Source organism: Neolamprologus brichardi, chromosome 7, assembly GCF_056152115.1.
Source record: "Neolamprologus brichardi isolate AB-2024 chromosome 7, ASM5615211v1, whole genome shotgun sequence".
NCBI classification, from domain to species: Eukaryota; Metazoa; Chordata; class Actinopteri; order Cichliformes; family Cichlidae; genus Neolamprologus; species Neolamprologus brichardi.
Genome location: NC_142110.1, coordinates 45,027,570 through 45,258,121, shown reverse-complemented (window position 1 = coordinate 45,258,121; position 230,552 = coordinate 45,027,570). Strand labels below are relative to the sequence as shown.

General features: G+C 41.1%; 18 protein-coding genes across 32 annotated transcripts in view; 10 read left to right on the top strand and 8 right to left on the bottom strand.

Annotated features, from left to right (window-relative positions):
* Positions 1–5,367: 5,367 nt before the first annotated feature.
* LOC148102177 (C3a anaphylatoxin chemotactic receptor-like) lies at positions 5,368–6,256 on the top strand. Its single transcript, XM_087843690.1, has 2 exons — positions 5,368–5,485; positions 5,598–6,256. Exon 2 carries the CDS (start codon positions 5,606–5,608, stop codon positions 6,254–6,256), a length of 651 nt encoding a protein of 216 aa, XP_087699816.1. The 5' UTR covers positions 5,368–5,485; positions 5,598–5,605.
* A 313-nt stretch (positions 6,257–6,569) lies between these two features.
* On the bottom strand, positions 6,570–8,842 carry LOC148102176 (uncharacterized). Its single transcript, XM_087843689.1, has 5 exons — positions 8,684–8,842; positions 7,710–7,823; positions 7,431–7,541; positions 7,242–7,320; positions 6,570–7,143 (listed from the first exon to the last, which is right to left on the bottom strand). Exons 1-5 carry the CDS (start codon positions 8,783–8,785, stop codon positions 7,052–7,054), a joined length of 498 nt encoding a protein of 165 aa, XP_087699815.1. The 5' UTR covers positions 8,786–8,842; the 3' UTR covers positions 6,570–7,051.
* Positions 8,688–20,296, top strand: LOC102784431 (chemerin-like receptor 1). Of its 2 annotated transcripts, XM_087843688.1 has the most exons (4): positions 8,688–8,802; positions 18,201–18,331; positions 18,444–19,406; positions 19,789–20,296. In XM_087843688.1, exons 3-4 carry the CDS (start codon positions 18,452–18,454, stop codon positions 19,797–19,799), a joined length of 966 nt encoding a protein of 321 aa, XP_087699814.1. In that variant the 5' UTR covers positions 8,688–8,802; positions 18,201–18,331; positions 18,444–18,451; the 3' UTR covers positions 19,800–20,296. The 2 variants fall into 2 exon arrangements, with proteins under 2 accessions (XP_087699814.1, XP_087699813.1); XM_087843687.1 differs by having other exon boundaries at positions 18,444–20,296.
* Positions 20,297–20,903: 607 nt separating this feature from the next.
* On the top strand, positions 20,904–25,158 carry rnf185 (ring finger protein 185). Of its 2 annotated transcripts, none has more exons than XM_006788863.3 (7): positions 20,904–21,010; positions 21,247–21,515; positions 22,181–22,199; positions 22,322–22,434; positions 22,524–22,578; positions 23,600–23,717; positions 23,801–25,158. In XM_006788863.3, exons 2-7 carry the CDS (start codon positions 21,352–21,354, stop codon positions 23,896–23,898), a joined length of 567 nt encoding a protein of 188 aa, XP_006788926.1. In that variant the 5' UTR covers positions 20,904–21,010; positions 21,247–21,351; the 3' UTR covers positions 23,899–25,158. The 2 variants fall into 2 exon arrangements, with proteins under 2 accessions (XP_006788926.1, XP_006788924.1); XM_006788861.3 differs by having other exon boundaries at positions 23,798–25,158.
* Positions 24,761–28,621, bottom strand: LOC102784147 (uncharacterized). The gene is made up of 2 exons (XM_006788864.3): positions 28,461–28,621; positions 24,761–25,876 (listed from the first exon to the last, which is right to left on the bottom strand). The coding sequence occupies exons 1-2, from the start codon at positions 28,588–28,590 to the stop codon at positions 25,164–25,166; spliced, it is 843 nt and encodes a 280-aa protein (XP_006788927.1). The 5' UTR covers positions 28,591–28,621; the 3' UTR covers positions 24,761–25,163.
* Positions 28,622–35,538: 6,917 nt separating this feature from the next.
* ess2 (ess-2 spliceosome associated protein) lies at positions 35,539–42,673 on the top strand. Its single transcript, XM_006788859.3, has 10 exons — positions 35,539–35,908; positions 38,187–38,355; positions 38,485–38,568; positions 38,779–38,948; positions 40,116–40,233; positions 40,367–40,500; positions 40,671–40,773; positions 41,086–41,195; positions 41,279–41,394; positions 41,493–42,673. The coding sequence occupies exons 1-10, from the start codon at positions 35,762–35,764 to the stop codon at positions 41,770–41,772; spliced, it is 1,431 nt and encodes a 476-aa protein (XP_006788922.1). The 5' UTR covers positions 35,539–35,761; the 3' UTR covers positions 41,773–42,673.
* A 2,721-nt stretch (positions 42,674–45,394) lies between these two features.
* dgcr2 (DiGeorge syndrome critical region gene 2) lies at positions 45,395–72,100 on the top strand. Its single transcript, XM_006788856.3, has 11 exons — positions 45,395–45,605; positions 52,532–52,564; positions 54,552–54,674; positions 67,630–67,707; positions 67,796–68,000; positions 68,257–68,333; positions 68,428–68,610; positions 68,703–68,906; positions 69,319–69,471; positions 70,140–70,376; positions 70,478–72,100. Exons 1-11 carry the CDS (start codon positions 45,524–45,526, stop codon positions 70,708–70,710), a joined length of 1,608 nt encoding a protein of 535 aa, XP_006788919.1. The 5' UTR covers positions 45,395–45,523; the 3' UTR covers positions 70,711–72,100.
* LOC148102175 (uncharacterized) lies at positions 59,358–66,786 on the bottom strand. The gene is made up of 6 exons (XM_087844472.1): positions 66,732–66,786; positions 66,202–66,240; positions 62,365–63,402; positions 62,115–62,270; positions 60,672–60,761; positions 59,358–60,050 (listed from the first exon to the last, which is right to left on the bottom strand). Exons 3-6 carry the CDS (start codon positions 63,385–63,387, stop codon positions 59,733–59,735), a joined length of 1,587 nt encoding a protein of 528 aa, XP_087700598.1. The 5' UTR covers positions 63,388–63,402; positions 66,202–66,240; positions 66,732–66,786; the 3' UTR covers positions 59,358–59,732.
* Positions 72,101–73,529: 1,429 nt separating the features above from the next.
* On the top strand, positions 73,530–79,362 carry car15 (carbonic anhydrase 15). Of its 2 annotated transcripts, none has more exons than XM_087844471.1 (8): positions 73,530–73,717; positions 73,848–73,877; positions 75,529–75,705; positions 75,780–75,925; positions 76,035–76,127; positions 76,213–76,279; positions 76,368–76,532; positions 76,612–79,362. In XM_087844471.1, the coding sequence occupies exons 1-8, from the start codon at positions 73,666–73,668 to the stop codon at positions 76,845–76,847; spliced, it is 966 nt and encodes a 321-aa protein (XP_087700597.1). In that variant the 5' UTR covers positions 73,530–73,665; the 3' UTR covers positions 76,848–79,362. The 2 variants fall into 2 exon arrangements, with proteins under 2 accessions (XP_087700597.1, XP_006788918.3); XM_006788855.3 differs by having other exon boundaries at positions 73,651–73,717; positions 76,368–76,528; positions 76,612–76,836.
* Positions 79,363–82,791: 3,429 nt separating this feature from the next.
* setd1ba (SET domain containing 1B, histone lysine methyltransferase a) lies at positions 82,792–98,603 on the bottom strand. Of its 3 annotated transcripts, XM_087843680.1 has the most exons (19): positions 98,473–98,603; positions 97,424–97,525; positions 94,824–94,975; positions 94,471–94,569; positions 93,911–94,181; positions 92,897–93,018; positions 91,421–92,509; positions 89,065–89,784; positions 88,307–88,480; positions 88,126–88,219; positions 87,826–88,034; positions 87,649–87,730; positions 87,206–87,553; positions 85,787–87,075; positions 85,360–85,527; positions 85,149–85,274; positions 84,913–85,032; positions 84,446–84,583; positions 82,792–84,325 (listed from the first exon to the last, which is right to left on the bottom strand). In XM_087843680.1, exons 3-19 carry the CDS (start codon positions 94,959–94,961, stop codon positions 84,152–84,154), a joined length of 5,361 nt encoding a protein of 1,786 aa, XP_087699806.1. In that variant the 5' UTR covers positions 94,962–94,975; positions 97,424–97,525; positions 98,473–98,603; the 3' UTR covers positions 82,792–84,151. The 3 variants fall into 3 exon arrangements, with proteins under 3 accessions (XP_087699806.1, XP_087699807.1, XP_087699805.1); XM_087843681.1 differs by lacking the exon at positions 98,473–98,603 and having other exon boundaries at positions 97,424–97,637; XM_087843679.1 differs by lacking the exons at positions 97,424–97,525; positions 98,473–98,603 and adding an exon at positions 95,234–96,072.
* Positions 96,312–104,434, top strand: rhof (ras homolog family member F). Of its 3 annotated transcripts, XM_035907006.2 has the most exons (6): positions 96,312–97,780; positions 99,068–101,396; positions 101,625–101,712; positions 102,697–102,806; positions 103,135–103,269; positions 103,496–104,434. In XM_035907006.2, exons 2-6 carry the CDS (start codon positions 101,268–101,270, stop codon positions 103,658–103,660), a joined length of 627 nt encoding a protein of 208 aa, XP_035762899.1. In that variant the 5' UTR covers positions 96,312–97,780; positions 99,068–101,267; the 3' UTR covers positions 103,661–104,434. The 3 variants fall into 3 exon arrangements, with proteins under 3 accessions (XP_035762899.1, XP_087699812.1, XP_006788916.1); XM_087843686.1 differs by lacking the exon at positions 99,068–101,396 and having other exon boundaries at positions 96,312–98,195; XM_006788853.3 differs by lacking the exon at positions 96,312–97,780 and having other exon boundaries at positions 98,230–101,396.
* Positions 104,152–112,959, bottom strand: tmem120b (transmembrane protein 120B). Its single transcript, XM_087843682.1, has 12 exons — positions 112,619–112,959; positions 110,524–110,642; positions 110,249–110,365; positions 110,107–110,166; positions 109,909–110,004; positions 109,728–109,817; positions 109,544–109,609; positions 109,403–109,464; positions 106,969–107,061; positions 106,632–106,696; positions 106,380–106,448; positions 104,152–105,810 (listed from the first exon to the last, which is right to left on the bottom strand). The coding sequence occupies exons 1-12, from the start codon at positions 112,679–112,681 to the stop codon at positions 105,694–105,696; spliced, it is 1,017 nt and encodes a 338-aa protein (XP_087699808.1). The 5' UTR covers positions 112,682–112,959; the 3' UTR covers positions 104,152–105,693.
* morn3 (MORN repeat containing 3) lies at positions 112,792–115,284 on the top strand. 3 transcript variants are annotated; one of them, XM_087843685.1, is made up of 6 exons: positions 112,792–112,858; positions 113,727–113,894; positions 113,994–114,151; positions 114,237–114,396; positions 114,485–114,669; positions 115,138–115,284. In XM_087843685.1, exons 2-6 carry the CDS (start codon positions 113,750–113,752, stop codon positions 115,201–115,203), a joined length of 714 nt encoding a protein of 237 aa, XP_087699811.1. In that variant the 5' UTR covers positions 112,792–112,858; positions 113,727–113,749; the 3' UTR covers positions 115,204–115,284. The 3 variants fall into 3 exon arrangements, with proteins under 3 accessions (XP_087699811.1, XP_087699810.1, XP_087699809.1); XM_087843684.1 differs by lacking the exon at positions 112,792–112,858 and adding an exon at positions 112,991–113,146; XM_087843683.1 differs by lacking the exon at positions 112,792–112,858 and adding an exon at positions 112,991–113,176.
* A 31-nt stretch (positions 115,285–115,315) lies between these two features.
* On the bottom strand, positions 115,316–118,887 carry orai1b (ORAI calcium release-activated calcium modulator 1b). Its single transcript, XM_006788848.3, has 2 exons — positions 118,629–118,887; positions 115,316–118,523 (listed from the first exon to the last, which is right to left on the bottom strand). The coding sequence occupies exons 1-2, from the start codon at positions 118,740–118,742 to the stop codon at positions 117,966–117,968; spliced, it is 672 nt and encodes a 223-aa protein (XP_006788911.1). The 5' UTR covers positions 118,743–118,887; the 3' UTR covers positions 115,316–117,965.
* A 1,110-nt stretch (positions 118,888–119,997) lies between these two features.
* Positions 119,998–147,207, top strand: kdm2bb (lysine (K)-specific demethylase 2Bb). 3 transcript variants are annotated; one of them, XM_087843677.1, is made up of 21 exons: positions 119,998–120,181; positions 120,740–120,884; positions 120,988–121,066; positions 121,211–121,257; positions 122,279–122,457; positions 122,623–122,729; positions 124,699–124,792; positions 124,938–125,091; positions 125,204–125,319; positions 125,878–125,998; positions 126,378–126,784; positions 126,893–126,979; positions 132,202–132,432; positions 136,228–136,371; positions 136,461–136,547; positions 136,685–137,011; positions 138,989–140,061; positions 140,151–140,314; positions 141,635–141,796; positions 143,595–143,813; positions 145,011–147,207. In XM_087843677.1, the coding sequence occupies exons 1-21, from the start codon at positions 120,137–120,139 to the stop codon at positions 145,190–145,192; spliced, it is 4,170 nt and encodes a 1,389-aa protein (XP_087699803.1). In that variant the 5' UTR covers positions 119,998–120,136; the 3' UTR covers positions 145,193–147,207. The 3 variants fall into 3 exon arrangements, with proteins under 3 accessions (XP_087699803.1, XP_006788906.1, XP_087699804.1); XM_006788843.3 differs by having other exon boundaries at positions 138,986–140,061; XM_087843678.1 differs by lacking the exons at positions 119,998–120,181; positions 120,740–120,884; positions 120,988–121,066; positions 121,211–121,257 and having other exon boundaries at positions 122,378–122,499; positions 138,986–140,061.
* A 1,691-nt stretch (positions 147,208–148,898) lies between these two features.
* On the bottom strand, positions 148,899–168,398 carry rnf34b (ring finger protein 34b). Of its 2 annotated transcripts, XM_006788841.2 has the most exons (8): positions 168,288–168,398; positions 160,423–160,641; positions 157,928–158,461; positions 153,968–154,030; positions 153,644–153,845; positions 153,528–153,551; positions 153,290–153,331; positions 148,899–151,754 (listed from the first exon to the last, which is right to left on the bottom strand). In XM_006788841.2, the coding sequence occupies exons 1-8, from the start codon at positions 168,291–168,293 to the stop codon at positions 151,570–151,572; spliced, it is 1,275 nt and encodes a 424-aa protein (XP_006788904.1). In that variant the 5' UTR covers positions 168,294–168,398; the 3' UTR covers positions 148,899–151,569. The 2 variants fall into 2 exon arrangements, with proteins under 2 accessions (XP_006788904.1, XP_006788905.1); XM_006788842.2 differs by lacking the exon at positions 153,290–153,331.
* A 5,831-nt stretch (positions 168,399–174,229) lies between these two features.
* Positions 174,230–217,517, bottom strand: lrrc75bb (leucine rich repeat containing 75Bb). Of its 2 annotated transcripts, XM_006788840.3 has the most exons (5): positions 217,414–217,517; positions 216,998–217,306; positions 203,744–203,872; positions 201,738–201,850; positions 174,230–178,409 (listed from the first exon to the last, which is right to left on the bottom strand). In XM_006788840.3, exons 2-5 carry the CDS (start codon positions 217,283–217,285, stop codon positions 177,800–177,802), a joined length of 1,140 nt encoding a protein of 379 aa, XP_006788903.2. In that variant the 5' UTR covers positions 217,286–217,306; positions 217,414–217,517; the 3' UTR covers positions 174,230–177,799. The 2 variants fall into 2 exon arrangements, with proteins under 2 accessions (XP_006788903.2, XP_087699802.1); XM_087843676.1 differs by having other exon boundaries at positions 216,998–217,517.
* A 7,007-nt stretch (positions 217,518–224,524) lies between these two features.
* Positions 224,525–230,552, top strand: part of ggt1b (gamma-glutamyltransferase 1b) — a 7,259-nt gene continuing 1,231 nt past the window's right edge. The window contains exons 1-12 of one of the 2 annotated variants that reach the window (XM_006788838.3): positions 224,535–224,590; positions 225,339–225,513; positions 225,672–225,802; positions 225,928–226,017; positions 226,259–226,451; positions 226,540–226,700; positions 227,127–227,276; positions 228,308–228,444; positions 228,740–228,927; positions 229,022–229,149; positions 229,381–229,493; positions 229,590–229,703. In XM_006788838.3, the coding sequence (XP_006788901.1) occupies positions 225,347–225,513; positions 225,672–225,802; positions 225,928–226,017; positions 226,259–226,451; positions 226,540–226,700; positions 227,127–227,276; positions 228,308–228,444; positions 228,740–228,927; positions 229,022–229,149; positions 229,381–229,493; positions 229,590–229,703 (1,572 nt within the window). In that variant the 5' untranslated portion in view covers positions 224,535–224,590; positions 225,339–225,346. Of the gene's footprint in view, positions 224,600–225,338; positions 225,514–225,671; positions 225,803–225,927; positions 226,018–226,258; positions 226,452–226,539; positions 226,701–227,126; positions 227,277–228,307; positions 228,445–228,739; positions 228,928–229,021; positions 229,150–229,380; positions 229,494–229,589; positions 229,704–230,552 lie in introns of both variants that reach the window. The other variant, XM_035907034.2, reaches the window with a different exon arrangement.

Genomic DNA, 230,552 nt, shown 5'->3' with positions numbered 1-230,552 from the left:
ACTTTACATACTGCTGGGTGGTTTGTAAAGTTTACAATAACTAGTATTATCATTATATATAGAAATATATTTTCTAATATATATAATAATCTCAAAAGTAATGCCTTGAAGCAGAAAATAGTAATACTTTATTAAAATTTAAAACAGTGCAGTATTTTAATGTGTGTGTTGTGTCTACTGTTTGTTAACTCACCATATTCATAAACATCTTAATAATAAATTCCATATTCTATTACCACATTATTTGTGATCAATGGGTTTGCTGGGTTAGGTGTGTGTGTGGGGGGTGTGGTGTAATCTATATTGATGTACATCATGCGCCACTAGGCGGCAGTACTTACCATCTAGTCAGGAAATGGTGGTATGTGATTAGCACGAGAGTAAGCTAAAATAAAGATGGTTGTTGCTCCACGTTATCGCTTGAGCGGGTAGTTTTATTCAAGAGCCCAACACAACATGGTGTCAGAAGTGCACTCGCTCTAAGCGGTGAACTGAGAAAATTGAAAAGAAAGTCAGCTTGGCGATCGGCTAGCGACAAACATGACGGAGCAAGCAGCAGCTCTACCGGCGGCAACTGGCCCGGTTATGGCAGCTCCACCAGCGGCTACTTTCACCATCAAGCCACCGGAACCGTTCGACTTCGCAAAGCCCCAGGAATGGGAGAAGTGGATCAGACGTTTCGAGCGTTTTAGAATGGCAAGTAATCTGAACAGTTCAACGGATGCTAACCAAGTGAACACATTAGTTTACTGCATGGGAGATGAGGCTGACGACGTGCTAAGGGGACTTGACCTAACAGACGGGCAGCGTCAGCAGTACGATGCGGTCAGAAACGCATTTGATAGACATTTTGTCCCCAGAAAGAATGTGATTTATGAAAGAGCAAAGTTTAATAAGCGAGTACAACAGCCATCAGAAACAGTTGACTCCTTCATAACAGCTCTATATGCTCTCGCTGAAAACTGTGAATATGGTGAACTTCACGATGAACTTTTGAGGGATAGGCTCGTTGTGGGTCTTAAAGATTTATCACTGTCAGAGAGAATGCAGCTCAACAAAGATTTGACCCTAACCAAAGCTATCACAATGGCGAGACAATCTGAGGAAATGAAAAGACAGCAAACTGACCTAAGAGGTGAAAGCAGCACTGGCAAAACAGCCGTGGATGCCGTGCATGTCAGAAAATCACAGCCAAATAAATTCAGAAGCAGAGAGCAAAAGCAGTTCAAGCCACAAAAACCACAAACGACAAAACAAGAGAAAAAAACATGTTCTAAATGTGGAAAAGCACCGATGCACCCAGCAGCACAGTGCCCAGCTAAAAATGCAGAATGCCACAACTGTGGGAAACGTGGACACTACGGGAGAGTTTGTAGGTCTACAACTGTGCATGAGGTGGCGGACAGTGCAGATGGACTTTTCCTAGGTGAACTGGATTCAGGAGAAGACCCGTGGCTTGCTAACATCTGCGTGAGAGGCAAAAGCATGACATTTAAATTAGACTCGGGGGCAGATGTCACAGCTATCTCAGAGGAGACATTCAAAGACATTAAGCAGCCAAATGAACATTTGCAAAAAGCTGAAAAGCCACTGTATGGACCAGGAGGTGCAGCACTGACCGTGCTTGGGTCCACAAAGGAAGACATTTCCTACAGTGACAGGAGCACTACAGAGACAATCTATGTAGTCAGAAATCTGCGCGTAGCTCTCTTAAGCAGGACAGCTTCTGTGAGACTGAAACTAATTGCCCGAATGGACAATGTTGACCTTGAGACAGTGAAGAAAGCGTACCCGAAACTATGTGATGGGCTTGGGCTTGTTCAAAAACCATACACGATTAAGCTGAAGCCTGACGCTAAACCTTATTCACTGAAAGTGCCAAGGCGTGTTCCACTGCCACTACTGGGCAAAGTCAAAACAGAGCTGGAGAGGATGGAACAGTTGGGAGTAATCAGTCGTGTGGAAGAGCCCACAGACTGGTGTTGCGGCATGGTCGTAGCCCCCAAAAAGGACAAAGAGAAAGTCCGTATCTGTGTGGACATGACACCATTAAATGAGTCAGTGTGTCGTGAAAGATATATCCTTCCCTCTGTAGACCAAACACTAGGCATGCTCACAGGTGCGCAGTATTTCTCCAAGCTCGATGCTAACATGGGCTTTTGGCAAATACCGCTGTCCAAAGAATCTGCTCTCCTCACCACATTTATTACGCCATTTGGTAGGTACCATTTCAATCGTTTGCCATTTGGTATTTCCAGTGCACCAGAGCATTTCCAAAACATGATGGTGACGGAAGTAACAGCTGGCCTTGCGGGAGTCGTGTGCCACATGGACGACATCCTGGTCTGGGGATCCACGAGAGAGGAGCACGACATGAGACTCCATGCTGTCCTCGACCGTGCAGAGAAGGCGGGCGTCACCCTGAACATGTCAAAATGTGAGTTTGGCAAAAGAGCAGTGAAATTCTTAGGATTCATTGTGTCATCTGAAGGCATGAGTCCTGACCCTGACAAAACTAGTGCGGTGCAGAATATGAAAGAGCCAAGCACCGTGAGTGAGCTTCGGAGCTTCTTAGGAATGGTGAATCAGCTGGGAAAATTCATCCCAAACCTCTCCGAAAAAGACAAACCACTGAGAGACTTGCTTTCAACTAAAAACATGTGGTACTGGGGGCATGAGCAACAAAACGCGTTTAGCAGTTTAAAAGAAGAACTGTCATCCGCTCCAGTACTGCAGCTTTACGACCCAAACAAACCACAAAAGATCTCAGCTGATGCCTCTTCATACGGGTTGGGGGCAGTTTTACTACAGAAAGACAATGACGTGTGGTCACCAGTTGCGTATGCCTCACGATCATTGACAGCCACAGAGCAGCGCTATGCTCAGCTGGAAAAAGAAGCACTGGCGCTCACCTGGGCCTGTGAAAGATTCAGTGACTTTATTCTAGGGCTGCACTTTGAGCTTGAGACTGACCATAAGCCACTTGTGAGCCTACTTGGAGGACAAGCCTTGGATTTGCTTCCACCACGGATACAGAGATTCCGCATGCGCCTAATGAGGTATTCTTACACTATAAGGCACATTCCAGGCAAAAGCCTCACCACAGCCGACACGCTGTCACGGTCACCGCTGGCAGGCAGCGTGATGCCCAGAGACAATGATCTTATGGAGGACACCGATATTTACGTTGACGCGGTGCTGGAGGGCCTTCCTACTAGCAGCAAATACCTTACAGATCTCCGTGAGCAGCTACAGTCTGACAGCGTCTGTTCCCAAGTCATGAAGTTCTGTGCAGAGGGCTGGCCGGACAGGAACCAGCTGCAGGGAGTGGTAAAACACTACTGGTCCGAAAGAGCAGTTCTGAGTGTACACAATGGACTACTGCTGCGAGGCGCGAGGTTGGTCATACCTGCAAACATGCGAAATGCAGTTTTGGACAAAATACACGAGGGACACCAAGGGGTAGTTAAGTGTAGAGAACGTGCCCGACAAGCAGTGTGGTGGCCAGGCTTAAGTAATCAGATCAGTGAACTTGTCCTTAAGTGCAGGTTGTGCATACAGGAGAGAGTTAACGCGAGGGAACCTCTTATGCCCACACATTTACCTGAGAGGCCATGGCAGAATTTAGGAGCTGATTTGTTCACACTAAAAGACAAAAACTATCTGTTGGTAGTAGATTATTTCTCGAGATATGTAGAGATTGCTCAACTCAGCCCAACTCGTTCAGCCAATGTGATTGTGCATTTAAAGTCAATGTTTGCACGCCATGGCATACCTGAAGCATTGATTACCGATAATGGCCCACAATTTGCATGTCAAGAAATGAGAGACTTTGCAAAGGACTACTGTTTTGAGCATGTCACCAGTAGTCCCAGGTACCCACAGAGCAACGGCGAGGCGGAGAGGGGCGTCCAGACCATCAAGAATCTCCTCAAAAAAGCTAGCGATCCATACAAGGCATTGCTGGCATACAGAACAACAGCACTGGCGAATGGCTACAGCCCGGCTCAACTTCTCATGGGGCGCAGGCTTCGTACTACCTTGCCAATGCTTCCTGAAACCTTACAGCCCTGTCTGCCTGATTTTCAGCAGATTTGTCGTGCAGAGAGAGAGAAAAGGCTGAGACAAACCGAATGTTTTAACAAAAGACATAGAACAAGAGAACTGGATAAATTGTTGCCAGGGCAACCAGTCTGGATCACGGATGCAAAAGCACAGGGCACAGTGACATCAGTCCACCCAACTCCGCGATCATACATCATCAGTGGACCCCAAGGGACAATCAGAAGGAACCGCAGTCATCTTGTGCCGATCCTGCAAACAGAGACTCAAACCGAAGCAAAACAGATCCAGTCCACTCCTACAGAGACTGTTTCTGAGCCAAGCGCACCACATACACCAGGTGTGGTTAGAACCCGGTCTGGTAGGGAAGTGATTAAACCGAAAAGACTTGATCTGTGAAGCTAATTGTTTGGAAAGGGGAAAGTTGTATTTCAAATGCTAAGTTGTGGTTTTGAGAATAGCATGTTTAAAAGGTAAAATGGTTGGACATATGTTACAAGAGAAAAGAAAGTGTTTATGAAAATACCAAGTTTATGTTTCCTGAAATGCGGGGGTATGTCTGTATTGAAAAAAAAATATTATGCAGTTATGTTTTGTTTGAAGAGCAAAAGAATGTACCAGCCTAACTTCAGTAAGGGGGATGTGGTGTAATCTATATTGATGTACATCATGCGCCACTAGGCGGCAGTACTTACCATCTAGTCAGGAAATGGTGGTATGTGATTAGCACGAGAGTAAGCTAAAATAAAGATGGTTGTTGCTCCACGTTATCGCTTGAGCGGGTAGTTTTATTCAAGAGCCCAACACAACAGGGGGGGGGGGGCGGGGGTCTTTAGGCTTTGGCCCCCACCCCCTGCCACCAGCATATTTTTAAGCAAGTATTTCTAGCTTTATTTCAATATTCAGTTTCCTACCATCTGCTCTTAAAGGGTAATCACCAGGTAACCCGCCCTCCCCCTTTGCACACACATGCACACAAACAAAACACACAGTATAATTCACACCCTCATTATAGTGAATAAATATTTATGCCATTTTACACCATCAAACTTAGATAACTAAGGATGAAGAACCTTTTATTCTTTAAAGAACCATTTGTAATAGCTAATGAACCATCTACAAAATAAAAAGGTTCTTTGACGTATGGTTCAGAACCATGAAGACATCTGAAGAACTATTTAAGAACCATAATTTTTCTGAGAGTAGGCACAATCCTGGTCAAGAAATGTGATATTTTTTGGAGGATATCTCTTTTTGGATATTTCAGCAGTTTTTTTCCCTTTCTTTTCTACTTTCCTGTTGCAAAATACCTACGTCAGTACTTACTGAGTACTACTGCCCAAGAAACAGAAGTGAGAAAGTCCACCCAACGGCACAAGCAACTTTAAACTCTCTATTTTCACACGAGACATAAAATCCCTATGTAAGTATCTTTTTCTCTATGAAAAACCTTTGTGTTATTTATAACCTATAATTTTAAAGCTTATATGTGTAAATGTTTGTATTTTTAAAAGTCATGGCTCCATATATTTCAGGAACAATCATGGACGTGGAGTATTTTGATTATGATAACTACACCGTAGACATCGATAGCAACTTCACCACTGAAGGAACCCTAAATTTATATAGCACCTCGTCTTCTTCAACTTATGCTCTGGTGGCAGTCAACATCATCATATGTGTTTTGGGGCTTGCAGGAAATTCCCTGGTGATTTGGATTTGTGGATGGAAAATGAAAACCACAGTCATCACCATCTGGTACATCAGCCTGGCCATTTCAAACCTTTTGTTCTGTGCCTTGTTGCCTTTCGAAGTTGTGTACATGATAACTTCACACTGGCCCTTTGGAGAAGGCTTGTGCAAGCTCGCCTCATCCGCCCTGTTTCTCAACATGCACAGCAGTGTGTTCCTGTTGGTTCTCATCAGCACTGACCGCTGTATCATGGTCTTATTTCCTGTGTGGTCGCACAACCACCGCAAAGTAGGAAAAGCCCTTGGAGCCGTCATCTTCATGTGGGTTCTTTCTGCATTCTTAACAGTGCCCTCACTTATGTACAGGAAAACCACAGTGCACGGCTCGGTCATTCAGTGCCACACGGATTATGGGGTCAGACATAAAGCGGATGATGTTGAACGTCGCTGTGTTCTGCAAAAGCGCTTTTCAAAATTGTGTGCACGTAAGTCAGAGAAATAGAAATTGGGTGTGAGGGAGAGAGAAGCTGAGACACTGAGATAAAGCGAAGCACAGTCAGGATTTGTCAAGTGTATAAAACCACAATCTGGTGTGTTTTGGCTGCAGCGGATCTCAGCTGCAGAGCTTTTTCAGGTGCGTTATTGTAGCAGGAAGTGCACGGGCGTATTTGCAGGCTCTGTGTCTATGTGCAGCTTACTCAAATGGATCACAAGGACGACTAAAGTGAATTAAGAATAATCTCATTAGTTACGCCTGTATTTTTCTGTAGATGGAGGGTCAAATAATGTTTAAATAATAAACAGGATTCCAAAAGTACGATTAGGGATAATTTTATTACAGACTTTTAAAGAAGCATTTGTAAATATAAGTTGCATTTTAAACTAGTGGACCCCCTTTCTTTGGTTCAAGCCACTTTGCTTAATCAACAGGTCAGTGCGTTTAGAGTGCAGACGGTATAAACAGCTTTTAGCTTTTATCCATACCTCCATCACACCTTTCAAAATAAAAAACACTCCACCTGCACAAAGCAATTTCCAAAATAAGGCTCATCTCTGTACCAACAACCCAAAACAGTGCTTATATTGTGCGTTTACGTGACAGGCTAAAAGATACAGTATACACGGTTAGAGGATCGCAGACTAATAAAAACAGCCTGGTGTAACACTGCTACAGAGGGTTGAAAGGTGGTGGACTCGTCATCATTGCCGCAGGAAAGTGAGGTGTTCACGCTGGACTATTTCTCTTCTTGGCAGCAGGGAGCCAAACCGGGCCCAGCACAAAGCGTGAGCGCTCCATTTAATTGCTGGTCCTGACTGCCTCCTGCTGGTCATCTTGTTGCTTGAGACGGTAGTCAGCAAGGGCTGCCTTGATGGCATCTTCAGCAAGCACTGAACAGGAAATAATTGGAGGTTAAATGTGCACATGTGTGCAGAGAAGTTTGGAAAAAAGAAAAAGAAGAGCCTTGACGTATTATAAGAAAACTTACTGGAGCAGTGAAGCTTAACAGGAGGAAGACTGAGCTCCTTGGCGATGTCTGTGTTCTTTATCTTCAAAGCTTCGTCCACCTGAAAATAAAAGCCCACACACAGCCATGAGCGGAGCAGAATACGCTAAATATTTAATAGATTAAACATTCAAAGGAGCTGAGATGCAGGTCTGTAATGTGTCCACTCACAGATTTGCCTTTCACCCACTCGGTGGCCAGAGAGCTTGAGGCGATGGCAGAACCACAGCCAAAAGTTTTGAACCTGGCATTCACAATCTTCCCCAGGTCATCCACCTCAATCTGAGAAAAGTTTTGACTGTTACTCATGTGACCAAAAAAATGAGCAAGAAAAACAACAACAAAATAACCCCCAAACAATCTTAAGCTCTCCCATTCTTACAAATGTATCCCTACTAAACTAGCAAAAATAAAAGCCTTTAATTCACACACACTTTCTAACAAACATACCTGAAGCTTCATTACATCCCCACAGGCCGGGGCACCCACCAAACCAGTTCCAACATTCTTGGAGTTTTTGTCCAGCGAGCCCACATTTCTGGGGTTCTCATAATGATCCACCACCTTCAGACAACAAAGAGGGGAAAAGGAGCATCAGGCCAAATGCACTCTTCCTGTTGCTGTCAGAATTCAACAATCACATATTTGCAGGAAGGAAATGCCATCTACATTCAGATACAATGGTAAAAAGAATGTGTACAAGTCTTGGCATCCTTGTTACACAACTACAACTTGACTCACTTGCACAACTGACACTGGCATGAGCAGATTAGGACTGGATTTCATGGTCGACACAGTGCAAACTCTGTCATTCAGCCTTCCTACTCTATTTCTTGCTGAGTCACTCTGACCAAGACAGTGTGAAGTGGCCGAGCATCGCAAACCCTTTTGCATTTTTCATCAGAAATTAAAGGTTTAAAGCCAGATTCCTCAGCTGATGGCTAAAACATGACCTCTTATCCAAGAAATAATTTTAATAAAAAGGCATATAATGTCTAAACCTCCACAATCACCCAAAAACATCCAGCTAAACATAAATACATCACAGTTATGGCTGCCATGACCCGGTTAACCTCCTGTTGCATCAGTACACCTTCACAGGTATCACATAACATTTACCTGACTCTAGCACAACATACTGCCACCCTTTCAAGCGCATTATTCGGATATGGTTAAAACTGTGGCAGTGGACAGCTGGTTGCAGATTAGTGACGTTATTCCAGCCTTCAGTAAGCTAAATAGCTATAATGAAACAATACATTTGTTCATTTTAACGGGCTAGCATCATGGAGGTGAAGGGTTTGAGATAACCAGCATAAAGGCAGTCTGATGTAACTTGAAACATTTGTGCAGCCAGCTAAATATAAGCCACCGTCCTATGGTTGTCAACAAAATACCCGAGCAGAAAGATCACTCTTACAGACCTTCTTGTGATAGCAACACTGAGTGATGAACTCGGGAGCGGAGAGCCGCCTGGTGAGGAAAGCCAGAGGACTGAGACACTTGTTCGCCACGGCGCTCGCCATGTTGATCCAATGTCGCAGTTAAGTATGCTCGCAGCTCAAGAGAATGGAACTACAAGTCACTGACAGGAGGAGGAGCTACAATAATCACATCTGCGCATGTCTGGTTTATGTCATTTACAAAAAACGCTCTTTTGATAATACAATACAATTTGACTTTCATTTGTTTATATTTTATTTTATTTTTATTATTTTTATTTTTTTCTTTGTGTTTTAATTGATCAAATTATCTCTCTTTACGAGTCTTTATCAAGCATTTAGTAGAGGTGGGTAGATTAAGCCAAATATGGAGTGCCACAGGATTCATACTTTAGTTTATTTCTGTCCTCTAAGGTTCATCAAAAAAGAAACATACCTGTTCAATCACTGCTCCACTCATGCAGTCACTTTGACATTAACTAATTATAAAAATAAAGTGTTATTGGTCATCTTGGCTGTTAGGTTTGCTAACTGATTAACAATAGACTATTCAGACATTCAAATAATATATTCAGCAAATTGAATTGTGTTAAATACTTTATTTTATTGGAAATGAAAAACTATACGTCAGACATGAATTCTGAAAAAATTCGGAGCCCTTTTGTGTTGACTGTCAGGTCCATTTTATTTATAGCCTAAGGAGCATTTAAATGGCAGGCGTTGACCCAATATACGAGACAGTAACGTTAAAAATTTTAAAAACAAGTTTCAAAATACACGAAAAAGCTGAAAGGTGAGTTTTGTTCTGTTAACTAATTATTCTGTGAAGTTGAAAGAAAATGACAATGATTTAGCAGGGAGTCAAATGTGTTCAGAATTTGCTAATTGGTGAGGATTCATGTCATAAATCAAGACACACTGCTCTCCACTACATAAGCTGGTTGGCACAACAGATCTTCCTGCATTTCATCCTATCTCTAGCATCCACCTCTGTCGTACAGCCCTCTGCATGTCTTCCTTCACTACAGCCCTGAATTTCCTCTGTGGTCTTCCTCTTTTGCTCCTGCTTGGCAGCTCCATATTCATAGTGTCCCGATCAAAAGTTTAAGTCCACTTGAAAAATGGCAAAAAAATCATATTGTGCATGGTTGGATCTTAACAAGGTTCCAAATCAAGCTTCAACATGCAACAAGAAGAAATGGGGGTGAGACAAAACATTTTTTTTTTTAGATATTCAGAGCTCTTCTTTGGATGCTGGCTGCCTTTTCTTCTGTTCTCTGTCAGATAGATCTCACACTGCTTCAGTGATGTTGAGGTCTGGGCTCTGGGGAGGCTGACTGATATCAGCATTCTTATCAACTGTAATTTCACTATATGAAAAACATTGTCCTTTAATGAAAATCACTAGAAAGCATCACAGATCACAGATCAAATAAGCCATGGATCACAAAGGGGATAGAAGATGCATGTAAAAAGAAAAATAATCTATATAAGAGATTCATAAAACAGAGGACAAAAGATGCTGAAATAAAGTACAAGTTATATAAAAATAGATTAGTAAATATTATAAGAACAAGTAAGAAAGAATATTACCACAAATTATTGGAGCAAAGTAGAAGTAACACACAAGAAACATGGAGGATATTAAATAGTATAATCAAAAAGGGCTCAAAAAATAAGAATTATCCAGATTATTTTAAAAAAGATAAAGATATTGTGCTTGATAAAACTAAAGACATTGCAAATGAATTTAATGATTTCTTTGTAAATGTTGGCTTTAATTTAGCAAAAGAAATTCCAGAGTCAAGAAATAATAACGACCTAAATAAACATATTACTCAGAATGTGTCCTCCATGTTTATTGGTGCTGTAACTCATAGAGAAATAATTAACATTGTGAAGACATTTAAAAATAAAAAGTCCACTGACTGTTTTGGTATTGACATGATATTAGTTAAAAGTATTATAGAATATATAGTGCAACCTTTCGCATACATTTGTAATCTGTCCTTTCAAACTGGTGTATTTCCCTCACAAATGAAAATAGCAAAAGTTATTCCAATCCATAAAAACGGAGAGAGAAGTCAGTTTACCAATTATAGGCCAATATCACTGCTCCCACAGTTCTCAAAAATTTTAGAAAAGTTATTTGTTAATAGACTTGATAAATATATTGAGAAGCATAATCTCCTAAGTGATAACCAATATGGCTTTAGAGTGAAAAGGTCCACTTCGATGGCAGTGATGGAACTTGTAGAAGGGATATCTAATGCTATAGATAATAAGGAATATACTGTTGGTGTTTTTATAGACTTAAAAAAGGCGTTTGATACGATTGATCATTCTATATTAATGAATAAACTAGAGAGATATGGCATAAGAGGGTTAGCATACAAGTGGATGAAAAGTTACCTGGATGACAGATATCAATATGTCGAATTCAATAATGTAAAATCTAAGCAGTTGAAGGTAACTTGTGGTGTTCCTCAGGGCTCTGTGCTGGGCCCTAAATTATTTATATTATACATAAATGACATATGTAGCATTTCCAAACTGTTAAAATGTGTATTGTTTGCTGATGATACCACTCTGTATTGCTCAGGTAAAAACCTGGAACAGCTTCTGACTACAGCGGAAAAGGAGTTAAATATATTAAAAAACTGGTTTGATGTAAATAAGTTATCATTAAATATAAAGAAAACAAAATTGATTATTTTTGGCACTAGACAAATGAAAAATGTATCTAAAATCAGGGTTAATGGAATTGAAATTGAAAGAGTGTACGAAAATAAATTTCTTGGAGTGATAATTGATGATAAGCTGAGTTGGAAGTCTCATATAAACCATGTGAAAACAAAAATGTCAAAAACCATTGCTATTCTCTATAAAACAAAGCATGTCCTGAACAAAAAATCATTATACACACTCTATTGTACTCTGTTGCTTCCATATATGACTTACTGTCTGGAGATATGGGGTAATGCATATAAAACGAACACTCTTCCTATTTTCAAGTTGCAAAAAAGAGCTATAAGAATTATAAACCAATCAAACTATTTAGAACCAACTAACATTTTGTTTATTAATCTGAATACCCTGAAATTTTATGATTTAGTTGAATATAAAATGGCACAGATAATGTATAAAGCACAAAATAACTTGCTTTGCCCCAGTACTCAGAAGCTGTTCAAAGTCAGAGAGAGTCAATATGACTTAAGGGGAACAGATTTCTTTAAAAAAAACAAGATAAGGACAAATATAAAGCAGAGATGTGTTTCTGTTAGAGGAGTTAACCTGTGGAATAGTTATGACAGTGATTTAAAAAGGTGTAGTTCATTTTCCTTGTTTAAAAATATGTTTAAAAATAGAGTATTAGAAAAATATATATATATCAAGAATGAAAAGAGCAAAAAAAAAAAAACAAAAACAAAAAACAGAAAACCTCTTGATTCTTTTGCTTTGATGTAGTTACTTACTAAGGTGGTGGTGTTTTTTCTTGTTTGTTTGTTTGTTTGTTTTGTTTTTGCTTTGTTTGCCTTCTCTCACCCCAACCGGTCGCAGCGGATGGCCGCCCCTCCCTGAGCCGGGTTCTGCCGGAGGTTTCTTCCTGTTAAAAGGGAGTTTTTCCTTCCCACTGTCGCCAAAGTGCTTGCTCATAGGGGGTCATATGATTGTTGGGCTTTTCTCTCTGTATCTATGAAGCGCCTTGAGGCGACATTTGTTGTGATTTGGCGCTATATAAATGAAATTGAATTGAATTGAATTTTATTATTTGCTTCGAGCCCTGTGTACAGGAGCTGCATGCTAAAAGATCTTTTGTTAAAAGGGTTGGCGTAATAAGCAAATGCTTCAGCCAATACCTTTTGATTAGCCTTGTCTCATGCTTTCTTGCTTTGTGGTAAATCTTTGTTCTGTCTTCACTGAGATATTTGAATGCTAATCAATAAACATATCAAATCAATATCTATGCTTTTACTGCATTGCCAGTTTGTTTGTGTATCATTGTTATGATGAAATATGAAGCTATTTCTAATCAGTAGTTTTTGAGATGTCACTGCTTGGTGGATTAAAATCTGAGGGTACTTTTCAGTGTTCACAATTTTATCATTTCATTTGACAAGATGCCCAACACCACTGGCTGGACTGTCTCCACCGCGACAGAGCCTCCACTGTGTTTGACAGATAGACACTCACTGTTGTACCTCTCTCCTGAACTCCTCCATACATGCTTTCGTTGTATTATTGTAAGGTCTTTAACTTAAGGAACTGAATGAGCCAACTGCAAGACTACAGGCCTTAAGCTTTTGGGAACAACCAACTGCTCACCAACTTTGCTACGACAATACAGTCGTTCGTTCTTTACAATGAATACTTCCCATACTCTGTCTGTAATCTGTGTTAATTCTTGGATGCTCTTAGCAAACAAGGGTGCTAAAGAGGAGTCCTCCCTTTGGAGTTGGACAATATTGCTCGGGACAACCAGGAGCTCCTCAATCTCTGGTTCAGGGAGTGACTCAGCAATTTCTGTCCCCTCACTTTTTCCTGTCTTCTCTGCATTCTACTTTTCTTTAAATGTGGCCTACTTAGTCCGTCAACATCCGGAACTTCACTGTCTGAAAAGGGCAACTCACTCAAACCTAGCTCTGACTGAGACGCTCTATTACCAGACCTAGTGAGCACTAGCAGACCTTCGCACGGAGCATGCAGATTCTTCTCTTCTCTGTCTTTGCTAATAACTCTCCAAGAATTGGCATGTCCCGGCCCAACACAATCTGGTAGGGAAGTTTATCCATTACTCCAACTATAAGTACGTACTCCTTTTCATTAACTTGAAGGCAAACGTTGGCAATAGGATAATCAACATTATCACCATGAACACACCAGACTTTAACTTTACCACAAAATGTGATGTCGCTAGGGAGACAATCTTGCTTGACAAGTGTGCGGCTACTGCCTGAATCCAAGAGGGCAACACACGGCTTTCCCTCAATGAAAACACAGATGGTGTGCTCCTGATCACTGGAGGGTATGAGAGACTCAGTTTCCTCCTCTAGCAAGTCAAAACACTGTGGTGAAAGACACATGTAAGTCTTACTGACTTGCTGACCTGGGCAATCTGCCTTAAAGTGACCTGCTTGACCACAAGCATGACATACCAATGGGCCTCTCTGCTTTACTTCTCTAGCGCGGCTACTGCTAGTGATTGGAGAACTTTGTTTAGGGCCTTTAGCTCTGGACCCATTCCCACCCCCTGACTTACCCACAAATACAGGGGCTGAACTGGGTTTTCCTACCATGTACCCTTTTTGTGGGTGTCGGGCTGCAAGAAAAGCCTCTGCCATCTCTGCAGCTTCTTTTGAAGTGGTGGGGTTGCGCTCTTTCACCCAGGTCCTCAGCTCTGGGTTAAGAACTCTGAGAAACTGCTCCATCACTATGACATCGCCTATTTGGTCCTTTGTCTTCTCCTTTGGAAGCATCCACTTTTCATAAAGGTCTTTAAGGCGCGTTCGCAGCTCTTTGGGTGTCTCATCGTCCTTCACCGTCATGTTGCGGAATCTGATTCGGTAAGTCTCAGCACTTATCATCATAGTCCATTGTCTCTTCAGTGTCCATAGCAACATATGCCGCACGTGCTTTACCACTAAGAAGTGGAGCCAGATGCAGTACCCATTCTTCTTGTGGCCACTGACATCCTGTTGTAATCCTCTCAAAAGTGGTTAAATAATGTTCAATATCTTCATCCTCACCATAGGGCTGCATCTTCGGGCCTTTCCAACCGCTTACTCTGCCCAGATTGGATGAATGTGGTGCTGCGGAAGATTCAGGGGGGTTTCCTCGCTGTTGAACAGGTTGTTGCACCTTTTGCCGCACTGAGGGACTCAGAGGCACTCCGGAATCAGCTACTGCACCTTCCCACAGCATCTGATGCTCCCGGCGCTCCGACTGGACCTCCTGCTACAGTTGGCTGAACTGGTGTTGCATTCTACACCACCGTTCATCCTGGCGTTGTCTGTCCTGCTCCCATTTTGCCTCACGGTCAGCATGCTGTTGCATCTGGCCTTTTAATAAAGTTGAGAGCTCAGAGAGACTTTGTGCTTCGGTGCTGTGCTCACCCGTAGCTTCTGGCAGGTTGCCATCATCTGGGGCCTCCTCTGGGGGAAAATCTGTTGGCCCTTGAGGTTTCCTTGACTTGGTTGATTTCTGCATTGCTATCACCTATTGGCCTGGAGCCACTGCTGCCACCATTTGTGAAGTAGCGTAACATAAGCAGCATGGAAAGTGATAAGAAGACAGCATCTGCAGACTGTTCAAGTTTCTTTTAAGTGTTCTTTATTTTCTGGCGTCGCCTTTCAACAATTGTTTCACAAAAACATAAGAACCTGTCAGTCTGCTTCTTCTTCTTCTTCTACGTATTATTGGCGGTTGGCAAACAACTGCATGGTGCATTACCACCACCACTGGTATGGAGTGTGGACAGAAATCACGCTAAAAAAAAAAAACAACAACAACAACAACAACAAAAAACACTTCATATCCTCCCAAACAACTTTCCTTCTCTCAAAAACTGAAACAATGCCTGATAACATTTATCCCCCAACTCCTTCTGTAGTAACTCTACAAGATCAAGGTTCATATCAATGCTACTGAGATTTCGGACCAACCGTCTCCTCTCTACCATATAATTCCGACACTGCAAAATAACATGCTCCAAAGTTTCATCCACTCCACAATAATCACATTTCCCTGAGGCATGCTTCCCTATCAAGAACAGTGTGGAATTCAAACCCGTATGCCCAAATCTCAGTCTTGACAACACCACCTCCTCTCGCCTACTCCTTCTTGTGGATCTCCTCACTCCCACCCCCCTTTGAATTTTATATAACCACCTTCCCCTCCTGTCTTCGTCCCACTGTTTCTGCCATCTACCCCTCATTTCTAGCTTAATAATATTCTTTACTTCCTCCTGACCAAAATTCACTGCCAGATCAACTATCTCATGATTAGTGGCTTCCTTTGCTAACCTGTCCGCTGCTTCATTCCCCCTTACCCCATAGTGAGCCGGGACCCATACAAACACTACCGATAGACCCATCATATGTATTCTGTAAAGGGTTTGCTGAACCTCTAATAAAATATCTGACCTACCTTTCGAATGACCATTCTGTAGACTAACCAAGGCTGCACTGGAATCTGAACAAATAATTGTGTTCAATGGCCTCAAATCTTCCACCCACTGCACTGCTAATAGAATCGCTATCATTTCTCCTGTAAACACAGACAAACCATTATTAATCCTCTTCCCAATTTTTACCATAAAGTCCGGAATTACCACTGCCACCCCCACTTGACTAGCTGGATTCTTCGAAGCATCCGTATATACCTGCACATACCCATAATACTGATCCCTGAACCCAGAACTTCTTCTTTTTCTTACATTTGTATTGGCGGTTGGCAAACAACTGAAAGGTGCATTACCGCCACCAACGGGTAGGGAGTGTGGTCTGGAACGACGCTCAAATAAATAAATAAATAAATAAATAAATAAATAAATAAATAAAAAATCCTCAAATCCTTCCAAACAGTTTCCCCTCTTTTAAAAACTGAAATAAGGCCTGATAACTTTTACTTCCCGATTCCTTTCGCAACAAATCAACAAGATCCAGTTCGATTTTTAGGTTACTGAGATTTTGAATCAATTGTCTCCTCTCAACCTGATACCTCTGACACTGCAACATGACATGTTCTATAGTTTCCTCTACCCCACAGTAATCACATTTTCCAGTACTATGTTTCCCTATCATGAATAATGTATTATTCAAGCCAGTATGTCCAAATCTCAGTCTGAATATGATCACCTCCTCCCTCCTAGTCCGTCCTGTGCTTCTCATTCCTCCCACCCTCCTTTGAATTTTATACAACCATCGTCCCTTCCTTTCCTCCTCCCACTGCTTTTGCCATCTTGCTCTCATATCTTGCCTTCCATACTCCTTATCTCTGCTTGGCCAAAACTAACCCCATGTTTTACGGCCTCTTTTGCAACTCTATCTGCCTTTTCATTCGCCCATACTCCATAGTGCACTGGAACCCATAAAAACACCACTGCAAGTCCCATCGTGCGTATCCGGAAAAGTGACTGCTGAATTTCCGCCAAAACATCTGCTCTACTGTCTGAGTGTCTATGCTGTAGACTGACCAATGATGAACTTGAATCTGAACAAACGACAGCATGTAATAGTCTCACGTCTTCCACCCACTGAACAGCAAACTCTCACCTGCTTTATATAGAATTCCACTCACACCTGGATCTCATTAACCTCTACCATTGGGAAAACAGGGTAGACTAAATAACACAGTCTAGACAAAGAAACAGGAATAAAATCATTTTTCCACTTAACAAACTCATTCACCCAACTAAACAGTTTGAAACGTCAATCTCTTCACTTAATCTGACTCATGAGGTTATTTTAAATGAAATAAACAATTTTACACAAAAGAAACACCCCTTCATTTGGTTACACCCAATTGACATGATCAGTGACATCATATCCTATAAAATCAGGAAGTACTGGGGCGGCCCTATCAGGTGGACATACCTGTTTTACACATAGGACCTGCTCAAAGGAACAGACAATGGTAAGTATAACCAAACTACATAAACAAATTAAAGATCCAAATCAATTAATGATGAAGTGACATTTAGCTTTAAGTACATTTGCACAGATGAAATGAATATAACCAATGCTACCACAAACAGACCCGGGATAGTATGTAGAGCCAAGGTTACATGTGCTGTGTTTACATTAAAGCATTATGATAGACTATAGGATAACAGAACACAAAATAACAATATATGCAAGTGACAAATGGCAAATGAATTCTGTCCTAGCCACTTTGTCACAGGCTTGTGTATTTTTGCTGCTAGGTTAAAGCCACGTCCTTGAGCTTTGCTAATAAGAAACAGAGAGGAGCTCTATAAATGTACCAATATTGATCTAAAATGTGTCATGAGTGAGATTTATTTACTGCTTCCTTATCTTGTGATTCCTGAAATGAAAGTTATTTATTCATCTTTTTTTCCCCACTTGGTTTGTTGCATAACAGCTTGGTATTTGATTTTGGGGAACTGCAAAAGGAACATTAGAGAACTCAGAATGTCCTATACACGTAAGCTAATTGAGCCATAGCTGATTCTACCTAATAATGTTATGTAAACTGTTTTTTACAATGTGGGAATTCAATGTTTTTAGATGTCATGTGTAATATTTGTCGTATTGTATGTCTCCCATCTGCAGTAAACCAGTTTAATTATTTCCTATGAGGTCTAATGCGAGCTCAACCACAGATTACAGTTTTACACAATAACTTCCATTCCATTAAAATGATCTGTAGGCACAATCCTGGTCAAGAAATGTGATTTTTTTTTTTTTTTTTTTTGCCTAAGTTTTGGAGGATATCTCTTTTTGGATATTACAGCAGTTTTTTTCCCTTTCTCTTCTAGTTTCCTGTTGCAGAATACCTACGTCAGTACTTACTGAGTACTACTGCCCAAGAAACAGAAGTGAGAAAGTCCACCCAACGGCACAAGCAACTTTAAACTCTCTATTTTCACACGAGACATAAAATCCCTATGTAAGTATCTTTTTCTCTATGAAAACCCTTTGTGTTATTTATAACCTATAATTTTAAAGCTTATATGTATAAATGTTTGTATTTTTAAAAGTCATGGTTCCATATATTTCAGGAACAATCATGGACGTGGAGTATTTTGATTATGATAACTACACCGCAGACATCGATAGCAACTTCACCACTGAAGGAACCCTAAATTTATATAGCACCTCGTCTTCTTCAACTTATGCTCTGGTGGCAGTCAACATCATCATATGTGTTTTGGGGCTTGCAGGAAATTCCCTGGTGATTTGGATTTGTGGATGGAAAATGAAAACCACAGTCATCACCATCTGGTACATCAGCCTGGCCATTTCAAACCTTTTGTTCTGTGCCTTGTTGCCTTTCGAAGTTGTGTACATGATAACTTCACACTGGCCCTTTGGAGAAGGCTTGTGCAAGCTCGCCTCATCCGCCCTGTTTCTCAACATGCACAGCAGTGTGTTCCTGTTGGTTCTCATCAGCACTGACCGCTGTATCATGGTCTTATTTCCTGTGTGGTCGCACAACCACCGCAAAGTAGGAAAAGCCCTTGGAGCCGTCATCTTCATGTGGGTTCTTTCTGCATTCTTAACAGTGCCCTCACTTATGTACAGGAAAACCACAGTGCACGGCTCAGTCATTCAGTGCCACACGGATTATGGGGTCAGACATAAAGCGGTGGTACTGACCCGTTTCATTTGTGGGTTCCTGATTCCTATCCTAATGATTGTCTTCTGTTGCTCTGTGCTTGCCATAAAGCTCAGAAGTCTGACCCACAAGTCAACAAAGCCGTACAAAATCATGGCTGCGCTCATTTTGTCTTTCTTCGCCTGCTGGGTCCCCTACCACACCTTTGTTCTGCTGGAGATAGACTTTAAGAACCACAACCTGGAGGTCATTAAAACTGGACTAAAAGTTGGGGCCACCTTGGCTGCAGCAAACAGCTTCCTATCTCCAGTTCTCTATGTGTTCATCGGCAATGACTTTAAGAAAACCCTAAGGCGGTCTTTATCATCAAGGATTGAGGATGCTCTGGCAGAGGATATTCGTACAGGTGGTCTCAATCACTCAAGGTCCAAAACAATGGAAACTGGCCTAAATTAGAGTTTTTACTAAGGAGTACATCACAGTGCATAAATATGATTACCGTTCTCAATGACACTGATAATATTGAATGTTGAACTAATAAGTTATTATGGTAACTATAATTGATTTTTGCACAATATCACATTTAAAGACAAAGTGATCACAATCAGTTATTCAGACAAGCAGAAATCTGTGAAACTGCTCTTAATTCTTAATCCATTTAGGTTAAACAAAGCATATCTTTGCTCAGGTATTTTTGTGTGTGTGAATGGCTGTCTTGTCTTATTGATTATTGTCATGTTTCTTTTGAAATTCATATTTTAAGTTTACTTATTGTACTGCATTGTTAGCTCTGCGATAGATGGGTGACCTGGGTGTACCTGCGTCTCTCGCTCCCTGGCAGCTTGGAAAGGCTTCAGGCCCATCGTGACCCTGAAATGGATAAGCACAAGAAAATGGGAAGATGGATGAACTGTGAGGAGCAAAGTGATGCGTGTAAATATTAATATGAGTGCCAAAAACTGTGGACTCACTAATGAATGTAATAAAATACTGAAAAAAAGATACACACTCAGTCTCCCTTAAAGGGAACCTGACAAATAGTAGTATTTTATTGTCACTTTCTTCTGTTAAAGTCCTTACATTTCAAACTTACACCCGACCTACACCCATTTTCACACCTTAGCTCATGTGATTAGTCCAGACGCTTTTCTTTCCAAGCTACTTAGACTTACATTTCAAAGTACAGTCAAGGAAGTCTGCTCTAAATTACTGTATTACTTATATTTGTACTGTTAATTAATAAATATTAAGTGCACCTGTATTCATTTTTCCAGTAAAAATCAAACTATCACCTGACTTTGAAGTTCTTGCAAATTATTTTTCTTTGTAGATAGTTTTTACCTCTGCCAAGGAGATTATGTCTTTGGTAGCGGTTGTGTGCGTGTCATTCAGTTCATTCAAGAGCTCGAATTTTTTTAATTATTCTGATCAAACTTTGTAGGGGTCCAGAGTGTGGTCATGTTAACTATCCATTAAAATTTGGCTTTCATCCACTAGGGTCTTCAATGTCAAGCAAATTATTTATTGGTCAAAAATTGATAAAATGCCTTTTAACTTACAAACTATGATTCTTACATGTGTGGTGTATATAGAGAGTACTGCATGAAGATTTTAAATATCAGGTCACATTTGAACTCTGACTTCTCCTTCAAGGTCTATAGACTGAATTGAAGGTCAAAGTGATAATAATGCCATATGGAGCTATTTGCTGTTTTTTTTTACTGCCATTGTGTGTTGATTGACAACATAAGCATGCAGCAAATGATATATGGGGATTTTAAATATCACGTTACTTTAGACCTCTGACCTCTTATTCACAGTTAAATGAGACCAAACTTTCACAAAATGTCCTTCATCTTTAAAGCTGCTTAAAAGTGGTGGAACCTTTTGTCAGGTTCACCTGAAAGGCTTAACTGAGGGCCACAAAATCCCACGTATTCAGTCTTAGCCACGCCCCCTCCAGGGATCTACTACCGGTTAAGTGGCGTTGCTGAAAGTGTGATGCAAAAGGTCTGTAAGGCTATTTTCTAGACTCCTCACAACAAATTATGAGTGTCACTCACTATCGAATCATTTTCTAAGTGATACCGTTTAATATCTGTCGCTCAGCTGTTGGTTAATCTCTGTGAAACTGTCGTTTTGTGCTTAGTTTTCCTTGTTTGCTAACGTTAGCGTAAATGTTCGACATGGACGTTTCTTCCAGCAGGGTATTTTTGTTTGTTTTCACTCCTTTCTCCTCTCGTTAGCTCCACTTCCTGGCCACTGGACCTCTTTATGTGTATGTATTGAGACCCCGGGTGCCATTGTAGTCACCCTAGCTACTTGTTTAGAAGATTTAAGCTGTGTGACAAATGGCCAACGCTGCTCCTCCGACTCCGGGCGTTGAAAACGCAAGTCCCGGATCTAGTAGCTCGGCTGCCGCTGACAGTGGCAACCAGGACAGCACCTTTGAATGTAACATATGCCTGGACACCGCCAAGGACGCCGTGATTAGTTTATGTGGACACCTCTTCTGGTAAGAAGCGTGCTGTCTGTGACACATGTTTATATTTTTAATTGTGAGCCAGAGGTGAGTCGGGGACACATCAGCATAGCTCCTAAAGACCAATATCAGTTTGTAACTGGCAAACATGACGAGATCATTTCCAAGCATGCATAACTTATCACATCATACTTGGCGAACACTGAACGGAAATGCTAAGTTTTGGTAGAAGTTAATAGTAGTAGTTAATATTGCCTGTTTATTAGTAAATTGTGAGGCAGGTCCTACAAAATTTCAAATGTGCAGTGTTACATCCAACATGTAAACAGGGATGGTTTGAGTTTACCTCCACTTCTGAGCCTCTGCGAATGTAATACAGGCCAACCTCGGTCCACCCAGAATAGCCAAGGGTGTGCTATAAAGTGAAGTGTCTCAGATGTGGCCGTCTGATGATGAACTTTACATTACTAGGATCCAAGCAAACCCCAGCAGACTTACAGACACAGAAAGCATAATCCCAGCCTAAAGCAAAGAAAGCCTGACCATGTTGAACTTGCTTTGTAGTACACCCCTTCTGGGCAAAATTAAGTTAAATTGCAAATTTAAGTTCCTGCTTTGTGACTCATAGGTGCTCAAGGACATTTAATATCTAACTAATCATGCTTCTCCCATCTTCATTTGCATCTCCTCCTGATTAGCTGGCCTTGTTTGCATCAGGTAAGCTGAAACCGTTGTTTCCTCTTGTTTTTGCACTCCACCAGAAGCGGCACATCGTTACAGATAAAGGAAGCGATTAGCTTCTTCACTTTTTTTTTTTTTTTTTTTTTGTAATTTCGTAGTGGCTGGAGACTCGACCCAACAGACAAGTGTGTCCAGTATGCAAAGCTGGTATCAGCCGAGATAAAGTAATCCCCATATATGGGCGCGGAAGTACAGGTCAACAGGATCCAAGGTGGGTAAAATTGGTGACTGTGATAATTAGATAGTATTAAATATTAGTGATTTGGAGTCATTTTGGGTAATTCTGGTTATGTTTTACAGAGAAAAAACACCCCCACGACCACAAGGACAAAGGCCTGAGCCAGAAAACCGTGGGGTAAGTACTATAGATCAGTATACAGGGCTCTAGAGTGCGACCAAAGTGTACTTCAAGAACAGTTTCCCATCTCAAATCTCTGTTTTCTGCATTATTCATTCGCTTATTATTACCCACCAGTCTACCGTTGTTTACAGCGCTGTCAGCCGCTGTCTGTCAAGAAAGCCTGATTTCTGCTGTTCAATACTGAAGAAGTTTAGACTTTTTAAAATTATGCAAAATTGCAGAATATTTTTAAGGTTATCTGTTATAAAAAGCTAGGCCAGGAAAATCTTCATGTTTTTCTGTGTTTCTCAGTTACTTTGACACAAAGGCATCTGCAGTGATGCTTACACACCACACAGAAAAGATCAAAAGAACGATTGATAACCTTTTTGTTAAGTTAAGGGCTGATCCGTCTGAAATTCATAGCCAGTGCTCTGACATGGAGCCATCAATCTCTGAACTCTGAAAAAGCACAGTGTACCCAGGAAACGCATTATATGCTGCGATAAATGCACTGTCCAAGTGTCCCCTCTGCCTTTCAGAAGCAGGCAGCAGCAAACAGGTAAAACTGCAGTGTTAAGCGATGCAGTTGAAAAATTTGGGTGTGCCTAAGAAAAAAAGTGAGGTGCACCACTGCAACCACGGCAAAAAGTTAGTCTAGAGCTCTGGTATATTTTTTATTATCATCCTGGAGTATGCCAAATTTTAAGCTCTTTTTAAAAAAAAAAAAAATTAGACAGTGTAGTGTTTTATAGCCCTGTAAGCTGCCCAGTAACATTATGAATTCATGATGAAACCATTGCATACAGTGATGTAGGTTTGCTGTATCCATTAACAGACTGACATTCCCCACCGGGATCTGTTAGATAATAAGTGTGGAGAGCCAGCACGTCTCCAGAGAATGATATCATTTGGCACTTGCTGTTGCGTCACGTCTCACTTGCTGTACATTAAACTGTACCTCAGATATTGCAAAGACACGTCTGCTCATTAAGGCAACTCAGACTTTCGTAACTTTTGATGATACGTATTACAGGGTTTTCAGGGATTTGGCTTTGGAGATGGAGGCTTCCAAATGTCGTTTGGGATCGGTGCCTTTCCATTTGGTATTTTTGCAACAGCTTTTAACATCAATGATGGAAGACCTCCTCCAGGTATTTGTTTGTCACACATCACTATGACCGCTCCAAGCATTTAGCATGTCAAATAACCTCCTGTTAAACAATTTCCCAAGCAGCGGCTCCGGGGACACCGCAGCACATGGACGAGCAGTTTCTGTCTCGACTCTTCCTCTTTGTGGCTCTCGTGATCATGTTTTGGCTGCTAATTGCATAAAACTCAAGAGATCTGACACATCTGTGATTCTGCTTTCATACTTCTTTTTTCCCCCTCTTGCAATAAATGTGATTATACATAAACAAATGACACATAACTGAAATGTTGTCATTTTCATGCTATAAATAATAAAAAGCAAAAGCAAAATGATCTTACTTACAAACTGCATTTGTAAGTAAGAAGTTTTATACAGACATTCTTTAGGGACTGATGAGTGAAATGTACAGTGTTTAAATTTACTGAAGTGTATGTTGTTATTGTTGCCATCTAAATCTAAAGATCTCCAGATTATTTGGAATTGTATTTAATTTTTTTTCCTGGGTCTGGTCACCGAAACAAGGTCAACCTCAGTGCTGATCATTTGTTGCAAAAAAAAAAAAGTTTTCAGAAACCCCAAAGTTTCATCACACAATTAGTGGTTTAGTCTTGCAAGTGATGGCGACATAGTGTATGGGTCTACAGCCAGAAAGAGAAAACAGAACATTATTCTGCATGGAAGGCATGCTGGGAAAAGACAAGAAAAAACAGTTTGCCAAACAGGACTTTTGGATTGATGCACTTTGCAGTTAAAGTTATTTGGCTACAGTAACAATGAGCATGTCCTTTGGGACATTGGGACATACTTTGGGGATCCAGTGATTATTTTTAACTGAGTTTTGCAACATAACAAAATTACTTAAATGTAATCTGAAGCTGTTGAACTGTGTGTCGACCTTTACAGATGGTAGTGACCTTAAAAAAAACAAATCTGTCCAGGAACTGCTCGAAATGAAATTACCTGATCAGAGCATAAATCCCACTAAATAGCTGTGGGTGACTTCAAATGGACACTTTTTCAGAATACAAGAATCTTTATTTTAGATTTAAAAAGAAGCATGTAAGCAGAAAGAGTCATTCATTAAACAGTGTTCACCTACGCATTTATTCTCATCAGTTTACTGTATGCAATTGTAATTACATGTAAAATACTGTAATTATTACAGAGTAAAAATGAAGACTGGTTGACTAAGAAACAGCTTTTTCGAAATATGTTTGAAATCTATTGATAATAAAGTTATGTAAATAAAGATTAACTGTCTGTTTATGGTGTAAATCTAATGACTTCATTCCCTCCAAGTCTTTATTGCCTAATAAATACACTACTCAGGGGGAAACAAACTACTTCACATAAAAATGTCTTCAATATCTACCACTTTTACTAATTCTGTGGCAGAGGTTTATATAAAAGAAATACAATAAAGTATTTTTTAAAAGTTTAAATGTAATCAGTGCTGTGTTTCTGTCTCCACCTTCTTTTCTTGAGACTCTGAATGTGTAACGTTGAACTCTGCCTCGTACATAATCTGCTGGATCTTTATTTTTGTCTCACACCTCTTCTGTGGAGCGAGTCTCTTCAGAGCGGGAACAAAGCTCAGCAGGAACAGTTCATCCTCGTCCCGCGGCTTAGTGGGAAAAGAGGGGACATTGTCTTTGACCAACCATTTTGTCGGCATGGGCGTACTTTGGGAGGAAGGTGCAGACGGCGGCTCTTGGGTCTGTTTCCGTTTCTGTCCAGTAACGCCAGTGACAGGCGAGACCTGTGGGGGTGATGGTATCTTGGCCAGAACGGCCAGCTGAGCCACCTGTGTGTCCTGAGTCGCTGGAGGTACCTGCGTTACAAATGTCACCTGTGGTTTGAGGTCGGGCAGACTCGCGGGGACCTTTACAGCACTCTGTGGTGTTTTGATTGCCTCTGACAAAGCGGTTTCTCCATCCACGTTGCTAGAGTCTCCAGGGTTGTCGTGGTCCTCATCATTGTTGGCAGAGATTTCCTGCAGTCCACTTCTTGACCCAGTGAACGGCGCGATGAAGTTCATAAGTTGTCTGTATTTCCATTTGCTTTGAACGTTTTCTCCCTGCTTCTTGCTTTTAAGCTCCATTCGGACCTCCTTCAGGTACCTGTCTCTCATGTTCTTCCATCTTCTTTTGCACTCCTCGGCTTGAAAAGTAGAACATCAGAACGTAAGAAGCAAGAAGCCACAGGATCATTTCAAACACAACACACACACACACACACACACACACACACACACCCCAGTTCCTTAGACTACAATGACCTGGATGACTGAGCACCTTTAAAGACATCCAGTGTTGATTGTTTTGTTTTTTGTTTTTATTGAAGCTATTTAATGTAAGAGGCTCGGTTCAGCTAACTGATTGATTAAAATAAATACAATATCAGTATTTTATGTCCTTGTACTAATACAATATTGCCACGCGAAATCTCCCAATACTCTATTTTAGGGCACCAGCTATTGATTATTTAAATAATCGAGTAGTCTATTAATTATTAATCAGATAAGAAAAACTTTTGCCTTATTAATGAGCAATAATAAATATTCAGAAAAGAAAAAACAATGGTATTTTGAAATGAACTGCTCATTGCTGTCCATTTTAGAAATATTTAAAAACTGAATACAACATCTGTCAAATAAAACAACAACTAAAACCTTTAATTGTATTTACGTGTAATACAGTGTTTCTGTTTAAAACTGGGGGCTGTGTGGGCTTAATGTTGTCAAACTTTTTACTCACATGCTCCGAAATCTGTTTGCATTGCAGGTCTATTCTTAGCTGCTCGTTTAGCCCATCTGCGTGCTACAAAGCCGTGCCTTAATAACTGTCGAGAATTTTTTATAATCAAATTATTCACTGAAATGATGCAGACCTACTGTATTGAACTGATTTTTCCCCTCCCCATCTCTAGAGTGGTAGGGAACTGACTTGATCAGTCAAATCATTTTGCATCGAGGGGCACATACAGCCCACTTTGATCTTAAGTGGCCCAGTGAAACTATTTTTGTCAGTGTAAAGACATTTAATTGCACATTTAATCCTTAAGATATCTTACTATGAAATAAAGAAGTGTCATTTCAACACCACATTTCAGTTTTTCAACATGATAAATGTGTATAAAAAAAAGTTTTGGCCGTTTTTCTCAATTGATGAAAATTTTGTTTTAACCAACATTTTTATAGTAGACAGTAAAAAACGAGACCTTTTCTGTCATTTAGTTCATTATCTGCTTTAATGTAGCATGAATAGCTGTGAGGGAGCTCTTTATCAGCAAAGGTGCTTAAAGTATGCCCTGCCTCATATTTTTCAAAGCCATTCAGCAGGTCAGATTGGAGTGCTTACTGGAGTGCTTACCCAAAGCCTTGTATTTGACACTACTAATCATTGATGATGTTTCATTAACAATTGGCCCCCTTTGAGCTTCAAATTAAATAACTCCTGATGGCACAGATTCAACAAATATAGTGAACTCATTGCCACGATCAGGAAACCACTTTGAGATGATTTGAGCTTTATGGTGTGGTGTGTTATCCCACATCCATCAGAACACTGTGGTCATAAAAGGGATGGTCATTTTCACCAACGATACTCAGGTAGGCTGTGCCATGTAACCGTTGCTCAGGTGATACTAAGGGGCTCAAAGTGCGCCAAGAAAACATCTCCCACCTCATTATAGCACCATCAGCCTGAAGTGTTGGTACAAGGTGGCATGGATCCATACTTTCATGTCTGTACCTAACAACACTGGTGAGTGTGTGTTTTTATACTAGACCAGAGTTTTAACTGGCCCAGAAATGGCCTTTTTAGGTGGTTTGTTGTTGTTTTTTTGGTTTTGTTTTTATATCCATGCTTAGTTCTGCTTTTATTTAAGACAGTGAACCTGAAGTAACATATTTACAGCCATTTAATAAACAAAAGGAATTATATTTATCTCATGCGGTTTAGTTTAGGGGAGGGCCAAATGTCTCACCAGGCACTCCAGGTTAACTCTTTGCCTCTTATTTCTTTCTTCTTCCCTTTTAAATTTTGTATTCTTTCCTTTTGAGTGATTTTCCATGTCTGTCACTTTGCTGCTGGAACACCTGAATTTCCCCAATGAGGGACAATAAAGGACGTTTCTAATCTATTCTTTTTTTTCTTTTTCTTTTTTTAGAATTTTTCTTTATAAAGAAAAGTGACGCGCTTTGACAATACTTTCATCTCTTTGTATAATTTTTATTTGTGCTCCTTTTTCCTTGCCAAGTCTGGAGGTCATGAGTTCACCCTTGGCCGCGAAGCAATGCACCTGCTTGTATTTGAGGCTGGGGGCTCTCCCTGCCCACGAGCTTTCGAAAGAGGCACGCGGCTCTACGACTCCGTATCGGAGCGCAGGTATCTTCTTTCCTCCGCCGCGCGGTGCTGAGCACGCGGCGGGGAGCGCGGAGGAGCGGGACCGTGCGGTTCGGTGCAGCGCGGCCTGCGCACCTCGGGCCCACGACGGCGGCGTGCGAGCGAGCCGCTACCGCTAGCACGGTGCGCGCGACTGCATCCACACCGCAGGTCAGCCGTGCAGAGAAACGCGAAAACCACTACAGATGCCCCCAGACCAGTGTGAGAAACAGCCGCTGCTCTCAGAAAAGCGCAGTTAACATTTCGCGTCCTTTCAGCCCTCCGCGCCGAAAACAGCTGAACAAATAATAACTGCCATTAAAGTTGTAGCGAACAGAAAAAACAAGCGGCACACTCACTCGGAAGTCCCAGCTCCATGCTGATGCTTCTCCAGGCATTTGTCCGACTTTCCGTGCAGCGGTAATTCGGCAGTGTAACATTGTAAAGCTCCGGGTAATTAAATACAGCCAATATTAACTTATCGTCCATTTTGCCCCAGCGTCGTCTGTGCTGCGCGGACGCGGAAGCGGCAGTCTTCTCCCGCCTTTTCCGCCCAGCAGCTGCTGCCAGTGCGTGTTATCGCGAGTGGCGGGCCGCCTGCCGCGCCGTGCCGTGCCGCTCTGCTGTTAACACTGCAGGCTTCCGCCACACGGGGGCGCACGTCACCTGTCAGCCCTGAACTATTGAGCGGGGAAGCTTTAATATGTATGCTTAATAATAACAATAATAAATTTCAAAAAATGTGTCTTTCTTTTTGAAACCTCTTTTTAAATATAAACTTTTATCAGAAAGTCTGTTATTTGAATTTTTTTATGATTATTGTACAGCTTTAATGTCTTGTGACATAGGATGTTTTGAAGGGAGCCATTGAGTTTTCTTCCTGTTAGAGATGTTACAGAATAGTAGCTGTTGCAGTTTACCAGTGTCATCTTTGTCACATTTCTTTATTTTCATTAATATATATATATATATATATATATATATATATATATATATATATATATATATTACAAAGCTGGCACATTGGGGGAAAAGTCTGAAAGAAAAAAGAAAAGGGGAGAAAATATAATAAAATGATAGAACATAATTAGAAAAGCACAACACCTGGAAGAGAAAAATATGCAAAACCACAGATACGCAAATCAACAATCTAGTTAAGACAGTTTACCACATGCAGACTAGCTCTAGTATTCAGAAGCCAACACTGCAGGGCACACACTTTTCTAAAGTGACTATGAAGAAAGCACAAAAGACTGCCATTGTGGGTCAAGTGCATGTTAACATTCACCACTTTTCCTGCACCTAAACGGCGCCCAAGAGAGGAAATGTTGAGACAGTACAAAGCAACAAGCTACTTCCACAAAGAAAAGAAAATGCAGCTACAATAAAGGCAGGAAAGATGCCGGCTGAAGCTGTGGGAAGGCAGTTCTTGGAGCTTTTGTTAGCTTCATTTCTGGCTTACAATATTTACCTAGCTGGAAAAGTTGCATTCAAATATACTGTAAAACTGTACATGTAGGATTTATGTGTATTTATGTTTTAAGTCATACATACCCGGATTTCAGATTAGCGTGGGAGATTAGAAGTGTCCTTTGTTTAGTTTGTTGGGAACTAATCACATAATATTTTATTAATTAAAGACACATTTTATTCATTATTTAATGATGTACTTACTTAAGTTATTTTGGCACCCTAGGCTTTCCGTAATGTCATCACCATACTGAGGCATCTCTACAGGTTAACCTGTGATTGGAGGTCTCAAGTAGACTTTGTTTCATTTTAAGGAGTCAAAAGTCAAAAAGGTAAGGAAACCCTGGCATATAACCTACAGGATTTCTGCATTTATTACTGAACGTTGTCAGATCTTCATCTAAGTCACAGTTATAGACAAACACAATCAATAATGTACTCAGTGCTTTTATTCTCATGTCTTTATTGAGTACACGAGTAATCAATTAAGGTGCAGGGCTAAAAAAAATATTAAGTGAACCAAAACCCCTGTGCTACAGATTTCTCCAACTGCTGAAGTCAAGTGTCCCAAATGTAAGAGGTGAAACTGGAAGCGTGGGCAGGAGGGGCGTCCCTCCCCCTACATGAACGCACACAGAGTATGATTACATTCAAAGTGCACATCTAACACAACAGCTTTCACAGGTCCTCAGAAGTGACTGGAAAAAGCCTGAAAAGGCCTTTTAAGGGCCTGTGTCAATCAATCCGCAGTGAAGTGTGCACTCCTTTAAAAAAAAATAATTAAAAAGGTGATAAAGAGCAGAACATCTGCACAAACCTCTCGAAGTCTTTGTTTATGTGTGCATTTGAGCTGTCAGAGAAATGAAATGAAAATCATACAAATCTAATCTTTAATTTGTTTTTGTTTTTTTTTTTGGAAAATGAATAAAATTGAAAATATGAGTGTGAAGAAGAAGAGAGGCTCTATAACCTGAGCTGCAGAATCAAAAAAGCATACAAAAAAGAAAGAAATTGCGCAATTTTTCCTTGTTACTCCCATTTTGATTCCATCTTTTTCTTGCAAGCTCAGTCTTGCAGCATGATTTTGAAGCAAAACAAACTAAACACCAGATCCCACTTCAGGTCCTTGGGGGGATATAATATATATATTTTAAAAACACAATAAAGAAAAACATTGTGCAATGCTATTTAAAAAATACTTTATGCAACAATGGGGTGGTACTCCAGATTCCTCCTCCCTGTTGGTGCATTATGTCTACAGTTTTTTTTCTGCACAAGTTCAGGAGGAAACAGAAAGAGTAGGAGGGTGTGATCCCCCGGTCGCCCTGATTCAATCTCTGTTTCTGCAGGAGGTATTGGGCCTGGGTCCAAACACCAAGCACCAAGCAGAGAAGCTGAGCATTTTCACACGTCAGCGTTCTGCTGCCTTGCACAGCTCCCTGCTCGTTTATCAACAGTCCGTGTGTGGGTGTATTTATAATCCAGTGTCTCCTGTCTGATGTGCACTGATTTGATTTGTGTCCTTTAATCTTCTCATTTTTCCCGCCCACGCGCTTTCTGTCTGAATAGCCATTTAAAATATAAGACCGTGACACGTAACCCTAAAGAGCGCACGCGCTCAGAAGCATCCAAGCAAATCAACATTCTGTGTGGCAACTAATATTTTCCAGGCTCTGTCTTCCAAATGCAGTGTCCCACTACAAAAAAGGCAGAGAAGTTATTATAATGATTACAGTGTCTCATTCAGCCTCCACCTCATTTAGTTTATTTATTCAGTCTTCTCATAAAACACAGACAGTGTCGTCTTCTTCTCTTCTTTCAGCTGCTCCCTTTAGGGTTCATCTGCCTTCATCTCATCGTCTCCCCAGCCTCCTCCTCTGTCACACCAACCCTCGGCATGTCCTGCTTCACTACATCCATGAATCTGCTCTATGGTTTTCCTCTTTTCCTCTATCTCTCCTCTCCAAATGTCCAAACCATCTCAACCTTGCCTCTATAACTCCCACTGACAATCTTAGCATCCAGCTCTTCCACCTTCAGATCCACCTTCCGTCTTATTGTTAGTGCCATCGTCTCCGAACCATACATCACAGCAGGTCTCACTGTCGTCTAGTCATCCTCTCATTATTGCTGTTATCCTTCCGTCACAAATCACCCCTAACACTCGTCTCCTCTCGGTCCACCCTCCTGCGCTCTCTTCTTCACCTCTGTTGTGCTCTGTCCACTGGTTTGGATGACTGAGCCCAGGTACAGCCTGATATTTCACCTTCACTACCTCTCTTCCTTGCATCTTTACTGTTACACCCATCTTCCTCTCACTGACACACATATTCTGTTTTGCTTCTTCACCTTCACTCTCTTCACTTTTTTGTGTATTTCCATCTCTGTCCTTAATCACCCTGACCATCAGTTCAATCTCTCACGAGTCCTTTTCTTCTTCCTTAGGATCCAGCCTCAAATATAACTCATTGAAAGCCTTTTTCTTGTCTCTTTGCTGCTATACGCCTAGCCTCCTGGTACCCCTGCCTCCTCTCGTCATCTCTTCGATTATCCCACTTTTTCTTTGCCAACTCCTTCCTTTAAATACTTTCCTGTATTTTCACAACCGAGTCTCTTGCTTTTCTGCCCAGAGGATACAGCAAAAGCCTTCTTGCCAGTTTCCTTCAGCACTTTAACAGTTATCTGTTATCTGCACAACATTCTACTTTTTTCAACCTCCACTATTTAATCCTTGCCTCTGCCTTCACTCGCTTCCTCTTGTTGATTTCCAAAGCCATCCTACAGACTACTATCTGATGCTGTGTAGATACATCCTCCCCAGACTTCTGCGGACCTTCTGCACTGGAGATAGTCAACCTGTCCACCTGTGTATTGTAGAGGCAGCCAATCAGAAGAATGTTGACAGAGGTGCTGAGACAAGGTCCATTTTAATGATTATGATTATGAAATGATTATTTCGAACAGTTATTCATTCACAACTACCTTATAATACCATACCAACATACTTTATTTATAAAGCACTTTTAAAAATGCATTGTACAATTCATGTGATATTCAATGTAATAAATTCCAGCATATCAAGAAAGATTTTTCCTTAAGACAAAGAGTTTTATACTATTTTTGAATCTCCTAAAAATGCAGAAAAGAATTCATCTGCCACCCATCGGCTGTGGTTCTTTTCTCTTTTACTCCTTGTACCAAATATTGCTTACAACGATAAAATGGATCTTTATTGTTGTAATCCCCAGTAATGAATTTTGAACTGTTTGAACCAACATGGATATAGTACAATTCCTTCTATTGAGAACCACAATAACTGCAGATAAGGATCTCACTTTCTGCGCAAACTATACATCAACAATCTGGATGCTATTAAACCCGAGTGAAAAGGATGAGATGGTGTTTATTGTTATCTGTTTTCAAAAAGCGCTTATAAAAGGAGCTTAGGACAGATTGTGGAAATCCATTAATTCTCTGGGAGGGGAAAAAAAAAGGTGTATTGCCTTGTATGAAATCACAGGATTTGTCGGGGTTGGAGGTGGTGGTGGTGGGGCTGAATTTAACCTGTAATAGCTTTACCTCAGCTGCGCACATTGTCAGAAAAGTCAGACTGAAAAGACTGCAGCACAAAGATAAGACACATGATGCACGATCGTGAATACAAACGACTGGGATGGATCCATTTCTCTGAATTTTCTCTCTCTGTGTGCAAACATACAGATCCATCAGTGTCACCATACATCACTGACACGGGCCAAATGAGTCACCCCGTCATCTGCAGCTCCCTAATCACTTTGTAATCACTTTAAGTGTGCATTGTTGTTGACAGTGTAGCCCCAGCCTGTGTAAATAAATATACCAATTTATGCAGGATCATTTGTTGACAGAGCTATACGTGGAAGCGACATTACGAAGTGAATTTGGAGAACTAATCCTCAGATTCAGCATACACAAGTCTGTGGCCACACCAAGAACGCTCATCTTTAAATCCAGGTTTCTGATACCAAGAAATCCCCTTTCCTCTAAAACCTTAACAATAAGGATCTTAGGAGCTCTCCACTTCTCATTTTATGCAGCGAAATCTGATTTCTTTTGAAGAAAGGAATGAGGCGAGATTAACTGAATCTGCCGTCCTCCCTAACCTCTTCACAAAACTGCCCAGATTAGCAAGGAATTAAGTTTCAACCGTTTTTATGTGTCTGGTCCATAGGGGGGGATTATGGTTTTACTTCTTTTTTTCTTTTTTCTTTTTTTGGCCTCCCAATTTCACTATAAGGGCTTGACACGTTGCTGTAGAGAGAAGAAGGAGAAGGAGAAGAGCAACTGAGGCTTGAAAAGTCCTCTGTGTGTGTGTCACAATATCCTGTGATCACCACTGCTTTTGAGCTTTCACTGAAACCTCTTTGGAGGTGGAAGGACTGATCAGGATGGAGAGGCAGAAGTTCCCCTTTACTATTGAGAACATCCTGAAGTATCCAAGCAGCAGTGGAGATAAACGGTCCTACGGAGCGAGTGGTCTTGGCTTAAAAGAGAAGACAGTCAGTCCTGCTGGAGGCCAAACAGAGGCGGTTCATCATGCCTGCCTGTGCTGCTGCTACTGCTCCCACTGTGCTGACATACTCCAGCCTGACTTCATCCACGAAGGTAGGACCACACCTTCTGCTTTTGTCTGTGGTTGAGCTTGATTCTGCTCCCCCAACCTTAAATCAGACCTCCTCCCTGCAGCTTGTCAGTATGGCTGGAACCCAGCAATCCTCTCAGATTCGTGCAGGCTGGGAGACACTCACGGGGAGGAGCAGTCACCCAGTCAACAGAGGCGAACCCGGCGTCACCGGACCATTTTCACCGAGGAACAGCTGGACGCACTGGAGGAGCTGTTCCTGCAGAACCAGTACCCAGATGTGAACACAAGAGAGAAACTCGCACAGCGCACTCACTTAAGAGAAGAGAGAGTGGAGGTAACACTGCAGCATCACATAATTGTTTTAATTAAATATGATGGTCTGCTAATAATGTAAATGTGAATAAAAACTACTGTAGATACTGAATTTAATAAAATGACAGCTCAACAATGTTGCCTCTTTTCTGTCAATCAGGTTTGGTTTAAAAACAGAAGAGCCAAGTGGAGACGTCAGAAAAGACTTTCATTTGTTGTGGGAAACACAGAAAAAAAGTGAAAAAAAAGAAGAATTTTGCATGGCTCTGTGTGATCCAATCAAAATAATTTGCATATACCTATATGTAACATATAATTCTTATATGTAACCATATATGTAAAATCTTGGCATGTATTGATACTATCAATGTAAGTAAAACTGTGAATTTGTAAATGGGTTGTTGTAGTTTGCACAGACTGTTAAAAAAAAAACGTGTCCTTGAGAAAAAATACAGTTGTCGGGGGATTTTTTTAAGAAAAGAATAAATTTTTTGTGCTACCCATAAAAAACGCAGCTAACTTATTATTATTATTTTATTTTATTTTATTTTTTTAAATTTGAATATAATTTTAACGCCTTACTTTATCGATTTCTTTGTCAAACAAGCGACCAGGGGGTCAGAACTAGCCCGCCAAAGAGTCCAACATGGCTCAGTGAATGGTTTGCTTTATCTGAAAATTACAATGAAGTCATTAATATGTTTAGTATGTCTAATATCAATTTTCCCACAAAATGTTGTTCGTTTCAGGCATAAAAATGTTTCAAAAGTTTAAATCACTTCTGACTAATTGTTTACACTGTAAATAAATAAAAAAAAAAAATTAAATTGTTAGGCACTAAAAACTCCACATGTGAAGGTCTTGTGCTTTTGTAAAGCCACTGTGAGACAGGACACTAGAGTTTGTCTTATATATATAATTTTTTATTATTTATTTATTTATTTAAGGTCTGCGAACTATCAAACCACTGTTGGCTTTCAAGGTTTATTTTGGAAAATTCTAGCGAAGCCGTAAATTTCCGGTGACGTAATCGTCCGGGCTGTGCGTTGTTTGTACGCTGGTGGCTAAAAGTCAGCTAATGTGTTAGAGTTGGTGGCGTTGGGCATTTTTAAGTGTCGGGTTTTTACGTTGTTGGTTAACTTTTTAAACAGTGTTAACCCACTGAAAGAAACACCCTCTAATAGCTTAATTTTCGTCGCTATTTGTAGTAGAAGATTATTTAGCCATCTGGCTAGGAGGCTAACAGGGACCACAATGGAGGGCAGCGCCAGCGTGAGGAAAGCACTGTCTGGGACTCTCGTCCCTTTGGCGGTCTCAACAGTGGCACTTCAACAGCAACCAGAGGATAAGGAGAAGGGAACGCTGAAGAGAAACGTCCTGGATGAGGAGGAGTACATTGAGGTAAATAATAGCAGACATAGACAGGCGCGACTGTTAGCTAACTGTAAGTTAGCAGGCAGGTGATGTACAACACAACTAAATTTCTTTAGACTAAAGACTTTATTGTACTAGTCTGGACAGACATAGAAGTGTATAACAGCTCCAAATATTATGCAGTCAGTGTGGAAAAAGTGTTTACTTATCAAATCGACCTATAGGTTTAAAGTAAGGTGCTTGTTATGACAGTACTTCACGATATGAAAGTGCAATAGCAAATTGCTCAAGTAAGGATTAAGTTACTAAAGTTACATGAATGGCATGGTAATGGCATGCATATACCCCGAAAATATTTGGTTAAATATTGTTTAACCAGTTGCACCACGACGAGACACTTAAGTGGCTATCAAAAAGCCCTAAATAAATCTAGCTGGATATTGGATCACTCTTCTTAGAAGAATTGTTAGAGTTCATTTAAACTCATTTGGTTCCTGGCACAGACGTGGCTTTAACCGTAGTCCACAAGTTTTACAAATTTTCTTGTGTTGGAGCACACAGCCCATTGCCACAATGCCATCCAGAGGGTCTTTTAATAATGCTACTGTTTCACACAGTGGGGCAGTCAGACCACAGGGTCTCTTGATGGGACCTAGATGGCCATCAAGGATCTGGTTCTCCACACTCCTCAGTCTGGTGAGTGGGGTCCTGTGTGTCTGTATACTGTGGCAACTCAGAGTTTAAGCTCAGAGCAGGGCTATATATGTTATATTGGGCAGAAAAAGGGAAAAGCTCTGCCCGAACAGAGCTTTCCCACCGGATTGTTGACACAGTAAAAGAGACGTACAAAAAGTCTCTTCAGATATTAGTTGTCACACTGCCAGGAACATTGCTTGGGCAGTAATTCGAGGTGTTCCATGAGGGGAAATCTGGGCAGCAGAATCCTGGGCAGTGCCTTACGCGTTTGCTAGGGTCACCTGACTTAATCTGGTCTCAGGACCCACTCGAGCTTCAACTATTCTGCCATTGGCTGACCAGTAAGTTTTTCCTCACGACACTGCTAGTATAAGTCATCTTCATTGTTTACTGCAACTTCTGTAGGCAGGAGGGAAAGAAACCTAATTAAAGTTACAAAAGTTACCACGGTTCTGTGAACTCCCAGATAACTGCCAGTCATGCAGTTCACTTGAAGCATCTCAGTGCAAGAACATTTATAGAGATCGGATGTAGGGTACCGGGGGGTATTTATAGTGTACACGCGTAGGTAGCCTACAGGTCACACAGTTGACTTTGTTTATATGAAATCTCAACCTGCACTGAGCACAAGAAGACATAGCTGCATTGTTTATTGTCACTGGCAGTCTTCTGGGAATTCACAGAACCATAATTACCTTCGTAACCTCTGTTTGGAAACCTCACCTTTAGTCCTCCAAACATAACTCTTGACATTGTGGCCAGTGAGCTCAAACTTTGTCACTTCTGACCATAAAACCTTTCTCCAGAAGGCATTTGGCTTCTCCATGTGGGCAGCAACAAATTTAAGTCGAGTTTTTAAAGGTATTGATTTTAGAGCAGGGGCTTCTTTCTTGGTCAGCTCCCACTTGGTCCACAGTGAATGGAAAAACTTTTTTTTTTTCTTCAGCAGTTTTCAGTTCATGTCAGGTTTTATGCCTTGGTGGTTACAGGGTTGTTCCTGAACAGCCTAACCAATTTTCTGTCATCTGAGGTTGACAGTTTGGATTTTCTTTAAGACCTCTGCAAAGTGGTGACGCATCTGTTAATCTTTTACGTACAGTTATTTGAACTGATGATCTTGTAATCTGCAGTTGTTTAGAAATGGCTTCAAGAGATCTTTGCAACTTGTGTAAATCTAAACTTCTCATTCTTAGATCTTCATTGTGTTCACTGGACCTTCCCATTGTTCTGAGTATTGGTCAATCAGTGACTACAGTCAAACAAATCCTTTCTATGCTGGTGAAGAGAAAATACCAGTTGTAGTCAGTTGTGATCGGTTACACAAAGTTTTGACCTTGTTGTGTCCTTGCCCTTGTTTTGGCTTTGTTAAACCTTTAGCAACACTCAAAAGATTTAAGTTAGTGTGTGTATATATTGAACCCGTATACATACATTTAACCCTGTTTGGATTAGAGAAAATCCAAAGTGAATTCAAATGTGTACACTCTTGTTTTGTTATTGTTGGGGTTTTTTTTTTAAATTGATTAAAGTCATATACTGTACAGTAATTGCACCATGGAAATTGCACCTCTGTATTAACCTTCTGCTTGTGTTTTGTTTTTGTTGACAGAGCTTAGAGAAAATTATCCAGAGGGACTTTTTCCCAGATGTGACAAAGCTGCAGGCACAGAAGGAATATCTTGAAGCAGAGGAAAATGGAGACCTGGAGAGGATGAGAGAAATTTCCATCCGATACGGATCTTCGTTGACAAAATCTACACCGCAGTCTTCTGCACCATGTGAGTGAAGTGGAATTAAATAAGACATTATGTGTTCTCCAAGTAAAATACTTGTTAATGATAAAATACTTGAATTCAACAGGTGTTTTTTCTCATTCAAATTTTTTCTTTCTCTTCTGTTTGTGTAAGATGTGACGCCTGCTAGCTTTGAAACACCAGTGGGCCAGTTGGGATCCCCTGCTTCCACTTATTCTGCTAAAGCTGTAGATGGAGGTAAGTAAGCAGGGTGATGAACACATAACGTCATGCAGTAAATGTGTAATTTGTTAAAGCTTCACATCCACGTCTCGCTGTTAATCCCTCTTTTGACATTTACATGCTTTCCCATATTGTATACCATTCTGTTTCTCATTAGTGGTTAACATGTTTGGCACTAAATTGATCGACTATGAGAAATTATTGGTATTTTTTCTTTCTTTCTAGAGAAGAGGGCTGACGACACAGAAGAACAAAATCTGCCCAGCCTGGACCGCTTCCTCGCTAAGAATACCAGTGAGGATAATGCATCCTTTGAACAGATAATGGATCTGGCAAAAGACAAGGAGAAACTGAAGCATGCCTGGTTGTATGAGGCTGAGGCTGAATTCAAACAGGTATGGATGGTTAGCTGTGTAAATGCAGGTGTGCTGATCTGTTTTCTGGGGTTTTCATATGTTCACGAGTGTCAATTTATCACAAAAACTTGTAAAAGTATTTAAATCATTGCATTAGTTTCCCACAGACTTAAACTCATAATTTGTGGCGGTGTGGAGCACGTATATTAGGGATGACCATTTAAACTAGAATTGTTATTCACCAAAAACTAGAAACAGTTTTTTTGAGATTGCTCACTCTAGCTTTACCTGGTGGAGTTTGCGGTGAACCAAATTTTTTTGTTTTGTTTTTCAGGCTGTAGTCCTCTTTGGCTCTGCATGTTTCCCCTGTTTTATATAGTAGCATCGCATCTGACTGTGCCGCATGCCTTTTATCTGCCAGCAAATGGAAGCTAATGTGTTGCTTCTTCTATTTGCTCATCGCATGGTGGTCAGCTAACAGTTTGTAGGACCATTAATACCACTTCCTTCTGGTAGAGGTGCATTATATATTCACTTAGTATATATACTAACTAATTATATACTAACTAATTAAATTATACTCAGGATTTATTCCCGCCTTTAATAGTGGTTACATTGCTTAAAAAATACTTTGTGCAGCTGTTTCTTGTCTTAAAGGATAAATAGCATTTTCCATTTTTAAAAAAACAAAACAAAACAAGCTCATGTCTGGTATGACGTAATAGACTTCTGCCACCAGAAGGTGACGTTAGTGCAGCCAGAAGCTTTGTCAGCTGCCAATAAACAAGAACACGAAGCTAACTGTTTCCCAGATGCTACTGTACAAACAGAAGATTGCTTTTATAAAGATTTTTTACCAAGACAGTTTTGTGCAGAACTCCTTAAAAAAAAACAACAACCCAAAAGACAAAATAAATGTAAATAAACTTTAGTTCAAACTCCACCAGGTAAAGCTAGTGTGACGTAGTGTAACTTTTGAGAAGAGTTTGGAGTTGAAGAGGATGAGTATGAGTCCCTTATTCTAACTCCTAACAGGAGTCTTTGTTTCACAGTCTTTCAAAATAAGAGCAACAGGCTTGTCGGGTAGTAAACCACTCACCTAAAACATGCTAAATTGAGTCACCAAATAGACTTAGGTGAGTGTTAATAGATCCTACCTCTTGGCTGCATTCAAATCATTTATAAAAGCTTGTGATTGTTTTCCAGCGTCATGAGCAGAACCTTGCCTTACCATCAGTAGAGAAGGCAGCACTCGAATGCACCAAAGCTGGACTGGAGACCTGGGAGTACAAAGCCAAGAATGCCTTGATGTATTATCCAGAGGGTAGGAGGCTCGAGCTTCGATAGTCATGTTGTGTGAATTTACAAAATTGGCTAAATTCACTTGTGTGTGTCAGTGAGTGAGATTTTTATTTTGTTCTACAATTATTATTATTTTCTTCCTTTTTTAAAATCAGGTGTTAAAGATGATGATGCCATCTTCAAGAAACCAAGGGAGGTGGTTCACAAGAACACTCGCTTTGTTGGAGACCCATTCAGCAAAGCTCTCAACAAGAGCCAGATTCAGCAGGCAGCAGCTCTCAATGCACAGGTAGGTGTTGTTAATGTGATACTGTATTTAAAACAATGACTGTCGTTGCCTTTATGTGCCACTTATTTCTGAATGAAGTGCTTGAACTGCATGCCAGTCTGTTCAAATGGAGGTAGGGGAGGCAAAAAAGTGGATTTCTTGATGATGCAGAACATGTGTTGTTTCTGTAGTTCAAACAGGGTAAAGTAGGTCCTGATGGGAAAGAGCTTATCCCACATGAATCCCCATCAATGAATGGATATGGTTACGTAAAAACTCCTTCACCTGCACCTGGTGAGTAATCTTATTATTGTGCTTTGCATAGAACAGACCTGTTCCATAATCTGACTGGGGCAGCTAAAGAATTAAAAGTTTACCACATTGAACTGTTTCCTTATCAAAGACGTGATGTGACTACGTTTCGTCTGTTCGCTTCGCCTGCTGCCAAAAATCAAACTTTTTTTTTCTCCCCCCCCCCCCCCCCCATTGTTAGCGATTGTGGTATTTGATTGACAGCAGATAAAGCATGAATACCAAAGTATCTGTTTCCACAATCAGCTTGGAGCTGCTTTGGCACTAGATCTCTTAATGCATTTGTCCTTTCAGGTGTAGCCGAGTCACCTCTGATGACCTGGGGTGAGATCGAGAGCACACCATTTCGTCTGGATGGATCAGACACCCCGTATGTTGAGAGGAATCATGGACCTTCTTTTAAGGTGCTGAGAATTTACCGGTGGATTGATGGTTAATTTGTAATTGTTTAAGTAAAATAGTTGACTTTAATTACCTTTTGTTAAAGATCCCAGAACCAGGGAGACGAGAAAGGCTTGGTTTAAAGATGGCCAACGAGGCTGCCGCTAAGAACCGTGCAAAGAAACAGGAAGCGTTACGAAAAGTCACAGAAAACCTTGCAAGGTATTGATGCTCACTGCGTCTGTCATTTCATTTCCACCAGAATTAAAGTTGTGAAGTCTTGAAGAAATGAAACTAACATTATATTCTTTGTCTTGCAGCCTGACGCCTAAAGGTTTGAGCCCGGCCCTCTCACCTGCCCTGCAGCGGCTCGTAAATCGGACTTCCAGTAAATACACAGACAAAGCACTGCGAGCAAGTTACACCCCATCACCCTCACACAGACTCGCTGCATGCAAGTCTCCCTTCGGGGGCCCGGCGACTCCTTCGGGAACGCCAACGCCAAACAAAGCAAAGACTCCAATTTCTCAGGACGTCACGTCGCTCACAGACAATCTGCTGCAGCTTCCCAAAAGACGGAAAGCATCAGACTTTTTCTAAGAGCAGCACCTCTCTGCTTGGATTGTACAAAAAAAGACTTAATATATACATTAAAGAGCACATCATTTTGCTGGAGGACTGGAAAAAGAAATAAATGGTGGAGTAGAGACTATAAAAACTTTATGCACTAAAATGCAACAAAGGTCATTGTAGGTCCAAGAGAAATAATTTGAATGTCTGAATTCTATTTTGATTTTATTGTCTTTATCTCGCATACAAGGGTTTTTGTTTTTTTTAAACAGCTCCTGCTACTCTAACAGACTGACATTCTCAACATGGGAATGCTGTCAGAACTGATGGTAAAGGGACCTTTTTTTTTTTTTTTAACTTGCCGCAGATTTAAAGTGTCACTCTGTCAGTTGTGTGCATCCTAGTTAAAGTTAACATTTTATTTGATCTAAGTATGTTTTATCTCAAAGAAAAAGGTGCTTGTGTAGAGTTGCCACACACTTTTCGTGTCCATTTAAAGAATGAGTGGCCTGACTTAAAAAAAAAAAAAGATTTTTCCAATGTTAGCGATTCCTTTCTTGTGCAGGACAGCACTAAGACATGGCAGAGACAATATTTAAATTTAAAATAAATAAAGCCAATACGAAACTTCAGTCAAGTAGTTATGAAAGCTTGTCAACATTTCAAGTTGCTATCTCAAAGTTTTGATTACGGATGGCAAAAAAAGTTTTGGGTTTTTTGTTCAGTGGTGGAAAGGAGCTTCCATAAGTAGGTGTCATCTGACAACACAACTATTTTCGTACAAAGGTCTCACCTGTTTCCCCTTACCTCCATCATTTTTTGATGGAGGTAAGGGTGAATAATAAAACATCATTATTGTTTCAGCTGAATTTACTCCTTTTTAATAAGCTACTGACTCTAAATGATGTTGTATTAAAGTGGGAAGAGATTGCATTCAGTGTCTGTGTTGTCTGAAAGAATAATTACACTGATCATTAAGTCTTCTATTGCACAAACAATGTGATTTATTTTAAATGTAAGCTTCTTCAGTTCAATTCAAGTTTATTTATATAGCGCCAAAACACAACAACAGTTGCCTCAAGGTGCTTTACAGTAAAAACCCTGCAGTAGTTTTGGAGAAAACCTCAACAATCAGATCAAGTCAGGTCCCCTGTGAGCAAGCACTAGATGATTGTGGGAAAACTCCAGTTTACCAGGAAGTGACCTCTGTTTGGATCAGGCTCAGGGAAAGGTAGCCATCTGCCCCAACCGGCTGGAGGGGTTAAATGGGAACTTAAGTAAGATTCATAATAGCTTTAGGACAAGGTTTGTCATCCACATTCCACAAACTTCATCTAGACATGTTCCAAATGTCTGGCACGATTTAGTGTTGTTGGGTTAAACTACAGTGGGGCAAAAAAGTATTTAGTCAGCCACCGATTGTGCAAGTTCCCCCACTTAAAATGATGACAGAGGTCAGTAATTTGCACCAGAGGTACACTTCAACTGTGAGAGACAGAATGTGAAAAAAAAAATCCATGAATTCACATGGTAGGATTTGTAAAGAATTTATTCGTAAATCAAGGTGGAAAATAAGTATTTGGTCACCTCAAACAAGGAAAATCCCTGGCTCTCACAGACCTGTAACATCTTCTGTAAGAAGCTTTTCTGTCCCCCACTCGTTACCTGTATGAATGGCACCTGTTTGACCTCATCATCTGTATAAAAGACACCTGTCCACAGCCTCAACCAGTCAGACTCCAAACTCCACCATGGCCAAGACCAAAGAGCTTTCGAAGGACACCAGGAAAAGAATTGTAGACCTGCACCAGACTGGGAAGAGTGAATCTACAATAGGCAAGCAGCTTGGTGTGAAAAAATCAACTGTGGGAGCAATCATCAGAAAATGGAAGACATACAAGACCACTGATAATCTCCCTCGATCTGGGGCTCCACGCAAGATCTCATCCCGTGGGGTCAAAATGATCATGAGAACGGTGAGCAAAGATCCCAGAACCACACGGGGGGGCCTGGTGAATGACCTGCAGAGAGCTGGGACCAAAGTAACAAAGGTCACCATCAGTAACACACTACAACGGCAGGGAATCAAATCCCGCAGTGCCAGACGTGTTCCGCTGCTGAAGCCAGTGCATGTCCAGGCCCGTCTGAAGTTTGCCAGAGAGCACATGGATGATACAGCAGAGGATTGGGAGAATGTCATGTGGTCAGATGAAACCAAAGTAGAACTTTTTGGTATAAACTCAACTCGTTGTGTTTGGAGGAAGAAGAATACTGAGTTTCATCCCAAGAACACCATACCTACTGTGAAGCATGGGGGTGGAAACATCATGCTATGGGGCTGTTTTTCTGCCAAGGGGACAGGACGACTGATCTGTGTTAAGGACAGAATGAATGGGGCCAAGTATCGTGAGATTTTGAGCCAAAACCTCCTTCCATCAGTGAGAACTTTGAAGATGAAACGAGGCTGGGTCTTCCAACATGACAATGATCCAAAACACACCGCCCGGGCAACAAAGGAGTGGCTCCGTAAGAAGCATTTGAAAGTCCTGGAGTGGCCTAGCCAGTCTCCAGACCTCAACCCCATAGAAAATCTGTGGCGGGAGTTGAAAGTCCGTGTTGCTCGGTGACAGCCCCAAAACATCACTGCTTTTGAGAAGATCTGCATGGAGGAATGGGCCAAAATACCAGCTACTGTGTGTGCAAATCTGGTAAAGACCTATAGTAAACGTTTGACCTCTGTTATTGCCAACAAAGGTTATGTTACAAAGTATTGAGTTGTATTTTTGTTATTGACCAAATACTTATTTTCCACCCTGATTTACGAATAAATTCTTTACAAATCCTACCATGTGAAACACAATCGGTGGCTGACTAAATACTTTTTTGCCCCACTGTATATACTCTTTCTCAGCTGCTTTTTTTTTTTTCTTAATATTTTATTGAAAAAGACTATTTGGTTTAAAGTCTTTCAAAATTGACATAGGTTTGTAAAACTTTGCAGGATAAATTATCTAAAGTTTAATTTTCTTTAAAAAAAAAGTTCTAAAAAGAAAACAAAATGTGCACACAGCTTGAATTATGTGCAAATTATCTGAAAGTAATTTTTTTTAGCTTTAAACTAAATGTTTTAAATACATTTACAACAAAATAGAAAAGACAATACTAAATACAATCAGTTAAATTTACAGGAATAACAGTTATATTTAGAACGTTATATTCGATACATTAGTCTTAAAACCATTTTCTCACGTTAAATATTATTATTTCCCAGAGATGATGATAATAATAATTGTATGATGTACATCTTGTGCCTTTTTAGTTTTATCTTGAGTCAAAGAAAATATTTAACTAGCGATAATATTTAGAGTTGAATCGCCTCAGCACACACAAACACGCACGCGCGCAGTAAGCCCCGCCCCTGGCTCCTCCAGCTGATGGCCTGTGTGTGCGCGCTGCATGTTTGGGATTGTTGTGATGGGAGGCCGCGGCCATCTTGGATGAGAGTCGCTCGGCACCGAGCAGCGGGACGGGACGTTAACGGCAGAGCGGCTCAGCTAGCTAACGTTAGCCCCTCGGAAGCACGACCCTGGTCGCTGAGCGGTACGACTATGCTTGTGCACACGCTGTTTTCTTCCCTCAGTTGCCGCTCCGACTGCGTGAAAATGGGCACAAATTGCGTTCAGCTTTTCGCGGTGTAGTTTCGGAAAGGGCGGCGGCGGTGCAGATCCTCGGAATATATCTTACATTTCTGGATAGAGGAGTTACTATGAATGGAGGATAAATGTTGCCGAAAGCTGACAGCAGCAGTTTCGTCCTCTTCTCTCTTCTCTTCGTCCTCACCTTAACGGACCCACCACGGGCAGGTAAATAGCCTCTCCGAGTTGTTTTTCTTGTGCATGTATTCCCCTCGGGCTCCGCTAGAAAGTAGGAGAAACGGATTAGAGCTGGAGGCAGGGGGCGGCAGGTTCACCGGTGAGGCCTGCTCCACAAGCCGGGGACTCCGGTACTTTTTAACCCGTGTTCCTGCTGCTGCTGCTGCTGGACATTGGGGAGGACCCCTTTACTTCTGCTGCTGGCACTCTTGTTATGTTTAATCTTTTAAAGTAATGCCCACGAGCTTGAAATCTCTAAACGAAATTATAATTTATTTCACCTGAAAATCAAGTAAGGCTGTGTGTTGTTGTCAAAATAAACAAGGTCGCTTCGAGTCAACCGTCTAGTTTTGACCCTTTGATACAGCTCATAATCATTTATTCACTTAATTATGCTTACGCAAGGTGGAAACGATATTTTGGCTCAATCCAAAGCTTTGTAAACAATGTAGGTGTATTTAGGCTTCATACATTCCAGGGTTGGTCTCCGCTTCCGCCGTGAAGCCTCAATTTGAAATGCATGTCAGAGATTCATGCTCCTGCATCACTAAACCTGTCTCACATCATAGAGCTGCAAGCCCAGGCACATCGCACTACACACTGGTGTGATGACTAAAACGATACAGCTGTCTAAAGGAAACTTCTTAGTTGATGAATAGAGATTAAAGGGTAATGCGTCATATGTCTCTGTGGCAACATAAGCTCGTAAGCTAATACTCAGGGCCAGTGGTGCCACTATATGAATATAGTGGTCAAAAAAACATCTGTATAGAAAAATTCAGTTTAACTTCATTTATTGGATGTTTTGTCTTATTTTGACAAATTGCTTGCACTAAAAATCTGCAGCACATTAGTGCAGGGTGATGGTAAGGGAGTGTAGCCAGAAAAACACCTTTCTTGGATGATTATATATATATTAGATTCCACAAAAGACGGGGATTGTGTGTTGCAAAACAGTTTTCTAAAGCTGAGTTTAGTTGATTTAAGTTTAAATACAATAAAAGGAAAATGTTTGTTAAATCAGGTAACACAGGCTTTTTGCCTTAACTACATGCGCCCTGATCAATATCAAAAGTCACTGCCAAAAGCTCATTTTGAGCTAAAGGAACCCTGATTTATGTCTATTATTAACATCATGGCAGTATTTATGTTTTAAATATCATGGCACCCCTGCACAGGACACACTGTAACATTTGAAAAAGAAACAATCAAATCCCTAAACAAAGAAATGCATTTTTTTTTGTGTGTAAAACTACTCTCCATTTTAACACAATATTGTTTCATAGCTGTAAAAACCACCCAAAGTAAGAGATTATCAACTGATGTTTAGGAACAACCACTTTGACTTGTGTGTATTGTGTTGAAGAGATGCCCACTTAATAAGAACTAGTGCTGGGCTATACTTTTGTGTAATACCATTTTACACCCGAAGATGGTTTAGTGAGTCAGTGTAACCTTTAATGAGGCTTTTTATAATTGCAGCCTGGCACAAAAGAAACAGCAGTACCTAAAAAGAAATGCCAACAGTTAAACAGCAGCTCTTGTCTGAAAGTACCCGAGCACATCCACTGGTAAAATGCTGCCCCCTGGTGACAGTGAATAATTATAAAATACACCTGGAAGGTCATAGAAATCCAAACAGGTAAAAATGTTTATTATTTGTCTCTGCTGTAAGTGTAAACTTTTGTTTCAAATGCAGAGCTTGTAAGGTGCTGTTTAGATGTCAATTTGAGCAGGGAAAGGCCAAATGCGTCTTGTGGTTTGCTTTAATCCCGATCTTGTGATCCTGACATTCAGTTCAGACTATCAGTTCAGCCTCATGAATAAACACTTTATTGTCTGCCTTGATCCAAAGGAGAAACAATTGGTACACCAAACAGGGCGTGCTTTTTATTGCCCGGTCGTGTGGAGGTTTGTTCCCTGGGCAAATGTTTATTTATATTAGGAGTTTCCAAAGAGTACAGTCATGATTTTCTTAAATGCTCAGGAGTGAATGCATCATCTTGTGTTTTTATAATTTGGGCTGGCTTTTTTTGTCACTATTTCAACCATGACTTGGTCATTTGACTTGAGATCAAGACTGCGGGAGTATAACTCCAAATCTGAAAGTACATGTAAATAATTGCTTAAGACTTCCTGTTGTGGAGACATTAACTTGGTATTGATGTAACCCGCTAAACCACATCATCCTCATACATTTTTAACACTTATAAAGGGCATACCTGCTTTCTACATTTGTTTCACAGCTGACTCCAGCAAACTCTCAAAGGTTCAGATTATGCATTTTCCAATGAGGCAGGCAACACTGAAGTGTCACACATTTTAGGGCAAATGTATGTGATCGAGATCATCTCAATTGGCCAGCTGAGTTTCACGTGCAAATAAGGCAAATCATCAGGTTTCCTGCATTTGCATGATGGATAACAATACACGCTAGAAGCAGTATGTATGGTTAAGATAAAGCAGAAATGCACATGACAGGCCCAGTGGTTAGCATGTGTCCTGTGGGTTACAGAGACTAGAGGTGAACCGAGCTGTCTGAGAGTGAAAAACTTCAGTCTGCGCTATAAAAAAAGAGTCAAGAGGTTAAGCACAGCCAACAGCGTATAAAAGTGAACAGAGCTTGGTTGTTTTTGTGTAGTGTGACTGACACAACCATCAGCTTAAACTTGAGCTGCAGTCAGCTAATCTTTGGGTCTTGTCTGGCTCTGAGCAGCCAATTTGTGTTGCACTGTCGGCTGTTCAGTAGTCTGTTTTTCACAAAAAAATTGGCGGTGTTTCAACCTGTGCCATTTATCGTTTGAGGATTTTAACAGGTAGACTTGAAGTACAGCCACGCAATAATACAGTGATGCAGTTTATTGAAAGGTCACTGAGGCAAATGTTTGAAACATGACATGCGGGTAAAACAACTCTGCGTACGTGTATTCTGGCAGCTAGCGAAAAGCAGTAAATGAGATAATATGGCGCTTGAGAGAACTCGTGAAATTTGATGTCAACATTGTCCAGACATGAGGCTAAGTTATGGTTTCCATTTGGTTGTTTTATGGGGTAAATAGTGTCTATACGGGTGAATTACTTCCTTCTGCAGGATTGCTGTAAGACAGCCCTCATCCCCTTTCACATTTCTGGCTGTAGAGCAAAACTTTTTCACTTTGACACTTCTCGTCCTGGTTTGCTGGGGACTGCTTTTGTAGAGGAATTTAAAATAATATAGAAGTGACTCAAGGACTGATTTCATAAGGCATCTTATAGCTAACATGGTGAATTGGTCTATAGAGATAATCCGTATTGCCCCTTTGACACTACTTACTTTGGAAATAGTGTTAACTTTTTCTAATAACATTGTAGCTTCCAGTCACACAGCTCTGTTTACCATTTTAAATATTAAGTGTGTTTCACAGCTGAACTGACAGTGTTAGCACAGGAAAGGCGCTTTACTTTGGTTAATTATCACAGGAAGCTGGCCAGCAGTGCTTTCATGCACAAGGTGCGGATAAAAATATGGCTTGTTAATGTGAGAAGGTGCAATGAAAAAGAAATAAATGAATGTCCATACCCACACAGTGCTTTTAACGGCAAAGCTCAGTGCTGATATGAATCATCAGATGATGCAGTGTGTGCACAAAGCCGGTTCACTGTGCCGTTACACTTGAGCAGGACCGAGCTGGGGCAGTCTCATAGTCTTTATTGTGCTTTCCTGTCGGTTATATAAGAGATGCAGAGGCTCACTTCGCTCAGGGTAACCAGTGTTTGCTGATTCTTTTGTCAACATGTACAGATCATAAAATCCTGGAAAAAAGCGTCAGCAAGGGATGGGGTTTTTTGGTTGTTGTTTTTTTTTTTGCCCCTGTTGCCTTTAACTAAACTGAGATCTATGATTTTCCGACCTTGTGTTTTCCCGCAGCAGTAACAAAACAATAACTACCTAATCATTGTTATTCTGATATATGAACAGGTTGGATATGCACAAGCCCTGATTTCAGCTTGTAATGTCTGATAACCTAAAGCAGGCAGCTGCTGGCATCTTATTCTGATTCCAGTAGCATTTGTGGGTTTTCAAGCAGTACAGATACCAGATATGCACTGAAAGCATGAATACTGATGTGCACAGACAGCCATTATTCAAATGGAGCACATATGCTTGTATTTTATAGTTCTGAGGGAGCACATGTAGCTATATAAAGAGTCAGCCAGTAACAAGCTGGATTTGGCTTTGTTTGCTTCTTAGCCTTAGCAACAAGTCTTATTGCAATATTCATTAGTGGGAAATGTATGGGGAAAAATTTTTAAATTAAAATATTGTTCCCTGTCGGAGGATTTGTTACAATTATCTGGCAGCCTTGAAGGGAAGAGGAAAAAGCTCACATCCTTTTCTGATAAAGTGTTTATTCAGCTACACACAGCAAGAGGCTTGGTTTCTTTAGCAAGTCTGCAAACCTGTACATTATAAGGTAATTGGTTATTTCGTTTGTAATATATTTAATACACAGGAAAATGTTTCACAATAAAAGCCTGCACGTTTCAATAAACTGCATTGCTGGTGTCCACTGAAACATTAGGGATTTTGATTTGAAGCAGCTTTTATTGTGGCATATCAGAGGTTTTATCAGAGGTTTTATTGGGCTGTGTTTTATTTATCTTTCTGTAAATAAAAAGCATGGAAAGTCAAGGTGTCCTCATGATCAAATTTCAGGGTCGCCACTTCCCAAAATCCTATAACAACCAACAAGTTTCAGAGCTACTACCATAGCCTGTGGGTATCCACATAAAAGATCACACATAAGTCTGGATGTCCTTTTTTGTGTTTCAGTCACTGTTTGCAGTCTGACTATGAGTAAGGAGATTTTTATTTAAAGTCAATAAATAGCTGAATTGTCATTGGACCAAGTGTTAATGTGTTTGAGATTCATTTCAGCCAATGTATTCCTATTTTCCAAGTCTGTGCTAGTCAGTAAGACTCAAAATAGAAACCAGAACTGCTAATAAAAGTCTTGTTTGCTTCCTGCACATGGAGAATACTATATATCAGAAACTAGGGTCTCAAATTAGCATTTATAATGCAGGAAAATACCCCAAACAATTAAAAGCATTGCACCGGTCCAGAATGGCTGGTCCAAATTGCTCCAAAGATGAATTGACATCCAATGTGGACAATGTCTGATGTGCTTTCCTTCCATGTTTCTATGAGACTTAAAAGATGTGAAGTTGACAGAGTGCAGACATCTAAATCTACTTAAGACACCTAGGATCACACTCTGGAAAAAAAGGGATAATATTCAGAAACTTAATCACAGAGACAGGAAGTGCCTGAACAGGGACTCAAACCAGTGACCTGCACGTTACTAATCGGTTATTCGGACCTCCAGTCTCTCACTCGGCTTATCCCCCCAACACAGCACGCTCAAACTGACCCTGATCCCTCCCAAAGTGTATAAATCCCCCCTGTGGAAGCATTTAAAGGGGAAATCCCCTCACTTTTGAAATAGGATGGCCTGCAGTCATAATGTCATGACTTTAAGAGGGCAAATATGAGGGAATCTGAGCGAGGCTTCATTCAATGCACTGATTAAACTGGGGCATTAGATTAAAAAAAATCGGACTCTAAAACAAGCCTGCTTCCAACTAAGGGCTGTCACCTTCTGCCCCTGTTTGATTAAACAAAGCTTTTTAACCCATCTGCCAACAATTATTTATCATAAACTCAAGGATGAATTATTATTATTAGCTCCCTCTAATGTGTTTAATTGTTAATGTCTTTAAAGTTATCTGTCATTTTGACACACATTTAGGTTTGATGATGCACTCATTCCCTGGAGACTGAGATGTGTCTGTAATGCACCTCAATCCACTTAGCATTAACCAAGAGGTGACAGTTCTGTGTGAGATGGCAATTAAAACACCCGTGGACTGTGTGATCTTGTTAACCTTAAGGGTTACAGGTTCAGTAGCACTGCTTTGATCTAACATTAGCTTTCCTAAGCTTAAACTAACAACTCTGCTGCTGTTTAACCCTCGGACAAGCATTACACTAAAATATAGATGAACTGGTAGCTTTGTAATGCCTCCAAGAACAAATTGCAATGAATTCATCCCAGCCACAGTGTCTTTTTTTTTTCTACATCTTGCTTCCCTATAAAATAGGGATGTATAGTCCAGTACTAGAAAAAACTTTTTAATGCTTAAATCATGGTGTAAAGCCCAGTGAGAAGTTCCCACAGTGTTGTTAGTTTCTAAGAAATCCTTGTGCAGTAAGGTTGCAGCAATCAGAACTAGGCTTTCTGGAAATCCGGTGGTGTTGTTGGGCTTTAATGCTTGTTGCAAAAGAAAGGTAGCTAAATAGTTTGGCTATAAAAGTTGAAGTATGATGGTAATAAAGTCAGACATCTGGGAAATAACTTTTATTTTGAAAATCTGATATCAAAACTGACTCAACTGACAGCTTTTATTTGGGAAATCTGATTTTTTTTCTTGTAATTGCTTATTTATTTTGCGCCACCTGTAGTACAAATAAATAATACGTAACACTGAAGTCCAGTGTAGGTTGTAGTCGCAGCTGTGTTGATTTTCAAAGCTGGAGGTCTGGTTTTAAATTAAATAAGCTTTTTTTTTTCTCCCTTTCTCTCTCTTCTAAGAAAAAATAGCGTTGCTATATTTGTCAGGCAAGTGGGTGATGCAGCTCCTCTGCAGGTTTACATGACTACCTGTGTCCTCACAAACAAGGGGGTGGAGAGAACAGGTGACAGTAAGAAATAAAGAAAAAATCACGAGCAGCATAAAAAGGATAAAAAAATGTAACTTTTTTTTTAAAATCAGACTGGATTAAATGAAATATATTTTTACATTTTTTTTTTTGAAAGACGACACACTGATATACAGGCTAGTCACTTTATTATTTTTTTTTCTATTTGTTTCAGGTCCGCGGGTAGCTCTGGCAAGATTATTGTCAGGTAAGCACAGTATGTTTTTGGGGTTTTCAAGCAGATTTTCAATATAAGAGTCACCCTGTATTAAACTAAAAGTCCTTTTAAAGCAGTCAAATTTATATTTTAATATAAACCAGGTGGGCTAAAACAGATTTTAGTTATGTAGCACAGTCTGATCTCTAATGGGCAGGACTGTTAAATCTATTGTTGAAAATAATACCCTGTATTAAGGAAAGGAACTTAAATTTCAGTTTTTATTTTCATTCACTTCACGTCCTAGGGCTGTTCGATATAACGATATATATCGAATGACGATATAAAAACGTCTATTGCTTCATTTTACGCTATTGTTTGTTTCGTGGTGTCGTAAAATAAACTGTTTACGGCAATATTTTTTCATTATTTTCATGGTCACTGTAGTGGCTATATTAATTTCTTAAAGTTCTCTCTTTCTCTTATATTTAATATAACCACACTACGGACGGACAAGCGCCTGTTTTTATGCGTTGTCGTTAGAAACAACAATGATAAAACCATTGGTGTCCGCTTGTTTATTTTCCACATAAACCTTTCAGAATAAAGATCAAGATCCTGTTGAGACTTTTCAAAATAAACTGAATCACGTGAAAGAGCATGCAGAGTGTTTACGGATGAGAAGCAAAAAAGAGTCATCAGGTGCTAAAAAATAAACCTTAGACTCAAACGTTAGAACAGGCTTTTCCCCGCAGCACGCCGTGTAATAAATACTCACAAAGAAAGCGGCGGCCGTTACCACTTATGTCTAAAAAAGTATCGTTTCATGCATCGGTTAAAACATTCGACTCCAGGTACACGACGCCCAGCTGGAAACACTTAACAGAAGTATATGTACTTTCATATGACAGCTTAAGTAAAGGCAAGCGATATCCTGGGTATGTTGAACTTACCCTTTTCTATAACAATCTAAAAACAAGCAAATAGTGAGAAGTTATTGATCTGATGATCAGTAATGTTGACACTGCCCACTGAGCTGTTAAACTGAGCTTTCCCGATGCAGTTAATTTCATAGGCCGCTAAACAGACAGAACATAAAAGTTCAGTATTGTCTGCTGTGTGCCTTAGGCTTCTTCTTGAGTTGCTGTCATCACTGAACTGCTTGCAGAAGTACTGTTTTATCCTCAGCACTCTAATGTTACTGAATATCATGAAATACTCTTAGCAGCAGATTCTATTAATGTCAGGCTATAAACATAACGCAGTGGCTTGCAGACATGATGAAATGGCTCGGCAGATTATCTTCCTCCTTACAGTTGATCGACATCTCTGATAAAGTTTAAGAAATCCAAACATACATGATCGCTAGCGGCTGTGCCTTTTTTCCGCCCCTTGCTTAAGGGGCTTTTTCCGCCCCTTAAGCAAGGGGCTTAAGGGTCACTATTACTTCCTAGGCTGCGCACACACAGAAATGACACCACTACGTCAAAGGAAATACCAGACAAATTCTGTTAAAGTGGCAGAGCTACTCTTAGGACAGAGCTACTGTCCTAAGAGTACCCCTTGCTTAATAAGTAGGACAGTCACGATCACAGGAAGCACAGTTGATTGAATTTTAATTCAGTTACAGTTTTGTCTTCCACTCATTTATTAACATAATAACGTTGTGTGTTTTCCAATAATGCTCTTGTTTGGCCACAAAGTGCATCCCTTTCCTTTGCATTTGGCCTGTTGTGTTTTTTGTTGTCGTTGTTGTTGTTTTTGTTTTGAGCGTGTAAGCAGTTGTGTTAAATCATCCCATTGTCAATACTCACGAAGTAATGGTGATGATGATTTTTGCCGTGATCAAGCAGCTCTAATTGTACGTTTACTCATTCGCCATCTCAGACATCTTATTTTATTAACTGCCTTGAAAGCTCACACGGCGCCATTCAGACTGCTGCACTCTGAGTTTAAATGGTTTTCTCTTCTTAGGAAAAAGGCCTTGGTTATGTGCAGGTTTAACCACACAAACCCTCTTTTTTTGTGTGTATTTCAGAGCAGCGCTGCAGCCCCGGGCAGTTTGCCTGCCGCAGTGGGAAGATGCAGTGTATCCCGATGTCCTGGCAGTGTGACGGCTGGACAGCGTGTGAGGACAAGAGTGACGAGATGGACTGTCCCCGTGAGTACGGCTCACTTAAGCCCTTTCACACCCAGTCTGTTACCTAACACCCATAACATGATTGATTTTTGGAAAGACTAGCAACACCCAGAACCTTTTAGAACCTTTTCACGCTTGGATGATCAGACCACAGCTGAGCAGCTCTGAATACAGGTGTGGAGGATGTAGCGCAATCTAATCAAGCCAAACTGAGAGACGTTCAGGTGAATATATGCACAGATTTAGTATGCAGGGTAAATGGAAGTTTTCTGCAGGTGATCAGCCATCAGTGCCTCAGTTTGTAAACAAAGACGCTGCTATTCCATGTCATTAATGAGCAGTGCCATCTACATACAGAAGAGTTGATTGAGTGAGTGTGTACTAAGGAATACGATGGAGTAAAAGAACAGGATGAACAGGACATGTGCTTTCTCTTTGAAAGGGCATGGCAGCTCAGATCAATGAGAGGCAGCTGAAGGAAAATCAATATGTTTTTGTTTTCTGGGTAATCTCCTTCCATCTAAACCGGTTATCCAGCTCATGGTTGTAGGGAGGCTGGAGTTAACCTGCCTATCCCACCTGGCTACACCCTGGACAGGTCACCAGTGCGCCAGACCTGTGCAGGGAAGCTTTGTGGAGCCCACAGCTTACACTTAGTCTTGTGCTGGTGCATTACATGTTAATTACAGTGTGGTCGTGTCCTGGTGTTCCATGCGATGCCAGGCAATGTCAATGCTTTGTTGTGGTCAGTGTTCTTCGGGGGCTTGAGGGGACTTTTTCCATTTCTTTGTACACTCCCTCGTGTTCATTCTGATAGTTTCAACAATCTCCCTCCAGGAATTTGCTGATATTTGTGAGTTCTAATATTGATTATTATTCCTTACATTAAGGCGATGATTTTATGCTCTCACTGATAAAAAACTGAACCAAAAAGTAGCCAGACATACACAGGAATAATTGACCAATCAGAGTAGTTGTGGGCTGCATTAACCCGATGTGTGGTTCCATTTCTAGGGAGGTGCATGTAAGGCTAATGCGTTGAGTTTCGACATAGTTAGGTTGTAGATTTCCTGCTAAAGCGTAATCCCACAAAAACACGGATACATAGCAATTCACACACCATCCATAAACATGCTTTTGCACTACAGGAGACCGTTGGAATACTAACTGGGTCTGAACTGGATGAAGCCAGAATATCTGTTTCTTTCTTTTCTTGTTCAGAAAAATCAGGGCCAGCTGATCATGGCCACATGTCAGTGGGGTTTTTTTTTCACAGTGCTATTTTTGACACTGAGCATTCACACGTTTGGTGTTCAGTGTGTATGTATGTTACTCAGCAAGTTCGGAAGTGGAAAATTAGGAATTACATGTCACTTGGGTGAATATCGGTAGTATTGAGGGCCAGAAATATGCGGCGCTCAGCCTTAAGTTTTTCTACTTTGAACACATGCCATCTCTCCTTCTCATTCCAGATAACTGAGTTAAATTCAGCACAGTTGGCAGTAAAATCACCTGCCTTTAGCATTAGTAGATCAGGTTTTATGACAATTAAATACCTGTGTCCACTCCTGTCAGTGCACCTCTTCAACAGATACTGACAATAGCTTTGTTTTTATCACAGAGGTTTTTCCTACCAAACGTAAAAATAGTAAATCTTGGCCCTTGCGTCCCTGTCTGAACTGCAGCATGGCATAGTTGCATTTAATACAATAACCACCCACATAAACAGTCCTGTCTCACTAATTTGCTTTTGCTCAGCAGCTCAGATGTGGTTTTGTAGTCCTCATAGTCCCTCACAGTGAGTCCGCTCTATTGACAGCGTCAGATGGCAGGGGAAAGAAGGGTTAAAGGCTGAGTGGCTGCACATGTGTCTCTGTTTTTGTTTACTGCTGGTTCATCTGTCCCACACTGCATAGATGTCACTAAGCCTTTGACCAAAATCCTATTGTTCTCCGCTTAAATCTAGAAAGACCTTATCCCGAGATCTCTGACAGCATAACAGGAGTTAGTGAAAGGATTGAGTGCAGCATGTGACCTCCATACAGCAGCCGTGCACGCTCCGAGTTAACACTCCATGCCGGCACTGCTGTTAAACGATTAAGGGTTCACACTGAAGTCTATTCATTCTGCAGTAAAACCACATTTTTAACAGAACAGCTTAAGAAGTTGAGAAGTAATTTCCTTCTGCTTCTTTTTCTTTCTGTTTATTCAGCAGTAAAACTGGACAAGTTCATATATCTGATAGTCTGCATGTTTAGAGGGACGACTGCTGACCTTTTGTTTTTTTAAGTGTGAGCTTACTGAGAAATGCAAGCCTTACTCAAGTCACAGCAAGGGCTTATTGTCACGTCAATCAGCGGCTTGCTGGAGAGTCTTTGTTCTTGTTGGGGCATTTGACTTTTTTAATAACACTAAAAGGTGAAGCAATCCTTCAATCTTATAATAACAGCAGAGTGGCCGATGCAAGAAGAAACGTCTCAACTTTACAGTTGAGAAACTGAAAAGTGGAAAATACCCAGCTGAAGGCCAGTCACTGTATGCAGTGAAAATTGTGGCTACAGATTGTTGTCATTAGAGATGGACCGATCCGATATTATGTATCAGTATCGGTCTGATACTGACCTAAATTACTGGATCGGATGTCGGAGAGAAATAAAAAATGTAATCCGATCCATTAAATGTCACGAAAGCACCTCACAAAACTTGCGACATGGCGTAACTCAGCTCATAACCTTAGCACATCAGAGCAGTATGCGTCACGTGATAGAGCGGCTGTGGCGTGCGAGACCTCTCGGCGGTCTGGTCGAGCATTTGGAGCCTCGCTACCAAACCGGCATTTCATCTCCGAGAAAGTTAACCCAGAGAGAAGTAAAGCAAGTGTGTAAGTTCATCTGTGAATGTTTGTAAAGCATTCCCACGTTAAGCTTAACAACCGATCTATGGAACGACTGCCTCTCATTCTCTCCTGTTGCTACTTCAATCATAAAACTGATCAATGATCAGCTGATCAGCTTTTCTGTCGGGAGTCCGTCTCTCTTGTTAGTTTTTGGCCCACTTCTCACCAGAAAGAGGAAACCAGCGGCTAAACAACAGCAGCACGTTTAAGCTTGATAAGCTGTTGTTAGAATTTATTTAATATTACTTTCTACACCAGGATCCTTTTCTACGTAGCTGACGGCTGGTAACTGTGCAGGGGCGGATCTAGCAAAGTTATGCAGGGGGGCCGATAGGGCATGAACAGGGAAAAGGGGGGCATAAAGACATACTTTACTTTCTTATTCTCATTTAAAATGTCTAGCTTTTCCCTATTTTTTTCTGCTGGTAGTTGGCAACCCTGTTAGTTAGGTTGTTTAATATTTCTACTAAATACTCTTTAAAACACCAGAATTGGAAGGATTGAGCAGGTTTAAGTTTATTAGATTGATCAGTGTTGCTGAACTATGAAATATTTTGGGTGCAGTGTATTTTTTGCATACAGGTATAACAGAATAGCTTTAGTGTTTTGTTTTGTTTTTAAACTTGAGTATAAACTTGAAATGCAGCAAGATAAAAAAGAAGTTTTATTGATTAAAAATTACACTATATCGGATTCATATCGGTATCGTCAGATATCCAAATTTATGGTATCGGTATCGGACATAAAAAATGTGGTATCGTGCCATCTCTAGTTGTCATGAATCTCAGTGCAAAATCAAAATAAATGCTGTTATAAATGTAAACAAAGTGTATGCTCCTCAAATTTGGTGGTGTTTTTTCAGTTAAGTTCTTCAGTATTTGCTGTTTTTATAGCCTGCAGTTCCTTCCTTTTTGAAGCATCAGTCAAAAACAAAATCTCATTGAGTCATGTAACAGAGAAATAGTCTTTTTTTTATCTGCTACCCATTACTCCCTTCAGGGGTCGCCATTGTCTCACACCAGCCTGTCCTCTTTTCTACATCACCACATCCATGAACCTCCTCTGAGGTCGTCCTCTCTTCCTTCCTGCCTGCTCCAAATCCAGCATCCGTTGTCCAATATAGCCACCATCACAAAAAGCAACACACCTCTGGTTGTTGTGCCAGAGGTGTTTTGCTAATAGGGAAGTTGCAGAGGGCCCTCTGGTGGACAGATTATGCAGCATCAACACAAAAAAGCAGTTGAAGGCTGTTTCTCTTGTCTTTTCACATTTTAAATGCTCATTTATTAGCTGTTATAAATGCCAATATTGGTAAACACCTATTATCTGCTGATATATCATATGTGCTCTAAAATCTCCAAGCATATTTCCCGTTTTTAAATCTGATCTTTTTCTTCTACACTGAAAAAAAATTGGAGTGACATTTACTTAAAAAAAGCTAGGCAACTTTTTCCACACAGAAAGTGCTTGTAATCTTTACTCGGGCTATTTCTAAGTAATATTTACTTACTAGAACCATCTATTTCTAATGTGAAATACACAAGTAAATTGCACTGGCAATACTCATGTATAGATTGTAACTTTTACTCAGAATACCATTGCATCCAATTACAAAACCCAAGTGAACATTGCTGATATTTCTTTGTGTTTCTTACTCATCTTTTCTTTGTTATATTCTATGTAATTATTAAGTAATATTTATTATGAATGTACTAGTTAATATTAATCGAATTGAATAAATATTCTTATTATTCTATTAAATAATAAATCAATATTTTCCAAAACAAATATTTGCAGCTTAAGGGACACTTTTATTTCACAGTTGAAATGGCATAGATATATTTAAAATATCTACATAACATTATAACCACAAAAAACATGGCCATAGAACTTCTTGCTCGCAAATTTCAAAACAGAGCATATACACATATACAAAAAAACAACAACATGCTATTCAAAAACTCAGTGTGCACTGTCCCCTTTCTTCTAATCAACTTTCAGAACACATACATCAACTCTGTCCATTAACAGTTGCAATCACTACCTTTGCAGACATTCTCAGAACGTTCAGGACAGAAAGAACTTGTATAAAACTGACCAACACTTGAAATCACTGTCAGAAAACAGACAAAATGCAAACAAATTAATTGTGCTGGACAAAAGCACAAATAACACTGGAACACTCACGCTAAAAGTTTCTTGTGGAGAGACTGGACCTTTGGTGACATTCTAAGGATGTCAAGCTCAAGAAACAGCTTCTGAAATACCTCAAACGTATATTTCAGTTTCAGTGGGTAACTTAAGTTGACAGCATAGATGACACCCATGAGCAGGAGGCAAGCGTTTGTCACACTTCCGCAGTCCTCCAGAATTTCTGTCCCCTCAATGATGACCGACACGTTCACAGGATCTTGGTTTTCCTGTGCCACATTGGGATGGATTACGATGATCTTCATCATGTGATTACTGCAGTCCTCTTTCAATGCTTCTTGGCTGACGTCCTGTGAAAACAAACAAACCACAATTAGAAATAACTAGAATAGATTCCAAGTAAAAGAAAAGGTTAAGAGAAAAAAAATGTAAAAATAAAAAAAGAGGTCTACTCAATTTAGTATACTCAAATCAAACAATATTCATATGGCACTTTTCATACGTAAAGTTACAGAATGTGCTTCACAGAGGCTGACCCTGAGACAAAGAAAATCACTTTTGGGGGCCATCCAGCCTGGAGCTGTCCATGGGACGGCACGCGTGTTGGTAGACCAGAACCATTAAATCATTAAAATAGGTTATAAAGGTATAATCAAATTAAATACTCTTTTGCTCATAAAATAAAGTTAATAAGTGATCGTTAAATAGTCAGAAAAAAAAATCAGACAAAAGGCAAGTTAAAGTTTAAGGCAGATAAGATAAAGATTAAATATGATTTAAAAAATAAAGGGTAAGAGCATAAAGATTTAAGAAATTAGTTAAAAGCCTGATTAAAAATATTAATCTTGAGTCTTTTTTAAAAAACATCACGAGTGTAGAGAATCTTTGACCTTCAATATATCATCACAAGTGAAGACCAGATTATAAGGTTAGACAATAATTTTAATACAGTCATTATGATCATCAGATACCTGATGGTCGTTGATCAGCTCCTCTCCACTCTCTCCAAGATACTCAACTAAGCAACGAATGATAATGTCCCTTCTGCCATCGACATGATGCTATTAAACCCAAAAAGAAAATTTATTGCAGAAAATACACAACATAACATATGTAACATACATACATAACAGCACATACAGATGTAAACAGAAAGTTACCCATGGAGAATGTAAGCCTGCAGCTACATTCTAACGTTGTGAAGTGTGCAACTTAACATGAATTTCTCAACGATGTGTGTTAAGACAAGAGTCCAGTGCATGTCATAATCTGTGGGTCCAGAAACTGTCTCTGCCCAGTGAGGAAAGTTTTCTGCCTCATCACTGGACATGCAAATGAATTTTTCGCAACATATCAGTACCTCCTATCACAATATTAACCAGTCAAGGACAGGAATTCCCACAAACAAGAGTAATATTTTGGGAAATAATTGTATTGGAGTCTATGGGCAGCAGGAAGGGATCTCGCTGCACTCAGAGGGTCACTTTGAAAATTCTGTAAATTTCTCTGCTTTTGAGCGCATATTAAGGGAGAGATGACAGGTATGTATACACTTGTAGAGACAATCATGTGCATAAATTGTTAATTGTGGCCACAGTGTCAGGATCAGGAGAACAGTTTCAGCCAACACAGACACTGATCAGATTAAAGGACAAGTTCAGTATTTTACACTTAAAGCCCTGTTTTCAGTTTATGATGAAATCGAACGATTTTGATTGAAATTTGGACACATGCTGCTGGCCCGAGCTTTTTTGGTTTCTGTGGTAGCACACCCCCACCTCCACAATGGCTTCATAGGTGCACTGGAACAATCCTTCCTAAAACGCATAAAACTGTCGTTTACCAAGACGTGAAACTCACCGAGTGGTCAGGAGTGTTCACTGATATGTTCACACAAAAATCGCTGCAAAAGATACTTCCCAACTGGTTTTTATTGTAGTTTTTGTCCAACTCCATTGACTTGTATTAGATGTGCTGTGATGTACGGTATTAGTCCGCCGCTATTCTATTCTATTATTCAAGCTCTGTACGGAAGAATGTACAGGTGTGAGGCGTTTGAAAAAATAGGTCCACAGTTTTACAACAAATGGTAAAACACCTGTTGGAAAGCATTTTTGCAGCGATGTGTGTGAACATATCAGTGAACACCCCTGACCACTCAGTGAGTTTCACGTCTTTGTATGAAGACATTGTGGAGGTGGGGGTGTGCTACCACAGAAACCAAAAAAGCTCGGGCCAGCAGCATGTGTCCAAATTTCAATCAAAATCGTTCGATTTCATCATAAACAATCTGAAAACAAAGCTTTAAGTGTAAAATAACAAACTTGTCCTTTAAATAAGAGTGATACATTCTCAGTGTGTATGACCTCATCTTTTCCATTAGATTATGTAATTAAAATAATTTAAAATTTTACCTTATTCAGTGAGTCCAACATTGTTTTTATTTTGGTCCCTGCAGTCCCACCCTTCCTTCGAAATATCTCCAGGAGTTTGGTGGTGTACCCGTCCAATCTGGACAAAAACGTTCGCTCCAGATGAATTGTGGTTATTCGCTTAAACTCCTCTTTGATCTGAAATGAGAGATAAAAACACAAAATGATGTCAAAGATGACTCATGAGATCTCACATACACTTAGTTGCTGCATGAACAAGAACTGGATTTACCTGATTTTCACAGAACAGAGAAGGCCACCTCTCTAAGAGGTCTTGGATTGCGGGGCAATCCTTGACAACCTCTTTTCTTCTCATAGCGAAAGACTTCTCCATTTTCTCATTAATTGCCCTCTCATTGTGCTTCTTCTTCATTTCCTTCAGCAAATCTAGTCTCTCCATCTCTAAGGTTTCCTCAGTCTCACCGAATGGCAGTGGTGGCAGATAGTTGACTTCAGCTTTTTTTGCCCTTCTAAAGCCTTTAAGTGAACCCTCTTCACTGGAGCATCGTCTCTTCAGTGTGTTCACCTCGAGCTCTGGAATGGCTAATTGGCGACCTCTTAACTTTGCCCTGTAGTTGCCCATTTTATACTTTATCCTCTGTTGCCAACCATATAGGCCATTAAAAGACCCTGGCTCTTTGAGGCATGGGTATTTTGCTACCAAGGCTTCAGCAACAGCTAAAATCTGGACACCAGTTGGATATGCTGTGAAGCCAAATATAGTCTCTGCAAGCTTCTCAAGAATGCTACTAGTTACGCTTGGGTTGTTCAAAAGTGTGCCATCATTTTCATAAGCTTGCTTTCCTGCTTCCAGTGCACGGTCTATATCATAAGAGAAGTCTGGTATTTCAAACTTAAATGGCCATGGCTTAGACCTGTAGGATGGTCCACTCTCATCTGGGGAGGACAACAGGATTGTGTCGCATACAGATGAGGAGGAGCTTGCTTCTGTAGATAGTGGAACTGGAGATTCGACTTCTGACATGTCCACAGTAGTGAGACTCAAGATTACTGGTTCAGTTTTTACTACTTTGAGGTTAGCTTTATCTTGTACTTCCTCAATCGAGGTCAAAGTGAAGAACTGACCGTCGAAATCCATGTCCTGGTACATAACAGTGAATGGTCCTGTAATATCAAATGTCTCTCGAAGAACATCATTGAGGTCCTGAAGTGTGCTTGGGATGCCTGCAGGTAAAAGTAGTTTGTGGACATCATCCTCCCCAAAAATTATCCGCAGTTTCGCTGAGGGTGCCATATCAACAGGAAGAAGCTGCAACAACAGAGAAGAGAAATACACAGACATTTATTCACTCCTCACATTTCAAAAGGATAGGCAAATGTGGTGCTTTAAAGTTGTCAGGCGTCTTCCTGCAAGGGTGTATGAAGCCAAAGGATAAAAATCTTTAAGCTCTCTTTGCTCAAGTAACTGCACACTCCCTGTGTTCTCCAGCTCATAACTCCTCAGGTGTTCATTGTACCATGTATTTTGTTGTCTCACGAAAAAAGTCAGTTTGTTACAAATCACCATTATCTGTAACACTTCAGAAAAGTCAGGCAGTCCTGCAGTGGAACCACAACACAACAACATTCCCACTGCATAGTTGGTGCCTAAACTGCACACATTATTGGCAACATGCACAGCTGTAACAGCAGGGAATTTGCATTTCACCAGGTCTTTTAGATCATCCTTAAGCACATCTAAAGAGACCTCTGTTGTTTTTGTGACTGCAAGTGATGGTTTGACAGAATGTGATTGATGATATGCAACCATGAGCTGGTGCTTATTTGCAAGGGACAGCAAAATATTCCTGAAACAACCAGTGTGTCTGACCACCTTCTTGAAAAAGCTGTGTTTGGCCTCGAATCTCATTGTCCAGAGGGCAGCCAGGGGGCCAAATTCCCGAATGAGCTGAGGATAGTGCTCAAGGAAATGGTGCTTGGGAATGAGCTTATGTTGGGGGAAAACATCAAGGAATCTGCTTCGGTGTTCTGAAATGATGCTGTCAAGATAGCAAATGCTTTCTTCAGTATGGGCTCGAGACATGACAAGGTCCACAATGTCTTTCAGTGTCATCAGCATCTGCCATACAGGCTCTTGTTGGGGTACTTTTAAACCTATAATCAGAGGCAAAAGACGTAATAAGCACCAATTTTCATGTGCGTTGCCCCCTACTGATTTTCGAGTCGAAAAGTTAGCAGGAATGAGATGAGGGCGATTTGTTTTATCACTCCACTTGTATGGGAAATTGGAAATGGCATCATTCAGTTCCATGAGAGAAAAATATTTTTTCTTGATCAAGTTATCAAATGCCAAAGCCAGTTCCACTGGAACAATGCCCTCCAGCAGATCATGTAAAACATCTGGAGGGTAACCAGATGTAACATGAAAATGCTCAAGTTTTTCTGACAATGCACACTGTTTTTTTACACCATAACAATGAGGGTGATCTGGACTAGACACAGCTGTCTGTACATGCAGTGTATGTTGATCTTTGGTTCTTTGATGAAAAGACCCAGATCTCACTTCATTGGACTGAAACTTGGATCGCTCCCCAACACAAAACCGGCAGATGTATGACCCTGCAAAGCTTTCGACAAATCCTGCCACAGAGTGCGCCCCCAAATTATCTGCCACCACACTGACCACAGTCCCTTTGATGGCTTTCCCTAACGCTGGAACAAAAAGACCATCTTTCTCCAAGCTTTGGATATCTGTTAACAGTGGCTCTAAAACTCGCTGGAATCCAAACTGCTTGGTGTCTTCAGCCTTACACAGAATTGCAAGGTAGATTGATGTCAATGTGGAACGTAACTGCACCGGAATGTTTCCCAACACCCAATAGACAGCTGTGACTTTGTGCTTTTTTCGAGATGTCCCAAGAGGATTACATACCTCAAAGTCATCAACGTACAGGATGAGACTCACTCTGTTCTCCTCTACAGAGAAAAACTTGTTGTTTTGATAGTGAGATCCATCACGAAATGTCTGGTACTTAAAGTCATTTTCAGTTTTTTTTTCACCTTCAAATGTGTTTTCTTGAAAAGACTTACTTAGGACCTGCACCAAGGAGGGCAATATTGGGACATACTGGAAGGTTTTGCCCCTTTTTTTATCAAGTATGTGTTCTTCTGGTTCAACAACTGAAAAATGCTTCTTCATAAATTCTCTTCTCTTGTAATAAGTTGTGAAAGGGCCACCTGTCCCCAAGGCAGTACTTATAGGGTGTGTCTCACAAAGATTTTTCACTAAATCTGAGATAATGGCTGGATCCAGATCACAATTATGGCTTTTCAAGGTGGACACCACCACATCTCTTAAAAGTGGACCAGATGCAGAGGTGGATATAAACTGAAGCTCATCTACTATTTCATCAATGCATTTGTTTGGGACATTGAACATGCTTTCTAACTTTAAAAATAGATGGCCAAATTTCTCTTCTATATCTTGAGACAACTCCTGTGTTTCCCCATCCCAAAGTTCTAAGCTCTCTTCCACACAGGTCTCATCCTGAGCAAACATGGGTTCATTAGGTTTGCTTTTTAATACTTCAGTTTTAAAATCCTCAAGGGTGTGTGACTGGTGTTTTCTGTGTCTATGTGTAGCAAAGGTGGAATAAATATTTGTACTGAAGTTGCAGTTTTTGAAGACACATGCAACTACTTCAAACTTCCTTAAGTGGTTGTTAAGATGCTCAAAATACTGCTTCTCTGAATTAAAAAAAACAGAGCAGCAAAGTAGACAAGTAAATGAAAGAGGTCCACTTTGTGTGACCATCTTCACATGGTGTCGAGACAAATGGGTCTTAAGGGCATTAAATGTTTTAAACGAGCAAGGGCAATCAGTGTGAAGACAAGGGACTGACTGGCTGCGACCACCATTTCCATGCTTTAGTCTGTAGTGTTTTAACAATCCCAACCTCTTCTCTGACTCAAAGCTACATATCTTACACATCCATCTCATGTTGTGGCACCTTAAACAGACAAATTGACCATCTCAAAATTAAACCAAACTGCCACACAAAGAAATTATGTGACAAGTTAAACCTAATCGTTACTAATTTGATCTTACCTTGTGGAGTTCAAATTAGCAGTCAGAAGGTCCTATGTTCTGTAAAAAAAAGAAAAAAAAGAAAAGAAAAGAAAAGAAAAAAGGTTATCTATATGCTTTTCAACTAATTTCTACTAACTCAAGGATGCACACTGATTTTTTTTTTTTTTTTTAAACATATGTCAGCTCGGTGTCAAATTTAAAACAGGTCAACATGAAGACTTGAGTGAAATTGAGTGCGTACATCGTTTTTGTTTTTTGTTTTTCAAAATACACCTCGTAGCAGCGGTGCAGCAATTATTTTAAACTGGACCGTGGTCGTTTTATTCACAAAGACGTTAGTTAAGGCAGCAGGCGTGTGTTGTTTAGGTGGCCATCTAAGCTGTAAAGTGCTGTGGGAAATTCTGGACATACCTCCTGCCAGGAAAGTTAGTTAGCAAGTCTAGCAGGAAAATACACTATTTGCTAGCGCAGCTGCTTTCAGTGCGGAGAAACTGACTTAAGTAGGTGAGACAACAGGAACGTACAAAGTTTGCCCGCTTAAAACTTACATTCATGGTTCCACTTCTTCCCGTTTCCGTCAAGTCTACCAACCGCCGAAATGTGGACCATGGTATGTCTGAAGAAAGACCGCTCAAATGTGGGGAGGGGCTTTGACGTCATGCTCCGAATGCAGAGAAGGTGGCCATATTCACTGATGTCACTCCATTACATTTTACTTGGAAATATCAACTAATTAAGCCAATGAATTGGTTTAGTGAATATTACTTGGATTGAATGATTCAATTTACATACAAAACTGAGGACACATAATTACAAACAATCCTCAAGTAATGCACTACAAGAAAAACTGCTATTTTAAAGTAATAGCACTGAATTTGTATTTTTTTGTAAAATTTATATAGCTAATTGAAATAATAATTACAGGGCCAAAAAAACATTTTTTTCAGTGTAGTTTATACTAAGAAAAAGTAGTAAAGATGCCACAATTGAGACAGTGTGCTTTCTTTATAGTTTGTAACATACCTACGTACTTTATTTTCTTACTAGCTAGTCAAAGAGTAGCAAGAGATCCATCACATTAACAACTTTGTCATTAAAAAGTGTATATTATATTGTGTTGCACATAGACAGTACTGGGGTGCTTCCCTCAGTCTAGACTTTAGTCTCTGTGAACTCCTGATAAAACACAGTAGAGGATGCTATCTGCACAGTCAGCAAAGCATTGCTTCTGCTTTCATATTCCTCAGATTAGAATCAGCCTCAGTATATATTTTAATTTCACTGATGTGTGGTGGTTTTGACTTCTAAATATTATCGCGGGCTGTTAACAATTATCCTACACACTGAAAACACCATCTGTTGTTCTCAGTTACATTTATTATGGCAGAACATACAAACAAGTCCACTTTTTTAACCTTTTTGTCTTCATTTGTGCTGTTATAAAAGAGGAGAGGTTTCGTTATGGCAGCGGGTACGACCAGGTGGAAGACGTCATCGGTGTGGCTCAGCCGGTGCGCTTCAACAGTAAGCGTCTCACTTTGCTCTCAGCAGGTTTATTTGAATCGAATCTGCATGGCGATCATGTGCTCACTCTTGTCTTCTCTGTCTGCAGAGAAATGCCCCAGCGGGTGGCATCACTACGAGAAAACAGCGAGCTGCTACAAAGTGTACCTGAAGAACGAGAACTACTGGCAGGCCGTGGATACGTGTCAGAAAGTCAACGGCTCGTTGGCCACGTTTGTGACCAACGAGGAGCTGCAGTTCATACTGAAGATCGAGGTGGACTTTGACGATAAAGTGTGCAGAGATCAGTGCAAGTAAGTTTTCTTTATTGCCACAGAAATAAGCTGTCAGGTTTCAGTTCCTGAACAGAGATCTCATTTCAGTCGTTAAACTTCCGCATTAATTCTGGTTTGTTTTTGTTTTTTTAATAAGGAAGATATTGCAGTGAAGTGTGTGTGCTTGTTGTTTTAGATGTTATACTGCTCTGTAGCTGGTTGCAGGCCATCTAGTGGCTGGTAGTAGCTAATGCATAATCACTAGACATGGTGTAAGTGGTGTTGTTTGTTTCAGATTTTGGGTGGGTTACCAGTATGTGATCACCAATCAGAGCCACTCCTTGGATGGCCGCTGGGAAGTAGCATACAAAGGTATAAAAGATTCAGCTTTATGAAATACCTACATGTGCTGTTTGTCTTCTGTAATTTATTTTAATGCTTTAATGTGTTAATTGTTTGTGTTCAGGCTCTATGCAGGTGTTTTTGCCTCCTGAGGGTCTGAAAGACTTGGGGGAGGCCTCCGCCACCCAAGACAATGTCTTCTGTGCGCAGCTGCAGCGCTTTCAGTACAAAAGCATGAACGAGCGAGGCCTGCACAGCTGGCACGCTGAGAACTGCTACAAGAAGTTTCCATTTCTGTGCAAGAGGAGTATGGGTTAATTTTCTGTTTGTTATCAAAAATGTGTCAGTTATTTGCTCCGCTGGGGCCATGTGTTTATTTTGATATTCTCTGTGCCACAGGGCAAACGTGCGTGGATATAAAAGACAATGTCGTAAACGAGGGCTACTACTTCACCCCCAAGGGAGACGACCCGTGTCTCAGCTGCACGTGTCATGACGGCGAGCCTGAGATGTGCGTCGCCGCGCTGTGTGAGCGGCCACAAGGCTGCCAGCACTTCCGCAAGGATCCCAAAGAGTGCTGCAAGTTCACCTGCCTCGATCCAGGTACTACCACCGCATCCAAACACATCTCACTGGTTACAAACCACCACCAGTGTGTAATGATCATCAGTGATTAGAAGCCTTCCAGTGCTCGTAGTCCTATAAGATGTTATTCTGCATTACGATTCGTCACCTACACATTTTTACACTGTTTGATATTCAGTATATTAAGTTACATGAGTCAGGAGGATTCAAATTGCCTCATTTATATAAACAATTAGCTCCTGCTTCTCTTCTAAATAGTGCTGCAAGAAAAAGATGTGTTGTTTGTGTTGTTTAATGTGCAAATTGTGTCACATTCACACATAAACGGTGCAGAATTTCCTTCAAAGCTCAGCAAAAGAAAGTTTTTAACTAAGTACGTTTGCAAGGACATATCCTGATTTGACTAGATTTTTCCCGTCTTCTCCGTCAGATGGGAATAGTCTGTTTGACTCGATGGCCAGCGGGATGAGGCTGATCGTCAGCTGCATCTCGTCCTTCCTTATCCTCTCTCTGCTGCTCTTCATGGTACACAGACTCCGTCAGAGAAGGCGTGAACGCATCGAAACGCTGATTGGAGGAAACTGTGAGTAAAGTGTTGCAGCACTAAGATCCAAAGTTTACACCTGTGGTCACTTTTTAATCTTTGTCTGTATGAGGAACGATTTAAAATGCTGAGATAAAAATCTTCCTTTCTAAAAATGAAAACTCATAAGGATGGCAAAAATGGCCACAAACAACAGTAAATAAATAAATAAAATAAATGTTGAAATTAATTCTAAATATTCATATTTATGTTTTAAGCTACTTATTTTTATTAATTCATTTAATTTTCCCTCTAGTTTTATGCTTTATACATCTAAAATGTATTTGTTTGTTTTTTATTTATATTTTACATTTATTTATATTTTTCTGCAACTTCATACAAATGAGGGTAACAACAGTCTCGGCTGTTGCTGCAGTCACATTGGGGAAATTGGTTGTTGGAGATGGCAGCACAAAGTTTTTGTGACAACTTACAATCTTGTTGTTTTTGAAGTGGTTGCTTTGGAAACGGAAACCAGATCTGCGACCACTCTCGGTCAGTTGCCATCTTCAAAGCATCTTAAGTGCGATAAAACAGCAATAAGACAGAGATGATAATGCAATCCATTATTATTATTATTATTATTATTATTATTATTAGATGGTCTGAATAATCCAAAAAGCTCACTTTAAATGCACCTTAAACTTTAAACTCTGCTTTAATCTCAGTGCACCACTTTAACCTTGGAAGACGAGTCCCAGGCTTTGACTACGGCCCGGACGCCTTCGGCACTGGCCTCACTCCCCTGCATCTGTCCGATGATGGGGAGGGAGGCGCTTTTCATTTCCAAGAGCCTCCTCCGCCTTATGCAGCCTACAAATACCCCGACATCCAGCATCCTGACGACCCCCCTCCTCCATACGAAGCCTCCATAAACCCAGACAGCCTCCTCTACGTGGACCTCGGTAGGCGCACGTCCTTTTCTCTTGTTCTTTACAAACATCTTCATGTGCGGAGTGATAAACGCTCTCGTTTCCCACTTCTCTGTCTGCGTCTGTATCTTCAGGGCATGGTGGGGTTTCCATCGTGCCGAGCCAGATGAACGCCATGGGTGACGGGCTCCAGGCCAATATTCCCAACGCGACAGGCCCGGTGCCAGACTCCGCGCCGTCCTGTCAGGAGAGGGAGGACTCCATAGACAGCAGCACCCTCCTGGTGGGGCCCGACACACCGACAGATGGCCACGCCCCCGCCTCCATGCCTGCAGACTGCGCCTCCTCCCTCAGCACCGTGGTATAAGACTGTGGGCAGACACCTGCACATTACCCACAGTTGGAGGAGGGTCGTAGATGTTTTCCGCACCAGGAGCACAAAATGCTGACTGCAGAGAGGACAGTTACAGTTTGTACAGACTCATCAGAGTGTTTTTGTTTTGTTTTGTTTTGGGTTTTTTTAAAGACAATGACATCTGAAGGAGCAAAGAGACAAAAACTCTACATCCAGGCCGAGAAGGCCACACTTCTGCTTTTAGCCCAGACTGAGAAAAGCTTTTCAAACATCTCAAAACGGGCCTGTTGGTCATAAAAAAACAAAGCCCCTAGTGTAAATACACCCTTTGGTCAGATTTGTAACAGCACGAGGAAAAATAACCGCATACGGACAGAAGAGCCAACTTTTGTTTGTGTTTGCGGCATACTTTCAAACACATACGTATCAATCAGTGTTCAGGCTACGATAACTTTCTCATCCACCCCACAGTCTGTCGCAGCGCGTACAGAAACTGTCCCCTGGCGTTTATTAGTCTGACACACGAAGCTGTCTTCCTGGTTTTTAGAGCAAGTTTGCAGAAAAACATGTTTTGTAGTTGAGAGGTTCAACCTCGCGAGATACGGCTAAATTTCCTGCTGTGGGGTTTTTATCGGGCGAAGCTGACATGTGGCGTGGTAGTGTCAAAGGATGTTGTGCTCTTTTTTTTCTTTTTCTTTTTCTTTTTTTGATAATAATTTATGGCTGCAGGTCGTTACCTTGATTGTTTAATTGTGGGATAGATATAGGCTGATTTTCTTTCCCTGGCCATCAACAAAGCGACAAAGGCTTTATGAGTGTATATGTGAAGATCAAATTTGAAAAACCAAAAAAAAAAAAAAATCATTTATGAGATAAATGCTCCAATCATTAAGTCGTATAATCATCCAGATGGTCCCAGAGTTGCTTCTGTTTCATCACCAACTTTTTCCAGGATAATTCTGCATTTTCTTAGTGATTTAATTCCTCCCTCGGTTGGCTCAGGCGCGTTTCTGTGCTATTCTTCGTGCAGTTGCAACTCCGTTACTGAGGTTTGTTTTCCGTTAGTGATGGGATGTCAGCAACTGCAGCGGCGGGATTTTTTTTTTTTTTTTTTAATGTGTCAGTGATGAGGGTCTGTATACTTGGGGAGAATTACGGTGTCAATCATCAGAGGAGTAATCGTCTGCAGATCAGAGCTGACCCACAACCACCAGCATCCAAGCCGCTCATGATCTGCCTCGAGGAGGGAAAAACGGCTTAAACATGTCAGACTGTGCACATCTGTATAACTTATGTTTGAATGTATTGTATGTAAAAAGAAGTTGGTTTTTTGGGGGTTTTTTTTGCTTGTTTTTATTTTATTTTTTTTTGTTTAAACTACCCCCCCCCCCCCCCCCTTTTTTTTTTTTTTTTCTTTACTTTGACAATCCACAGTGGATTATCCAAGAAACAAAATCATGTTCACAGAAATTGTGGAAAAGTGTTCATGTGTGTTTAGGAAATGATGTATTCAGTTTGATTTTTCTTATTATGTTTTTTTTTCTTATTTTAAATCAAGTTTCTTTTTCTTTTTTTGCGTTTTCGACCTGTGGTGCATGTTTTTAATCTTTTGGCATGCTGAGAGATTTTTAGTTTTAGTTTTTGTTCTTTTTGATTTGGACAAAAATGTTTTATGCTCAACCGTGTGTCCTGTACAGTAGGCTCAAAAGACTCCTGCATATAGTTTGATGTCCCCGTATGCATCCAAAACGTGCCCACCACAACCCATCCGGCTGCATTTACACTGTAGTTTCTGTGCTAGAAGGTGGTGTTGATGGTGGCGTGAGAGCTTGTTTTTTGGATTTGGAGGGGGGGCGGGGTTTGAAATGTTTTATGTACAATACAGCAGATGCTACATTTCATTGTTGTTTATTTCATAGCCTTTACCATTTAAAAAAGAAATGCTTAATTTGCAGGGGAGCTTGTGTTTTTTTCTGAGGTAGATGTACATCTAATCAAATGCCAAATAAATTGCACCATGAAGGACGAGCTTGTGCGTCAGTGGCTCTGAACACATGCTGAACTTTACGTTGAACCTCGCTACATCGTGACATTTAGCTGGTCTGAGAGGCTTTGAGGAGGAAATTCCTTCGCCTGCGGTCACCAAATGTCAAATTAGATTAAGGTGGGATGCAGGGAAATCCCCCCGCCTCCTCGCACCAGTGTCCGATACACGGCAATCAAAAGATTCTCATAATTTAAAGAAAGCGGATATAGTGCACCTCGCGGTGACTCACAAGGGGGCAGGCGGAGAGGAGAGAGTGATACCCAGCCGAGAAGCACCGTCGGAGAAAAGAGGCTTTGTTCATGCAGGCTGAGTAGTGACGGAGTCGCACAATCTATTCCTGGATGGGAAACACGTAACACTTAACACTGAGCTGTTAGGAGAGGAAGTGTAACATCACTTAAAAACATGCGTTTAAGTGTAAAATTAGGTGTTAATTTCAGGGTTTTTAATTGGATTCCCAGAGCTTGGCACTGATTAGAGGGTGGTCCCTTCCACTGTAAAGCGTGGGGCAGTGATGAGAAAATAAAAAGAGAACCTCTGAAGTTTAAACACGGTCTCATTTTTACAGCCTCTTTATACCGAGTCATATATATTCTGTTCACTTCTAATCCAGCCTCCTAACACATCCTCTGACTTTCCCATGAGATGAATGGGTCTTGTTACTAGTCACTGGGCATCTATGCTTACAGCAGCAGCAGCTGGGGAGGTGGGGGTGTGTGTGGGTGTAGGGGGGGTGAAGCTCTCCCTGCATCAATGAGCCTGTTTATCAGAAAAGACCACTAGACTGGTAATGACACGGTTCACTGATCAGTCCAGGAGAAAGTAAATCTCAGCTTTCTCCTTCCTTCCTATATTTAAGCCGGCCGTTCGCCCTCAATTGTTTCAGTCTACCTCACTGTGCGCTCCACCGGGATCCTGGGATGATTTGGGCCGCAGCTCTCCTCGTGATCGTCGGCTCATACGCTGACTCAGGTGAGGGCACGACTCGGGTCTCGCGGGGTGAAAAGATATTGCGAACGTCTCTTATGCGCAATTTCGTGTAATTGGATGGAAGGGAAAGAAAGGTGATGTTTGTCGTCACTGTGCCGTTTTCATTTTGCAGATGACTACTGTTATGATGAGCCACATTGTGGTGAGTAACTTGTTTATTTTTTAATTTTAGAACGAGCGCTGTCACTATGTCACATTTTCACTTTACGATTAGAACAGTGAAAAGGATTCACGATGATAGTATGAAATCTTTAGAAAGGATTTTATCAAATTCCATCAATGACACAGTTACAGTGTACACTACAGACCAAATGCCCACTTCTTTGGTTACACCTTGCTCGTACCCCTTTTGCTTTCAGATCTGCCTCAATTCTTGATTCAACAAGGTGCTGGAAATACTACTCAGTGATTTGTCAGCTGAACGCCCATGATCCAAATCTCCTGTTCCACTAAATCACGGATGTGCTCTATTGGACTGAGATCTGATGACTGTGGAGGGCATTTGAGTACAGTGAACTCATTGTCATGTTCAAGAAATTGAGATGATTTGAGCTTTGTGACATGGCATGTTATCCTACTGGAATCAGATGATGGCCACACTGTGGTCATAAAGGGATGGACGTGACCGGCAACAATACTCTGGTAGTAGTGCTTTAATGCTCAGTTGCCATTGCACCACCAGCAGCCTGAACCATTGATACCACACAGGATGAGTTCGTGCTTTCATATGGTTCACACCAAATTCTGACCATCTGAATGTTACAACAGTCAGTCACGTGGCAGCAACTGAATGCTATTAGGCATGTAGACATGGTCAAGGGGGCATATTGAAGTTCAAAATGGGGATTTAAGTGACTTTGATTGTTGGTTCCAGATGAGCTGACTGAGTATTTCAGAAACTGCTGATTTGCTGGGATTTTCCACACAACCATGTCTAGAGTTTACTATACGGGGTCTAAAAATAAATAAATAAATAAAGGACAAAATATCAAGTGGGCAGCAGAGAGGAGAATAAAGAGGCAGACTGCTTCAAGCTGAATGAAAGGCAACAGTAAATAACCAGTTGCTACAACCAAGGTGTGCAGAAGTGTGTGAATCTTGAAGCAGATGTGCTACAGTAGCAGAAGAGACCACATTAGGTATCACTCCTGTCAGCTAAGAACAGGAACCTGAGGCTACAATTCACATGAGCCCACCAAAGCTGGAAAATAGAGAGTTGAAATGTTGACGCTTGGTCTGATGAGTCTCGATTTCTACTGCAACATTTGCCTGCGAGGATCAGAAATAACATGAAAGGATGGATCTATTCTGCCTTGTATCAACCTGGTGGTGGTGTAATGGTGTGGGTTTCTTGGCACACTTTGGGGCCCTTAGTACCAACTGAGCATCATTAAAACTCAACAGCATATCAGCCGGATGGTTGCTGACCACATCAACCCAACAGAGCACCTTTGGGATGTGCTGGAACAGGTGACTGACATCATGGATGTGATGCTCGCATGTCAGTGTGGACCAAACTCCGGGGAATTTTTCCAGCACTTTGTTCAATCTCTGCCATGAAGAGTTAAGGCAATGCTGAAGGCAAAAAGACTTCTATATTAGGAAGCTGAAGTCACTGTTGAAAGTCTAAAGTATCCTTTCAAAATAAAAGCCAAAATATCAGATATTCAGAAAGCATGGGTTGTCCTAAACTGATTGCTGTGAGCTTATTTTAAGGTTAAGCAAGCAAGGTTCTTCTCTTACACTTTTTAGTTGTCTGTCTGGAGCTCATGAGTGTTCTTTCACATCCTCAGATCCTTACTCATGGGGAGACATGGTCCCTTCCTGTTACCCTTTACTTGATCACCATCACTCTCCCATCAACTTGGACGAACACATGGTCAGAAACGCCTCTCTGGGTGCAATGTATCTAGAGGGCTTCGAGGAGACGCAAACAGGCCACTGGACGCTCAAAAACGACGGGCACTCAGGTGAATAGCCCGCATATTGTAGCGCGTTTTTGTCGCGTGGGCGCTGGGGGTGACGCGTGCGCTGTTGCTCTCAGTCATACTGCAGGTCGGCAGCGGCATGGCGGTGAGTGGTGGCGGTCTTCCAGATGTGTACCACACCATCCAGCTGCACTTCCACTGGGGAGGTCCGGCGTCCAACGGCTCAGAGCACACTGTGGACAGACGCAGATACCCAATGGAGGTACAGTATGGTCAGTAGACGGAGTTACACAGTCACAAGCCACCTGTCTAAGCACACAGATGCAGTGCAGCCTTCCCTTAATGTCTCTGTGGACTTTCTTTACTTCCAGATGCACATAGTCAACATGAAGTCCATCCATCCAAATCTGTCTGCAGCCCTCGACGATCCAACGGGACTTGCCGTTCTTGGATTCTTCATTGATGTCAGTTTATTTCTCAGCCTAGTCCTTAACTACATTTTTAAGAATTTTTAAAGCAAAACTATTAAGACATTATCATATTTCTCAGGTTGTGTATGCAGATAATGTGCACTTTGGACACATCTCACAGAAACTCTCCTCTGTTGCTTACAAAGGTGAGTGGAGCCTTAAGGAAAATCCACTCCTGCCTTCTTGTGTTAGTCGTAGCAATGTTCTCATTATGTCTGTGCATCCTTCCCCCAGGGCAAGCAACTAAAGTAAAGCCATTTCCTCTAATGAGCCTCCTGCCGAAGCACAACATGAGTCAGTATTACCGATATTACGGCAGCCTTACCACCCCTCCATGTTCTCAAGCGGTTGTGTGGACTTTGTATGAGGTCCCCATCTACATTTCATGGTCCCAAGTAAGTCGCCTAGGTTCAGAGCAGGTTTTATTTTTTTTTTAAAGACTTTAAAATATTATTTTTGGGTTTGTTTGTCTCCTCAGCTGGCTCAGTTTACCTCGCAGATCTTCTCCACAGAGGAGGACGCAGAGCAGGTGACCCCTCTCCAGAACAATTTCAGACACATTCATCACATCTTCAGTCGCGTTGTCTCAGCCTCCATAGATGCCAAACTCCTCAGAGGAGCGGCTGGTCGAACCCTCTTGTCTGCTACATCAGTGCATCTGCTTCCAGTCCTTTTACTGGGAGGCTTCTTATCTGGACTTTAGCACCATGTTAAATCCAAGGCGTGAAATAGTACAACACCAAAATTAAAATTAAATAAATAAAGAACAGGTTAGTTGAACTTTTCATTTAAGGAGAAGTTTTCAGACATTTAGAAATACTCTAGGAAAGACAAGCAAACTGTGAAGAAGAGTACTGTAAGTGTTATTTAACGTCTTATGTGTTTTCAGGAAATTTGATTTCATTAGCATGTTGCTAACCGTTTCATGTGAAGCCTTTTGCATTCAAAGTGTGCTTTTAAAAACTACAACCTAATGTACATGCGTATATCCTTTGTTTTTCTGTAGGGAGCAATTAAAAAATAAAAATAAAAGCGAAGTTAAGTCAAAGCAAAACTTTGGAAATTGGGTTTGTTAGCATAGCATGTTAGCATGCTAACAAGGTTGATTGTTTATAAAACATTTGAAAAATGAAATGTATTGGTCAGGCATTTTAAGCTGATGATAATGATTTAAAAAATATGCCCAAATAACGCAGTAATGCAGATTTATGAAAAAAGTAAAGAAATATATAAAGACAAATACAATTAGATCTATAATTCATTAGACAACAACATAATTTCCATGCCCCTATATGTCACTACAGTGGATTTCAAACAGTTGAGATGTGATTTAAATGAGAATTTTAGTTTTAATTTAAAAAGTTTTTATAAAATTTATATACCGTCTTTTAATTAATTGAACAAACCCATATGAATTTAAGCATAAAGATTGTTGAAACTGACACTCTTACTTCCTCAAGGGTCTGACTAGATGTGAAACTGTTTTTTCTTTACCATCGAAATAATTCTGTGGTCATCCACTTCACCCTTTCTGTGGTCTTTCAGACCTTTTGGATGTCGCCAAGCTGGCTATTTATTCCCTTTAAGATTGAACTGAACTGCTGATTTGAACACTCCTAAAGCTTTTGCTATCGCTCTGATAGATTTATTTATTTCAGGCTAACAGAGGTCTCCCTTACTTGTACTTCCACCTTTATGGGCCTCACATTTAAAATGACAGTGAAAAGCCACTATATAAAGCTGAAGATCTTACCCTTCAATCATTTCTTGATTTTGTTTTAATATAAAGTATCCACTGTTGTCTTATAATGAGGCAAAACTATAAAATATATTCATATTAATTAATATTAACCTCCTAAGACCTGAACTCTTTCATGGCATGCATTTTTAATCTTTGCTATTTGGGTTGATTGGGACCTGATGAATTTAAAAACAAAGAATTAGCAGTTGTTGTTTTTTTTACCTAATTTTTGTTTCTGAGAAAAATGATATCCACATTTGAGGACATTCATTTTAAACTTTGATAGAACAGTGGCAGTATAACGTCCTCGTAAGTGGATATCAGGTCCTTGTAGAGAAAAATTAAGTATTTTGGTCTAGACAACCCAAAATGTGATGTCCACATATGTGTATGCCAGGACCTAGGAGGTTAATATTAATTCTAAGTGTAACTCCTCTGTTCAGTAACCTCAATAGATGCAGAGTCAATCGCAACATTGTTCTGAAGCACAGACATGTCGCTGCTGCGTCAGCTTCACGTCCATTCAAAATTATTGTTATTTAACACTTAACACCACTTAATGATATGAAAATTGATAGATTATAACCCATTAAACTGTCCGCGTTTGTAGCTATTTCCTATTTACTCATTAGTGTAAGTTATATATTAACATCAGTAGTTTCAGCTTTTTTATGTAATGCAATACTTTTAAGGATTTAACTTCTTTATAATTTACTCATAGCTATTTTAACGATTTTCCAAACTACTTTCAGCACCTTAACTCTGATATTAACATTATTGATTAAGGTTAACTGTGTGTGTTTTCTAAGGGTTTAATTTTTAGTTCAGAAAGTAGTCAAGAGAGCATGGAGAGGATGCTTAGCCGTTTTAACCACTGAGCCAGCTACTCATTGCTTAACTGTGTGCTTGTGTTGGTTAGCGATAAAATCTAACCCTTTCAACTCTAATAGATTTAGCCATACTTTAAGCTGGCTGTTTAAAAAATTATGATACTATTACATCATGCAGGCCTGTACATTCCTTTCCAAATGACTTGGGCTAAAGCAAAATGTCCCCCTGGGCGCTGTTAGCCTTTGATTGGGACGAACATTAGTGCTTTACGGTTATTCCTGCAACAGTACGTTTTCACTGCAGACATTTTGAAATCCAAAGTTACATTATTTTGCATGGTGCCTCACCTGCTTTTCCTACAGTAGCAGGAGGAAAGGTCTGTTTTGAAAAGAAGAGGGCGTTAAGGAAGGGTGCTAGAATATAGCACAGGAATGGCTGCCTAATGAGCCGATTTACGAGCGTCATGCAAAAACATGCAAACATTAGTTTGTACTCAGTGCTCAAGTCTGCATTGAATTTTGAAGTGTGGCCGTGCGTCGTGTAAAGAAGGACTGCGGGTTACGCCAGGAAAAAAAGAAATCAGCAAGGAAACAAAAGCCTTAATATTTGCTGTGCGACTGTTCTTTAAAGTGTGACTCGCTCCCTTATAACACTTGTGTATCCTAACAATAAAATCATTCTTTAAAATCATATTTGCTGCTGTTGTTTTTTTGTTATTCCTCATGCAAAAAGGTTTCAGAAAATTGAAAGTGTGTGGCTGAACTGTGGTCGGCAATAAATGGTGAAATATGCCAGCAGACTCACACAGGTGTAGAATATATGGTGATCATGGTCACCACTGTGACAACATCCATGTGACCTTAATCATGTACCAAGTCTGGGATGTAAATCTCTCTAAATTTAGCATTTCAGGCCTTTTATAACACAAGCAAATGAATGCAAATACTCCACCAAGCAGCTACCTGCAGCTGGGCTCAGACGTTTGCATCCAGTCACCACGGACATGATTGTCATGATAATTTTGGACCTTTATTTATTTGACGTCAGTGTGGAATGATTGTGCAGCATATGTGATTAATGATTTTAATGGCAAGAATTAGGTGCGCATGGCTGTATTTATTTTAGATTTTCTTGAAGCCACACAGTCAAATTATATACATACATTCATTTGAATCTTTTAATAAGAGGTGCTAAAGGTTCTACAGTGTCCTTTAACTTGACATGTACATGGCCTGTTATCTTCTCATTAGGGATTATGATTGACTACAAATAGTAGTTTCTTGTTGCCAGCATAGAAAGGATTTGTTTTGACTCCCTGGATCCTAGGCCAATGCTCCGAGCAATAGGACAGTCCAAGAACCTCAGTGAAGGTGTAAGAAGCTGAATTGTAGATTTACACAAGTTGGAAAGGTCTCTTCCCTGCCATGACCTGGAAACTGCTGAAACAGCATTACTGTCACCAGCCTGAGAGGCTGCTGACGCCTTCAAAGTCAACTAAAATCTGCAGCTGCATCTGCGCCTGCCCGCATCATGCTCTGGGGCTGTTTTTGCCAGTGGTACTGGTACATTACACAAAGTGGATGGAATAGTGAAAAACTACCTGCGAAATCTTCAACTTCATGTCAAATCAACAGCTAGATGGTTGAAATTTTGATACAGGGAACCAGTCTCACGTGAAAACTGTGAAACTGTGAAAACCTTGTGTGCTCAGTTCTTGTTAAAGGCGTACGCTGTACAATCATTCCACCCTGGAAACAGAACAACTCCACGAAATCTTTAACAGCAACAAAATAACCCTGAGCTTCATGCCCATGATTAATGAGTGTAAACTCCTGAGCACACCTGCACATCATCCCCAAATACTTCCGTGGTAAAAAGTAAATATCAGTTTTTCTTTCAGTTTTTATTTTCTAGCTGCCCTTTTCATAAGGATTACCAAAAGAATCAAAGAAAACATTTTAAGACGATCTGAGCTGCAAAGATGACCGGCAAAGCAAGACAGCACAGTTGGAGCGACAACGACCAACCAATCAGATCCTGTGTTTGATTTCGCTAAGCAGATGGCGACGAGTGCGACTTGGGCTCCCATGCTGTCTAAGCTCGCTCTCTGAGCCCAGCCTCCCCGCTTGTGGTCACACCATCCTCCTCCTGTCACGGCCTTAGGGCGGCGCGCGCACACAGGGAGACCACACTGTGAGCCTTTTCTGTCTCCCTGGGGACTGTGTGAATGTGAATCCAGGCTTCTGCAGATTTTCACTGCAGATAAACACAAAAGCTTCTAAATTCACTGATCAAACACATTATTAATCCCAACTACAGAGAGGAGGGTTGGAGCACTGAATCAAAGTAGTTGGAGTCTTGCTTTGACAACTCGTTGGTTTGGTGAATGTTTTATTTAAAAAAAAAAAAAAAAAAAAAGCCTTGGAAAAAAAAATCAAATGCCTTTTCTGGGGTTTATTTAGATGAGCTTCACTACAACGCTTCTTCTGCCAGGGTGCTGTACTCGCCGTCAGCCACAGTCAGATCTGTAGGAGCAGTCATGGATGAAAGGGCACCCTCCACCTCTAATCCTCAGGCCACAAGTCCCATGCATGTATGTTGACTTGCCATTTACTCATGGAGAATTGTGACTGACCCCTCAGTGAACTGATGCAAGACCTGGTTTGGACTAAAAGTCTCTTTGCATTCATGTTTGTGTATATAGGGAGAGAGAAAGTCAGCATGTTGACAGTTTTAATTTGAATTATTTTATTTATTTTGGCTCCTCTCTGCAATCCATCCATCCAATGATCCAGCAAATTCAGGGTTATGTGGTACAGCCTGGGAGGTCATCAGTCCATCGGAGTTTGAAAATGTGAATATTGTTCAAATCATCAGTAATACGTTTATAGGAGGGCTGGAGGGAGGAGGAGTGTTTGCAGCCATCAGTAAAACACGGTGGAGGCTCTGTGATGATTTGGGGCTGCATTTCAGCCAGTGGTGTTAGAGGTCTTGTCAAAATTCAGGCTCAAGACTTTTGCACAGCACTGCAATAGACCTGAGAAATTTCAGCATTCAAGAATTTGGGAGTTGAAAGTGGCTCGACAGTAGCAGTGGAGCGCATAACGAGCCTAAGCAGAATCCCCTCACCTGTAGTATTATGAAACCTGCACTGAGTCTCATGACCTCGTCAAAGCAGCCTGACACAGAGTGATTGATCAGCTGCCGCCTGCAACAGCAGGACGATCTTCAGTCCATCAGTCGTATTTCTATCTCACATCGTGCAGCTTCAGGAATAACAAACCACCAGCATTTATGGATGTATGCAAAAATGCTTTATTTCCATTTTTTCTTCCTTTTTCATACATTTGTTGTATAATAAATAGACAGGAGAAACAGGCTGACACATCAGTCCTCTTCTCATGCCGATTCTGCACCTTTCTTTTCTCCAAACCGCAAACTTTTCATAGAATTTACAACAGAAAATTTAAAAAAAACAACCAAAAAAAACAAACAAACCCCAAAGCTTGACACAAGCTGAATTTCCTGCTACCAGCTCATCTAATTCTGATAGATGTCCGAGCCGTGTTTATGTAGCAAATCCCAGGGAACAAAAATATATATATATTTATATATATATATATTTATTTATTTATTTATATAGTATTCACAGTTACACTATTTACACATATTAGGATTACAAAGCAAATGGGCAGAAAAATGAAGACGTTTCTACAAGAAACAATCTTTCCAAAGGGAGGTGGAGACTCGTCCTGTACACAGTGGACCTTTTTTTCTTTAAATAAACAACCTTTTAAACCATCAGATTTCTTTTACAGATCCCTGAAAATACGTTTGTTTGTCTTTTTAAATACTCAGTCTTTTGTGAAAAACAAAGAGAGAGAGAAAGATGCATCTTAAAAGTTGTGAAGATGTATATAAAAAAAGCATTAGATCTTCTGTACAAGTCATCATTTACAATATGAACATCATTGGTGGAAAAAAAAAAAAATCTCCATTTTCAATTTAACTGAATGAAAAGCAAAATGTTAGACTTGGTCTTAGCGGGAGGACTGAGTGGGTGAAAAGGGAGGCGGGAGAGGGGGGGGGGGGGGGGGCGGAAGCATAAGTGCGAGCCCCGAGTGCATTCACAAGTTTGTCTTTTTCATTGCGATGACTTTATAAAGAAAGAATCGGCTCTCTTCTGCCTCGCGGGGAACATTAAACACTGGTAGTATAACGAGGAGAGAAATCTGTGAGCACACAAACACGAGACAGTGAACCCAGATAGAAAAAGGAAAAGAAAAAATCCTCCATCAGCCAAAAACAGGAAGCATTTCTGTGCACATCCATGTTAACGCATCTCTGGATTCCTCGGGTTAAACAAAGACAGTAACGCATTCATATGGCACTTAAAATGAGAACTAACTACTCTCTCCAAAGCTGAAAACTTGTACCTTCACTTGCTCTGGAAGTAGACAGGACTTGATTAATCTTTAGTCTTTCTTGCTCTGCATGATTGGTTGGCTTTTTCCACGCTGCGGCCCATGGAAGAAGGGGGGGGGGGGGGGGGGGGGGGTGTCAGTGCACTCACAGTCTTGCGCTCTATCCGGACACGATAACGAACACATTCACACACAAATATAGTGTCTTTGAAGTAAGAAGAGAACCTAAACGAAACCGCAAAACACTGGAATATCATCAATACAAAGTTTGAACATCTTAATTAGCTTTTTTTGCATAAACTAAGAGGAAGCAGCATGATCCGTCGCTGGCTGGTGAGAGCAGGAGATGGTTGGATATTCCAGATTTTGCAATGGTAAGCTTGATTTTTTTTTCCTTTTGTTTCATTAGTTTGATTCACGTCCAGGAAAACCACCCGCGTGGAAACGGCACTGTCTGCCATCCGCCTCTCATCCCACAAGTGGGGAAGAGGGTGGCGTTTACCTGGTGGGCTTGTGCGTCTTAACAGTGTTAGTGAGCAGCTGAACATGTGAGTCTGGGTTGTTTCTATGTACCACGTGTGGTGTGGGTAAAGCTTATGAGACAAATGAGCAAAAAGGAAGAAGAAAAAAAAGGTGTAAAACTTGTACGAGCCAGGTGTAGAAGCAGCCACGCTGAAATACTGTCCGATGTTGAGAGGAGGGGAGGAAACGCTGCACCTGCAAGTCAAGTGTTTGCACATAAAAAACTAGAAGTTTTCTTCTTCTTCTTTTTTTTTTTTAAATTTGTATGTTAAGAGCACCATAATTCGTAAACAATCTAGAGTTAAATATGTGAAGAGGGCCAGACAGGTAGCTGAACTCTGTCCGGGTGACTTGCCGGTTTTCTTCTCCTCACTCCCAAACAAAGCGTTCCTTCTTCAGTTCCTCCTGATCCGAGATTTCAAGCACGGAGTTTGCGCCGAGTTTGGGGTGAGCTTAGAGAGAAGCTGGGGGAGACCTTTCTTTCTGACCTCGACTTGACGTTAATTCAGCGTTCCCCGACAGTTCTCTGCCCCACACAAACAGGGGATCTTCTCGTCCTCGATGGGGAACTTGTAGTCGTACGTGATCTCCTCGTTGACGTTGATTGGCTGCCTGGAGTAGATCACGATCTTCTTTTGAGACTCCACAGTGATGACCTTCGCATAACAGTTAGGCTGCAAGAGGGAGGAGAGGGGGCAAAAAGAGAGAGAGAAAAAAAAGAAGGGCATAAGAACAAGTTTTATTTTTTATATTCATGCTGCTAAACCTTTTCCCCCATGCAGATGTTGCCTTACATTACAGCTGTGGTTGATGAAACGAGCAAAGTTGCCACACTTCGTGGCGTCTATGATGGTGTCGTGGTCGACACGGAACATGTAGCTGCTGCCGATGCCCTCTTCTTCATAGCGTTTCTCCCTCATGTCCGCGATCACCTGCCAGACAAGAACGTCAATCATTAGATGGTATGTTAATATGTTCACCCCGTGAACATATTAACAGCTTCACTGCTTAGAACCACTGGTGAAGAGCTTAACAACCTAAACCTCTGGCTTCTGTCAAGTCACAATTGTTGGTTACCTGGACTAACCTGAGGAAAGGTTACTTTCAGTGGTACTGAAATTCCTCATGATGCATTATTTCTATACTTTAGGTTAATCGGACACATGTGAGTCACATAAAAGTAGGTTAAAAACATAAAAAACTGTTTACATACATGCAAAAAGAAAACCCACATTACACAAACCAGCTGTCTGCCTCTCACCTGTCTGATGTTCTGTCCCACATATTCGATCACCATTTCATCAGCGGCGATGGGCTCCATGGCGAACAGACCCCAATCGTGGATGTGTGATTTGCAGAATCTGATCTTCTTCTTACGGAACTGAAACAGACAAACAATGTGGTGTCACAGGAAATTTGATAACATTTTAAAGTGTCTGCTGGTAAAAACTGTAGAGTAAGGCAACCTCTGCACTGGTTCTCCTGCGTAATATTTACCTTCAGCTGGTTGAACTTGAGCAGGTCGCTGTCACACGCAAAAGAGGACAGTAAGCGCCGCTGCTCCGAACGCCGCTCCGAGCCAGCTCTGGTTGAGGCGTGGACCTGCGCAGGAATACTCATGCCCTGCAGAGACAGAGAGAAGTTAAACGTGTTCACCCACAGCAAGTTTTTGTTACACACACCATCACAATCCACACGTCCTGCCCACCTGTGTGTCAACCGGCGGCTCCTCCGACTGCAGCCGCGTGCTCTGAAGGTACTTGATCTTGTCCTTCTTGTCGATCTTGTAGTATCCCTCGCTTCGCGCGCAGCCCGTCGCATGATCCCTCATGCCGTCATCTCGCCTCTTTTTCTTCACTCCAGGGATGCTGGTAGGTGCAGGGAAGTCAAGGAAGGGACTAAAAACACCTTTAAAATTATTCTGCCAAGCCAGAAAAATCCTTGAACCCTGACTCAAAATTTGCCAAGTTCCTCTTTTTCACCACCAGAGGGTGCTGCTGTTCAAAATACAGTGCAATACAATTTCATTTACAAAAAAAGAAAGAAAAAAACCTTTAATAACAACTTTTATGTTGTTTCTCTCTGTGATATAAATTAGAGACTTGAGCATCGACTTTTGAGAAGGAAAGGATATGAGGATGGTTGACCCAGAGCGTGTCGTTGAGCCAGTCATTACCGTTGTCCTGCTGAAGCATCTTGTCGTAGGTGATCTGCAGAAGCCGTATGTCCTCCTCGTCTATGCCTTCGTTCCAGATGTCATACAGGATTGTCATCTCCTCAAAATCAGAGCGTCGGGTGAAGTATGGCCGTGGAGGCGTGGTGACAGGAGACAGGCTTCCCAGCAGGATCTCATCCCAGGGCCGCCGTGCCCTTCGTGCCGGCTTTGAGACCACAGTGGGTGCCTCGTCTTTGTAGGTAAGGAAGTTGTCTTCATCAGGTAACACCGTCTGAGGCTCCACCTCTCCTTCCCTGAAGTCCAGGCTCGAGTGCTTGGGGGACCGTGCAGAGATCGTCTGTACAGAGAGAGCTTCGAGATGTGCTTCATCAGGCAGATGGATGGACTCGGAGGAGAGCTCCAAAGACTCATCAGCCGCAGAGGCCGCTGGCAGCTTTTTGCTTGCTTTGGGTCGTCCAGGTTTCTTCTTCAACGGCGTGACATCGGACGGCACAGGGACATCTAGAGAGAGACCAGTAGGTAGATCTTCAGGGATGCTGACTGAGTGCTCTGTGCCGGCTGCCGGGACCTGGCCTGGCACAGCGCTGATGTGCGGCTCCTTAAAAACTGGTCTATCATCCAAGCTCTCCAAGGACACTTTCCTATTAATTGCTGCAGGGTCAGGGAAGACAGGGGCGAATGTTAAGTCTCTTCCTGGAGTACGGGGCACTCCAGCGCTAAGGACAGGGGACTGAGCAGGGTAGGAGAAAGGACTACCAGGGATGTGAGGGGAACTAAGCAACAGACTGCTGCCTGTGAGCGGAGCATCACTGCCTGGTGTGTTGGGCACTGTGTCGGTGCTCTGGGATTTACCCAGACTTCGGGCACGCTCCATGAGGTCCCGGCCGGGCGTGCGGGGGATATCCTCATCTGTTGGGAGCCGGGGCCGCTGAGGGAAGTCGGGCAGGGGGCCTGGAGGCGGATGGAGAAGGGATCGGCCTTCTATTGCCGGGTGAGGAGGGAGAGGGAGGTGCATTACAGATGCGGAGGCCGATTTGGGGAGACCCGTGCTTGAATCTAATTGGGAGGAAGCTAATCGACCAGGGGTGCTGGCTACATCTTCAGCCTCTGCTTTACCTTTTGCTTTTGTCTCCTGGTCACTGTCAAACAGGACGCCTGTGGGAGTGGGTGGCCGAAGGTTTGCTACATGCTCCTGATGTTCAGACTTCACTGCAGGAATGTGGCTGTCACTGATGTCTCGCTCTTGGACTGAAAGACAAGAAGCAGTTTTTTCATTTCTAATTTTCATTTAACCTCTGACAGCATCATTTTAAAAATTAGAAATGTTTTTTGTTGAAGTGATGCACGCTAGACTACAGAAATGGGAGCAAACATTTACCAGGGATGTGTTGAGGTGACGGTGGCTTCAGGTCCTCTGCTGACGGCTCCTCAGGACTAGGAGGTCTGCGTATCTGCTCCTCCTTGACCTCTGGGAGCGGTACTGCAGGAGAGCTCGGAGGCTTAGCTTCTGTTTCTTCCTCCTCCTCCTCCTCAGAAGATGAAGATGTAGAGGATGAAGTAGATGAGGAGGCCGCGGCATCTTTGCCGTCAACCTCCGCATCTTCTGCTGCCTCCCTGTCTTCCTCATCGTCGTCTTCCTCTTCCGAGCTTAACCCGTAGCCAGAGGATTCAGAGCTTTCTGACGAAGAGTCTGAGCTGGCCTTGGAAGAAGACGAACTCTCAGCTTCTGTAAGAAAAGAGGCAAAAACAAATGAATAACTACTGGAAACGCATTAAAATAAATAAGGCCAACCAGCTGTTTCTGTCAAATATCTGAAGTACCATCATCAGACGAATCTGAAGAGGAGCTTTCACTGGATAAGTCTCCCTCATCTTCACCTTCGCCCTCCTCATCACCACTCTCCTGGAAGAAATCAGAACAAAAAGGTTTATGATACACACAAATTTTCTCTACACTTGCTGCTTTTCCCCCCCCCTTTCATTTTGGAGGCGACTTACTTTGCCAAGCGACAGCCTCTCCGCAACCTCCATTTTAACAGGTTCTTCCTCCCTGTCAGACAGCGACTCTTCCTTCCCCGAGGTGTCCACCTCCTCCTCTCCCTCACTGTCCAGCTCAAGCGGTCGAGAGTGGCGTCTCTTTGCCGATGTGCCGTCGCCATCCAGTTTGGAATCATCTGAGGGGAGCTCAGCTGGGTCTCGTTCCCGGTCTGACAGAAAATTACAAAAAGATAAATTGGGTTTTGAAAGAGAACTGCACGCATGGAGGACCGAGTGAGAGTGTAAACGGTGGAGGGTTACCTTCGTCCTCCAGTTCGTCGTCCACAGGCGTGGAGGGTCGGGCTCGTTTGTTGTCGCCTGCAGCTGCGGCCTCAGGAGGGTCCTTCCGTTTGACCTGAGCACGACATGCACCATTTTAAACACCTGGTGCAGATGATGCTTCCTTCTACAGTTCAGTAAAAAAATTTAGAAATCATAATACCTTGAAGGAGGGTAAGCGGATGGCCCCTCGCAACCCGATTCCCAGGCCCATACCCTCGTAGCCCAGCCCCTCACCCTTGTTCCAGTTCTCAAGGAGACTTGAACCAATCGTCTCTTTGGGTTTAGGTCTCTCTTCTTCTTTCCCTTCTGCGCCCTTTACTGGAGTCAAAGATGCCTTGGAAAGAAAGACGTCAACTAAATGAAACCCTGTTTTTCTCATTACCACGAACAGCAAAAAGTAGCTCAGTCAGATTTCCTCAGTGATCAAAGAAAAGGGATTTTAAATCACTTGTTCATCCTCTGATTGTTTGTTTTATCCAATCAACAGGCACAAAAATGCAAATGAATTAAGTGATTTTAAACAAAAAAAAAAAATTAATTTACAAGACGAAACGTGTGACCTCTTCAGCTGTTCTTGCATTCATAACCATGCATTACCACATCAGATGAATTCATTATGACACTTGTCAAAATAATATCTCGTATTAATGCAAATCTCCTCGCTGTGTAAGCACGCTGGACCACAAACAGGAAAATGAGCTGCAAACGTGCCTTTTCATTACTCTCCTTAATAATCTTCAAAACGCATCACGTGATCCAACATTAATGTCACTGCAGTCTGTGGCCTCTGGTACGTATAATTAATTCATATCCTATGGATCTAATTTTATTTCACTATTTAACTGATCGTAATTCAAACTTAGTACAATAAGCAGTCAGTACATGCAGATTTTCCCGCTGGAGCTCTTGATAGCTTACCTTAGCAGAACGTTCCTTCTTATCCCACCAGTCATCGAAGGCCCTAAAAGCCACAACCTCCACCATTTTGCGGTTCAGGTCGCGCTTCATGATGGCCTTCAGCTCTTTGACAATGACCAGGAGCACGCCATCAACAGTGGCCTTGTGGGGATCTTCTTTTTTAGTCTCATATCCAGGAGGAGGAACGGTAGGGTTGAACTTTGGTAAACTGGGATGCTGCCATTGTTGTCCAGGTGCCCCTGTGCTGCCTGCAGGTGTAGCACCCATGGAAAGAGGTGCATAGGGTCCCCCGAAAGGTCCGGAAGCGCCATTGTCCATAAAATGTGGATAGGGATAGGGCCCTCTGGTCTGAGCCATGCGACTCAGCATCTGCTGCTGCATCTGGAAGGACATCGGAATCGTGCTCCACTGCTCCCACCGGAAGCAGCTCATCAGATCCATAGGCACCACCGGCATTGGAGGGTAGGGACCCATGGGCGGCAGCATGGGGTGAGGCACTCCGGTATGGGCGGCCAGGTGAGGGGCCAGGGGGTGATGCGCGATGGCAAAGCCGGCTTGGTGGGACAGGGGGTGGTAGCTGGAAGGATGCATGGCCATGGTCTGCATCGGGGACACGGCAGAGTTCACAACGATGCCTTTGCCACACTCTCCGCTTGTGATCGGAGTCCCGGGCATCTCATCGTCTGAGATTTCCATATCCTCTCCCGATGACTGTTGACCCTGTGTGGAGACAGGACAGCCTGTCAGGACTGAACAAATCTGTGCAATCACCTGCCCTTTTTCACCTGACACCTGAGTAAATGTTATTTTCTTATGAAGACTTTAAAATGAGGTCAAACTATCAGACTAAAAAAAACAAAACAAACCAAAGCAAAATGAGTATACCTCGACTTAAGAAATGTGGTGGCCCCTTTAATATGAACAGCACTGGGCGTTGTGTGGAAATGTTTGAGATGTTTGAATAAAACATAATGGATAGTAAAGGGATGATTTCTTGGGATACACCACTTTAAAAAACAAAACAAACGAACAAACAACAACAACAAAAACACTGGTTCTGTAATGTTACATTTGTCAACATTTAAAAAAGGAAAACCTACAAATCTCAGTAGGCACTCAGTGCCAACTCTTTTATTGCCATCACTGATGTGCTACAGGAAAACTTCAGACTGTACCAAATATTATCTTGGACTCACAGCACCTTCAAAATAAGAGCACTAAATGATTCTACACCTGGTCTGAGTTCAAAGTTCAGTCACAGTCAAACACAGCCGACCCGAGTCTTCGGTCAGCGTGTTACCAAACCGAGATGTTTGCTTAGGCACCGAACTAAAGCGCCGCAGTGCAAGACACAAATGCAATACTCTGAAAAACATCTGAGCACTGAACTCTCATCTGTTCTGTTTTATTTCGTAAGTCTCAGCTGCTGCAGAAATGAAACCGAGCAGGGAAAGCTCAGCATGGGAGTGGCGTTGTTACCCAAATGACCTGTTTGTACTGTTTGCTTTGTGATAACTTGAAATATGAGAACAGAGACGCCTCGGCCAATCCTGACTGTCAGGCTCAGCTAAACCAGGAAATGTGGTGTGCTGAAAGGGGCCAACAGCCAAACCGTGCTTTTCGTCCATGTGAGCGTGTGCTGCGAGTGTTAGAAAGAGGAAACAAGAGTGTTCAATTCCCCAACAGCAGAGAGGCTGTTATTCTTCCTCGCAGCACGCTGTGTTGAAACGCAACCTGACAGGCCAGACGGTGCTACTGCGACTTTAAAACAAAGAGAGGTGGTTTGTCTTCCCATGAATGTGAAGGCATTTGTAAGGCTGCACCGAAAGCTTTTTCATTCATAACTTACTGCAACTCTTTTACCTGCGCCTGACAAGGAGTGCTTGTGCGCACATGAGGCAAACAAACACGCTTCATCAGAAGGTTACAGGTGCTTTATTCTTCATTTTTCATTTGCAGAAAAATAAAGAAAGAAAAATGCCAGTGGTAAACTGGAGGAGCAAACACCTTTTTGGTATGGCCCCTATTTTTTTTTTTAAAGCACGATTTGCTGTGAAACCGGAATTTCCTTTACAAAGCAGAAGAAGAAAAAGAATGAAACAAAAGGGAAGGTTTACTACTACCGCCGCACACTGAAACTAGACCCGACTTCCTGCGTCCTCTGTGTAACTGTCATTCACAGCTGCGCGTAAACATCAGCACCGTGCTTCCATCAACTTAATCAGTGCCATTAATGAGAGGTAATTGAAGCAGCATCTGTGCGCCGTTTCTTGTCAAATGTGACAAGCATGGAGGTAAATATGGCGCTATTTGGACACAAATATCAGGGAATTAAAAAAATAAATATTTGCTTTACCGTGTCCATTTTCTCAGCGGGAGAGTGGCCTCCAAAAGATCCTTCTTTCTCTTTCTCGTGGACAGGAGAGCTGATTCTCTTGATCAGTGAGGCAGTCCCAGGAATTGGCTCTTCATCTTCCGAGTCCGGCAGTGGCGTGGGGCTGATGTCCTCCAAACCTGTGCTGGAGGGACGGGAATTTTGCTGACCACCTTGAGAGCCGCCTGTGTAAGGGGGGATTGGGGATAGCTGCGAGGACGAGGAGGAAATCGGACTTCCCTCCATTCGCACCTCGTTGTCCGAGTCCCGCTCGTCCAGGAACGGCAGCAGTTTTGTCCTTTTCTCCTTGAGCAGCATCTCAATGCGAGAATCCAGGCTGTTCCGCTCTGGATCCAGAATGGGGGAACCGGGTGAAGGGCAGTGCTCTGGTGTTTGAGGAGGAGGGGTGGTTGGATGAGGAGCAGGCTCCGGTGGCGGAGGCTCCGGGATCGGAGGAGTCTCTGGTCGCTCCTTAGCGGGCAAAAAGTCAACAGCAGCCGTCAGAGGCGGCTCTGGCGGTCGGAGGTATTCACCCTCCCTTTGGGCTGGGTGATGGAAAGCTGGCTCTGTTGGAGGGAACGCAGGGGGCAAAGGGGGCTGGTAGGGTGAGAAGGCGGACTTGAAGTTGGGTGTAGCGGGGGGAGGCGCTGTGTAGTTGAAAGAAGTGGTGGAAGGTGGAGGTTCAGGTGGTGTGAGCTGGTGCTGTTTGAAAGGAGGCTGCTCGGGCGTACTTCGATACATGTTGCTGCGATACTGAGGCCTCTCCGGTCTCCGGTTGTACGCATCCTGAAATTTACTCTCGTGTCGGCGAGATTTGTAACCTCCGGAGCTCTCAGGACGGCTAGATTGGTAGGCAGGCGTGGACTGCCGACTGGAATAACTAGAGTCCTGAGAAAAAGGCGTACCAGCCTGGCGCGGGGTATGAGGGGTTCCCTGGGATTGTGGCGTATCCTGTCTTAGGCTGGAGTAGCCGGTCTCCAGGGTCAGGGGGGTGGAGGAACTGCTGGGTGGCAATGTTCCTCCCCCAGCAGACACGCTGCTCTCTGATAACCTGCGGATGGGCTCGCAAGCCTTAGAGGACACAAATATGAAATTGTTAGAGGCAAATTCGAATTTGGGCATTTTGTTGAGAACATCTTTAGGTTCGAGAAGATTCTTTAAATCAGTTTCTCAAACAACTAAAGCAAGTACGATTTTTTAAAATCAAAATAGCAAGCTGGTGGCACAGCAGTGTGAGGACATCTCAAGATACAAAGCCACAGGTTTGCCTGACTTTCAGTTAAGTTCCTGCTCAGGTGTATCTTGAAGCATTTCTACAAAGCACAATAAAGCATCTACACAGGAGTGTGCAACAGTTCCTCCAAACTGACCTTCAACAAACTAGCACAAAACTACTACTGAATTACTATTTTACTCTTAACTGCACAACCTAAGCTTTATTTCTTTTTGTTTTTTTACCAGTAAGGCTTCTGCCAGGCTTCGAGGGGAAACTTCTCTGGCCTCCTCTCCACCAACAGGCAGTGTCCGTGGAGTGTAGCTGCCATTCATCAGGAGCTGGAAGTACCTCAGGCGATTCTCACCTGCAGAACAGTAAACATGTCTGGGTCTGATGCCAGGTTTACAAAGCCAACAGACTTCATCGAGCATCATTTAAGTGACAGTGATTATTCTCCAGTAGCTGAACTCCAAACTAAATATTTTAAAGCAGCAACTTGTGCTTATGGAGGGGGGGTTGCAAACTAATATGATGCATTATTATTTGTATCTGCAAAAGCATCATTATGTTCTGGGATAAATACCACTGATCAGCATATTTTAATTTAAAAAAGCATGCATGCCTTTAGCATATTGATCAAAAAAGCAAACCCTAACTGCACTTCTTAAAAGGACATCAATCACACTTAGGAAAAAAAAATCCATCAATTTGGCGGTAATACTTTAACATAAAGACATTACTACGGACAATGAAAACAGTGCAAGCTGTGAATCAAAATATTTGCCAGTATTTATAACATTAAATAATAAGCAAAACTGCTAAAGTGGTATGTTACGATGCATTCAAGTTGCTGTTTTGCATCAGTAAAAAAAAAAAAAAAACAAGACAGAACATGTATGGACTTGGAATTCAAACAGTGTTAACAACAGAAAAACGAACTTCTTTTCTTAGTTTTAAGTTAAATGCAAACAATTTAAAGTACAGAGTACTCGGACAGATTGGCTTGTGTTTGTTTGCAGGTCTGAAATTATGCACAGTGGGAGTGCACAGCACCGTAAGCTCTGGGCTTGTGGGAGCAGGCTTATATTCAATGAATGAATTCAATTATCCACGTAACCAGGCAACGCACGTAAATATGCACACGTGAACGCTGTCACCCTAAAGGTAACACTCGGCTTGTCATATTTCTGTGCTCCCGACTCTTATAACACATATGATTCTGATTTTTTTTTAAGCAAACTTAAGCTCTTGTTTACCTTTTGGGTCCAGCTCCACGTGGATGATGTTTCCCATAACAGACGTGTTGTGAAGCGACTGCACGGCCACTTTGGCGGCTTTCACGCTCTCGAAAACAACTTTGGCTATCCCCAGGTGCTTTTTGTTCTTCGGATTGTACAGGATCTCGACCTCCTCGATTTCTCCGAATTTTTTGCACATGTCGGTAAGAAATCCTTCCCTGATATTGTCGTTGAGCCTGGCGAAAGTCACCTCCTTTGGAGGCACGGGGCCGATGTAACACTCATCGATCTGGAAGAAGAATGACAGGAGTTAATGTTGCACCGCGTTGTGGAGGGTCATTTCTGACAGCTGAGATAACAACTGCTAGGAGAAGTTTCAAAGATCGCGTTGATGCACTCGGTAGAGTCCGTAAATGCAGGCATGCATCAGAGCAGAGCGTATTATTTTGGTCCCCGACAGGCACATTTTCACTTCGCATCCCGGAGATGAGTGAGAGGGGGGTGTGTCTGCAACTTTTGACAGCACCCCGTATCCGCAAGGAAAAGTGTGGCATCGATCTTCAAGCCAGAGTGGATACCTTAAATTTTGGCACCGGCAGGTCCGTCTCTTTGTACTTAGTCCACAGACGACCGATCCTGGGGTCTCGGACGATGTCCACCGGTGGTATCCCGGGGTTCTGTGGGAGAAGAGGGGGGGAGACACACACACAATGCCGTTATCCATCCCATTCACAGCTCCACACGCTACTAACTTGTTGCAAAGTTAACCTGCGTCGGTGAATCAACACGAACACCTCCGGGCACCGTGTTCAAGATGCTGAACGTGCCCGTGACAAACCCACGGCCAGCACAGCCACATTGTAACCTATCATGGAGGTCGGCTACTCGGTTACTATTGTAGCCGCTCCGCCGCGTCAAATGCGGCACTTACGGGCATGCTGAAAGTCTGTCCATCGTAGCGATACAGCTTGTGAGATCCCTTCTTAAGCGCCGGGTCGATTATCAACTTGTAACTTCTCCAGTGGTGACTCCGCTTCTCCGCTGAGCCGCAGACGGGATGACTGTCCATGCCGTTCGCCAAACCTGAAACGACAGGCAGCGACAAGGAGAGGAGAGCTAACGTTATCGGGAGCCAAGCGCTAAGCACGGTTCTCCTACCAGCAAAACCTCCCCCATTTCCACCTCCTCCAACACTTTAAAACAGCCAAACGTTACAGATGCATGACTTCGGTGGCGGGGGTAACCCCAAGCGAGAGCGAAAAATGGGATCTAGCGTATATCCCACTTACGGAAAACAGGCATTAGGAGGGCTGGAGAAAGAGGAAAAAAGAACAAGCTTACTTGAACTCTGCTTTCTGCCATGGTCTTCGTTCAATCTGTTCCTCTCCCCTGGCTTGGACATGGTTCGTCCGATCGAGTGTTGTTTTCTTTGTAATTGATGAAAAGACGAAATCGCTTTCCTTTCGCCGCTTACATTACATGATTTAGCTTAAAGAATACTGCCTCCTTTTCGGCGAGAGCCAACACATATTGTGTGCCTCTGGTCTGTAGCTGCTTGTCTCTCCCACAATACACCGCTAGGCTTGCCCACCTCCAACGGCACTTTCGTTACAAACTTGCCTCCATGGCCGCAGCTTATTTAACGCTGCACTAGCCTTACAATAAAATAAACGTGTTTTAGGCAGGCCACGCAGAAACGCTCCCATTTATATCCGCGACTAAATGAGGTCTGGCGATTGTTTAGTGTCTCACAAATCCTCTAAACGACATATAGTGTTGAATCTACCGGCTGTATTTACCTAACTGGCAAACACAAGACAGACACAGGGGGTAATATCTTCTTAACTGCCACTAAAGGGCTAATAAAACTGCTTTGGTGGCGAGCTTTTCTGTGCGGTCTTGCGGGCGTTTGTACATTCAGGACATGTCGGTTGATATGTTAGGGTAAATGAGTTATTACGGCGACACGGCAATAGGTGATGGCGGCTAATATAAAAATGTCAAACACGAGAATTGGAATTTTAATACGAACACTCGCATGTCTGGCAGCTCGATTTCACTACCCGGCTATATAACCGTTGTAACGCGGCGGTTTGTTTGGTTACAGCAACAGACTAGTGCCAACTCGTCGCCTATGTTCCCCATTTGTCCTCTTTTTTTTAAAAAAATATTAATGTTATGCTAGCATTTTAAAAAAAACGGTGGCGCGTTTATTTATATAATAATAAACCTGACTGTGCTTCTCTTAGTTTGTAAATTATTTCAGTGGAGGTGCGTTGCTATCGGACAAACTGGGTTTTGTTTGACATTGCCTGGTGCTGTTTGCAGTGCTCGGGCAATTGGCTGGTTAACAGCGGTAGCTCAACGAGCCAATCAGAGCGCAGCAGCAGAGGAGCCGTCTGCTATTAGAGGCACGGCTCAGGAGTCCTTCAACAGAGAGCAGAGAGAGGGGGCTGAGCGCTCTCGGCAGCCATTTTCCTTAAACAGGACTCAATGGCCTATATGGGTTTCCTTTGTTCCAAAGGGATCTTACATTTGATTTCCTCATCTCTCACGGACTATGATAAAACTATGATTGCTCCTTTTAAAGGATTGAGAAGAAGGAAGAGAATGTGCTGGATGCAATTACCCCGTGACATTTTGAGCCTTTTTTCCTCTGCCTTGGAATCCATCTTTGTCTTAACTAGGTCATGGCACACCCATATAACAGTATTTATATTTCTTAAGTGAAAAGAAACCAAAAGTGTTGTGAATAAACAGCTTTATGCTTTTGGAGATGTTTAAAATGATAGAGGTTGGGGTGGGGGAAAAACACAAAGTGACAAAATGTGCAATGGCAGCTTGCTGGCATTGCACTTATGGCCTTGTAGGATATGAGTTGCAATGAGTAAGTTCAAGTCTTTTATCATAATTTATTTTTAAATTTAACAAATTAATGTAAAATGTGAGGCATGCAGTTAATGTTATTAAAAGTATGTCTGTCACTTTTGTCTACTTGAGCTATGTGATCACATAAAAATGCTGCAGCTTTATTGTTTAAAAAAATATGTCCACTGGCATGCTGACATTAAAACATACAAGGCTAGAGGTGCAGGGTTTGTAACATCAGTGTTCCTCAGATGACTGAAAGCAGGCCACGGAGACCTAATGGCCGCTTGTTAAATAGTTTGTTGACTGATAATCCATTTGCTCTGATTAACAACGTCTCCAACTTTTCCTCTCACAACAGCAACGCTTTAAACACCCTGGTGTCTCCTGTTGTGTCCTGTACTGCAACTGTGGAGACAGCTTGAATCGACTAGGTTTGTGCTGTCCAACTAAGAAAGAGCCAAATGTGCAATTGTCGACTTGACCTTACTTCAAGGGCATAATTTAAATTTAGAAAGAAGCCCACTTAGGAAGTCCCCCATCACCACCACCATTTTTAATTATTTAATTTTTTCCAGCTTCTACAGCGATTTTTTTTCCTTTTAAAAACACAACCTCAGATTAAAGAGATGGAGGGAAAACTTTCAGGCTGAAAATATTTACCTCAGCAGTTAACAGGCCTAAACGCAGGGGCAGGAGGAATGTTTTCAGCTCCATCTTCGGATCCTCTAATAATGGCATTAATAAGGGGTGGGAATGCGTCTCCTGAAAAGGAAGGAATCCATTAGCACGAAAAGATAGAGCTCTTTTGATAACTTTTTTTTTGATCAGTGGTAGCTTTGCCTCTCTCAGCCAGCGAATATGCATCTTCAAGCATCATCTGTGTGGGCAATATGCAAAACCATCTCTTCTCTCTCCCTGAAGACAGGATTGCAGTCGATAATAGCCTCTCTTGCTTTTTTCGACATTTCTAGCTGATCTACACTTCACTTAAAACTGCAAGGATAATGTTTTGGACAGGTAATGGATTTTTGAGCTATTTCACTCAATTTGCCAGTTTTATGTGTCTACATTAAATAGTCTCATAAGAGAGCAGACATAAAAGAAGCAGTTGATACAAAACGACGTCAGCGTAATTGTTAAAAAAGGGAAAAAGGAGTAACTGTAACCCACATTTTTAATGATATTGCAAACTTACAGGCAGTATTCAAAACATGTAATCCAAGTCTTAAACGAGCCACAAAAAAAGAATCTTATGGGAAGAAATCTTGTGTTTTTTAAACTGCTTCTTCCCCCTCTCCAAACAGAGACCTTTTTAGTGGTATGTAGGCAACACTTGTTCAGTGGTTTTCTCTGCTGTTCTCTGTCTCAAAATGGCTTCTTTACAGACAAAGGAGAGCACTGTGCCGTGAAAAAGCTGCTGCGCCATAACTGGGTGAGGCTCAGGAGAGCGTTTTTTTTTTTTTAATCCGAGGGTAATTTCAACTGGAAGTAACCACACTAAGCGCCACTGGGGGGTGATTTATTTTTTATTTAATTAATCCAAAATGGTGGCTGTTTTTACACGAATCTAAAAAGAGAAGAAAAGACGACAACTGCGTGTGAGGAAGGAAACTTTCATAAAACCGGCGTAGTCAGGCGGTCGGTTGCTAGGCTGACTCGCGCCGAGAGCTCGAGCGCATTCGTTGGAACCCCCTCCCCCTCCTACACACCGTTGCCATATAAGGTCACGAAGAATCCACTGCAGCGGCAGCTCTGTTGTTTGGTATCTAGGCGAAAATAGCACGCAGCGTGCGCGTGATCTCTCGCTTCAAAGTCCAGCGGATCAACGGCTGTTTTACCAGATTAGACAAACAAGATGTGAACCTCTTTTTTTCGGTGAAGGAGTTAAATATACAGAAGGGGAGGGTCTTTATTCACGTACGTAAAATGGAAGGGGGGGGGGGGGTCTCTAGATACACCTCTTTAGTTAAATGGTGCAGTCTTTCTCTGTGTGTCAGTGTGCGTGTCAGAGGCCTGTTTTTCTTGTTATCAACTGCCGGCCCTAAGCTGCCGGGCGCGCGCATTCAGGTCACAGGGCTTCAATACCCTTCCCCCTCCCCCTCTCTCTATGTTAAGCTTCTCCTTGCTCACAACCAGCCCACGGTTACGGCTATGTAGAGGGTTTTATGGATATGTTTAAAACAAACAACAAAAAAGTGAAAATGTGACATTACTTAAGAGATGGATTTGCGATTAAATCGACACCAATTGGGTTACTTATAGGCCTTTTGTTTTTTCTTTTTTCTGTTGTTAAAAAAAAAAAAGCTTCCCGAGTGGGTTGTGCCCGTTCAGCGCTGCCGCTGACAGTCTGGAATATTCCACACAGAGAGGACTGGCCTTTTTCCCCTGCAGGACAGCTGTCTCTTTCTCTTCGGAGTGATAATATTTTGACAATTGTTCTTTCTTTATTAACTGATGAAAATGGGCTGTATGCGTGTGGATATGTAAGGACAATTTAATATCCTTTTAAGCCATATGTTATACTGCCAGTTACACCTTGTAAGTCAATCAAGCACTTTTAAAAAATGTAACTTAATACTAAATACTGTACAAAACTGACAGGTACACTGCTGTGTCTATTTTTTATGGCTTTTTGTACTTTCAGCTTTAAATCCTGACGGACTGAATCAAATCAAACATTCCTCGGAGTCGTGTTTTTCATTATTTATGGGCACAGTTGGCTTTTTCAAGGATTTATTCCCCTCTTCCCCGTGCAGAGATTGATTGGTACTGTAAAGGGAAAAAAAAAGAGCCAGATTTCTTCTTCTTAGCTCTTAAATATTTGCATGTGTAGTGTATTGCTGTACTATTCCACATAATGATCTGTAACATACTCTCATTGCAAGTTTTATTACCTCTTGTCTGTGTGTGTGTGCGTGTGTGTTTGTGAGATGATGAAATAAATAGACTATGCATTAATTTTATTGTTTTCTTTTTATGGAGACTAAAAGGAGATTTTGTTGAATTTTTGGGCCCATCCTTAAAACTGTGCCTTAACTGTAATGACACAATATACGGCATGTTTCACATGCTGTGGGGTGAGATTACTCGAGGAATTTTGAGTAGAAACACGTTTATTTTGTGCCAATTTATTCACATTTGTGAAATGGAGGAAGTGTGTCAGCCTTTTCTCTTAAAGGGACAGGTTGCTCACATTTTCAGCACTTCCATGATCCAGCTAAACATATCATTAAACACCTCTGGGTTTAATTTGACTTTTTAGTCCACATCAGCATGTTTAAGTGTTTGGCGTTTTGTGATCATATATGGTTGTTCCATGTGATCTGCTCTCTCCCGACACCCACAGTCACTGATAACCAGTCATCTACACTGCCGAATGAAACACGTTCCCAAACCTGCTTTCTCACACTTTCTGCTGTGTGTGTCTTTTAATATCTAGCCACGTCAATGTTTAGCTCTAGTTTGTAACACTCACCGCTGTGACAAGAAAATACACCCAAAACACTGGAAAATACAACAATGAACTTAAAAAAAAATCCTCACGCCCTTGAAAAGATTCATCACATTATAAAAAAAGACCAAAAAAAACCAAACAAAAAAACCCACATCCATAAACTGCACCCTGGGAAGAGAGAAAATAGTTTGTCCTGATGGTACCATCTGTGATGTCACAGCAGAGAAGCATTACTCACATCCTGCTGAGGACTCAAAATGATCACATGGTACAGAAAACACTTTAATTTTAAAGTAATATACAGTTATTGTGATCTAATCTGGAAGCGCTGGTGCTCAGATGCTCTGTTTTCTGTTTCAGATATATTAAATATTCTACCTGCAAGCTGCTTGCATGCTTCCTTAAGGTTCCAACTGTTATATCTTTCCAGCCTGACAGTGGAAAAGATAACCAAAACAGGCTTTTTACCTGGAAAAAGCTCACATTTAGATGGGTGCACCCAGTGACCCACTCAGTCTCATCAAGACTATGCTTCACACCTCCACAGGCAGGAGTCTAGAAACCTCTGTAGTGACAGCTGTCAGTGTCAACAAAAACCTGCTGATCCTGCATCAGTAGGATCAGCGTGAAAAGTGAGCATTTCTCAGTGTTATCCCTCGCACACACACGCCACACGGTCAGTGGGGGCAGTGCTTCAGACTGAGTACCCACCCAGAAAATGAAATACGCAAACACATTGCGGTAGAGGAAGTAGGAGCAGCCAGACTCAGTCGCTTCACATGTGTAATTCGGCGAGAGAGCGGCATGCTTTCAGTGAACAGGCTCATAATAGGAGAGGAGAGAAGTGGGGGGTCAATTGGAGGCAGACAGTGTGACAGGAACAGGAAGTGGTGAGCAGAGTGAGCTACCTGGTAAAACATGAGGCTTGGCTGTTCCTCGCTGACACTCCCTGTAAATCATCTCAACCATTCAAAAAATAGACTCGCTAGGCTGTGTCATGTATTTAAGTTAAATCTGGAGGGAGCACCTGCGTGACACTTTGGAGGCGAGATGACACAAAACGGTGCCGGGAGCGGCACCACGAAAAAGCAAGATGAACTTAAAATTGTAATTGTGGGAGATGGAGGCTGCGGGAAAACATCTCTTCTGATGGTTTATGCCAAAGGTGATTTTCCAGAGGTAAGAAGAGCTCCCGTGTCACTTTTCACTCATCACAGCTTTCTGAATTTATGAACGCAGTTCTGATGTGTGACTATAACCTGTCACACCCAGCACTGTAAGCTGCCTTTCCAAAGATTAACGAGGCACACCTCTGAAACACTTCAAATCGGTATAAATGAAGGGATATATAAACATGACACTGTCTCTTAAAGTTGGAAATCTTTCTTTTTTGTGTGTCAAAAACAGAAGTATGCACCTTCAGTGTTCGAAAAATACACCACGACTATCACTCTCGGAGGAAAAGAGATAAAGCTCAACCTGTATGACACAGCCGGTAAGACCAAAGAAAAATCAACGATCATCTCTGTGATTCAGGGTTCTTTTCTTCACTTAAATTTCACATTGTATGAGAAGACATCAGGGTTTATTTTTTAGCTCAGAGGCCACATTATTTGTCCTCTGGGTGGAATAAAACAGAAGTATTGTATCTAATCTAATGTGATTATCAAGCGAGAGGAAGAGAAACACCCTTTTAATTTTTTGCTTTTTAAGATATTAAAGTTCAACCACACTCCCATCTTGTGAATTCGGTTGTTATCTTCGTGCTCTGAGAAACACTGTAGAAGGAAGTAGTAAAGGTTGACACTCATGTCAGAGCATCATCATCATGATATTTCAGGAACTGTCTAAAATATAAGTGTACTAAGCAGCTGTTAATGTGAGGGTTTTTTATAGGGTAAATAAACCAAACAAAACACCTACAATCAAGTAAATATCCAAAAACTTGACCGGAAGTAAACCTAGAGTCTCAGATTAGACCCTCAAAACATTTTATGGACTAATTGTATGTATTTTTGCTTCGTCAAACCATTTAAATATATATTAATAACAGTATTTTATATGTTTTGAAATAGAGCACGTATGGCCAGCTGTACAGCGTCGACTTGCTAGTACCAAAATTAGATTCGTAAAGTGGGCAGTGTGACTCAAAAGTGACAGTTTTAACACATTTCCATGTTATCTGGAGAGCTTTTTTAAGAAGACATTTTATTGTCAGGAAAAGCCATGACAGTCTGGTCTGTCAGCTTATCTGCTGTAGGGTGCCTTACATCAGCTGCAGAGGAAACTGAAGCCAGGATGTGGTTTCTTATAGCTACCATAAACTTTGTAGCATTTTTATGTTTAGACTGTTGCATTAAAAGCAGAATCTTTGTTCTTTTGTTCCTTTAGACGCACACACAGAGTTTTGTAGCGTATGGGCGTATTCACACTTCTACATTTATCGGCTAACCCATATTTCTTGCCCTTCTCCTTTCAGGACAGGACGACTATGATCGACTGAGGCCACTTTCGTACCAAGAAGCTAATCTGGTTCTAGTCTGCTTTGATGTCACAAACCCAACCAGCTATGAGAACGTCCTGATAAAGGTGATCCTTTTCTATTTTAAAATAAGCGTTAACAATGAGCCAAGTTACACATGCAGGCACAGGAATGTCGCCAAACGTTCTCGTTTTTTGTTTAAGATCCAGTTTACGATTAATCATTAATCGCCTGGTATGTTGGTGCTGGCTTGCATTGTCTCGTATATTATTAACTCTTATGTTGTGCAAGCCTTCATGTGAGCAAGGATTACAATACAGGACCAATCAGTGCTGTAAACAAACAGAGTAATGCCAAATAATTCAAAAATCGAATAGGGGAAATAACAGACATGCACTGTATCACACCGTTAAACTCCCTGTTCTGTTTGCCTAGTGGTACCCAGAGGTGAAGCACTTCTGTCGGGACACGCCAGTCATCCTGATTGGCTGCAAGACTGACCTCAGGAAGGACAAAGAGTGTGCCAGGAAGCTGAAGGCTATGAATCTGGCTCATGTCACTTACATGCAAGTAAGAAGCGAACCATGCAGACGTTCACCGATCACTGTAAACATGTTTTCACTGATGTTACAGGATACAAGAGCATGCACGCTAACCAGAACCCATCACCACATCTAAAAGCTACAGAGTTCCTTCAGATACATGTTTTTTCCTTCTTCCTTTACTGATCGTTGTCTTCGCAGCTTTACAGTCTAAAACTTGCTTTGATTTTTGTTCATTTTTCCCCCTCACCCAGGGTGAGGAGACTCGCCAGCACATGAACGCAGAGCTCTACCTCGAGTGCTCGGCGAAGTATCAGGAGAACGTGGAAGACGTTTTCAGAGAGGCAACGAAGAGGGCTTTGGCCTTCAACCGAAAACAGAGGAATAACAAGAGGAAGAAGAAATGTATCATTTTGTGAAAGTTTTTTTTTTTTTTTAAAAAAAGGACAAAAAGCCACAAGAACCCTCTTCTTCAGTGAGACAGATTGTGCTCAGTGTCTTGCAGAGATTGAAAGTTGGGGGCCTGCACATGTTCCTTCAGTGTTACAAGGAAATGAGTGATGACACAACAGGAAAGACAATTTTGCAAGTTGCAACGTGGAGCTTGAAACACCCTCTTTTGGAGGGTTTTACTTTCATATGTTATGTCTGGTATTTTTATGTATTTTTTTCTTCCTGAGGAATTTTGTACTGTTATTTTACCAAAAACATATTTATTGGAGGCACTGAGTTATTGTTTGTATTGTGATGTAGCTTTTACAATCTAAAGGAGTGAAGGAGGGGGAAAAAAAACAACAAAAAACCCAACTCATGACTGTTAGGTTGTTTTGTGGCCGTCAGTGTGAAGCACGGCTCTTAGCTTTACCAATAGCGCCCACTAGAGTTGAAAAACCATAACACGTTAGAGCGGCTGCACAGTTTATTTAGGCTTTTATCACAGGTTGGACTGAAACAATGTAATGAATACAGTGAACACCTGTGAGAACAAGAAAAAACGAGTTAATGTTCTTAATCAGGTGCTGATTTAACCATAACGGACACATGAATGAAAAACTCAGGGAGCAAATTGCATTCTTGAAAAAAATGGCTACGTACAATTTTTCTGTGTGTTAAAGACAAAGTGTTTTAAATCACATCAGATGTGATCAATTTCCCTCAATAAAAAAAAAAAAAAGGAAAAAAAAAAAAAAAAAGTCATACACAGATACTGAGATTCTCTCCAGGAGCATGATTGCACAAGACATGACACAATCAATGAAACCATTTTCACAATACAAGTGTTTTTTTGTCCCCTCCCCTGTCCCATGAATAAAAAGTAAGGCATCAGAGAAAACTATGTGAAGCAAAGTGAAGGGTCTCACCATAAATTAGTTCAAATATTATAGCATATATGGGTCTGTGGATTGGAATTAGAAAAATAATTGAATACATTTAAATCAAAAAATAATAATAATCATAATTCAGTATCAGTCTCACAGTACTGGTGCCAATAGCAGCATTTAATCAAAACATTTCTCCAACATGTAACAAAACGGTAACTCACAGAACAGTAATTTGAACTATCTTCCCCAAAAACTGTGTCGCTAAATGTTATGTGCATCTTCTTGGGATTTAAAAAAAAAAAAAAAATAAAAAGAAAAAAATAAAAAGTTATGGCTTTTGAAACCGCTGCTTTCAAAAAGACAAACAATATAGCGCTCCCTTTGTAGTCCCAACTCATCTGGAAACAAAACAGTAACAGTAAAGACAGAGCAGCTGCTCTCACTCGAGACAGCAGAGGGATTCTATTTTTCCTCCACCCTTTCAGATAAATCTCAAGCATCAGTTTGATTTTTTTTTTTAAGCTTTGGACTTACATTTGAGATTTTCAGGACCTAAAGACTAGCAGTAAAAATAATATCACACAACAGGGAGATGAGACAAAGAGAAGGTGGTAAAGTACAGCCTCAAACTGAAAATGATCAATTTTTTTGGGAGACGTTTTGATCATCATTACTTCACAGAAGTATGAAGCATGTGCGTGACAGACGTTAGGTCTTCAAAGGCAAACTATTTTCTGTTCTGTTAAACGATGCTACCTTCCCTCATTACTTGCATATGATTTGAACAGAGGCTCTCCGCTAAGGTTCATGCACAGACACAAACACCCAAATAAACGCACTCTTTCCACACACACACACACACACACACACACACACACACACACACGTTAAAGAGACTAATCTATCAGGTGAACGTCACTTTGTGATGTGCCCATATGAACATCAACACAGTCATACATATGTAAAAACATGTTTGTCAGAAACTTTGGCCGGACGCTGCTGCCCGAGAGAAAACGGTGGCTTTAGCCTCGTCGTCTCTTGACCTGATCACACTCTGTTCAGTCCATCAAGCGATTGTGCGTGTTACTTCAAAATGACTGGCCCTTGAAGATGCCTCGCTGAGGTTATTCTCAGTCAGTTTTTTGGACCTTCTCTGAGTTTTTCTGAACTTTTTGGTGGACGACTTTTACCGTGGTGAGAAAGTTTCCCAGGAACAGGACGAGAAATGTTAGAGCCAGCATGAATACCTGAAAGAAGAAAAAAGGGTTACAAGTCATGGCATGTGCAGCTGTGTGCCTTTCAAACAGGACACGAAAATGAAGACGACTGTTCTAAAACGCATCATTTCCTAACACTTGTGTTCGCAGACGGTTCTTGCTGTGATGAGGAAAGTGCAGGCACAGCGCGAGCAAAGTTCAACAGATTGTAGGCGACACTGAACATGGCACAGTTATTAGTGTCAGACTGGGACTTTCCCGCACAACCATCTCTGGGGTTTACAGAGAATGGACCGAAAACCGAGAACATTCAGTGAGCGGCACTTCTCTAGGTTAAAAAGCCTTCATGTCAGAGGTTAGAGGAAATGAGACGGATGATGAGACTCTGATGGTAGGGTCAGAATTTGTAAATACAACTCTGAATACGACCCCAAATGTGGACTCAACTTATACTGCTACCAAATATACACGAGGAATGTACAAATGAAATCCAAAAGAAGCGTTTCAAACATTTTCCTCTTACATAAAATTATCTTTGAGCTCTGCTTCAACATGTCGGTTTGACATTTAAGCACTTGAACTGCAAATGCGATCCTTACCTGCCACTCCTTACAATCCTCATGGCTTGCCAAGCGGAACAAGGTCACCGAGTTGTACAGCTGCCAAAACTGAAAGAAGAGGAGGCATCATCTTTCATGATGTTGCTGCACAGACACATGTTTCTTTTAAAAAACACCTGGCCAGTTTATGCTCTTAATGCCCAGTGAGGATCTTGTGCAGTCCTCCTGAAAAGCGCAATCAAGCAACAGAAGTTTTAGATTGGATAAAAGTAGAAAAACATGAAAACTTACATGGCCAAAAAATAGAAAAGGCAAAAGAAACGTGAGTCCCCTCCACATCCAAGATTGAAATCCCTCTGCAGAGACAGAAAAACAGTCACTTGTCATGTTTTGTTTTGTTTTTTGGAGTGCTCTCACTCTGATTTCACTGCTCAACAGCTTGACGTTTGAGATGTTTGAGGAAGCAGATCTGTGTCATCGGTGCTCCAGCGTGTTGGGACATCTGTGACCCTGCACGCTGATGTTAACAACTGCCCCCATCTCTCACCTTTACCCCATTTCCCCCACCCAGACATGATGTTGCAGATGACTCAAACAACTGAAATGGTTATCATCAAAAATAGCTCACCCACTGTGAGGTCCAGCTGATTTCTCTCTCCCAAAGCTCGCAGCCTGTATAAGCAGCCGCTCTGGTAGTAGTACTGAAGGAACTGAACAAAGCCTGGAGGAACAAAAAGATTAAAAATAATTATTCATCACTGCACTTTATAACCACGTTCTTATTGTAGAGCACTGATGGCAACAATAACAATCAAACTGCAGCTCTCCATGTGAAGTTTGGCTCAAAACCACAAGTTCTACATTCAGTTGAATCTGTCAGGCAGACTTTTTTTTTTATTTTTATTATTAATTTTTACGCTTTCAAACATTTGACTTCTCACCCGAAACCCTGACCAGAGAGCACCCTCACAGAGTTGACACTTCATGAGTCTGCATATGATATACATATCAACAAGTGCAACTGCCAGTGTGTCACGTGACTTACCTTCTATACTCAGGTGAAGACATATTTCCACAAACTACTTAACAACTGCTGATGCAGCAGCTACAATCTCATCATTTTCCATCACTGTTAAATAAACTGCTCTTTGTTATAGTCTGGTTAGTTTTTAGGCCTTTCTACAACCTTATTAAATCCAACTATCAACTTTAAATCATCTGTATTATTAAAGCTCTTATTTAAAAAGGTTCTCACCAAGAACCTTTTTACAGAGATTTACAGCAAGTTCTGCAAATACAGATCAAGTCTAATCCCAGACTACAACAAAGATTTAATGAAGATCTTCACTGACAGCTTTTTATTTTTGTGGGACTCAGCTATGGCTCCATCCAATGAGTTGTACGGTTTAAGAGTAAATATACAGACACATAATACAAAGAGACACGTTTGCAAGAGCAGTTGCAGACACGTATTCAAATCCAGTTTTTCCAACATCATTGTGAACATGAGATACTGTGACATGACTTTCTAATTACTGTTTTTCTTTGTAGTACAAACTTGTAAGTCATCACCTTTAAGAGCTGCCCCATCCTGAAGTCATTCAAAGTTTTAGTTTTATTGGGGGATTATGTAACAAATTTGGTTTTGCAAATGACCTGACCTTGCCCGCTTCTGGCACAGTGTGGCATCACACCACAGTGGGACTACATGTCAGCGTCTGACATGGGAACATTTGAGTTTGTTTCCCCCCCCTCTGGGTCCTCAACTACACCTTTGATTTACAGAATGTGTGTCTCTCTCTCTTTTTTAAAAAAAAAAATAAAATTAAAATCCCAGATTTTAGACCTTAAGCCCAAGTGCATATTCTCTCTCCATGCACAGTTTTATGCAATAATTGGCTGAAGGGCAGAAAATATTATTTTCCTCCATTAAATATCACAAAAGCCAAATAAAATGTGACAGAAGCACCTCCAGTCTGACAATTTGCTTTTTAACATTTCTTTTTGTTTACTTCCACAAATTTGAATAATCACAATATATTTGTCTCTGTCTCCAGGAAGACACCCGTATTGCCAACTACTGATGCAATTGGTAGTCATTTATTTGGCACTGCGACAGCATGGTGCCTCGAATGCGATGAAGTGTGGCAATGTTTGACAAAACAACAGAAAACCATGTGAAATGCATTATTTGTTGTGAGGTTCCTTATAACAAACAGGAAAGGCTTTCATGCTTAAAACCCCTTTTTTAAACTGAGGTTTAAGTCAACCCTATGTACTTTTAGTACTGTACTTCATCTATACTTTTCAGTGGCGTGCCCAGATTGCTCTGCTGTCATGATCGCCTCTGTCAGTGCGCCTCAGGGTGGCTGTGGCTACAATGTAGCTTACCATCACCAGTGTGTGAATGTGTGTGTGAATGGGTGGATGACTGGATATGTAAAGCACTTTGGGGTCCTTAGGGACTAGTAAAAGTGCTATATAAATACAGGCCATTTACCATGATGTAACTGAGCTGTTTATGTTGGACTTTGAACTATTAAATCTTGAACTGTTGAACAGAATGAGGAAAGGTGAGAGGTTTAAGAGACTGACTGTGGCATGGTTGTTTCTGCCAGACGAGCTTGTCTGAATATTTCATAAACTACTCAGCTGCTCTGATTTTGCCCACATAACCATCTCTAGAGTTTACAGAAAATGGTCTAAAAACGAGACAACGCACCATGTTAAAGCTCAAATAACCTCAAACTGGTTTCTTAAAAATCACAATGAGTTCACTCTACTCAGATTACCTCCAAAGTCATCAGATCTCAGTCTAATAAAGGACCTTTGATTTATTGGAACTGGAGTTTTGCATCACATATGTGCAGCTGACAAATCTGCAGCAACTGTTTCGAGGACCTTATTGAATCTTACATGTCATGAAGAATTCTGATCTGAACGCAAAAGGGTTCCCAACCTGGTACTAACATCTGTATCTAATAAAGTGGCCAGTGAGTGTACATAAATAAGCTAATTTAGCACCACTAAGTAAATGAATTAATCTCATGGATTCATCTTACTTTGATAGATGGAGAAGGCAAGAAACTGGCTCCTGAACATCTGATACATAGGTCCTTCTGGCCTGAGGAAAGAAAAGACCAACTCATTCACATTTCCCAAAATAAAAACAACACAATGCTGAATCAAAGACAATATCTCACCATGTCAGCATAACACCTGACAAGAAGGTGGAGACATAATGGTGAGACACCCACCACCCTTTGATCCTGAAAAGAAAAAAGGAGGAACTCGAAAATTTTCCCAACTAAAAATCTTCCATAGACAAAGGCTTTAATTTAAAAAATAACCCACTAAAGGATAAATCCTCCGATAGTAGCAACACACCTGGAGCCATTGTTTATGAGGATGCTTTCCCTTATTGTTAATGTGCAGTAGTACCACACCAACAAAAAGTTGAAGATTTCATCAGTGACCCTAAACAAGGCAGAAAACAAATAAATAAGAACCCAATCCTTAATAAAATAACACCACCAGTCATACTTCGAGGGGAGGGAGGTTATCTCACCGACAGTTTAGAAAGAAGAGGCAGGTTATTGCTCCGAACATCAGGATTATTGTCATGTAAAGCTTGAACTTCTCATACTCGTCTTTGTAGGCAAATCTGTGTGCATAAACGGAAGAAAGAGATGATAAGAGACTGACATAAAAACCAATCTGAACCCACAGCGTGAACCTGCTTCTGAGGCTAAAAGGTGACACATACTTTGCCTGGTTACTGAGAAGGGTTACATTCACGTTGCCCAGGACCAAATTCAAGTATAGTCTGAAAATGAAAAACATGCAAGTTAATGAAATAAAGCTTAGTGATTACAGCAGATCTCTCACTAACAACAAATAGTACTCACCCATTTTTCTTTGGCAAATATGCTTCCATGTCAAAGAAAACATTTTCTTTATCTTTTATTTGTGTTTTGATGTCAGTTATTAGTTTCAGCTCTTTCTCGTCACACGTCTGTGCGCACCTGTAAGGAAAGCAGAAGGGCAAAAAGAGAAAAGACGAAGGATACTTTTCACTCTCCATGATATCACTGAAATCAAAACCAGATCACTTAAGTGCTTATTTTAGTTGTGGGAATCCATCGACTACTTGCTTGACTACTTTTATAGCAGGTGTACTTACTTGGTTAAACTGTGCCTCAAGTCTTTCAGACATTTCCTCTGTTTACTGATGGCGTTGCTGCAAGTTGCTTGAAGACTGGTGAGCTCTTCTAGTTTTTGTCTGTATATTTTGTGAGTTTCCTGTGAATAAATTAAATACATGTCTGGTTAGAAACATCTGCTGAAATGCAGAAATAAGGATTAAGCACAACCAGTTAGGACTTAAGGATAAATACAGCCACAACTGAATGAAAATACAAATACAAAGAAAAGCCAGTGGGTGTTTACAGATTAACTTCAACTGAAATTTGTCATATTCCCTTGAAAACCTTGTTTGATAGAGTAAAAATGCATTATTATCCCACACAAGTCTTTGCCAAGCTTTAAAAAACAAACAAAACAACAAAAGAGGAAAGTTTTGGCTCAAATTCTCTTTCAGCAGTAGTGGAAAAACTGTCCAACCTTTCTGTATGAAGACAAACTGCAAATTCCACACGATTTTTTAGTAAAATAAATACTCAGGTTTACTTGCGTTCGTAGCTACACTGTCATCACTTTGTCCCCATCAAAAAGCATCTCACACACACACACACACACACACTTTTAAATTACAGCTACTGCGTCTGTCTTTTACCTGACAGCTTCAATAACAATTATAAATTAAAAGTAAACAATTAGTAGACTCCAAAATGTAAATAGAAATGTCCTGGCTAAAGAGTGAAAACTGATGACACATCCATATATAGTCATGCTTCTAAGTTTAAGTTCGTTTATCATTAATTACATACCCATTTTTATTAATCCTATTTATTCATTCTGTTCATTTATTGTCATTTTAATCATAAGAGAAAGTACAATGAAAGTTTGCCTATGTATAATGACAATAAAAGTTCTTTCATCCATTCATGCTGAGAGTGACTCACTATCCTCTGAATCTTTGAGCCTTTAATACTCTGTTCTTCAGTGAAACAATCCCCGTAAGCAGATCCTATTGTCATACATGTAAACTACATGTAAGTTTGCTAATCAGGGCTCAGATTCCTATCCCCCTTAGAGCCAGTTCAACCCCCTTTGTTGTACCTCCATCCCTCACAAGTCCTTGATCTAATCACCCAAAAGTTATCTTCCTCAAGGTTGAGCTTACACCTTTGTCTTTGTTTATCACCTACATGCGAATTATACCCCACCCACATAGATCCCAAGATCTATACACACAGGAGGAATCAGCTTTTAGCCATCGTGGCCCCAGTGTCTGAAGGTGAATGACTCCACCTCAGTGGACAACAAAAAAAACAAAAAACAAACCCTCAATATTTCTGTAAGTGTTAAAGCTTTACGACATTTTTCTTTTATCGTTTCAAAATTTGTTTACACATTTGTTTATAGTTGTAAAGGTTTAGTCAAAATATGTGTTTTAACATTCTCTAAAGAACTGCAGCTATTTGAAAGATGTAAATAAAGCTGAAATATAAAAGCTATAATATGAACGGGAGGCGGTTTCTGCTCAGTTTCAGATCCACGTGTGCACAAACTGTGAGGTGTCTCAGAATCAGAGTTTTTAGGTGAACAATACAGTATCTTATCTTCATGTTGTTCAAAGTTAGCAAACTATGGCTAACGTGAGCTAGCGTGTCAACTTCACGATGGCTGCTGATGTCTCCAAGGACTCCTAAATAAAATCACCCAAGCCAAAGACCCAGAAACTAATTTGTGAAGCCACTTTAACCTCTACCTCAACTTCGGTAACAATGATTTAACATTAGTCAATAGCACAACAATGCAGTGTGCGGTTAGCTAAGTTACTGTAGCTGCTTATTAGCAGCAAAGCACCTTAGCCCCAAGAAGACTATTGCTAATGTTAGCGGCTGCAACACAGCGATGTTACAGTAAAGTCAGAAAAATTATAAAACGCACGGCAAATATATTGCATCCCTCGGATACTGCTGCCAACAGCCCACTTATTGGCTCGATGCTCGGTTTACGGATGACCCGAGAATGAATGGCGAATAGGAAAGAGCTAGACAAACTGCTACAGAACCCTGCATGTCCTCGACGGCACGCTACTCCTACCAACCTAGCACAAATTATACTATACTCGTTTAAGAGTTTTCAGTCACCTGTAATTGTTGATATTCCTCATCAATTTCCTCCCACTCCGCCTGAAACCCCGGCTTGGACATTGCAGTGTTGTAGCTTATTCAGCGAAGAAGACTCTTTCACAAGGCTTTTCACCCACGGGCTGCTCCTGCTCCGGCCACTCAGGCGAGTTTTAACTGTCCTGTGCGGAGCATGCGCACTTCGTAAACCGCCGTCATGACCAAACGCTGTGGTTTAACCACGGTTGAAGCCATCAAGTGGTAAATAAAAAAAAAACTAACGGCAGATAAATAAAACATGACTTGTGGATTAAAAATGACATCCAAACATGTTAAACTCGAATTTTTAAATGGTCTCCCAATTACATTTATAAGTCACCAATAACTGTACACATTGCTGTTGCTAGGATACAGCATACAAACTTGCTCGCCTGCTGCTGCTGGTCAGCAGGGAAGCTGTGTACGGCTAGTCGTGTAACATGTTTTCTTGATTTCTTCGGTAAATTAATGGCTTTTGTTTGGCTAAGTTTGCAAGCGGATTCAGTTTCAGTAAGTTATCCGCTTGGAAACTCCGCGAAGGTACAACTACTTTGCTATTTTGCTTTTCCACGTTTCTATTTTACTTGTAATGCTAACTAAGCTGGAGAGCTTAACTAGTTTCCTTAGATTACCTTGTGGCTACTTTTCATATTCTGAATTAGAAAATACAGTTTTGATATACAATTAGACATCATGGAAAAGTGTCGTGAGTGTGTTTAAAATACTGTCAATTCCTAATTAAAACCTCAAAGAAGAGCAGTGTTTTTTTCTTTTGTTGTATAAATTTGGTGATATGTACTGCTTAATGGGTGTGGAAGCTTGTTTGTGCCACCAACAAAACTTTTTTTTGACATCTATCAAGTCAAAAATGTATGTTAGGTATCTCAAAAAATAAAATATCAATTTACTAACTCAAACATGACAAAATAATTTAAAAGTTTGAGTTATTAAGTCAGATTTTGAGACAATAACTTTAAATATTGACTTATGGATGGCAAAAAATACAAATAAAAATATTTGTTTTAATTTTTAATGGCAGAAAGACAGCAAACATGTATTTGTTTTTTTAATTTCATTCTAATGCTTACAGGTTTCATCAAGCTACAACTAGCAATGCCATTTCTCAAAAGACCTCCAACTAGTCCCCCATTGTCAACACTGCTGGACATTAAATCACAGAAATGTGGATTGCGGCACACAGTTTTCTCAGCCAGTGGAAACGAATACACCGGGGAGTGGCAGAACAATAAGAAGCATGGTGAGATATAGTTTGCCGTCAGCTTCCACTCAACTCCTGAGAGGTTCGAAGTATAGTGCAGCTGTCATGTTTGCTTGTTTGTTTATTTATTTTTATAAGGCAAGGGACATCAGGTTTGGAAGAAGTCTGGTGCCATTTATAATGGAGAGTGGAAATTCGGAAAACGTGACGGGTATGGTACCTACAGCATTTTACTCCCAGAATCAAAGAAGTATGTGAAGAAGTACTGTGGTGAATGGACAAATGGAAAGAAGCATGTATGTATCTGCCATAATGTTTCACATGCACGCTACAAGACATATCGGTATGTATGGTCAGTGATGTACTTGTCCGGCTTCTCAGGGGTATGGTACATACTTTTACAAAAACTCATCAGTGTACGAGGGGGAGTGGAGCGAGGACCAACGGAGTGGCTGGGGAAAGATGTACTATGCAAATGGAGACATCTATGAGGGCAAGTGGCTGAAGGATAAGAATCATGGAGAAGGAATCTTTATATTTTGTAAGAGAAACTTTTCTATACATGCATGTGAATCAAAACTAGATTATAATTTGGATGTTATAATGCGACTTTCACATTTTTGTTTAAGCAAATGGAAACAGGTATGAAGGTAGCTGGCGAGAGGGGAAGAAGGATGGTCGTGGAAAGTTCTACTACTGTGTCAAAGGCCAGCTTTATGAAGGCCTTTGGGTGGATGGAGTGCCAAAATGTGGGACCCTGTCTGATTTTGGGAGAGATGGAGCACCAATGCCTGCAAAATATCCAATTCCAAAGGTACAGCGTTGCTTCTGACTGTTACAGCCATGGATCAAAATTAAATTACACGACTAATTACATTACACTGCTTACATGACATAATCATATAAGCCATAGGTGTCAAACTCTGGCCCGCGGGCCAAATTTGGCCCACAGCCTAATTACATTTGGCCCACAAAGCCATACCAAGTTACTATTAGAGCTGGCCTACTGGTATTATACAGCTAATATATATATTGTTTAGTATTAAGCTTTTCTTGTTCCATATTCAGTTTTTAAGCAAAACTTGTTTGAGTCCATAAGAAAAGATTCATTCTTATATCTGGAGGAAGATTTTTTTTCCAATAAACATTAATGTTAGCCCAGTTTTGAATTTTGGCCCACTGTGTATTTGAGTTTGACACCCCTGATATAAGCACTGACAACAAAGCCCTGTTCCATTTGTACTACTGTGCATGAAAGCATGCACTTATCTTCTATTTTCAGGTACACCTGATCGATACACAGCTGGTTTTAAGGGAAGCCGAATCAGCTTACCTTGGCCTGTTCTGATAAACAACACGAGGATCAAGAGCAAGTTTCCACTTCACCGCATGCTTGCTGATAAAGAATAAAAAAAAAAAGAGTAACGGGTTCTCAGCATGTATCCATTTTGTCACACAGATTATTTGTCCTTGTCAGAGGGGCAAAATCCTTTAATCATCCATTAATGTGACAAATTTATCTGTTGCCAATGCCAATTAAAAGTGTTTAGATAATAGACCATAAAGGAAAAATGCCTCATCAGATTTTATATATATACCTCTTAAGATTGAAAACATTATATTGGATGACTTCATAAAAATATGAGCACACAATTGAAAGAGATTGTCATATGATAAATTCAGTATTACACATCCATCTGTTTGTCATATGGTGTCTGATCACACATTAGCCTTGAGTGTGTAAATCCTTGTGAACTTGTAACTGACACACAAGCCGCTTTGTTCTGTTTATAGTTTGTATAGTTGTCCTAAGAATAAAACACTAGTCCTAACAACCAGTCTGTAAGAGGATGATATTTTGCTATGTTTACCACATCTAAACCTTGAAAAATACTACTGCTTCTCAAAGAAATACAAAAAGATAAAATTGCATATTATTCTATATTCATTGCACACACAGTGATATATTTCACATTTCTTTTTTTCTTAATTTTGGTGATTATGGAATATAGATGAAAATCAAGAATCCTGTATCTAAAATTATTAGAATATTTAATTTAGAGTTTGAGTAAATTACTATTCAAACAGTATAAATACAGTGTATCTCACGGTTTAGTTCAATACCACCAACCACAATCATGTGGAAGACTGCTGATTTGACAGTTGACTAGATGATGATGATCATCACTGCGCATGAACACAGGAAGTCATTGCTGAAAAGGCTGGCTGTTCTCGAGAGTGCTGCATCACAGGATTTAAAAAGTTGACTGCTAGTGTGGCAAGAAAGGGTGCAAAAGAGATAATCACAGCATTGAGAGGATTGTCAAAAGCAGCTGACTCAGGAAGTGATATTCAGGCACTCCTGAAGCAGAGACATCACAAATGTCTTACTTGGGCTAAAGATGAAGAACTGAATTTGCTCAGCGGTCCAAAGTTCTCTTTTAAGACGAAAGCAAATGTTGCATTTTGTTTGCAAATTACAGTCTTAGAGGTTTGGAGGAAGAACTGAGAAGCGCAGACTCCATAGTGTCTGAAGTCCAGTGTGAAGTTTCTGCAGTCTGTGGTGATTTGCTGCCGCTGTTTTGGTCTGTCCCCTGTGTTTTACATCAACTCCAAAATCAACACAGATGTCTGCCAGGGTTTTCCAGTGCTCTGCATGCTTCCATCTGCTGAAGAAGATGCCAATTTAAGAAGATGCCAATTTTCTTTTCCAGCAGGACTCAGCCCCTTCCCACAGAGCCAAACATACTACTACAAGGTGTGCCGACTCTGCCGTTACTGTGTGCAAGTGGTCAGCCAACTCAGGAGACTGGATTTCAGATTTTCATGAGCTACAAGCCATACTCATCAAAATTAAAACAAAAAAAAATGCTTAAAATGTCACTCTAAGTGTAATATGTTTTCCCCTTTAGAAATACAAAAAAACAAAAAGCTTTTTCATTATATTTTAATTTTTTAGAATTCACTAGCAACTGGATTATGGCCATCTATCAATGTCCCAGCTGCTTAAGTAAACACATCTCTGACCACATCTGGACTACAGCCTCACATAGACTCTTAATTCAAAATAATCACTTTTTATGTTAAAAACACAATTGGAAAGTTCTCAGTATGTACTTCAAGACTGAATCACAAAGGCAAAATGCCAGTTCAGAATATGTGAGACTAGTGGAGTGCTCAGACTCTTCAAAATACAGCACTAACCATTAATATTAACATTAAGTTTCCAGCAGAGATCCCAATGAGATTATAAAGCTGTGTTAGTGTGTATAAAAATGTCAGCAGTCTAAGGCAAACAGATAGGACTAAGCTCTTTTTCATACATATACTGCATACGTTTCGAGATAATCTAGTGTGTGATAACACAAATGTCTGGCTTGCTCTGACATTAGAGGCTCTTTATCCTGCCAGCTCCATAGTGCAAAGTCTGTGTAATATAGAACATCTATCTATTGGCAAGTCAGCATCCTCACGAAGCCCAAACCAGACTCTCCACACGCAGTCACGTTTTTTGATTTTTGCTATGATCGTTAACTTTTAACATTACTTTGTGAAAAGGTGTTTATTTGAACACCACAGCCTGTGCAAAACGAGACAGCAAAACATACTGAAGTTGTACTGTAAGTTGTGCAGCTGATTAGTCGACACAAATGGAGAGCATTCTGAATGCAAAAAAAACAACAAAACAAAACAATAATAAGACCATGTAAATAAAGGGTTAAATACACGTGGTTCACAAGGTAATATACATAAACAAATGAAGTATTCACTGACAGACAGTTAAATAAATACAGCAGGCAGCAACAGACAGGATTCCAGGTTACTGTTCAGACATCTCTCCCATACCGTTGGAGATCAGTGAGGCAGCTACCACTGTTAAGACTTTCCGATTTCAAGCTACATGCAGCACGGCGGATATACGAGTTCACAGTCAATCAAGTGTGTTTTCTAAAAAATACAACTGTTCTTCACAAAATAAGTTTCACAATAAAGAGTGAGATTAATCTTCATTCCTGTAAAAACCATAGAAGCCGATAACGAGGCTTCTGACTTGGAGAATTCCCAAAGGGATCACGAGTTCCACCACAGATGTGCATCAGCTGGACCCGACTATGGGAAATGTGAGCTTGGCGACTGCAAGATGGAAGATTCTCCTCTGTTATCAAGCTCATTCTGTAGCCTGGTGAGGTTGGAGAGCTCCTCCAGCTCCTCAAACTGTCTGTCAGTCTTGTGGCTCACCAAGGAGCGATAGAAATGCACAGCGAAGACTATGAAAACCAAACCAAAGGGCACCATAATGGAGGTGGAGGTAATGGCAGCAGCCACTCCGGAGGAAACTGTGCTGTTGCTGGATTTGTTGGGCTTGATGGGCAAAAACTTAACCCAGCAGAGTAGAACCACCTCTGCCAGGAAGAGCAAAGTACCAATGACTGTGGAAAATGCCCACGCCAGCTCAATGTGCCGGTGCATTCGCTCATGTGGGGACTCCTTCACCGAGTTGAGATTGTGGACGTTGCTCACGGCCTCTATGTTGGGTAAAATGCAGGTGCTGACCATCAGAGCGAACAGGTGAACGGCTACGAGCACAGTGGTGCAGGCACTGAAGGCAATAAGGAGGGCAGGTGGGTAGGGGTAGCTGTTGTCCAGCTGAACTTCTACCATAGCCACCTGAGAAGACGGAAGGAAACAGGAAACACAACGTTACAACACAGGTCAGTAATGTCTTCTAACAGATTCGGAAGTGTGCCAGTGCTTGCCAGGAGACCGTATTACCATAGCAAATCCAGACAGCAGAGCCGAGGTCCGACTGGAAGCCTTCAGTTTAGCTCGACTCAGGTACAGCTTTCTCCAGGACAGCGCTTGCAGGGAATGCTCGTTCAGACTCATACTGCGACACTTAGCATAAACACTCTGTTACTTAAAAAAAGGAGATTCCGACAGCGTACACTTACACAGCATTTAACCTCGCCTGCTAACTGAACTGCGGAAGCAATTTCTTGTCGTTCTTCAGCGTGCCGCTGTACCGCCTGCACCTTGCATTACCCATAAGTCTGCGCGCTCCCATGGAAACATCCGCTGCTGAGCATTTGCTTTAAAAAAATGGTGCTACTCATTAATTAGTCAGCGATAATAGTGTAACTACCGAGTTATATATGGAAGCTTGTTTCTGCCAATATAAATAAATACATACATTTTTTTTTTAAAAAAAATGGCTAAAGTCACATTTTGCGGGTACTTACTCAGCCGTATGAGTAAATAACTCGAAAATGACGAAGTATTTGGAAATTCGAGATGTTAAGTTGAAATTTTGAGAAAATAACCGGAAAATTCAGCTTAGCTACGCTTAACGGAGGCTTGTTTCCGCCATTGATTTTTTTAAAATAAATAAATAAAAATGATGCCAGGCAGAGGTAAGTTCAAATTTGGAGTTATTATCTCAAAATTTTCTCAGCGCTTTAAGTTAGTAAGTCAAGATTCTGAGTTAACCTATAATTTCGACTGAGCTACGTTTTACGGAACCTTGTTTCTCCCAGTGAAAAAAAAGAAGTAGAAAATAACAACAAAAATAAAATGATACCGGGGAGAGGTGAGTCGATATTTGGAGTTATCTCAAAAAATTGAGTAACTCAAAGAGAAAAAAAAAATATGACTTAACAATTTCGAGTTATGAAATTAAAAAATTTGCAACAATAACCCCAAATTTTGAATTAGCTCTGTACTTTCTGTACTGAAAAAGAAAAAAAAACTGATTGAATAGCTTGAAATTTCAAGCTATTTAGTTAACATTTTAAGATAATAACAATTTTTTTTTACATTTTATCTTATTTTTCAGCGGTGGAAACAAGCTTATTAGAATTGCACGTGTAAAACTTATAAACAAGGAAATAAAAAATAAACTTTTTAAGTTAAATGTACCGTTCTTTATAGTTTAATAAAAGTGAGTAAATATACCTCCTTTTTATTGCTTGATGTTTAAAATAGATATCAGCGCTATTCGATAACAGGGGGTTTAACCAGTATTAGTATCATTTTCCACCCACTACTACAATAAAACCGTGTGACGTGGGGAATGTTTATTGTTGGTGAGCGCGGTTAAAAAGCGTACTGACATGCCGTGACGTTGTCCAACAATGTTTTGGTTCCTGGCGGTGACGTAATACACAAAAACATGGTTCCCTTGTTTTGAACCCGTAAAGCGTGCTAAGTGTTTTCTCTCAACTTCGCCACGCACGGAGATGCATTCGCGAAACTGAGTGGCCGGAAAACAATCGTAAAAGACGATGGCTCAGGCCGCAGAGACGTGTGCTGAATCCGGACGCAGGCTGGTGTGTACCATCTGCCGTGTTAAACGTTAGCTTATGAGGCGAGACTGGCAGCGAGCTAATTAGTTAGCTAAGCTAACCCTCGCCACTGTGAGCGTTGGGATATTTGTCAAGTCACTTAAGATGTCCAAGTTTAAGCAAAACGAGGAAAAACGGCTAACTGTCGCATTTTAGAGTCTATAACTTCTTTTCTGACCGCAGTAGTTGAGCGAGTGTAGCGTAATTAAAACGAGATAAATCAATATCTGGAGCAGCGGAGTCGAGCAAACATTTTACAATCGCATCCATAAAATATCACAAACAGCTGGCTTAGTAGTTTTTGCACTGATTCACACATTCAAAGAAATGACTGCTGTTATAGTACTATCAAAACTTTAGCACAACCCACTGCTCCAGTTTGAAAGTCACACATAAAATTAACGATCGGTTCCCTCACACGAGTCACAATGACCGTGCAAGGGGGGCAGAGAGAGGCAGAAAGTGGCCTTTGGGGTAGAAAGAGTTCTCTCTTTCCGCGTGGCTCTGTTTTTGTATTGTAAAACATCTCGTTTTCAATGGCAGCGCTCCATCTCCCGGACGATGTACGACGAAAACGAGGACCTGTCTGACGTGGAGGAAATTGTAAACATCAGAGGGTTCAGCGTGGAGGAAAAGGTCCTCAGTGACAGCTACAGCGCAGACTTTGTCCGGGTGATGGAGGGTAAAGGTAAAGCAGCACGGTGCATATCAGCTTTCTTATAGGTTACATGTGACTGCAGTAGTTTTCAAATAATTTCTTTGGACCTAAATGTAAAACTACTGTCTTGCAGACTTCACTTATGAGTATGTGCAAAGGGAGGGTCTAAGGATCCCTCTCATTTTTAAAGAGAAAGATCAATTAGGGATCAGGTGAGAAGCCTTTCCTTTAAATGTGCAATGCCTGTGCACATGCTGTAGATTCAACCTACTTTCTAGTTTATTTATATATATATATTTATGGTTTTAAGTCTTTGGGAACTAAACAACATGCATCCCTTTCCTATAAATATGCAGAATGCCAGATCCAGAATTCACAGTCAGTGAAATTAAAGGGCTAGTTGGTAAGTAGACACCGATGCACACACATGCATATTTTTACCCGTGCATATACTTATTACTCTTAGCCTGGGTGCAAACACGACCAAAGTATATCTGCATCTTGTTCAGAGAATAAGAGCTTTTGCATTGTCCTAAAAAGTAAAAAAATCAAACAAACCCCAAAACAGTCTGTGATATGTTGAGGCTCCATGCTGACTTAAAAAAAATGTAATGGAGTTGTGTTTCATGGTCAAATTTCCTTTTAATTTATGATGAAACATGTTCAGTTTGCACTAACTATGACTAGGCATGTGGGAAGTTTCAGGATAATGAGTAGCTATTTTAGTTTTGTCATAAACATTTTATCTGATATTATAGAAATTGCTAACTTGAAAGATATAGTAGAAATGATTTATTTACTTATCTGCCTACCAACCATCCAAATCTAGTGGATGTTGCCAATGCCAAATGCTAGAAATGGACATAAAAAATAGAAGAGAACATCAAAAAAAGTCAGATTTTAATTATGCATGTTAATACATCACTGTTGTTTTTTGTATTTTTCTTAGGAAATAAGTTATTTAGTGAGCATGCATCTGTTAGTCACTCTGCTGTATGCCTGTATCTCTGTCTGTGCCTACCTCTTGTACTATTGTGTTATGTGTGTATGATCATCACAATAGGTTCACCCAGGGCCTCTTGCTCATGTTGTGGGGTTATGTTAAAGGTCTCATCATGCTGTTTTCTGTTTGTGACTCTTTTCTAATGTAGTGCAATATAATTGTGTTAAGTGTGCCCTGGAAGAAATTGAGCCAGGGTATGATTGGGGTGTAGTTGCCCCATCTAGTGGTTAAATTTGGGAATTACAAATAAGAAGTACTGCTCTTGTTCATAGTAGAATATTTTGCAACAGTACAACTTCTCTGTGTATAAATATGACAAAGCATACACCGACTCACAGACAGACTGCACTGGATTGTGTGTTGATGTTGATGCGTACGATCTCATTGGCTAAAGTCATTGTATCCTGGTTGTTTTTCGCAGGCAGTCGCCGGTCTGTGGACGTTATGGATGTGAGCACTCAGAAAGGTTCTGAAATGAGCATGGCTCAGTTTGTCCGCTATTATGAGACGCCAGAGGAAGAGCGGGACAAACTGTTCAATGTCATTAGCTTGGAGTTCAGCCACACCAAGCTGGAGAACCTCATCAAGCGTCCCACAGTGGTAATCTGCCCCCGACCCTCGCTGTGTATCATACTATAAGAGGTTTGATAGAGGTCACAAATCTGGTGAAAGATTCAAAGAAGAATGACAAAAATAGAAGATGATAGAACACTGTGATTGGTTGCTGAAAGGTGCTGCTTTGTTTGGTTTGGTTTGGTCTTACAGGTGGATCAAGTGGACTGGGTGGACAACATGTGGCCTCCTGGTTTGAAACAAAGCCAAACTGAAGCCACCAATATCATCTCAGAGATGAAATACCCCAAAGTGCAAAGGTATGCATTGCACTGTTGTGCTTTTGTTTTTATGAAGTTCTCTTTGGAGCTGTGTGTCAGTCTATGAGGGGTGAAAAAAAACTGTGTGTAGAGCAAGAAAATAAATACTAATAAAAAGAAAACACTTGTAGAAAATGTCTGTTTCTCCTCCCATCTCTCATCCATCGCTCCATCACGGTAGAGTACTGCATACTGTCAGCTCCTGTACGTGCTCCTTGTTGTTGCTAGGCAGCAGGATTTTTTTCCCCCTCCTCGCATAAGAGAAAGGTTTCTAACAACTGTGGTCTGACTGCACACACACACCTCTCAGCCAATCAGCCGTTGAAGAATCAAAATGAATCAAAACCAGGGCTGCCTGTCTTTTTAATGTCAGCTGTCCATATTTTCTACTGTTACACTTAAACCCTGCTAATCTCCTGTATTGTTCATAGAGGTTAGGGAGATGCTGGCAGTGGTTTAGGGTGTAACGGAGTAGAATATCAAACAAGACGATTTTACTGCTGCAATTTCAGCACACTGTGCAGAAGCTAGTTTAGAATCTATTACTCAAAATAAAGCCATTTTCAAAACTGAAACATTTCAGTCATCTGTACTCTTGTATTTTTCCCTTCAGCACACTCACTGGTTTCCCCTTTGCCTAGAGGCTTCACTTTAAAATTGTTAATCTAGTATACTGTTGCATGAAGACACATCCCATGTTGTTTCTCACCTCCATATATATATATATATATATATATACCAGATTTTTATGTTAGGTACACCTGTTCAACTGCTCATTAACACAAATATCTAATCAGCCTGCTGATGTTCAAACTGAGTGGGGAATGGGGAAGAAAGGTGACATAAGTGACTTTGAACGTGGCATGGTTGTTGGTCCCAGACTCGCTGGTCATATGAAAATGTTGATTTACGGCACAGCCAACCCTTCCAGGTTGCTTTGAGTTGATATGAAGGCAACAGAAGCTCAAACAACTTCTTGTTACAGCCAAGATATGCAGAAGAGCATCTCTGAATGCATATCTTGGACTACAGCAGCAGAAGACCACACTGACATTTTTAAGATGGGGTCAGACCAACATGAAAGCATCCATCCACCCGTCCATCCATCCATCCATCCATCCATCCATCCATCCATCCTGCCTTGTATCAGTGGTTCCTTCCTGCAGGATAATGTGCCAGATCACATAGCTCAAACTGATTTTCTTTTAAACATGACATTGATGTCACTGTACTCAAATGGCCTCACATCAATATGAACCAACATCTGAGGTATGTTTCCAGCACCTTGTTGAATGTATTCCATGAAGAATTAAGCCAGCTCTGAAGGCATAACGGGGTCCAGCCGAGAACTAGTGAGGTGAAACTCGTGATATAGCTGTGGAGCGTTAAATTTTTTATTATTGTTGCAGTGAAAGCTACCCTGGATATGCTCTCATTTATGATTCACTATGAACTCAGGCTTCTTTCATGCGGTGATAACACACAAGTCTTTAAATTAAAAAGCTGTGAAATAGTCAATAATGATGTCAGGATTATTATTTTTTTTTAAATTTTGGCTTACCTTTTTGACGGATGGTTCAACTGGCAAAATTCAAGCTTCTTTTTATTTGTGAAGGTGTTAGATTCTCTCTCAGTGGCATTCACAGTATCATCGTGTGCAAGATGTCCTTGGAAGGGCTTTCCTTTAAATGTCTCCAAGTCAGTGGGGATTCTCTTAGAGATTATACTCTTTAGCTAAATTGGCAAATCATTTGTGTCTTGGGGTGCTAATCATTCCTAAATTAATTTCTAGAGGAGAATTGCCTTATTATGAAGTGTTTTCTACGCTGTGTCGCTCCCGAGAGTTACCTGTGTCGGTAGCATCCTGAGATTATTGCTGCCTTGTAATTAGCCATGTTGTGTTTACCACTTTTTTCTGTTTACCTATTTACTTCTTGCCTCTTAGATGATTTTCTAATTTCCTTTGTAGGTATTGTTTGATGAGCGTGAAGGGCTGCTACACAGATTTCCACATCGATTTTGGGGGAACTTCAGTTTGGTATCACGTATTCAAGGGACAGAAAGTAAGTTTATTCTTTCTTTGTAAAGCTTGCTTGCCTCTATAGGATATACTGATCACACCTACAAAGACGTCTGCTAATATTCCTCAAAGCTTTGAATGTTGTTAATAGTTACAGACTCTAAGTAGAAATGACTGCTTCTCCTCAGGTGTTCTGGCTTGTGCCTCCAACTCCCTATAACCTTGCCCTGTATGAGGACTGGGTCCTGTCAGGCAAGCAGAGTGATGTCTTCCTGGGAGACCGAGCTGATGGATGCCAGAGAGTGGAGCTTCTACAAGGATACACCTTCTTCATCCCATCTGGTGTGTTGGCATGGTTGTCTTAAAGTAGCCAGCAGGAATAGATTAGGCTTCGTTAATGCTCGGCTTTGAATATTTGACCATTTTATAACACATTTAACTCTCTGTAATTAAGGGTGGATCCACGCTGTCTACACTCCCGTGGACACACTGGTGTTTGGAGGCAACATTCTGCACAGCTTTAACATTCCTATGCAGCTTACCATCTATGAGATAGAGAACAGGACAAAGGTAGGAGTCTATTTTCTCCACTTTGTGGCTTAACTCTGATCTGGACTGCAATATAGTAAACTCCACGTGGGAGAAATTAATCTCTCTGAGAACCAGGGGAAGGTGAAAAGTTTACCCTTGAGAGAGACAGGAGAATAAGAGGTGTGGGCATTTGCAAAACTAATTTTTGGATAAAGTAACCCTTTCTTGGGTTCTTTCTATATTTGCGTTGTGCATTAACATCTCTTTGGCTATCTTTTTCCACTTCCTGTTAAATGTGAGCTGGTCTGCTGGGATTACAGTTGCATTACTGAGAATTCTGCATAGCCTCTGACTGTCAGAGCACAGGATACTGCTACAGATAGCAGCTGCCTCGTTCCTTATAGTCCTTTATAGTTTGACTTACGCTTTAAGCTGTTTTTTATATGCATTAAAGCTTTTGTGGTAATGGAAGGCCAACTTTGTTTTAACCTTACTTAAATGACCAATCATTGAAAGCATCCATTTGAGATTTTCATTTACTTTTTAATGGTTCTTTAATTAATGTCATTTTTAATTTTTTTTTTGTCATCCCTTCAGGTTCATTCCAAGTTTCGTTTCCCCTTCTATTATGAGATATGCTGGTATGTCCTGGAGAGATACCTGCATTTCCTTACCAAACGGTCCTACTTTTCTCAGGAGATCCGTAAAGAGTCTATGGGTGAGTGAAAAACCTCAATTACTGCACCAAAGTAATTGCACTCTATACCTCGTTGTGACCAACAACCACCAGCAACTGCTCGCCAGCTGGTTGGGTAATACATATTTTTCCTTAGCAACATGTGGTTGCCGGGGAGGGGAGGGGGCACTGACTGGAGCCTAACCCAGCTGGTATGTCACAGGAAGTCACTTTAGATCAAACTTGAATGTTTCAGGGATTTGGATGTGTTGTTGTTGCTTTGTTATATGTGCTAACCTACAAATTGACCCATAATTTCAGGATTACTAACAGGTGCTCCCCAAACTAGAGAAATTATTTGCTCATTGGTATGCCTGTTATCAAAACATCCATTATAGGAAATCTGCTTTTATCCCTGCAGATTTTGAGACAAAGTCAAAGACAGAAAGCCCCTCCTCTGACTCCAGGAGTCAAGACATGAACGAGGACTCGTGTGGGACTCATGTCAGAGATGAGCAGGGTGAAAAACTAGAGAGAGTTCCTCAGGATGGACCCTGCACACCCGACAATGGGAAGGGCCAACATCTCAAAGCTGTTTTATCCATCGACTCTGAGGACAGCTGTAACCCCAGCTCGGCCTCTTTAGATTTCCCTAAAACTCCTTCAGACTCTCCGAACTCAGAGCCTCAGAATAAATGGATTCATTTAACAGAGTTTGAACTGAATGGGCTAAGGACGCTGATTGAAAAGCTCGAGTCACTCCCGGAAAATAGAAAATGTATTCCAATGGGAATAGAGAACCCCCAAGCGCTGTTGGATGACTTAAAGGTAAAAAAACCAAAAAACCAAACATGTTTGCTGCATGCCATCAGATTACTTAACAGACAGGAATCATAGTTCGGCCCTATTTTGATTTTGTTCTCTGTGCCCGTCTAGGTTGTCTTAAAGGAACATACTGATGATGACCCTAAATTAGCCATCACTGGATATCCTGTGGTGTACTGGCCTAAGAAAACCATAAAGGTAAGATAGTGTCACCTGCAATACATCTGTTTTCCAGCAAATATAGTGTTTTTACTTAATTTTCAGGCACTTGAGAATCATTTTATGTGCTACATACCTGTGTAGTACAAAGCTTATGCACCTTTTGCTTGACTTTGTGGTGCAAACAACATCACTGAGTATATTTTAAATAGATATTTACCTATCAATACAGGTGTGCATATTTTATACATTTCTTTACCTATGTTATATTGGTACATATCTGGTATAGGACAATTATTAATGGCTAAGGTCCTGTCTTCCCTCACTCATCCCACCACTCACTGCACTCATTCCCTTTAGCAGGAGATTTAACGGTTTGCATAATTTTGTCATAACGGGCTGCAGTATTGCCTAATGAAGTAAATAATGAGATATTTTTGCTCCTCTGCATAATTTGACACGTGTTTTGTTGTCATTAATGCTTTTTGGTGTGCCTTCGAATCCAAAACAAGCCTTTAGTGTCCATAAAAACATTGTTTACTAAGAGCAGAAATTATATGGCATGTCTCACCATGTCACAGCCTTTGCGTTTTACGTTGGGGGGACTAAATATTTACAGAGATCCAGAAATATTGCCCTCGCTAGCCTTTTTGCTGTCGTGTGTTTTGAGTGGTGTCGAGTTCCACAAATGCGGTGTTTCGCATTTGTTCGAAACACCGCAATACGGTTCATTTGAAACTGTGATATCGTAAGACGAAAATGGTTGTTGATGTCGGAAGTGCATTTGATGTCATGTTACCTGAGTTTCTCTAGCCCTGAGCTGAGCAGCAGACTGTGAGGTCATAATTGAGGCTTTTCATTTATTATCCAAATATAACAACAACAACAAAAACATGCTCCTTAATATCAGTACAATTCTTATCTCACTCACGGTGTAACGTAAGATATCCCAAAACAAATCAAAATGTGAATAAATGGCTTTAATCAGTGTGATGGTTGCAATTTTAATTAAAAGTGTTTAAATATGCTACGGTGCTGCTCTATTTTAGTCGCTGAATATGTGTGATTAAAAATGTATCCAAACAAACACACAAGACATCGGAGCCTCAGCTGAAAGTTTAAGAATGAGATGTGCTTTACAGGAATGCATGAAAGTGAAGTTTGTATGGGTCTTACAAACCCTCAGGATCTCCCCCACCGGGCTCTCCAAAGGCCAGCTGCTGGTCGTGGGGCCTCTTTGTGTTTGCCTTTTGTAATGAGATGCCATCTGGCTCTGGCTGTGCAGAGCCTGCTCTCCTCTCCCTCTGCTACTCATCATAAATATGATAATACCTTTACTGCATTTTCTCTCCACATTGGATGGAGGCAGACTCCCCCCGAGTGCATATTCTGATTCACAGCAGCCTCCCATTGGCTCTGCGCTGCCCAGCACCCCCTCCTCTTCCTCAGTGAGTCGATCCATATTAATGAGGCAGGCTTGTATGAGTTTCCTACATCTGCTTGTGGTATTGTGGAGCTTTTGGAGCAGGAGGGAGGGCTATAGGCCTGACAGCAGTAGCAGGAGTAGAAGGAGGAGGAGGAGGAGGAGACTGCAGCCATGTCAGTTTGCTGTAAGCTGGACGGTATCTGAAAACCAGCCATGGCCATGTCGCTGAGCGCCGATGATGAGGACTACGACTCAGACTCCGAGCAGGTTAGCACACTAAAAGCCCTGCAGGCAGGCGTAAGGAGGCCGCCAGAGGAATGCTTGTGTGAGACAGAGCAGTGTGCAGCATCACAGGGCAGTGAAGTAATGGAGATACCTGAAGACAAAAGCACTGATTCAGTTTATCTTCTGTGCTTGGGCTTTGATTTTTTATTTTATTTTTTTCCTTTGTTTATATTTTTTGCTTCTTTTTTTGTGGTAGACTAGTTGTTTATGTGTGCGTGCATGCTTGCATTTTTATTATCAGATAGATCCAGCAATAGGAGGTTCTGTTTATGTAGCTCGAGGTTGCTATTGGTTGTGTGAAGATGCAGGAGCTGAATCTCTAACGGTTTGATTGTAAACCTATCGTTGATATCAGAATACATGTCATGGTAAACCAAAACAAAAGGGGAAGGTTTTTCTTTCAGTGTGCGTTAATGAAAAGACATAATTTTTGGTGAAAACGTTAGACGATGGGACTTGCACGGAAATTGTTAATTCAAATATTTTCCCCCCTACACTCTTTACTCTGAACCACACCCCCTTACATTAAGCCTGTGCCTGCATTTAGATTAAAAAAATGCTGACTGCAGATGAATGAGTCAATTTTGCTCTGATGACAGATATTAAAAAGGCTTTTTCCCCCCTCCAAGTTTTATCCCAAAGTTCAACTATTCAAACATCTTTGGGATGTATTACGTCCACAGCAGGTTGTATAACTGTTAAATCACTGCGTTGCTCCAAAGCATAGCAGTTCGGCTTCAACCTGAGCAACTTGTGAAATATCACTGCCCGATTATCTGCTTGTGCTGTGTGGTCTCAATATCTCCAATGCATGCTCTGTATATATGGAGATTTTAAAACTGATTGACATTGTAATTGATCTCCATTGAAAAGTTTACTTATCTATATCCCCTTGAAGAGAAATTGTGAATACCGGGAACCGTTATTGCATCAGAGCAACGTGAACGTGGTGTGTTTATGTCAGTGCAGAGTTTAGATCATCACAGTGTTCCATGTATTACTGCTGTCAGCTATCTGATTGTGAAGTTTGCCATATTGTGTGCAGTGTGTGTTCGTGTGTGTGCTGTCTTCACTGCAATGATGGGTATCTTCCTACTAGCTCAGGGCTGTGTCACTGAACATAAGGGTCTGCTTCTCATAATGTTTTCCAGCTGAATGAGCTCTGTAGTGCTAAGAAATCACTAGCGGGTCACCCGTGCTGTCCTTGTTATTGCACAAAGGGGACAAATGTGCATCCTTCTTGCTGTAAAAAGGCACACGCTACATAATACAGATTTCATTGGCTGCTTCTCCTGAAACATGCTGATGAAGGCTTAGCTGCCACCGGTGACATATTTTCTTGTCAGGAGTTCTTGGATATCATTGCACAAAAACATGAGCAGATACAGGGAGTACTTACTGAGATTTAAGGGAAGTTGGTTGTCTTTGGTGATGTTGCTGTTGCCAGCCTTTCCTGTGATTGAAAATTGTGTGTCAGAAGGATATCTGCTTTAGAGATCACCCCACTTATCAGTCTGCAGGGAGGGAGCAGAGTTGGAGGGGGAATTGGTGGCAATTAGACGACAATCCAAAACCTGCCTCCTTGTGGTTCATGTCACAGGCATAAACAAACATGAATGGAGGCGGTGTTCCTGCACGGCCTGGTTACTTGTTGTTTCATGTGAATCTATTGCAACTTTAGCCCATCAGCCGACACTTAAAATGGCAAAAGCTGAGTTGCAGAACATCATGTGTGTTGTTTTGCTGGGTAATCTGGTCTCATTTCATTGTTTCTTCTCTTCTTAATCCCACCCCCTCCCCAACCATCCCATCCTACACACACACACACACACACCAATATCTCCCGCTAATCCTGTCTGGTCACCACATATCTGACTGCCTATGTCAGTCAATTCTGTGGCTATTGTTGGAATAAATTATTGCAATGTGCGCAAGATAGAGCCTACTTAATTTTTTTTCTTTTTTTTTTTGTTAGATGGTCTCATTACAGTTCTTATTGGTTACAAGTCCGTGTGTCATAGACTGTTCTGTTAGGGAATGGGACGTGGCTGTTGCTATGCTGACACTAGGAAAATCTGCACTGCCGATGTAACTAAAGAAATCCGATCTTCATTTCCAAGAGCTGCAGTGTTTTGCACTCCTCGTTCATGTTTATTTCATTTCACACACTCAAATCTTTTTATTTTTGATTTTTTTCTTCATGTGGCATGGCTGGCAGTGTTTTGACTTGTGGTTTTCATGTTAAAAATACATTGTTGTGGTGGGGATGTGAGCCCGAGGGGGTGGGGGCAAAATATATATATATATATGACACAAGAAAAATAATGATGCTGATCAAAGACTCCCTCATTTCAATGGGCCACTTCTGTTAAATAGAGCACATTTAATAACGCGCACGGCTGTAAATCATGGAATAATAGATCCTAGTGATCCATGTGTGAAATGTAGCCATAAGTGCAGCTCCTCTTTGAAGTAGAAACATGCAAGCAATTGAGGTGCTAAATTTGGAAGACGCCTCCAGGGACGTTTTTGATGTGTTTGTTTTCTCTCGTACTCTGAGCTATACCAGGCGTGAATAATGTGTTTATGCGCAGCATGTTTCGATCAGGTTTGTGGATATGTGTTATGTGCTGTTTTTGCGTATATAAATGCAGGTGTTTTTTTCCTTTTTGATTTCGTCTGCGCCTGGAAATCTTGACCCAGAGATGGGGGGGAAACAAAGAAGGGTCCAGGCAGTACTTAGACATCAGCTGTAGCACCAACCGCAGCTGGATTTAATAGCCTCTTTTTTGTTTTTTTTGTTTTTTTTGTTTTTGTGTAACATGATTGTAAGTGTGCTCTAAAAGGGCCGCTCGACTGCAGAGCTTCATTATTAGAATGTAGATAATCAGTCATCAAAATGATGATAAACATGTACAGCAGTTTGTTATTAACAATGCAAACCAAAGGTAGTGAAAGCTAATGATGCGAGTACTTTGCCAATGACATCCTAATTGTTATATAATTTAACTTTCCGTATCTGCCCGCTGCGCTGCATCCCGCTGCTAGCTTAACATGTACTTGGTGAATATTTTGAACATTCACTCTTTGCCAACACACGACTCTATCTGACCTTTAAGTGCATACTTGTTGGCTTATCGTTACTGATGCACTGCACGTTCTCCTCCTCTCTGTTTTGTCTTTCTTGGGGCGATCGTGGCTCAAGAGTTGGGAGTTTGTCTTGTAATTGGAAGGTTGCCGGTTTGAGCTCCGGCTCCGACAGTCTCGGTCGTTGTGTCCTTGGGCAAGACACTTCGCCCGTTGCCTACTGGTGGTGGTCAGAGGGCCCGGTGGCGCCAGTGTCCGGCAGCCTCGCCTCTGTCAGTGCGTCCCAGGGCAGCTGTGGCTACAATGTAGCTTGCCATCACCAGTGTGTGAATGTGTGTGTGAATGGGTGGATGACTGAATGTAGTGTAAAGCGCTTTGGGGTCCTTAGGGACTAAGTAAAGCGCTATACAAATACAGGCCATTTACCATTTCTTTTTTCCTTTTTCTTTTTCTTTTTTCTTAGCCCCGGCCTCCCAACCGGCCGAAACCTAAGATGGCAGCATCTCCCGCATCAGCGGTCAAGCTGTCGGCCAGCCGGGGTACATCTGGAGCCAGGAGGAGACGGACACGCTGTCGGAAATGCGAGGCGTGTCTGCGGACGGAGTGCGGAGAGTGTCACTTCTGCAAAGACATGAAGAAGTTCGGCGGGCCGGGACGCATGAAGCAGTCCTGCATCATGAGGCAGTGCATTGCTGTAAGTATGATGTGTGTGAGTGAACTTTTGTGTGGTGTAGTCATCAGTGTGGGCAGCACGGTGGTTAGCAGTGTTGGGTCGCAGCAAGAAGGTCCTCAGTTCGACTCCACCATCTGGCCGGGGCCTTTCTGTTTGCATGTTTTCTCCGGGTACTCTGGCTTCCTCCTCTAGTACAAAGACATGCAGTTAGTGGGGTTAGGTTAAATGGTGATTCTAAATTGCCCATAGGTGTGAATGTGAGTGTGAATGGTTGCCTCTCTTACTGTTTTAGCCCTGTGTTGGATTGGTGACCTGTCCAGGCTGTACCTTGCCGTATGGTAGCTGGGATTGGCTCCAAGCCCCCTGTGATCCTGAAAAAGATAAGCAGAAGAGGATGGATGTACTCATAAGTGTGCCTGATTTAGACTTCTGCAGGAAATTTACTTATGGCCTATCTTAGCCCTACGCTGTGACCTGACAAATTTCTCGGGAGATAGATGTCAGGATACGTGGAAGGTTATGCCGCAGGGTTAAAAGAGGGTAGATTTCCTGCAAAAGTATAATTCGGGCATTAATTTTGACAGCAATTTCGATGTAGTTGTAATCTGTTGACTAAAAGGTCATTTAGTTTTAGTCATAAGTTAGGCATCTAAATTCTTATAGTTTTATTAGACTAAATATCATTATAGTAGGCTAAATCTGAAGCTGATTCAGTTGATTAAAATATAAAGTGTAAATGTTGGGCTGTGAGGGTTCGCTCAGCACGGTTTACAAAGCATCTCATCTTTGAGATCAAATGTGAAGCGCTTCCACATATCTTCTCTTTTCTTGTTCCGAAGCGTTGACATGTTGTCGCGTTTTCATTAGAAACAGGAAGCATGGATGCTAGCTGAATCCTTCCTTACACAATTACAAGGAGATTACTTCTGATTGGATCACTTCCGACTTGTCCCGCCTTTCATCACAGCTTAATTATTTCTGATTGGGTCTCATCTGTCCTGAGTACTTTCAACTTGTTTTGATTTGTTGTTGTTTTTATTCCGTTATTATCTTAATTTCATCAGGAAAAAACGAATCTTTGAGGAAAAGTATTGGTTAACGAATGAACATTGGTTCTTGTGCTCATTGCAGAACGCACAAACAAATCGTGGTATGCTTGTTGGCTACAGGGGAACAAGCATCATAAATAACACACATTAATGTAAAAAAAATAAAATAAAATTGGGAGAGCTGATTCCTTTCCATCACAAAAGTTCACCAAACTCATACCAGTAGAGCAGCTGTATTCACTGCTTCAAATATAGGAATCCAACAAGCAGCTCTTTCCAATTGAAAGTAATTCTCGTCAGATATTGTCACTGATGCTGCTCGAAGCTCGACAACAAGTGATAATGATTGGCCTCCTGGGAGCCACATGCCTCCAGCACCTTGAAGAGCCTGAGCAGGCGTCTGCACAGCTGTGCTGACATATCTACTAGGACTCTCCACGAGGCTGAGTTTCATATACTTATATTCAAAATTGTTAGTTTCACATTTCCATTTCTGTTTTATATAAACGGTACTCACTGTTTTAACTTCCTGAAGTCCCTGATTGGTAGCAAATTCAAAGCCTTTGGTGAAATAAGACGGTACACCCAGTGGGTGATTCACTTAGCTTTGGATGAATACTGAAAATGGATGGAAACGCCTACATAAGCTATCTAAAACTTACTGTATCTTCTTTGTTTGATGATGAAGTTATTGAAATGTAAGTCTCTTGCATATTGGTGTCACTATCAGTGAAGAAGTCAAAGCTTCTTGACAAGAAACAATTCAAGTATTTAACCTCTGATCAAACGACAGCTTGGTTTCTCTACAGATTAAACAAACAACTTCTACTGCCTCAGTGAGCTTTAAAGTACTTACAGAGCTAGGATAGCTGTTTGTTGTATCTATTGTTAGCTAAACTAAAAGTCTCAGAGTATCACTTTATTGTCCTTGAGTGCATCTGTAGTGACATAGACCAGTGTTATCCTTTCACTCAGCAGCTGGTTCTGCTTAGCTTTATGTCCCTCGACTGTGGACCCAAGGCGTCTGCACATTAGGTTAAAGCAGAGGTGGTTCCTTTAGTCAACTTCCTTGATACTGTTTCATATTCCTGCACCAATTGAAGGGTGTTCCTCCCTCCCTAGGCAATATTTTCTGTGTAGATTCTCAGTCATCCAGGTCATGGTAGTCTTAAGCATTGAAGGAAACTGCAGTTCCTTTTGGTTTGTGAAGGTGTTTCACGAAGCCTCTCGAGTGAGGTGAGCTCTCAGAACTGATTGAAGCGTTTCAGATGTTGGTACCACATTTAAGACAATTCTTGAGATCCTTTTCCAGGTGCTTCAGCTGTCATTCACACATTTATGTGACCTTAAACATAAAAATCCCAGGATTAGATACCACTTGATGAAGAGGTGAAATATCCTCATGAATCTATAGAAAGAAGTCCAGTTGTCTTTGACACAAATGCTCATGACCTCAATGACTGAGAAACTGAGAAACGTAAGCGTGGCTTTCTTATAATTATTATAAGAAAATAATAATTATATTATTATTTAATTATAATTATAATTTATTATATTTGGTTCTGGAGTAGTTGCCTGAATGTTTTTTTTAGTTGCTGTTTGTTGTAGCTGTGTAATAAAAAGAATGCAAGTAGCAGTATCAGATATTACCTGTTACAGTAGCATTTATATAGACGCACGGAGAAAGTGATAATGGCCTGGTCTAAATGTTTCAGTACCAAGGACAGAGACTTGTAGAGAGGCTGAGTTTGATTATTTGTGCCTTTTATATGATGAGAAGGACTGTGTTTTAATGTTTAATCATGCTAGTTAAAAGATAGCGAGAGAACACTCGGGTCTTGGGCTTTTTAGCCACCATGACTTGTGTTTAAATAATGCAAAACATGCTTAACTCGCCCTTCATATTAACTTACTCTAACACAGATAGAGAGCAGTCATCAGAGCCAGCGATTACACACAGTTCATCAAGAGCGACTCTGTTGCTTTAGCCCATTTATTAGTTGGCTAATGTTGTTGTAAATCTGTTTGGAAGCTCACGGTAAATGATGAACTAGCTGTTAGGGCTATAACACTCTGGATTCATATGGAATATAAATGAATGAATAAATCAGGTCATTTTTTTAAAGCTATGGTGGCAAACTTGAGCTGTCAGGCTTTTAGATCACAATTAAGGGTAGCTTATACAACTCTATAAACCAGCTACTGTCTTAACAATTAGTGAAGTCAATCTTCCATCAATATTACATTATTATTACTTTGAGGTTGCTGTGGCTCAGAAGAGATAGAGCAAGCTGGCAGCTGAAGCAAATGGCTTGATGTTGTGCGTTTGGTCCATGTGATCTTTGGAAACTGAACTCCAGATTGCCTCCAGTGAGTGATTTGTGTGTGTCTCTGATGGAGAAAGTATTGTATGTATAGAATAAAACGATCTGTCTGTACGTGTGTGTAAATGGGCGACTGTTGCTTGTAGTGTAAAGTGCTTTGAGTGGTCGATAAGACGAGAAAAGAGCTATATAAATGCCAGTCCATTTACATTTTTCCATCACTCAGATTGGATTTAAAATATTCTGGGTCCTTAGTTGAGTCATATGAGGAGTAGGCTGTTGAAAGCCATGGCAGCAAATAGTTCCAGCTCTGCTTTGTTTCACCCTTCTGAAAAAGTGTGGGTTAAATTTTGTTGTGACAAAGAATTGCTTAAAAAGACAAGAGTGAGCTGATGCAGAGCCTTTATCTTCTGCACTGTCGTTTTCTTTTCTCCCTCCTCCAGCCCGTCCTACCCCACACAGCAGTGTGTCTCGTCTGTGGCGAGGCAGGCAAGGAGGACACCGTGGAGGATGAGGAAGAGAAGTTTAACCTTATGCTCATGGAGTGTTCCATCTGTAACGAGATCGTTCACCCTAACTGTCTCAAGGTGAAACCCTGAGTGTCAGTCAGCTGTTGAATAATTGCTTGTTTCATGTCAAACACTGTTTAATAGCCAGTGTGTTTCTTGTTATTCAGATTAAAGATTCAAATGGAGTAGTCAATGATGAGCTGCCAAACTGCTGGGAGTGCCCAAAATGTAACCATGCTGGGAAAACTGGAAAAGTAAGCATCAGTATGGACTTTATTGTGAGTGTGTGTGTGTGTGATGCATTTGTTAAACAGCCGAGTTTTAGTTAAGAATCTAAGAACCAGAAAAATAAAGTTGTGCTCTCTTTTTTCCTAACCTTTTGGCCTCAAAGCAAAAAAGAGGCCCAGGGTTTAAGTATGCATCCAACCTTCCTGGCTCGCTGCTCAAAGAACCGAGGTTAAACCGAGATTCAAAGGAAGAGCCAGACCTACCCATGGTGGCGCCAACACCTATTGCTGCCTTGACTACCACTTCTGCTGTGAAGAGGAAGGTGGAACGGGATGTAATCGCAAAGAAAAATGACGAGGAGCCTCCTAAAAAACGCCCCCCCTTGCTTTCTCTAGATGGTATGCCCCGGCCGAGATTGGAGGACAATCCTCTTAGGAAAAAGAGGAAACTTTTTGACACAAATGATGAGCCTAGCTTTGTTAAAAAGAAGGTAAGACTCATGTCTTTTTGTAAAGTTTTTTATTTAGGCTTTTTAAAAATATATTTAAAAGCGTTTTTTAATGTTGTTGGAAATGTTACAAACGGTGAAGATGCAGAAAACCAAAAATGGAAGAATATAACTATTCTTGAACCACCCTTCATTTCTTTATACTTTGCTTCTAAGAAGTCAGACTGTCTTTTTTTTAAGTGGTCTTGAGCAATAGTTTACCTGGCTTTGTTACAGCCCTCCAAAGTTTTTCTTTGGACATTGGCTGCTTTGTCAATCATTTTCAGAGCAGTCTTTGTATCTGACCATTTTCAAATCAGTGTTTAATGCCAGGTAAGCTGCTTAACAGTGATCTATGAATCATTAAGGTTAAAAAAAGGCACCTACCAATGCTGTGTCTATACGTAATAGACAATACAGACGAAAACCATTTTAAATTGTATATTTTGGAACTTTGTTACTAGCGGGCTGTTTCTAAAACATGTAATTTGTTCCCATTTATTTTGGTGAATCTATGAAAAATGCCAAAGAAAACACAGTTTGATAAAAATAAAGTAGTAATTATGTCGTTACCCAGAAAGTGATTTCCAAAGAGCGACTAGCTGAAAACCATATGTCTTATGCATTCACAGCATAATGAATACTGTGCAATATGTCCTTAAAACATTTGAGGAAGCTGGACAAAAAGAAGGCGTGACATGCCTAAAACAAAACTAAACTAAACTAAAACAAAACTATCTACAGCAGATGAGGACATGACTAAAAGTCCTCAATTTCTTGAGGACATGACTAAAAGTCATTGTTTTCCAATTTTTCCAGAAATTGGAAAACATTTAGCAAAGATTTGACACATTGCATAGCATCTGAGCTATCAGTTGATCCATCTACTTTTCACTGATGCCTCAGAAAGGGTCTTAGTTGAAGGTTGGCTGTCAAGAAGCCATTCTTATAGAAGGGAAACAGACTGAGGTATGACAAACTACACAAGTTCTGGACTGAAAATCAGTGACAACGGGTCTTATGCAGTGATAAAGTTTTTAGTTTTAGGTAATTGTTATCAATATATTTCAAGATTCATGTTGTCAATACAGCAGTATACACAGTATACAGTGTACCGAAATTCTGTTTCACCCCAAGCCCCCATGGTGCATTTATAACTATATAAAAGATATATCTCCAAGAGATATAAAACTAGAATTTACAAATAAATAACGTGCTAAATTTTGGTAAAATTAAGGGATACAAAGGTAATAATTACTAACTATACAATACTATACAATACTATAATGATAACTATACCACTACACTATACAACTATACACATGGAGGAGGTGAGGAGAGATACAACAGTGAGTGTCTACAGCAGTCTGTAAAGCATGGTGGAGGCTCTGTCATGGTTTAAGGCTGCATTTCAGCCAGTGGTGTTGGAATTATGAAAGCAGAAAATTACAGTCAGATTTTGATCCAACATGCAATCCCATGTAGAAAGCACGCAGTAAAAGCATACCAGGATGGAAAACACGGATTGTAACTCTATCAGTCATGGATGGGCCTCCTCAGAACAGAACGAAGGCCAGCCAACATCCAAAAAAGAGCTTTGAATGTCCTTCAAGAAGCCTGGAGAACTATTCCTAAAGACCTGAAGAAATGACAAGAAAGCTGCCTAAGAGAGTTCAGGCTGTGTTTGAGAATAAAGGTGGTCATTTTCCAGTGAAAATTAAAGAAATGAGGCATGGCTCAAGACTTTTGCAGAGTACGATATTTTTTTGTCAACCTTGGTTTAAGATGTTGCATAAAATGCAGACAGGCACTAAAGTTTTCAAATATTTGTCTGCAGATGTTTAATTAAAAACTCGAATATATTTAAAATATGTCAAAGAAACAAGAACTTAATTGAAAGTCCTGATTTTTATGTGGAAAAGCTGATAATTCTGTCTGCTTTCAAAACATAATTACGCTCCCTCTTTTCTTTCTTAGAAGAAGCTTTCAAAACCGGATGATTCATTTCCTTCGAAGCTGCTTCAGCATATTAAGAGAGAGAATGATCACGGTGATGAAGAAGACGACCAGGAGGATCATGAAGAAGATGGGCTGTCCTTGGAGAGGATGCATTTAAGGGAGAAAAATGAGTATGACGATGAGGACCAAGATGGGGACGCTGAGGAAGAGGTGACGGTGAAAAAAGAGAGGGACAATAATGCAGAGGACAAAGCTAAGGTCCTTCTAAGCCCGCTGCTGAGAACGTCTGCAGCCAGAGAAAGTGACCAGACATCCTCTAACTCTCCCAGAGCGGGACCAAGCGGTGAGTCGGGAGAAGCCCAAGAGAGAAGCTCCGCTCAGCTTAAAGCACGACATCAGCGTAAGCGGCTCCCCAACAAGGAGGCGAGCAAAGAGTTCAGCCAGGAGACTCCGAAGATAGAAGACTGTCTGAGCAGCCAGAAGCTGGGCTCAGTGAAGAAGGAGGAGGACAGCCCAGCCAACCTCAATCGTCGACCACTTAAGACCGAAGACTCCCTGACCAATCAGAACCGAAAACCACTGAAAACTGAGGACCCACCTGCTAATCCGAGTCGTAAAGCCCTTAAAATGGAAGAAGGCGTAAACAATCAAAACAGACTGCCGCTGAAAACAGAAGACAGCTTGACCAATCAGAATCAAAGGCCAGTGAAATCTGAGCCCGAGAGTGAAGTGGACGAACAGAAGCCCAGGTGGCCTCTTAATAATGGCAGCAGCGACCTGGGCGACTGGCTGCGACACCGGGGGCGGGAGATGAACGGGATGCCGCGTGGCTACTCGCCGCTCAGTTGGAACAGAAACACACCGATCGCACCAATATGCCCTCGACCGCTTCCCTGCCGGTCGCCACCAAAGTGTATCCAAATGGAGCGCCACGTGATCCGGCCCCCTCCCATCAGCCCCCCGCCCGACAGACTGCCCCTGAACGACGGCGAAGCGCATGTGATGCAGCGAGAGACCTGGATGATGGTGTTCGGTCACCTCAGTCACAGAGATCTCTGCGTCTGCATGCGTGTCTGCCGGACCTGGAACAGATGGTGAGTAGAAAGATGGAGATGGAAAAACGTGCCTTCTGCACTTCATCACACAGCAGTCAAGCGAAAACGTCCGCTGTCTCTCTCATCAGGTGCTGTGACAAAAGGCTCTGGAAGCACATCAATCTGAACCGCTGCAAGTCCATCACTCCCCTGATGCTGAGCGGGATCATCCGCAGACAGCCGGTAGCCCTAGACCTCAGTTGGACCAACATTTCCAAGAAGCAGCTCAGCTGGCTCATCAACAGACTTCCAGGTAAGTAAATCCACCCAGCAATACACAGGTGTGTTTGTGTCTGTATGAAACAGCCTTAGTGACATGTACAGGTAATGATGAAGGATTTTATGTGGCAGTTTTGTGTCTTTATCTGTTTATTAACACCGGGAACATGACACAATTTAGGGAGTTGGTCTGACGGGCTTTAGAAAGAGACATTTTTAAAACTAGTTAATCTCACTCATTATGTAGTGTCAGTCCATTTTGAGGACTGACAATTTGTAATTGTCCTTATTTTCCAAGCTTACGTCTTCACTTTTAGCTTAGTCGTGAAAAGGAAGAGACTCGCTGCAAAACAGTTTTACCACCCTTTGGCCATAATTGTGGCAAATAAACCAGATATACGGCAATATTATGTAATTTTTTGGGGGGATCAGCATGTTTGTCTCACTGCAAAACCAAATGTAGTGAGCTAATCATGTTACAGAGCCCCCTAATGGTCACATGTTGGAAAATATTTTCAAACTACTTTTGGGAATCATTCAGAATCATTTTTCCTTTTCTCTTGAGGCTTATGCTGTACTGTTAGAGGATATTTGCAGTCTATTGAAAGGATGTTTCAACAGGCAGAGTGGCCGCAGTGTGGAGCTAATGCCTGTTAGCTCTGCTGCAGCTGCTCTGCCTGGTTGTGGAGGTAAATGTGGTTGTGGTTTGGAGTTTATGGCTGATTCTGTGGTAATAAAATTATTTAGATCTGTGGTCCTTATGTAGCTCACGTGTTAGCATGTGTTAGCATTCCAAGAGTTCAGAAATACTGCAACATAAATGTAATGCAACCAGTGCACGTAGTTGGTGTTAAACCTTTCCAGACACAGCCCAAATTGCAGCCACAGTCGTCGCTGCAGCTCATAAGGTTTCTGGAAGAGTGGTGTGAACAGGTTTTACTTACACCTGAGTAGCCACGAGGGTGCATTGATTCACCCTGTGGTCATTGCCAGCAGCTGTATACATTATAATGTATAATACTGTATCGGAGCACAGCTCAGCCTCTCTGTGTGGATGGTATGTCACTGTTCAATCTTCTAGGGAATTTCTAATTCAAATCCATTCATTATGTGCGTTTTATTTTATTTATTTATTTATTTATTTATTTTGGGGGGGGGGAGTATTTGATTAAATGTAATTTTTCTGTGCTGACATTTGTAGAGGATGTTTTTTTTCTTTGCTACACCAAGAATACTACATCTGAGACAGAAAACTAAGAAGCAAATGCCACATTGTTGCATTTGTCCACATGAAATCAAACGCCAAACCAAACTTTAAGAACTGTCTACAACAAGGTTTTTTGTGTCCCTGCAGGTCTACGTGTGCTGCTTCTCTCTGGATGCTCATGGGTAGCCGTCTCTGCTCTCTGCACCTCCAGCTGTCCTCTCCTGCGAACTCTGGATGTTCAGTGGGTCGAGGGACTGAAAGACGCTCAGATGAGAGACTTGCTGTCGCCTCCCACAGATAATAGGCCAGGTACCAACCGTTTTTCTGTCAAACACCAGGACAACATTATTGACTGAGTGAGAGAGCTTGATTACAGAGGGGGGAAAGGAGATTGTTGGTATAGTGACTCTGTCTGTGTTTTCTTTTCTGAATCACTATACTTCAAGTCACTCCGTTTTACAATGGTAGAATACAAATTCATCTAAAGATAAGTTCAGATGAAGTTTATGTACTAAACTAAATATCTTTGAGAGCTGTTTTCACACATGCCCTTCCCCTGAATTTATCTCAACCTGTTAAAACTGTTTTTAAAAAGCCTCCACAGTCAAATGGCAGTTCTATCACAAGCTCTAATCTACCGATTCATGTTCAACTACATGAATTTTCCCTTTTTTCCTGTTTGTGGAAAAGATTTCCCTCTGTCCTGAAAAAGAACATCTTCACAGGACTGCATAGAGTCCTGTGAAAGCCAAATACACTGTTACAGCTTTCATAGGGATTAAGAAGGTCAGTAGCAGCCAGGTGCTGCTAAAAAAAAGCACTTGATTAAGTGATCATCAGCAAGTGTGAGCACCTCAGTGGCAAAATGGATGTCCCAGCAAATTCTCCCCAAAGTCAGACTGTGCAATGTGCAGAGAAACTGCAAAACACCCAAGAGCTCAGAGTCTATAAGTCTCTGTTAGCATTTTTGCATGTCAAAGCTCGTGACGGCAAAATTGGAAAAAAGACTGAACAAGTATGACTTCTTTGAAAGGGTTGCCAGGGGAACGTATCTTCTCTCTAAAAAAGAGGCTTAGGTTTGCATCTGCGGAAACCACAAGACTTTGAGACCAAAGTGGAGGTGTTTGGCGATAATAGATAGAAAAAGTAGATTGATTGGTGCATAGATTAATGCACCAATGCACCAACATTTTAAGTTAAAATGTTTTAGGTGCATAGTGAAGGGCCTTTACTGTGTGATGGATGTGTGCAAAATCTGCATACAACAGTGACTTTGAACCCCCCCCCCCCAATAAAAATACAAAATGAGGCAAAGTTAAAGAAGAGTAAAAAGTAAGACTGCGATTGAGCAAGAGTAGTGTAAATTGCCTTTATCATAAATAATGTGTACACTATAAATACTGACTCGGGCAGGATTTTAAACATACTTTACTCTCCCTGCTCAGTAGTTCTTAGTTTGTCTGATATCTTACTGAACCCATGTGAAGACAGATCAATTCATTGTTTGACTTTAAAGTGGTCCTGCATGGTCCGTCCAGGCAGCATCCTGACCTAAACCAAATTGAGACCTTGCGTAGTATCAGAAATGAATGAAAGGAGCTCTGTGTCAACAAATTCTGATAACTAACCAAAATAAAACATCAAATTAATCAGTCTATCAATAATTGGCCACTTCCTTACCTGGTCTCTAACTCTGACCGAGAGCCAACCCACTGGTTCCTATTGAAGACCTGCATAAATTTAAAAAGTCTGGCCTCTCCAATTTAGCAAATTGCTGTAACTGGTGTATTTTCTGTTGAATGCAGAATTATTAGCCATGAATGAATGCAAAATTGGAGTCTTGGCTAAAGCAGCCATGTTGCAGGAACATGTCACCCAGATGTGCGATGTGTACCTTTAATGTTGTTTGTAGACAACAATGCAGCTTTGTGGCAGAGAGATGAGTTATGTCAGGCTTTAGATCCAGAGACAGCAGTTGTTAGTAGGATTACTTCACTGTTGGGGGATTTGTTTCTTTTCCATGCTCATTAACTATATACCATGAATCATCTCTCTTTACTTAATCCCTCTGGTAATCTCCTCCCCTGTGTTTTTACATATTTTGTAGGTCAGTTGGACAACAGGAGTAAACTGCGTAACGTAGAGGACCTGCGTCTGGCAGGGTTGGACATCACCGACACGTCTCTGCGCCTCATCATTCGTTACATGCCCCTCTTATCTAAGCTGGACCTCAGCTACTGCAACCACGTTACTGACCAGTCGGTTAACATCCTGACTGCCGCGGGGACAACCACCAGAGACTCACTCACTGACATCAATCTGTCAGGTATGAGTCTGTCTTTGTAGGCTCTAAATCTGCCTGGATTAGACTCATTGCACTGACTTGTGGCTGAAATCAAAATGTATTAGACCTGAATACTGAATTATCACCTCTGTCCCCTGTAGATAATCCCAGTGAATGTATAAAACAGCTTGATATTTAGCCCCACTAGCAACACCGTGCTTTAGAAAACTTAGGTCCAATATTAATAAATAATGCAGTTATAGTACTGTGCAAATAACTCCCATCACCCCTCATTCCTTTATATGTTGAAATTAGGTGCAGAAGTTTATTAAAAATTGTGCAAATATACACTAAAGTACAGCATATACGGCAAAAACAGAGTGAGAGATTGAGACTGATTATGACTTGATGTTTGTAGACCGCAAAGTAGGCTTCAGTGAACAGTAGATGGATCAACTGAGGGGCCAGATGCATGTCTCAGGTCCTGTGTTCAGTCTTTAGATGTTTTCCTAGTTCTTCAGGACCCAGCTTTCAGATACTGTTTATCGGTTGTAGATAGATTTTTGTAGCCCTGCCACTTCTTCTTTGGTCCTGTGCTTGTTTAGTTTTGCATTGCGCACCAGGCAGAGCTGACTGGCTACTAGTAAATTTTTTTAATTTCTTTTTTTGCCAAGCTTTCTGTTATGTGTTGACACAATACTGGTTTATCCCTAGACTTAGGTACCTTTTTGGTTCTTAAATGATTCATAGGTCAGTCTTAAGTGGCTTTGGCTTAACAAACAAACAGACAAACAAAAACATTACTCTGAAAATGTCAGGTACAAGGACTGGACTGGAAAATAGTGAAAAGCAGCCAGTCTGTACGAAAAATGTTGAAATGACTTCACAAAGCCTATTGCTTTCTAGCCTATCTAGAAAATCTGGCTCATTGGATCCAAAGCATAAAGAAATAAGGGGTGAGTCAAGACTTTTGCACAGTACTGTAATTTTGGAGAGGAAATCTTGTTCAGTGGCCTGTGCAGAACTGATAAAAATAACTCAATACTTTTCCTCCAAGAATATTATTAAATGTTTAACGCAGTAAATCAAAGGGCCATTTTAGAAACCTCACCATACCGAGACCGTTTGAGCTCCTGTCCCAAAAGGCTGATTAATCCATTCATGTGCAGAGTCTGTTTCAGCGCAGGTGACCTGTTATACACCATTTAATTTTTTTTCCAACCCAATTTCTCCCTGCAGTCTGTAACAGGGTCACAGACCAGTCGCTGACCTATTTCAAGCGCTGTGGAAGCATTTGCCATATCGACCTGCGATACTGCAAACAGGTGACCAAGGAAGGATGTGACCAGTTCATCGCCGAAATGTCCGTCAGTGTGCAGTTTGAACTCATTGAGGATAAACTGCTGCAGAAGATCAGTTAGGCACACGGACAACTCTTGTGTGATTTTTTTTTTTTTCACAAGTAGTAAAAGTGCCGTCCACATGGAGGCAGCAGAAGACTGCTTACTTGTGTGTGAGAGAGCGTGAAGGACTCCTGGAAAACTGATATAAAGGGAGTTTGCGCTGCTAAGCAAGAATGTAAAAATGGTCCAGTAATGGATATATATATATATATGTATATATATACGTTTTTGTTGTCACACCTGTTTATACGTTATTTATTCTTTATATTGATTGTTTTATGTATTGTATCCTGGTTATCTTTTTGGTGTTTATAGACTATTTTTTGTTTCAATGCAAAGTTTATTGCATTATAGAAGAATATTTTTGTATCAGAAAGTGTTTCATACATTTATGTGCAGTATTAAATGGACCACTGTAGTGGCTCCATGCTGTAGTGGTTTTCAAATTCGCCTAATAAGCGAAGGAACCCCCAGTATCCGGGGAGGGAGGAGACACGAATCCCTTTGAGGACTGCGTCAGGAAGGGCATTCGGACATAAAAAAAGAAAAACAACAGCCAAATTAAAACACGCGGAGCTACCCGCTGTGGTGACCCCTTTCCAATAAGGGAGTGGCTAAAAGTAGCTTTTATTAAATGCACCACTGTACAGTATCACAGCACTGAAAGCGATTATTAGTTGGCATTACTGTTAAGCTTTTTATTGTTGAGAGACAAAGGTCTAACGATTTGTTGCCAGACTTGTAGGATGGTAGTTTTTGTTTGTGTGGGTGTTTTTATATTTTATTATTGTATATGCCAGAGTTCTGCTTCCTTTTAGATAAAGGTACTGTATATTTTGTTTTCCATTTCCGTTTGGATGAAATATCTAGTTATTTGCACTGATGCGGTCAATACGAATACATGAATGTATTCTTACATACACTATACAGTGTACAGTGTATAAAGCATATTTTTTAAACACTAAAACGTTCTGCTAATTTTACTAACAGCTTGTAGGTAACTGGGCTATTATAAGATAAAAACATCTCCATTACTCTTTAGTATTCCCGGTGCTTTGTGGAAGGAAGCGTTTTAGCTCTGCATGCAGACATGTTTACACCACTGTCAGTAGAGTTAGTAACAGTTAAACGATATAACCATGTTTACTCCAGCTGAACTCCACGTTACCATAAAGAAGAGACTGTGTGCTGAATCATGCAAGAAGTAAAGAATCTGTAAAGCCCATAAGGTTTAAATTTAGAAAAGAGGATCAGACATACAAATGAAAAATGCAGCTGAGTGTCTCTACTTTGTAAATCGCTCTTATTTTGGGCTTTATATGCCTAAAGTGTCATGTTCCAAGGAAATTGACAACAACATTGAGAAAACAAGTGAAACCAATAACAGTGAAGCCATTCCAATCTCAAAATGTGAGGCCTTCACCAGAAACTCAGCATGAGACCAAATACACTGTATCCAGTATAGGAGAAAAGTGAAAAGGTCAGCAGAGGGTTGTATGAAAGATGTCTGTAAAATATAAAAGTAAAAAAAAGGCTTTTTTTTTTCTTTGTTAGCCAGAAGGTTCACTGAAAACAAAAGAAAACACATTAACACTGGTTTATTTTTTATTTTTTTATGATATTTTGAGTTGATCTTCTGATGTAAGTACATTGTGACCTGTCATTCAGTGATAAAGTTTCAAATTCATAAGCAATGTTCTTACTGTGCACCTATACTCTTTATAATTGTATTAAGACATTCAGAAGTTGTTGGAAGTTTTGACTGACTCATGAGTTTAGTGATTAATAGAATTTTGTTTTCCTCTTTAAAACTCCAGATTTTTCTAAAATGAAGTCTTTTGCGTAATTTTTGAATAGCACTCCAGTCCATACAGTTCAGTGGATGGGTTTACATTTAAAATTTTATGTTTTTATTAAAAGGCCGTGTCTCCATGAAATATTTTAGTACATTACTTCAGATCTATTTATCTGTACATAATGTACACGCAAAGCCTCTTCAGAGTCGACCTTTGAGATATTAAATTCATTTTAAATACTGATGAGTGTGTGAGTTTCAATCAGTAACAGGTTTGTATCTTATTCTGGAAAGCTGGTCATGTTAGATTTACCTCTGTGTTTCACAAGTGAATATTTACCACACGCTTGCTCCTATACAGTCCTGTGCAAAACTCTTGAGCCACCCCTCATTTCTTTATATTTTACTTATAACGAGCCAGACTTTATTGAGAATTTTAAAAGTGGTCTTGAGCAATATTTCTCCCAGGTTTCTGGAGGTCTTTCAAAGTTTGATTTTGGAAAAGTCGACTTTAACTCTATTGGTCCCTCTGTGCTCACTATAATCAGCACCTCGCTGTTCTCTGGTCAAGTCCCTGCTTATTTTAAGAACACTGTCATCCATCCATTTATAAAACAAAAAACAAGCTTGACCCGTCTCTTCTTAGCAATTAGAGACCAATTTTAAAATGTCATTTATTGCTAAGATTTTAGAAAAGGCTGTGGCTAAGCAGCTTACTTGGACAAATACAGTTTACATGGCAAATTTCAATCTGGTTTTCTAGAGCTCATTCTACTGAAACTGCATTTCTTAGTGTCCAGTGAGATTTTGATGCCGACTGAGGCAGGAGACTGTTCTGGTCTGCTAATATTGGACCTGATCTCTGCTTTTGATACTGCTCACCACCACATTTTGTTTTATAGGCTAAAATATTGGGTGAGTATATCTGGATCTGCTCTGGAGTGGTTCGCATCATCTGTCTGAACGAAGCTTTCCTGCTTCAGGTTCTTGTCTTCTTCCTTTAGCTATGGTGTGCCACAAGGTTCTGTACTAGGACCTTTAATATTTCTATTATATCTGCTCCCTCTTCAGCACATTTTGAGCACCTTTGAGGACATTTGCTATATATTCCCTTGTATATATCTTTTAAGCCCCAAGATGTTTCTAAGCTGCATATCCTGAATAAGTGCCTAGCCTTGTCTAACTTAATTTTTTCATCATTAAGCCCCTTTTTGTGAATCCTGAGAGATTTATGCCTAGTTTATGTTGCTGATCCAAATGCAGTGGCTCCCCATTAAATTAAGAGTCCATTTCAAGATTCTGGTTCTGACTTTTACAGCTCTTCATGGACAAGGACCAGCTTACATCAGTGACCTTTTACAGCCATACATCCCCAGCAGGTCCCCGAGGTCTGGTCAATCAGGGCTTACTGTACATCATACAAGCCTGAAAACTAAAGGAGACATGGTGGCAAGGATTTTCCCACCATGGCCCCCAGACTCTGGAACACTTTCCTTCTAAACTTGAAATCTGTGGACTCTTTTAGGGAGCAACTAAAAACTTTCTAGATTTGCATTTAGGTAATGATTTCCTTTTTTCTGAGGGACTTATCTTTTTCTTAAAAGCTGCTGTAAAATACAATTTTACTTTACTTTTTCAGTAATTTTGAGTCCAGTCCTACTCTGTAACCATTTTCTCAGAAGTTTCTTTTTTCCATCATTTGTTCCCATTTCTTGGATAAAAATCCAAGATAACACAGTTTGACAGGCATACAAATGTATTTTTACTTCAACAGGATGATTCCCAAACCATTGACACTATAGCTGCAATACTATCTGGAAAGTGTCTGATTAACTTAATTTTTTTTGTATTGTAATGATCCCAAACACACCACCAATGCAGTAAAAGCATACTTGGATAGAAAAACACGATCAGTCATGGATTGGCTCAAGACTTTTAAACAGTATATCAATCAGTGAGAATATCACAGTTTTATAAAATGAAAAGCAGGGTTTTACATTCTGGTTTGTAGTACTGCATTTTATTGAATCTAATAAATCCCTTTTTTAATATCTTGATTACCAAAATAAAAAGGTTGAACAGTCAAAAATATAAAGATCCAGGATTACGAGTGCTTATGATGTGCTCTCACTCTGATAATACCTTAGCTGCCCGTGAGTGACATCTTTGAGAGACAGCAGCAACAACAAACTGACAGAGTAACAGCGACTGCTACATCGCATGGTGCGAGTGAACTGGAAGCAGAAGACAACAGAAAGGTTGTAGAAAGCAAGACTATGATGCAACTTTAATAGTGAGAGACATGATCGAACTCATGTGACCATAACCAGCAGAAATACATTCTGAAAAACAGTAAATTCTTTTTTTTTTTTTTTAAACCTTTGTAATGATTAGAATTTTTAATCATGTCAACTCCAAGGTAAATGGAAAAATATACATTTAATAAAGTATCAGTAAACAACAATAAAAGCTATCTATGCAATTTACTTAACAGCGATTAAATTGCAGTTATTTTATTTACCACAGGCATACTGTACACACAGATACTTCAGTGACATCCGAGTTAACTGGATCTCGTGACAAGAACAAAATGTTTTATTTGCATAACAGGTTAAAGTAAATCAGGCTGCCTCTTACTGTGTGATGGATATTTGGAAACGACGTGGCAAAACGTCTGCGTAAGGAAGTTTCACTCAAAAAACAAAAAAAGAGGAGTAGCACCTGTTACCTTCCCACGATCTGACATTAAAAAGGATGACACAAACACGTGATCAATTTGGAAATGAAACGGTATTGCTTGGTGAAAGCTATAGAAGACTAAACCAACTTTAAAATGTAGATAAATACAGGGGCTAAACTCAAGGTCCACTTAGTGCCTCCTACTGGGACGTCCAGCAGCATGTCATGGGTATGTTTTCATTAAATGAAGCTGCTCACGTCATTCGCTCCTGTGTCGTCCTCACCTCTTAGCTCCTCCCGGCAAAGATGGGAGAGAGATTTGAGTACAGAAGCTGCCAAATGAGAAACTCTTGCTTCCATAGTGTCAGTCCTATTAGGCAACATCACTTATTTATGATATGCTGCACAGCAGGATCATTTGTCAGCCCGACTGGTTCTACTGTCCACAGAAAAATTCCCTTAGAAGCTGGTAAAATGCGAGAAGACTTAAACTGATTAACGTAGTTGTGCATTTATAGCTGTGTTACAGTTGTTGATTTAATCATCTTTTAAGTCCTTCATGGACAAGTGATATGTTATCTCTTCTGCTTTTTTGTATCAGGAAACGTAGTTGGTAACAACTGCAACACAATTTTGCAGTGAACTTATATTCCACTGTGTTAGAGTTACTGTAAGATGATGGAATAAAACTGTCTCACGTGCATCCTGTCTATAATCACTGGTGGACGTGTGATATTTATAAATCAGTTTAGCTCCTAAGGTACATTTAACGATGACTGTGAGGAGAAATGGACCAGTAGGAGAAAGGACGTGGGGAAATAAAATGTACACAGGAGAAGAAGGAAGCCTTTCACATGATCTCCCACCTTAAGTCATGTGACATCAAGGAACATGTCAATGGCAAATCAATGAACGATCACATTATAGAGACTGTAAAATGCAGCAAAAAGCTCTACAACAAGCTTGAAAGTGGGCCTTGAGTTCATTTTGTTGTCGTTGTCTTAATAAACATTCGCACAGTAGATCTAGCAGGAATGTACACTGTGACTTAACCAACCGGCAAACTGCAGGAGTCTTGGATGAGACAACGGAGAAACGATCCTTCACACAGTAAGTGTTAACCGGCTCACGTGTACACATTCTGTTTCCCCAAAGTTCATTTGAGTAAATGGAAAAATAAGAATAAGGTATCACACCAAGCTCGCTGGTTATGTGATGCATATACTGTGAAACTTAACCAAATATCAACTCAAGGCATGATTTCTTTTGGCACCCTACATGCTCCTGTGTGAGATGACCTGGTGCATAATAAATATTTTCTAAGAACACTTCTCTTTTTTATTTTTTACTTTTTTATTTTTTTCTGATATTGCACATCCTAAAAAGAAACAAAGAAACAAACAAAACAACACTGAAGGAGAATGACACAATGCCATGTGGCATGACTGTGTAAACCATACTGACTCAAACCCTGGGATCTTATATTTTAACTGCTTCTCTTCCCCACAAATAACAAGGCGGTCCACTTCAAGTACCCGCAGGACCACCTCCTGCCCACTCCTCTCTTGTGGGTCGAATCTAAACAGACACTGGCGAGTACAACGTGATGGCAGGGGCTTCTGCTGTGTGTTTTACGGCCAAAGACAGAGAAAATGAAAGTCCCGATGCAGCCGATGCCGGTCCACCAGGGTGGAGAAAGGGGGACTGGAACATAAGTTAGTAAGGAGGGCAGGGGGGCAAACCGTGGTAGGCCAGAGACAACAGTGGTTTTTAAGACCGAGAAGTTGCTCACGCCTGCTGCAGCATTAGGCCCTGTGAGACGTCATGCACAGCAGTTCATTCTCAGTGATAAATTCAGGGCTCGGGCCACGCCTGAGAGCCGCGCCGACATTCACCCACTCACCCACGCTCACACTGAGTTTTAAGACTTGAAGACATGCACGGCCCGCACAACATACTGCCTGCAGATGGGGCACTCGCTCATCCTCTTTCCGCATTTGGTGCAAGTTACCATGTGACCACATTCCAGTAACACACAGTCGATGATGGCATCCATGCAGATGCGACACAGGTTTTCATCAGCCGCCAGCTGAGCTTTGACGCCATCTGTGGATGGGAATATATATAAAATAAATATTTTCAATAAGCAATCCTTCTTTGCTGTGGGCTCATAAGAGTGTATGGAGATCAGCACTGAGGTGCACATGCAAGACAGAATAATAAGCACAAACATCATCACCAATGTTCGGCCCAATAAACTACAGCCCTACACTCCCTGTGGGTTTGAGATGTTATTTAAAATGATAGTACTTTGCCTAAGTAAGAAGCTTTATTGCAGATATTTATATCTACACTTCTTGTGAGGTGGAAGCTCTCCATCTCCAGCGATTAAAAATATTACCATTCATTTTATTTGGTGACAAGTTAGTGCTCGGACTAATCGAAATCCCTGCACTTCCCATGCCAAAGTAAAAAAACACAAAGAACAAAAAAACTAAACTAAAAAACTTAAAAGCATGTGGCCCTTCCTCTTCTTGGACTGAAACAGTGAAGCCAGTACTGAGGTGCTAAAAATGGGTGAAGCTCTAAAATGCCACAAGATGCTGCCACCTCATTTAAATCTGATTAAGGATTAAAGACAGGCATTATTAGGGGTACGGCAACTTTGATTGACATGTCAATGCCAAAGAGGCTTGCTTGACTGTCTTTGTGGTGTTGGTTCCTTTTGGAGCCCTGTATATTGCAAACAATATGGCCTTCTGCATGGTTAACTGAACTAGCAGACATGTCAAGAGGTCTGTGCTCTGGTTTTAGTCTAGGCTCTATTTTGAAATGTGTGTGTTAGTGCCAAATGGAGCAACATAAACCTGTCTGTACTAAATGTTTCCATGTACAGGGCAAATTAAGGGGTTTTATTTATTTGAGATGGAGATAAAATATCAATACTAACAAAAGGAAAGCGCTGAGCCGTCCTGTGACAGCTTGTGAACTGAGCTATGCATAATGATCAACACATCTCCCATCAAAACCATTTAAAATCACAGCGGCAAATTGTATCAGTGCTCTGGTTTTACTAACACTTAAATGATTTCTTACTGATCAGCTGACTGGCCTAAATCTGGGTCCTGCTGCTCACATCTAGCGTGACAGGAAAAGACCAATGCAGCTGCAGCCTGTCTGCTGCCTGTGCACAGCTGACTAATAAGAGGAGCTAATGTGATCCGCAAGCCCTTCATGTCAACGAGGAAGCTTGACAATGCAATTACACCTGAAGACATGCTGCCACTGAAGCACCATGACGGCTCATCAAGAGGTAAAAGCCCTTAAAGAGGGCATTAACGACGGCATGAGAGGCTGTCCTTCAGAATAAACAGAGATGACGTACACATGAGAAGAAGCACGAGTGACAGAATGCAGACACACCGAACCAGGCAGGAAATAATGACTTAATAAAAAGCACCCTTGCAATATCACAACAAAGAGGAAGATGGTAAAAGACGGGGTGAGTAAAAGCAGCTGCAGCATGCCTTTACTGGTCTAGCAGATGAGTTGCAAATGCAGTATCAGTACAATGGCGATCATGGAGGAGATGGAAATAGTGTGTGATGTGGCTTTTTTTTTTTTTTTTTAGAAAAACTTACCTCCAACTCCACTGTTGCAGAGAGGTGGAGGATATGCAACCACTATATAGTTAAGAAGGGGCAGTAACAAAGAAGATGAGTTTGGGGGAAGTGAACTTGCTCATTAATATAAAAAGTGAAGCAGCAAATAAAGCAGGTTTTCTTGCATTAAATGCTTCCTCACATAATTATAGCACATCAGCGGCATAAATGCAATGTTGTAATCACAGATGAATAGACATAATTAAATGTAAATTACCTGCAGTTATGTTGACATTTTCCACTAAAGCACAAGGAGAAAAAAATGTGTTCATCAAGAAAAAAATAAAAAAATAGTGAAATTTGTAAGAAACAATGAAAATTCAAAGTGCTCACTTGACTTCCTGTTCTGCTCGTTTTCTCTGTAGAGTCGATGCACTCGCTCCAGCAGCTCCCACTTCTCGCAGCAGCCAGAGTAATTGACAAAGTTCCTGGCGAGAATCTCTTTCAGCTGGCGGACGGACAGGTTTTCTATCGCCTCTTCGTTGTCGAGATCAGACAGCGAGGCTCTGATCCTCCTTTGTGTCGCCGGACTGACCTGCAATCCACACACAGCAGCAGAGCCGTAATCACTTACAGAGCAACAGGATAGCATTTCCTTTGACTTTAAAGATACGGACAGTTCGACGCTGTAGATGTGCACAAAAGTGGGTCTCACACCTCTATGAGACGTTCCGTGGGCTCCAGGTTCAAGAGGGATGCTGTTGGAGTATCATCATGCTCCTGTTTGAGTGGAGACAAACAGTCAGGTTAACTTAAGTCAGATCAAACTGTCACAATAATTTTGAACCTGTTAAGATAAATACCAAAGACTTCTCAGGTGTGACAATGACTGATTTTCGTAGTTTAACTCATAAGATCTAATGCATATCCCATATTAGTTCTTTTCCCTGTGTAAAAATACTTTAAAAATCTCAGGTATATAATGCACATTCATGCTCCTCCCTGAGCCTGGTTCTACTGGAGGTTTCTTCCTGTTATAAGCAAGTTTTTCCTTCCTACTGTTGCCAAAAGCTAGCTCAAAGGGGGCCATCTGATTACTGGAGTTCTCTCAGTATTGTTGTAGGGTCTTTACCTTACAATATAAAGCGCCTTGAGTTCGACTGTTGTGTTGGTGCTACATAAATAAAACTGGATTGAAGTTATTTACACGACTTTTTGTTAGAACAACCTATTCTTTCAGAATACATGTGCTACAACACTATTGAATGAATGCATAAAATGTTACATCACAATAAAAGGTCCTATACAAGAACCACTCGGTTATTGCAGTTAGAAAAGATACTGCAGAGATAAACATTACATACTTTGCCATTTTACCTGATGGCTTAGACCTCTTCTGGTTAAAGTAACCAACGTGGAACCTTTACGGAAAGCATAATAAAATAAATAGTTCCTGCTCTGTGTGACAAGGTTTCATCATTGCCACGATAAAAGAAATTACTTTACCGCTATCTGTGACTTTAACTGCTCTGAAAGCCAATGAATGAACAGAGATGTTTAAACACTGTCACAGCTCCTCTTAGCTCAGCAGTTAATTATTCTCTTTGAAGGTGGAGGTCAGGAATTTGCTGCATTTAATAAGAGAACGAAAGGAGCTACAGAAGAGTTTAGGCTCTGTTTTGTGTAGCTCTGTGTTATCACTGCTGATATTGCCCTCTTTGATCTTTTATCTGTGTGACAAAACGAACTTGTGAGGCACTGAAATAAGCTCTAATTGATACCACTGAGTTCAGCGCCTCTCCTTCTAGACCATAAAAACTAAACTCCCTCTCTCTGCTTCAGCACATTTCCGCAGACCATCGTCTTTCTTGAATAAAGACGTGTTAATAATGAATCCATCAGGAGCGCTGCTAGGTGCCTAACGCTTTGTGCAGACATCGTGCTTTTGCTCAGACGGCACTCCTCAGAGACACAAACATGAGCTGCAGTCTCGACTCTCACAGAGAGCCGAACCTCAGTGGAACACATGAATGATGTTAGATTTTATTCAACCATCAAAATGACATAAAAGTACTAGAAAGCACTTGAATTAACCAGCAAGGCTGCAGAAGCACAAGCAGAAACAATATTATTATAGTAAGTCAAAACGTTCAGAAGGCTTTTGTGTACAACAAAACATACACGGGCTAGATAGTTTTTATTTTGGCTCTGCACAGGAGGATTTCCTTGAAATGTGTCAGGTTCCATCACATGCTTACTGATTCATAGATTTGATACCAAATGTTAGCAAAAAATGTCCAGACATTTTCAAGGGCCATAACCTCCTGGACGGATGCCGATATCGTCATATCTCATGCTAGAGGGCTACAAATGTCAAGGTAATTTAAAAGAGAAATTACGGCATCTTGTCGAACAAAGAGGCTTCTAGTTTTGACATTATATTGTGATAAAACAATCCTGTCAATCATCCTGCGCACTGAAATGTTAAATCTCAAAGCAACTGATCCAATTTCCCACCCTTTCTTTGATATTCAGTCTATTTTCCAGCTCCAGTCTGAAAAGTGACACCAATATCCCCCAAACATCGCCTCAGAGAAAATGGGTTATTCATCAAAAGCAACGATGTGTACGGTCCTTTTTTTTTTGTGAAAATGGTTGAAGTGGTATCAACTCGAGAGTTTGAATATCTAAGTGAGCATGAAAATCTTACTCAGTTCATGCAGTGGCTTTGCATTATCACACAAAAAACTGCATCACCCAGAAAGGTATTTCACTGCAATTTGTAGTTTCAGAAGCTAAAGCTAATAGACGTCAAGTGATGTCAACCACTAATAAATCACAAAGCAGAGCCCTGAGCAAAGTGGAAACAAAAGCAGACACCACACTAGGGACATTATCTTGTTTGTTTCAAGTCAGTCACAAAGTACATCGACTCCTTTTTTGTCCTTTTTTTTTAAAAAAACAAAACCAAAACTCCAGCAGACTCTCTGGCTTACAACACCAGCAACATTTTATCTTCAGTATGAGACCTGAAACTCTTTAGGAAAGTATAATTTTCCTATGAATGTCTGTAAACAGGAATTATTTCACAACCCCACAGATGTCAATATTATATCTGCAACATGCAGGATCTGTGGGGCTTGTCCTGCTGAAATGGTGCCAACTCCAGCACCGGGCATCCTTGTCACTCATTGCTCCTTCTGCTGGAGCAGAAATAGAGACTCCACTGTAGCCCATCTGCTTCAAGTTTTGATGTGTTGCATGCTCAGAGATGCTCTTCTGCATACCTTTGTTTTAACTAGTGGTTACTTGACTTGCATTTGCCTTCATATCAGGCTATTCTACTCTGACCTCTGGCATCTTCTTGCCCAGAGGTTTGCAGATTCTTGGATATTTTCTTTATTTCAGACAATTCTCCGTAAACCGTAGATGAAATGATTGTGCAGGAAAATCCGAGCAGTTTCTGACATGCTCAGCTCGCCATTCTGATGCTCTGTTTGAACTTGAGCTGCCGACCTTGTCTAAAGGCCTAAATGCACTGATTTGCTGTCATGTGATTTGCTGATATTCAAACAGCAAAAATCAGATGTACCTAAAAAGTGACTGTGTGTCTTTACGTTAATTCACTGAGCTTTTGTAACTATACGTGGAAGTTTCGTCTGCCACCAAACTTTTACTGGCAATGATGCCTGTTAATTCTCAGTTAATTTTAATGATGAGGTATATTTTAGGAAGACCATGGCACAAATATATCTGGTACATACGTTAGATTAGTTCAGACCTCACCCCCCAAAAAGCCCCACATCCTACATATGTCTAGTCTGAGAGTGCAGTTTGGAGTGATCTAGTTGGACCGCCCAAATTTATGACAGATTGTTTTCTCAATAATTCATGAAGTTAGCACAAATGTCTCAGATGACTTTTGCTTTCTTGTCTGACTGTCTTTGTAGTATTTGTGTCAAAATTTGGTGGTAAGAAATTTAAAGTGCCACAAACTAAAATTTGCACAGTGCCCATCCCATGAAGAGATGAGAGGAGGCGTGTACAGTGGTGTTTCTGCTGTTTGGTTGCAGCTGTGACGCTGTGGGGAGTTCTCAACCTGTGCTCCTGTTACATAACAGGCTCAGTCCATGTAACAGTACTAAAAAAAGGCAAAGGGCTTAATCTGCCTCGCTGGCTGGTCTGAGGGCTTTGCACTTACACACAGAGCTAGCATACACAGCTAACACAGCTGTTTTCAGCTGTCACATGGATATTTTGCTGAACACTGCACCAGTACCAAGGAGGAGAGTTAACCTTTTTTCCCTTCAATGGAGTCGATTTTTCATTCATAACAAAGCAACAAGACCACAAAACAAAACAAAACACAGAAGGCAGCACAAAGGAAAGAGTAAAGCATGAAATCAAATGAAACAGACATCTAAGCCCTCTATGCACACGAGAGTGTTTGTTTGTTAGAGAGTTAAAAAGAGAAGAAGTTAAAACAGCCACTCTGAAACTTAATATGTTGATTTCACCTCTGAAATTAATTATCTCGGACAGAATGAGGACAGATGTGAAGGAAGTATGGCGGATGTAAATCAGGGAATGATGCTTGTGCACGTGTGGCTGCCAGGATGCTCGTTGTTAGGATGCTGACACACTCTGAATGAAAGCGGTGTGTTTGTGAGCACAGACCTGGCTGGTGGTCCCTGAGCTGTCACTTGGGCTGAGCACGTCTCCCTGAGAGGCGGACAGGACCGACTGTTCAGAGGTGGAGCGCGTTGCGGAAGGGGGCGAGGCGGCACGTGAGTGCGGGAGCGAGTGCAGGCTGTCTGTGTCATCTCCCCCTTCATCTTCCTCCTCTTCTTCTTCCTCCTCCTCCTCATGTGTATCCTCCTCCTCCTCCTCCTCTTCATCCTCCTCCTCCTCTTCATCCTCTTCATCCTCCTCATCCTCCTCCATCACCGGTCTCGGGGTCTGCCTCGCGCCCTGCCTCGCGCCCTGGTGACAGAGCACCAGGTCCACCAGGTCCTCCTTCTCCCTGCATGTGTCGGTCGGGATGTTGCGCAGCAGCAGATACTGCCGCAGGTCCTTCACCCTAAGCTGCATGAGCCGAGGCCGCTGGAAGGCCGTGCCGCGCAGGAGGTGGCAGGTCGTGCAGCAGCGCAGGTTCTCCTGCAGCACCGAGCACAGAGCGCAGAAGCTCTTCTTACAGTCACAGCAGATGTGCTGCAGGGGGAGGAGAGATTGAAAGACAGATGTGATGTGATCAGTTATTCTTTCTCTTCTGGCTGACGCAAACAAACTTGTTCTTGAAGTTATTCTTTTTCAGCAACATAAGGGTGATGATGTCTGGCCTGTAAACTTATAAACTCTTCACCATTTATGCCACTTTTTTTTTTTTTTTTTTTTTTTTAAAAAGGGAAACACCTTCTGAAAGAAATCTAATCAGATTAGACCTCTGAAAAATGGGCAAAGTTTAGCTTTTGACAGACATTCCTTTTAATCAGTACTCAGTGCAGCCATGTCCCCATATAGCCACTTATTTAAATACTGCATGCAGGAGTCGCCTGGCTCTGCCTGAATCGCCCTGACAAAGAGAAACCTTAATAACCACGAACACAGAGTCCCATCTGAAACAGTGCCCAGTCATTTCTAGGAAAGAGAGTCCAGAAAAGAGACGTAAACCATCTGTAGCTCCTGATGATGTTTGACATTTAACAGGCTTAACACCGTCTCCTGATACAGAGCCTCTGAGTAGATTGACACTTCAAATGGGCAGGAAAGCGGGTCGGCCACGGCTGTAAACATTTTCTTATCGCTTGTGCACAAATGTGCTCCTGGTTCACAAGAAGCACATTTGCACCGTAACAGATACTTTGCTTCAATCAGTTGTTGTTAATCCCCCAGCAGGTTTTTTCCCCCCTTCTTTTTATAAAGATACCATAAAAATACCACACTGACAGTGAAATGGAAGTCAACCCGGCATCTGTGAAGCTGCGTGGAAAGAGGAAGAGTTTTAATCAGTCCGTCTGACTGCCAGGCAGATAAAACTCTGCCATGCTAACATGTTGAGCTGTGCAGAGACCCTGGAAAGGTATGGCGCACATTCTAACACAACCATGTAAGCTGTTTAGCCGAGTCCTCTTAAAAATAGTTTTACTCTAAAACAGCACGTTTGCTGCAGAAACCAGCGAATAAATATACATTAGAGGAATAAATACTATGAAATGTTCAAAAATCTGAAGTTTTAGAGTTTCGAGACGTCAAAAAGAGACAAGCCCGTGAGTTCTCAATGGCTACATTTACGTGGAGGCTAATATTCACATTATGAAAAGTTTAAAAGTAGGAAAAGCATACAACTGCCTCATCATGCACAACTTGAGCTTTTCTTTAAAGGATTTCTGTCAATAGTGCAAAACAATGTTCTTGACTTGCACCAAAATGGGACAGATATATACAAGTATCAAAGACCAGTCTGAATAATATTACTCTTCACTAACAGGGACCAATTAGATTGACAATGTTTCTTGTAAGAGAACGGCTGCTGTAACAAAGATGCATCTATGCCTAAGACTGTGGTTTGGGGAAAGCCTCGGTGAGGACTGGTGGGGGCACCTCAGAGCTGGGCAGATCTCCATGTACTAATGAGAGCCATGAGAACTGAGGAGAAAATGAAAATAAGAACAGAAGAGTGAAAATTTGGCCTTGCTCCTTAAATTAAAAGGTATCTCAAATTAATGATTGTGCTGATTAAGAAAAGCAATATAGACCCTTTAAAAATAGTAAAGAATTACATCATTTATTATGGATTGAATGTAATATTGTATGTATAAATCTTAGTTATTAGGTTTATATAAAAGTATAATAAATAGGATTTTAAGGTTGAAAAACTTCTAAATGTTTTGCAAGATTTAAAAGGAAAAAAAAAGATGACTCCGAACTTTAGGATGCATTTTCCTGAATGCACAAGGAAGGAAAAGTCGCTGCTCACAACCGCACAGAATGATTACAAGGCTGAAAAAAAGTGTGTAAAATGTTGAGTGTGAGGGATTACTTCGCACCTGTGCAGTCTCTGCGAGTTCATTTTTATATAGCACTGTCATGATGCGACTCTCTCGCCCTACGACAGCTGGGATAGGCTCCACTTACTGCTTTGTCACATGTCACTCGCTGACATCCGTGTTTACCTTGCGTCTGAAGACCGAGAAGGCCAGTCCGCAGGCCTTGCACAGCTGCCCGGCGCTCCCTGAGCTGGTGGGGGGGTAGGTGGAGTACCCAGCACTGGGGGCGAAGCGAAAGGGCCCCGCGCCTGCTCCAAACCCCGGCTGCTGGGCCCGCACCGTGCCCGTGCCCATCACCTCGTTCAACAGCCCGCAGCATGACGCCCACATGGACGATGCTCCTGCCTATAACAACACAGACAGAAATACACCCACATGACTTAGATATGACTTTAAGAGACATCTAGTACAGAAGTTTATACAGTACTTAACTATTATCATCGATGAAATTAATGACTTTTGAGGATGACAATTTATTTTAAATTCTTTTTCAGGCAGATGTAATAATGTAATAATAAAAACATTTTTGTTTGAGTCGCATGAAAGACAGGAGGAGCTAAAACGGTTAGTTTTGGGGATTGGATGAACTGAGGGGCTGCACTTAGGTCAGTAGGGTGAATAAGGATTATTCTGAACTGTAAATCAATCGAACCCCCCGATAGAAACAGAAATATGGAGCTAGGGAAGAGCAGAACAGCACTTAGGTCTTTTAACTTACTTTCAAATGACTGAAAAATAGAACCTATGTTGTAGAAACATCATTAACATTGGAGCAGATAAAGGTAGAGCCAACTTTAATTACTTTAAAACTACACCTCTGGGTAGCTTGTGAAGATTAATTAAGTATGATCTTAAATTAATACATCATAACGCCATAATTTCTTTACTAATTATAATTACTGTACTGTTAATTAGAACCTACAAAGTTATGAAACAAATAAAGATAAAGTACAATATTGCATAAAGACCCATATGAAATATCAAACTACAGTACGACACTTGAGTAATACACTGTGCTCAGGGGAGATCAATGACCGGAAAGAGAGAGAGGGAAGCACATTATTGAGAGTGCTCCTGCAGGTCAGAGATAATTAGAAAGAAGACGTCTCAAAAATATATTAATGACATTTTTACCAACAGCGCTGTGGCTTAAATTTATAAATTTAATTTCTTTTGAGCCACGTTAAAAGAGTCCAAGCCATACAACGGCTATTCTTGTGTGGCTCAAATGGGAAGCGGTGGATGTAAATACATACTCTAAACGTCCCGAGGTAGCTTCCAGACTTAAGTTGGTATATGTAAAATTAAAGCAAATGCCCCACGCAGAAAGAATAAATCGGATGTGTCTGCAGATCTCAAAAACGGCCCAGAGACGGAGAGCAAAGATGGTGCGATGGGAGCTACGGCTCCTTGGAGCATACTGATGCGGGGAGGAAGGAGGGGGGAGGACAGCGAGGAGAGAATATGTCTTCTGTTGTTCCCCAGCCTGCTGAATCAATAGCTGACATGAGCATAATGTAAGCCCTCTTTGGTTCATGGCTCCAAAGGAAAAACAAAGGAATTCACGGGATCCTGCCACATCTTTTCTTAAGACAGCCCTCTGCTCCGACTTGTCACAAACACCCTGTGATCTGACTTCACCCATCTGCTTAAGGATGGCGTTATGTAATCTTAGAAAAGACGCACTGAATGTGGACTCGGGACGCGGAGGGGAAAAGTCTACTTCCACCGGCTCCACAGTTCAAATCATTAACTAATCTCATTAATTGAATGGATGACCGTTTCCGGTGGGCACCATTAATCTTTCTGTCTCCCTGCCTGCATTTCTGTTTGTCTGTCATTAAATTAATGAATAACAATTTTGCCCGATTTCAATTCATATTTTTTGAGGCTACTACTTAATTCACATGACATCAACTGGTTCATTATTTTTCAGTTAACCGATAAATTGTTTAGCCTGTAAAATGAAGTATGGAGGAAAATGTCTTCCTCCATTACTCTCGGCCCGAGGTGATATTTTGAAGAGATTGTTTCGTCTTTCCAAAACCCTGGAAGTTTTCCTTTTACGGTGATACAAACACCCCCCTCCCATTGCTGCATGGGTATAGATTCCAGGGAGTTGTGCTCCTCAGAGATTCTGCTCCATATGGTCCATATTGACATGATATGTTAGCATCATGCAGCTGCTGCACATCCATGATGTGAATCTCGGCTCCACCACATCCCCGAGGTGCTCTATTGGATTGAGATCTAATGACTGCGGAAGGCCATTTGAGTACATCATTACACCAGGACCAGCCCGAATCCTTGAATGCTTAGCTCGCAGTTGTTCATGCCGAATTATCTCCAATTTTCCTTTTCTTAGCTGACAGGAGTGGCACCCGGCGTGGTCTTCTGCTGCTGTAGCCCATCTGCTTCAACGCTTCACTTGTTGTGTGTCCAGAGATGGTCTTCTGTGGACCTCGATTGTAACAAGAGGTTATTTGGGTTTTTTTTCCCTCACTTGATATTTTGTCTTTTATCACACCAGTTTTATCTGTAAACCTGAGAGGTAGTTGTGTGGCAAAATCCCTGTATATCAGCAGTTTCTACAATACTCTGGAACCAACAACCACGCCACGTTCAGTCACTTTAATCGTGTTTTTTCCTCATCCCGATGCTCAGTTTGAACTCCAGCAGGTCCTCCTGACCATGTCAAAATCTGCCGAGTTGCTGTCAGGTGACTGGATGAATTACATATCGTAGAAAAATGTAAAAAAAAAAATAAAATAAAAATAAACAAGAGATTTTGAACTTTTCTGATTGTCAAACTTGTTGTGGAGGATGACCCCAGATGCCTCACTCACTGTCTCCTTCTCAATACTTAAACAAACCATACAACCATGCATTATTGGTGGATTGGTAGCCAGGTAGCTACAATATATTATGTTATATTAATGAAATAAATATCTATAAACATATATATATAAAAACACTATATAATAAAAGTACATTTTTAATTTTATTATATAGGTTTTATTTGTTTTTTATAGATGGCTGCTTATCTTTGGTACATTCCTCCACAAGCTGCTCACTTTATCCAGATATATTTATGTAGAGTTACACTAAATCTTGTATTACTCGCCTGTGGCACAAACTTGATCCCGTGGTTAGCTGCTAAGAAGTCTCCGGTTAGATAAAACCTCTCTCATAAGGGAATGAAGCCACTAAAAGGAATTTTACTGCATTCGCCAGGATGAGGAGCCACTGCAGCCTGGCCATGAAAACAGTCTTATTTGGCTTCAAGCCAGCAGCACGAGTTCCCCGTGTCACTTCAATTAGCACACTGCGAGCTCTGTAGGCAGGGAGTCCTGAATAAACAAGTGACAAGTGCAAACATCACATGTAGGGCAGCATTTTAGGTTTTTTTTTTTTGTGCTTTGTTTTGTTTGTTTTATCTTCACTCAACAGTCTGTTAACTTGAATGATACCTCTGGGGATACTGTACTGTGCATTTTTATCATTCCTGTCACCTGTCACATTTCAGACACTGCTGCTGGGGTTCAGCCATCACACTGACTAGCCCCTACACACAAGCTTAAAGTGTGAAAGTAGCAAAATCTAACAGAGGCATGGATTTAAATAGAAAAACCCACATGGGAGAGCCTTGTGTGGCCAAACAGCTAGCCGACCTCATAAAATGAGCCTAGAAGATCAAAACTTAAAAACTGCCCAAGCATCCACAAGTGTAACCGGGATGAGAACCTAGATGAGGCTTAAATGGGTCACTGACAGACTGACGCAAACTGGAGAAATGAGTCACATACTGAGACAGACGATTTTAACCTTGCTTCAAACTGTACTGGGTGACTTTTGATAGCGTTTGTGCATGACTTTCTGAACTACTAAACATCAAACGAAGAAACAGTCTCTCAAACAAAAGACCTTCTCTTTCTCTGGACGTGGATATGTGATAGTAAGCAAACACGCTGACCCCACAGTGAAACAGAGAGCACAGGAGAGCAGCAAAGCGGCAGCAGAGACTCTCACGCAGAGCTGAAATTACATAAGTGCACATGAATTGGACTATATAATTAACATAAATGACTTTGTTTTACTTGGAGCTCTGACACCGCTTCTACTTTTATTTTCTGTCCTTATTACTGACATTTTGAATATAGACTAACATGCATCAAGCCAGCTACAAAAACAACACGAGGATGGGGTTCTAATAAAATTACTCAAGTTGCACTATGGGAAATATAGGAATTGAATAATAATAATGGAATTTAGCTTAGAAGGAAAATAAACTTTAAATACTTTAAATGGGAGTGCTTCAGTGCTTTACTGGTGCATTGCAGTGCCCTGATAGCATAATTTGATTATCGATTGTGACCTTTGTTGATGTCACGTCCCCATCCCTCTTCCTTTACCTTTTCCCCCTTGCAGGAAACACAACTGCAAAACTTAAGATGTATTTTAAGTGTAAGCAGGACTCGGAAAGCACTGACGCACGTTGCATTGTTGAATTAAGTCATCGGCTGGGTCTTGGCTTCTTGTAGCAGTACTCACTGTGAACCTCTGAATGATGTTTGTGGTAATGCAAGCATAAGGCTTTGATAAACAGAGGGAAATCTGTAAAAGTGGATATTTTTCTTCTGTTAAAGGAGTGAAATCTAAACAAACCCCCCCCCCCAAAAAGTACTCTGGCTACATCTGTCTAAATGATACAAATGACACCTGGGGCTGACTTCTGCAAGTCTGCACGCACACGTGGACCAACCAGAGACTATTATGAGGAATTTTGAGAGAAAACTGTGCACTGTCATACATTTTATTGAAGGGGCCTTCAACGCTAATCTTCCATCATCCACCACCTCTCTCCCGCCTTTTCATTTCCTTTCTCTCTCCTGAATCTCTCTCAGTTTCCCCCCCTATTGTATCAACTGCAAATGTCACTCACACTGTGAAAAGTGAATTCAGCTGGCTGCCTGTTTATACCGGAGATAATGGTTTCAGAAAAAAATAACTAATTGATTTAATGCCTTTAGACATTTGTCTGAAGATGACGGAGCTAAATGTGATATTTTTCCATTAAATTATGACACAAATACAGTCAGTGATGTCTGCTGGAGGATGCAGATGTCAAAGTCTGGAGAAATATGCATGTGCAAATCAAACTGCTACAGGCAAAGTTGGATTTGTGTGTGCAAAATGTGAAATTGACAAAGTCTACTCTGAAGGCAAAGGACGACTTGGCTGGATTTAGTCCTGGAAACAGATGCCGAGTCCTGCAGTCCTGCAATATAAAAACTATCATGAAATATCACCAGGAATCTCATGCAACCCTTTGATTCTTTATAGCTTCAGTCAGTTTAGTCCCATTTGGAACAAAGTGTGATACACTGGAAGCAGGGATTTGTGACTATTTACTCCCACCATGCCCAGTATGGGCTTTGAGATGGCCGTGAAAATGAGAATTTTTAAATGCAAAATAAAGGAAAAAAAAAGAAAAAGAAAAAGCCAACCACTTAAGTCAGAGGTTTAACTCTGAATAAAATGGCACTGGCAGCACAGACTGTACAGCAGTCTTTCCCGTTTTGAGACGCATGCTTACACAACCCAGTGCCGTCCCGTCCACAGGGGCAGAAAAGCTGCTTTTCAATTTAAACCAGATTAGTCAATAAAACGTCACATCCATTTTGCTTTCCCAGGACACAGCGAGTGATGATGTGCCTCGGGAAAATTAACTTCACAGAGTTAAGCCGTCTGTTTTCTTATCTGCCACAATATTGCGATAAACAGGAGAGGAGGGAGGGAGGCATTAAAAAAGAAAAAAAAAAGGTCTTAGTTGAATCTGCAAAAAAAAAAAAAAAAAAAAAAGATTATCAGAACAGCCTTTCAGTCAAAAATCACATCCTCTGTGATTTCAACATGAACCCCAGCTCACTTATTCTCCAAAAAAGCTTCTATTTTACGAGGACGGGCCTTGCACATAAAATCAAGTTAGTTAAAAGCAACCATTAAGAGCTACAAATGCACCGATATATCAGCCAAACGTCAATATCGTCCCTGTTCGCTGCGAATCAACCTGCCAGCAAATGGGATGACATTTACCGATGACTCTGGCCAAAATGTCTTTTCTGCTGTGCCACATAAATTTTGCGCCTGCTTAATGTTTGAATATAGTGATATGATGGGAGTTTTATTCCCTTGTTTTCTTAGCACGCAGGAGGAAAACTGCAAAAACAAACAACTTCTTTGGTAATCAGCCAAATGGTTATTTTAAGCATCAGAATTGGCTCACAAGTTCAAGATGGGTGCATCACCACTAATTGCAACTATAGAAAAAATATTTCCCTTTTTACCCACTGAGAGCCAAATGAGAAGCTACAATAACACTGATGAATCCAAAGCTAAACAGAAGAGCAGCATAGCTCCAAAACAAGAAAAAAAAAGGGGATTAGTGAAAGAAAAACCTACATAACACAAATAAACATCAAATATTATAACAATCCAGCAATCTTTAGAGACTTGACTGTAAAAATTTGGCAGGCAAAACCTAAATAATATAAAAACAAAACAAAACAAAAAAAAACCAACCTCAACACACTGCAGCCTAAAACGTGCAGATAAACAGACGACGGGGTGATGGGCCAACACATGTCCAACATTTACAAGATATGCTGCAAAGTGAGAAAATGTGACCATACACACAAACCACGCAAGAAGCTAAAACGCCCTTCTGTTTAAATGTTTCAGTGGCATGTTTCAGAAAATGTTCCATCTGCTGAAATCCCTGCAGCATTTCAGTGCTGATGATGCTTCCATAAGTTTGCTGTGTGTTGGGCCACTTCGGGGTGACTAAAGAAACAGCCTGACCTGGCACAAAGCACATATCATTTCACTATGAATCGTAGGAAAAGGATTTCACAGAAAAAAAGAGACACGACAATCCAAAGCAGTGCTTTAGTGAGGAGTTAAAAAGCTATGCATTTGGTTATTTTGCACCTCTGGAATTAAGAGAGGCTTTATTCATAAAAAGGGGGACATTTCCCTTTTAAGGTAATCACTGATGCATGCGATGAGCTTTAAAAAAAATCATCCAGTCAGCTTTAACTGTAACAGATGACTAAGTGTCAACTGCCACCGACAGCAGCACAGTTTTCGTACTGTGTACACTCACGTTCCTTGATGCTGCTGCTGTTTGATGGTGATAATGAAGATAGGACTGGTTGTAGCCCTGCCTTCACTTCACTTCACTTCACCTTTCACACCGACTGCCACCAGAAACCTGCCACCACCAGAGGACCAATGACATCATCGCTGTAGTCTTCATCATTATCTGTCCTAAGCTGCCAGACAGCTTCATCACCTTTCCTTCCTGTGCTGCAGCCTGTAGCTGCTACAGCACAGGCGCACACAAACAAACGCACGCATATACACAAGCGCACACTGAGAGGAAGGAGACTCCTGCACAGCCTGACACAGCTTGGACCTGAGAGGTGACCCTCTCGGTATTCCGAGACGTCGCCCGAACATCCCCACGCTCTCTCACTCACCGGCCGCAGTGTCTCTATCTCGTTAGAGCGGATTAAAGCCTGACGATGAATGGATGTCGCTCTGGCCACTTTAGTCCACTGAACTAGCACTCTGGGGGTCAAAGCAGGCTCATTAAAAGGCTACACACTGTACCCAGTGTTTATCAGGACGGCTGGAGACGTGGGAAAAGCGTTTCCAGGCTTGCACCCTCGACAGGAAAATAATGGAAACCCCAGACTGTCAGGCGCTGGAATGATAGCGGCGAGTAATGAAATGTGATGGCAAGTTAAAAATTAAAGAGTGTCTGCAGCGTCCAAGCCTGTTGATACAACTGCACACAAATGAAATTAACTGGCATTAGGATGGGGATATTCCCTGCTTCTCGATGCAGCACCCCGTGCACATCACGGCACCGCATGAGCCTCGTTAACAATCCAAATCACAAACGAGCTGCAGAAACAGGCACATACCTTCATTGCACCTCTCGTCTGAGGAATTTGCCGAGTAATGTCAGAACGACGACCATTGCAAGTGCACACGGAATCAAACCATTACGTCTTCCCTCTCTCCGGCTACCAGTGTGTGTGGAGTAAGCATAACGTAATGGCCAAGAGAGCCACAGCCAATCACAAAGAGCACACGGGCGCTGGTATCTTTAGCAGCCAATCCGCCCCGACACATCACTGGAGTAGGCGTTCACGCCTGTGCGTAAGGACGCATCTGAGCGTGCCAGACGAATCACGCTATTTTTTTTCTCCTCAGCGTTGGTTTATTCTGGTGAGTTAGCAGCAATAAGCATTTTAGTAAGGTGCTCAGCTTTAACAGCCCTCACACAAATTTGGTGCCTTTCACAATGAAAACTCCTTGAAATCGCAAAAATAACACATCAGCTTGAAGGGGTCGTGTCTGCAGGAAGAGGTGATTTCAAAACTAAGCTTATCTTCTGCACCAGCACACGCTGTGTTATTTCTGTCTGTTTGTACCAAAACTAAATGTGTTTACAGTCTTATTTACAGGCACATTTAGCCTCTCTCTGTGTGTGCGCGCGTGTGCGTCTGTGTGCGCACAAGGATATCGTCTGCAGTAAGAAGATTAGAGGGGTTTTCTTTCTTCACATAGACAGTACCTGCTGAAAGCCCGCAGGGGGCAGCAGATAGACTTCAGTGAGTTATCGTCCAGACACAAGGAAGCCGCAGGCAGGAAGGATGCTCCCGATGTTCTTAGTGTGTAATATTACGAAATCATACAGAAAATATGCGTCTTTGAAATACGCGCAGCTGCTGCAGCAGTGGTGCAGGAGAGAAAAAGTGCATCTGAGGTAACTACACAAGACGCATTGTTGTGTGTGAAGTGAGAACAGTGCCGACTCTCTTTAAATTCACTGTCATCCACAGTAGTACATCAAACAGTGACCTTATGGTGATTTTATTTCACGTAGCCACATTAAAATAAATTTGTGGATCCCTTCAGGCCAGCAGTAACACACTTTAAAGTTTTAGATTCGACCTGAATATTTTTTGCACTGTGTGGCTGCACTGCAGGATGGAAGAGTTCTACTTTTTTCTTTCATGTTAAAAACATGCAACCAAGTAGAGGTAGACATATAATCCAGCATGTTCGACGTATCTTTAAACTACTTTTTGGTGGTTGCTGCTTCTAGTTGTTCAAGTTCTGATCTGATAGAGCCACCACGAACAAAGGCTCTTTTGTTCCAGTGGTGTTAAGTGGTGTTAAAGCGTTTGAATTCTTCTCTTTGTGTACGATCGCTTGTTTTAATTTATTTCCATCTGTGTTTCCTCCTTCTGATCTGGTCATGTCTAAATGGCTTTGACCTCTCTCTGTCCTCTAGTGTAGTGCGGTTCTCAGTGTTATTTTTCTGGGAGTTATATCCTGTTTTACGTCCAATGTCAGTTCTGTGTTGTGTCACACAGTTTTATTTTCTGTTCCTTTCCTTCCTTTTGTGATTGTTTGCTCCTCCCTCATTCTGTCTCAGTGCCCTGAGATATATATTTATATATTTGTATATTTGTAGTCCTATGTGTTTCCAAGTCTTTGTCTGGCTGTTAAGTTCCTTGCTTTTTATGGTCCCTTTTGTGATGTTCTGCTTTATTGTTTGTGACCCTGTTTCCTTTTGTGTGCTTTCATTTTTGGCTATTAAACGAATCTTTTGTTAAATTATTCTGTAAAACTCTAGAGGTACACTCTAGAGTTTTACAGGAAGAGCATACTCTTGTGCAACAGGACAAATTTTATATAAAGTCTTTGATGTGGTGACCACAGATGGATCCTGGCTTGCATTGTTACAGTTAGCTTGTAACTGACAGAAGATGTGTGGTAATCAGTTCATGTGGTTGCTTTTTTATTAGTTAAAAGTGATTGTTCAACTGTTACGCTCTTCTGCAATTAGAGTTACAGAGTCTCTCTTTGACACCTCTCTAAATTTGTGCTTTAAGTGAGATTTATCTGCTATAACAACCTAAAAATGAAATAAAGGATGACTTTGAAAATCATAGCATCAGCTTGTTTTCTCTAGATATCCTGATAACATCATTAAATTAAATGTTTTTATGCAAAACAGTAATGCACTAAAATCTGCTAGTGTGAGGGCTCAAATCATAACAAGACAGGGCAGGAGCAAACACAACATGATGTATACTGACGGGAGACTATCAAAGTAAAACAGGAAGTACACAGAGAAGCAGACTGGAGGGAGAGAGAACACGGGAAGAGCACAGACATAACGGGCTGGGGAAAACATGGAATTAAACATGAGGAGAAACGAGGCGTGGGAACTCACAGATACATGGAGGGGGACACATGGGGTAAAGACATGGGGGAAATCTAATAAACTTAACTGAACAACCTAGGAACCACCTTTATTTGTCACATGCAAGTTGCCCTGCAGCGAAATGGGACCCCCCCCCCCCCCCCCCCCCCCCCCGACCTTACATACACAACACAGACATCATGCTAGACCGGTAGTATTATGGAAAAACACTGAAATGTCCAATACAATGGGCAAGTTGAGGAGGGGAAAAAAAGAGACCTCTACTCATGCTGGGCTCCTATGGGGGCACAGCATGAGAACAGAAAACAAAAAAAAACCCTCCTCTGCACAAAGAGCACATAAATGTCCACATCACAACATCATGAAGCACGTGACAAGCAACAGGGGTGGGTAAGGGGTGAGAAGTAAGCCGATCCAGACACAGCCATCCTGCCCTGCAACTATTCATCCAGCGCTGGGCCAGACCCGTCGTCCAACTCGGCCTTGGAGATAAGCGTACGAGGGCGTTTGGAACGAAGAGTCTAAACACAGTTTGTTATCAGGGGAGAAGTTGTTTGTTATGTTCAGCTCCAGCCTTGAGACTGCAGCTGGCGTCGATATGGTAGCCGCATGAAATAATGGTGGTGTTCTTGCTTTAGTGCGAACCACTGCATGTCAATTTTACAGTCGATCTAATGTCCATCACTGGTTCCTCACCATTCCCGTTGGAGAGCCTCTCCACGATGTTATCCAGTTATCTCATAGAGTGATACATTGTAAAGTGATACATTGTAAAGTACAGTAACCATCGGGTGTGATGGTTTTGGTGTTTTCTGTTCCCGCCTTCTGGCTTCCCTGCACCTGTGGGTTATCATGCACCTGAGGCTGTTGACTTCCTCTTCTTAAGGAAGCGATTGGAATCGTTGTAATCACCGCACTTAGTGAAGCCTGGCTCATATATCTTAACTTACCTGCTTCTCTTTGTGCTCAGATTGTCTGGGAAACTGCTTGAAGAGGAAAAATTTGGAGATTGTTTTTGAGCCGTGTGTTGTTCAACCCATCTTAAGTACTAAACATCAGCAGATCTGGAGACACTCCATTTGTAACTTAATGGCACACTGGACACAGGAGTACTAAACTAGCATGTTTCCACTCCTATATGTCATTCAGGTACATGGATGATGCATATCAGTAGTTTAGTGTTGCATGGTGGGTTTTAAAAAAAAAATATCCTTTTTAAGTGAATTAGCTTAAAAATATCAAAGTGACAAAAAGCAAAGCTCACCTCTGAGTGAAAGGGAAATAAATCTTCAGGTCTATCAGATCCAAATAAGGAGAAACAGCACATCTTCAGATTTCACAGGCTGTAGCCAAATTATCTTTGGTGCTTTCCCTTAACCTACTTTTTAAAACTGTCACTGATTAATAAGCTCTCACCTTAATGTTTCATCTCACACACTGGACACTGTCTTCTTTTCCTTTTATGAAAATTATGAAAGAAGACCTTGTCACTGATAGGAAATCAACATTAGTGGACAAGGTGCTTTCCCGTGAGAAATAAATTGTATTCTTTGACTTCCACAAATGAGGAAGACCAAAGCAAAGACCACCTTCGAAGCAGTGTTTTTGGAACCCCCGCATTTCTGGAGGTGGTTTGTGTTCTTTTGTCTGTAGAAACTAACTTTGGATGAGAACCATATGACAAGTTCAAACTCAAGGACTGCAAACTCTGGGAGAGAGTCCAGAAGCTATCAGTCTCCAGGATTGTGAAACAAAGCATACTATGGGAATGACTGATCGGTTCCCCCATCGCTTTTTATTGAGGTAGAGAAGAAATAAGCCATGTGTGTTTGCTTTCTCATCTGTTCTCCTGGTGAGATCAGAAATGCATGGGTGAATGGAATAAACTCTGAACTGCTGCTTGCACTAACAAGCTCTTCTTTCAGCTCTGTGCAGCCAACAAACGCCACTAGATGGAGCATGTATGCTTTCCAAGAAAAGAGCAATCCACTGCTCACTAAAGGCTTGGGTTCATGCACATCTCAGGAGAAGTTAAACAAATGTTCAAGTATTTGGTGTACTGTATTTTTATTACACAGAAAAAGCAGTTTTAGTCACAATTTATTTTGAGTGGAGCAAATCTACTGAAATACAACTGTGCTATACTCTAGCTCATGCAATTAATAGGAGAAAAATCTTTTTTATTTGACTTTTTTTTCACTTTTTATTTGTACTCAATAATAATTTATCACAAACGAACAGATTTTTACACTGTAGCTATGACGTCTTTTAAAATGTTTTATTGTTACTTGCAGCTATGTTCTCACGTTGCCTGATCACATGTACATCATGTTCAGCAGGGGGTTACAGCACATGCCAGTGGTGTACATTCAAAAGCTCCATTTTAAAACTTGGTGATAAATGATTTCTGGACTGACATTTTAATGCCACTGCTCACACACTAGGTGGACGATGTAATGGTTGATAATTCAAAGGTAATCCATAAAAGCTTTACTGGTGGATTTCTCTTGTTCAAGGGAACTTCAGATTAATAGTCAAACCTGTTGAGGAATTACCCTCGGTTTAGATGAATGGGAAGTCTTTAATGTCTTCTGCTTTCCAAATTCTGTAGAAAATGTCTGTGACATTTACCTATGATGTCAAACTAAGAGAAAGAGAAAGAGGAAGAATACATGTTTATATATACTTCTTGGCTAAAAAAGTGTTCCCACTGGATTTGAACTAAACAAATAGAGGCTTGGAGTGGACTGTTGGTCTAGGTTTAGTAACATCAGGTGCCCAAAAATGAGGTCAACCATGTACCTGAACATACTGAATAACCAGGTTTTTCCATCAGGGATTTTTCTTCTTCCTGATGCCATATTCCAGGATGACAATGTTGGGTTTCATCTGGCTCAAAATGTGAGAGACATCATTTTTACACATGCATTGGCCACCACAGAGTTTGCATTTTGACCCGATTCAGAATTTTGGGGATTGTTCTGGAGAAGACTTTACACTTGGTGAAAACATAATGCAATTCTGGACAGAAATAAATGTGACACTGCATAATCTTACCGATGTGACATCATGACAAATGTGCGCTGCCATCAAAGCTAAAAGTGGACCGATGAGACAGGAGTGTGTGAGCGTTGATGTACTTTAGGACTCCTAAAACATTTGAATGATTCTTTGATAAGTGTGATGTGTTGTTTTTGCTGCTGCATTTTTTTCTTGTTCAAACTTTGTGTTCGATTTTCATCTTAACGAGAATGCCTGAAGAAATATAATATTTATACACCCAACGGCAGTGTTACACCTCTGATCTTTGTTTTGAAAGGCAGAGAAACTAAACCCAGCCAGTAAAAGTATTTACAATAAGTAAATATACTTTATTATTGTCCACTATGATTTTTGAGACAGTAGTCAAGTGTCACAAACTGCACAGATGTGAGGCTCCAGAGGGAAATAGGGGCAGGGATAGCTTAGTAGGTAGAGTGGTGGCCCCATGATCGGAAGGTCGGGGGTTTGATTCCCCTGAACAGCTACCCTGAGGTACCCCTGAGCAAGGTACCTCCCTACACACTGCTCCCCACACTGCTCGCCCAATGGCTGCCCACTGCTTCACTGAGTGAATGGGTTAAATGCAGAGAGGAATTTCCCCATGGGGATCAATAAAGTACACTTTCTTTCTTTCTGTAAATGTCTGCATAGTGTTTCGGCGTCCTCTACAAACCAGAACAACATCCTCTGTTATCTGAAACTCCCGTGTTTCCTTTAGAGGGACAGACAGGAATCACAGATGGACAGCCTCAGGCTCTGCTCCTGCAAACATAAAAATGCCTTGCAAGCAGAGCCACAACTAGCCATCAGGATGTTGATATGGTGGTGCCTCTGACAGGCCCGTACAAGGAACCGTTCTCATCTCTACGCAGCACTAAAAACTGACATGGAAACCAGCTGCTGAAATTGGAGCCCCTTGAAAATGTTTAAAGTATTCCTGATGAATGAGAGTACACATGTGCTTTCCAGGCAGAGTGACTTAGGTGCAACTTGTGGTGGGAGGAATATATCTCTTTAAAGCATATATATATACATGCATGTCATAAAAATACAAACATCAAATATACCTTATGCCCCCATAGATCTGACACACATCTTTCCAGTCAGATGAGTAAATTTCCCAGTTATAAGACTGACAGAGTATAAAGCACCGGTAAAACCTGAAAAACAGAAATGTGGGTATGTTTTCCCATGGCAGGCTTAAAACAAAGAGAGACTGTTTAGTGTTTCTACAGAGTAACGAATGAATGTTTATGGTGTGAAACCGGTCCTTTGTGTTAACGAACCAGTGGTTATACTGGTCACACGCTCCCATGAGTGCCCTGTTTTGATTTTCCACCCCTGTTCTAAACTAGACAAGCGAGCTGTCAAAACTGCAGCTTGACAAAGTCAGCGTGGATGGATGTGGGTACACAGTAAAGGAATGACTAGTATCAGAGTAAATAAGGGCGATCGCTCTCCTTCTTCTTAAGGAGACAAACTATGTAAGCAGAGCGATCCAGATGCTTCACCAAACAGAATTATTTCTCACTTTAGCGAGAAACAAGTCCACAAAAGGGAAATGTTATTCAAACTGTGTTTACTTCTGAAGGAACAGCAGGCTCGCGAGCCAAAGTCACATTTGAGTAAACTTTCAAACGACTTTACCGCAGTGAATTTCCAGGAAGGTCAACGTCTTATCTATCAAATCGAGGATGTGGACAGATTTTCATTTCTGCTATGCAGCTGAGTCACTCGTTTATTTTTATATCAACAATAAAAACAGGAACGATTGCAAATTCAGGGACGGAGTTGCGCAAGTGAGTAAACATTTCATTTCTGTGATCAAAGGTAGTAATTTACTCTGCATGTTCAAAACACTCATGCACACAGTCTAATTACCATCTCACAGACACACAAAAGCCAAGGATCCATTTCATTAATGTCCCCCTGTAAACACAGATACTCTGAATTTCATGAATAACAGCACTGAAAGAGAACAGACCACATTAATACTGGTAGGATAAAGTGTGAGCTGTATTCACAGACAGCAGTTTAAAAAAAAAAAATCATCAACCTCCCCATTCAAAAGAATTTGAAATGTAGTGCACACGTAGATGCTATCTGTCTGCGGGTTCTGATGCTGTGTTACAGTAAACAGTCATGCCCACTTGTTAAAACCAATACAAAAGGGTGGCAGCCACCCATATATATAAAAACAAACAAACAAAACTCATGCCACAACAAAATCCGATCTGTCCGTGGGAGCGTAACAGCAGAAAGGGAAAGAAAAAGCAGAACTGCTTGTAGTCTACAAAACTGTGAGAACATCTTCAAAATAGGCGGTTTCCTTCTCGTTTCTTGTTGTCTGATTCATAAACGGTGATCGCCATTGGACGAAATGATCTGGGGCTACAGTCCTATTTGCTGAGAAAAAAATAGATCCTCTGTACACCGTCTCTGACTGAAGGGGCATAACGAGCCCTGATAGAGGCAGTAACCAGTTCATCAGCAGCTCACAAACTCTGTGTGCTCCTGCCAGCATGTGTCCATGCGTGCATCAGGGCTTCCGTCGGCACATCGGCACGGACTTGAAGCATCATTCAGTATGCTTTATTAGCTTATCATAACTGATCGATTAAAAAAACAGAACTCCTGAGTCCCAGCTGTAGCAAAACGGAAATCATATTTAATGAAAACAGAATTACTTTAATTTATTTCCAGATAAAACATACATATCACTAAAAAGCTCTAAGATTTTACAATAAAGGGCAGAAAAAAAACTTGCTTGGTTAGAACAAGAGAGGAATGACTCAGGAATGAACCAATATGTAATCAGTCGTTCATCAGTGCTCTCCCACCCGAACCTCTGACAATTCCTTCCTACAGAACCAGCTGGAAAATACTATATTAGTGTGTCATTAGGTGAAACACCTGGGGGTAACCATCCAAACAGAGAGGTAGTGCACAAGAGATGTGAAGAAGAGAGTGCAGGCAGGGTGGAGATAAGTGCCAGAAGGATAGCAGCGAGAGTCAAAAGGAAAGTTTACAGGAAGGTAGTGAGACCTGCGGTGGTGTATGACTTGGAGATGGTGGTACTCATAGTTTGGAGACAAAGTTAGAGAGGCAATACTGAGATGGTTTGGACATGTGCAGAGGAGGGATAGTGGAGATAATGGACAAAGGATGCTAATGATGGAGCTGCCAGGGAGGAGGAAAAGAGGAAAACCACAAAAGAGATTCAAAGATGTAGTGAAGGAGTAATTGCAGAGGGTTGGTGTGACAGGATGTTAGGGATTGGGTGGGATGGAGGAGGGGGAGGAGGAGGAGGACTGGTTCATAATCATACATAAATTCATCAACTCTGATCCAAATATTCATCAACCCAAAACAATAACTGCTTATTCATTACTAAAAATCTAATTAATATTTAACATTTGTTACTCTGTCTGTGTGGCCTCAGCAGTTCCTCATGACTACTCTGTCACTTTGTGTTTCAATCAAACTCCTCACTTTATGGATAGTTACGAACGAATCACTAATATAGTGTCTCCAGCTGGCTCTAGTGAATAATTACCCAGTGTACAGTCTTGGATCAGGAGTGCTGATGAACGACTCATTACAGTCAACTTGTTGCTTATACTTTCCACACTCTTTCTTCTCTAAGTAAGTTAAATGTTCCTGTTTCTTAAGTGTTTCCTATGCAGGATATATAGTTAATTACATATATATCAGACCCTGACATATTCAGGTAAGAAATGGAAAAAAGAAAGGATGTGCTTAGAGAAAGTGAATTAATAACACTGCCCTCTTCCTCAGCAGCTACTGCTGATGTGCCCTCGTGCAAGGCACTTAATCCACAGCTGCTCCAGCTTCCAAGTGGGACAAGCACACAACTTCAGTAAGATGAAGCGCTGGAAGCTGGATCAGTTCAGACTCCCCTGGATAAATGAAGGATAAATCAGTCCATAAACATATTCTCACATTTAATTTCAGTAGTCAGAGCATCCAGAGGGACACACAGCACATTTACTTATTTTAAAGTTATTTTCAGAAACGTGTGGGTCACTGTAAGCATCTTCTACCACACTGACATCAGCTAACGCAGGAGGAGCAAGGTGATACAGAGGGATATGCAAGGCTGCCAGTCAAAAAGAAAGCAGCTCTGGGCGATCACCTCCCACAGAAGTGCACCGGCACGTTTTTTGACATGCTTTCTTCTCCAAAGCCCCAGGCTTGAAGCTCCAGTCTGTCCTCTTCCTCCTCCTCCTCTCTATCATCTTCTACTATATCTCCCTCCTCGTACAGACTAGGCTCCTCCACAGAGGTCTCCATGTTCGGGTTATAGCTAGCGAATGCCTGAGCCTCACTGTACTCGTAGATGGTGGGGAGGCTGCTGCGTAAACCGAAGCGGCGCCGCAGCGCCACGAGCAGCGGCTGCGGGATGGTGAAGATATCCACATTGTTCCCCAAGTCAATCCAGGCCAGCGTGGGGAACTTCTTGGGCTCCTTCATTACATCTGTCAGGTCTTTCAGGATGGCCGCTGTCAGACGGTTGCCATTAACAGCAAGTATGGTGAGTTTCGGCAAGCAGCTGAGGTAGGGCAGCAGCATGCGTAAGCTGTCGTCCTGCAGTTCAGTGAAGCTCAGGTCTACGGCGGACACCATGTCACTGCTGCTCTGAAGGTAGAAGGCCACGCGGTGGACATCCCGGCCGGAGAGCGGGATTCCCGACAGGTTGACCACATCTCCCGAAAGCTTCTTTTTCAGTGTGGTCTTCAGGCTGTTTAAAAGAAAAACAAATCATTATCACGATGTTCAAAAGTTTGGTCTCCGAGGTTCAAAATGGTGATTTGCTGCAGACATTAAATGTGCATGAAAATGCTTAGTTATGCAAACACAAGTAGGTGTTACTTATTGATACAGACATTATTGATTTAAGGGCTCCATAATGTAGACTCTAAATGTTCCACTGCTGCAAAAAAGTCTGCAAAAAAAGAAACAGCATTAGGCTGAGTTCAGCCCTCAATAACACGCAGAAGAGAATTTGCATTTATGTTTCGTCCCGAGGCTCTCAAACAACAAATTTTGTCTCCGGTGCTGAATGTGTGGCGTAGAAAGGCACCAGGTGTTTTCAGCTTTGGGTGACATCTGTTTTTTTCACCTTTGTGTCACCTCCAGTTCTACTAGTAAATAAAAAATCCATAAAATAAACCCCACAGAGACAAGAAAATTAAAATATTTGTGATTAAACAAATGAGCGAACAAAGCAAAAGTAAACATGTAACCCTGACAAATGGGTCTCTTTGCTATGATCTGGGACTGTAGCGTCACTCCTGGGAAACGGATTATTTTGAAAACAGCAATTCAGTGGAAAGTTTGGTTTTTTTGGGGATTAGAAAAAAGAAAATTGGACCACTTGTGTTTGAAATATTGTGAGTGACAGGTTAATAAGCCACTGGAGTTGAGATGAATGCCGTTTAGAGATGAGAGTATTTGCAGTTGAGTATTTATGCCAGGAGCATTAGGATGCGCCACATTTTGCAGTACGCTTTATAAGAATACAGACAGTGAAAAGTTGGGCGTTAGAGGCGATGATTACCTTTGGACTGACTCCCTAATAAGTTAATTTAGCCAGAAACTGGCGTTAGCTTTAAATTTAATGTATACACTTGAGAGATGCATCATTCCTCTCCACAAACTGTCGGCAAGAAGGCAAATACATGTACTTCCCTGAACTTTTCCCTGTCAGGATTTGATAAATGGCTGTTAGGATATTGTGTAGAACAGACAGGAGGATAAAAGAGTCGATGATGCACGTACAAACAGTTTCGAAAAGGCAAGACACACAAGTGATAAAAGCAACACGTCACCATCTATGTCAGTCAAACAGTGGATAACAGATGTTAGGGTGAAACCATCTGAAAGGAAACTCCTACACAGATAGGTCCATAACTTTTTGGACAAAGACTCAATTCTTGTGGTTTTGCTTATGTAGATTGCCACGTTGGACCAGAGCAGTCAAGCTGTGATTGAAGTGCCGACATTCAGCTTTAATTTAAGGGGTTTTACAAAAGCCTTGCATTAACAGTTTACAATCTTTTTTTTTTTATAAACGTTAACATTTTAAGAACGTTTATCCAAAGTAACTGGACAAACGAACACAATTTTAAATATATGTTTTTGATAGTTGGAGGAAATGCCTTTGACTCCCTGAAGTGTAGAACCCGTGGATGTTACCAAACGCGGTTTCCTCCTGCTTGTTTGTGGGTTTCTCTGCCTTTAGTTTTGTCTTCAGTTTTTTAAAAACCTGCCCCACTAGGTTGAGATCAGTTTACAGACTTGGCCATTGAAGAATATCCAATTTCTTTGGATTGAGAAACTCTTGGGTTGTTTTCGCACTTTGCTTTGGGTCATTATCCCTGTGCGCTAGGAAGTGCCATCTGATCGGTTTTGCAGCACTGCTTCTTCTCTCAGCACTTACATCATCCATAAAAACTAGTGACCAGTTCCACTGGCAGTCATACATGCCCATACTGTAACATTACCTCCACATGTTTGCAGTGTGCATCAGTTCATCTTGGTTTCATCCAAATATATGTGCAGGGTCTATTATATTTTTTTCTGGCAGTCTAATCTGGCGTTCTTGTTCTTGACTGTAACCAGTGGTTTGCACCTTGCACCCTCTGTGTTTACATTCATGAAAGGGTCTCCTGATTTAAGACCCCATGCAATCTGCATGTTATAAGAATAACAGGAAGTACAGCATCATTTATAAGAACAAGTTTGTGGCAGTAAGGACGGACCCGACCACATATTTGCGCTTTGTAACACTATTCCCATTTGCTGCTCTTTTAACTCTCGGCTGCAGCTTCCCAGCTGCCAGCCACACATACGGCACAACAACAACAAACTCAGGTGTCAGTCTCCACTGCAGCTCACCACAAACCACACCCGCCACAACGTCATTGACCCATCATAGTCACAGAATACAATTAGAACATTCAGAGAATTACAGTGGGGCAAAAAAGTATTTAGTCAGCCACCGATTGTGCAAGTTCCCCCACTTAAAATGATGACAGAGGTCAGTAATTTGCACCAGAGGTACACTTCAACTGTGAGAGACAGAATGTGGAAAAAAAAAAATCCATGAATTCACATGGTAGGATTTGTAAAGAATTTATTCGTAAATCAGGGTGGAAAATAAGTATTTGGTCAATAACAAAAATACAACTCAATACTTTGTAACATAACCTTTGTTGGCAATAACAGAGGTCAAACGTTTACTATAGGTCTTTACCAGGTTTGCACACACAGTAGCTGGTATTTTGGCCCATTCCTCCATGCAGATCTTCTCAAGAGCAGTGATGTTTTGGGGCTGTCGCCGAGCAACACGGACTTTCAACTCCCGCCACAGATTTTCTATGGGGTTGAGGTCTGGAGACTGGCTAGGCCACTCCAGGACTTTCAAATGCTTCTTACGGAGCCACTCCTTTGTTGCCCGGGCGGTGTGTTTTGGATCATTGTCATGTTGGAAGACCCAGCCTCGTTTCATCTTCAAAGTTCTCACTGATGGAAGGAGGTTTTGGCTCAAAATCTCACGATACTTGGCCCCATTCATTCTGTCCTTAACACAGATCAGTCGTCCTGTCCCCTTGGCAGAAAAACAGCCCCATAGCATGATGTTTCCACCCCCATGCTTCACAGTAGGTATGGTGTTCTTGGGATGAAACTCAGTATTCTTCTTCCTCCAAACACGACGAGTTGAGTTTATACCAAAAAGTTCTACTTTGGTTTCATCTGACCACATTGCATTCTCCCAATCCTCTGCTGTATCATCCATGTGCTCTCTGGCAAACTTCAGACGGGCCTGGACATGCACTGGCTTCAGCAGCGGAACACGTCTGGCACTGCGGGATTTGATTCCCTGCCGTTGTAGTGTGTTACTGATGGTGACCTTTGTTACTTTGGTCCCAGCTCTCTGCAGGTCATTCACCAGGTCCCCCCGTGTGGTTCTGGGATCTTTGCTCACCGTTCTCATGATCATTTTGACCCCACGGGATGAGATCTTGCGTGGAGCCCCAGATCGAGGGAGATTATCAGTGGTCTTGTATGTCTTCCATTTTCTGATGATTGCTCCCACAGTTGATTTTTTCACACCAAGCTGCTTGCCTATTGTAGATTCACTCTTCCCAGTCTGGTGCAGGTCTACAATTCTTTTCCTGGTGTCCTTCGAAAGCTCTTTGGTCTTGGCCATGGCGGAGTTTGGAGTCTGACTGGTTGAGGCTGTGGACAGGTGTCTTTTATACAGATGATGAGGTCAAACAGGTGCCATTCATACAGGTAACGAGTGGGGGACAGAAAAGCTTCTTACAGAAGACGTTACAGGTCTGTGAGAGCCAGGGATTTTCCTTGTTTGAGGTGACCAAATACTTATTTTCCACCCTGATTTACGAATAAATTCTTTACAAATCCTACCATGTGAATTCATGGATTTTTTTTTCCACATTCTGTCTCTCACAGTTGAAGTGTACCTCTGGTGCAAATTACTGACCTCTGTCATCATTTTAAGTGGGGGAACTTGCACAATCGGTGGCTGACTAAATACTTTTTTGCCCCACTGTATATAAAGACAAAACATGGATACTACGGAATCTCTCCATCTAGCAGGAACACAGTGAAAGGTGAAATACTACTATCGGTAACTATCAGACTTCCAGATCTGTCATGGAATTGCTCAGCAAAACATTTGCTCTATAAAAGAACTTGGTTGAATATGGATGGCTGAGCTAAAAGGAGGAAACATACATGTTAGGGCAGTACAGGAGTGTGTAGACAGAGCCTGCTGCAGAACACTGTTTTTCTTTGAAGAAGTCAGAGGAAACAGATATGCAGAACAAATGGAGAATTAGTTAAAAAAAATCAACAAACAGCAGAAAAACGCTCTGTTTGAGCGACCAGAGGTTCATTCTGTTTTTGTCTTAGTCCTGTTTGCTTTTCCTCGCCCCTCTGCCTCCTCAGGCGCAGTAAAGGATTATCCCTACATCTCTCTCTGCTCTCTGGTCTGTCTGGGAGCCTCATAAATTGGCAGGCTGCGCTCTTTACATCTGTCACCCTCTCTGCTCGGTTAAGGGAAAGAAGAAGATCTGTAGCACACCGGGGCTGTGATTCGCAAGATTATTGATTTGAGGAGTAGGCTATAATTCATCTCTCCCTCCCTCATATCCTCACTCCTGCTCACTGCCTCTCACTTTCTTGCTCTTTTCTATTTTCTTGGCCTCTTCGGTTTGTTTTGTTCACAGCCTCACCGTCTCTCCTGTTCTAAATCTGATCTGCTGAAGCAAATGTATTCACCCCTTCATTCTCTCATTTTTGAATGGCTCCCTTCAAAAGGTTATTGAATTGCACGCACCAGGTACACCTAAACCTCTAATAATTAACAGATTAAAAGACCTAGAACAGTTTTCATATGAGAATGAAATTTGTATTTTTGGGTTATGTATTATAGGGGACATCCACGAAGTGAATCTCCCGTTCCATCACATCCTAAAAATACTGGCAGCTGCCAGCGCTACACTGCAGCCTCCTAGTAGATACATGCATGGTATAAATTTCAAAGTCCTACATTGCCTCGTTCTCCAGTTATCGCATTCACAAGATTTTCAGAAAACATGACCTCTGACCTTGAGGTCAGACTCGAACTCGTCCAATATTTTTAGTAGATACACTTATGCTATTGATTTGAAACGCCTACCTCTCCTCTTCCTCGAGTTATCGCATTCACAAACGTAGGTGTTCACGCCACTTGCCTGGCCGCCCGCCCGGCGGGGTGATGAATACCCCATCAGTCTTGTACTGCTGAGGGGTAAAATGCTCAACTGAATTGATGTCTGCTGACTGTGTCATTTGATTACAGTGGCTCAATGCCATGTTCAAGAAACCAGTTTGAGATAATGAGATAATGTGGTGCAAACAGCCATCAGAAGACGGTCATCACAACACTGTGGTCATAAAAGGACGGGCATAGTCACGGACAATACTCAGGTAAGCTGTGACATTTAAACAATGCTAAGAAAGAAAATATAGCCACATCATTATACTACAACAGTGGTACCCAACCCCCGGGACACGGACCGGTGTCAGTTCACGAGTTTTTTGCTTCGAGAGTTGAGGCTCGGGTGTAAAATTGATGGGTCTCAGGGTTTTTAACATTATTTTTTTTAATTGTTTTTATCGTTAACTTGGTTTCCCTGGGTCTTTTCCCGTGTGTTATAAATAAATCTTGTTTTTCTGGTACTGGTACTGGTTTTATTTTGTTGTATTATTCCGCAACATGTGAAAATATTGTCGGACATAAACCGGTCCGTGGTGCAAAAAAGGTTGGGGTTGTACTACAACACATCCATGCTTTCATGTTTTTTTTTTTATTCTAACCCTATCATCTGGAAATCACAGCAGAAATTGAGTCATCAGACCTGGCAACACCAATCTTCTTGTTCAGCCCATACAAAGGTTTTGCTGACAAGAGTGGCACCGATTGTGGTCTCCTGCTGCTGCAGGTTCAATATGTTGTGTGTTCAGAGATGCTCTTCTGCATACCCTGGTTGTACTGTTTTTTTAGCCTTCCTATTAGCTCAAAGGAGTCTTGACATTCATCTCTTACCTCTGGCATCAACAATGCATTTTCACCAAGAGACCTGCTGCTCACAAGATATTTTTTGCCTTTTTAATGCATTTTCTGTAAACTGATGGCTGTGTGTGAAAAATCCAGAATCAGCAGTTTCTAAAATACTCAAACTGGCCCGTCTGGCACCAGCAGTCTTGCAACATTCAAAGTGATATTCATCTTTCTTCTCCATTTTGATGTTTGGTTTGAACTTCAGCAGGTTATTTTGATCTCGTCTGCAAGCCTTGAGTTGCTGCCATGTGATTGGCTGATTACAGTGAACGTTAGTGAACCTAGCATAATAACAACATAAAATCCAAACCAGGGCAATTGATGTGCAAGTGTATGTCTGACCTTCAAGAGCTAATTTGCAGAGATTCAGTTAAACAAAGGGTTTTTTTTCAGTGCTACTTTTCATGTACTTTTTATGTTCTACCTGTACCAGTGCATGTGACACAGCACAGGAGCCTGAAAACTGTCCAAAGTCTTCTATGCTAATTTTCATTGCTTAATTTGTAATATTTTTTTAAAAAATTTTCCATGGTCCCCCTCTGATTCGTTCTCATTGTCCCCCTGTTACACCTAGTTTGGGGATTGCTCCTCATATTTGACGTTAGTTTCTTGGCAAATTCTGTGATCTCTTATATGTTAACAATTAAATTACTATTCAATAATTTTTTCTCAGTTTAATAATACCGAAAACATTGCTAAGAAGCAACATAAAAAGCAGGAGAAGTCTTCTTGGGTTAATCAACCACAGGTTTTCTGTTCCACTGTGCAGCTTCTGCTCTTTACTGTCATCTAAGTGACTATTGTTCTCTCTGACTTATTTATAGGAGGTTTTCCTGCTTCTACTAGAACCTTTCCCTCTCACCTGTTGTGCCTTTGCATTCATGTAGAAAGAGCTATTTCATGAGACAGGCACAGTAGGTGCTGCAACTGAGTAGGTGGTGCACGGGGAGGTGGGGCTCTAATATGATTTTAATGAGACAGAGTAAAGCCCCCCCCCCCATCCCCCAAAATGTGCTTCCTCTCAGCTCCGTGAGCTCAGTTCCACCCACGGGCTCCTTAGTTAGCTGCAGGCCCAGGGGGCATAAGTAGGATTTCTAAAGCCACAGTGTATGCAACTGTCCATCAGCATGAAAATGATAACAACATAAACAACAAAATGTCTTATTTTGCTCTCTCTGATGTGGTTGCACACTTGTAGGCAGTGGTGCGTTTCCTCTTGGACCAGCTCAGTCACAAACAACTTCAAAGGCTAGCACGTCCCCATAAATATGATGTGAACGAGAGCGTCCCCAGCTTCGGGACCAATTTAAAAGCAAATAACTTAGGAAAATTCATCTATTGACATCTTCAGGAGCAACTGATACAACAGCGCAGGAATCCAATAATGGCTGAGTCTCATGTGTCAAACTATTGGTTGCTTAAATGTGGGTTCACACAGGCTGTCTAATTGCTTTTCATATGCCGTCTTTCCTCTGGGATGTTGTTAACTTTTATCCACTGAACCAGGGTCCTTGTTGCTTTGTAGTTATGTAAACCCCAGAGGTGGAGAATAAAACATCTGGGGTTTGTGACATTAAAAATGAGTGCAGGCAAAGAGAGTGGAGTGCACAAAAAGGGTCAGAACAAACTGAAAGAATCATGACTTAATGAAACATTTTTGAGAATTCGGTTTAGGAGCTACAAGAGTGATTCAGCGTGTTTCAGACTGCGATGGAGTTAACGCTGATTAAAAAACCTAGAGTGGCTTGATCTATTGCACAATCTGCTGCTGTTGAGACAGAGATTTATTCAGTCTAGGCTGCCCGGCGACTTCTGTGGCTTCTGAATACGTAACAGCTGATTTTTTTAAAAAATTTTTTAAACAAAAATGAATAGAAAAATATTCATATTCAATTTGCAACTTTTATTTCCAGATGTAAAATATACAACTTTGGCTTTTTTCCCATTTTCACTGAAACATTTACCAGATACATGTAGGAGTTGTAATTTTGTTCTATACATCCCCAGACAGCATTAAAGCCTCTCCATTAAGGCTCGGTCGTAGCAGGTCCATTGATTTCTGCATTCACACTCATTTTCTGTTCCCCGTTAGTCTCCACTCAGTCTAGCTGTCTCAAAAAGTTAAGTACCCATCATTAGTCTGCAGCTTCCCTCCTTCACCGATGTACTAATCAATTTTTGCTTGAATGCAACCAAACACTTTCTCAGCACTGAACCAGGCAGAGACGGAAGGCTGAGGAGATGAACACATTTAAAAAGAGCTGATAGGGTGAGAAATGTGGGGAAAATCTTATCTGCAGACTTCATGACTCATGGACTACATGGATATCTTTTTATCCTGGGGAGCTAGAGCCAACCCTAGCTGGGCATAGAATGAGAGGCGGGGTATTCTTGCATAGGTCACGGGTCCATCACAGGACTAACGTAAAGAGAAAGACAATGCTTATATTCACACATGTCTTTGTACTGTGGGAGGAAAGCGGAGAACCTGGGAAAAATCCTTAATCTGTTTCTTGTGATGCTAACTGCATGGTTGGCATCTCGATTCATCTTTTCACTCATGCAGTTGCATATAGTTTCTGTAACAAACTATTACTGTTAAGCAGTTATTTTTTCAAATTAAAAAAGCTTGCTAACAATAATGACATGTATGATATTATTAAATATGCCTCACTGTCATTATAAGTTATTAAAATGACCCCCAACTGGTCATGGCAGATGGCTGCCCCTCCCTGAGCCTGTTTCTACTGCATTTTTATTTCTGTTAAAAGGGAGTTTTGTTTCCTCTTCCTCTAACTTCCTCAAGTGACAAAATTCTGACTTTAATCACAGAATTTGGGCTTTTATTATTTCAGAATGATGAAAAAAATTATAATTCTGAGGCGAAAGTCAAAATTCTGACCTCAAATAAAACAGAACAAAAGAAAATCTATAAAAATCCAATATAACCCCCACAAAACAAAGCAAAACTCACAAAACACAATGGAAGTGTTTTTGTGGAGACGGTAGAAATGACAAGCTAACATTTTACTGCTAATAGCAAACATGCGCTGGTTTTGTATGAATTATGCGATTTAAACACACACGACCCCTTTTCTCCCTCACAACACTGAAGAATTCTCTGCTTCTCTTTAGTTTGTTCCGGTCCCTCAGATGTTTTCTTTTTTCTATTGTGTTTTTATTCAATTTCCATTGTGTTTTGTGTGCTTTTGCAGCAATTTTTATTGTTAATTTACAAGCGTCTTCCTAAATTACAGTATATTTGACCCCTTGGGGCCACTGTAGATTTCTGACTTTTTTCCCCCTCATAATTTTAATGTGATAATTCTTACTTTTTTCTTTAATTATAAAAAACTCTTACCCTAACCTATAACCCTAACCTCTATAATCCTCTAACAGCACCTCTGAGTAGTGTTTTCATAGCATTGTTTTATTTATTTTTCTTTTGACAAATAAAGTCTTACTGTGCAATCAATTACACTAACAGCCCATCCAAGAAGTTTGTCCTCCAGTCTCTGTTATGAAATGTATTAATTTCTTGGTTTGAAGCATTATTAAGCAGATATGTCTGTGTGGGCCATACAGCTGACGTTTGTGGGTGATTTGATGGTGGCATTATCCATATTCTCTTCAGTCTCTTAAAAGCATGAAAGCTGAATACTTTATTACAAATTATAGCCCATTAATAAATCATTTATATTATATAATATGTCTTATTAGAACATGTTATTAGAAAAGGTCTGTGGTCCATTTGCACAGCTCTGACGAAGTTCAGCATGTCCGTGATCACATCAGAGAGAATAACGAGCAGTATCTCAGCTGTGAGGAGAAACTTCTCTGAACTACAAATTTGATTTGAATTTTTTCCCGCTGAGCATGCAGAGAAACACCAGATTCATTTCAGGGCAATAAAATAAAAGCACTTAAGAAACACTGGTTGTGGATGCTGTACCACAGACCCGTGGGACGACCAGATCAATGTCTGCTTCATCAACGCTTTGGTCTTGACTTGTTTATACCTCAGATCGATCTGAACTGTTTTGCCTCCGGGCATTTGTATAATACATGCGTGGTAGTCTGTCTCTGTCAGGGAGGGCCTTACAAGGGTCCAACGTACTGTACAAACTCATCGCTGAAAAGTGAGCTGCTAAAGGGCCGATCCTTCAGTTCTCTGCAGATGTCACTTCAGGCCTTTTGACTGCAGGCTCAACATTTTCTCCACCAGCTTGTGGAGCTTGACTCAGTTATAGCATCGGCTATGTGTCACTCTTACGCCTCAGGCTACTTTGTCCCGTGTTAATGAGGATTCTTTACAGCGACTCTAAAAATGGAGTTGAATTTGCACAACTATGCAACTGTCATACTGATACTACGGTTCCTGCAGAAAATGCACAAGGAAACATGAAAGTGGTGATTACATACACCATCCAGAGTCCTCCAGTTTCATGGGGATAATGGCACATTTTCTGGGAAGGAAAAAAATAGCCTCAAAGCTCATTTGGATTTGGATTAAATTTCAGTGAAACATTTAGCGGATGGGCTGATTAAGGCTGCCTCTATTGTACACTGTCAATGCAGCAGCTTGAGGCTGTGCAGTGTTTTGACATCTCAAATCATTTACTTGGTTCTTGGAAACTTTGAATTCGAAGTTTGGGGGAAACGTCTGTGTTGACTGAGAAAGAAGTGACAGCGTGTGCCCTTAAAATGAGAAAGGCTCTCGCTATTTTTTGTTTTGTTTTTTGTCTCATCTCACCGAAAGACACAAATCATGGAAAACACGGGTCGAACAGTCTCCAACTTACAGTCACACCCTTAAAGATGCAGCGCCATTAGTCACCATCCGCCTTTCGTACGAGTCTGAAGGTGGAGTTTTAATTAGCACAAAGAAAAACAGGAACAAAAAAGACTCCAGGGTCTGTCGAGTTTCTATAAACCACAACTATAAGCTACTCCATCACACAACTCTCAGAGGTCTCTTCACACATCAATGTGGAAAACACGTCAGACTGCACAACCTGGAGTGACATTTTTTCTCATAAAAAAAAAAAAATTCCCACCAAAAAATGTAAGTAATGTACAGTACAGCGCAAAAGAAACCAAATGTCTTTGACTCCCATGTAAATACCACTAACATTAATGCCCTGTTATTTTCATTTTACACCAAAAATAACACAAATGGCCCAGCGACGCAATGACGCGGATCTCTTCAAATGACATGCAACTTCAAACCAAAAGCATATCGTTGTTTTTGTGCCAATGATACTTAAACCTCTCGGTACAGGATGTACCACAATTCAACTGCGCAGTGTGAAAGAAGCAACACGTGCTTCTCGGGTGAGCTATAAATTCACCCATGATTTGATTTCATGTGACAAACTAGATGATTGGGAGGAAAGAGCACTGCGACAGAACACATAGAAACAGTTTACATTACATAACTGTATATCATGGAGGAGTGTGCCTGTCTCTGCTACACCGTGTCACGGCGCAGTTATGAAACCAGCATTAAAATGCAGGGCTCCAAACACAGGCCCGGGGGCTTGATCGTGTGGAGTGATCTGTGTCAGCCTTCAAGGAAGGAGACCCCGCAGATCATCAAAAACACAACAATCCTTATCTCTGATTCACAGTTAAAAACATGAGAGGTTAGGAGAGGAGAAACCATCAGAAAGAAGCTCTTGAAATGCATAAAGAGGATTTTATTTCAGTTAAACGAACTACACCAGCGATCTTCAGTTAAAAGATCAACACATTTAATCATTCTAATTATTTAATTGTCGCCCCGTGCACTGAAGTCACTGAGCGCCTCCTCCTCCCTGCGCCTCACTCTGCAGGATCTCCACGGGAAGCCCTCAATTATTCATGGACAAGGATGGTGGATGGATCCTTAAGGCTGTATTAAAAGTGGAGGTCAGAGAGACAGGAGATGGAGGAGACTGAATGTGGTGTGCATTCAAGTAGAGTACTCCATCTCCGAAGGGAAATAAAAACAGGGACGGTCACATTTTACAAAAAACAGACATCTGTAGTTGGAATTAAAAGCACAAGTTCATATTTTCCCACAAACTCTTTCGCCTCCTCAGTTATGCGTTGACCTTGCGGCGTAGTCAGAGGTCAGGCACGCTGTGTCAGAGCCTGTTTGGACTGCCAGAGTACACATCAGGGGGGTAATTTGGCTCCAGACAAATAGGTCACACATGCTTTAAAGGCAGATGACACACAACTTAGTGTGCAGATGTCACGAGTACAGTAAAAACATTAAAGAAGAACTAGATAGTTAAAGATAGTTAATTTTACCAGCAGCAGATGTGCACATTATTGGTAACAGCTTAATATTTAGCTCTATGCTAAAGTGTTGGACAGATGTAAGTTTCACCTGTTGATGGCTTAAAGAAGAACAAAAAAATGTCTGTCCACAGTTTCATGGTTTTAATAGGTCAAGGAAGCACAACAACTAAAGTCAGAAAGTAACCAAAAGGTGCTTTTGGTTCCTCTAACTGTCCCAGACAGTTAGGGGAACTGTCTGGGACTAAATGCCTAATCGGGTGCTTTCCCATGAACGACACACCTTTAAAGGCTTTTTCTTCCGTGTATTTGCACCACTTAGTACACACATATGGATTACTAGTATAGCTGCTGCTACTACTATATAAACAGTGTCCTGTGTATTGTGTTGACAAAGGCAACGTTTCAACCAGAAAGCAGGGTTGAAATGTGTAGTGCTATACTGTCGCTATAACACCATTACACTGCATGAAACATATGCAGTGTACATATGTTCACATGTTTCCAGTCAGCTTCTTCAGTTTCTCTTCACGGAAAGGCCAAGGTTGTGAGCTGAGGACCAGTTTGCCTTGCTCGGTTGACATTGTGTTGTATTTCCTTATACAGACGTAAAAACTTTAACAAACTTTAAAGTAACACTGTTGTTTGATTGTCTTCACAGATCGTGTTTACATCATCGTGTTGTTTTGGCTTCTTTTTTAGGGGTCACCACATCTGTGCCTAGCATACTCTCCTGTCACGACTCTGGATGTCCTTCATTACATCCATGAACCTCCTATGAGATCAGCTCATTCTTCAACATCCTTTGTTCAATGTATCCACTATCTCTCCTCTGCATGCGACCAAAGCATCTCACTCTTGAATATTTGACTTTGTCTCCAAACTGCTCAACCTGAGCTGTCCCTCTCATATACTCATTTGTAATCCTATCCATCATGCTCACTCCCAATGAAAGCCTGAGCATCTTCAATTCTGCCATCGCCAGCTCGACCTCCAGTCTTTTTGTCAGTGCCACTGTCTCCAAACACTAGACTAGGTCTCACTACCATCTTGTTAACCTTCTCTCTCACTCTTTCTGTCACACATGAAATCCGACACTTGTCTTCAACTGCTCCACCCTGCCCGCATGCTCTTCTCTTGCTTTGGATGATTGGCCCCAGTTTGCATTTCCACCCATCTCCCTCTCATTCACTTACTTTCAAACAGATTATGTTTGCATACATTTTTGAAATATCTTTCCTTAACACTGGATACCACAAAGTATGAATATGTAAATATGTATAAAAATACCCTAAATATTATGCAAAAGTGCACAGAAACTACAGTAGTGGCAATTTGCAAAGTTTTCAATGACAGAAGAGGAACCTACCTAAGGAGGACTCAAGTGACTCCATAAGGGAGCTACATGAGTCTGTTTAAACAACCTAATGACAAACAAGAAAAGCCTTCACTCAAAAAGAAAAAAAGGAGTTATCCTGCTGGGAGTGAACAAAGAAAGAAGAGGAAAAAAAGAGGAAAAGGACAAAAAAAAAAAAAAACAAGACGAGTGACAAGTGAAGAGTCAGACTCAGCAGACTGAGTCCAAATGTTAGCATAGGTAGCAGGCTGAAAAATGCTAGCAGAATATTTGACCTGACATTTTATAAGACTATTGATGCTCTCAAATGTTTCATAACAACGTGGTGATGAATGCTGGTTAAAAGGGGCCCCTCTGAGTTTTTGTCTAGAGCCCCAACAGACTCTAGAACCACCACTGAAAACACGTTTCTAAGACAGCTGAAAGACCTTGTGGACAAAGACCAAGAACTTCCTCCTGCAGTGTTTAAAAAACCTGGCCGGTAACTAAAGTCCTGTCCACAATTAAAACAAGTTTCTCATTGTTACAGTTGGGCTGAAGTGAACATATCCAGCTTTCTTTGCTTTTATTTGCTTTCTCTTTCCGGTGTTAACGTTTCCCACGCCATCTAATGTCGGTAAGCATTATTATTCCATCACCTGGTGCACATTTGAGTTACATCACTTCCAAGTTGAGACCCACTTGGTGTTCCCAGCAATTCATCACAGCAGCAGAGGTAAAGTCAGGACATCATGACATGAAAGTGAGTAGAATACATCGTCAGGGAGCCAAGAAACTTTCATGCTCAGTGTGTTTAAGATTACTGAAATTTCTTTATTTCTTTACCCTTGCTCATGTTAGCAGTTTCCCCCCCTTTTCCCTGTATCTCACAGGATGTGTGTTAAGGAAGTCTCTGCTATTAAAAAAAAGATTTCTCACCATTCTTAAGCCAAAATGTGACAAAGTGGGAGAGAAGACCATTTGTCCATATTCTTAGTTAACATTCTTGTTTTGATTCAACCATATTTCACATGTAATCTGCAATAGGCAAACATCTACTATCCCAGGTTTGTTTATGTTTTGCACTTTTACAGATTATATAATATAACATCTTGGTTTAAATCAATTCCTACAAGTTTGTTAAGTTAACATGTTACTTATTTCAACTGTTAATTTGTATTGTTTAGAACTTACCTTACCTACCTGTGTTCCAGAAACAAAAGGAGGAAATGTAGTTTTACTTCCTGCTTTATAGCTTCTGGGTTCATTTGAGGTCACAGGAAGAGACCAAGTGCAGAAGGGGAAGAACTCTTATAATTTAATAAAGTTGATTTTAGAGGGTTTATGAAGAAGTAGATTTATTGTTATAATATGTATTGATTACACCACAGAGTTCATGTTGCCAGTAAAGAGGAGTAGTAGAGGTTTGAATATAATCATGTTCATCTTATCTACCTACTGAATGGAATAGTCCAGAGGAGAAATTGTTTGATTAAGTGGACTATTTCAGCAGAAGAACTCAGGTGTTTCAAAAGAAAGATTCGGGTCATTGTAGCTGTGTGCAGTTTGACCTTAATTTCCATTGATTTAAGTTCAGTTATGTTTATTTGAACTGAGTTAATTATAGAGTTGAGTTTCTTATTTGTTTCTTTGTAAATATTGTTTGGGTCACAAAATGGTGAATAAATCACTTGCTACACTGGACAGCATCAGTCTCCTGCACTTCTTTGACCGCATAAGTCGAGTCCTACCACACAAAATATCGATCTATTAGCTGAAAATTTTGACTTACAGATTCGATTTCTGAATAATTAAATCAAAATTGAAAAACAACTTGAAATTCTAAGTTAAGTTAAACATTTAAGATAATAATAAATCGAAAAAACTTGAATGCGTCCTCATTTGTCTCTGTCTTTGTTCTTCTCATCACTGTCTGGTTTAATTTATGAGCGCCTCACTGTGCATTTCTCACTGCTGTCTATTTGATCTGAGTGGTGTATTTCAGCCTTTTTAAAGCCAATGAGTCAAAGCAGCGTTTTGTTATTGCATTTCTTAAAATTAACACTTAGAGTAGCTCTGCTTCCATCATGGTGTCCTTTCAGAACTTCACCTTAAAAACACCATAAATATCCCACCTGGTCTGACTTTCCCACAAAGATAAATTAAAGACAGACATTTTTTAAAACCACATCAGTGTAAATGTTGTCTTGAGGTAAGCTCTGAGTCAAATATTGCTGTGGCTCTGGAAGGATTGTGCAAAAGGGGAATTCTCGAAATAACAGCAAGGAAACGAGGAAGACGGGAGTTCTTTAAAGATTAGAGCAAATGAGGCTGAGCAGAGCAGGAAAAAACCTAGTTAGAAAATCCCACTGAGCTTTTTTCCCTTGTGATTAGTGAAAAGCTGTCACAGATTCGGGGCTGAAGCTATAAAAGTGGTCATGGGCATCCAAACTGTTAAAGAGATGTCTAGAGAATTTTCACTACTCAACCAAAATTAGTTGTATAGTGAAGATGCCTGGATGGCTTTTCACTCGTTAGTGCTGCAGGGGTGTGATTCCGAACTGACAACATGACATGAAGTGCCACTTGTGTAAGTGCAGCCTATGAGCAAAGGCACGGAAAAGGTGATCTTGTTAAAGTAGGAAGGGCATTTCAACTCTGGTAGAAAGGAGAATGACACATTTGTGAGCTTTGTGCAGTAGATGCAAGATTTAGGCAGATCATGGCTATTAGTGTACTTGTTTCTTGAGTTGAGATCTAATGTTTATGTCAAAATTGTTTATGCAAAAACAGCCAACTAACAACTCATTAAAATATAGTCCCATACTGTCTACGATCCAGTAGGCTGCTCAGTATGTGCTGCAGTCAGCTGAGGGGGTTGATTGTGAAGCTCTCGCTGCTGATTTAGAAGGTGGGAGACAGGTGCACATTTCACATGTTGTGATTGGACTTCAGTTGAGGTATGACCAGAAATCAGGCTGAAAATGAGCAAAACAAAGCATAACCGATGGCCCAGGCATGAATGCTTCATACATGACAGAAGCTCAAGATTATAGATATCTGCCTCTTGTTTCTTTTCCCTTTACTCTGCTGGTTTCCACCGAAATTCCTGATGAACGCATGGCATTATTAATCTTTGTTGTAAATTTGTGTTATTACAAAATATTTGAGTTGTGCAACAGTAAAGTGATCTCAGATGTTAAATGTCATCAGATGTTTCCAGATGCTTTCTTTCTGACTATTTCATAACACACTAAACACATCTAAATCACTGCTACATCAGTATGAAAGCGTGAGTACTTACAGATGAACAAGACCTTGGAAGATGTCAGTTGTTAAAACTTGAAGCCAAAATGAAAGTGATGAAACTGACATCTCGACATCCTTCACAGTGTGAAATGTGGGTGGAAAAGCAGTTTAGTTTGAGCAGTGTGAGGTCTGGGTCAAATATCAGGACTTGGGTTATCAACACTCATCCGCAGCATTTCCCACCTGCTCAAAACAGCTGTCACAGCCGCGCTTAGTTTCAGCATTAGTCAGCATGACGAGCAAAACTGAAGATGAGCTTCAGTTAAATCTTGACTCAAATACAGCAACAACAACAACCAAAAAAACAGCTCCACAGATAGTTTTCCAATACTTGGATGGTTTTCTCTCTACCCTATTAGAATGAGTGCTCTTCTAGTAATTTTAACTGAAGACGCCTCTAATATCTGCTGCCAGAGCATCGCATCAATTATTGCCCTGCAGTAAAGACGAGTAATGAAATAGCAATCTGCAATTGGATTCCAATCTCTTCAGAATGTGCTGGAGGCGCAATTTTAGTGCAATATGAAGCATGAGCTTGATTAATCTGAAATTCAATACCAATTACGGTAACATTAAAAACTCCACTGGATGTTTGGCAATACTGTAGAAAGCTGGCACAAGCAGCTGCAGAGTAAGAATGAAACTGCCTCGATAATATATTATGCGTGACACACTTGCTTTGCACTTACAGTGTTACAGAAAAAAAAAAACAGGACTCTGTAATAAAGCTTGAATTATAGTTTATATGTCATCTGTTGAACATTTGGAACCACTTGCATATATTTCATGAAAGTAATCTCCCGTGTGCCACGGGGACACTTCGACAGATGGGTTCTCATTATCAATTAATGGAGAAAATAAGATTGCGAGGGTACAATGCAGCTTACGTAATAGCTATCGCCTTTTCATTTTATAAAAAGATCAAATTCTTGATCGATTCAAAGTGAGTCTGGAAGAACGGGAGGGCAGGCGGGGGCTGCATGTGACTTTTAATCTGCTACCTTGCACTGATTCCAGATTTTCTCTCTCCCTCTCTCTCACTGACAGGCCTTTCCCCCAGAGCGTTTCCCCAGAGCCTCGGCTCAAACTGCAGAACCGCTCGGTGTGGCAACTGTTGAACAAAATGGACTCTCACAAGGAGGAGAGAAAAAAAATCCCACAGGAAAGGGGGAGAGGGAGAAAATCGATGCAAGAAGGGGATTTTCAAATAGGTTGAACTGAAGGTCGGGGGGGGGGGGTGTTACTGAAAGAGAAGAGCTTAAAGGTGGGCGAGAAGATTGCCAAAGAAAGGAGTGAGGGATTGAGAAAGAGAAGACTGAGCTGTAATATAAAGCATCTGAAATCAAGTAAACTGATGCTTAATCTAATCCAAAGACAGACACGTTTTCTGCATGTTTCAGACAGCATTGTATCCAGCAGCAGAGAGACAGCCACAGTAAAGTGCTGCTGTGTGGATGTTTGCAGCCGAAGCTGTGAGAGAGACAGAGCTTGCTAATGAGCACACTGGGAGTGTCTGCCTTGTTGTTTTGTTGAGTGTTATTTCGAAACATTGCAACCAAGAGACTCGGGCGGGAAGGCAACTCTAGCTGTCAAACCATCTTTCGATCTGGGTTAATTGTTCGGGGAGAGTGCTGTATTATTATGATTAGCACTGTTTTTCTTTTCTTTTTTTTTCACAATGTTTCCTCAAATGTAACTGTTACTTAACCGAGTTTGAGCATTTTTATTTGTTTACACGGATTTTTCTCGAGCTGATCAAATCAGTGTCCTTTGTTTACTCATCCTTTATCTCGCTCTCTCTCTACCTCTCAAGCATTGATAACACACTTAAAGCACACTTCACAAAGTACATCAGTTTAGGGGCTGGTTAAAATATCATCCAGTCAAAGAAGCAACTCAATTTAGACATGCAGACATGGTCAAAGTCAAACTGAGCACCAGCATAGGGAAGAAATTTGATTTATGTGGTTGTTGGTGCCAGACAGGAGGGACTGAGTATGTCAGAAACTGATTTTTCCACAGAGCCATCTCTAGTTTAAGAGAGAAAACATCCAGTGAGCAGCAGTTTTCTGGGTGAAAATGCCTTGTTGATGTCATGGAGAATGGCGAGACTGCCTCAAGCTGACTGGAAGGACAGAGTAATGCAAATAACCATTCATTACAATACGCAGATGGGCTACAGCAGCAGAAGACAACACTAGATTCAACTCCTGTCAGCCAAGAACAGGAAACAGAGGTTACAATATACAGGGGCTCCCCTGTAAATTATAGCCTCAGTTGGACAACAGAAAATTGGAAAAACATTGTCTGGTGGTGACACTGTAGTGTAACGGTGTAGAGGATATTTTCTTGGCACACTTCTGGCCCCCTAGTACCAACATCATTTAAAAATCACAGCCTGCCTGCTTATTGTTGCTGACCATCTATCCCTTTATTATCACAGTGTAGCTATCTTCTGATGGCTTCTTCCAGCAGAATAACACAACAGGTCATAAAGCTGAAATGAGCTCAAATAGGGATGGGTATCATTTAGGTTTTATCCAATATCGGTGCCAAACCGGTACTTTTGAAACGGTGCTGGTGCTTAAACGGTGCTCAAACCGGTGCTTAAAGAATGGAGAACACAAAATTGGTCCAAAAACCTCTCATGTTCAGCTGGTTTTTTTGTAAAAAGATAACAATGTTAGCCTTTTCTGCAGCTATAGGGCATATATGGTATCATTCTTGGCTGGAAGCAGTGCTTAAACAATGGAAAAAACACAAACTTTGTCCAAAAACCTCTCATGTTTAACTGTTTTCCACTTTTTCTTTGGTCATTTTAGCCTTTTTGGCCAGGGTGAGGGGAGTATCTGCCATCAAACAAGAAGACAGCCACATGTAGCTATGACGGTGTTTGCTAGTTCACCTTACATGCATTAATGTAATAACGTGGTTAGCCTACTCAACGTAAATTACACACAAACAACATTAAGCTACTCACGCAGAGAAGAACGGCTGCTGCTGCCATCATCATCCGTCATCATTTCTGCTACACTGGCAGGGCTAGGGGCCAGGACTCTACTCTTCGGGTTTTTGGGGGATGTTGCTAACTCCGGGTCCGATAACAGGCACCACACCCGCAGTAGATGTGCTCGGTGTGAGGTCTCGCAGCAAGCTATCAAATACGGCGCATTTCTCGGCTTTAAAAAAACCCCGCTATGCGTTGCCAGGTGTTTCATCGGTTTTGAGGTGTTACCTCCTTTGACAGTATCACAGTATCAGCTTAAAGCACTTGTTGCAGGCTGCTGAGTTTGCATCTTTTGCTGTGAAGTACAGCCAGACTTTTGACCGCTTCGCCTTGGGCATTTTTAATCTGTAGCTCTGCTCTAAAAGAACGTACGTGCCTGGACCCGCCTACTATCCTCGGAAACGTAAAATGATTGGCTAGAATTCAAAGTGTATCACAGCTCAGGAAAATAAAGCACCGAAATGTGCGCTGCTTTTCGGTCTGGTTACTACCGTTTATGTCAGAACCGGTATCCATCCCTAATCTCAAACTAGTTTCTTGAACACGATAATGAGTTCACTGTGCTCAAATGGCCTCCACAGTCACCAGATTCAAATCCATTAGAGCACCTTTGGGATCTGTGTCATAATCTGCAGGATGTGCAGACTGGAAGCTGAGTTGTACTCAAATGCGGACACAAGCAGGCGGGGTTTAACAGAAAGCAAACTCTTTATTCAACTGATGGCAAAAAATGAACAAAAGCAGCAAATGTCCAAAAGGGGAAAACAGAAAACTATAAACTGCTAAGAAATACACCGGAGTTACTAGGACTGAGAAAACACTAAGCACAAGAAGAAACTAAACAGATGCTGACAAAGGACAGAGAGACAGACAACACACACACAGGAGGGTGATTAGGGGAAGTGGAGACAGCTGGGGAGAACGAGGCATTGATGAGCAGAATCATAACAGACGACACAAAGGAAGCAAAACTCAAGACGGCGCACATGAACAAGAGATCACCAAAATAAAACAGGAAGCACAAACACAGACAGAGACTAATACACATGAACTTGACATAGACAAAAGGTAAACAAACCGGGAGGCACGACAGACTTCAAGGAGACACAAAAGGACGAAGCACAAAGAGATTACTAAGGTTACAGGAAGTGAACTAATGAAAAGCGATTTACAACTAACCTAGAGACATAAAATAACTGTTGCATTAAGTATTTATAAAACTCAAAACAGTGTATGAACTGACACGGGACAGGTTTGTAGCAGATTTTACTACTGAGGGAACGAGAGGGCGATTAACGCTCTGGGTTTGTCAAACTTGTCACTGGCAGTGTTTCAGTCACAGCAGTATTGGATGAGAGAGAGAGAAAAAAGAAGCATTGCTGTTGAGAGGTAAGTGAGAAAACGGACACATCCCAGTAAGCACACATTGTGATGTGTTATTTTACAACAAGAAAAATTACATTTACCAGGAAAAACTTCACTTTTCATAACTAAAGTAAGTAAAACAACAAAAGTAAAAGATAATTACTTTATTCATTCTTGACTTTGTTATTTTGCAGATAATACAACCTCTTACTTGTACATATGCACAGATATAATATGCTGTATTTAAAACGTCAATCACCTCAATGTTTAAGAAATGTACTGTAAATGAAGCAAGAGAGCACAGGCAGGCTAGTGGTGGTGTTAGACTGACTGACTATGCACTGAAAGTTGATTTGGATCACAAACATGTCCATGTAAACAAATACAGGGCACAAGGTAGAAAACTGTAACCTGAGTTCAGATGAAAAGAACTGCGTTAAAGATGCGTCTTCTATTTTTCTTAGGAAGGATCTTGGTCAGGGGTGTGATCAGATAAATGTCAGTACAAATTAAAAATTAAAGAGCGGTTGATCGGCCTATCCCAGTGTTATTATCACAGCTGGGATAGGCTCGCAGTCCACCAACAGCCATGAATAGGATAAGTGGTAAAGACCAGAACCATAGTGATGCTCATTTGACTCACAAGCCATTACAATTCACAGGTTTTTGAACATATGTGATTTTGACCTTGAGCACAGTTTGCACAGATGAAGACCCATCAAGTAGTTTCTGTATGCAAGTTTGATCAAATTCTGACCAACACGTAGGGGGAGCAGCGATTTTTGTGAATTATTGATGGGGGATGCCTCTCTGTGGCATAAGCTCATCGGTCCTTCTGCTGCATGTAATGAACTGATGACCTTTAAAAGTCTGCATTCTGCCACCTGAGCCGATGTCAGTGTGGGTAGTTTACCACATCGCTTCATAACTGAAGCAAAACTATATGAATGAATGTAAGAAACACTTAAAAAGCACAGAAATGTCCTTAACAGTGGAATACTACATCTTTTGTTTTTATGTTTTGTGTTGATTAATGACACAAAAACATCATTACTGGCTACAAACAAGGATTTGTAATGGCATATCAGCTCTAATGTTATTTAAAGAAGGTAGAAGAAAAAACATCAGGTAAACAATCTTTTTAAAAGAAAAAATGAAACCTGTCATTTAGTGTTCCCCTGTGATTGGTTGTGGGTTAGAAGTACAAGCTACGCCTTGTGGTCATGTAACCCTTGGTTGTATTACTAATGCAACCCTGACTGGCTAATGTAAGCAAGGAAATAATGTTTTTAAGAAGAGCAGCATGCAGGAAACATAAATCCCACTCCAACTGCCATTTTTCACATCATAACCTAATAACCAAATGGAAAACAAATCCAGATCTTTGTAGCTTGTGTATGATTCATTTTAAGGCCCTGTTGTTGAAATGACATAATAAATGATAATGATCCGATCAGCTCTGATGATACAGATCTTGAATAGTTTAAAGCCCATATTGATAAATTTACTCTGCACTGAGAAAGAACCTTACTTTGTCTAATTAGTAGCATATTTAAGACTTATTTTAAGACAAAACAGCAAGAACAATTTAAAATTGAGCCAAAGAAACCCTTTTCTGCTAACTGGAGCAGTTAGCTGTGTAGCTTTATTAGTGCGCAAATTGATTGTTGCACACAATCATTCCAGCCATCAAATTCAGCAGCTTATCTCTACAAATGAGACGCTGATTTTTCTCTTCTCCTGTCTGGGCTCCTTATGTTGGAAAATCAAGAGCTTGGTCAGTGAACCCCAAACAACCTAAAATCCTTGCAACCTCCACTTGCAAAACACTTACAAGCTGGTTGAGGACTTTACATTTTCCCCTAGTGACTGGTGGTTGCCAGGGGATCTGACTGGATCTTAAATCTGCACTGTTCTCATTGTAAGTTGGAGATAGATTAGCTGCATGAGCTAAGAGGAGCAGGGCTTAGCAAGAGGTCAAGGAACATATTCTTAGACACAGAGATTGTTCCACACTTCCTTTATTCCACAGATGCTCCGGAGGGTTGTGAATCACACTGAGACACACGGTGAGGATATATTTACTGTGTGATGGCACAGTTTCAGGCGGTAGCCAAGAGAACACACTCACCAGGCCTGGGACTTTCTCCTGGGCACGCTCTGTCTTGTCCACTTGGAGTGAGGGGTCAGGTGGTAAATCAGCTGGCGACATATCTTGTTAGTAGACTTGAACGAGTCAGTCTCCTGCAACACACAAAAGGGTGAATGAGGGGCAGAAAAGCAAGCCACAAATCTATAAACAAACTGTTGCTCGTGCATGAGCACACCTGAAGCAGGGAACTAAGCAAACAATGTGATACTGGACAGCTTTTCCAGATGTTAGATATCCTAAAAGTCAGTAATTAGCAAATATTTTCTTCCTTTATTACTGCTGAAAAAAAATACTTGTGAAACTACCAAATTTTACATGTTTACAAAGCATTTCTTTGTCTTGCTTGAAACATTTTCCACATGACTCAGTAATTCAGCTTCTCTTTTGCGTTCCTTCCTGATTCTCCGGCACCTCTTTACATTCTTTTTCTTCGCTCTCCCTCCTCCGTCAAACACTGGAACGGGTTGCGCTGGGCAGGCTAAATCTAATTAATGGTAGAACACGACAACAAGAAAGAGGCAATGCGGCGAGAGAGGAAAAAAGACAGGGCCAATTTACCTTAAGGCTATTAACCGTTCCCGCTGCCTCTTCTTTTCTTGGGTGACAAACAAACATGTCACACGCTTCAAAACATTCAGTGCTTCTCTTTCAGCCACTTGGATGAATGAGCACGATGTTAAGCAGCGCATGCTGATTTACAGAGCAAAAGTGTTCTTAGAAAAATGCGTGCTCCAGAGTTATTGACAGAGTGCAGTACTGTAACTCTATAAGCTCTGCTAAGCATTAATAACAGGTCTGCATTAAAACAAGACACTGGCATATAATGTATGTTTTAACCCACAGTATGCCCTTGAATGCTCAGCCTAAATAAATCTAAGGTGGAAAATAGTGGCCACAGAAGCACCTGCGGGGCCCTATATCCACCACATTGCCTCTATACACCCTTGTCACGTTTAACACAGTATCCTGCCACGGGTCGCCAGCCAGTCAGGAGAACATTGCTGCCAGCTTCTCACTTTTCTTCCTTACCTCCAGGGCTTTCCTCGCTGAAGTAAACAAAGATAAGATTAGAGTTTCTTCCAGGTGATTATCATCTGAACTCAGTAAGTAATAACTACACCACAAGGACTTTTTTCCCCCTGTGGCAGCCATTCTTTCATAACTGTATCCGTAATAGCTTCTGGGTTCATGTTTTACAGCCACTCTGAGTAGATTCTGTAATGTCTTCAGCCTCTTACCTTAGATTGAAATGTACTTTGAATTTCAACGTGCTGATTTGTATGCTGTGCTGCAAGTAAACGAGCCGACTGCCAGTTTGGACAAAGAAAAAAAAGTGGCTTTGATTTTTGGGCAGAATTCAAATTTTGTGTTGGAAAATCTCTCTTTGCTCTTTCCTAGATTTCCCAGTTCCAAGAGGAAAGCATTACCTTCCCCAGTTTGATTTTTCTGGCTATTTATCAAAGCCCTCAAACTTCCCTCACTATTAGTGCCAGGGTAATGAGCCCCCTAAAGCCAGGCAGCTAGAGGTCAAGAGCTCTGTTGACCTCTAGCTGCCTGGCACCTGACCGTGCTTTCCAGTATAACCCAACCAGAGCAGGTAATTTAATACACCTGCAGGTACTGGTGCACAGCTGCTTCCCACTTGCAACTGGGCTAACCGAGCGCAGAGTAACAATGAAGAGTCATACCCTGGTTCTGTTTGGCCCTGCTATTCATCCCTAACCTCTCATGCTATTGAGTCAGCTCTTACAATATTTTCCATTCTTCCTGGCTTCTGCATTTGTGTCTGCACAAAGCAAACTGATGGTTCATTGTTATTGCAATAGCATGACAATGAATATGACACAAGCATCTAAGCGTGGCTAATGAAGGCGTGCGTGTAGCCTCTGTGTGAAATGTACTGCTTGTCCTTTTTACTGGTGTCAAGTCTGTAAACAAACAGCTGCTTTGAATGTTCACTATGAATAAAACTGTTTTATTCATACCCTTTTTGGACACTGCAGGTCCCGGGCAAGGCTGAGCAGCAATTCATGGGAAATGGGGTCCACCAGGTTTAGAAACGCTGCATTTTTGTACAAAATGTCATTGAGTGATGTTCCCTGAAGTCCCAAATCCTAAAGGAGAGAAAAGAAAAAGGATGTGAGTGATTCAATTTATTCTTTCTAATCCATGGATTAGAATTTCAAAAACAGAATTTGATTCAACTGACCCACACTTTAAATATTAAACTGAGATTTCATAGCTAGTTAACTGAAAATAGACTTTCAGTATTGTCCGCTATGCTCATTATTCCCTTTCATCACGGCTCCTTAACACAAAGTCAGCTGATGAGTGTTTCCCATCATAGCTGTGTTTCTCCACCCAATGTAGCTGATTAGGGTGTGCTGGGCAGTATATAGAATATACAGTTGTAGTCAACATCCACTCATCATTGCCAAATGTCTTTGTAATTGTGGGCATTTAATGAGCTCTCTGAACTGTTCTTTTTCCACTGTAATATAATTATATATGCATACATCTTTGATGACTTTAAAAAACAAGAGAAAAAAAGAAGATAAAAAGAAGAAAAACAAGACCTAATATTTTCAAGTTGGTGATTATGATCGACTACAATTTGTAGTTTCTCTTTGCGTTCAAAAAATTTGTTTGACATGATTCAATTGATTTACCAATACTGGGTGGGAATAAGAACAATTATAAAAGAGGAATAAAACTGAGGCTTTCAAACCAAAGAACTATACCAGCTGTTGGAGGTTGGTACTGCCAGTCACACTGATAAGCTGTACAAAGTGGATGGAATAATGAAGAAAGCGTGATACCTCTAAATTCTTCAACTTCACCTCAAAACAACAGGTACGTTGTTGAATCTTTGACACAATAACCCCAAACACATCCAAACTGGTTTTGTAATGGATAAAGTGGGCTAACATTAACCTACTGGAATGGCCTTAGCAAAGCGCCAACCTCAAACCTATTTAAAATTTGTGGACTAAACTATAATGAACAATTTTTCCTTTCAAATGTCTGTATTTGGTTTTACTTACTTGGGAATCAAAACACTGCCAAACCTAAAGGACCTGTGGAAACCTAATTTTCTTCCAGTTTATTCCTCAATAAAAAGAAAAGACATTGACCTTGGCATGACGTACCACTTTCTCTGATAGGCCACATTAGTTTCATTAAAATGAATATCCTCCCTCATATTTTATAAATTTTGTAGATGCTTCCTCTGTACTTGCCCAGAAGAATATTCAGGATATACAAAAGTCCTTCTCTAAATGGCAAAAATCCTAGACAGAGGCTTATACCTTTACAGTTACATACAGACATGGGTGGCCTTTCCATGCCTAAATTATTGTTCTACAACCAGACTTGCCACGCTCACATCTTTGGTCTTGGCTAATGCAAATCTTAAATTGGAATCATGTATTGCTTCTTGGAGTTCTCCACGCTTCCTATGGAGTCTGGTCACGTTATGTCAGTAATATAAGCCCAGTGGTAAAGCACCATCTTATTTTATATAACAGTATTAAAGACTGGCACTATATTACTAAATACCTTGGAAGGAATAATATGAAATCCTTGCTGTCCCTTATTGTCCAAAATGCTGACTTTCCTGCTGGCACTGGCTCATCTGCTTTCTCCTTATTGTGGGACGGGGGATTCGTGCACTTGGAGACCTGTTTGGAGATAATGTGTCCAAAGGAACAATTCTTTGGATATTTGAAAGTTAGGCACTTTTTATCTTCTAATCTCACCTCTACTTCTATTAACCTACCTACAGGGTTCAGTTACCTACCTATAGCATCATAGAGCGATTTGTCTTAGAGCCTTAATCTGGGAAGTCTTTTATTTCACTATTCTACTCCCTTCTCTGTTCTTTGGATGAATATGAGCTGCTAATATTGCTCATAAGTGGGAAAAGGATTTAGGCACAGAATATATAGAGGATGACTGGCAGGGAGCATTATAAAATCTGCCCTCATATGCAATAGACGGAGCGACTCAGTATAAGATTCTTCACAGATTGCATATCACCCCTGTTGTTTTGTACAAGATCAACTGCTCTCTCCTTCCTCTGTTCTCTTCTGATTGGGGAACATATTTTCATTGCTTCTGGGAGTGTAAATTGATTTCCAGCTTGTGGTCATTTATATCTAAGGAACATAGTAGAATATTTAAAATGAAATTTTAAAACGATCTTGGTGTTTTCCTCTTAGGCCTATCCTCTAGAGAGTTGCATCTAGCAGTAGCTAGTGGTCGTAGCTCAAGAGTTGGGAGTTCGCCTTGTAATCGGAAGGTTGCCGGTTCGAGCCCCGGTTTGGACAGTCTCAGTCGTTGTGTCCTTGGGCAAGACACTTCACCCGTTGCCTACAGGTGGTGGTCAGAGGGCCCGGTGGCGCCAGTGTCCGACAGCCTCGCCTCTGTCAGTGCGCCCTAGGGTGGCTGTGGCTACAATGTAGGTTGCCATCACCCGTGTGTGAATGGGTGGATGACTGGATGTGTTTCAGCGCTTTGGGGTCCTTAGGGACTTTTAGGGACTAGTAAAGCGCTATACAAATACAGGCCATTTACCATTTACACTACAGACCTCTGGAGAAGCTTCTTTTAATTGCCAAAAAGTATATTTTACACAACTGCATCAAAGCTTCTTTGCCAAGTGTTACCATTTGGTACCAGGAAATCTAATACTCTTCCACATGAAAGACTACATGTGACTATAAACAGAAATGACTAATTATTTTTTAGGGTCTGGTCACTCTTTCAAGACTATCTACCTTCTGGCCTGAAAACCCCAAAAAGTCAAACACTTATCCAGTGTCACAAAATGTATTTCTGTCCACGGTTTCATTACTTCTTTGCCAACATCTTGTGTTAATGATGGAAGAATCTGACCACTCATGCTCCCTGAACCACTCTTGCACATTTTGAGCTCAGTGAATCTTGGACTATGCCTCTGCCATCAGAGGAGAAAATATCACCTGATGGACAAACCTGGTCATTCAGTATGTTTAGGTAGTCAGCCAAACTCAGTTTTGGGCACATAATGTTGCTGAAGCTAAACCTTCGATCTAGACACTGGCAAGCAGATCGTTACTGATTAGTGCCTCTGCTGATTGGGCTTTTTTCAATCCATCCTGCAGATGCTCATTTGGACTGATAGCTAGACAGTTTGCAGGGTAGATCAGTGCCTCATTGTCATGTTGCTCAAGCTGTTCGTGAGCAGATTTTGTGGAGTGGTGCTGCGGGTGGGGAGCACCATTGTTATATTATAGCAACACAGTGGTGGAGAAAATCAAACTTCTGTTGCCTCGTATCTGCTTTGCAAATGTTAAAAAAGCTTGATCTACAGAGAAGTGCACACAAGCATAAAGCATCACAATCTTTTACTAACTGAAGTTGATCTACTCAGACATATTAAGAGATTACTGGCATTTTTACAGCATGAAAAGAATAGAAAGACACGTTCCTCTGGCCCATCCTCTTATAGTTTACAGTGATGGCAGATTTGCATAAGGACACAACAAGAGATTGTGGACCTTAAAAATTTGCAAAGCTATGTAAACATACATATAACAATGTACAACTGCCCTCATTCAGGCTTTCAGTACACCCCACCGGGATCCACAGTGCAACCTTTCTTTGTTTGCAGAGACAAACCTGTCAGACTGCTAACTTTAACTGTTTCTGCCTGCACAAGTACACGCGAGAGTCTTCACTCCCCCCAGGCATCTGAGAAATGAAGATCTAGTAGTAATGCCACCACATCCGACAACATTGTGCGTGATGTAGCAATTTCTGCCAGAGTTTCATGTGGGTTTTTACTCAGTCATGTGGGTTTTTAATCAAAACACGCCCAGGTAAACTCCAGGGTTCAGTTAACATGTGAGAGGGCTATAGCTATACTTGTGCAACCTGCAAGAACACAAGTTTATTTTGCCTTGTTCTCAGGCCAGGGTTATTTCATCAAACAAAGTTAAAGCTACAGACACCGAAAAAGAACTTTTGCAACATGGATAAGACTTGCAGCATGTACAGTCACAACCAAGAGGATGGTTTTTGTTGCTGGTTTGAGATGTTACCCTGAAACTGTAGGAAATGGTGTGAGGCTGTGAACTGCATCTCCTCTCAACTGTTTGATGCATCAGAAGTCACATGTGTAATAACCCCCCCTCCTCAAAAATGCTGTGAAGACAACAGATCCTCTGTCACAGGTGCACCACTTCAGGGCTGAATGCAGGGATGCTAAAATGAGCAATCAGTGTGACATTTGGAGCTGGACACTTACATTAACCAGTTGAAATGGGAAAAAATGTAAGACCTTTGAGGATAATGCTTTTTGATTCAATCTAACGTTGCTTTTCTTTGATCTTCATAGTTCATAACTAGAAGACTGTGTGATGTGCAGAAGATTTTAATAAAACCATAAAACAGGTCACATCCCCAGTGGGGTGGCTGATGATATTTTTTGACCGGGCTTTATTTTCGTTTGCAGCGACAATGTAAATAGAGTATATTGAAGCTGCGTCTTGAGGTACTGACGTGTCATTAACAGCCAGTGTTTGAGATGTAATGTTTTCAGACGCGCTGAATAACCCCAGCAGCACGCAGTGTCAGCCACCTTTTCAATGAAGACGCCGACACATGCACGTAAACACACAACAAGCCATATTAAAAAAGAAACAACAAACGGCGGAGAAGACATGAACGAAGCAGAGGAGACCAAATAATCCGAAGATTAAAGGCTTGCAGCAAAAGGAAAGGAAGTCAAAGGAAATCTGGTCTTTAAAGGCATAAAGCATCGTCTTTTCCTAGTTCAAGACAAATTAAAGAGTTTCCCTACTCAGATATATCAACAGACTACAGACCTTTTTTTTTAAATACGAAAAGAATATAAAATCGTGTTTCACTGGCCGATCTTCCTCTAACAGTTTACAGTGATGGCAGTTTTATGTAAGCATGCAACAAGAGGCCGTGGAGCTTAAAAATAAATACTGTCAGCTCTATATGAACTGAAAAGCTTTTCAAATTGCAGGCTGGAGGTTGAAGCTGTGTAAGACATGCTCTATATGTGCTGACAGCCATAACACTGCGGGGCACAGTGGAAGCAAAGAGGAAAACTCCCATCAGCATTTTCTCCTCCTCCATCTTTTGTGTTGATTTATTACAGCAGAGATCTGTGGGATTCCCTGACGCTGGGCTATCCTCCAGACCAGCTCTCCTTTCAATAAACCTCATTAATTGGAGACAGAAGGTGCCATATGCGTCTAAAAGTGGAGGCATAGAGGATTTTGGAGATTATGATCATGATGCGTGTTAACCATAGTGCAGCTGCAGCATCAGATATGATTTTTTTTCTTTGTGGAGCATTCACAGCTAAATCGAAAGCCATTTCAACTACGCAAAAAAAGATCTGATCCTGTGGATTAATCCGACCAATTCCTAATTATAAAAGCATGAAATGTTTTGCTGTTTCTCACTGAGACGATGCCTGTGCATACGCCTGTGTGCCTTCAGATCCCACGACAAATGTCCCCTGTGAAAGCTGCATATCTAATCTGGTGTGTGCTTTGTCACAAAAAAGTCTGAATCGAGCGATGAGCTCCGAACCGCAGAACATCATCCCACACATGCAGTTCATTAGAATCCAATTAAATATATTGCAGAGTGCAACAAATCCAGTCCCACCATTTTATGTAGGAAGAAACATGCCAGAGCTGTCAGGTGAAGGATGTTCCAACTCCGGTTATGCTAACCCTTTTTTTTCCTTCACTGACTGGACTAAATTCAAAATATCATGGCTGTAATATGAAAATGAAAGCTGTAAAGACGTAAACAACACTTTGGTAAGGGTAGGATGGAGTCTGTATGTTTGGTCAGAGGTGTCAGGACACAGTAAGATGACTATTTCTGTATTTTATGATATTTTTGTTGTTGCTTTTTGCTGTCACATTGATACATGGGAATGCTAATATGAGTCACTGCATATTGGTTTTGAAGTAGACACTTAGCTTAATTCAGGCTAGCATCCAGTGCTAGCCTGGCTTTGCAAAAAGTCAAGTATTTCTGAAACTAGCTTGTTCATTAGCCTGTGTATAGAAACCAAACTGTTTCTAGAAACAAAGTGTGGCGGGGTGTAGTCTGCGGTGCTGCTGCAGGGGAGGCAGATGCACCTGCACGGCATCCGCAATCATTACTCGCCGGCTTAAAGTCTGTGCTCTCTGACTGTTGTGGTTGTTGTTGTCAGAACATTGAGCTGCGAGCTGAAGAGCTTCAGCTCGTGTGTACATTTCAACAGCCGTGAATAAAGATGCTGAAAAGTATGCAAACGTGGACGGGTCTTCTGTGGTTCTGTTACACAAACAAAAAACTTCTTGCGCCCTGTTAGTCACCTGAAACTTCAGGAAGTTCTAACTTATTTGTAAAATTTATAACACATGCTAATTAGCAAGCAAGCTAGACACTTGCTGGTATACTTTCTCTCAGACAGAGTTGAGCTACGTCCTTCCCTCGGTGGCTGTATTATGAAGCAAGTTCAACAAAGCCAGGCTTTCCCTGCATTGGCTTGGTGCTGCATTTCTAGCATCATAGCTGCACATTAGCACTCTGGAAGAAACATTAACCTCCTAAGACCTGAACTCTTTCATGACATACATTTTTAATTTCTCTTTGCTATTTGGGCTGATTGGGACCTGATGAATGTAAAAACAAAGAATTACCTTTTTTTTTAATTTTTTTTTTTACCTGATTTTTTCTAAGAAAAATGAGATCCACATATACATTCATTTTAAATTTTGATAGACCAGTGGCAGTATAATGTCCCCCTAAGTGGATATCAAGCCCTTGTAGAGCAAAATTAAGTATTTTGGTCTAGACAACACAAAATGTGATGTTCACATATGTGGAAGCCAGGTACTAGGACAGTGGTGGGCAACTCCAGGCCTTGAAGGTTGGTGCCCTGCAGGTTTTAGATATCACCCTGGGTCAACACACCTGAATCAAATGATGAGTTCATTCATTGGAGAACTTCAAAACATGTTGAGGAGGTCATTTAGCCATTTAAATCGGCTGTGTTGGATCAAGGACACATCTAAAACCTGCAGGACACCGGCCCTCGAGGCCTGGAGTTGCCCACCCCTGTACTAGGAGGTTAAATGTTACTCACTGTGCTCAGATCTATCATACCCCCACAGTCAAATAAACAAGATGTAGAGGGAGTTCAGCACCTAACCAAGTACAAGCCTGGAAATACCACGATGGCTGAGGGCAACAAGGCGCTTGCAGAGAAACTGAACCACGTCTTTGCACGCTTCACGGTGAAGGGACAAGAGGCAGCCGCAGCTCAAACATCGGACAACAGCAGCCTCATGGTGCAGGTATATGAGGTGAGGTGCACACTGAGGGCAGTGAACCCCAGGAAGGCCGCCGGTCCAGACGGGGTGAGTGGGAGTGTCCTAAAAGAATGTGCAGACCAGCTGGCTGGGGTCTTCACTTTGATCTTCAACACTTCACTGTCCCAGCACTGCATCCTGCCATGCCTAAAGTCGGTCACAATTGTCCCACTGCCAAAGTGTACCAACATTAGCAGCCTCAACAACTACCGACCAGTTGCTCTAACACCTGTTATAATGAAGTGTTTCGAGAAACTGGTCCGATGCCACATCATGTCCTTCCTGCCAATCACACTCGACACGCTCCAGGTCGCATACAAAGCTAACAGATCAACTGAAGACGCCATTGTCCAAAACACCATCTCTCACCTGGAACAACAGGGGTGTTATGCCAGGCTGCTCTTTGTTGACTGCTTTTAATACGATACTCCTGGACAGACTAATAGTTAAACTGCTCGATATCGGATTTCCTTCTACCACCTGCTGCTGGATCAGAGACTTCCTGTCAGACCGTATACAGAGAGTTAGAGTGAGTCCCCATCTTTCCTCAGCCCTCAGCCTTAACCCCGGCTCTCCACAAGTCTGTGTACTAAGTCCCCTACAGTGCACTCTGTACACACAACACTGTATCAGCTCCCAGTCAACGCAGTTATTAAATTCGCAGATGATACGATGGTGGAGCTCATCTCTGGGGGCGACGAGACAGCATACAGAGCTGAGGTTCAGAGGCTGTCGGATTGGTGTGTAGACAACAACTTGGACCTCAATATCACCAAGACAAAAGAACTGGTAGTCGACTTCAGAAGGAGGAAGTCCCTGCTGCAGCCCATCAGCATCAACGGGAAGTGTGTAGAAAGGGTGTCCAGTTTCAGGTTCCTGGGTATGCACATAGACACAGACATCTAATGGAGCTCAAACACCTCGACGGTTGTAAAGAAGGCCCAACAGCGTCTCCATTTTGTGAGAATCCTCAGAAAAATGGACCTGAAGAGGGAGCTGCTGATCGTCTTCTACTGTTGCTCAAGTTAAAGTGTGCTGAGATACTGCATCTCTGTATAATTCTTCAGCTGCACCAGGGCACACAAAAAGGCTTCAGAGGGTCATTAATATGGCCCAAAAAACCATTGGACATCCTCTTCCCTCCCTGAAGGACCCGTACAGCACTCGCTGTCTCAAGAGGGCACGCAGCATCCTACGGGATTTCACACACCCAGGACACCGGGTGTTTAAGCTGCTGCCGTCTGGCAGGAGATTTAGCTTGCTGAGGTCACAAACAAACACACTCAAGGACGGCTTTTACAACAATCAATGCTAACAGCTGACCTGAATGGCTACCTCCCTTGACTTTTTTGGTGTGCAATAAAAATAATATACAATAAGCATTCACTTATTCTTTTATTTATTAAGTCATTCATTTTTTTGCTCATACCTTTCTTGCACTTTAAAAACACTTTAAAGTTACTGTGTTGTGTTGTATTGTGCTTGGTGCCGACGTGGCACCAATTTCGTTGTACTATTGTACTAGGTATGACTGTGTAATGACAATAAAGAGTTATCTATCTCATCTATCTAATTTGGCTGACTGAAAAGGATTGGCAATAAATAGCATACACATGTAAATAATTGATTTTATAATCAGAGCTCTGTTAGCTGCTAACTCATCAGCATTAGGACGAGTCACACTGTAAAATCCATTCAAAGCAGCCCACCGATGTGATTCAGTGTGAAGCTTTTATTTAGACTATTAAAACATTACCTCGCATGTCCATAAGCAAGAATGCTACCATTAAGAGGGTTGCATCTTGGCTGCAATTCAGCTATACTGTTATTACCATATTAACAAACTTAAGGCAAGTTGATTTTCTTTTATTTTAATTCCAAGGAGCCAGGCTGTTGTAATTTTTTAAGTGGTCTTGAGGAATAGTTTTCCAAGCTTTCTCAAGGCATTTTAAACTTTAACAGTGGACACTGACTACGTTTGCACTCATTTTCAGTCCAGTCCTTTCACCTGACCAATTACAGAGTTTTTTTTCTGTTAAGCCACTGACCACCAACCTCTGACTTATTCAATCATTAAAAGGCTTTTAAGTCAACTGAATAACCGGTATTGTGTCTACGCATAACAGACAACTTAGCAAAGAGCCAAATTTTCTTACCAGCAGCAAAACACTCCATGTCTCCACTTCTTTACTTGTATATCCAAAAATTTCCAAAGATAACACAGTTAGCAGGCATAAAATAGCTATTTTAGACCAACGAGGTGATTCCCAAAGAGCCAAAAACTTGACGTAGCTTGTCTTAAAAAAGGAAACTGGACAAGTGGTGAACAAAAGAAGAAGTGGCAGATCTAAAAAAGATCTGAAAGTCATCTAATTAAGAAATTGGAAAAATCCTGTAGAGATCAAACACAGGACCCGAGAGATGCATCTGACCCTTCTCTCCATCTACTGCTCACTGAACCCGCATCAAAATGGTTTTAGTGGAAGGCTGGCTGTCAACAAGCCATTCTTAAAGAAGGGGATGAAAATGACAAAAACTGGACTAAAAATTGGTGGCAAGATGTTTTATGAAATGATGAATCCAAATGTTAAATTTCTGGTTTATATCATGGTCAGTTTACATTGCGGTACAACAGTGATGTGTCTACAGCCATCTGTGTAACACAGCGGAGGCTCTGTCATGGTTTGGGGCTGGATTTCAACCAGTGGTGTCAGAGATCTTCTCAAAATTGATCAATTTTGAATGTAGAAAACTAGAGTCAGATTTCGACTCTTCATGCAATACCACTGGGAAAGCATCCGGTGCATTTATCAGCAGTGATCTGAAGCACACTGCCAAGGAAGAACAAACAGCAGAACATTATCAGTCATAGATTGGCCTCCCCAAGTCTGATTATTACTGAAGCAGTGTGGGATCATCTTGACAGAGAGCAAAACAAAAGTCAGCCAACATCCAAATAAGAGCTTTGAATATCCTTCAAGAAGCCTGGAGAACTATTCCTGAAGACAACTTAAACAAATGACAAGAAGACTTGTCTAAGAGAGTTTAGGCTGCATTGAAAAATTAAAGGTGGTCATACCAAATATCGACTTTCAAGCTTGTTAGAATTGTACAAATTATGTTTTTGCTTTATAGGCCATGTATTTTTTTTTACATCCATTTCTAGCCTGCTGTTATTTAGGATGTTTTTCCAGTTAACAAATTAAGTGTGCTTCTGACAACTAATCTTAATCTTTAAAAAGGTCACATACAATAATGTGTAGCAGTTTAATTACTGTTTTCTCCATAGCTACATATTGGTAATTAATATCAGTATTTGCTGATTCTTTGTTTGCTAATAAATATCTAGAAGATCCCAAACTAATTAACTTAATGGCCCAGAAGGCAGATCTACCACAGAGATATCATGTGGGGGCCGATGTTATTGGTTCCTCTTTGAAACGACTTCCTCGATGTGAAAGACACTTGTTCCAGCATCCATCACTTCAAGGTGATTATCTCCAAAACCATCCGTCCCTGAGAGGAAAAGCTGCTTTAGTGCTAGAGAACAACAACAGGAGATCAACTGGCAGTTTTTTTTCCCTCCAGTCTTGAAGTATTATTAGTCAGACACTTGGCTTCAGTCCAACAACGTAGCAGTGCTCTGGCTTCACCTCACTGAGTGATGGAGAGAGTATTCGTGCTTCGTGAGCAGTTTAAATGCCGAGCTATAGAGAAAGCAGCCCCTGCACACGACCAACAAATCTACATGTTAATCTTTAAAATCCTTTAAAAAAATAAAAAGAAATGACTGACTGACTGTAGGTCTGCTTTAATAAACATAGACACTTTGAAGTCTTAAAGGAATATGTATGAGTCACATCCCTCCTGCTTCATGCAAATAGTGTATGAAGCTTAACAATTCATCCTATTTTGTGCTCCGCTATTGGTTTTTAGAAGAAAGATACCCATAAATCTGACTTTAATTCAGACTTTTGAGAGCTTCCCATCAGCATTGTTTCCTGCTTTAATCTGCACACATCTGTATAATTTATTCTACGGCACCCTACAGATGGGCAGGGACTTTTCATGACAGGAGGCCTTCTTGATCAAAACTGCTTTTGTCTGAACTTCAGAACTGCTCCCTTTGATCAATGCACAGCTAACAGAAGGCAGCAGGAAGCTCAGGCTTCAAGCTTGAAAAATATTTATTTTTTCTCATTTCTCTAGTTTGTATAAATCTAGAGCAAGGATTAAACCAGAGATGGAAACACACAGCCATGTGTAACAGATGAGAGAAGAAAGCCTTCCCTTACCCTAGACCTGTATATTATTTCAGAGCTATGAAGCTCGGGAAAGAAAGGTGTTTCGATCGGGGACTGATTAGAGCTTTTTTTAACAATGGTGTATTATAACCTCCAAGACTTTTGGATAAACTGCTTTTTAAGCCTTCTTAACAATGAAAACAGTGAACAGACATGCCATTCATTTACATTATATACAGTCTTTGTATACTCTATAAACTTGACTGGTAAACAGAGTCACCCCAGGTTCTTAAGTCTGCCTACTCACACTTTCAGTGTTAATATAAAAGGCTGATAAAAATATTGAGCCTGAGTTTATCATCTCCATCTTCATCATCTGAATCTTAATATTTCACCAGCATCTGAATTTTTAATCTCACATTTCTAAGCTCATTTAAACCTATTTCGTTTAACCAAAAAACAATGCATAAATCAAACACAGATCATTTAGACCCACCCATAATTTAGAGCTTTTAGTACGCACTTTAATTTTCTCTGATCTCTCACATTTTATGTGCGTCCCTCAGTCCCGCTTAGCCCATCTTCAGCTCATCCAGAATTGCAGCTGCTCACAAAAAACATGGCCACCACCCTTCTTATCCTGGCTTCTCTTTCACTGACATCCAGTGAAATTTGTGAATTCATTTCAAAGTGTTACTAATTTCATATAAAGCCTTTATAGCCTTGTATGGCCAGGCTCCAGGCTCCGGTCATCTGAGCAGAGTCTTTATACTGACCCAAGCTCTAATTTGAAATCTTTTTGACTTTATTGTAAACTCTTTTGAGGTTGTAGTACATCACTTTAGAACAGCCCCCTCAGCTTATCAGGTAAGCTGAATAAGTGGGTGTGTTTTAAATAACTACTGAGAACTAATTTCTGTGGTTTCATATGTTTCTCTAATCTTTCATCCAGTATTTTTGTGATATAACTCACTGAATGGATGCACAGAACTATGCGTTTATGAAAAAACACAATTAAAAGATTGTGTGTGCCTATGTGTTTGCATGATAGGTTGTGTATACTTATCTTTAATGTGGGTTTTTTTTATTGTGAAGAGCTCTGCAACAATGTGTTAAGAAATACCGTACAACAATAACAAAATAAAATCATTATTTATAGTATAATAATGTTTGATTGGAGCAGAATTTAACCAAAGAAACAGACTTTATGGAACTATTCAGCATGCCTTCATTTGAGGAGAAGTTGCACAGGATTTTAGAAATCAGAAACGCTGATGGCCAAAGGCTATTACTAGCTGGGGTGTGATCATTATGCTGAACTTCTGCTTTTAGTGAATGTTCTGTTAGACGTGACCAGGTTTTAGCAGACATGCAAAAACTGAACTACAGAATTTTACAAATGCACTTGTGGATGGTTCAAACATTAAGCACACAGTTTCACGCAAAACCAGCTTCCTAGCGATTTAAGAAGGCCAGTTGCTTAAAAACCACCCTCCATCCTTTAGTCACAAAGTTTCAGGTACACTAGGAATAAAGTAGTCCCCCCCTCCCCCAAGCTTCCACAGTAAACGCATGCATGATTAAAATAAGCTCGGTCTCTTGCCTTTCTCAGCACTTTCAGCACTTCGGCCGCTTGCTCCATCTTCTGCTCCCGGAGAAGCCTCTGGATTTCCCGGACCCAAGCCACCCGCCTGACATATGGGCTGTGGTTGGTTTTCCGCAGCATCCCTGGAAGCTTGTCGGACTTGAGCATCAGGGAGGTAAACAAGAAGTCTCCGCTCCTGCCGCCACTCCTCTCGCTCTCTCCAGGAATATCATTCCTCTGGCGTCTCCTTTTTGACAATTTGCTATCAAAATCGAGACTTCTCTGTCTGGTCAACTTAGAGCCCATCACCCCTGGGAGGATGTGTCACTGTTGGTGCGTAGAGCGAATTTTCAGCGTGCAGCCAAAACATCACACTTAACTTGAAATGTGAGGAGATGCATAAAATAGTGCCTCAAAGTTTGAAGGCTACTAACCAACCGCACAGCATCGCCACCGTAAATGTGCGGCTGGTTTCGCCGCCGTCTTCTCTCAGTCTGCATCTGTCCATGCACTGCCTAAGCACTCTGGCATCCCTCGCTTTACTCGGGGATGGTGTTTCTTCTCAGCCAATCAGATCGGTACTCGCTGCACAGCTTGAGAGTGCAGGAAAACACTCAGCTGAGTTTTCTTGCATAGCTATTAGAGTTGGCTAAAGCTGAACTACAATCTGAAACTGGGTGTGAATAAAGTGAATAAAAATAAAAGCATCCAGAAAATATGTTTAGTTTGAGTTTTTGTCGGTTTGGTGAAATTTGTTATCACAACATGATGCTTTGATGCGTCTGTTTATTGAGATTTGGGGCGTCTGTATGGGTCACCTGCCTTCAGTGGTATTTACACTCACTGGCCACTTTGTTAGGTACATATTCAACTCATTAAAGTAAATATACAATCACGACCTGTTAATATTTAAAGTGGGCATCGGAGTGGGCCAGAAATGTGACCTACATGACTTGACTGAACGTGTCATGGCTGTTGGTGTCAGTCAGACTGTCATACTGGGATTTTCCCACTCACTCATCTCTAGGGTTTACAGAGAATGGTCTGAAAAAGTGATCAGACGTTTTGTGGGTGAAAATGCCTTGCTGATGTCAGAGGTCAGAGGAAAATTGTCACACTGCTTTGAGCTGATAGGAAAGCAACAGCAAGTCAAATAAATACTCATTGTGACGAAGGTACGCAAAAGTGCATTGCTAAATGCACACTGGATCTTGTAGCAGATGGGCTAAAACAGCAGAAGACCACACTGAGCAGCACTTCTATCAGCTAAAAACAGTAAAATAAATGTCATAATCTGCACAGGTTCACCAAAATTGGACAACAGGAGATTGGAAAAATGTTGCCTGGTCTGATGGGCATTTGATTTGACATTACAATAGTAGGAATCAGACTTTGAAAAAAAAGCATGGATCTATCTGGGCTAGTGCCAGCAGTTTAGGCTGCTGCTGGTGTAACAGTGTGGGGATTTTTTCCTGGCATTTTTTAGGCCCCTTAGAACCAACTGAGCATCGTTTAAATGCCACAGTCTGCCTGAGTATTGCTGCTGACCATGTCTCTTTATGACCACAGTGTACCCATCTTCTGATGGGTGCTTTCAGCGGGGTGATGCACCACATCACAAATCTTGGATTATCTGAGATTGGTTTCTGAAATATCTTCTGAATGTCCTCTACAGTCACACGATTTCAGTCCAATAGAGCACCTTTGGGATGTGGTGGAACAGGAGACTCACATCATGGACGTGGAGCTGATAAATCTGCAGCAACTGTGTAATGCTGTCATGTTAACAAGTTTAACAAGCCTTGTAAGCCAAAGATGCTTGCATTTTTTCAGTCCTGTTATCAAAACTCAAAAAACATGTTTAAAACATGGACGAATTCCACTGACTTCCCAAGAAAAGTCAAGAAAGTCAAATAACTGATATTTGTGACCAAAAATCCTTATGTACACACAGAAACTGTGTTTTTTAAAAGATCCAAAGGTACATTTATCAGTTCAAGTTGACACAAACCTCAAGTTCATCGTATTTATGAAGCAACATAATTGCAGAAACAAAGCAAAGTAACAGGATTGAACATGTCCCGAGAATGTGTGCATGTCAGTGTGTGTGTTAGCGTGTGTGAAAACAAACTTATGTAACCTTTTCTAAGAGTCCCTCTCTAGTTTGGACCTCTTTTTCAATTTCCATATAGCAGGCTGTGACTGGCTTCAGTGGTGGGATGACCTCAGTTTTGTTCATGCACCTCAACATGTGTATCTGTGTATCTGTGATGACACCTGGTTGGAGGTCACCACTACTTTACCACACACCATTCGCCAACAACTTCAGGACTTTGCCACAGAATATCTGTGGCTTTGGGTGCTATCTGTTAATGATTGAGTGTGAAATGCTTTGCACTCACAGATCAGAATTTAGTGTGCACAGGCACCCGCCGTCCCTACATGTCAGTTTTGCCTGGGCAATGGTCACTGCCTGATGTATCCTCATAGTGGATGGAATTGATGGCACATCTTTGGGCATCTCCTGAACTGCTTTCTCTACTGCATCATCGTTGGCAAAAAAAACAACCTGATTACCGTTTCTGTCTTTTGTAATGCAGCAAACAGTTCTGCAGCATTAGGAATGTCTGTCCCTTTGCTGACCAGACTGTCAGCCTTCCTCTTTAGGGCTCCTCCCACACCACCAAGTGCACCCTTTACAAGGATCGCCTCAAAGAAGTTCCATGTCCCAAATGTAGCGAATCCTTGTTTGAACAGTTCATGGGCCATCACTACAAAAATGAATTGTGGAGACCTTTGGATGTGCTCTCTGTCATGCACCGGTGACGAGTATTGTATTGTATTTAGGTGCAGTTGTGAAAGTGGAACTGGAGAACCCACCTGTGAGGCTGAGTGAGGCTAGAGGTAAAAAAATCCTTTTTCACTGACATGTAGTTTGAACAGCTGTGTTTGAATGTCAGGGAACAATGTCAGGGAACGTCAGCTCCTTAGATTACCATGACCTGGATGACTGAGAACCTACAGACATGTTCTCTTTCCTTGTATGGAAACCTAGTATAACCCTTGCCAAGCATCTAATTTAGAGGGGTTGTCCCCCCTTCATCTTGCATTTAATTCTGCCTTGACACCATCATCATGGCCTATGGCAGCAGGTAACAGCCACTTTCTCTAAACACAAGAGTAACAACAACACAGAAATTAGTTTATTAATCTAGACCTTTTTCTAAAACTGAAGTGGGTAATGAGAAAGCTTATAATTTCTGACTTACTGTAGCAGTACTGAACAGTCATGACTAATCTTATACAGATCCTTGAAGAGAGATGCAAATGGACTTTTAGAACGAAATCAAACTCTTTGTTTACTGTGAATCTCACCTTTCATCTGCCCTTGTGTCTCCAAACTGATGCAGAGCCTTTGGGATGCTGTGCTGCAGGATGTGTCGGCGCTCACAGGCGGAGGCCTACTCCAGGAGCAGCAGGTGTACGGAAAAAAAATCTATAATGATCTGCAGCTCCATCTCCTGGATTCCTCATTCTCTCTGTTCTGCTTGAGGGACACCACGGTTACCGCGTGGTTTATGAGATGTGGGCTAACATTTAAATTCAAGGAGAATCATTAGCGTGCTGCGAGAACACCTGTGGCTCACGTTGCTCACTGCTCTTTATGGTGGTGGAGTGAGGCATTCCTTTACCTTCCCAGCCACACTCATGCTTCTTAGCTGACGTGTCTCAGTGGTTCAAAATACCTGCATGCAACATAGGAACTGATTTACCAACCTGTGTTGCACCACCACCACATAGATGGTTTGGGGCCAGGCTTTGCCATGAGCTCCTTATATGCTTTCGTATGCCAGACTGTCATAAAATGCTGTGTGAGGCAAGGCAGGAAAGGACCCAGATGTAAGACTCTCAGGCAGAACTAAACTCCACAATAATTTAAAAATCCCCAAAAAAGAATGTAAAAAAAAAAAATCCCCAAACCTCCGACAAACTCAAAACTGACCATTGACACAGACATAGCTGCTTTTACAAGATAAAAATTACACACTACATGAATGAAGACTCCATATCGAGTCTTCATCCTGACAGGGCTGGGTAATAACTAATAAAATGTTATCTAAGTTACACAATCGGAAAAAATAATGAGTAACTACATTTAGATTGACAAGAGCTGCTTGATTAATCCCTGATTACGTGGTTAGATTTAGATTGATTCTGATTACGTTCCACTGTATATTGAAATTACTCCTTGAACTTTAATCATGCTAATAAAACCCAGGCAGGCCACAGGTTGAACAATGCAAACTCCATAACAGAAACTCCACAACCAGTCTGGTGGAACCTAACTAGAAAACTTGGAGTGCAATTTATATTTTAGAGTAATCTGACTCACCCACAGTTCTGCAATAACATCTTTTATTAAAGACACGATGAAACCAAACTTTAAAAAAAATCTGTCTGGCGGATGGCTGTCAGTTGGGTGGCGCCTGAGGAGAAATCTACATCTTCATTGTTCTTGTGAAAAGGAAAGAACAATATCCCATCTCTTCTATGTTTTGTTGCATTATGAAGGCACCATTTTCCTGCTGTTCTCTTTCGTCTGACATGGAGCAATGCACCTAACTCTGAATATTTAGTACAGTCTGAGGGTTACAGCTATGAAAACATCAATGCTGTCTGTTGGTGATGTCACAGCAGGAGCAAAGTGATGGGGACAAATTAGTAAAGAAGAAGAAGACTATAATTGTTTTGTTTGGCAATTCAAAGGTCAAAGGTCTGTGTTCCTTAAATGCCTAAACTAGATTTTTGAGTGCTTTGATAGCTGGGGCTCCACAGATTCAAGATTCGTTATTTGTCACATGCGTAGTGATACAAGTACAACACACAGTCAAATGTGTCCTGAACTGCTCCTTTGACTGTGCAAGACATTATAAAAAAAGAAGTACATTTAAATTAAAATTAAATCTGGAAATTTTAAATTTAAATCTGAAAAAGTACAATGTGTGAACTTAATGTTAAAGTGCTTTGTGCCATATTAGCACAACAATGTATTGACAGAGCAATGAAAGCAGAGTAAACAAAGTGACCAGAGTAATGTAAACAGAGTATTTTAACAGGATAATTAAACAGAGTGACCAGAGTAATATAAATAGTAGTGAAGCAGTATGATCAGTGTAGCAGTGTGTGATGTAATAATAAATCAGATATGATATGAAACATGACAGTAAAAGTTCTGGATGTGACAAGAATATGATATAAGGTCCTGTTTCCGTCACTTTGGGTGATGTTATGAGGGAAGTGGGAGTGGGAGCTCCTCTTGAGTCTCTCTGTTTTTGCCCTGATAGTGTGGAAACTTCTGCCTGATTGCAGAAGTCGAAACAGTTCGTCACTGGGATGGGACGAGACCTGCAGCAGCGTTCTGTCGCACGGATCACTCTCTGAAGAGCTTTTCGGTCTTGAACACAGCTATTCTCACACCAGGATGTGATGTTCTGTGTGAGGATGCTCTCCACAGGGCCACATGGGACAAGGGATCCAGAATTTAAAACACACATAGGGAAAATACAGCTAAATGACCAGAGCCATCCTGCAAACCATCTCTATCTGGCCTCTGATATCCTTAAAAACAAACCCCAGCATTAGGATGGAATGAAACATTATTTTAGTTGAGGTGAACAACTCTACATAATAACAGAACTACCTACAGGGAGCAGGTCAGGCCTCTCACAGGTTATTGCTATCACAATCATTTGGATTTAAACACTACAAAAACCAAGGAAATGATTGTGGACTTCAAGAAGTAGAGCAGGTAGATAGTTTTAGGTTCTTTGGTGTTCACATTTAGGCTGACCTCATTTGAACCACACAAAGATCTCCTGTCAGGTGGGGAAGGCCCAACCGAGGCTTTTGCTTCCTGAGGAAACTAAAACACGCTCACCTCCCTTGCTACCTGCTGGGCAGCTTCTGTCGTTCAACAGCAGAGAGCCTTCGGACCCTCTGCTGCGTGGTGTGGTTTGCCAGCTGCACAGCTGGTGAGGGCAGGTGGTGGTCAGCGCGACACCCTGACTCCAGTGGAAAGCCAGGTGTATAATAATGGATCACACCCACCCGGACATCACTGATTCTTTGCCCTGCTCTCTAGGGAAAAGATTCAGATTAATCAAATTCAGCAGTTTAAACGAATCAGCCTCTTATCAGTAACAAGCACATTCTGTTTGATTCTATTCTATAATAAGTTGGAGCTGCTACATCACTCATTTCCACCTGTGTGTGTTTTCTGTGATGAGCTACACTGAAAGCTTACACAGAATTTAACCCAGTGAAGCCCGAACCATTAAATAATTACCATAAAATTCAATTCAAAAAACAAAAAACTGGAGTGCTTATTTAAGAAATCCACACAAATATACTAAATAAACATCCGAAATATAAATACATATATAAAAAATATATCAATTTGCACATATGAGTTTGTCATTTTATCATAAATTAAAAATCCTATCTTTTTAGCTACATCTGGCAATCATGCAGTTTATTGCTCACATGAAAACTGCAAAAACCCATGTATGTGGGTAGATTTTCTAACAAAAAAATCCTTGGTTTTTAAACAAGGACGTATTTGAATGTAAAATCCATAGTTTAGCATAATTCAACACCAGGTGCACCATATTTTAATTCAGTTATTAGAAGTGTGGTTCTTTGCTAAAGTAAATATGTTCCTGGATTAATTCAAGTTTTGAGGTTCAAATCAGTCAAAAATAAGAATAGAATAGAATAATCCTTTAATTGTCCCACAAGGGGAAATTTGGTTGTAACAGCAGCCAAAAAGACACATATACAAACAAACAGTGCACAGGACACAGAACAGAAACATACACAATTTTTCTTACATAAGAAGGTAATCCATCGTGTCCCTGCTGCTTTCAGCCTGAATGCTTACTTAACTGACCTTCCTCAGTCAGCTTTGCACTCGTTCACATGGTTCTCCTGCAGTTTGTTCACAGAGTTTGTTTCCTTGCCTCATGGCAGATCTTCTCCCTCGCAGCCGAGAAAGCCTTCACTTTTACGATGAGGAGGCACTTTATTTAAAAACCTTAAGGTTTTGTGTGAAGTCATAGAAAGAAATAAAACTCAATGACATTCCTGCAGGCGCTGCGTTACTTAAGAGCAGGGAAACAGGTCCTGTGTTAACTATAAAACGTTTGGCATTTATTTAAAGTGAACCATCAGCAAACTGAGGCTACTGCTGGTTAATCTTTTTCACAGATAAAGTATTACCACAGATAAAGAGCCTTTCATCTGGCGATTATTTCTTACTCTCAGCTCCAGGGTTGTGCAGTTGTCTGTGGATATTAGAAAGTTGCTTGAATACAGAAAACTAATTATTTGAAAGCAGCTAAGTTTTTTTTTTTCATTTTCTTTACTTTCGTCTGCCTGCATCTTTCACCCCAATCAAAAACACAAGTATGTTGTTTTATGGTGGGATGGTTTAAAGTTTAACTACTCTGTGACAATCACACATCGAGACCTTGAGTGAGTCTTTTACCGTTCAACGCCTGCAGACCGTGGCACAGCGTGCAGCCTGCTGCTGAGACCCCGAGAGGAACTGAAGTAAGACAGGTGATTGATTCATATCTGTGAAAGCAAAATGTTCAATTTAAATTGAAGAACGGGGCCGTTTTCAGTTTATTGAAGTTATTTTGTGTGTGAGCTGTGAAAACAGATGACAGCTTTGTATAACTAGTCAGTTTATACTGATGTGCACTAATATTAAATGTGCTGCGCAGCTATTAATTTGTTTTACCGTCACATTCTCTGGTTTTATTCGTGTAGTGAAGCTTTGCAGGCTACAATTTCCAATACGTTTTTTCAGGGAAGTATTAGAAATGGATTCTCTTAGCGTTCTTACTGTGGTTATGTTAATATTACACAACGTTGGAAATCTTGTGCCTCAGACTTATCAAATCTACAAATCTTTTGCTCAAACTGGCATTGCTGACCTTGATCAAATGTGAATACATGATGAGCGTAGCTGTATAATGATGACTAAATTTCTAAATTATTTACCCAAGCCACTGGACATGATATATATTTTTAGTTTTCTCTCTGCTGAGTTAATTTCATCTACAACCTCTTTATGTAGCTGGTACAGGTGCGAGCAGTCATGTTTGGTTTCACATTGCACAAAGTATGGCGTTATAATTGCATATTTAAACATGTATTGTATGTCTGTCAGAGGATGTATAATCTCCTCAGTGTTTTACATGTTCCTGCTGCTTTGTTTTAGCTCAACATTGCAACTTTTAAAATACAAGCCAAGTCTTTTGAGGTATTAAAGAAATTATTTGTTGTGTTTGAGGTACAAAAATGAAAAAGAAGACAATAGTTGTGGCACTGACAATACTGCTGCTGGCAGCAGCTGCTACTTTTGTGGGCGTCTACTTTGGTGTGGGGAGAAGGGAGACAAAAAGTGAGAGGGGGTACTCTAAGGCAGCTGTGGCAGCAGACGCTGGACCATGTTCAGAGATTGGCAGGTAAGATCTGTCCACAAGATACTTCTGAAGGCACTGACACAGATTCACCTAAATGCAGATGGTAGTGTTGCATTTATTTCTAAGAGTCTGAGGATCTTAACTGTAAAACTTCCAGCACCTTCCCTTCCCACTTTATCTCCTTTTTTTTCAAACCTCAGGGACATGCTGATGAGAGGGGGCTCTGCAGTAGATGCTGCTATAGCTGCTTTTTTGTGTGTTGGACTGATGAATGCTCATAGTATGGGCATCGGAGGAGGACTTTTCTTCACCATCTATAATGCAAAGACTGGTACACCTTCCATCTGAAATGCATTTTACTTCAAATACTCTGTTCTTACACTTTCCCACTAACACAACAAACCCATAAAGCTTCCACGTCATTGGGCCCCTAAATGCTTTTCTTGACCTGCACAGGGAGAGTTGAGATCATTGATGCCAGGGAGACGGCACCACGCAACGCAACAGAAAACATGTTTGGGAACAGTACAGATCTATCCCAGAAAGGTAATGTTTAACCAGCACTATCTGACATGGCAACAAACTGAGGGAAGCTGATGACTTTGTGATTGTGATGGAGAAAAGGGTGATCAGTGTCAGAGAGTGTAATTTCTTAAAGATTTGCTTGTGAAATAAATAATTAAACAATCCTTTAGATTAAAAATTATTTAAAAAACCTCTAAAGAACTTCAGAGTACCAAAATAAAATCTTTAAGACTTCCCTGTGCCTGATCCTCATTGTTATTAGGAGGATTGGCGATTGCTGTGCCAGGGGAGATTCGAGGTTACCAGATGGCACACCAGCGACATGGAAAACTGCCTTGGAAAGACTTGTTTATGCCAAGCATTGAACTTGCAGAGAAAGGATTTCCTTTGGGAAAGGCACTTGCCTCAGCTTTGTCTAGTAAAAAGCAAACCATCATGGAGGACCCAACCTTGTGGTGAGAAGAAGGGAACTATACCTATAAAAACTGTGACATTATTTAGACAGTGACTAAAGCCATTGTAAATCATCTTCTCTTCTTTCAGTCAAGTTTTTTGCGGGGAGAAAAGCGACGTCCTAAAAGAAAATGAAACTGTTAAATTTACCAAGCTCGCGGAAACCTATAGGAAAATAGCCGAAGAGGGTCCTGATGCTTTTTACAAGGGAGAATTGGCTCAGAAGCTTGTGGCAGATATCCAGGCAGCAGGTACTATTTTTATTTTACAAAGTATAGTTTTTAAGACTAATAAGCAGACATCTTAATTAAACGGGAAAACAGATGAGTTGGAGTCACATATATAGAAATTCACCAGCACTTAACATCAGGACTGAACTGATTTGAGTCTGGCAGCAAACATTCAGTTCTCTTGTGCTGATAGTCGCAACTATCTTCCCAGTTTTGAGATTTACAGTTAAAGGGTTAGACTTATCAGAACAGCAGTTTCTGCAATTAAGATCATGTTTCTGTACCTAGAAAACCCGATATACAGTGTTTCCATACAAAGTCTTTATATTTAGTCTTTAAATAGCTACATACACCTCTCTGCACATCTAATTTTCAGGATAAAGAGGATTTGTGCAACGCAGCAGTTCTGTCCAAGTGTGCGTTCACAGTGTTTGTCAATCTGTTTAGGCGGCATCATCACAATGGAGGATCTGCAGGATTATACGCCTGTCTTGGATGAGAACCCTTTAAGGGTGAACGTGGGGGAGTACACCATGGTTGTTCCCAATGCCCCCGCTAGCGGCCCTGTGCTCTCGCTGATATTAAACATCTTGAATGGTAAGCCTTGATGCTTTGTCCAAAAAAACATCCCGAGTGGGAGAGAATAAGCTTTTATGTGAGCTGCCTTCACACTACCAGTCAGTCTTACAGAAAAGACTCAACAAGCTGATGTACTGTGCACTAAATCTCTTCAGTCTCACTTCAATAAAAAGCACCTTTCACTTATTGCTACCTAAGAGCAGCTGGAATGACGGGATAAAGCACAGATCTACCTTTGGGATGATTTTCAGTGAACTATCATATAGATATGGGATAACTATGCCAAAAATAAATCAGTGCTCCAGGTTGAAAATGCGGGGCCCATTTGGATTAAAATAGCTTTTATTTTATTGAAGTAGTGAAGATCCAAAGATAATTGTCTGTTTTACAGATGCTATTTCCATGCTCCACTTTGTGCAGCATGGACTGTTGGCAATGTGATATATAAATAAAGTTGACCTTGACCTTGTTGGTTGGGGAATACTATAATATCTAAAATATTTGCCTGGGAGGACACTGTCTTCCTGCTTCAGTAACTTTTTAGGTCAGAGACAGTCTCTTCTTCTAACGATTAGATCCCAAATCTTCCTTTTAAAGATATTAATCTTTCCTTTCCTTTCCTTTCCTTTCCTTTCCTCACTATTTCCGCCCTGCCTCCCACACACTCACATTAATCTCACTATTTCATCTCTAATTGGACAGAGTTGAGTGGTGGAGGCTTCACACACACACACACACACACACACACACACACACACACACACACACACACACACACATTTCACTGTCCAAAAACTTCCATCCGGCTGATTTACCGTGACTCCTGCCGCTGTCAGCTGAAACCCATCAGACCCAGACTCTGGCTCTCTCAGCCATCTCCCTGTTTCCTCATGTGGCTGTCAGCTCTGGTCTGATCGCAGCTCCCTTTTAGACTAAATGAAAAGCACAGGAACAGCCTGCATTTTGTGTCTCATTTCCTACCTGAACAACCATTTGTGGGTAAGGCTGCGCTTTAAAAGAAATGGTACTTATTGTTGTATTTCCTGCAGGCTACAACTTCACCTCAGATAGCGTGGCAAGCACTGAGAAAAAGATCCTAACCTACCACCGCATGGTGGAGGCCTATCGTTTCGCTTACGCAAAGAGAACCATGCTCGGAGATCGGAACTTTCTCAACATCACAGATGTAAGGTTATAGATTATACAATTAGTATCTCTGCTAAAAACAAATCTAAATATTAAAGGAGTTTTTGACATCACTTCTATAATGAAACAAAGCAAACAAATTTAAAAAACAATTGAAATTAATCCAAATTTGATGTTAGTCCTCCATGAGCTAGTCATTGTTCGACACTGTTTGAAAAGAGAAAAACAAAATTACCCTGCATATTCTGATTAGGCTAGAATTTTTAAAACCCGAGGACAGAAGGAAACCTTTTTAGGTTTTGCATGTGTATAATTATAATATTTCTCCCCCAAAGCTCATCCAGAATATGACTTCACAATTGTATGCGGATGCCCTCCGTCAAAAGATTACCGATGAAACCACACATCACATGAACTACTACGAGCCAGAGTTTTATCTGCCTGAAAACTACGGGACCTCGCACCTCTCGGTAGTAGCTGAAGATGGAAGTGCTGTGGCTGCCACCAGCACTATCAACACATAGTACGACTTCCTAACTGACACTTCATGAAGTTAATCACTCATGTGTGTACAACTTATGTGATTTCTTACTGGTTATTGAGTTTGTCTTTTGCAGTTTGGGCTCCAAAGTTATGTCAGCATCAACAGGGATCATTCTCAACAATGAGATGGACGACTTCAGCTCGCCTGATATCACAAACAGCTACGGTGTGCCTCCTTCACCAAACAACTTCATCAGGCCAGGTAAGGTTATGGCCACCACGCTCGTACAGACTGAGAACACACATAAGAGGGCCTCAAAACCAGCAACTCTGCAAGACAGATGAGCTTTTTAATGACAGAGTGATTAAAAGTCATGCAGATGTCAGCCTGGTTATTGACGGTTACTGAATAATATCTTGTGTGCATGCACATGAATCTGCTCTGACTCAGACATTCAGAAAGTAATTATTATCAACATATCATTTTAAAAAGGGAAACGGCCAATGTCTTCAATGTGTCCAACAATCCTTTTTGACAAAAGCAACAAAGTGAAGATGGTGGTCGGAGGTTCAGGAGGAACAAAAATCACCACCTCTGTTGCTCAGGTCAAATGCGTACCGATACCTACGTAAAACACTCATTTCTACTCGTTAAATGTAACTAATTAATAACTTGGTTTCTCTTTAATACTTATTATCTAGGTGATTCTAAACACCCTGTTCTTCAACTATGATCTGAAAGAAGCTGTGTTAGATCCAAGGGTCCACAACCAGCTGAGTCCTAACATCACTGTAGTGGAGCCTGGCTTTGACAAAGTGAGTGTCACAAGCAGTAAACAACAACTGGGCGGTGGTGTGGTGTGCAGGGAAACTATGTTTTATTCACAACCCTAAGAAACACTGTATAAACCAAAGTCATGACTAGAACTGGGAACATTGTTTCATCTTTAGCTTCATGGGAAAAAACAGCGTAACAGTAAAGGAGGAAATGGTTGTACTAGGGTTATGCTAATGGTCTAATTTGTGACATTTCACCTCTGTTAACAAATTAAAACTTGTCAGGACCAAACTCAATGTAGGATACAAGACACTAGACCAGGACTCTCTGGGTGTTCATAACATGTGTGTTAATACACGGTGAGAAGTTTCGAGGCTAGGCTGGAGCAGAATGGAACAATTATAAAAGGCTGGAACAAAGCTGATATTTACTGAGTTTATAATCTGGGGATGTGGTGGAGCTGAAAACTGGACTGCAAGTAGAAACAATTACAGATGATTTCATGATTCTAGAGCCATACTTCTGTAATCAGATTACACAGAGAGGAGAAGAAGGGAGAGAGGAAGAGAAAACTGAAAACAAGGACAGTTTTAGGTGATATATTTGTACATCACAAATACAATGCTTGACAAATTTATTTTTTCTGGTGTAAATTTAATACCACAGCTACTCTGAATTAGCAGTATTGGTAGGTACAAAATTAATCTGAAGTTTCTGTAACAGTTAATCCACCAATCATAACGATATTTTAATGCAAAAATATAAGTATTGCTGTTCTGAATTTTCTAATTTAGTTTGACTAAAAAGCAAAAAAAAAAAGTAGCACACTTTTTTTTTATTGGCGCCAGTTTACAATTATGAATTTCCTTACCTGAAAAGAAAAAAAA

Bases quoted from the DNA above. Each gene is read 5' to 3' on its own strand.
- LOC148102177 (XM_087843690.1), top strand. From the start codon at position 5,606: ATGGACGTGGAGTATTTTGATTATGATAACTACACCGTAGACATCGAT.
- LOC148102176 (XM_087843689.1), bottom strand. From the start codon at position 8,785: ATGGCGAGCGCCGTGGCGAACAAGTGTCTCAGTCCTCTGGCTTTCCTC. The intron at 7,824-8,683 runs GTCTGTAAGAGT...TGTTGTCTGAAG, and splicing joins AGTGTTGCTATCACAAGAAG to GTGGTGGATCATTATGAGAA. The intron at 7,321-7,430 runs GTGAGTGGACAC...TTTTATTTTCAG, and splicing joins AGTGGGTGAAAGGCAAATCT to GTGGACGAAGCTTTGAAGAT.
- LOC102784431 (XM_087843687.1), top strand. From the start codon at position 18,452: ATGGACGTGGAGTATTTTGATTATGATAACTACACCGCAGACATCGAT.
- rnf185 (XM_006788861.3), top strand. From the start codon at position 21,352: ATGGCCAACGCTGCTCCTCCGACTCCGGGCGTTGAAAACGCAAGTCCC. The intron at 22,435-22,523 runs GTGGGTAAAATT...TATGTTTTACAG, and splicing joins ACAGGTCAACAGGATCCAAG to AGAAAAAACACCCCCACGAC. The intron at 23,718-23,797 runs GTATTTGTTTGT...CAATTTCCCAAG, and splicing joins TGATGGAAGACCTCCTCCAG to CAGCGGCTCCGGGGACACCG.
- LOC102784147 (XM_006788864.3), bottom strand. From the start codon at position 28,590: ATGGACGATAAGTTAATATTGGCTGTATTTAATTACCCGGAGCTTTAC. The intron at 25,877-28,460 runs GTGAGTGTGCCG...CTACTTTTCAAG, and splicing joins CATGGAGCTGGGACTTCCGA to CCGAGGAGTGCAAAAGAAGA.
- ess2 (XM_006788859.3), top strand. From the start codon at position 35,762: ATGGAGGGCAGCGCCAGCGTGAGGAAAGCACTGTCTGGGACTCTCGTC. The intron at 40,774-41,085 runs GTGAGTAATCTT...TTGTCCTTTCAG, and splicing joins AACTCCTTCACCTGCACCTG to GTGTAGCCGAGTCACCTCTG. The intron at 41,395-41,492 runs GTATTGATGCTC...TTTGTCTTGCAG, and splicing joins GTCACAGAAAACCTTGCAAG to CCTGACGCCTAAAGGTTTGA.
- dgcr2 (XM_006788856.3), top strand. From the start codon at position 45,524: ATGTTGCCGAAAGCTGACAGCAGCAGTTTCGTCCTCTTCTCTCTTCTC. The intron at 52,565-54,551 runs GTAAGCACAGTA...TGTGTATTTCAG, and splicing joins TCTGGCAAGATTATTGTCAG to AGCAGCGCTGCAGCCCCGGG. The intron at 70,377-70,477 runs GTAGGCGCACGT...CTGTATCTTCAG, and splicing joins CCTCCTCTACGTGGACCTCG to GGCATGGTGGGGTTTCCATC.
- LOC148102175 (XM_087844472.1), bottom strand. From the start codon at position 63,387: ATGGCACCCTCAGCGAAACTGCGGATAATTTTTGGGGAGGATGATGTC. The intron at 62,271-62,364 runs GTAAATCCAGTT...CTCTCATTTCAG, and splicing joins CTCTGTTCTGTGAAAATCAG to ATCAAAGAGGAGTTTAAGCG. The intron at 60,762-62,114 runs GTAAAATTTTAA...TGGGTTTAATAG, and splicing joins TGTTGGACTCACTGAATAAG to CATCATGTCGATGGCAGAAG.
- car15 (XM_087844471.1), top strand. From the start codon at position 73,666: ATGATTTGGGCCGCAGCTCTCCTCGTGATCGTCGGCTCATACGCTGAC. The intron at 73,878-75,528 runs GTGAGTAACTTG...TCACATCCTCAG, and splicing joins TTATGATGAGCCACATTGTG to ATCCTTACTCATGGGGAGAC. The intron at 76,533-76,611 runs GTCGCCTAGGTT...TTGTCTCCTCAG, and splicing joins CATTTCATGGTCCCAAGTAA to CTGGCTCAGTTTACCTCGCA.
- setd1ba (XM_087843679.1), bottom strand. From the start codon at position 95,294: ATGTCCAAGCCAGGGGAGAGGAACAGATTGAACGAAGACCATGGCAGA. The intron at 94,182-94,470 runs GTATCCACTCTG...TTCTTCTTCCAG, and splicing joins TGCCGGTGCCAAAATTTAAG to ATCGATGAGTGTTACATCGG. The intron at 87,076-87,205 runs GTAAATGTTTGC...CTTGTCTTTCAG, and splicing joins GTCACCTCAACACATCCCTG to TCCAAGAGCGAGACATCAGT.
- rhof (XM_087843686.1), top strand. From the start codon at position 97,941: ATGATATTGCAAACTTACAGGCAGTATTCAAAACATGTAATCCAAGTC. The intron at 101,713-102,696 runs GTAAGACCAAAG...TTCTCCTTTCAG, and splicing joins CAACCTGTATGACACAGCCG to GACAGGACGACTATGATCGA. The intron at 103,270-103,495 runs GTAAGAAGCGAA...CCCCTCACCCAG, and splicing joins CTCATGTCACTTACATGCAA to GGTGAGGAGACTCGCCAGCA.
- tmem120b (XM_087843682.1), bottom strand. From the start codon at position 112,681: ATGTCCAAGCCGGGGTTTCAGGCGGAGTGGGAGGAAATTGATGAGGAA. The intron at 110,643-112,618 runs GTGACTGAAAAC...ATTTATTCACAG, and splicing joins AGGAATATCAACAATTACAG to GAAACTCACAAAATATACAG. The intron at 105,811-106,379 runs GTAAGGATCGCA...TTCTTCTTTCAG, and splicing joins AGGATTGTAAGGAGTGGCAG to GTATTCATGCTGGCTCTAAC.
- morn3 (XM_087843685.1), top strand. From the start codon at position 113,750: ATGCCATTTCTCAAAAGACCTCCAACTAGTCCCCCATTGTCAACACTG. The intron at 113,895-113,993 runs GTGAGATATAGT...TATTTTTATAAG, and splicing joins GCAGAACAATAAGAAGCATG to GCAAGGGACATCAGGTTTGG. The intron at 114,670-115,137 runs GTACAGCGTTGC...TTCTATTTTCAG, and splicing joins CAAAATATCCAATTCCAAAG to GTACACCTGATCGATACACA.
- orai1b (XM_006788848.3), bottom strand. From the start codon at position 118,742: ATGAGTCTGAACGAGCATTCCCTGCAAGCGCTGTCCTGGAGAAAGCTG. The intron at 118,524-118,628 runs GTAATACGGTCT...CCGTCTTCTCAG, and splicing joins TGCTGTCTGGATTTGCTATG to GTGGCTATGGTAGAAGTTCA.
- kdm2bb (XM_006788843.3), top strand. From the start codon at position 120,137: ATGGCTCAGGCCGCAGAGACGTGTGCTGAATCCGGACGCAGGCTG. The intron at 121,067-121,210 runs GTGAGAAGCCTT...ATAAATATGCAG, and splicing joins AAAGATCAATTAGGGATCAG to AATGCCAGATCCAGAATTCA. The intron at 140,315-141,634 runs GTAAGTAAATCC...GTGTCCCTGCAG, and splicing joins GCTCATCAACAGACTTCCAG to GTCTACGTGTGCTGCTTCTC.
- rnf34b (XM_006788841.2), bottom strand. The intron at 154,031-157,927 runs GTCTGTGCTCAC...CCACTCAAACAG, and splicing joins GCTCAGGGACCACCAGCCAG to GAGCATGATGATACTCCAAC. The intron at 151,755-153,289 runs GTAAGTTTTTCT...TCCCATCCACAG, and splicing joins CTGCAACAGTGGAGTTGGAG to ATGGCGTCAAAGCTCAGCTG.
- lrrc75bb (XM_087843676.1), bottom strand. From the start codon at position 217,285: ATGGGCTCTAAGTTGACCAGACAGAGAAGTCTCGATTTTGATAGCAAA. The intron at 201,851-203,743 runs GTATGAATAAAA...TGTGTGTTGCAG, and splicing joins ACCTGCAGTGTCCAAAAAGG to GAGACTGACTCGTTCAAGTC. The intron at 178,410-201,737 runs GTGAGTGTGTTC...TCTTTTAAACAG, and splicing joins AGGAGAAAGTCCCAGGCCTG to CCTGAAGACCACACTGAAAA.